Source organism: Ranitomeya imitator, chromosome 8 (genome assembly GCF_032444005.1).
Source record: "Ranitomeya imitator isolate aRanImi1 chromosome 8, aRanImi1.pri, whole genome shotgun sequence".
NCBI classification, from domain to species: domain Eukaryota; kingdom Metazoa; phylum Chordata; class Amphibia; order Anura; family Dendrobatidae; genus Ranitomeya; species Ranitomeya imitator.
In genome coordinates this window covers 64842458-65130815 of record NC_091289.1, presented here as the reverse complement: position 1 = coordinate 65130815, position 288358 = coordinate 64842458, and the positions used below count along the sequence as shown (strand labels likewise).

Here is a 288358-nt window from a genome sequence, read left to right as displayed (position 1 = left end):
TCTGTGAAGCACTTGGGCATTCAAAGTTCTCACCACACATCTAGATAAGTTCCTTGGGGGGTCTAGTTTCCAAAATGGGGTCACTTGTTGGGGGTTACAACTGTTTAGATACATCAGGGGCTCTGAAAATGCAACATAACGCCCACAGACCATTCTATCTAAGTCTGCATTCCAAAACTGCGCTCCTTCCTTTCCGAGCTCTGCCGTGCACCCAAACAGTGGTTTACCCCATTTAAAAAAAAATGGTGTTGTAAAAATGAGAAATTGCTGGTCAACTTTTAACCCTTATAACTCCCTAATAAAAAAAATTTTGATTCCAAAACTGTGCCGATGTAAAGTAGACATGTTGGAAATGTTATTTATTAACTATTTTTCGTGACATATCTCTCTGATTTAAGGACATAAAAATACCAAGTTTGAAAATTGCAAAATTTTAAAAATTTTCGCCATATTTCCATTTTTTTCATAAATAATCGCAAGTAATATCGAAGAATTGTTACCACTAACATGCAGTACAATATGTCACAAAAAAACAATCTCAGAATCAGCGGGATCCGTTAAAGCGTTCCAGAGTTATAACCTCATAAAGTGACAGTGGTCAGAATTGTAAAAATTGGCTCGGTCATTAAGTACCAAATTGGTTCTGTCACTAAGGGGTTAAGGGAGAACCATCTCTTCGCAAAGATTGAGAAATGTGTCTTTGAACAGTCTTCTGTGCCCTTCTTGGGTTATGTCGTCTTGAAGAATGGCCTGAAGATGGATCTTGAGAAGGTGTCTGCCATTGTAAAGTGGCCACGTCCTCTCGGAGTAAAGGCTATTCAGCGATTTCTTGGCTTTGCCCGTTATTATAGGCAATTTGTCCCTCATTTCTCCTCCTTAACTAAACCAATTTCAACTCTTGTTCGCAAGGTAGTCAATCCTAATCTCTGGCCTCCGGAGGCCGAGGTCGCCTTCCAAACCTTGAAACAAGAATTTGCTTCTGCACCAGTGTTACATCGACCCGATACCAATAGACCTTTTATTCTATAAGTGGATGCGTCCTCTATTGGAGCCGGAGCGATACTTTTACAGAGGTCTAACTCAGGTCGTTTAGTCTCTTGTGGGTTTTTCTCCAAAGAATTTTCTTCTTCTGAGCGTAATTATTCCATTGGGGACAAGGAACTATTTGCCATTAAATTGGCTTTGGAGGAGTGGCGGTAGGAGCCGTTCACCCTATCATCATTTTTATGGATCACAAAAGTCTGGCACACATTCAGTCCACCCAAAGGCTGAATCCTCGGCAAGCCAGATGGTCCTTGTTCTTCGGACGTTTTGATTTCGAGTTGCATTTCCGACCTGGTAATAAGAACATCAGGGCTGATGCTCTATCAAGGTCTTTTCAACCACTGGATGAGGAGAGACTTGCGCATATTGTCAATCCAGCTAAGATCGTCTCCATAGCGCAACTGACGTAATCACTCCTCCTCCGGGAAAAACCTTTGTGTCAAATCATGACAAGATGAAAGTCCTGCATTGGGGCCATTCATCCCGGTTTGCCGGACACGTTGGGGGCAAGAAGACTCTCTCCTTAATTTCTCACCACTATTGGTGGCCTTCACTTCGTCAAGATGTCCTGGATTTTGTTGCTTCCTGTTCCTCGTGTGCCAGAAACAAAGTTCCTTGACAGCTACCTTCGGGATCTCTGCATCCACTTCCTGTGCCTTCTGTTCCCTGGAGCCATATTGCGATGGACTTTGTCACCGATTTACCGCAGTCCTCAAATTGCACCGTTATTTTGGTGGTGGTGAATAGGTTTTCCAAAATGGCCCACTTCATCTCTTTGCCTGGTTTACCTTCTGCTCTGACCTAGCGAAGATCTTTTTACATCAAGTCTTTCGACTTCATGGATTCCTTCAGCATATTGTGTCCGACCGAGGAGTTCAGTTTACCTCTCGTTTTTGGAGGGCCCTTTGTGGACTTATGAAAGTATCGCTGGATTTCTCCTCCGCATACCATCCCCAGTCCAACGGTCAAGTAGAGCGTGTAAATCAAATTCTCACATCATATCTTCACCATTTTACCAATGCTCATCATAATGACTGGGTGTCTCTTCTATCCTGGGCAGAATTCGCCTATAATAATCACACTAGTGAATCTTCGTCTAAGTCTCCTTTTTTTATTGTTTTTGGGCAACGTCCTCTCCCTGTTCTCCCCACCTCAGGTGTACCGGCGGCAGATTTCTTGTCCTTGGAATTTTCCAAGATTTGGCAAGAGACTAAAGAGGCACTTGAAAAGGCTAGTAACAGATTGAAAAAATATGCTGATAAAAGGCGATTAGATATTCCTTCCTATCATCCTGGCGACAAATTATTAATGATGTAGCCTACAAGTTAAAGTTGCCTACTTCGTTGCGCATTCCCAATGCTTTCCATGTGTCTCTTCTCAAACCCGCAATTTTTAATCATTTTCATTCTGCTCCATCTCGCTCTCCTCTACCCAGTACTGACGATGATTCTTTTGAAATTAAGGATATTCTCGCCAGGAAAACGGTTAGAGGTAGAACCTTTTATTTGATTGATTGGAAGGGTTTCGGTCCTGAGGAGAGATCTTGGGAAAATCTAGAGAATATCAACGCTCCTCTTATTTTGAGGAGGTTCCTTTCCAGTTATAGAGGGAGGGGGAGTAAGAAAGGGGGTACTGTTACGCCGCCCAATACTTACCCTTCCAGCAGGCGCACTCCTGATGCTCCTCCTCGCTCCTCTCCATCTGGATTCTCTCGTGCTCATCCCTTCGGCGGCCCGGGCATGCACAGACACGCTCCTCTCACCGCTAGGGATTCTGGGAGGTCGTGACCCGGTGGCTCCGCCCCCATTATGGCGGCGCCCATCGGGTATTTCTTCCTTGCATCTTCCCAGGTAAGAAGCCTTAGTGTCTATGGTCATCGCTAGTTTTGGCTGACGCTTCTTTAGGTTCCTTGGCTCCCTGTCTGTTCTCTCCGCTGTGACTCTGCTTTGGTTTCAGGTTGTTCCTGCCGGTTCTGTGTCTCTGCCGTCCCAACCAGTCCTGTATCTCTGCCATCCCTGCCAGTCCTGTGTCTCTGCCATCCCTGCCAGTCCTGTGTCTCTGCCATTCCTGCCAGTCCTGTGTCTCTGCTGTCACTGCCAGTCCTGTGTCTCTGCTGTCCCTGCCAGTCATGTATCTCTGCCATCCCTGCCAATCCTGTGTCTCTGCTGTCCCTGCCAGTCATGTATCTCTGCCGTCCCTGCCAGTCTTGTGTCTCTGCTGTCCCTACCAATCCTGTGTCTCTGCCGCCCCTGCCACTCCAGTGTCTCTGCTGTCCTAGCCACTCCTGTGCCTCTGCTGTTTGTCTCCTCTGAGGTCTTGACTTCATCTCGTCTTCTCCTCTTCCTTAATCCTCCTTGGTCGCCCCTTCGACTCCGGCAGTTGCGGCTTCATCCTCCTTGGGCCTGTTCCAAACAATCCCTGTATATGGGGTGGCTCTATCTGGTCCACTCATCCTCGGAGGCTCTGTAGCCGTGACCCAGAGGGTCCACTTCTTGGGTTTCTCTCACCGAATCCTAATAAAATCCTTTTCCTGTAAACCTGTTGCACAGCCTCTCAGCTGAACTCCTCCCCACAGTTTAACCCTATGTTGCCTTTCTATCCCTAAGCTTGTGCATAACAAACACAGCACATTGCAGTATACACAGTACAAGAACAGGCATAACAAAAACAGCACATTACATTGGTAAAACATTTCATATTCATGCATAACATCACCATATAAAACATTAGGGAACCATTGGGGTACCTCATGGGCATGGTGTGTAGGAAAGAGGAGGCAATTGATGGCTCCCGCCACCTCCTTACACCTTGACACAGTACTCCAGATGAGGCCTGACCAATAAGGAGTAGAGGGGGATATTACTTCATGTGATCTAGACTCTATGTAAGGGCAGCACGGTGGCGCAGTGGTTAGCACAGCAGCCTTGCAGCGCTGGGGTCCTGGGTTCTAATCCCACCCAGGACAACATCTGCAAAGAGTTTGTATGTTCTCTCCGTGTTTGCGTGGGTTTCCTCCGGGCACTCCGGTTTCCTCCCATATTCCAATGACATACTGATAGGGATTCTAGATTGTGAGCCCCATCAGGGACAGTGATGATAATGTGTGCAAAACTGTAAAGCGCTGCGGAATATGTTAGCGCTATATAAAAATAAAGATTATTATTATTATGTTTCTCTAATTACATCCCAGAACTGTGTTTGCCTTTTTGGGTGCTGCATCTCACTGTTACCTCATGTAGAGTCTGTGATCTATTAGTATACACAAGTCATTTCCAAACATGTTGTTGCTTAGTTCTATTCCTCCCATTCTGTAGATGTCATTGTCATTTTTCTTACCCAGATGTAGAATCTTACATTTCTCCCTGTTAAATACCATTCTATTAGTTGCTGCCCATTGTTCAAGCTTATCTAGATCCTTCTGATTCCTTTATCTGTTTTCTCTAGTGTTAGCGATCTCTCCTAGCTGTACATCATCTACAAATTTGATTAGTTTATCTTCAGGTTCCTTATCTAGATCATTTTTAAAAATGTTGAACACCACTGAGGCCAAGACAAAGCCATGTGGTACCATACTTGAAACACTCTTCCAATTGGATGTGATGTGCAACCATTTATTACCTCTCTTTGAGTACGAAAACTGAGCTAATTATGAATCCACCTAACCGTAGCCCTGTCAATTCCATACTCCGTCATTTTTTCAATAAGAATAACATAAGATACTTTATCAAATGTTTAGCTGAAGTCAAGATATACTGTATCTACTGCATTTCTCTGATCCACCCAGTCAGTGATTACATCATAGATGGAAATTAGATTAGTGTGGCATGACTTGTTTGTTACAATCCCATGCTAGCGCTGGTTAATTACTGCATTCTTATGTAAGTACTTACATGCATGCTGTTTAATAATTTGTTCAAAGATCTTTCCTAGTATAAAAGTAAGGATTACTGACCTGTAATTTCCTGGCTCCATGTTCTTTCCTTTTTTTGAAGATAAGGATAACATTTGCCCTTGTCTAATCTTCTGGGACTTCTCCTATCTTCCATGATTTTTCAAAGATGCTACCTTGTGGTTCTGCAATTTCCTCTGCTATCTCTTTCAGTACCCTGGGATGTAACTCATCTGGACCAGGATGTTTACATTCATTTCAATTAGTTCCCTCACCATCTCTCTGTGTATTGACAGTGTGTATTATTTTATTAATTTAAAAGTTCAGCCTCTCAAGAATAACATTTTTGACGACTTCCCCCTTTACATCCTGTAAATATCCAAAAGCATCTTTGACTTTTCTATTGCTTTTGGTCTCCCTCAGTTCATTTCAGTATTTAGCTCTTCTAATGCTTGCCCTACATTCCCTGCAGACGGCATTATATTCTTATATAGAGCCAAGAAAGGACACTAGGAGCAATCTAGAGTATACCTGTAAGATATGGCATAGGACAAAAAAGGGGTGCCATACACAAAATATAAGCATTGTTCATATAGGGAAAAAAATGAAAACACGATATAATATAATATATAAAGTATATAAAACACAAAAGTTTATTAGATAGTGAGTAACAAAATGATGACACATACAAAATAGACCAGCTCAAACCAATGCAGCGGGGCACAACACAGAAATAATGCTTGGGAGACATACAGTAGAAGTAATGGTAATACCTCTATATATAGGTGCAGTACATAGGACAGTAGTATATAAATGATAAACTGGCTTCAGTGTGTTGGTATTGAAATAGTACAATACAAAATGTACTGGTACCAGCAACAAAGCTAAAGAATAAAGTACAGTTACTAGTTCTTGAACGTACAGAGTAAATGGGTATCATAAAGTGCATGTGCAAAATAGAGGTAGAGAAGAATTATCAAACTGTAATTTCCCCATAGAATAGGTGTGCAATGGGGTCCCCTACTCGCGTTTCGGCATTTTCCTTCTTCCGGGGGTGAAGTCATTATTATTAGGGACTTCAGCTATCAATCAATGATGAGGGCAGGGTTATATAGATTAGCGCATATGGCCTGCAGGTGAGACCTAGTCAGGCGGGTAAAATATCTTGCTAATAAAAGGTTGTAATGAAACTACAACACACAGCCTAATAAGTAAAACATCCCTGGAATGAGGCTTTCTTGCTGTATATTATGCTGCTCTCATACTTAAAAACCATCTGACAGACTCCCTTTAATCCAGCATGTAGGACAAAGTTAGTAACATAGTAACATAGTAACATAGTTAGTAAGGCCGAAAAAAGACATTTGTCCATCCAGTTCAGCCTATATTCCATCATAATAAATACCCAGATCTACGTCCTTCTACAGAACCTAATAATTGTATGATACAATATTGTTCTGCTCCAGGAAGACATCCAGGCCTCTCTTGAACCCCTCGACTGAGTTCGCCATCACCACCTCCTCAAGCAAGCAATTCCAGATTCTCACTGCCCTAACAGTAAAGAATCCTCTTCTATGTTGGTGGAAAAACCTTCTCTCCTCCAGACGCAAAGAATGCCCCCTTGTGCCCGTCACCTTCCTTGGTATAAACAGATCCTCAGCGAGATATTTGTATTGTCCCCTTATATACTTATACATGGTTATTAGATCGCCCCTCAGTCGTCTTTTTTCTAGACTAAATAATCCTAATTTCGCTAATCTATCTGGGTATTGTAGTTCTCCCATCCCCTTTATTAATTTTGTTGCCCTCCTTTGTACTCTCTCTAGTTCCATTATATCCTTCCTGAGCACCGGTGCCCAAAACTGGACACAGTACTCCATGTGCGGTCTAACTAGGGATTTGTACAGAGGCAGTATAATGCTCTCATCATGTGTATCCAGACCTCTTTTAATGCACCCCATGATCCTGTTTGCCTTGGCAGCTGCTGCCTGGCACTGGCTGCTCCAGGTAAGTTTATCATTAACTAGGATCCCCAAGTCCTTCTCCCTGTCAGATTTACCCAGTGGTTTCCCGTTCAGTGTGTAATGGTGATATTGATTCCCTCTTCCCATGTGTATAACCTTACATTTATCATTGTTAAACCTCATCTGCCACCTTTCAGCCCAAGTTTCCAACTTATCCAGATCCATCTGTAGCAGAATACTATCTTCTCTTGTATTAACTGCTTTACATAGTTTTGTATCATCTGCAAATATCGATATTTTACTGTGTAAACCTTCTACCAGATCATTAATGAATATGTTGAAGAGAACAGGTCCCAATACTGACCCCTGCGGTACCCCACTGGTCACAGCGACCCAGTTAGAGACTATACCATTTATAACCACCCTCTGCTTTCTATCACTAAGCCAGTTACTAACCCATTTACACACATTTTCCCCCAGACCAAGCATTCTCATTTTGTGTACCAACCTCTTGTGCGGCACGGTATCAAACGCTTTGGAAAAATCGAGATATACCACGTCCAATGACTCACCGTGGTCCTGTCTATAGCTTACCTCTTCATAAAAACTGATTAGATTGGTTTGACAGGAGCGATTTCTCATAAACCCATGCTGATATGGAGTTAAACAGTTATTCTCATTGAGATAATCCAGAATAACATCCCTCAGAAACCCTTCAAATATTTTACCAACAATAGAGGTTAGACTTACTGGCCTATAATTTCCAGGTTCACTTTTAGAGCCCTTTCTGAAGTTGTATCAGAAAAACTAAAGTAGACAACCCACAAGTACTGCAGGAGATAAGATAGACAGATCATTATTTCTAATATTCAAGTATTCCATAATAACAGGGTCTATACCACGGGACTGGTGCATAGCAAATGCAGTGGTAATAATCAAAAAGGGGAAAAAACTGTGCCTTGAAATATAGGTCGGTAAGTTTAACTTCTACCAATTCTAAATATTTTACCATTGATATAATCATTTAGGGTTTCCTAAGAGATGCTATCCTGGAGTGTCTCAATAAGAATAACTTCATGACCCAACATCAGCGAGTGTTTATGATTAATCGGCCCTGTCAAACTAAGCTGATCAGCTTTCTATGAAAAGGTAAGATCCAGATTAGGGTAACACTGTAGATGTTGTCTATCTGAACTTTTCAAAGGCGTTTGATACGGAGTCACATAAAATGAGCAAAATTGGCCTAGGGGAAAATATATGTAACTGGGTTAACAACTGGCTCTGTAATAGGAAAAATATGGTAGCTATTAATGGAACACAATCAGATTGAACTCTAGTTACAGTGGGGATACCACATGGGTCAGTATTGGGCCCTTTTCTTTCTAACATTTATTAACCCCTTCATTACAAGTTCAATTTCTGTTTATAAAAAAACTACAAACAGGAAAAACACCGGCGCCTATAATGTTAATATTAGAATGGGGGAGCAGAGGCACTATAAGCTGCAGACAGATTATGGATTCTACTTACACATGGTTATCTTTTCTGTGCGCATTCCCTTTCTTCTGCCATCATTCAATATGGCGGTTTATGTCTTGCGCGTGCGCCCTGCACCCACTGGAGGAGCCCTGGGTCTCCGGCTTCATTGGTTCAAGTGCACATGTCCTCTGACATCATTAGGGGATTTCCCCTAGATGTGCGTTCTTGATGAATGCCGGCGAGTGGGTATACCACTTCCTGTTGGGGCGGCAGTGCGCACGCGCACAATAGACAGGCTGCATAATGAATGCCACTATAAAGGGGCCAGCATGTTGGGAGCTCAACACATTCTCTTTTTGTGATAAAGCATACGCGAAATACGCGTCGGGGGGGTCAACTCGGTACCTCAGCATCTGATTTTCTTCCATCATGGGTAAGATGTTTCACTACTAGATATGCAGCGCCCCAAAGTCCTGGTCGTTGCAGTAATGTCGCTCTGCCACTAAGGGGAGTGATGTTATGTCTGATTGCACTAAAGGAGTTCACCTGACCAGGTATCACAGTCACACATTACACTCCGGCCACCAGGGGGAGCAAAAGGCTCTATGTATTAGGCCACTCCTCACACTCTGGTAAAACTGAGGGTTGGACAGGAAGTTGGTCAGAAAGCAGCCTGGGAGAGCTCCAGGGAGGACCTGTCAGAAGTGGGTTCCTGGCAGGTACTTAGCAGAAAGAACAGATTGTTACGGAGCCGCGCCTGCACTACCTTGCGGCGGCATCTTAAGAAAGGACACGAAGCGAAGTATATTGTGGAGAAGTGAGAAACAGGATCAGAGTACTAAGGAGACAGAACCAGAAGGAGTCGTGCCCCTAAGACCGCGGCAACATCCTTCTGAGGCGCGTAGCCAGTGGCTGGAGCACCGAGGAAGTAACAGACTCTACGCATTACTTCAAACAGCGGCAGGACAGTTAATTAGAGGTTGGCTGTCTGACCTAAATCACCTGAACGGACATAGGAGGCAATCGTGGGAGAGGGGCGTCTCTAGGGTCCCAGAATAACTCCAGGCCTACCTGTCATACGGGTGCGTCCCAGCCATATTATACTTGGGGGACGGAGAAGAGAAAGTACTGATACGAAAGTTGTGAGGACTATCCCGTGGTGCTCAGCAGGGAAGGACTACAACACACAGGCGTTAGAAGGTAGACACTGATTGCCACCTGCAAAGGGAACTCTGGAGGTGCGTTCGGACCGGCCAGTCTCAGCCAGCCCTGTAAGCAGTGCTCTGGATTGCGGACCTCGAAGCCTTCAGTAAAAAGGTAAAAAGACTGCAACCTGGCGTCCTTGTTATTCCTCACGTTCTGCACCATGCACCTTTCATTGGACGCCCCTTAGCAGCGTCACGGACCGGGTCTAGCCACCGTGACAACCCCAGACCGAGTACCCCGCAGCCCTGCGTCTGGGGGCGCTCCAACTTGGCGTCACGAACAGGATGTACTTAAGCCTGAAGAATCAGGTCATGTGTGCCTTGGAACTGTGATTGAACTGTGACTTATTGCAAAGACTGTGTATCGCTATTTGCCGCCAAAAATCCGCCATTGCAGCGCTGTGTGGAGCGAGAAGGGAGGAGCCATAGCTTCGAGGGTGGAGCCGGCTGGAAAAGAGCGCGGAGCGGGAAGACGCGGTGAGGTGTCGATCCCGGAAGAGGAACCCCGACCCCGGCGCCGATCCCGGAAGAAGAATCTTGACCCCGGCAGGTTAGCAGGACGGAGGAACGGCCATGTCGGATTCCGGGGGAGCGGAGGCGGCGGTCACAGCTGCAGACTCAGGGGCACTTCCAGATTCCGTGGCAGATGCAGCCACAAACCCGGTATCACCGCTAGATGCCACGGGGCTTGCCACTCCCATCAGCCAGCCGGACACTGCCGCAGCTACGACAGCCATAATGCCCTTCTCTATGCCGTACCTACCAGGAGCCACCTGGCTCCCGCGATACTCTGGAGAAGCCCATACATTAACTGAATTTAAAGAGGGGATTTGTAGCCTGCTCGAGTTTTATCCCTTGACAGAGCCTCAGAAAGTTCAGATGATAATCGGCCAACTCTTTGGAGCAGCATTGAGGGAAGTGAAGTCCTGGCCCATTGCGGATAAGAGAACTGCGCAACAGGTATTTGCAAAACTTAAAACCACCTTTGACACTTGCACTGCTACGGAAATTAAACTGATGTTCTATGGGTGCAAGCAGAGGCCGCAGGATAGCTTACGGGACTATGCCCTTAATCTTCAGGAGGCACTGCGGGCCATCAAGCAAAGTGACCCAAACAGTATGCAAGATGAAGATAAACTCCTGAAGGAGCGGTTCATCGAGGGGCTCCTGTGCAGTAACCAAAGGGCCCAGCTACACTTCCTGGCCATGCAGAATCCAGACCTGACTTTTGCGCAATTCAAAGATAAAGCCATCCAGGCACTACCAGAACGACATCCCAGCCATGCCACGCTTCCCAGGCGTCAAGCCCTCACGAGCCACCAGGAGGTGGCGCCAGACGCACCCGTTTCTGCCGAGGCCGATGCCCAGACCCTGGAAGACGACTCCCCTGCAGGACTGCGCCTTCAGATACAGGAGCTGACCAGGAGCGTTGCTGCCCTAGCCTGGACCGTCCAATCCCTACAGGAGGCCCCCAAGGAGAAGCTCCAGTTGGCTTCCAGACCGGAAGATGTCACCTGGCAGTGACCAAGGAGAGTCCCGTCGACCAGAGGCAGAGACGACGATCGCTTTCATCGGGATGGACGACCCATCTGCTGCCGCTGCCACCAGGTGGGCCATCTTGCAAGGTACTGTCATTTAAACGAGCAACCCCTGGGGCAGAGGGCCAACCCCCAGGAGTAGAATGGTAAGGCCCGCAGAATTGGAGAGCCAAATACATCGGAGGGCGACCAGTTCTCCCCATCGAGATCGACGGTATCCCCATGAACGCTTTGCTGGACACCGGTTCCCAGGTGACAACTATGCCCTACATTCTTTATAGACGTTATTGGGAGGACACCGACATTACCTGTGGCCCCGATGATGATTTTACCATAATAGCTAGTAATGGTCAGCCACTGCCGCAAGTGGGGTATAAAGAGGTCACCATTAAGGTGGGGCGGGTAGAATTGAAGGCCCAGGGAATTGTCATTGTTAATATTGACCGACGTGAATGTAACCCCATGATGACCATCGGTACTAATGTCATAAAAAATTGTCTTGCAGAAGTTATTGTCTTGTTGCAGCAGGTAGCAGAGACAGCTGGTTACAGTGAACAACGTTCCCTGCAGAAAGAAATCAGAGCCCTAATGCGGAGACAGCAGGTGGAGCTGACTGGTGGTGAAATTGGCCGGGTCACAGTGAGTGATTCGAACCCCATTGCAATACCCCCCACGAGTAAAATGTTAATATGGTGTCGGGCAGCCATAGGTCTCGGGGGCAAAGACTATCAGACCCTAGTAGAACCTGTATAAAGCAACACACCCTCATATCCAGTAACAAGATCCCTTCATAAGCAAGCACTGCACACCAATAAAGAACTATGAAGACTCTGGATCAAAAAGATAAATGCTAAAAACCACAATTTTATTACAAAAAATCTAAAATACATATAGATAATATAACACACTGGTGAGACGTTACAATAGACGGATACAAGGTCAGAACAGAAGCTACAGACTGATAAGACCCCCTAACACATATCACATATCAGGTAACAAGTAACCATAATCAACTGGTGACTCCCTTATTATGCTGATAATACAGCTATCCCACAGAACGTGTATCACTACTCCTCCACTCTAACATAACGATATCAGTATAGACACAATAGTCTCCAATTATATGATAGTAACTCGCAGCTGGGAGTGATATCTACCTGTGGTCATGCTGGAACCAGGGAGAAAGGGGTCGTACCGACTGAGCGCACCTCGACGCGCGTTTCACTGCAACGACAGCTTCGTCAGGAGGTGAGATCCCATTGTTGCTGAAGCCCTTATATAATGGACTCTGATAAACAGACATCCAACACCTGCTCGGCGGCGCACCGGCGCCATGTTGCGGCGTCACCAAGGGGACCGCGCTCAGCGTGCGTGTCATCCGGTCACGTGTTCCAGTCATGTGACTGGGCACGTAAACAAGATGACGGAGCACATCCAGAGAGCGCTTCCCCACGGCGGCACCACAGCGCATGCGTGCCGTGCGCACACAGGTATCATAGAGAGATAATAATTACATGTAAACAGAAAGTGAAACTAAAGAAACCAGGACACCAACCCTCCCCGCAATAGAGGCTACAACCCCATGGTGAGTCTGCTGCCTACATGCGCCGTATAGGACCAATGACAAAACTAAAAATAGTGGGTATACAGGGAGAATGATATACAGGGAATCATAAGAAAGTAATAAATACCCTACCAAATATAATGTATATGAGTCCCCACATACTCACTAATAGACTACCACAGAGGCATGAATTATATTGCACATAGTACACCAGATACATCGTATGACCGCATCATAAATCATACAGCCCCCATACGGAGGCATAATATGCTGTAACCATAGGTGACTTCTTCATTCTTTCTTGAACATGCCTCTGTCGTCCAACGGTAATGATCGCATTGTCCATACTTGCGAGGTGACCCTTGGTACGGTCAGGCTTCACCAACAACAAAAATATAAAATTCGTGGTAGCCTAGGAAGGATTTGAAGCTAATACACTTGTTTAACCCTTTGGGGACCATAGTCCGTATGAGCCATACTCAGAAAAAATCTGGACGCCGCGATCCCATGGTCATGCCATATAGATGTGTAAAGTGACTCAACGTCACATGTCACTAGGTACATATTGTCTTCAAGTTGTATGCCATTAAGGCGGTTGAGGATATCTGTTGTGTCTCTTATGAAGGATGGCAATGTCTCCACGCACTGCTGGAGATAAAAGTCAATGTATCTACAAATCCTCTCAAATCTTGAAGACAATATGTACCTAGTGACATGTGACGTTGAGTCACTTTACACATCTATATGGCATGACCATGGGATTGCGGCATCCAGATTTTTTCCGAATATGGCTCATACGGATGAGCGACTCTGTTTTATTTTGGACTTGTTACATTTCTCCCTCACGCATAATTTTTTTGTTTTTAAGGACCGTTACTTCCTACAGCTCCAGGGAACGGCGATGGGGGCGACTTGTGCGCCCTCATACGCTAATCTTTTCCTGGGGCTGTGGGAACGTGAGGTTGTCCAGAATATTGAGGGTATTGACGCCGTGGTCTCATGGTCTCGCTATATAGATGATGTACTATTTATTTGGCAAGGTTCTGAGGTTTCTCTTAATTCCTTCCTGAATAGGTTGAATAATAACTAATTGAACATCAACCTGACGTGGAAGTACAGTAGAGATAAAGCGGAATTTCTGGACGTGACTCTTGTGAAGGATGGTGAAGGATTCATCTCCACGAATGTATTCCGTAAGTCTACCGCTACTAATGCCTTGCTACATGCTACATCATCGCACCATCCCCAGACGTTCAGATCAGTGCCTATTAGCCAATTTTTACGCATTAAGCGTATCTGTTCTGATGACCACATTTTTGAACAACAGGCTAAGATCCTCAAGAGTAATCTTCAACAACGAGGATACAATCACAAAGTGATTCGTGCAGGCTATAGAAGGGCTAAGTTTGCATCACGTGATACACTTTTGGCTCAAACTGGACACAAGTCCTTCAAAAAACATCAGGATAACGTACCTATCCGCTTTATAACCTCTTTCAATTCTGAGTGGAGGGAAATATCGGGTGTCTTGAGGAAATACTGGCCTGTGCTATTGGCAGACGAGGATGTGGCTTCACACATCTCAGATTATCCGTCTGTGACATGGCGCAGGTCAAAGAATCTGAAAGACATGTTAACTAACAGTCATTATGTGGCACCCCAAAAAACGTTTTTCTCTGAAAGGACTGGACCAAGATGGGGATCATTCCAATGTGGAGATTGCTCTGCATGTCAATTCATGGAGAGAACCTCCACATTTAGTAACAGTAGTGGCGATAGAGTGTTTTCCGTCACCCACTTTATTAATTGTAGGACAGATAACATGATCTATTATGCCAAGTGTGCATGCAATTTAATTTACATCGGCATGACTACACGCGAATTACGTGTACGCATTTTAGAGCATGTACGGGACATCAAAAATAGGGCTATGGCATTGGATATAGAGGCTTTAAAAACCATACCAAAGCACTTCAGAAAATATCACAACAGTAACCCTAAAACTTTTAAAGTGAGAGGGATTGATCGGGTGCAATTAGGCATTAGGGGTGGGAACTACAAGAAGGAACTATTGAAAAAAGAAACCAGATGGACAGTTGACCTGGACACTATGGCCCCCAAAGGGTTAAACGAGTATATTAGCTTCAAATCCTTCCTAGGCTAGCGCAAATTTTATATTTTTGTTGTTGTCGTTCATATATTTTATTTTTTAGTCCTTATTCTTGTCCCCCACTTTTACCCTCCCCCTTCCTATTTCTATGCCCTGGGCAACTCATGGGTACCACCGTGTGTAGTGGTAGAATATGTACATAAATTGTGAACAATTATGACTCTTCTCCCTACTCCATTCATAGTTTCGCTCAAACACTGTTCGGTGGTTCTGGTGAAGCCTGACCGTACCAAGGGTCACCCCGCAAGTATGGACAATGCGATCATTACCGTTGGACGACAGAGGCATGTTCAAGAAAGAATGAAGAAGTCACCTATGGTTACAGCATATTATGCCTCCGTATGGGGGCTGTATGATTTATGATGCGGTCATACGATGTATCTGGTGTACTATGTGCAATATAATTCATGCCTCTGTGGTAATCTATTAGTGAGTATGTGGGGACTCATATACATTATATTTGGTAGGGTATTTATTAGTTTCTTATGATTCCCTGTATATCATTCTCCCTGTATACCCACTATTTTTAGTTTTGTCATTGGTCCTATACGGCGCATGTAGGCAGCAGACTCACCATGGGGTTGTAGCCTCTATTGCGGGGAGGGTTGGTGTCCTGGTTTCTTTAGTTTCACTTTCTGCTTACATGTAATTATTATCTCTCTATGATACCTGTGTGCGCACGGCGCGCATGCGCTGTGGTGCCGCCGTGGGGAAGCGCTCTCTGGATGTGCTCCGTCATCTTGGTTACGTGCCCGGTCACATGACCGGAACACGGGACCGGATGACGCGCACGCTGAGCGCAGTCCCCTTGGTGATGCCGCAACATGGCGCCGGTGCGCCGCCGAGCAGGTGTTGGACGTCTGTTTATCAGAGTCCATTATATAAGGGCTTCAGCAACAATGGTATCTCACCTCCTGACGAAGCTGCCGTTGCAGTGAAACGCGCGTCGAGGTGCGCTCAGTCGGTACGACCCCTTTCTCCCTGGTTCCAGCATGACCACAGGTAGATATCACTCCCAGCTGCAAGTTACTATCATATAATTGGAGACTATTGTGTCTATACTGATATAGTTATGTTAGAGTGGAGGAGTAGTGATACACGTTCTGTGGGATAGCTGTATTATCAGCATAATAAGGGAGCCACCAGTTGATTATGGTTACTTGTTACCTGATATGTGATATGTGTTAGGGGGTCTTATCAGTCTGTAGCTTCTGTTCTGACCTTGTATCCGTCTATTGTAACGTCTCACCAGTGTGTTATATTATCTATATGTATTTTAGATTTTTCCTAGTAGAACCTGTGTATTCAGATAATAGGCCTACCCTCCTGACAGCCAGAGGGGTGGTTGACGTCTGCAAGGGGAGGGTGCCAGTACGTATCTTAACTGTGGGGAGGAAGAAGTCCACCTAACCAAATATGTCACGCTTGCCAAGCTGTTTACTGTTAATAACAGCGTGATACAGGCACCCGGGCCCTTGGTCCCATCCAATCCGGCGGAGAACAACGGCTCTGCAGGGCAATCGAAAGATTGGTGTCAAGAATTACATGTGGGCACTGATTCTACTCCATCTCACCAGATACAGGGGGCCTACAGGGTGGTTCACGAGTATGAGCAGGTATTCAGCAAGCACCCCCTTGATTTCGGGCAGGTAAAAGGGATTAAACACCGTATTCCCACAGGAGATCACCCACCTATAACAGAGAGATACCATCCTGCACGCCCAGCTCATTATCAGTGCGCCAAGGACATGTTATGAGAAATGAAGGAGGCTGGGGTAGTGAGAGACAGCTGTAGCCCCTGGGCAGCTCTTTTAGTTCTCTTTAGGAAGAAAGATGGCACCATGAGGATGTGTGTGGATTATAGGCAACTAAACCGCATTACACATAAGGATGCATACCCCCTGCCTAGGATAGTGGAGTCCTTGGCTGCTTTAAAGTCTGCTAACTATTTCTCTACCTTGGATCTCACCAGTGGGTACTGGCAGGTTCCCGTGGCAGAGGCGGACAAGGAAAAGACGGCCTTCACGACACCGATGGGTCTCTGCGAGTTCAACTACATGCCCTTCGGATTGTGTAACGCCCCGGCGACGTTCCAGAGGATGATGGAGTGCTGTCTGGGACACAAGAACTTTGAGACCATGCTGCTATATCTGGACGATGTCATTGTCTTCTCCAAGACCTATGAAGACCATTTGAAGCACCTGGCCGAGAGGTTTGAAGCTCTGTCCAACTTTGGCTTAAAGGTGAAACCATCCAAATGCCATCTGCTGAAACCCAAAGTGCAGTACCTGGGCCATGTGGTGAGTGCCGAAGGAGTGGCCCCAGACCCCGACAAGGTCACGGTGATAAAGGACTGGCCGCAGCCCGGTAACCGCCACGAAGTCCGACAGTTCCTCGGGTTGGTGGGCTACTACCGGAGGTTTATCAAAGACTTCACCAAGAAGGCTGCACCGTTGCAAGACCTGTTGGTGGGCCAACCCAAGAAACCCAAGGGTAAGAATACCCCGTTTGATTGGAACAACGGACTGGAAAAATCGTTCACCTGCTTAAAGTCGGTGCTGATGGGAGAAGAGGTACTAGCCTACCCTGAATATGACCAACCGTTTGCATTGTATACGGATGCCAGCAACGTGGGGCTGGGAGCTGTGCTGTCCCAGGTCCAGAAGGGCAAGGAAAGAGTAATCACTTACGCCAGCAGAAAACTTCGCCCCACTGAAAGGAACCCTGACAACTACAGTTCCTTTAAGCTGGAGTTCCTCGCTGTCATTTGGGCCGTGACGGAGAGGTTCAAGCACTACCTGGCCTCAGCGAAATTCACCGTCTTCACGGATAATAATCCGCTAACGCACTTGGACACAGCAAAACTCGGTGCCTTGGAGCAGCGGTGGATGGCCCGGTTGTCCAATTACGACTTCACCATCAAGTACTGAGCGGGGCACAAGAATGCGAATGCTGATGCATTGTCCCGGATGCCTCACCTGCCTGAAATGGGGGAAGATCCAGTAGCATTTGAAGAGGTAGAGCTGCCCGCTTTCCATCGCCCCTAGACAACCCAGTGTTCCCCTCAGGTGGAGAACAGGCACAGGAACCAACAGGGCGCCCCATTTGATCCCCTGCCCCATCACGGGTGGACAGAGAACCAGGATGGCGACCCTGCGGTCCGTCGGGTGAAAGAGCTCCAGACACAGGCAGGTTTGCATCCCGGCCCAGATGACCCACCAGAGGCATTACAGTTGTGGAAGGAGAGGGGCAAACTGTTTATCCACGATGGCAAGCTGTGCCGGAGGAGCATCGACCCACGCACTCATGAATTGGTATAGCAGATCGTGGTCCCATGACAAGATGTGCCAATGGTCCTGGGAGCGTACCACGATGGGGCAGGACACTTCGGATGGAGGAAGCTGGAGAGGCTACTCCGTGGGAGGTTCTACTGGATTGGCATGAAGAAAGCCATCGAGAAGTGGTGTCGAGAGTGTGGCCCCTGTAGCCTACGCCGGAAGGATTGTGACAGCCAAAGGGCTCCCTTGCAGCCCATAATCAACAAACGGCATCTCGAGTTGGTCGCGCTGGATCACGTAAAGCTAACACCTAGCCGGTCAGGTTATATCTACGCTCTCACCATCGTGGACCACTACTCTAGATTCCTGGTAGTCGTGCCGGTCAAAGATCTAACGGCTATGACGGCTGCCAAAACCTTCCAGTAGTACTTCTGTAGACCCCATGGGTACCCGGAGAAGGTGCTGACAGATCAAGGACCAGCATTTGAAGCGGAGGTGTTCCAGGAGTTCTGCAATTTGTACGGGTGTAAGAAGATCAGAACCACGCCGTACCATCCACAAACCAACGGGATGCGTGAGAAGATGAACCAAGTGGTGATCGACTTACTGATGACCTTACCTGTGGAGGAGAGGAACTTGTGGCCCACAAAGTTACCAGACTTGGTAGACATGTACAACCACATCCCGGTGAATTCCACCAACTGCACCCCAGCGTACCTGATGCGAGGAAGGTCTAGCAAGCTACCCGTCGATCTGGACATGGGGGTCCTGACCCCCGAAGATATATCGCCAGATGTGGATTGGGATACCGAGAGGCAGCAAAGGTACCACAAAGTACAGGAATGTGTAGAAAGAAGTCTCGCCCAAGCCCAACAAAAACAAGAAAGGGACTACAACCAGCATGCTCCCGCGACTCCCTTGTCACCCGGTGAGCAGGTACTCAAATGGAAGAGGAGAATACACAAGCTGGATGACCAATGGGAAGCGGAGCCGTATACCATTCTGCCCTCTGATTTCGATAATACAAAGGTCTGTCTCATCAGCAAAGACGGAGGGGAAACCACAACGGCAATTTCCAGAGACCACCTTAAGATGGGGAAACAGACCCCGGGACTACTCCGCCCGTGAAAGAGGAGGAGATGATACACACTCTTCTTGGAGATTTTCCCCAGTCTTGGACTCAAATAAATCAGGCCATTGTGGTACCTGTCTTAACGTTTCATCAACTGAAACTGTCGGAATTAAATGTGGTGCCAGGTCATCCGGTCCCTCAAGCACAGCTGAGCCCACCAGAAGATGCGGTGCCAACAGTCGAGCCAGCAAGCCCTCCCTCTGCTATCGGTGAATCTGCCATGCCCACCATTAGTAGTGGCAGCTCTGAGGACTCCAGCATGCCAGGCTGCCCAGAAGCACTAGAAGTGTAGCCAGAAGACAGTGCACTACACCAGCGATAGCAAGCGTAGCGGGCCCTGTCAGGCCAATAGCAACCCCTGCGCTGCGGAGGTCTACGCGTAGCACTACGAATCAGACTCCACTTCGCTATAAAACTTGGAGATATTAATGATAGTTGGCATATTTGGTTGAAAATGTTTGTGTAAATATCTGTGTTACAGGTTTAAAAATAAAAATGGACAATGGTGTGATGGACAGTGAATCGCTCCAAAACTTTCACAGGGACCCCTTTGTTTACCCGGGGTCCCTGCTGTTTCATGGTTGCACCTACTGAACTGGGAGTCATGAACTGTGCATGACCAACCTTTTGCGACGTTCAAGCGTTCTCACCTTCCATAATGGAAAGCACTGTTATATTTACTTGTTCATAGTATTTAAAAATTTTGTGTGTTTTCTATTAACATGTATAGTTGTTCTTCTTTTCCCAGTCCGGGAGTACTGGATTTAACCGGGGGGAGTGTAGTGCCCCAGAGTCCTGGTCGTTGCAGTAATGTCGCTCTGCCACTAAGGGGAGTGATGTTATGTCTGATTGCACTAAAGGAGTTCACCTGACCAGGTATCACAGTCACACATTACACTTTACACTCCGGCTACCAGGGGGAGCAAAAGGCTCTATGTATTAGGCCACTCCTCACACTCTGGTAAAACTGAGGGCTGGACAGGAAGTTAGTCAGAAAGCAGCCAGGGAGAGCTCCAGGGAGGACCTGTCAGAAGTGGGTTCCTGGCAGGTACCTAGCAGAAAGGACAGATTGTTACGGAGCCGCACCTGCACTACCTTGCGGCGGCATCTTAAGAAAGGACACGAAGCGAAGTATATTGTGGAGAAGTGAGAAACGGGATCAGAGTACTAAGGAGATAGAACCAGAAGGAGTCGTGCCCCTAAGACGGCGGCAACATCCTTCTGAGGCGCGTAGCCGGTGGCCGGAGCACCGAGGAAGTAACAGACTCTACGCGTTACTTCAAACAGCGGCAGGACAGTTAATTAGAGGTTGGCTGTCTGACCTAAATCACCTGAACGGACATAGGAGGCAATCGTGGGAGAGGGGCGTCTCTAGGGTCCCAGAATAACTCCAGGCCTACCTGTCATACGGGTGCGTCCCAGCCATATTATACTTGGGGGACAGAGAAGAGAAAGAACTGATACGAAAGTTGTGAGGACTATCCCGTGGTGCTCAGCAGGGAAGGACTACAACATCTAGTTTTTTGACTTACACTGATGTTACATGAATTGGGTGCCATATAATTGACATGACTTTATAGTGGTGTATACCAGTACCATGATGTGAGTTCATATTTATCCACTGGCAATGCCGAGGACTTACTTGTTTCCAAACTATGGCTTTTGTCTTTTTTCATGATTTTTTGTTATTTAAATGTATTGATAGTATCTTTAATAGAACGTATAACTTTTTAAAATTTTCTCTGTGTATGGAACTCCATTTTCTCTGTGTTAAAATAGATTATGGATTCTGTGTGATAAAATCCAAACTGAAGGAAGATGGTGATTAAATAGTGATTTGTCACGCTATAATAAACTATGAAAAATGGCTTAAAATTGTTTATACCCCCAAAAAAACAATGGTAAAAATGTTAGATGAATAAAGCATATAAAGCCAAAACAACAAGTACCAATTGATATTACTAACAGGATGAGTTTACATACTGTGTTTGCACATAGACCTGCTGACACTAAAACATACAAAGTGGAAAGCCGGCACCTCAAGTCCCTGTTGACAATACTAACAGGATGGGTTTACATACCGTGTTTGCACATAGACCTGCTGACACTGCAGCTTGTTGTGATTCTCCATGCTGCTGGTAGAAAAGAAAGGCTTGCCACTGGGAGTGAATGGATGCAGAGCATGGCAAGTCTTTGTGGGAAAGGAATCTGGTCTGTAGAGCCAGGAGGGCTCCGGCCAGTAGCGTCCCTGGATAACGGGCAAGAAAATGGCTGACAGTGCTTAGAGACAGCGTGTGATGTCTCAAAAAGTTCAGGGGCTGAGAAGGACCAAAAAGCAATCCAATGCATTTCGGGGAGTACACCTCAGGGTGTCTGTACACCTAGGTGCAGAACACTGCACTATAGGTTGTTACTCCACCTTTTCCTCCAAGCACCTGGCAATGTACAGTTGTGCTCAAAATTTTACATATTTTGCATACCTCGGTAGACTTTTTGCTTTCTTGGCCTTTTTTCAGAGAATATGAATGATAACACCAAAACTGTTTTTCCACTCATGGTTAGTGGTTGGGTGAAGCCATTTATTGTCAAACTACTGTGTTTTCTCTTTTTAAATCATAATTACAACCCAAAACATCCACATGACCTTGATCAAAAGTTCACATACCCCATTTCTTAATACCATTTATTGTCCACTCCAGGCGCATAGCTAGAGTTTTGGTTCATGGGGGGCGATGCTTCTGAGTGGGCCCCTAACCAGGTAACCTTGATTACAACTCGGTGATGCGCCCTAATAGTGGCGGAGAACCTCAGCAGATGACCGCGCTGTTACTGAAGATAACCTCTATACAAAGACCAACATGTATATTACCGCCATATGGTCAGTGGTAGATACCAGCCCTACAGAACAGATAACAGATCACTGCAGAGTTACAGATGGTGACTAACCACTGACGTTCTTTATGATGGAATCGTTCATTTTTCCCTTCTTTTCCATCTAGCCCAGACCGACATGACAACTTTTTCCAGCCGCGACTCGGCTGCAGAGAAAACAACAAAGACACATTTCACGTCTCACATTCCAGCCCCATCACCATCTATCCCCAACCTGCACAAACTCTGGCTGATATCCCAATACTGAGCCGCTGCTGTCATATGTGTCCCTATTACTGCACCTGATACCCCAATACTGAGCCGCTGCTGCCATATGTGTCCCTATTACTGCCCCTGATACCCCAATACTGAGCCGCTGCTGCCCTATGTGTCCCTATTACTGCACCTGATACCCCAATACTGAGCCGCTGCTGCCCTATGTGTCCCTATTACTGCACCTGATACCCCAATACTGAGCCGCTGCTGCCATATGTGTCCCTATTACTGCACCTGATACCCCAATACTGAGCCGCTGCTGCCTTATGTGTCCCTATTACTGCCCCTGATACCCCAATACTGAGCTGCTGCTGCCATATGTGTCCCTATTACTGCCCCTGATACCCCAATACTGAGCCGCTGCTGCCCTATGTGTCCCTATTACTGCACCTGATACCCCAATACTGAGCCGCTGCTGCCTTATGTGTCCCTATTACTGCACCTGATACTCTAATACTGAGCTGCTGCTGCCATATGTGTCCCTATTACTGCATCTGATACCCCAATACTGAGCCGCTGCTGCCGTATGTGACCCTATTACTGCCACTGATATCCCAATACTGATCCGCTACTGCCGTATGTGACCATATTGCTGCTACTAATACCCCAATACTGAGCTGCTGCTGCCGTATGTGTCCCTATTACTGCACCTGATACCCCAATACTGAGCCGCTGCTGCCCTATGTGTCCCTATTACTGCACCTGATACCCCAATACTGAGCCGCTGCTGCCCTATGTGTCCCTATTACTGCACCTGATACCCCAATACTGAGCCGCTGCTGCCTTATGTGTCCTTATAACTGCCCCTGATACCCCAATACTGAGCCGCTGCTGCCCTATGTGTCCCTATTACTGCACCTGATACCCCAATACTGAGCCGCTGCTGCCCTATGTGTCCCTATTACTGCACCTGATACCCCAATACTGAGCCGCTGCTGCCTTATGTGTCCCTATTACTGTACCTGATACCCCAATACTGAGCCGCTGCTGCCCTATGTGTCCCTATTACTGCACCTGATACCCCAATACTGAGCCGCTGCTGCCTTATGTGTCCCTATTACTGCCCCTGATACCCCAATACTGAGCTGCGGCTGCCGTATGTGTCCCTATTACTGCACCTGATACTCTAATACTGAGCTGCTGCTGCCATATGTGTCCCTATTACTGCATCTGATACCCCAATACTGAGCCGCTGCTGCCGTATGTGACCCTATTACTGCCCCTGATATCCCAATACTGATCCGCTACTGCCGTATGTGACCATATTGCTGCTACTAATACCCCAATACTGAGCCGCTGCTGCCGTATGTGTCCCTATTACTGCACCTGATACTCTAATACTGAGCCGCTGCTGAGGTATGTGTCCCTATTACTGCACCGTATACCCCAATACTGAGCCGCTTCTGCCATATGTCTCCCTATTACTGCACCTGATACCCCAATACTGAGCCGCTGCTGCCGTATGTGACCATATTGCTGCTACTAATACCCCAATACTGAGCCTCTGCTGCCGTATGTGTCCGTTTTACTGCACCTGATACCCCAATACTGAGCCGCTACTGCCGTATGTGACCCTATTGCTGCTACTGATACCTCAATACTGAGCTGCTGCTGCCGTATGTGTCCGTTTTACTGCACCTTATACCCCAATACTGAGCCGCTGCTGCCCTATGTGACCCTATTACTGCACCTGATACCCCAATACGGAGCTGCTGCTGCTGTATGTGTCCCTATTACTGCACCTGATACCCCAATACTGAGCCGCTGCTGCCATATGTGTCACTATTACTGCCCCTGATACCCCAATACTGAGCTGCAGCTGCCATATGTGTCCCTATTACTGCACCTGATACCCCAATACTGAGCCGCTGCTGAGGTATGTGTCCCTATTTCTACACCGTATACCCCAATAGTGAGCCGCTGCTGCCATATGTCTCCCTATTACTGCACCTGATACCCCAATACTGAGCCGCTGCTGTCATATGTGTCCCTATTACTGCACCTGATACCCCAATACTGAGCCACTGCTGCCATATGTGTCCCTATTACTGCACCTAATACCCCAATACTGATCCGCTACTGCCGTATGTGTCCCTATTACTGCACCTAATACCCCAATACTGAGCCGCTGCTGCCGTATGTGTCCCTATTACTCCACCCAATACCCCAATACTGAGCCACTGCTACCGTGTGTCCCTATTATTGCCCCTGCTGTGTGGTTCACTGTGCCCTCTAAATTCTAAAGCACCCCTCTATAATATAGTAATGCCTTGTGCAAGTGCCCTAGAAAACAGTGCCCATATTTTAAAAGTAATATTGTCCTGTGTGCCCCTTTGATAGCCACAGTAACCTGAGTTCCCCTATAGCAATAAGTGCCCACTTTACATTTAATAATGTCCTGAGTCTCCCCCTGTACAGCTCCCCTATACACAGCATGATGCTCTCTTATACACAGTATAACCCCTATAGTCAGACCCTGTAATAAGGCAGCACCCTATAGTCATTCCCTGTAATAAGGCAGCACCCCTATAGGCAGACCCTGTAATAAGGCAGCCCCCATAGTCAGACCCTGTAATAAGGCAGCACCCCCATAGTCAGACCCTGTAATAAGGCAGCACCCCTATAGGCAGACCCAGTAATAAGGCATCCCCCATAGTCAGACTCTGTAATAAGTCAGTCCCCATAGTCACACCCTGTAATAAGGCAACCCCCATAGTCATTCCCTGTAATAAGGCAGCACCCCTATAGGCAGACCCTGTAATAAGGCAGCCCCCATAGTCAGACCCTGTAATAAGGTGGCAGATCCCCATAGGCAGACCCTGTAATAAGGCGGCAGATCCCCATAGGCAGACCCTGTAATAAGGCTGTAGATCCCCATAGGCAGACCCTGTAATAATGCGGCAGATCCCCATAGGCAGACCCTGTAATAAGGTGGCAGATCCCCATAAGCAGACCCTGTAATAAGGCGGCAGATCCCCAAAGGCAGACCCTGTAATAAGGCAGCAGCCCCCCTAAAAAATAAAAAAATAAATACTCACCTCTCTTCTTCCTGGTTCCTGCGCTGCTCCGGCTGATCTCCTGACAACAGCGGGCGCCGGCAGTGACGTCATTGCACCCTGCTGGCACCGGGCCCCCAACCTGCTCAGGGGCCCCATAGTGGCTGGGCGGCAGAGCAGGGAGATCTATTGTCCCTGCTCTGCCGCAGAATGTAACTGTATCAGTGCGCTGCGTGCGCAATACAGTTACAGTAGCGTAGCTCCGGGTGGGCCCCCTCAGAACACCAGGCCCGGGGCGCCCGCACCCTCTGCCCCCCCTGGTAGCTACGCTACTGGTCCACTCTAAAATCAATGACAGCTTGAAGTCCTTTGTGGTAGCTGTGGATGAGGTTCTTTATTTTCTCAAATGGTAAAGCAGCACACTCTTCTAGGCAAAAGCCTCCAGTTCCTGTAAATTCCTGGGCAGCCTATCATGAACTGCACACTTGAAATCTCCCCAGTGTGGCTCAATGATATTGAGATCAAGAGACTGAGATGGCCACTCCAGAACCTTCACTTTGTTCTGCTGTAGCCAATGACAGGTTGACTTGGCCTCGTGCTTTGAATTGTTTTCATGTTGGAACGTCAAAGTATGTCCTATGCACAGCTTCTGGGCTGATGAGTGCAAATTTGCCACCAGTATTTACTGATAGCATGCTGCATTACATAGTAACATAGTAACATAGTTAGTAAGGCCGAAAAAAGACATTTGTCCATCCAGTTCAGCCTATATTCCATCATAATAAATCCCCAGATCTACGTCCTTCTACAGAACCTAATAATTGTATGATACAATATTGTTCTGCTCCAGGAAGACATCCAGGCCTCTCTTGAACCCCTCGACTGAGTTCGCCATCACCACCTCCTCAGGCAAGCAATTCCAGATTCTCACTGCCCTAACAGTAAAGAATCCTCTTCTATGTTGGTGGAAAAACCTTTTCTCCTCCAGACGCAAAGAATGCCCCCTTGTGCCCGTCACCTTCCTTGGTATAAACAGATCCTCAGCGAGATATTTGTATTGTCCCCTTATATACTTATACATGGTTATTAGATCGCCCCTCAGTCGTCTTTTTTCTAGACTAAATAATCCTAATTTCGCTAATCTATCTGGGTATTGTAGTTCTCCCATCCCCTTTATTAATTTTGTTGCCCTCCTTTGTACTCTCTCTAGTTCCATTATATCCTTCCTGAGCACCGGTGCCCAAAACTGGACACAGTACTCCATGTGCGGTCTAACTAGGGATTTGTACAGAGGCAGTATAATGCTCTCATCATGTGTATCCAGACCTCTTTTAATGCACCCCATGATCCTGTTTGCCTTGGCAGCTGCTGCCTGGCACTGGCTGCTCCAGGTAAGTTTATCATTAACTAGGATCCCCAAGTCCTTCTCCCTGTCAGATTTACCCAGTGGTTTCCCGTTCAGTGTGTAATGGTGATATTGATTCCCTCTTCCCATGTGTATAACCTTACATTTATCATTGTTAAACCTCATCTGCCACCTTTCAGCCCAAGTTTCCAACTTATCCAGATCCATCTGTAGCAGAATACTATCTTCTCTTGTATTAACTGCTTTACATAGTTTTGTATCATCTGCAAATATCGATATTTTACTGTGTAAACCTTCTACCAGATCATTAATGAATATGTTGAAGAGAACAGGTCCCAATACTGACCCCTGCGGTACCCCACTGGTCACAGCGACCCAGTTAGAGACTATACCATTTATAACCACCCTCTGCTTTCTATCACTAAGCCAGTTACTAACCCATTTACACACATTTTCCCCCAGACCAAGCATTCTCATTTTGTGTACCAACCTCATTCATCTTTCCTTCAACTTTGACCAAGTTTCCTGTGCCTTTGTAGTTCACACATCCCCAAAACATCAGCAATCTACCTCCATGCTTTACAGTAGGAATGGTGTTCCTTTCATCATAGGCCTTGTTGACCTCTCTCCAAATGTAACATTTATGGTTGTGGGCAAGACATTCAATTTTGGTCTCGTCACTGCAAATTACCTTGTTCCAGAAGTTTTGAAGCTTGTTTCTGTGCTGTTTTGCATATTGTAGGCAAGATACTTTGCGGCACTTGTGCAGTAATGGTTTTCTTATGGCGACTCGACCATGCAGCCGTTTTTTCTTCAAATGCCTCCTTATTGTGCATCTTGAAACAGCCACACTGCTAGTTTTCAGAGGGGCCTGTATTTGAGCTGATGTTATTGGTGGGTTTTTATTTGCATCCCAAACAACTTTCCTGACAGTTGTGGATGACATTTTTGTTGGTCAACCTGACCATGGTTTTGTTTTTACAGAGCCCCTGATTTTCCATTTGTTAATCACAGTTTGAACGCTGCTGACTGGTGTTATCTATTCCCTGGATATCTTTTTGCAGCCCTTTCCTGTTTTATAAAGTTCAACTACCTTTTCCCGTAGATCCATTGACAATTCTTTTTCTTTCCCCATGACTCACAATCCAGAAATGTCAGTGACAGGATGAAAGATGCAAGAGTCTGTCTAGATCCCAGAAACTCACTCAGCTTTTAAGTGCAAACACTGATTACAAGAAAACAGGTCACAGGTGAGGATGTTTCCTTTAGTAGCCATTCAAACCAATTTGTGTCAACTTCTGTGCATGTCATCAGGCCAAAATCACCGGAGTATGTAAACTTTTGATCAGGGTCATTTGGATGTTTTGAGTTGTCATTATGATTTAAAAAGAGAAACCACAGTACTTTAACAATAAATGGCTTCACCCATCCACTAACCATGAGTGGAGAAAAAGTTTTGGTGTTAACATTCATATTCTCTGAAAAAAGGCCAAGAAAGCAAAAATTCTGCCAGGGTATGTAAACTTTTGAGCACAACTGTAATTTCCTTAATCCACTTAATGTAGGCTCTTTTGCACACCATATGATTCTTTTGGTGGAGTGGGAGTCGGTAATAGGGTCAGTAAATGGGCAATATATGGTCGTCATAGTTTTAATATTTAAGCATGTAATTAGTGAAAGCATTTTCTCAAGCAATGAATATTATCAAAGTGCAAGTACATTTAGGTGCTCATACAGTGTTGGTAACTTCAATAGAATCACTGATGTCATATATAAATATTCATACAATTAACTTCACATAATTATTGTTCCAGCAGAGAAGTATATATTAATGATGATATAGCATAATATAAGGTTTGCCATGCAGGCAGAGTTTGAGTCCTCACATGCCACAAAGTGGGAGAATATCCTAACAATTAAGCGGGACATCCCACACCCTAATGAGGAAGGTGGATAAACATACAGTATATGGACACTATTGATGAAACAATTAAATTTACCCTGGTCCACTCAAACACCAATATACAATTTTTGGATGTGGATGTAAAAATTGTGGGTGATGGATTTGCTACACAGCTACCGTATATACTAAAACAACTGATAAGAATCAATCAACACTGACATACCATAAGAAAGAAGTGGATGGACTTACCAGTTTCAAAACACTTCACGGAGAAATTCCACACTGAGAAGCAGTTGCTTTACCACCACAGTGAATAATATCACATACAAAGAACAAATACCGCAACACCATGTCCAGACCGCATATTACCACCACAGTGATCGAATAATATCACATACAAGGAACAAATACCGCAACACCATATCCAGACCACATATTACCACCACATAGTGACTGAATACTACAATTCTGATCAGTAATTTAAAAAAAAGCACCATACTATCACCATAAGTGCCATTATACACAGGAAATCTGTACTTAGTATGCAGTGTCTGTGTACAGATAATACAGTGATCACTAGTGAAATTATACACAGGAGCTCTGTATACAGTGTATAGTGTCAGTGTATAGGTAACACACTGACTCACCAGTGACGTCTCTAGGTGAAGTCCTTCATCTTTCATCCAGCCCAGACCGCCATCACTTCATCCAGCCAGGACTCGTCTCTGCAGGAAATAACACAGTTATCTCGAGCTTTGCTTGTAGAATACATTACTTAATTTTTCCCAACTTCTACATTACACCAAATGAAGAAAAAGAGGCGACATAGTGTCACTCTACACAGTAACAGGACCACCCCCCCATTTAAAACCGTGTCTTTAAAAAATAAAATAAATACATCACTGCAGTAATAATATCCCTAAATTAGCCCTTATGGTAATAATATTCCCCATCCTGGCCACCGTGTGTCTCATTCTTGGCGTCAGCCATATGTTCTCCCATCCTGCCCTCATGAGTATCCATTCTGTCCCATATGATCTCCTCATCCTGCCCCATATGATCGCCCCATGAGATCTCTCCATCCTGCCCCATCTGTCTCCATCGTATCCATCCTGCCCCATGATCCTGCACGATCTGTCTCCAATTCTGCCCCCAGTGTCTCCAATCATGCCCCATGTCTCCATTCTGCCCCCTATGTCTCCAACCATGCCTCCATGTCTGAAATCCTGCCACTTGTCTCCAATCATGCCCCATGTCTCCATTCTGCCCCCTATGTCTCCAACCATGCCCCCATGTCCAGCATTCTGCCCCCGGGTCTCACAGTCTGCCCCTGTGTCCAGCATTCTGCCCCCACTCTGTCCACTCTGTCCAGCATTCTGCCCCACTGTATCCAGCATTCTGCCCCCACTGTGTCCAGCATTCTGCCCCCACTGCCCCCAGTGTCCAGCATTCTGCCCCCACTGTGTCCAGCATTCTGCCCCCACTGTGTCCAGCATTCTGCCCCCACTGTGTCCAGCATTCTGCCCCCACTGTGTCCAGCATTCTGCCCCCACTGTGTCCAGCATTCTGCCCCCACTGTGTCCAGCTTTCTGCCCTCCCTGTGTCCAGCATTCTGCCCCCAGTGTCCAGCTTTCTGCCCCCACTGTGTCCAGCATTCTGCCCTCCCTGTGTCCAGCATTCTGCCCCCACTGTATCCAGCTTTCTGCCCCCACTGTGTCCAGCATTCTGCCCCCACTGTGTCCAGCGTTCTGCCCCCACTGTGTCCAGCTTTCTGCCCCCACTGTGTCCAGCTTTCTGCCCCCACTGCGTCCAGCATTCTGCCCCCACTGCGTCCAGCATTCTGCCCCCCTGTGTCCAGCTTTCTGCCCCCCTGTGTCCAGCTTTCTGCCCCCCTGTGTCCAGCTTTCTGCCCCCACTGTGTCCAGCTTGCTGCCCCCACTGTGTCTAGCTTTCTGCCACCACTGTGTCCAACAGGACTGGAGTGACAGTTCTCTATGACTAAGAGCACAGAGCTGCACAACTGCCAGACAGGGGGGAGGAGGAGAGACCTGAATTACCGCCAGCAGATGCAGCCACCCGAAGCCTCTTCTCACTGGATGTGCAGTCTCCTCACTCCTCCTGCTCTCTGCCTCAGCCCGCCCGACAACAACACAGCCACACTCCTCCAGAATGAGGAAGTGCTCAGTGTGTAACGTGACGTCGGGACCATGATGCACCAAGGCCCGCAAATTAAAGGTATAGTGCCCATTTCTCTCTGCCGGATACATTAACAACGCTGTAGGTGTAACTTTAAATCACCACAGTGTTGTTATGTATCTGGTCTGTGGCAGCTTTAAACAAAATATCCCAGGAGCCCGATGAGCATTAGCAAAGAGAGGGGGGCCCGCCCAGACCGGGCTGCCAGCGTGTGCGGGCCCCCCTTTTTGCTTCAGCTCATTGGGCCCCATACTGTAGTGATGGCTGTAATGCCCTGATGGCAGCCCTGATTACATTCTATGGGGGCTATGCTGCATTACATTCTATGGGGGGCTGTATTACATTCTATGGGGTGCTGTATTATATTTTATGGAGGGGCTACATTATATTCTATGGGGGGCTGCATTATGTTCTATGAGGGGCTACCATATATTATATATACAGGGGCTGCTTTATACTATATGAGGGGGCTGCATTATATTCTCTGGGGGGTTACATTATACTCAGGGGGCTACAATATATTCTGTGGGGTGGCTGCATTATACTCTGGGGTGGCATCATTATACTATATGTGGGCTGCATTATACTGTATCAAGGACTATGGGGAATACCTTAGACTATATGAAGAACTATGGGGTGCATTATACTATGGGAAATGAATTGTACTACATTGATGACAATGGCGGGGCATTATACTACATGGAGCACTATGAGGAATGTATTATACTATTTGGAGGACTGAGGAGTGTATTATATTATATGGAGGACTGTGGCAGTACATTATACTATATGGAAGACTGAGGAGTGTATTATACTATATAGAGGAATTGCAGTGTATTTTAATATATGGAGAACTATGAGGAGTGTATTATACTACATGGAGGACTGAGAAGTGTATTATACTATATGGAGGACTGAGGAGTGTATTATACTGTATCGAGGACTGAGGAGTGTATTATACTACATGGAGGACTGAGGAGTGTATTATACTATATGGAGGAATTGCAGTGTATTTTAATATATGGAGGACTATGAGGAGTGTATTATACTATATGGAGGACTGAGGAGTGTATTATACTATATGGAGGACTGAGGAGTGTATTATACTATATGAAGGACTGAGGAGTGTGTTATACTATATGGAGGACTGAGGAGTGTATTATACTATATGGAGGACTGAGGAGTGTATTATACTATATCGAGGACTGAGGAGTGTATTATACTATATGGAGGACTGAGGTGCACATTATAATATATGGAGAACTATGGGGTGTATTATACTAAACAAGCAAAATGCTGCCTATTCATTGAGTGATTGGATTGTTTATGTGGGAATAGAAATCACTGTTCTCAGCAGCACATCACCCGGTGTAAACTGTAGACGTGCTGCTGATAACATGATACTGTATGGGGACAGATTGATCTAATTGTGATTGTTCTGTTCCCTTAATTCTTCCTCAGTTGGTGTAAAGAGGCCGGGAAACAAGTGAACGACTTCAGTATTGTCGATCACACTCGTTTATTTACCTGAGATCAGCGCATGTAAACACAACAGAAATGCTTTGCAAGGAGATCAGGCAAGGATGATGACAGTTGTAGTTAGCACCTGACGCCTGGGAATAGCGCTAACTCTACTGCTTTTCCCAGCCGCCAAAGCATTTCATTCTGGTATGTGTAATGATTTTTAGGGTTGATGTCAGCTGCGTAATGTCAGCTGCTATCAATCCCTGGTGTAAGTAATACAGAGGTGTCTATCAGACACCCCCACTACTAGCCCAGACCGGGTGAGATCCAGCGACTCTGCAGAGCGGTGACAGTAGTAACAATACCGCTCTTCACAGTCACCGAGCTCAGCACAAGACCCGGAATATCTGAAGAACGGTGACGTTACTGATGTCACCGCTCTTCAGACTCACCGGTTCTCGTGCTTCACAGTGGAACCAAAAGTGGCTGTAGGCAACATTTATGGAGCATCAGAATGATGTTCCATAGCCTTTGGTCGTCTCATCCCTTCATAATCTACGAGATCCAGTTATGTAGGTAAAGTAGCGGCTTTTCTTGGTACTGCAACTAAAAGCAATAAATAGGACTGAGCTGTATTGTTGGATACAGCTGTAATCATATGTTATATAGTTGTGTTATACTCCCCTCACTTCTTGTAATATACAAGTGTGCAAGATATTATACAGTCACCATGTGACAAGTGGGCCTGTGTAACTTCAAATGCCAGGGCTGAATTTTAGCCCCAGTCTGGCCCTGATGACATCAGTGATTCTACATAGTAACATAGTAACATAGTTTTTAAGGTTGAAGGAAGACTTCAAGTCCATCTAGTTCAACCCATAGCCTAACCTAACATACCCTAACATGTTGATCCAGAGGAAGGCAAAAAAAAACATGAGGCAAAGAGTAAGCTCCGCATTGGGGAAAAAAATTCTTTCCTGACTCCACATAAGGCAATCAGACTAGTTCCCTGGATCAACACCCTAACAAAGAATCTAGTATATATACCCTGTAACATTATACTTTTCAAGAAAGGCATCCAGTCCCCTCTTAAATTTAAGTAATGAATCACTCATTACAACATCATACCGCAGAGAGAAGAAGGCTAATGGATGGTTAGAATACCATTGAAAACCCTTGTGCAAGTATGTTAGCACAGCTGAGCAGTTTGGCTGACTAGAGAACCTATAAACCTCACCTTCCTTTGAGCTAGTTGAGAATATGGAGCATTACATTTATTGGTTCCATTAAACTCTCAAAATGGCCAGAAAAAAAGAACTTTCATGTGAAACTCTACAGTCTATTCTTGTTTTTAGAAATGAAGGCTATTCCATGTGAGAAATTGCCAAGAAACTGAAGGTTTCCTACAATGGTGTGTGCTACTCCCTTCAGAGGAGAGCACAAACAGGCTCTAACCAGAGTAGAAAGAGAAGTTGGAGGCTCTGCTGCACAACTGAGCAACAAGACAAGTACATTAGAGTCTGTACTTTGAGAAATCAACGCCTCACAGGTCCTCAACTGGCAGCTTCATTAAATAGTACACGCAAAACGCCAGTGTCAACGTCTACAGTGTAGAGGCGACTCCAGGATGCTGGCCTTCAGGGCAGAGTGGCAAAGAAAAGGCCATATCTGAGACTGGCTAATAAAAGGAAAAGATTAATATGGGCAAAAGAACACAGACATTGGACAGAGGAAGATTGGAAAAAAGTGTTATGGATAGATGGATCAAAGTTTGAGGTGCTTGGATCTCACAGAAGAACATTTGTGAGACGCCGAACAAATGAAAAGATGCTGGAAGAGTGTCTGACGCCATCTGTCAAGCATGGTGGAGGTAATGTAATGGTCTAGGGTTGCTTTGGTGCTGGTAGAGTGGGAGATTTGTATAAGGTAAAAGTGATTTTGAATAAGGAAGGCTATCACTCCATTTTGCAACGCCATGCCCTACCCTGTGGACAGCAGTTGATTGGAGCCAATTTCATCCTACAACAGGACAATGACCCAAAGCACACCTCCAAATTATGCAAGAACTATTTAGGGAAGAAGCAGGTAGCTGGTATTCTATCTGTAATGCAGTGGCCAGCACAGTCACCAGATCTCAATCCCATTGAGCTGTTGTGGGAGCAGCTTGACTGTATAGTAAGCAAAAATTCCCCTTCAAGCCAAACCAACTTGGGGGAGGGGTTTCTGGAAGCATGGGGTGAAATTTCTCCAGATTACCTCAGCAAATTAACTGCTAGAATGCCAAAGGTCTGCCTTGCTGGAATAGCTGCAAAGGGAGCATTCTTTGACAAAAGCAAAGTTTGAAGAAGAAAATTATTATTACAAATAAAAATCTTTTTTTCGAACCTTGTCAATGTCTGGACTAAATTTTAAATTCATTTGGAAACTCATTTGATTAATATAAGTATGAGTTTTCATTTAAAACATAAAATTGTCTGAGTGACCCTAAACGTTTGAACGGTAGTGTATATAGTGTTTCTTTGCTGAGGTGCAGACTATGCAAAGATGCCTCAGAAACCATCCAACACATAGTGGCAGGTTGCAAAATGCAAGCAGGAACAGCGTATACCGAATGCCACAACCAAGTAGTGGGGATTGTATACAGGAACATCTGCACAGCATATGGGCTAAGTCCCCCTAAGTAAAACTGGGAGACCCCAGAGAAAGTGATGGAGAATGAAAGGGCTAAAATCATGTGGGATTTCAAGATTCAGACGGATAAGCAGGTGTTGGCTAACCAACCAGAGATTGTGATAGTAGACAAGGATCAGAAGACAGCAATGATAATAGATGTGGCAGTGCCAAGTGACAGCAACATCAGAAAGAAAGAATATGAGAAGCTGGAGAAATACCAGGGCATCAAAGGACAACTGGAGGTGTAAAAGGGGAAGGCAACAGTGGTGATAGGAGCACTTGGAGCAGTGACCCCTAAGTTGGAAGAATGGCTACAACAGATCCCAGGAACAAAATCTGAGCTCTCTGACCAGAAAAGCGCAATGCTGAGAACAGCTAAGATCCTGCGCATAACTCTCAAACTCCCAGGCCTCTGGTAGAGGACCAGAGAATGAGAAAGTACAACAAAGATCACTCCCATTGGGGGTGAGAAGAAAGTATATATATATATATATATATATAATATATATACACAGTATATGAGTCGCCCCGCCTGCGCCGTGGGGTACTCAGTACCAGGTCTGATGTTTCACAGGGGGATGTCACGGTGGCGACCCGGTCCGTGGCCCTGGGCGCCCATGTAAAAGGGAAAGGTTTTTAAAGGGAATAAAGTTTATGTTCGTGACGCCACCTGTGGTATTCGGTCAGTAGGACTGATGCTGCTTTAAGGGGTCTTCTGGGGTGATGTTATGGCAGCTAGATGGTATAACTTCCCACAGGTGAAGTATATCCCCAGGGCTCCCAGTGTGTAGATGGAAGATGGTGAATGGTGCAGTAAAGAACGAGGACGCAGGTTTGCAGTCTCTTTACCTTGTTTACTGAAGACTTCAGGCAGCCACAGTCCACGGCACCAGATCACAGGGCAGGCAGGGTCCAGCCGGCTTGGAGGCAAGTTAGGAGTCCCCTTTTCCAGGTGGAAATCAAAGCCTTCCTCTAGTGCCGTGGTGTTGTAGTCCCTTACTGCCTATGGCTTCAGATAAGGTCCTCACAGATGTTCTGTCTCTCTGTTCCCCATATAGGATAGGACATAACCCGTATGACTGGTGATTTGAGTCTGTTTATAGGGACTCTAGAACGCCCCGGGCTCTAAATGTGTCACTGTGTCTCCTATGTCTCCTGGGTATTAAGGCAGACAGGTAACGTGAAGTTCAGCTGTCCTGCCGGTCTCTGATGTTAAGTCGTAGAGGGCCTTACAACCTAGGTGTTCCGGCTACCGATCTCTGCGCCTCAGAAGGAGGCAGCCTGCTCGTGGCTGGTCTCCCAATGGAATCCTCTCCTGTGCTTTGCTCTCCTACATGCTCACTGCAATATATTCGGCTTTTTGTAAGTCTCTTTCCAGGAGCAGCAGCACTGTGGCTACACAGCTCCATAACTCTCTTCTGCCTCAGACTGATCCAGTCTGTCTCCTGGCAAGAACTGTTCTGACCTTTCCCTCCAAAACTACCATATATATATGGGGAGTCACCTAGTAAATAGGATCAAAAGCTCCCCCTGGTGGCCTGGAGTGTGAATGTGTTGCATGCTTGTGTTTACCTGGCGACAGTTATCCCTTCTTGCCTCCAAACGTAAAATCACTCTCCCTGTGACGAAAACAATGCTACTGTGACTACCAGGACCCTGGGGCACCACACTCCCCCCGTTAAATCCAGTACTCCCAGACTGGGAAAAGAAGAACAACAATATTTTAGCAAAAAGACATCCAATTTTTGAAATGCTATAAAACATGTAAAACAAATGTATGAACGTTTGAATGTTACAAGAACTTATTTACATAGTATGCATATTTTTGAGAATAGAAAACAGTATGATAACTAACTATGAAATTCGATAACCCTCACAGGTATACTATCTCTTAAGGCTTCAAGTGCAAAACAAACATTATCTTACTTTCTTTAAAGTGCAGAACTTTCCTAGCAACGAAGACTACCCCTATGGGTATATTACATCAAGTCCATCTGATTCAAAAGTGCCACATTAGACATCTTTAATACTTTCTGCACACAACACTATCTAAGCTCAAGTTTCAATTTTATTCTTATTCAATATATTATTTCACTAATATACTAACTAGCTGGCATATAGTGTACAATTCTAACTAACTTTGGATATTAGTTTAGCAAAGTGCAACAAGTTAACATTCCCTTTAAGGGTGCAAACAATATTCAAGTCTTCTAATATGGAGCTAGTGCAATTTAATACTCAAGTCAATCAATAACTTTATAACAGCAGCGACGCGATGGACCCGACATTAACCCCCAACGTTGGTTTGGGCGGGCTACAAGGCGTGTATCCAGACCCGGAATCCTGCTGCGCCAAACGGGTTTTCTTTTCAAGACTCTATAAAACAAAGCAACTTTCACAGCAAGATTAGAAGTCATTTTTGAAAGCTTCTTTGTAAAACTAGTAGGAAGCACTTTTAAGAAGGTGCAAACTATTCACAAGACAGTTTGTGAATCATTCACACCATCCATGATCCCAATGTTCTTTTAAAGAATGAACTCTGTAAACAGAGGATCCCTTTAAATGAGGGACCCCTTTAAATAGAAACCTGGTCAGGTTTGTCAAAACTTTTTAAATGGCAGCAGTCATTTTTGAAACTTGCAGCAACAATGGGTAAACTTTCAACTATTTACAGTCACATTCAAATTTTTGCTTTACTGTGGCAGCTTCCAGGGTAACAATTGGTATGGAGCACTTCCTGGCTTGTTAAGAATTGTATCCAAGTTTGCACCTGATGCCAGATCACTGTCATGGGCTTGGTTCTCATGTACAGTCAAGTCATGGGCTGCAATCAGAGTTTGTGTGTCCTGAGTATGCATGTTAAAAGGTGTAGCTGCCATGGTTGTTTCAGTGGTGGTGATTATACACACAGTGGTAGTGGTGATGGTCTGAGTGGTTATTGGCTCTTTGATCGGAGGAAGCATGGTGGTAGCAACTTTGACACCAGGAGGCACTGCTGTGGGTGTGCATTTCTTAACGTTCATGGCGTACCAGCCTTCCTCCCCAGTGACGGGTGTAGGTCACATGATCCCCTCGGCACAGGTCTCAGTCAGGATGTCCCTCCCGGACATGAGACTCCACGTCACGACGGGTGACATAGACCTCCGCCAGCAGTCCCAGTTCTTTAATGAAACCCCAACCCCTTTTTTGGGTGGAAGTCCACTACCATACCCCGCTTTGCTGGGCTTTTATTACATCATTTGGTTTTATGGGCCTGCGCTGTAAGTTGGGCCTCACTCCCTCCTTCCTCCTTCCATTTTAGCATCAGGCGCTGGTTATAGTCCTCCCAGGTGAGGGCTTTGATATGGTACCCCTCCGAGGAACCCGGTTGGTTCTGCTCTCAGATTGTCCCATTGGAATACCACCTCCTCGGGGCTCATCTCCAGTGGCGTGCCTATGGGTGTTGTGAATTCTGTTTTCAAACTCCCTCCTGTGGTCATGAATGGTACTTCAGCGAGTTCTGTCCATGGACTCCCTCTGGTGGCTGTGAGTGGAGCTGCTGCTTCTGAGGTTCCTTCCACAGGTGACGTAGTTTATTCTTTGGCTGGCTGTTCTATTTAACTCCACTCAGATCGTTACTCCATGCCAGCTGTCAATGTTCTTGTACTGGTTCAGTTCGCTCTTGGATCTTTCTGGTGACCTGTCTACTCCAGCAGAAGCTAAGTCCCTGCTAGTTAATTATTTGTTCTTTGTTTCCTTGTCCAGTTGGCTATCATGATTTTGCCTTGCTAGCTGGAAGCTCTGGGATGCAGAGTGGCACCTCCACACCGTGAGTTGGTGCGGAGGTCTTTTTGCACACTCTGCGTGGTCTTTTGTAGTTTTTTGTGCTGACCTAAAAGATACCTTTCCTATCCTCAGTCTGTTTAGTAAGTCTGGCCTCCCTTTGCTGAAACCTGTTTCATTTCTGTGTTTGTGACTTTCATCTTTACTCACAGTCAATATATGTGGGAAGCGGAGGTGTACTGTCAGAAGTTTAGAAAGTGGTCTGTGCTTACTCAGTGGAATGAGTGTGCCCTGGTGGCAATTTTCAGAAAGGGTCTTTCTGAAGCCCTTAAGGATGTCATGGTGGGATTTCCCACGCCTGCTGGTCTGAATGAGTCTATGTCCTTGGCCATTCAGATCGATCGGCGCTTGCGTGAGCGCAAAGCTGTGCACCATTTGGCGGTATTCTCTGAGCATAGGCCTGAGCCTATGAAATGTGATAGGACTTTGACCAGAGCTGAACGGCAAGAACACAGACGTCGGAATGGGCTGTGTTTTTACTGTGGTGATTCCACTCATGCTATCTCCGATTGTCCTAAGCGCACTAAGCGGTTCGCTAGGTCTGCCACCATTGGTACGGTACAGTCTAAATTTCTTTTGTCCGTTACTCTGATTTGCTCTCTGTCGTCCTATTCTGTTATGGCATTTGTGGATTCAGGCGCTGCCCTGAATTTGATGGACTTGGAGTTTACCAGGCGCTGTGGTTTTTTCTTGGAGCCCTTGCAGTATCCTATTCCATTGAGAGGAATTGATGCTACGCCTTTGGCCAAGAATAAGCCTCAGTACTGGACTCAATTGACCATGTGCATGGCTCCTGCACATCAGGAGGATATTCGCTTCTTGGTGTTGCATAATCTGAATGATGTGGTCGTTTTGGGGTTGCCATGGCTACAGGTCCATAATTCAGTATTGGATTGGAAATCTATGTCTGTGTCCGGCTGGGGTTGTCAGGGGGTACATGGTGATGTTCCATTGCTGTCAATTTCGCCTTCCACTCCTTCTGAAGTCCCTGAGTTTTTGTCAGATTACCAGGATGTATTTGAAGAGCCCAAGTCCGGTGCCTTACCACCTCATAGGGATTGCGATTGTGCTATTAATTTGATTCCTGGTAGTAAGTTTCCTAATGGCCGACTGTTTAATTTATCTGTGCCAGAGCACGCCGCTATGCGGAGTTATATAAAGGAATCCTTGGAGGAAGGTCATATTCGCCCGTCGTCATCACCGTTGGGAGCAGGGTTCTTTTTTGTGGCCAAGAAGGATGGCTCTTTGAGACCTTGTATTGATTACCGCCTTCTTAATAAGATCACAGTCAAATTTCAGTACCCTTTGCCGCTGCTGTCTGATTTGTTTGCTCGGATTAAGGGGGCTAGTTAGTTCACCAAGATAGATCTTTGAGGGGCGTATAATCTTGTGCGAATTAAACAGGGCGATGAATGGAAAACAGCATTTAATACACCCGAGGGCCATTTTGAGTACCTGGTTATGCCATTCGGGCTTTCTAATACTCCATCTGTGTTTCAGTCCTTTATGCATGACATCTTCCGAGAGTACCTGGATAGATTCATGATTGTATATTTGGATGATATTTTGGTCTTTTCGGATGATTGGGAGTCTCATGTGAGGCAGGTCAGAATGGTGTTCCAGGTCCTTCGTGCGAATTCCTTGTTTGTGAAGGGGTCGAAATGTCTCTTTGGGGTTCAGAAGGTTTCATTTTTGGGTTTCATTTTTTTCCCCTTCTACTATCGAGATGGACCCTGTTAAAGTTCAGACCATTTATGATTGGACTCAGCCGACATCTGTGAAGAGCCTGCAGAAGTTCCTGGGCGTTGCTAATTTTTACCGTCGCTTCATCGCTAATTTTTCTAGTGTTGCTAAACCGTTGACTGATTTGACCAAGAAAGGTGCTGATGTGGTCAATTGGTCCTCGGCGGCTGTAGAGGCTTTTCAGGAGTTGAAGCGTCGTTTTTCTTCTGCCCCTGTGTTGTGCCAGCCAGATGTTTTGCTCCCGTTTCAGGTTGAGGTTGATGCTTCTGAAATTGGAGCAGGGGCTTCTTTGTCGCAAAGAAGTTCTGATGGCTCGGTGATGAAACCATGTGCCTTCTTTTCTAGAAAATTCTCGCCTGCTGAGTGCAATTATGATGTTGGCAATCGAGAGTTGTTGGCCATGGAGTGGGCATTCGAGGAGTGGCAACATTGGCTTGAAGGAGCCAAGCATCGCGTGGTGGTCTTGACGGATCACAAGAATTTGACTTATCTCGAGTCTGCCAAACGGTTGCATCCTAGACAGGCTCGATGGTCGCTGTTTTTCTCCCGTTTTGATTTTGTGGTTTCGTACCTTCCGGGCTCTAAGAATGTGAAGGCTGATGCCCTGTCAAGGAGTTTTGTGCCTGACTCTCCGGGTGTTCCTGAGCCGGCAGGTATTCTCAAAGAGGGGGTAATTTTGTCTGCCATCTCCCCTGATTTGTGGCGCGTGCTGCAGAAGTTTCAAGCTGATAGACCTGACCGTTGTCCAGCGGAGAAACTGTTTGTCCCTGATAGATGGACTAGTAGAGTTATCTCTGAGGTTCATTGTTCGGTGTTGGCGGGTCATCCTGGAATCTTTGGTACCAGAGATTTGGTGGCTAGATCCTTTTGGTGGCCTTCTTTGTCACGAGATGTGCGCTCTTTTGTGCAGTCCTGTGGGACTTGTGCTCGGGCTAAGTCCTGCTGTTCTCGTGCCAGTGGGTTGCTTTTGCCCTTGCCGCTCCCAAAGAGGCCCTGGACGCATATTTCCATGGATTTTATTTCGGATCTCCCTGTCTCTCAAAGGATGTCGGTCATTTGGGTGGTTTGTGATCACTTCTCTAAGATGGTCCATTTGGTACCCTTGTCTAAATTGCCTTCCTCCTCTGATTTGGTGCCATTGTTTTTCCAGCATGTGGTTTGTTTGCATGGCATTCCGGAGAACATCATCTCGGACAGAGGTTCTCAGTTTGTTTCGAGGTTTTGGCGGTCCTTTTGTGCTAAGATGGGCATTGATTTGTCTTTTTCTTTGGCTTTCCATCCTCAGACAAATGGCCAAACCGAACGAACTAATCAGACTTTGGAGACATATCTGAGATGCTTTGTTTCTGCTGATCAGGATGATTGGGTGTCCTTCTTGCCTTTGGCTGAGTTCGCCCTTAATAATCGGGCCAGCTCGGCTACTTTGGTTTCGCCTTTTTTCTGTAATTCTGGTTTCCATCCTCGTTTCTCTTCAGGGCAGGTTGAGTCTTCAGACTGTCCTGGTGTGGATACTGTGGTGGACAGGTTGCAGCAGATTTGGACTCATGTGGTGGACAATTTGACATTGTCCCAGGAGAAGGCTCAACGTTTCGCTAACCGCCGTCGCTGTGTTGGTCCCCGACTTCGTGTTGGGGATTTGGTTTGGTTGTCATCTCGTCATGTTCCTATGAAGGTTTCCTCTCCTAAGTTTAAGCCTCGTTTCATTGGTCCGTATAAGATTTCTGAAGTTCTTAATCCTGTGTCATTTCGTTTGGACCTTCCAGCTTATTTTGCCATCCATAATGTGTTCCATAGGTCATTATTGCGGAGATACGTGGCGCCTATGGTTCCCTCCGTTGATCCTCCTGCCCCGGTGTTGGTCGAGGGGGAGTTGGAGTATGTGGTGGAGAAGATTTTGGATTCTCATATTTCGAGATGGAAACTCCAGTACCTGGTCAAGTGGAAGGGTTATGGTCAGGAAGATAATTCCTGGGTTTTGCCTCTGATGTTCATGCTGCCGATCTAGTTCGTGCCTTTCATTTGGCTCGTCCTGATTGGCCTGGGGGCTCTGGTGAGGGTTCGATGACCCCTCCTCAAGGGGGGGTACTGTTGTGAATTCTGTTTTCGAACTCCCTCCTGTGGTCATGAAAGGTACTTCAGCGAGTTCTGTCCATGGACTCCCTCTGGTGGCTGTGAGTGGAGCTGCTGCTTCTGAGGTTCCTTCCACAGATGACGTAGTTTATTCTTTGGCTGGCTGTTCTATTTAACTCCACTCAGATCGTTACTCCATGCCAGCTGTCAATGTTCTTGTACTGGTTCAGTTCGCTCTTGGATCTTTCTGGTGACCTGCCTACTCCAGCAGAAGCTAAGTCCCTGCTAGTTAATTATTTGTTCTTTGTTTCCTTGTCCAGTTGGCTATCATGATTTTGCCTTGCTAGCTGGAAGCTCTGGAATGCAGAGTGGCACCTCCGCACCGTGAGTCGGTGCGGAGGTCTTTTTGCACACTCTGCATGGTCTTTTGTAGTTTTTTGTGCTGACCGCAAAGATACCTTTCCTATCCTCAGTCTGTTTAGTAAGTCTGGCCTCCCTTTGCTGAAACCTGTTTCATTTCTGTGTTTGTGACTTTCATCTTTACTCACAGTCAATATATGTAGGGGGCTGCCTTTTCCTTTGGGGAATTTCTCTGAGGCAAGGTAGGCTTTATTTTCTATCTTTAGGGCTAGTTAGCTCTCAGGCTGTGAAGAGGCGTCTAGGTCGTGTTAGGTACGCTCCACAGCTATTTCTAGTGTGTGTGATAGGATTAGGGGTTGCGGTCAGCAGAGCTCCCACTTCCCAGAGCTTGTCCTGTGTGAGTTTAACCATCAGGTCGTTCCGGGTGCTCCTAACCACCAGGTCCATAACATATGGGTGTTGAGAGCGGGTTTATCAGCGTCTCGTCGGTCGTGGTAATAGTCGCTGGAGAATTGCCTTCGTCTGGGGCTGGAGCTGTCACTGGAGCAAGGTCAGTGACTGGGGGAAGAGCGGTCACTGGAGCGGGATCGGTCACCGGGGCAGTGTCATTTTCTGTACCTGCATCTGATGTGGTTCCACCGATGTCGGTCTGCTCCACAGATGAGGCTGCTGGTGTCGACTGCTGCATGGACTGCGACTCCTCCAGCGCGATCTTCTTGCACAGGGCTGACTTCCATTTCTTCACCGCGGTCAGCTCTGTGTCCAGGAGCTGGCGGCTCAGCTCCTCCACCTGCATCTTCAGGAAGTCCAGAGCCTCTGGCAGTGGTAAGTCTGGGTCTTCCTCCGTTTGCCTGGGATGGTCCTGGATCGCTTCGCCATCTTTTGGGTACCCGCCGGTCACCATCTTCTCTTCCGGGTCTGTGGCCACACATGCATGCTGCTCCTCTGTCTCCCAGGGGGGGGCTCCTTCTCCTCCTTGTTCCCGTCATAGCATATCAGGAGGCGGACCTCTTTTGCAGACAGGTACATCCTCGTTGTATAGTAACATTCGTAGGGGGCGTTCATTACTGTTCGTGCAGCTCTGGTAGTCTCCTCCCATGGTGGCATGCCCTTCTTCTCTGGCGCTCCTCGTGGCACTGTAATGGTGGCGGTTTTGGCGGCAAATCACAATAAACAGTCTCTCAATAAAGCACAGTTTAGGCACAATCTTTTAGGCGCACATGACCCGATTTGCTGGGTCAGTCCATCCTGTTCGTTACGCCAAGAAATCGGTTGCCCCACCTGGGCCCTGGGGTACTCAGTACCGGGTCTGGCGATTTACAGGGGGATGTCACGGTGGCGACCCGCTCCGTGGCCCTGGGCTCCCATGTAAAATGGAAAGGTCTATAAAAGGGAATAAAGTTTATGTTTGTGACTAGTGTTGAGCGATACCTTCCGATATCCAGAAGTATCGGTATCGGATTAGATGGGCCGATATCCAATAAATATCGGATATCGCCGATACCAATGCAAGTCAATGGGACACAAATATCGGAATATAAATAAGCCCTTTCTGTCCTTCTACATCCTGTTCCGGAGGGGAAAGAGTATGGGCAGTGCGTGGGCGGACACTGTGCGTGTCTGTGTGTACTGGCGAGGTCTGTGCGGGCCTGCCGGGGATCTGCACGGGCCTCTCGTGGCTCTGTGCGGGCTGCCGGGGGTCTGTGTGGGTCTGCCGGGGGTCTGTAAGGGCCTGCCAGGGCTCTGTGCGGGCTGCCGGCGGTTTGTATGGGTCTGCTGGGGCTCTGTGCGGGCTGCCTGGGGTCTGTACGGGCCTGCCGGGGCTCTGTGTGGCCTGCCGGGGCTCTGTGCGGGCTGCCGGGGGTCTGTACGGGCCTGCTGGGGCTCTGTGCGAGCTGCCGGGGCTCTGTGCGGGCTGCCGGGGCTCTGTGCGTGTGTGCAGGCATTGTCCAATGGGACTACAAGTCCCATCAGACGATGCCTGCTACAGTGACAGTGATTGACACATTAGCAAATGATGGGACAGTAGTAGTCCCATCATCATCCGGCTAATGTGTTAAATGAAAGAAAAAAAAACATGCATACTACATACATACTACATACATACTACATGCATACTACATACAGTACATTCATACATTACATACAATACATACATATAGACACACAGTACATTCAACATAGAGTACATACTCAACATTACTTGTCATTTTGATCCCTGAAGCCAGTGTCACCTGTAAAAAATATTAAAATAACAAACAACCAATATACTCCCTATCCGCAGAACTCCATGAGTGTCCCACGACGATCTCCCGTGGAGAACGGCAGCATCAGCTGATGCGACCGCTCTCCAGGGGCTCGAGGAGCACAATGACAGGAGGAAGGTATCCTTCTGCACTGTATTCCTCCGCCGCTGTAAAAAAATAGTCCCTAGTCTCACTTTTGGCATTGCTGTGTGAGAAATTTTCCCATGCAGCAATTGCCATAAAGTGAGACTTTGAACTATAGTAACTTCAGTGATGCACTGCAGGAGCCATTGTCTCCTGTCAGTGTGTCACTGAGGGTCCTATAGAGCAGTGACATCACCCGATGTCACTGATCTATAGGGGAGATCGTCGTGGGACACTCGTTATTAATTGGACTACGGCGGACAGTTAGTATATGGTTTATTATTTTACAATTTTTGCAGGCACTGAAGTATGGTAAGTATGGTTAAATGAAGAATATTAAACTACTTTTCTCCTAATGTCTGCATGTTTTATTAACCCTTTATTACTATTTGTAGGCCCCCCCCCCGGCTACAAATACCAGTCCGCAGCCGCCCCAGAAATGGCGCATCTGTAATTAATCTGATAGTATTAAAGGGTTAATAAAACACGCACACATTAGGAAAAAAGTATTTTAATATTCTTCATTTAAAGGGAACCTGTCACCTGAATTTGGCGGGACCAGTTTTTGGTTATATGGGCGGAGTTTTCGGGTGTGGCCATCATTACTTTAAAAAATGAAGGTCAGTCAGTCATTCTGAAAAATTGGGAAAACTTTGAAAGTGTCCCCAAGTGCAGTGGCAAAAACCAGCAAGCCCTACAAAGAAACTGGCTCACATGAGGACCACCCCAGGACAGGAAGACCAAAAGTCACCTCTGCTTCTGAGAATATGTTTATCCAAGTCACCAGCCTCAGAAATCGCAGGTTAACAGCAGCTCAGATTAGAGACCAGGTCAATGCCACGCAGAGTTCTAGCAGCAAACACATCTCTACAACAACTGTTAAGAGGAGACTTTGTGCAGCAGGGCTTCATGGTAAAATAGCTGCTGGGAAACCACTGCTAAGGACAGGCAACAAGCAGAAGAGACTTGTTTAGGCTAAAGAACACAAGAAATCGACATTAGACCAGTGGAAATCAGTGCTTTGGTATGATGAGTCCAAATTTGAGATCTTTGGTTCCAACCACCGTGTCTTCATACAACGCAGAAAAGGTGAACGGATGGACTCTACATGCCTGGTTCCCACCGTGAAGCATGGAGGAGGAGGTGTGGTGGTGTGGGGGTGCTTTGCTGGTGACATTGTTGGAGATTTATTCAAAATTGAAGGCATACTGAACCAGTATGGCTACCACAGCATCTTGCAGCGGCATGCTATTCCATCCGGTTTGCGTTTAGTTGGACCATCATTTATTTTTCAACAGGACAATGACCCCAAACACACCTCCAGGCTGTGTAAGGGTTATTTGATCAAGAAGGAGAGTGATGGGGTGCTACGCCAGATGACCTGGCCTCCACAGTCACCAGACCTGAACCCAATCGAGATGGTTTGGGGTGAGCTGGACCGCAGAGTGAAGGCAAAAGGGTCAACAAGTGCTAAGCATCTCTGGGAACTGCTTCAAGATTGTTGGCAGACCATTCCCGGTGACTACCTCTTGAAGCTCATCAAGAGAATGCCAAAGGTGTGCAAAGCAGTCATCAAAGCAAAAGGTGGCTACTTTGAAGAACCTAGAATATAAGACATAATTTCAGTTATTTCACACTTTTTGTTAAGTATATAATTCCACATGATAATTCATAATTTTGATGCTTTCAGTGTGAATGTACAATTTTCATAGTCATGAAAATACAGAAAAATCTTTAAATGAGAAGGTGTGTACAAACTTTTGGTCTGTACTGTATATATAGAACAAATAATCTCCAGCTTTATCACCATAAAGTGCCACAAATCATTAAGTGAATTGTGGCAGCTCTGGGTCTGCTGAAATTTATATTTTTTTTCCTTTGGTCCAGCAAGAGTTAATGTCAGTCTCTTGCTGGCAGTTTCTTTTTAGGCTGGTCAGCTGATGTTGGATGGTAACCACTCCCACCTCCTTTTAAATAGTCACATCACCCATCAGCTGATCATCAGTTATAGAGGTCTTCTACTATGCAGACCAGCTAGGGGTGTGGAGCTCGCCTGTGACAGTAGTGTTGCTGCTGTTTGAGTTCTGTTATCCTTGTGCCATGATCTCTGCTGCTGTGTATTATACTTTTTGTCTGTCCCGTTTGTCTCTTCCCCTGTGTGTTATCATCTGCAGTGGTGAGGCTAACGTCCTTGCAGGCCAGTGCACTAGCCAGGGTTAATAGAGGTGACAGTCAGGGACTAAGCACATGATGGCGGTGGGGGGAAGGACACGCATAGGGTGTTAAATAAGCGTAAGGACAAGAACAGGTTGGTGTCAGGAGATGTCCCATCCCGCACTCCCGACCGTTAGAGCCTTCATCTTCCTTTTCCATCCCATTGTATTTATATGCTGTGTCATCTGCCAGACTTACCCTTGTCCGAACATAACATAAAGGGAGAGGGGCCCAGACATACTTCTTTCACAGTGCCACAAAATATCAGTGTCCATACCTGCCGTTTCTGGAAAAACCATATTACGCCGGCTTGGCCTGCACTGGTTCCGCGAAGGTACAGGAAAGAGAGTATGCCATTGTATATTATTTTTAATCAATCCAAGAATAAAAAACTATATTTTACTGTTGGACAACCCCTTCAAATAGAGTATGAGATTCTCTTAAAACAATTTGAGCAAAATCATAAAATACAGAATTAGGATTTTACCTCTGTATGAGCCTTTTGTAAAAAGTATGTATGATTTTATAGAATTTTATAGGAAGAAGAAAAGTAGATATTGATGGATATCTAGATCAAGTGCAAAAAATGTCCCTCAAAAACAATCATTGAAACAAGTATTTTTTAAAATGCATTCTTTTTTCATGTTTGCCTGTGATTGGTGCTATCTCTGCTCGCTCAGTGCCTATCACGTGACCCTTGACTGCAGCTGCCACTGATGTCCGGTGATGTCATGTCAACTTCCAACCCTCTCTTACGCAGACTGTGGCCACTACAGCTGATTGACTGGGATGTGGGCAGTGTTTCACCCCACGTCACAGCCCAGTATCCAGAGTGGGGTTGAAGATTTTCATCTTTCCCTCTCTGCTTTCATCAGGGGGAGTGTCCGCAGTCTGCATGAGACTTGGTCACCCCCTCGGTGATGCAACCTCAAGTTTCAGAGTCCAGAAGTGGACGTGATATCACTGAATATCAACGGCGGCTGCAGCCGAGCGTCACATGATCCACACTGAGCGAGCAGACATAGCACCGCTGACAGGTAAACATGAAGAAAGAATGTATTAGAAAAAATACTTGTTTAAATGGTTTAATTGATGTGCTCAATAAAGATTGTAGTGGACCACCTATTTAACCTGCTAGGAAGCATATTATTTTTATTCAAGAAATACTTCTCATTTAGCAACATTTTTTAAGATACATATTTCTTAAATATCAGGTTCAAGACTTATTTGGTTCATACATATCAACTCATTACCAGCATTAAGATTAAAAAAACAATCATCAATTTTGGTTTAGCATCTTGTTATCTGACTACAGCACAAAGCTTAAAAGGCTGTGGGCAGAGTGTTACGGCCAGTACTGGTGATTCCTGTGGACGAGGCATCTTGTCAGGTATCAGAAATGTGAAAGATTGCAGGAGGGTAGTGAAAAAAAGGAAGAGTTCCATCCTGGACAAATGCTCTCCTGGACAAGCCCGTCGGCCTAAAAAGAAAATATTTGGTTTTTAAAGCCATACAGAGAAAATTAACATAATGTCTCTGGACATCATGAATCAAATGACAGGTTCACTTTTAAATGTGCCATATTTAACATACGAGTTGTTATTAATTGTAGCTGTTATTTTATATTTATAGAAATCTATCTATTCTAAGTTTATATCACCAATTTGTTGTCTTACTTTGTGTCAGAAATGTGCACCCTAATTGTGTTACATGCTAACACATTCCCCTTTCAATACACCATACCCCTTTTCAACTATGCTACACCTCCTTGTCTGATAAGTCATAAAAAGTGTCTTAAACACATTCTAAATATGGTACAATTTGTGGCAGACAGCTTTGTGGTGCAAATTATGCAACAGTTCAAGCACATTTAGAATGTTATACTATATTTTGATATTGAAATATATTTTAGAGAGCCCAATGTAATGATAACATCATCTATGAAGATCAACAATTATTTTGATCACTTTTTATTACACTGTTTGGGAGGTTAAAAAAAAAACAAAACATAAATTCTAAATGTATGATTTTTTAACACTACTCACCAATAGGTATAACTGTCATATTACCTTTATTGTGCAGATTAATACAATCTTGAGTATGAAATTCTTACCAGATGTCAGTAGCAATCTATCCAATACACACAGGCAAAGATGTCCATAAATTAGGTTATGTGTAATAATGAGAAATTACGCAGGTAAAACATATGAAGAAAGAGGGTTGCAAAAAGCCATAGAAAGTCGTGACAAAAGCTGAAATCTATCAGTAATAAGCAATCCTACCACTTAGTGAAAAATAATATCAGCTGGTTCAACTTATGGTCTATTAAAAGGTGTATCATTACCAAGGTGCCAAACAAGAAACATCTCATGATGGGTAAAACAAGTTAGCGGTCTCAAAACCTTTGCAACCTTATTGTTACAAAATACTGATGGCATTGGTTACAGAAGAATTTCTTAACTACTGAAGGTTCCAGTCAGCAATCTTGGTGCCATAATCCAGAAGGGAACATAATTTCAATATAAAGTGACAAAATGGTGCTCCCCTCAAGTTTTCAGACAGAGGAGTGAAAAGAATTATCAGAAGAGGCAAGGACCAACTGTGGAGAGCTACAGAAAAATCTGGGATCAGCAAGTGCAATTGTTTCAAGGAAAACTATAAGTAATGCACTCAACCTCCATGACCTGTATGCAAACTAACTACGCAAGACTCCATTGCTGAACAAAAAGGATGTTCAAGCACGTTTATAGTTTGCTCAAAAACATTTAGACAAAACTGTGAAATACTGGGAGAATAAAATTTGGTTGGATGAGATCAAACTTGAACTCTTTCGATATTATAATACACACCATGTTTAGAAGTCAAAAGGCACTTGCATATCACTGCCAGAAACAGCATACCAGCAGTGAAGTTTGAGGGTGGCAAACTTCATACAATTGAAGGAAGGATGAATGGACAAATGTATGAAAACATTTTTGATAGAAAATCTGATACCATCTACCAGGATGATGAAGATGAAACGAGGGTGGACATTTCAGCAAGACAATAATACCAAACACACCACCAAGGAAACACTTAATTGATGTCAGAGAAAGAAAATAAAGCTGCTAGAATTATGCAGCCAATCAACTGACCTGAATCCAATAGAAAATGTATGGAAGGTCAGAGTTCATAGGAGCCCCGGAACCTTCAGGATTTGAAGAATGTTTTTGGGACGAATGAGCCAAAATCACACCTAGACAATGAATGCCACTGGGTTATCCATACAGGAGGCATCGTCAAGCTGTCATCACCAAAAAAGACTTTTGCACAAAGTATTAAATGCATTTCTGTATGCGTGTTCAATACTTTTTCCCTGTGTCGTTTTTCATTATTACAGGTGACTTAATATATGGACATGCAGTTGTGTGAAAAATTGTTTTCCCCTTCCTATTCCTTTGAATGGTTGTCATACTTAATTTAACCCCTTCCCGACCTTTGACGCAGCGTATGAGTCATGAAAATCTGTGCCAATCCAACCTGTGCCAATCCGATGCAGCATATGCGTGATGGTCGGATCGCACTACTGCAGGTCAGGTGAAAGGGTTAACTGTAATTTCACCTGACCTGCAGGAACAGGGGGAGTGGTATTTGAGCCCAGGGGGGGTGGCTTCGCCCCCCCTTGGCTACATTCGCTCTGATTGTTGAAAGTGACGTTTCACTTTCACTTTCAATCAGGGCAATCGTAATATTTCACCATGAAAATTGGTGAAATATTACAATCCAGCCATGGCCGATGCTGCAATATCATCGGCCATGGCTAGAGACCGCTATCTGCCCCCGCCGCCACCACCGATCCACCGCCCTCGTCCTCTGTCCTGTCCTCTGCTCCCCTCTGTCCTCCTGTCCACTCCCCCTGAGGTCCGATCCCACCCCCGTGCTCCAATCCCACCCCCCATACTTACCGAGCTCTGGTGTCCCTCCTGGTGTCCATCCATCTTCTCCATGGGTGCCGCCATCTTCCAAAATGGTGGGCGCATGCGTAGTGCGCCCGCCGAATCTGCCAGCCGGCAGATTCATTCCAGGTACATTTTGATCGCTGTGATAAGTTCTATCACAGCGATCAAAATAGAAAAAATTATAAATAAACCCCCCCTTTATCACCCCCATAATTAGGGACAATAATAAAATAAAGAAAATATATTTACTTTTATTTTTCCACTAGGGTTAGGGTTAGAACTAGGGTTAGGGTTTGGGCTAGGGTTAGGGTTAGAACTAGGGTTAGGGTTAGAAATAGGGTTAGGGTTAGAACTAGGGTTAGGGTTACAACTAGGTTAGGGTTAGAATTAGGGTTAGAATTAGGGTTAGAATTAGGGTTAGAATTAGGGCTAGAATTAGGGTTAGAACTAGGGTTAGAATTAGGGTGAGGGTTAGAATTAGGGTTAGAACTAGGGTTAGGGTTAGAACTAGGGTTAGAACTAGGGTTAGGGTTGCAATTAGGGTTAGGGTTAGGGTTGCAATTAGGGTTAGGGTTAGAGTTAGAATTAAGCTATGTGCACACGGTGCAGATTTGGCTGCGGATCCGCAATGGATTGGCCACTGCGGATTCGTAGCAGTTTTCCATCACGTTTACAGTACCATGTAAACCTATGGAAAACCAAATCCGCTGTGCCCATGGTGCAGAAAATACCGTGTGGAAATGCTGCATTGTATTCTCCGCAGCATTTAAATTCTTTGTGCGGATTCTGCAGAGTTTTACACCTGTTCCTCAATAGGAATCAGCAGGTGAAATCTGCACAAAAAACACTGGAAATCCACGGTAAATCTGCCGTTAAAACGCAGTGTGTTTTACATGCGGATCGTTCAAAAACTGTGCGAAAAATCCTTCCTTATACAATTCCGCAACGTGGGCACATAGTCTTAGGGTTAGGGTTGGAATTAGAGTTAGGGTTGGAAATAGGGTTAAGATTAGGGTTAGGGGTGTGTTGGGGTTAGGGTTATGGTTGTGGTTAGGATTATGGTTAGGGTTGGGATTAGGGTTAGGGGTGTTAGGGTTAGGGTTGTGGTTAGGGTTATGGCTAGAGTTGGGATTAGGGTAGGGATGTGTTGGAGTTAGAATTGAGGGGTTTCCACTGTTTAGGCACATCACGGGTCTCTAAACGCGACATGGCGCCACCATTGATTCCAGCCAATCTTGCGTTCAAAAAGTCAAATGGTGCTCCCTCCCTTCCGAGCCACGACTTGCGCACAAACAGTTATTTACCCAAACATATGGGGCACAAGCGTACTAATGATTTTTTTATTTTCACGGCTCTGTGATATAAATTTCTGTGAAGCACTTGGGGGTTCAAAGTTCTCACTACACATCTAGATAAGTTCCTTGGGGGTCTAGTTTCCAAAATGGGGCCACTTGTGGGGGAGCTCCAATGTTTAGGCACATCAGAGGCTCTCCAAATGCGACATGGTGTCCGCTAACGATTGGAGCTAATTTTTCATTCAAAAAGTCAAATGGCGCTTCTTTCCTTCCAAGCTCTGCCGTGCGCCCAAACAGTGGTTTCTGACCACATATGAGGTATTGGTGTACTCAGCAGAAATTGCCCAACAAATTTTAGGATCCATTTTATCCTGTTGCCCATGTAAAATTGAAAAAATTGAGGCTAAAAGAAATTTTTTGTGAAAAAAAGTACTTTTTCATTTTTAAGGATAAATTTGTGAAGCACCTGGGGGTTCAAAGTGCTCACTATGCATCGAGATAAGTTCCTTGGGGGACCTAGTTTCCAAAATCGGGTGACTTTGGGGGAGCTCCAATATTTAGGCACACAGGGGATCTCCAAATGCTACATGGTGTCCACATATGGGGTATCGCTGTACTCAGGACAAATTGTACAATTACTTTCGCAGTCCACTTTCTCCTTTTACCCTTGGGAAAATAAAACAATTGTTGCTAAAAGATCATTTTTGTGACTAAAAAGTTAAATGTTCATTTTTTTCTTCCATGTTGCTTCTGCTGCTGTGAAGCACCTGAAGGGTTAATAAACTTTTTGAATGTGGTTTTGAGCACCTTGAGGGGTGCAGTTTTTAGAATGGTGTCACTTTTGGGTATTTTCAGCCATATAGACCCCTCAAACTAACTTCAAATTTGAGGTGGTCCCTGGTTTTGTAAATTTTGTTGTAAAAATGAGAAATCGCTGGTCAAATTTTAACCCTTATAACTTCCTAGCAAAAAAAAATGTTGGTTCCAAAATTGTGCTGATGTAAAGTAGACATGTGGGTAATGTTATTTATTAACTATTTTGTGTCACATAACTCTCTGGTTTAACAGAATAAAAAATTCAAAATTTGAAAATTGCAAGATTTTCAAAATTTTAGCCAAATTTCCATTTTTTTCACAAATAAACGCAATAATTATCTACCTAAATTTACTACTATTAAGAAGCCCAATATGTCTCGAAAAAACATTCTCAGAATCGCTAGGATCCGTTGAAGCATTCCTGAGTTATTACCTCATAAAGGGACACTGGTCAGAATTGCAAAAAATGGCCAGGTCATTAAAGGGACACTGTCACCTGAATTTGGAGGGAACAATCTTCAGCAAGGCAAGATTGCCTTGCGCAGGCATGTACTACGGAGGACAGAAAATGAACTTCAATCCAATATTGCAGCCAGCATGCAGCCAGCGGGTAAGGAAAGGGTGAATCAAAAACCCAAAAACCCCGCCTCCATGGCTGAAGATTGTTCCCTCCAAATTCAGGTGACAGTGTCCCTTTAAGGTCAAAATAGGCAGGGTCATGAAGGGGTTAATGTTTCAGAACACCAAACAAATATAAATATTAGACAAAGATATAACAAATAAACACAAAATGCAGTTTTTAAATGAAGGTCTTTATTATTAAGGAAAAAATGAATCCAAACCTACAGGGCCCTATGTGAAAAAGTGATTGCTCCTGTAATGAACCCATACCTCGCCACCCCGCCTAATGTAACTATTACATCAGATGGATCACATAATGCGGTCTCCCCACTTTCACCAACATAACATTCCGCACCCCCTTGGGACACATAAGGTCAGCTTTGTACAGTTTTACACAGACACCTAATGTCCACACGGGTCCAGGGAGGCACGGGAAGTGAGACGATGTGGCTAACGCAGTCACTGACATGGCACCACACTCGCCCACAACCCTGACAGGTTGAGGGGGGCCCTTCACTAGCACCAGTGAAACAGTGCCTGGCCAGCCCGGTAGGACTGCCAACAGTTCCTTGCTAGATATAATCCCTGTCCATTAACAGGATTATATCGGGCCAGAATCCTGCCCCAGTAGTATGGAAAATTAAACCGAGAAACAGATATGTGGATTTAAGATAAAAAAGAGCAGCCCAAGGTTACAATTTGGTCACTCCCCTACCACCCTCTGGACCATACCTAAATTGTCTCCCCTTGCCTCCAGAAGCTAAAAACTCCAAAACCTAAGATAAGTCATAACTCCTTAGTGGACTGTCCTAGGAGGCGGTTTTGGCGCCATCGGATCCAGCCAAACGCTGCTACACATTGAGATGAAACACGGTTTTGCTAAATGGCTCCTACTAGACATACAGTGGGGCAAAAAAGTATTTAGTCAGTCAGCAATAGTGCAAGTTCCACCACTTAAAAAGATGAGAGGCGTCTGTAATTTACATCATAGGTAGACCTCAACTATGGGAGACAAACTGAGAAAAAAAAATCCAGAAAATCACATTGTCTGTTTTTTTAACATTTTATTTGCATATTATGGTGGAAAATAAGTATTTGGTCAGAAACAAAATTTCATCTCAATACTTTGTAATATATCCTTTGTGGGCAATGACAGAGGTCAAACGTTTTCTGTAAGTCTTCACAAGGTTGCCACACACTGTTGTTGGTATGTTGGCCCATTCCTCCATGCAGATCTCCTCTAGAGCAGTGATGTTTTTGGCTTTTCGCTTGGCAACACGGACTTTTAACTCCCTCCAAAGGTTTTCTATAGGGTTGAGATCTGGAGACTGGCTAGGCCACTCCAGGACCTTGAAATGCTTCTTACGAAGCCACTCCTTCGTTGCCCTGGCGGTGTGCTTTGGATCATTGTCATGTTGAAAGACCCAGCCACGTTTCATCTTCAATGCCCTTGCTGATGGAAGGAGGTTTGCACTCAAAATCTCACGATACATGGCCCCATTCATTCTTTCATATACCCGGATCAGTCGTCCTGGCCCCTTTGCAGAGAAACAGCCCCAAAGCATGATGTTTCCACCACCATGCTTTACAGTAGGTATGGTGTTTGATGGATGCAACTCAGTATTCTTTTTCCTCCAAACACGACAAGTTGTGTTTCTACCAAACAGTTCCAGTTTGGTTTCATCAGACCATAGGACATTCTCCCAAAACTCCTCTGGATCATCCAAATGCTCTCTAGCAAACTTCAGACGGGCCCGGACATGTACTGGCTTAAGCAGTGGGACACGTCTGGCACTGCAGGATCTGAGTCCATGGTGGCGTAGTGTGTTACTTATGGTAGGCCTTGTTACATTGGTCCCAGCTCTCTGCAGTTCATTCACTAGGTCCCACCGCGTGGTTCTGGGATTTTTGCTCACCGTTCTTGTGATCATTCTGACCCCACGGGGTGGGATTTTGCATGGAGCCCCAGATCGAGGGAGATTATCAGTGGTCTTGTATGTCTTCCATTTTCTAATTATTGCTCCCACTGTTGATTTCTTCACTCCAAGCTGGTTGGCTATTGCAAATTCAGTCTTCCCAGCCTGGTGCAGGGCTACAATTTTGTTTCTGGTGTCCTTTGACAGCTCTTTGGTCTTCACCATAGTGGAGTTTGGAGTCAGACTGTTTGAGGGTGTGCACAGGTGTCTTTTTATACTGATAACAAGTTTAAACAGGTGCCATTACTACAGGTAATGAGTGGAGGAAAGAGGAGACTCTTAAAGAAGAAGTTACAGGTCTGTGAGAGCCAGAAATCTTGATTGTTTGTTTCTGACCAAATACTTATTTTCCACCATAATATGCAAATAAAATGTTAAAAAAACAGACAATGTGATTTTCTGGATTTTTCTTTCACAGTTTGTCTCCCATAGTTGAGGTCTACCTATGATGTAAATTACAGACGCCTCTCATCTTTTTAAGTGGTGGAACTTGCACTATTGCTGACTGACTAAATACTTTTTTGCCCCACTGTATGTAACACCCCAGGTACCTGGTTGCTGCAGTGGCATTGCTTTCCTTACGGGGAGAGTGATGTCATGCTTGGAAGCAAGGAAGGATCTCTTTTATCAGGTAATCACAAACATGTAACATGTTCTTATTCCAGGCCAGAAGGGGGAGCTCTGATTCAGCTTGTGGGTGGCTCCCCTATATATATTCTGGCTGGAGAGGAAGTTAGAGAGTAGTCTGTCAGAGGGACAGAGGGGAGAGAAGTCTGTGAGTGTCAGGAAGACTGAAAGGGGCTGTGCAGCCACGTGAGGTGCTGCAGCTCCTGAAAGGAAAAGAAAGCAAAGGGACAAGCTGTAGAGAGCATGAAGGATGAAAGGAGTAAAGGCGAAGTGAAGAGCTGGAGAGGGAGGCTGCGACAGGGCTTCCTCCATGCTGAGTGCTGATACCGGTAGCCAGAAGACCGAGGTTGTGAAGGAGTCATAACAGAAACCAGCGGACAGCTGATTGCAAGTTACCTGTCCACCATTGACACCCGAGAACACACTGGCAAGTAGAGCCTGGGTCGTGATAGAGATCCTGTAAAAAGGCTCAAGTCACCTGTTGTACAGGTAGTGTCCTACCAACAAGGGGGACAGAAGAAATGTGAGGACCTTGTGTGACGCCTAAGGCAGCAAGAGACTACACCACAGCACTAGTAGGAAGGTTTCCAACCCCAACTGGTAAAGGGGATCCCAGAATTCCTTCCGGACTATACCTGAGCCTGTGATCCGGTACCCTTGGCTGTAGCTGCCTGAATCCTTCAGTAAACCAGGTAAAGAGACTGCAACCCTATGTCCTCCATTCATTTCTACACCACCTACCATCTGTCCCTACTACACTGCGAGCCCTGGGAACCCAGCTTCCCAAATGGGAAGCCCCTACCATCCTAGCTGACATAACATCACCCCAGTGGACCTCTTTAAGCAGCGTCGATCACTCCTGACCGAATACCACAGGTGGCATCACGAACAAACTTTATTCAAACCCCTTTAAAGACCATCCCTTTTACTTGGGCACCCAGGTCCATGGAATGGGTTGCCGCCACAGTCACACATCCCCTTTAAGGACCGGACCCGGTACTGAGTATCCCACATACTACGCGTGGTGCTAAAATGGAAGATGTTCGGCCTGTTATAGAGATCTCGAAAAGGTAACTGGTGTGTGGCTATGATGCACAATAAATCCATATTCTACTTTTGAAATCCTAGCTATCTGAACAAAGCAGTTAGATTGCATGATATCGAGCAGGGGGTAGTTTGTAGAAGCGTGGAGACTAGCTGGTTGGTGGGAATGTGAATTTCTTCTCTGAAGTTGAGAAGGCTGGGCCTCCCTGCTAAGCCAGGTGTCCGGTTACAATTACACACCTCTCAGGAGAAATAGTAAGCTGCCATTACAATCCCCCATCCTTCAGTGGTTGAGCCCACTCTCAGCAGCAACAACTGCAATCAAGAGTCTGCAATAACTGGCAATGAGTCTTTTACAATGGTCTGGAGGTCTTTTGGCCCACTCATCTTTGCAGAATGGTTGTAATTCAGCCATGTTGGAAAGTTTCCAAGCATGCCTCTTTAACGTAATGCAACAGCATCTCAACCGGATTAATGTCAGGACTTTGACTAGGTCAATCCAAAGTCTTAATTTTGTTTTTCTTAATCCATTCAGAGGTGGACTTGCTGGTGTTTTTTGGATCACTGGTCTGCTGCATAACCCAAGTGCATTTCAGCTTGAGATCACGAACAGATAGCAAGACATTCTCCTTCAGGATTTTTTAGTAGACAGCAGAATTCATGATGCCATTTAACACAACAAGTCTTCAAGGTCCTTAAGCAGCAAAACAGCCCCAGACCATCACATTACCACCATCGTATTTTTCTTTGGTATGATGTTCCTTTTCTGAAATGCTGTGCTACTTCTACACCAGATGTAATGGGATTTATACCATTCAAAAAGTTCAACTTTTGTCTCATCAGTCCACAGAGTATTCTACCAAAAGACTTGGGGATCATTAAGATGTTTTTTTGGGCAAAACTGAGACAAGCCTTGATGTTCTTTTTACTCAGCAGTGGTTTTTGTCTTGGAACTCTGCCATGCAGACCATTTTTGCCCAGTGTCTTTCTTATGGTGGAGTCATGAACACTGACAATAACTGAGGCAAGTGAGGCCTGCAGTTTTTGGGATGTTGTTATGGGGTCTTTTGTGACCTCTTGAATGAGTTGTCGCTGTGCTCTTGGAGAAATTTTGGTCAGCTGGCCACTCCTGGGAAGGTTCACCACTGTACCATGTTTTTGCCATTTGTGACAGTTCATGGTGGTATATCTATTATATTGTTTTGATTTTTCTTTTCCCGCTTTTGAACTAGAAAATAACTTTAATGGCGGCGCATGAGCATATAAAAAATCGTTTTAGTTTCATCCAGAAAAGGATGATTTTTTTCAAATTTTCATCTGTGTGTCATCCATGTGTCCATTTTTTAATGTACCTGCGATGTCTGAGTGTAAGATCTGTTTCCATACAGCTGAATTTAAAAATGTGCATAAATACCTTTCCTAGGTTTATAAAAGAGATGCAGCTGTAAAAATCAAATGCCACTCAAAATGGTTCATGTAGGCATAGAGGGTCAGCTGTTGTGAATTCTGTGGCTGAATTCACTCCTGTGGTCACAAGTGGTACTGCAGCTTCTGAGCTTCTTCCCTCAGGTGTTCTGGTGAGCTCGTTAACTGCTTCATTACTTAACTCCGCCTGATGCTGCTATCCTTGCTCCTTGTCAATGTTTCAGTGTTGGATCTGAGCTTCTCCTGATTGTTCCTGTGACCTGCTGCTCTGTATAGCTAAGTGCTTTTTGTTTTTTTTGTTGCTTTTTTTCTGTCCAGCTTGTCTTTTGTTTTGCTGGAAGCTCTGAGACGCAAAGGGTGTACCGCCGTGCCGTTAGTTCGGCACGGTGGGTTTTTTTTGCCCCCTTTGCGTGGTTTTGCTTTAGGGTTTTTTGTAGACTGCAAAGTTCGCTTTACTGTCCTCGCTCTGTCCTAGAATATCGGGCCCCACTTTGCTGAATCTATTTCATCCCTACGTTTTGTCTTTTCATCTTACTCACAGTCATTATATGTGGGGGGCTGCCTTTTCCTTTGGGGAATTTCTCTGGGGCAAGTCAGGCCTATTTTTCTATCTTCAGGCTAGCTAGTTTCTTAGGCTGTGCCGAGTTGCCTAGGTAGTTGTTAGGCGCAATCCACAGCCGCTTTTAGTTGTGTTTAGGATAGGATCAGGTGTGCAGTCTACAGAGTTTCCACGTCTCAGAGCTCGTTCTTGTATTTTTGGGTATTTGTCAGATCACTGTGTGCGCTCTGATCGCTAAGCACACTGTGTTTCTGGATTGCCTTCATAACACCTGTCATTAGCAAACATAACAGTACAAGGAGCCAAAACTAATGATTCTCAATAGAGGGAAAGAGAAAGTTCTGACATCATTTTTTTTTTTTCCTCAGCTCTGTGTTCACTTTTTTTTTTCCCCTAGACATTTGGGTGATTCTGGACACAGGTGTGGACATGGATATTCAGGGTCTGTGCTCTTCAATGGATAATCTCGTTATAAATGTACAAAAAATTCAAGATACTATTGATCAGAAATCTATGTTAGAACCAAGAATTCCTATTCCTGATTTGTTTTTTGGAGATAGAACTAAGTTTCTAAGTTTCAAAAATAATTGTAAGCTATTTCTGGCCTTGAAACCTCATTCTTCTGGTAATCCTATTCAACAGGTTTTGATTATTATTTCTTTTTTGCGCGGCGACCCTCAAGACTGGGCATTTTCTCTTGCGCCAGGAGACCCTGCATTGAGTAGTGTCGATGCGTTTTTCCTGGCGCTCGGATTGCTGTACGATGAGCCTAATTCAGTGGATCAGGCTGAGAAAAATTTGCTGGCTTTGTGCCAGGGTCAGGATGATATAGAAGTATATTGTCAGAAATTTAGGAAATGGTCAGTACTCACTCAGTGGAATGAATCTGCGCTGGCAGCTTTGTTCAGAAAGGGTCTCTCTGAGGCTCTTAAGGATGTCATGGTGGGATTTCCTATGCCTGCTGGTTTGAATGAGTCTTTGTCTTTGGCCATTCAGATCGGTCGACGCTTGCGCGAGCGTAAATCTGTGCACCATTTGGCGGTACTGCCTGAGGTTAAACCTGAGCCTATGCAGTGCGATAGGACTATGACTAGAGTTGAACGGCAGGAATACAGATGTCTGAATGGTCTGTGTTTCTACTGTGGTGATTCCACTCATGCTATTTCTGATTGTCCTAAGCGCACTAAGCGGTCCGCTAGGTCTGCCGTCATTGGTACTGTACAGTCCAAATTCCTTCTGTCCATTACCTTGATATGCTCTTTGTCGTCGTTTTCTATCATGGCGTTTGTGGATTCGGGCGCTGCCCTGAATCTGATGGATTTGGATTATGCTAAACGTTGTGGGTTTTTCTTGGAGCCTTTGCGGTGTCCTATTCCATTGAGAGGAATTGATGCTACACCTTTGGCCAAGAATAAACCTCAATACTGGGCCCAGCTGACCATGTGCATGGCTCCTGCACATCAGGAAGTTATTCGCTTTCTGGTGTTGCATAATCTGCATGATGTGGTCGTGTTGGGGTTGCCATGGCTACAAACCCATAATCCAGTATTGGATTGGAATTCCATGTCGGTATCCAGCTGGGGTTGTCAGGGGGTACATGGTGATGTTCCATTTTTGTCGATTTCGTCATCCACCCCTTCTGAGGTCCCAGAGTTCTTGTCTAATTATCAGGATGTATTTGAAGAGCCCAAGTCCGATGCTCTACCTCCGCATAGGGATTGTGATTGTGCTATCAATTTGATTCCTGGTAGTAAATTCCCTAAAGGTCGATTATTTAATTTATCCGTGCCCGAACACGCCGCTATGCGCAGTTATGTGAAGGAATCCCTGGAGAAGGGACATATTCGCCCATCGTCATCACCACTGGGAGCAGGGTTCTTCTTTGTAGCCAAGAAGGATGGTTCGCTGAGACCGTGTATTGATTACCGCCTTCTTAATAAGATCACTGTTAAATTTCAGTATCCCTTGCCATTGTTATCTGACTTGTTTGCTCGGATTAAGGGGGCTAGTTGGTTCACTAAGATAGATCTTCGTGGTGCGTATAATCTGGTGAGAATCAGGCAAGGAGATGAATGGAAAACTGCATTCAATACGCCCGAGGGTCATTTTGAGTATCTAGTGATGCCGTTCGGACTTGCCAATGCTCCATCTGTGTTTCAGTCTTTTATGCATGACATCTTCCGTGAGTATCTGGATAAATTCCTGATTGTTTACTTGGATGACATTTTGATCTTCTCAGATGATTGGGAGTCTCATGTGAAGCAGGTCAGAATGGTTTTTCAGGTCCTGCGTGCTAACTCTTTGTTTGTGAAGGGATCAAAGTGTCTCTTCGGTGTGCAGAAAGTTTCATTTTTGGGGTTCATCTTTACCCCTTCTACTATCGAGATGGATCCAGTTAAGGTCCAAGCCATCCAGGATTGGATTCAGCCGACATCTCTGAAAAGTCTGCAAAAGTTCCTGGGCTTTGCTAATTTTTATCGTCGCTTCATCTGTAATTTTTCTAGCATTGCCAAACCATTGACCGATTTGACCAAGAAGGGTGCTGATTTGGTTAATTGGTCTTCTGCTGCTGTGGAAGCTTTTCAGGAGTTGAAGCATCGTTTTTGTTCTGCCCCTGTGTTGTGTCAGCCAGATGTTTCTCTTCCGTTCCAGGTCGAGGTTGATGCTTCTGAGATTGGAGCAGGGGCGGTTTTGTCACAGAGAGGTTCTGATTGCTCAGTGATGAAACCATGTGCTTTCTTTTCCAGGAAGTTTTCGCCCGCTGAGCGTAATTATGATGTGGGCAATCGAGAGTTGCTGGCCATGAAGTGGGCATTCGAGGAGTGGCGTCATTGGCTTGAAGGAGCTAAGCATCGCGTGGTGGTATTGACTGATCATAAGAACTTGACTTATCTCGAGTCTGCCAAGCGCTTGAATCCTAGACAGGCCCGTTGGTCGTTATTTTTTGCCCGCTTCGACTTTGTGATTTCGTACCTTCCGGGCTCTAAAAATGTGAAGGCGGATGCTCTGTCTAGGAGTTTTGTGGCCGACTCTCCGGGTTTATCTGAGCCAGCGGGTATCCTCAAGGAAGGAGTCATTGTGTCTGCCATCTCCCCTGATTTGCGGCGGGTGCTGCAAAAATTTCAGGCGAATAAACCTGATCGTTGTCCAGCAGAGAAACTGTTCGTCCCTGATAGGTGGACTAATAAACTTATCTCTGAACTTCATTGTTCGGTGTTGGCTGGTCATCCTGGAATCTTTGGTACCAGAGAGTTAGTGGCTAGATCCTTCTGGTGGCCATCTCTGTCACGGGATGTACGTACTTTTGTGCAGTCCTGTGGGATTTGTGCTAGGGCTAAGCCCTGCTGTTCTCGTGCCTGTGGGTTGCTTTTGCCCTTGCCGGTCCCAAAGAGGCCTTGGACACATATTTCGATGGATTTCATTTCTGACCTTCCCGTTTCTCAAAAGATGTCAGTCATTTGGGTGGTCTGTGATCGCTTTTCTAAAATGGTCCATCTGGTGCCCTTGGCTAAATTGCCTTCCTCCTCTGATTTGGTACCTTTGTTCTTTTAGCATGTGGTTCGGTTGCATGGCATTCCTGAGAATATTGTTTCTGACAGAGGTTCCCAGTTTGTTTCAAGGTTTTGGTGAGCCTTTTGTGGTAGGATGGGCATTGACCTATCCTTTTCCTCGGCTTTCCATCCTCAGACTAATGGCCAGACCGAACGAACCAATCAGACCTTGGAAACATATCTGAGATGTTTTGTTTCTGCAGACCAGGATGATTGGGTGTCCTTTTTGCCGTTGGCTGAGTTCGCCCTTAATAATCGGGCCAGCTCGGCTACCTTGGTTTCTCCTTTTTTTTGCAATTCTGGGTTCCATCCTCGTTTCTCTTCAGGACAGGTTGAGTCTTCGGACTGTCCTGGTGTGGATTCTGTGGTGGATAGGTTGCAGCAGATCTGGACTCAGGTAGTGGACAATTTGATCTTGTCCCAGGAGAAAGCTCAACTTTTCGCTAATCGCAGACGCCGTGTGGGTCCCCGACTTCGTGTTGGGGATCTGGTTTGGTTATCTTCTCGTCATATTCCTATGAAGGTTTCCTCTCCTAAATTTAAACCTCGTTTTATTGGTCCGTATAGGATTTCTGAGGTTCTCAATCCTGTGTCTTTTCGTTTGACCCTCCCAGACTCCTTTTCCATACATAATGTATTCCATAGGTCGTTGTTGCGGAGATACGTGGCACCTATGGTTCCATCTGTTGAGCCTCCTGCCCCGGTTTTGGTGGAGGGGGAATTGGAGTATATTGTGGAGAAGATTTTGGATTCTCGTGTTTCTAGACGGAAACTCCAGTATCTGGTTAAATGGAAGGGTTATGCTCAGGAAGATAATTCCTGGGTTTTTGCCTCTGATGTTCATGCTTCCGATCTTGTTCATGCCTTTCATGCGGCTCATCCTGGTCGGCCTGGGGGCTCTGGTGAGGGTTCGGTGACCCCTCCTCAAGGGGGGGGTACTGTTGTGAATTCTGTGGCTGAATTCACTCCTGTGGTCACAAGTGGTACTGCAGCTTCTGAGCTTCTTCCCTCAGGTGTTCTGGTGAGCTCGTTAACTGCTTCATTACTTAACTCCGCCTGATGCTGCTATCCTTGCTCCTTGTCAATGTTTCAGTGTTGGATCTGAGCTTCTCCTGATTGTTCTTGTGACCTGCTGCTCTGTATAGCTAAGTGCTTTTTGGTTTTTTTGTTGCTTTTTTTCTGTCCAGCTTGTCTTTTGTTTTGCTGGAAGCTCTGAGACGCAAAGGGTGTACCGCCGTGCCGTTAGTTCGGCACGGTGGGTTTTTTTTGCCCCCTTTGCGTGGTTTTGCTTTAGGGTTTTTTGTAGACTGCAAAGTTCGCTTTACTGTCCTCGCTCTGTCCTAGAATATCGGGCCCCACTTTGCTGAATCTATTTCATCCCTACGTTTTGTCTTTTCATCTTACTCACAGTCATTATATGTGGGGGGCTGCCTTTTCCTTTGGGGAATTTCTCTGGGGCAAGTCAGGCCTATTTTTCTATCTTCAGGCTAGCTAGTTTCTTAGGCTGTGCCGAGTTGCCTAGGTAGTTGTTAGGCGCAATCCACAGCCGCTTTTAGTTGTGTTTAGGATAGGATCAGGTGTGCAGTCTACAGAGTTTCCACGTCTCAGAGCTCGTTCTTGTATTTTTGGGTATTTGTCAGATCACTGTGTGCGCTCTGATCGCTAAGCACACTGTGTTTCTGGATTGCCTTCATAACACCTGTCATTAGCAAACATAACAGTCAGCCCTTGCTAGGCACTGAATTGCACTATGACTTTAAGAGACCATGCTCCCCTCTGATTTGTGTTCACTTGGACTACTCCTTTCTCTTGCAGATTTGTTGTGTTGGTTTTGGATGAGAAGCAGGAAGTGAGAGAAGTCTCGTGTCAGGGAAACAGGCAGGACTATTTTCTGTGTCCTTAAAATGAGAAACTGATAAATAAACTAACGGTTTCAAGAGGAAATAGTGCCCGGTTAATGCAGGATCGATCACAAAGACCATGTCAGAAAGAAAGAGTTGCATCACGCAGCCAGGAGAGTTCTCCTGGCGCACCTGTAACCTGAGAAAGAAACCAAGCAGTGGTACCAATAATCTCCCAACATTGAATGTGGGAATGAGACTTGCCCAGATTCGGAAGAAGATGGATCAGTTAACCTGAAGGACAACACAACAAACTCAGCTCAGCTACATTAGGGCCAAGCAGCAGCTACCAGACTTTCTTCTAATCTGCAGAACTTTGAGTGTACACTGGTGTTCAACTGTGTTAAGGTGTAGAGCAGGCTTCTTTAGCTAGGATGCTGTAGCAGCGTGGCCCAATTATCGGAAGCCAGCTAGTAAATTAGAAGAGTGTAGTTTGTGAGACTTGTTTATAATTTCTGTATTGAACTTTGCATTGCCATAGCTGGAGCACAGCTTAAGTGACACGCTCCAGCTATCTCTCTGTATCTATTACTGTTTTCATTACAATAACTATTAGTCTTATATCAAAGCATATAATCCTCTGTTTTCAATAAAGCCGGTATTTTGTTTCTTCTTCATCACAGTATTTGAGTCCTGTTCGGGTGTGTTACTCAAGCACTGCAACATGGGGTCCAACTTTTTTCTCACTCCCATAGACTTGAATGTGTGAGTCTCTTCTCAGACTGGGATGAAAGTAGTGCATTTAGCAAGTATTTTCTCACGGACAGTTGGTTCAAAGAAAAATTGTTCATTTGAACAGCCTTATTGACTATCATGGGTTATTCTGTGTACTGATGTTATTTAAAAGATTTATAAGCTCGTCTACATGAGCCCTTTATAAGCTCGTCTACATGAGCCCTTTAAAAAACATTTTTTTTGTTGTAATATTTTGAGATCCATACATTTTTTATTTTTCTGAGTACAGATCTGCATGAAGGCTAGGCAGTGACCGTCCACTGAGGTACAAGGCCAGTTGACCCGAGGGTCACAACCTGGCTTCTCCAAACATCTCAATGGAGCCAGGTGACTAGTGGGTCCAAATTCTGGCTTTCTTCAAACATATCCATGGTTCAGCAAGAGTCAATGGAGCAAATCTGTATTCTTCCATTGAGGCCGAAAAACCCTAGGTTGTTTCCTGTAGAATGATAGATCCGTGTCCCTCATGAGGGAGCCATGATGAATTGGCAGCAGTCTTGTAGGATCCCTTGGATGCTTGGCTGTCTTGGTAGAATCTCTGGCTGTCTCTCTGTCTCTGTCTGTCTCTCTGAGGCATATCGCCTCTTTATGTTTAACCAGTGTCCTTCAGTCCAGTATCATAGATAAGGGGAAGAATAGAGATGACCAAGTCGCCTTTGTTTTAAAAATCAATAAACTATTTGGGCTACCCAATGCATAGTTATCATATCACTAGTCATCAAGGATAAGAGCAAACTTTGTTATATCACATATCAGCTTTCAAGTCAATATTACAGGCTTACACAAACAAAAGTCTGTTTTCTTGACCGGCTAGAAAGAATTGCTTAAATTCAAAAGAAAAATATTTAGAACTAGCGTTGCCTGGGCATAGTAAATATCTGTGGTTAGTTATAGCACCTCACGTATCTTATTTTCCCATCATGCCTCTCATTTTCTCCCTTACACCTCTCATTTTCTCCGTTACACCTCTCATTTTCCCCCTCACTCCTCTTATTTTCCCCCTCACTCCTCTCATTCCCCCCTAACACTTGTCATTTCGACCTCACATCTGTCATTTTCCGATCACTCCACTATTTTCCCTCACTCCTCTCATTTTTCACTCACACCTTTTCATTTTCACCTCAGACCCCTCATTTTCACCTCAGTATATACATGTTTGTCATCTCGCTTATATATAGTATACACCTGTATGTCTTCTCTTGTATATAGTATATATCTGTATGTCATCTCCCCTGTAAATAGTATATACCTGTTGTATGTCATCTCCTCCTGTATATTGTATATACCAATGCGTCATCTCCTCCTGTATATATTATATACCTGTATGTCATCTCTTCTGTATATACTATATACCTAACACACAGAATGAGCAATGGACGGCACTAGAGAAGCACAAATCAATATGGACATACACTCCTTAAAGAACATCCAAAAAATACGCAGGTGGCACGAATGTTCTGGGTATATGGTGCTCAGCACTGATAGGCAATCCAGAGTAAATACGATGAAACAAGAAAAGAAAACAGTGCGGCACTCACCCTTATTATTTGAAGCTGTGAAATCGTGCTCTTTATTGGAGAAAAATGTATAAAACATCCATTAGGACATCATGTCAGCGAGAGGGTGAGGAGGTGGAGTGTGGACACACTCCACCTCCGCACCCTCTCGCTGTATATATACCTGTATGTCATCTCCTCCTATATATAGTATATACCTGTATGTCATCTCCTGTATATAGTATATACATGTATGTCATCTCCCCTGTATATAGTATATACCTGCTGTATGTCATCTCCTCCTCTATATACCTATGTGTCATCTCCTCTTTTATATACAGTAGTATATACCTGTATGTCATCTCCTCCTGTATATAGTATATACGTGTGTCATCTCCTCCTGTATATAGTATGTACCTGTAAGTCATCTCCTCCTGTATATAGTATATACCTGTGTATCATCTGTTCCTGTATATAGTATATACCTGTGTGTCATCTCCTCCAGTATATAGTATATACCTGTATGTCATCTCCTCCTGTATATAGTATATACCTGTGTGTCATCTCCACTGTATATAGTATATACCTGTGTGTCATCGCCCCTGTATATAGTATATACCTGTGTGTCATCTCCTCCTGTATATAGTATATACCCGTATGTCATCTCCTCCTGTATATAGCATATACGTGTGTCATCTCCTCCTGTATATAGTATATACCTGTAAATCATCTCCTCCTGTATATAGTATATACCTGTGTGTCATCTGCTCCTGTATATAGTATATACCTGTGTGTCATCTGCTCCTGTACATAGTATATACCTGTGTGTCATCTCCTCCTGTATATAGTATATACCTGTGTGTCATCTCCTCCTGTATATAGTATATACCTGTATGTCATCTCTCCTGTATATAGTATATACCTGTGTGTCAGCTCCTCCTGTATATAGTATATATCTGTGTGTCATCTCCTCCTGTATTAGGCTGCGTTCACACGATATTTGGTCAGTATTTTTACCTCAGTATTTGTAAGCTAAATTGGCAGCCTGATAAATCCCCCGCCAACAGGAAGCCCTCCCCCCTGGCAGTATATATTAGCTCACGCATACACATAATAGACAGGTCATGTGACTGACAGCTGCCATATTTCCTATATGGTACATTTGTTGCTCTTGTAGTTTGTCTGCTTATTAATCAGATTTTTATTTTTGAAGGATAATACCAGACTTGTGTGTGTTTTAGGGCGAGTTTCATGTGTCAAGTTGAGTGTGTTGAGTTGCATGTGGCAACATGCATGTAGCGACTTTTGTGAGATGAGTTTTGTGTGGCGACATGCGTGTAGCAACTTTTTATGTGTCGAGTTGCATGTGACAGGTTAGTGTAGCAAGTTGTGTGCAGCAAGTTTTGCGCATGGCGAGTTTTGCGCGTGGTGAGTTTTATGTGTGGTGCGTTTTGAGTATGTGCAAGTTTTGTGTGAGGCAACTTTTGCATGTGGCAATTTTTCCGCGTGTGCAAGTTTTGCATGTGGCGAGATTTCTATGAGGTGAGTTTTGCACGTGTGGCGAGTTTTGCGTGAGCCTAGTTTTGCATGTGGCGAGTTTTGCGCGTGGCAAGTTTTGAGCGTCGACTTTTGTGTTTCGACTTTTATGTGGCGAGGTTGGTGTATGTGTGGTGAAATGTGTGCTGAGGGTGGTATATGTGTTCAAGCACGTGGTAGTGTGTGGCGCCTTTTGTGTGTGTGTTCATATCCCCGTGTGTGGTGAGTATCCCATGTCGGGGCCCCACCTTAGCAACTGTATGGTATATACTCTTTGGCGCCATCGCTCTCACTCTTTAAGTCCCCCTTGTTCACATCTGGCAGCTGTCAATTTGCCTCGAACACTTTTCCTTTCACTTTTTCCCTATTATGTAGATAGGGGCAAAATTGTTTGGTGAATTGGAAAGCGCGGGGTTCAAATTTCACCTCACAACATAGCCTATGACGCTCTCAGGGTCCAGACGTGTGACTGTGCAAAATTTTGTGGCTGTAGCTGCGACGCCTCCAACACTTTTCCTTTCACTTTTTCCCCATTATGTAGATAGGGGCAAAATTGTTTGGTGAATTGGAACGCGCGGGGTTAAAATTTCACCTCACAACATAGCCTATGATGCTCTCGGGGTCCAGACGCGTGACTGTGCAAAATTTTGTGGCTGTAGCTGCAACGGTGCAGATGCCAATCCCGGACATACACACATACATACATACATACACACATACACACATTCAGCTTTATATATTAGATTGAGAGTCCTCAGTGGTTGATACCTTTTAATGGCATCTTTTTGTAGTAAAGGTTGTAATTTTCATGCAGCTCCCCTTAGCACCTCCAGATTTGGATTGTAGGTGACTACTAGAGGCACCCTATTATTTTATTCTTTAGCTTTGTAATGTAGCAGGTGATTCCTTGATATTCTAGTTGCTCTTGTAATTTGGTTTTGAATTATTCTTGGATGGCAGCTCCGATTCAGAAAGGTCTTTCTGAGGTTAAAAAGATGGCCGCTTACAATCCATTTTTCCAGACCCCCACTACTGTGTTTTAGGCAGCCCCCAAATCTAAGAAGCTCCCTGTCATCTCCAACAGCTGCAGGAACCTTTCCTTGCAGCCAGAAAAAATGCAAAACCAGTCCATTTATAATGACCACAATGTGGTGTACTTAAACATTTGTACTAAATGTCCAACTGGGGGTCTGTATGTGGGGGAGACAGGGCAAAAGCTTAGAACAAGAATGAATTCACATCGCCACACAATAAGAGAAAAAAGAATGGATCTATTGTGGCAATACATTTTTGGCTCCCCGATCATAGCATTATGGACATGAAATTACTTGTATTAAAAGGTAACTTCAAATCTCAAAGAGACAGAAGAGTTTGGGAGTATAAGCTGATGATGAAATTTGACACTCTCAGGGCAGGAATGAATGTGTCGCATGGATTTATGTCTTTTTACATCAACTAAGGAATTTGTCCCTCAGACCATGTAGGGTCATCATAACAGAACCAGACCCCAATCAGAGCACAATAAAACATTCACACTCCTTATCTATGAACTTTTCAATATTTATGGACACAACTGTTTATCACTCACTTAATGGTGGTTCTGCTACACGTCACCTGTCTTATCTATGGCATTTTCTGTTCTGTATTGTGCATAAATATGTGATTCTTCAGAATTTGTTTTCGTCTATGCCTGATGAAGATACCTGAGTAGTCTTGAAAGCTTGCAATTTGTTACCATCTTTTCAGTTAGCCATTAAAAGGTATCAATAACTGAGTGAGGACTCTCAGTTCTAAATATTTTTCTATCCACTGGCTAACACGGTACCAAGATATATATCTTTCCTGTATCTAAATTCAAAAGCTAACATACAGATAACAGTCTATTTTTCTTGGATTGCTAAAAATAAACGTCTGTTAATTAAGATACAATTCTGTGTCTCCACAATCATGTTCTAGACCCACAAGGGAACATGTGATCTTTTGATTGCATTGATAATACACTGTCATACTGTGTAGTACACTGCACTACCTAGCCTGTCAGGGTTTGACAGGTAACCTGTTAGATCTATTGCTTCTGGCAGAATAATAATAATAATAATAATCTTTATTTATATAGCGCCAACATATTCCGCAGTGCTTTACAGTTTAACAGTTTCAAACACAAAAGTCATAAGTAACAACGTTAACAATACAATAATTAAAGCAAAATAAGACGACCCTGCTCGTGAGAGCTTACAATCTACAATGAGGTGGGGGAGATGCAAAGTACAGGTGTGTATTTACAATGATGTATTTACAATCATGGTCCAGCCATCTTCAGGGGTTGGGGAATAGATGGGGATAGTGAATGGGCTACACACACACAAACATAAGATTAATTAGTGAACGTGATAGGCCGCTCTGAACAAATGTGTTTTGAGCGAGCGCCTAAAACTATGCAAATTATGGATGGTCCTAATATCTTGGGGTAGAGCATTCCAGAGGATTGGCGCAGCACGGGAGAAGTCTTGGAGTCGGGAGTGGGAGGTACGGATAAGTGCAGAGGTTAATCGAAAGTCATTTGCAGAGCGCAGTGGTCTGTTAGGCTGATAGACAGAAATGAGGGAGGAGATGTAAGGGGGTGCCGCACTGTGGAGAGCTTTGTGGGTGAGAACAAGTACTTTGAATTGTATCCTGTAATGAATGGGTAGCCAGTGTAACAACTGGCGAAGAGCGGACACGTCCGAGTAACGATTAGCCAGATGGACGACCCTGGCTGCTGCATTAAGGATGGACTGGAGAGGGGAAAGTCGAGTGAGGGGGAGGCCAATTAATAGAACGTTACAGTAATCCAGGCGGGAGTGGATCAGGGCGACAGTGAGGGTTTTAGCTGTCTCCATGGTGAGAAAAGGGCGGATTCTAGAGATGTTCTTTAGGTGTAAGCGGCACGAGCGGGCAAGAGATTGTATATGGGAGGTGAAGGAGAGATCGGAGTCAAACATAACACCCAGACAGCGCGCCTGCTGCCGGGGTGTTATTATGGTGCCACCCACGGAGAGGGAAATGTCAGATTTAGGGAGGTTAGTAGATGGTGGGAGCAGAAGAAGTTCAGTTTTGGAGAGGTTGAGTTTCAGATAGAGAGCGGACATGATGTTGGAGACTGCGGACATTCACTGGTGTTCTGTAGTACAGCGTGGGTAAGGTCAGGGGATGACGTATATAGTTGTGTGTCGTCGGCATAAAGATGGTACTGAAAGCCAAATCTGCTGATGGTCTGTCCAATTGGGGCAGAATCTATTAGGCTGAAGTTTATAGTAGACCCACAGGTATTTGGTAGGTAACCATCGTCACCCTACGATCGCACTGATGGGCTGAGAAAGGAGGGATCTTTTTAAATGCCTCACAGTGTTATGTGAGGGGATAAGGTGCTGGGATCGGAGCAAGGTCGACATGCAGCAGGAGCTTAGCTGTGAATAACAGCTGGCCTCCGCTGTGGATGGCATAACTCCTGTGTCCTTTCCATCCTTATGACATAACTGTCATAAAACAGATTGCAGAAAAACACTTGCAATCAGGAAAGAAAAGTTACGTCATTTTGAAAGAAGGGGTAATACTGTAAATGACATTCGATCATTGCAAAAAATGAAATAAAAATACCTCAAGAAAGAAGCTTTACCTAAATTTCAAGAGTTATTGGCTCCAGAGCTAAGAAAACTCGATCCTGGCCCCTTCCCTCTTGAGCGCCAGGAGGGTTTGTCTTGAAAGATGTAGATAGTGGTACAGATTGGAGATAGGTAGGAAATTGGTTTAGGGATCTGATTAATTGATACATTTAAATCTTATTTTCCATTACGTGCGTGTTGATTTATGACAAGAATAATGAACGGTTCAGTGACAGTACGTATTGATTATATGTCATATATGTCTGTGTATTCTTTCTGAAAGCAAGTAAGGAGTGGAGGTGGCTGCAACCTTACAATGTCGTTCTGTATTGGAGGGGAGGGATGAGTTGTTTGTTTGGGTGGAGGGTATTCCTTTACTTTATTTTGTACAGATTGAACACTTGGAAATATTAATAAAAAATGATTTGATTTCATTTTCACGATGTATTATTGCTATTGTAAATAATGTCCTTTTTTTGCTGAAATTTGTAGTTTGCCTATCTGTTGTGAAGCTCTGGCCAATAATAAATTTTTGCCTGCACTGATTGTTATGCATATTGCAGTGTGATACGGTATCTATTTGACTTTTATTTTCTTACCTGCAGAAAATGGAAGAAATGCTGCTTGTTTTACAAATTTTCCTTCTTCATCTAGAAAATGCTCAGGATAAAACTGTAAGGGTTTCTTCCACACTCGGTCATCTTTCAGTACAGAGGACAGGTTTGTGACAACAATGGTACCCTAATAATACAATACAAAAAAAACTGCATAAGATGATATTATCTTCTATTCCTCAGCAAAAAAATAGGTGTATAGGTGTCTCTGGCCGCATGAAAATGTATGTTTTTACTTCATATAATCTAGCATTTATTTTTTTTCAAATCTCTTTTGGAGAATGACGATGGAACATCACACTTTGCACCAATTACGGTACTAAAAATATGTAAAAAAAAAAAAAACACCATATACCAGACATGAAACAATAAGCTCCATGTGTATGTAGGCCACAGGAACATAAGTGAATTCATACCTATTTTAACCTAAGACATTGTTCTTTTGCAGAGACTTCATAAGTGAATGAAGATGGAACTGCCCCGGGCGCTTCTACTTTCCCAACTTCCAGTAGACGTCTTCATCAGGGCAGCATTTACTTTAATAATAGGTATGGATTTACTTGTGTTCTTGTAACTCATAACTTACACACATAGTCAGTTTCAGGATGAGGAGGGGGTAGAGTAAGCTGACAGATTCCTTAATGACCCCCTTTTTTGGTTTATTTTATCGTCACATTCCAGGAGCCAAAATATTTAAATGTTTTCATTCATGTAGCTGCACCCAAAGTATTAATTATCCTCCATACAGTATTATGGCACCACGTAGTCCTCCATATAGTATTATGAGCACCACATAGTCCTCCATACATTATTATGGGCACCATGTAATCCTCCATACAGTATTATGGGCACCACATAGTCGTCCATATAGTATAATGAACCCACATAATGATCCATACAGTCTAATTGGCCCATATTTTATTCCAGACAGTATGAGCCCCATATATAACTTTAAACAGTATAATGAGCCCCATATTCATACAGTATAATGGGCCCTATATAATGCTCCATACATTAAAAAATAAATAATCAATTACTCACCTCTCCCCATTCCCTGCTGCTCTGGTATCTTCATTGATCAGCACAGAGGATGCGCTGTAGTGTTGTCATCATGCCCTCTGCACTGAGACATCACCGAGCTTAGATGTAACAGGGGAATGATGGAAGAGGGAGCATCAGCGGAGAGCTTCCTCACCCATCTTTGTTTTTAACTGCATTGGTGCTGGCACCGGGTCTCCATGAATCATGATCCCCATAGCGTACTTTGTCGCCTATGGCTAATGGACTCCTCATTTGTCCAGGGCCCCAGCATTTGCCAGGGTGTGCTGTGTGGTGACGTAGGCCCTGATATATGTGTCATAACTGAGCATCATAAAATATTAAGCAGTGGGTGAAATGCTTTTCGGACATGTACCCTTAAATCACAGGCATTTATAAAATGAAAATAAGCAGCACACCAATTAAATAAGAGAAAGGTGGAGGACTCTTTATTAACCCCTGTGGTAACATTTCAATTCCATAGCAGTGAAATGTTCTGTTATGGATCCGAAATGTTGGCACGTGGGCTAATAGAGTCCTCCACTTTTTTCCACAACTAATCAGAGTGCTGCTTATTTTCATATACTCGCACACATACAGTATATTACATATATACAGTCATGGCCAAAAGTATTGATACCTGTTATGATACGGTGGTCTAGGAGCAACATGGAACGAGCTCTGAAGGAAGTGGTAACTGTACTGACCGCAGTCCCTAAGCTCAACACAACACTAGAAGTAGCCGTGGAATGCTCCTAACTCTCCCTAGGCATCTCGTCACAGCCTAAGAGCTAACTACCCCTAAAGATAGAAGCAGGAAAGCTATCTTGCCTCAGAGAAAATCCCCAAAGGATAGATTAGCCCCCCACAAATAATGACTGTGAGTGGAGAGGGAAAAGACATACACAGAATTAAACCAGGATGAGCACAGGAGGCCAGTCTAACTAAATAGATAGGACAGGATGGAATACTGTGCGGTCAGTATAAAACACTACAAAAATCCACGCAGAGTTTCCAAAAAAACTCCACACCTGACTAAAGGTGTGGAGGGCAAATCTGCCTCCCAGAGCTTCCAGCAAGACAGAATTAATTCACACTGATAAGCTGGACAAACATAGAAAGCACAGAATGGATAAGTCCACAATCTATGGACAGAAAAGGGCAAGCAAAAACTTAGCTTAGCTGAACTGGTCAGGATAACAGGGAACTCCAAAGAGATGTGAATCCAACCAGGAACTATTTACAAGTGGCACTGGCTGAAGATAGAGCTAGACTTAAATAGCCGAGCAGAAGAGACGATAAGTGGAGGCAGCTGATGACAGCTAACTCCAAGGAGCAGCCATACCACTAGAAACCACAAGAGGGAGCCCAAGAGCAGAACTCACAAAAGTGCCACTTACAACCACCGGAGGGAGCCCAAGAGCGGAATTCACAACAGATACCCCTGCAATTCTGTCAGATAATACTCAGTTTCTTCCTGAAAATTATTGCAATCACAAATTCTTTGGTATTATTATCTTCATTTAATTTGTCTTAAATGAAAAAAACACAAAAAGAATTGTCTTAAAGCCAAATTGGGTATAATTCCACACCAAACATAAAAAAGGGGTGGACAAAAGTATTGGCACCGATCGAAAAATCATGTGTTGCTTCCCTAATTTGTGTAATTAACAGCACCTGTAACTTACATGTGGCACCTAACAGTTGTTGGCAATAACTAAATCACACTTGCAGCCAGTTGACATGGATTAAAGTTGACTCAACCTCTGTCCTGTGTCCTTGTTTGTACCACATTGAGCATGAAGAAAAGAAAGAAGACCAAAGAACTGTCTGAGGACTTGAGAAACCAAATTGTGAGGAAGCATGAGCAATCTCAAGGCTACAAGTCCATCTCCAAAGACCTGAATGTTCCTGTGTCTACCATGCGCAGTGTCATCAAGAAGTTTAAAGCCCATGGCACTGTGGTTAACCTCCCTAGATGTGGATGGAAAAGAAAAATTGACAAGAGATTTCAACGCAAGATTGTGCGGATGTTGGATAAAGAACCTAGACAAACATCCAAACAAGTTCAAGCTGCCCTGCAGTCCGAGGGTACAACAGTGTCAACCTGTACTATCCGTCGGCATCTGAATGAAAAGGGACTGTATGGTAGGAGACCCAGGAAGACCCCACTTCTTACCCCGAGACATAAAAAAGCCAGGCTGGAGTTTGCCAAAACTTACCTGAAAAAGCCTAAAACGTTTTGGAAGAATGTTCTCTGGTCAGATGAGACAAAAGTAGAGCTTTTTGGGCAAAGGCATCAACATAGAGTTTACAGGAGAAAAAAGAGGCATTCAAAGAAAAGAACACGGTCCCTACAGTCAAATATGGCGGAGGTTCCCTGATGTTTTGGGGTTGCTTTGCTGCCTCTGGCACTGGACTGCTTGACTGTGTGCATGGCTCTATGAAGTCTGAAGACTACCAACAAATTTTGCAGCATAATGTAGGGCCCAGTGTGAGAAAGCTGGGTCTCCCTCAGAGGTCATGGGTCTTCCAGCAGGACAATGACCCAAAACACACTTCAAAAAGCACTAGAAAATGGTTTGAGAGAAAGCACTGGAGACTTCTAAGGTGGCCAGCAATGAGTCCAGACCTGAATCCCATAGAACACCTGTGGAGAGATCTAAAAATGGCAGTTTGGAGAAGGCACCCTTCAAATATCAGGGACCTGGAGCAGTTTGCCAAAGAAGAATGGTCTAAAATTCCAGCAGAACATTGTAAGAAACTCATTGATGGTTACCGGAAGCGGTTGGTCGCAGTTATTTTGGCTAAAGGTTGTGCAACCAAGTATTAGGCTGAGGGTGCCAATACTTTTGTCTGGCCCATTTTTGGAGTTTTGTGTGAAATGATCAATGTTTTGCTTCATTCTCTTTTGTGTTTTTTCATTTAAGACAAATGAAATGAAGATAATAATACCAAAGAATTTGTGTTTGCAATCATTTTCAGGAAGAAACTGAGTATTATCTGACAGAATTGCAGGGGTGTTAATACTTTTGGCCATGACTGTATATTACAGCAATTGCTGTGCATAATTTAATCAAAGTAAAAGTATTCAGCAACAGATCCATTGGTGAATAATTATTTAAAAACACAAATCTTTAATGGATAACATGGTTAAAATTATGGTATAAATCCATTAGTTTAGAAAAAAGGCGAGTAACCCAGGAAGTCATGGCTGTACGTGCTTCAAACCGACTGGTTCTTAATCATAGTTCTGAGTGTTATTTTGTGTATAATTGCAGTATCACCTATAGAATGTATACAGCCTGCTGTACATATAATATATAGATGATACTGTTACTGCTGTGCATAATCACAGTCTCACCTACATAACATATATTCAGCAGTAGCAGTATCACCTACATATTACATATACATTATACAGGTAAATGCTGCATATACATAAATGTTTCTATCTTGGGACTCACCCTGAACCGTGCGATGGGGGGCAGGAATGGATGAGGAGCTACAGCACGTGTAGTATCGGACATGCAGAGAAGCAGATCACGATTCCCTGGTACCGGTAAGCACAAGACAAACTTTTGAATCACATCCTATGTTTGCTAGCTGTTTCATTTGCCTGCGCTGACAAGTACGCCGTGACAGCCATAGTGCACCTTCTGACAAGGGCCGCTGCAGGTGCCAAGAAAGTGAGCGCACACAGGGGAATTATTCAAAAGTTTTAAAGTGATGGCATCCCACTTTGCAGTTCGGAACCGCCAGCCCACTGGGCATATGCCCGCCTCAGTAGATTGCCAGCCCGGGCCTGCCATGCCATCTCGATGGCGTAACTGTATGTCAAATTGCAGTAAATCGCATGCAGCCTTGACGTACAATTATGTAATTTGTGGGAAGGTGTTAAAGGGAACTGGTCATCAGATTCATTCTGCCTAACCTACGGGCAGCAGCATGAAACACACACACGTGTGATTGTAGCTAGATTTGTTTAAAGCCCCATTCAGATGTCTGTGATTTTTCACATATTCAGAAAACAGTGATTTTATCACAACTGTATAAAGTAGCCAAGGAAGTGATATATCACTGGAATCAGGGTCTCTGCCACTGAATTATGCTGCCGTGTGATGGAGTAGCAAAAACCCAGTGACAGATTCCCTGGGAGAACGTCTCGGATTGACTACTCTGAGGCAGGTTCCCAGCGGCTTCTCCCTACACAATCCCTTTAACTGACATGTCTTTACCTATGCATAAACAAAGAGAAAGACCTGTCAGTCAACTAGAGCAGAACTTCAAGAATACATTTTGTAAACATGGCCTACATGGTTAAAAATTGTAACTATTGTAGATCACTTTGTAAAGACTTTTTCTCTTTTTTTTATTCAAGCAATATTTTTCCATTGTATGTGTGGGGAAAAAGAAGTAATTTGATTGTGATCATGATTTTGATGAATATATTTCAGTAAGAAAGAATATCAGGTCATTTATAATATCCAATATATATAAATGTAAAGTGTACCTTTGGGATGAAATATCCACCTATTTCTGTGTTCCTATATGACATATGATGAGCAGCGACGGGAAAAATATCCCCGCAGCGTTGAACTTCATGGATGACTGCGTTGGTGTAAGGCATGCTCAGGACATCTGCCATTGTCGGTTTTCTATTTCTACCAATCACTTCATCAATTTCTTTGTGAATTTTTTCTAAATATGAATATATTACAGCGTTAGTATTAATTACCATGCCAAGAAAAAAAAATTAAACATGGGTTGATAGAACGTTTCTGGGTCGTTATTTAAAGGAAGTCTGTCAGCAAGTTTTTGCTATATAATCTGAGGACAGCATGAAGTAGGTGCTGAGACACATATTTCAGGGATGTGTCACTTATTAGGCTGTATGCTGTTGTTTCCATACAAAGAATGTTTATCACCAGGAGATTATCACAGCACAGACTGGCTCCCCGTGCCAAGTGGTCAGACCACACCCCCTCCTCTGATTAGCAGCTTACTGTGAATATACAATATACACAGAGCCTGGTGTGGGCGGAGTCAGCTTTCTGAGCTCTGCTACAAGCTACATCTAAGAACCAAGATTGCTTCACAACTGCTGCACCCAGTAAAGTAAGTGATACATCGTTGGAATCAGGGTCTCTTTTCCAACATTATGTTGCTCTCAGATGAGGTAGCAAAAACCTTGTGACAGATGCCCTTTAAGGCTACGTTCACATTTGCAAATGGATATTCTATTTGTCATTTCTGGTTTTAGGAGCTGACAAATGGAATTATTGTCAAAAAGGGATTGGTTGCACAACTGATGCAAACAGAAGCAGAGGGACCCCACTGATTATTACGGGGGTTAATCTGCATTACTTCATGTGTCCATGTTTAGAACAGAATAGAAAGCACATCATGCAGAACCTTTTCTTCAGTTCTAAAAATTAACATATAACCGTGCTTTGTGTTCCCAAACAGACAAAATCGAATGTAAAAAGGCCTTTAAAAAATGTGAATTTCACAACATTATTTTTTTTATAGTTTTCAAAAGCATTAGAACTTGTAAAGAAAGTGAGAGAGCTTTGTTTGCATGAATTTATTTAGAATCAAACAAAACTTACTCATTTGAGTAAAGACAAAATGGTGAAAGTAGGAAATGAAACCTTCTTGGTGCTTATTTTACAGTTTCTGCCAATGTTTAGCAATTCCTTTTTGCTTGTCAGGTTCCCGGACAACTTACCGATTACCCAATGTCTTGTGACGCCACCATAGAGAAAATGGAGTATGACACATCTAGGTGTGGACCAATTGGAGCCATCTACTTGCTACGCACAACGCCTTCAATTCTGTCCTGTACCCCGACTGCACAATGTTCACTTCCTCCAGTCGTTAATATCTTGGATGCATATCTGGAGCTACTTACGCTGGACCTCTGGGTAGAGGATGATGAACAGGAGAGCCCATCTCAATGTGGTAGTTGTAGTTTCTATGCCAGCTGTAAACAAATCAATTGTGGTGACCACAAGGCTTTTTTCATTAAAACTGCTGTCTTTATCGCCCTTTGCCTATGAAAATGCAGACAATAAATAAATACATTAATGCTTGTTTACTAGCTAAAATTTTAATAAATGTTTGACAAATGTTTTCTTACACGTTTTGTTGCATCTAAGGCTAGCTTCAGACATATGTGGGCAGCACGTTGACTCAGCAGTTAGCCTTGTAGGGTTGCGGTCCAGAATTTAAAATCCACTAGGGACAACATCTGCAAGGAGTTTGTATGTTCTCCCCATGTTTGTGAGGGTTTTCTCCTGGTTCCCCAGTTTCCTCCCACATTCCAAAGGCATAGTGATAGGGAATCTAGACTGTGAGCCCCAATGGGGACAGTGCCGATAATGTCAGTAAATATAGTCATCTGGGTAATTTCGCAATGCATCCTGGGAACAAAAGATGGCGGCAGCCGCGCGTGCATCGCCAGAGTTTCGCTGGATCCCAGGGGGTGAGTATATAACTATTTTTTATTTTAAAAATATATATATTATGGTTGGCGCAAAATGAATTAGAGATGCTTGTTGCCGCTGCAAAAAACAGGACAATAACCACCAGCGTTGTCCAAAATAAATACTATATATAAAAAAGAAACTATAAGTTCGTTTTGCGCTGAACAAAAACAATCTCTACTGGCATTACAACACACTCTGTCCCATATGCCCTATGGCATGTCTAGAGTACCAAATATAAAAGCACTTCAGAGGTACCTGTAAGAATGGTGAAATAAATCTTCACGGTGGCGGAATTGTTGCACCCGTTGTCCGGGAGAAGCGTGTAGTACCGAAGAAAGAAATATCTTCAGGAATGTAGTCCCGGCCGGTGACTCACATCCCCCTTTTGTTTGTGTCCCCTCTGATGGTGCACAGATAGAGCCGGTGTACGCTCGGAACCTGTGGCGCTGCAGACGCCGAAGCAGGACCTGGCGTGACGTTGGAGATCACGTGCCCGTCTGAGGTAAGGAACGCTGTGTGGACCAATTCCTACGCGTTTCGAAGATCACGGTCTTCTTCGTCAGGGATGGTCCACCAGCATTATGAGCGTCCTTATATAGAATTTCTACATGAATTTAAAACAGAGCAATTTTTATTATGTAAACGCAAAAAGTTCAACCTCACAATTAAGACCAGTTGGTCTCAATGTGTCTAAATTTAAAATCCATCTGCTTTCAGCCCTGGACATTTTCTTAATATAGTCACCTCTGCGCCAGTCTGGAGGAATAATTTCTAAGCCAGTAACTACAATATCTTTCACCCGTCCATCGTGGTAATCGGCAAAGTGCTTAGAAAGTGGATGTCCACCGAATTTCTTTTTAATATTTCTAAGGTGTTCATTCACTCTAACATTAAGGGGGCGTTTAGTCCGTCCCACATACAATTTCACACAGGGACATTTTAACGAGTAAATCACCCCTGTGCTAGTACAGGTGATAGAATCACGGATCTTAAATTCTATTTTTCCATTCGAGATGGTACTGTGTTTTGTCATTTTTAGTGATTTACACACTTTGCAATTTAAACATGGGGTGAAACCAGGTTTCTTGTTTCCAGATGCAGAGCCTTTTTTCTGACTGTATATGGGTATTGAAGGGGCAATAGCATTACCCAGATTTTGGCTCTTGGTAAAGATGAACCTGGGATTTCGTGGTATTTGGTCTCCAATTATTTTGTCCCCTTTAAGCAGGTCCCAGTGTTTACCCACAATTTTTTTTTAAAATGTAGGCATTTGTATTGTACTGGGTGATGATGGGGATATCGGTGAAAACGCTAGTATTATCTCTTTTGCTCTTCACATTACTTTGAATGAGCTCTTCTCGTGATTTGCGTTTCACCACATCTCTTGTATTGGAGAGATGGAATTCATCATATCCCTTTTTTAGGAATTTATTTGTCAGAGTATCTGCTTCTGATTCAAAATCCTGTGGACGTGAACAATTTCTATGTAGGCGGGTAAATTGGCTTTTTGGTATATTTAAAAGCCAACTGGGTAGGTGACAACTTTCTCTAGATATATAGTTTTTTGAATCCGTTGGCTTAAAATAAGTACGAGTATGGATAGTGCCTTCTTCGATAAAAATATTAAAATCTAAAAAGTTGATGGATTGCTGGCTGGTGGATGCGGTAAATTTTAAAAAATATAAATTTTTATTAATTTCTGTTAAAAAATCGTTTAAAGAATCAGGGCCACCAGACCAAATAAACACAATATCGTCAATAAAACGATGCCAGAGGACCAGGTTCTCTCGCAGCCCGCCGCCCCCATAAATGGCAGAGTCCTCCCACTCTCCAACGTAGAGATTGGCATAGGCCGGAGCGAACCTGGTCCCCATAGCCGTACCCCACTGCTGGGAGTAGTAGTTCGCCTCAAAATAAAAATAATTGTGAGTTAGGATAAAATGAATACAATCTATAATAAATGAAATTTGTTCCTGAGAAAATATAGTAATTCGACCGGCCGACAAAGGTGGGGGAATAGTCATTTTGGATACACTTGACTATCAGGAGGAAGCCATGAGACTCCTTTCAGATGGACAGACGTATAAAAAATTAAAAGGGGACCCAACAGCACCATACATAAAAGAAATGCAAACTTTGATTAAAAATGGACTAGACAGCGGAATATTGAATAAAAATGAATATGATTATATTCATACTCCGCACCCTAGGATTGCTATTTTTTACTATCTACCTAAGGTGCATAAGAATCTAACAAATCCCCCCGGTCGGCCTATAATTTCAGGCATTCAAAGCCTAACAGCAAATCTCTCTAAATACGTCGATATCCATCTACAAGGTATTGTACCCTCACTACCTTCCTATCTTAAGGACAGTGCCCATGTTTTGAGAATTTTAAAAGGGGTCCAATGGCAAGAGCATTTTATTTTAGGCACCTTGGATATAACCTCGTTGTATACGGTAATTCAACACACAAAAGGTTGTGAGGCAGTAAAGTATTTTTTAAATAAGACTGGTCTTCTTCCTCAGGAACAAATTTCATTTATTATAGATTGTATTCATTTTATCCTAACTCACAATTATTTTTATTTTGAGGCGAACTACTACTCCCAGCAGTGGGGTACGGCTATGGGGACCAGGTTCGCTCCGGCCTATGCCAATCTCTACGTTGGAGAGTGGGAGGACTCTGCCATCTATGGGGGCGGCGGGCTGCGAGAGAACCTGGTCCTCTGGCATCGTTTTATTGACGATATTGTGTTTATTTGGTCTGGTGGCCCTGATTCTTTAAACGATTTTTTAACAGAAATTAATAAAAATTTATATTTTTTAAAATTTACCGCATCCACCAGCCAGCAATCCATCAACTTTTTAGATTTAAATATTTTTATCGAAGAAGGCACTATCCATACTCGTACTTATTTTAAGCCAACGGATTCAAAAAACTATATATCTAGAGAAAGTTGTCACCTACCCAGTTGGCTTTTAAATATACCAAAAAGCCAATTTACCCGCCTACATAGAAATTGTTCACGTCCACAGGATTTTGAATCAGAAGCAGATACTCTGACAAATAAATTCCTAAAAAAGGGATATGATGAATTCCATCTCTCCAATACAAGAGATGTGGTGAAACGCAAATCACGAGAAGAGCTCATTCAAAGTAATATGAAGAGCAAAAGAGATAATACTAGCGTTTTCACCGATATCCCCATCATCACCCAGTACAATACAAATGCCTACATTTTTAAAAAAATTGTGGGTAAACACTGGGACCTGCTTAAAGGGGACAAAATAATTGGAGACCAAATACCACGAAATCCCAGGTTCATCTTTACCAAGAGCCAAAATATGGGTAATGCTATTGCCCCTTCAATACCCATATACAGTCAGAAAAAAGGCTCTGCATCTGGAAACAAGAAACCTGGTTTCACCCCATGTTTAAATTGCAAAGTGTGTAAATCACTAAAAATGACAAAACACAGTACCATCTCGAATGGAAAAATAGAATTTAAGATCCGTGATTCTATCACCTGTACTAGCACAGGGGTGATTTACTCGTTAAAATGTCCCTGTGGGAAATTGTATGTGGGACGGACTAAACGCCCCCTTAATGTTAGAGTGAATGAACACCTTAGAAATATTAAAAAGAAATTCGGTGGACATCCACTTTCTAAGCACTTTGCCGATTACCACGATGGACGGGTGAAAGATATTGTAGTTACTGGCTTAGAAATTATTCCTCCAGACTGGCGCAGAGGTGACTATATTAAGAAAATGTCCAGGGCTGAAAGCAGATGGATTTTTAATTTAGACACATTGAGACCAACTGGTCTTAATTGTGAGGTTGAACTTTTTGCGTTTACATAATAAAAATTGCTCTGTTTTAAATTCATGTAGAAATTCTATGTAAGGACGCTCATAACGCTGGTGGACCATCCCTGACGAAGAAGACCGTGATCTTCGAAACGCGTAGGAATTGGTCCACACAGCGTTCCTTACCTCAGACGGGCACGTGATCTCCAACGTCACGCCAGGTCCTGCTTCGGCGTCTGCAGCGCCACAGGTTCCGAGCGTACACCGGCTCTATCTGTGCACCATCAGAGGGGACACAAACAAAAGGGGGATGTGAGTCACCGGCCGGGACTACATTCCTGAAGATATTTCTTTCTTCGGTACTACACGCTTCTCCCGGACAACGGGTGCAACAATTCCGCCACCGTGAAGATTTATTTCACCATTCTTACAGGTACCTCTGAAGTGCTTTTATATTTGGTACTCTAGACATGCCCTAGGGCATATGGGACAGAGTGTGTTGTAATACCAGTAGAGATTGTTTTTGTTCAGCGCAAAACGAACTTATAGTTTCTTTTTTATATATAGTATTTATTTTGGACAACGCTGGTGGTTATTGTCCTGTTTTTTGCAGCGGCAACAAGCATCTCTAATTCATTTTGCGCCAACCATAATATACATATTTTTACTGTTAAATAGGGCCTGAGCTGTGCTTTACAATAGTGTATTTTGTGTACCCTGATTCCCCACCTATGCTGCCGAAATACCTTACCAAAGTCACCGTTTTCGCCTGTCAATCAGGCTGGTCAGGTCATATGGGCGTGGCGACATCGCTGTTTCTTCCCCCAGATCTTGCATATATTTCCGTTGGTGGCCTAGTGGTTTGCGCATGCCCATCTTCTGAATCCACTGGGCAGGAGAATAAAAAACGCGCGATCGGCGCTATTTCCCTGGTGATCTGTGGGGGCGGCCATCTTCCTGAGGCCGCGCGTGCGCATATGGAGTCCTCTGCTGCCCGGGGCTTCAGGAAAATGGCCGCGGGATGCCGCGCGTGCGCAGATGGAGATCGCGGCTGCCATTTTCCTGAAGCCCCGGGCAGCAGAGGACTCCATATGCACACGCGCGGCCTCAGGAAGATGGCCGCCCCCACAGATCACCAGGGAAATAGCGCCGATCGCGCGTTTTTTCTTCTCCTGCCCAGTGGATTCAGAAGATGGGCATGCGCAAACCACTACGCCACCAACGGAAATATATGCAAGATCTGGGGGAAGAAACAGCGATGTCGCCACGCCCAAATGACCTGATCAGCCTGATTGACAGGCGAAAACGGCGACTTTGGTAAGTTATTTCGGCAGCATAGGTGGGGAATCAGGGTACACAAAATACACTATAGTAACGCACAGCTCAGGCCCTATTTAACAGTATTTTTATCTCGTACTGAAAAAACGGGGTGACAGGTTCCCTTTAATTTTAACATTGAGAGAATGAAAATAAAATATAAAATCCAGAAAATCCCATTGTATAAATTATATAAATTTATTTGCATTTTGCAGTGGTATTTGATTCCCTACCAACCTTTATGATTTCTGGCTCCTACAGAAATCTTGGAGGAATAGAAATGCTGCCTTTGACCCAAAGAACACCGTGCCCACTGTCAAGCATGGAGGTGGAAACAGTATGTTTTGGGGTGTTTCTCTGCTAAGGGCACAGGACTACTTCCCTGCATCAATGTGAGAATGGATGGAACCATGTACTATAAAATCCTGAGTGACAACCTCATTCTCTCTGCCAGGACATTAAAAATGGGTTGTGGCTGGGTCTTCTAGCAAGACAATGACCCAAAAGATACAGCCAAGGCAACAAAGGAGTAGCTCAAAAAGAAGCACATTAAGGTCATGGAGTGGCCTAGCCAGTCTCCAGACCTTAATCCCATAGAAAAGTTATGGAAGTAGTTGAATCTCCGAGTTGCCAAGCCACAGGCTCAAAATCTTAATGATTTAGAGATGATCTGTAAAGAGGAGATTCCTCCTGACATGTGCGCAAACCTCATCATCAACTACAAAAAACATCTGACTGCTGTGCTTGCCAATAAGGCTTTTACCACCAAGTATTAAGTCTTGTTTGCCAGAGGGATCAAATACTCATTTCTCATTGCAAAATGCAGATAAATGTATATAATTTATACAATGTGATTTTCTGGATTTTATTTTTGATATTCTATCTCTCAATGTTAAAAATTAACTTACCCTTAAAATTATAGACTGTTCATGTCTTTGTCAGTGGGCAAACTTACAAAATCAGCAAGGGATCACATATTTATTTCCCCCACTGCAGCTCTACAATTACAAGCTATCGAAATATGAAAAATTGCATAACCATTGTGGTAAAATCCACAAAGAAAATAACAAATTGAAATACCAGAAGTGCAATTTTTCAGTAGCTGTGCCCCATAATAGTATGAATAAAATATATATAAAAATATACATAATGTATATATAGAGAGAAAATAGAGAAAAAAATATATGTATATCTATATATATAATTGTCTAAGGGTTTTCCGTCTGTCTGTCCTGGAAATCCCGCGTCTCTGATTGGTCGAGGCCGCCAGGCCTCGACCAATCAGCAACAGGCACAGCGACGATGATGTCATAATGGTTGCCATGGCGACGATGATGTCATAAAGGTTGCCTCGACCAATCAGCGACGGGCACAGTCTGCCGCGAATTCTGGAATCATCATTGTCCATATACTACGGGGACATGCATATTCTAGAATACCCGATGCGTTAGAATCAGGCCACAATCTAGTATATATATACTGTATATATACACACACATATGGTCAAAAATTTTGATACCCCTAGTTTAATGACAGAAAAACCCACAATGGTCACGGAAATAACTTGAATCTGACAAAAGTAAGAATAAATAAAAAAAATCTATGAAAATGAACAAATGAAAGTCAGACATTGCTTTTCAACCATGATTCCACAGAGTTTAAAAAAAAATAAAACTCATTAACCCCTTAATCCCATATGACGTACTATCCCGTCCAGGTGACCTGGAACTTAATTCCCAGTGACGGGATAGTACGTCATATGCGATCGGCCGCGTTCACGGGTGGAGCGCGGCCGATCGCGGCCGGGTGTCAGCTGCCTATCGCAGCTGACATCCGGCACTATGTGCCAGGAGCGGTCACGGACCGCTCCCGGCACATTAACCACCGGCACACCGCGATCAAAGATGATCGCGGTGTACCGGCGGTGCAGGGAAGCATCGCGCAGGGAGGGGGCTCCCTGCGGGCTTCCCTGAGACGATCGGTACACGGTGATGTACTCACCGTGTACCGAGCGTCTTCTCCCTGCAGTCCCCGGATCCAAAATGGCCGCCGGGCTGCATCCGGGTCCTGCAGGGAGCACTTCCGGGTCAGGATCAGGCTGCAGCTGCAGCTCTAATCCTGCCCGGCTGTATGTCAGATCACCGATCTGATAGAGTGCTGTGCACACTGTCAGATCGGTGATCTGTGATGTCCCCCCCGGGACAAAGTGAAAAAGTAAAAAAAAAAATTTCCACACGTGTAAAAAAAAATAAAAAAAAAATTCCTAAATAAAGAAGAAAAAAAAAAATATTATTCCCATAAATACATTTCTTTATCTAAAAAAAAACAAAAAAACAATAAAAGTACACATATTTAGTATCACCGCGTCCGTAACGACCCGACCTATAAAACTGGCTCACTAGTTAACCCCTTCAGTGAACACCGTAAGAAAAAAAAAAAAAAAAACGAGCCAAAAAACAACGCTTTATTATCAGAACGCTGAACAAAAAGTGGAATAACACGCGATCAAAAAGACGGATATAAATAACCATGGTACCTCTGAAAACGTCATCTTGTCCCGCAAAAAACGAGCTGCCATACAGCATCATCAGCAAAAAAATAAAAAAGTTATAGTCCTCAGAATAAAGCGATGCCAAAATAATTATTTTTTTCTATAAAATAGCTTTTATCGTATAAAAGCACCAAAACATAAAAAAATGATATAAATGAGGTATCGCTGTAATCGTACTGACCCGAAGAATAAAACTGCTTCATCAATTTTACCAAACACGGAACGGTATAAACGCCTCCCCCAAAAGAAATTCATGAATAGCTGGTTTTTGGTCATTCTGCCTCACAAAAAAATCGGAATAAAAAGCGATCAAAAACTGTCACGTGTCCGAAAATGAAACCGATAAAAACGTCAACTCGTCCCGCAAAAAACAAGACCCCACATGACTCTGTGGACCAAAATATGGAAAAATTATAGGTCTCAAAATGTGGAGACGCAAAAACTTTTTTGCTATAAAAAGCGTCTTTTAGTGTGTGACGGCTGCCAATCATAAAAATCCGATATAAAAAACGCTATAAAAGTAAATCAAACCCCCCTTCATCACCCCCTTAGTTAGGCTAGGTTCACATTGCGTTAATGGGTTAACGCTAACGGACAGCGTTGCACGGCGAAAATGTCACACTTAACGCCGTGCAACGGGTCCGTTAGCACACCCATTGACAGCAATGTGATTTTTGGGTGTAGCGCATCGCTAGAGCGTGCCATTTTCGGCTCGCGCTAGCAAGGTGCCGTTCTTTTGTGGCGCGCCTTGGACGCTGCTTGCAGCGTCCGCGGCGCGCCCGAGGTCCGATCCCCGATCTTCCAGAGCGGGGACGTTAACGCGACCACTAAACACGACACCTAAAAAGACATTGCGTTAGGGAAATCCGTTTAGCGCTAGCGGATTGCGCTAACGCAATGTGAACCTAGCCTTAGGGAAAAATAATAAAATTAAAAAAAATGTATTTATTTCCATTTTCCCATTAGGGTTACGGCTAGGGTTAGGGCTAGGGTTAGGGTTTGGATTACATTTACGGTTGGGATTAGGGTTGGGATTAGAATTAGGGGTGTGTCAGGGTTAGGTGTGTGGTTAGGGTTACAGTTGGGATTAGGGTTAGGGGTGCGTTTGGATTAGGGTTTCATTTATAATTGGGGGGTTTCCACTGTTTAGGCACATCAGGGGCTCTCCAAACGCGACATGGCGTCCGATCTCAATTCCAGCCAATTCTGCATTGAAAAAGTAAAACAGTGCTCCTTCACTTCCGAGCTCTCCCGTGCGCCCAAACAGGGGTTTACCCCAACATATGGGGTATCAACGTACTCGAGACAAATTGGACAACAACTTTTTGGGTCCAAGTTCTCTTGTTATCCTTGGGAAAATAAAAATTTGGGGGGCTAAAAATCATTTTTGTGGGAAAAAAAAAGGATTTTTTATTTTCACGGCTCTGCGTTGTAAACTGTAGTGAAACACTTGGGGGTTCAAAGTTTTCACAACACATCTAGATAAGTTCCGTGGGAGGTCTAGTTTCCAATATGAGGTCACTTGTGGGGGGTTTGTACTGTTTGGGTACATCAGGGGCTCTGCAAATGCAACGTGACGCCTGCAGACCAATCCATCTAAGTCTGCATTCCAAATGGCGCTCTTTCCCTTCCGAGCTCTGCCATGCGCCCAAACAGTGGTTCCCCCCCACATATTGGGTATCAGCGTACTCAGGACAAATTGGACAACAACTTTTGGGGTCCAATTTATTCTGTTACCCTTGTGAAAATACAAAACTGGGGGCTAAAAATAATTTTTGCGAAAAAAAAAAAATTATTTTAACGGCTCTGCGTTATAAACTGTAGTGAAGCACTTGGAGGCTCAAAGCTCTCAAAACACATCTAGATAAGTTCCTTAGGGGATCTAGTTTCCAAAATGGTGTCACTTGTGGGGGGTTTTAATGTTTAGGCACATCAGGGGCTCTCCGAACCAACATGGCGTCCCATCTTAATTCCAGTCAATTTTGCATTGAAAAGTCAAATGGCGCTCCTTCCCTTCCGAGCTCTGCTATGCGCCCAAAAAGTGCTTTACCCCCACATATGGGGTATCGTCGCACTCAGGACAAATTGCACAACAACTTTTGTGGTCTAATTTCTTCTCTTACTCTTGGGAAAATAAAAAATTGGGGGCGAAAAGATCATTTTTGTGAAAAAATAAGATTTTTTATTTTTACGGCTCTGCATTATAAACTTCTGTGAAGCACTTGTTGGGTCAAAGTGCTCACCACACCTCTAGATAAGTTCCTTAAGGGGTCTACTTTCCAAAATGGTGTCACTTGTGGGGATTTCAATGTTTAGGCACATCAGGGGCTCTCCAAACGCAACATGGCATCCCATCTCAATTCCAGTCAATTTTGCATTGAAAAGTAAAATGGCGCTCCTTCCCTTCCGAGCTCTGCCATACGCCCAAACAATGGTTTACACCCATATATGGGGTATCAGCGTACTCAGGACAAATTGGACAACAATTTTTGAGGTCCAATTTCTTCTCTTACTCTTGGGAAAATAAAAAATTGGGGGCGAAAAGATCATTTTTGTGAAAAAATATGATTTTTTATTTTTACGGCTCTGCATTATAAACTTCTGTGAAGCAATTGGTGGGTCAAAGTGGTCACCACACATCTAGATAAGTTCCTTAGGGTGTCTACTTTCCAAAATGGTGTCATTTGTGGGGGGGTTTCAATGTTTAGGCACATGAGGGGCTCTCCAAACGCAACATGGCGTCCCATCTCAATTCCTGCCAATTTTGCCTTGAAAAGTCAAATGGCGCTCCTTTCATTCCGAGCTCTGCCATGCGCCCAAACAGTGGTTTACCCCCACATATGGGGTATCAGCGTAATCAGTACAGATTGTACAACGTTTGGCATCCATTTTATCCTGTTACCCTTGGTAAAATAAAACAAATTGGAGCTGAAATAAATTTTGTGTGAAAAAAAGTTAAATATTCATTTTTATTTAAACATTCCAAAAATTCCTGTGAAACCCCTGAAGGGTTAATAAACTTCTTGAATGTGGTTTTGAGCACCTTGAGGGGTGCACTTTTTAGAATGGTGTCACACTTGGGTATTTTCTATCATATAAACCCCTCAAAATGACTTCAAATGAGATGTGGTCCCTAAAAAAAAAATGGTGTTGTAAAAATGAGAAATTGCTGGTCAACTTTTAACCCTTATAACTCCCTAACAAAAAAAAATTTTGGTTCCAAAATTGTGCTGATGTAAAGTAGACATGTGGGAAATGTTACTTATTAAGTATTTTGCGTGACATATCTCTGTGATTTAAGGGCATAAAAATTTAAAGTTGGAAAATTGCGAAATTTTCTAAATTTTCGCCAAATTTCCGTTTTTTTCACAAATAAACACAAGTTATATCGAATAAATGTTACCACTGAAATGAAGTACAATATGTCACGAGAAAACAATGTCAGAATCGCCAAGATCCGTTGAAGCGTTCCAGAGTTATAACCTCATAAAGGGACAGTGGTCAGAATTGTAAAAATTGGCCCGGTCATTAACGTGCAAACCACCCTTGGGGCTTAAGGGGTTAAATAGGCCTGGACAGAAGTGATGGTACCCTTTACTTAATATTTTGTTGCACAACCTTTTGAGGCAATCAAACGATTCCTGTAACTCTCAATGAGACTTCTGCACCTCTTGACGGGTATTTTGGTTGAAGGTTGCCTTTTCCAGACCTCTTTTTTCAGCTCTTTCCAATGATGCTCAATAGTATTTAGTAAAAACCACCAGGAACACAGATGCATATATTATGGTCCAAGAAGTGCCACAAAAATATTCATAAAATGAACATATTTTATTACATATAAATTAAAATACACTACATACATACAAAAACATGACAGACAAGGTGCCTCTATACAACCAGAAAAAACGGTCAGCACGAGTGAAGTACTTATTAAATACGCAAATCAGATCCATCTAGGAGTGTGACTATACCAAGTCCATTTAGTTACAGCGCGGCATATATCTAATTCATATAATAAATGGTCACTTCAGAATAGTCTAATGTTTTCCTCAGCCATTCTTGGGTGTTTTAGCAGTGTGTTTTGGGTCATTATTCTGTTGCAAGACCCATGACCTGAGACTGAGACCAAGCTTTCTGACACTGGGCAGCACATTTCTCTCTAGAATCCCTTGATAGTCTTGATATTTCATTGCACTCTGTACAGATTCTAGACACCCTGTGCCAGATGCAGCAAAGCAGCCCCAGAACATAATAGAGCCTCCTTCATGTTTCACAGTAGGGACAGTGTTATTTTCTTGATATGCTTAATTTTTCCATCTGGGAACATAGAGCTGATGTGCCTTTCCAAATGTTCAATTTTTGTCTCATCTGTCCATAGGACATTCTCTCAGAAACTTTGTGGCTTGTCAACATGAAGTTTGGCAAATTCCAGTCTGGCTTTTTCATGATTTTTTTCAACAATGGTGTCCTCCTTGGTCGTCTCCCATGAAGTCCACTTTGGCTCAGACAACGACGGATGGTGCGATCTGACACTGATGTTCCTTGAGCTTTAAGATCACCTTTAATTTGTTTAGAAGTTTTTCTGGGTTCTTTTGTTACCATTCGTATTATCCGTCTCTTTGATTTGTCATCAATTTTGCTCCTGCGGCCACGTCCAGGAAGGTTGGCCACAGTCCCATGGATCTTAAATTTCTGAATAATATGTGTAACTGTCAGCAATCTGCACAGTGAGTATATGTAGCCCTATATATAGGTCCACTCACTGATTCCAAGATTGTAGAAACCTATGATGCTAATTAGTGGACACACGTGATTTAACATGCCCCTTTTGTCACATTATTTTCAGGGGTACCATCATTTCTATCGAGGCCTATTTCATGTGTTTTATTTATTTTTTTAAATTCTGTGGAAGCATGGTTGAAAAGCAATGTCTGACTTTAATTTGTTCATTTTCATAGATTTTTAATTTATTATTACTTTTGTCAGATTCAAGTTATTTCTGTGACCATTGTGGGTCTTTTTCTGTTATTAAAGGAAACCTGTCACTTGAATTTGGTGGGACCGGTTTTCGGTCATATGGGCGGAGTTTTCAGGTGTTTGATTCACCCTTTCGTTACCCACTGGCTGCATGCTGGCCGCAATATTGGATTGAAGTTCATGAAGATTGCCTTGCGCAGGCGTGTACTACGGATGATAGAGAATGAATTTCAATCCAATATTGCGGCCAGCATGCAGCCAGCGGGTAAGGAAAGGGTGAATCAAACACCTGAAAACTCCGCGCATATGACCGGCTCCCTTTAAACGAGGGGTACCAACAATTTTGACCATGTGTATATACTAAATATATATATTTTTTTTTTTTTTTTTTTTTTTTGCTTTTTACACATTTGGTATCACTGTAATTCTGTTGATCTGAAGAATCAGATTTCCAGGTCACAGTAAAATGAAGGCTGTGTAAAAAAAAACAAAAAAAACAAACAAGATCTAATACAGCTACGTTGACAGAAAGATGAAAAAAATAAAACGTCTTTCTCTTAGAAGGAGAGGAAAAAACAAGTGTATAAAAACTGTAAGATATATATATATATATATATATATATATATATATATATATATATATATATATATATATATCTTACAGTATATATATACAGACCAAAAGTTTGGACACACCATCTCATTTAAAGATTTTTCTGTATTTTCATGACTATGAAAATTGTATATTCACACTGAAGGCATCAAAACTATAAATTAACACATGTGGAAATATATACTTAACAGAATACTCCTCCTCACATGTAAAGCGCCATGGAATAAATGGAGCTATAACAATAAATAATAATAATATATATATCCTCCATTGCCTTTTGTTAATTCTATAGATTTCCTCCTTCTAGACTTCTCATTTATTGGAGAACAGGTCAGTCAGACTACACACAACCCAGAGTAACGTCCAGCAAGTACAGAACACTTACCTTCTCCATTTCCAGCAGAAAAGCATCAATGAAGTGTCTTGTGTATCCAGGGTCCCAAGTGTTTCTTTGCTCTGAAATCATGCCTGAAACATATGCTGTCATGTAGACTTGAGGCTGAAAAACCTTCTGGACCAGCCCAGGTATGTGCCGCAGGCAAGGAATAGCAGAGACCACCTATGAAAAAAAAAAAATATTATATATATGGATCTAGATGTTGAGGGTTAAATGGAACCTGTAAGCAGGATTTAGCACTATAAAGGGAAAGTATGGCCATAATAGCATTATTACATTGATTGAATTGATACCTTTGTTGAAGGAATCTGATCAGTGGTTCATTTTTAATCATGGTTTTAAGTTTTCTTCTGATGACAACTACGATGAATTGTGGTGGACCAGGAAGGTTAGGGTCTTCTTCTGCTCTGGCCCCTCCATCTGTCTCTTGTGTTTTTATGGGTCACTGATAGTGTTGAGCATTCCGATACCGCAAGTATCGGGTATCGGCCGATATTTGCGGTATCGGAATTCCGATACCGAGATACGATTAGAAGTGTGGGCACATCCTGTTCAGCATGGTGGGCATGTAACTACTGGCAAGGCTGTGATTGGCTGCTGAAATGATGTCATGATGCACTATAAAAAACGCTGCCGCCATTTTGCGCTCACTCTGCTGTGAATTCAGTTAGGCATAGGACGCTGTGTTGTGACTGAGGGCCAGTTGAGATAGCGATTTGCTTCATTGTGCTTTTCCCAGAATAATTTAGCAACCGCTGTGTGTTCACCTTGCTTTTGCTTTGCAGCGCTGTTTTCACAGCGATCTGCAAGGTCTCTGTGTGTGTGTGTGTGTGTGTGTGTGTGTGTGTGTGGGTGTGTGTGAGTGCAGCCCACTCTGTAGTCTGTGTGAAGCCATAGCCGGTTGTATTCAGCTCAGGGTGGTTCACTGCCTCATACTGTTCTATCCATTGTCCTTTTTTGCAAATAGTGCAGCCTGCTGCACATTTTTTCAAATAATTCCTATTAGTGGCATTCCACCCGTATCCAGCCAAATAGTGGAAAAACACTACATAGGATAACGTAGAGGAGGTTTTATTGGGCCTTGCAGTGCCGTTTACGGCTGTCTGCACGGTCTCCGTGTGAGTGCAGCTTGCCCTGTAGTCAGTTCTGCCAAAAAAAATAAATAATAAAGTTCACCAAACACACCACTTTACAGTTGTGTAGGCCACATTAGCTCATATTAAAGTCTAGTCCACACTTTAGAAAATTAGTGTTTCTTATACCTGTTAGGACTCGGAGCTCTTCAGGAATAAGCACACTAAGCCCTTGGTACTTTTCTGCTTATCTTTATCAGTCAACCAAGATGAAGAGGTTTTTTGGGCCTTGCAGCGCCATTTACGGCTGTCTGCACGGTCTCCGTGTGAGTGCAGCTCGCCCTGTAGTCTGTGTGCAGCCACAGCCGGTTGTATCCAGCTCGGGGTGCGTCACTGCCTCATACCGTAAAATACATTGTCCTTTTTTGCAAATAGTGCAGCCTGCTGCACATCCTTTCAAATAATTCCTATTAGTGTCTTTCCACCCGTATCCAGCCAAATTGTGGAAAAATACTACATAGGATAACGTAGAGGAGGTTTTTTGGGCCTTGCAGCGTCGTTTACGGCTGTCTGCAAAGTCTCCGTGTGAGTGCAGCTCGCCCTGTAGTCTGTGTGCAGCCACAGCCGGTTGTATCCAGCTCGGGGTGTGTCACTGCCTCATACCGTAAAATACATTGTCCTTTCTTGCAAATAGTGCAGCCTGCTGCACATTTTTTCAAATAATTCCTATTAGTGGCTTTCCACCCGTATCCAGCCAAATTGTGGAAAAACACTACATAGGATAACGTAGAGGAGGTTTTTTAGGCCTTGCAGCGCCGTTTACGGCTGTCTGCATGGTCTCTGTTTGAGTGCAGCTCGCCCTGTAGTCTGTGTGCAGACACAGCCGGTTGTATCCAGCTCGGGGTGCGTCACTGCCTCATACCATAAAATACATTGTCCTTTTTTGCAAATAGTGCAGCCTGCTGCACATTTTTTCAAATAATTCCTATTAGTGGCTTTCCACCCGTAGCCAGCCAAATTGTGGAAAAACACTACATAGGATAACGTAGAGGAGGTTTTATTGGGCCTTGCAGTGCCGTTTACGGCTGTCTGTACGGTCTCCGTGTGAGTGCAGCTTGCCCTGTAGTCAGTTCTGCCAAAAAAAAATAAATAAATAATAAAGTTCACCAAACACACCACTTTACAGTTGTGTAGGCCACATTAGCTCATATTAAAGTCTAGTCCACACTTTAGAAAATTAGTGTTTCTTATACCTGTTAGGACTCGGAGCTCTTCAGGAATAAGCACACTAAGCCCTTGGTACTTTTCTGCTTATCTTTATCAGTCAACCAAGATGAAGAAGGCAGGGAGTAAGGCACGTGGGCGTGGGCGCGGAGCAGGGAGAGGACGTGGGGATTCTGTGCCTGCTGCGGGCACCGGTGACTCATCATCACCCAGTTTCAGCAGAGAACAGTCCTTCATGCGCAGCTTTGTAGGAGAGCGCCGTACACCGCTGCTGCGTGAAGATCAAATTGAAGCCGTTGTCGGATGGATGGTAGCTAACGCATCGACTTCAATTAGCGCCACATCCTCTCAGGCACAGAGCACTGGAGAGCACCCATCTGTCTCTTCACCACCTGCCAAATTGCCCAGGCAGTCAGAGAGCCCAGGACAGGAGCCGTCTCTACTTCTGTTCTCTGAATCTCTTGGCTTGGAAACAGGGGGCCAGCCAAGCAGCATTGGAGAAATGGAAGAAGAGGCAGTGTGCAGTGATGCCCAACAGCTTTGTCTCTCTGACTCTGAAGAGGTGGGTGGGCCAGTGCCTCCGATCACCACACCGCAGTACGCATAAGATGATGAGACTCAGGTGCCGCTTTCTGGTGCGTACTGTGCTGCCGAGACTACCCAGGAGGAGCAGTTGGTGGCAGAGGGTAGTGCAGATGATGAGGTACTTGACCCAACGTGGCGTGAGGAACAGGAAGGTGGTGGGAGCAGCTCTGAGGAAGAGATTCCCCGAACGGGCCAAAGAGGGAGAGGGAGGGGGAAGACTGCGGACCCTGTAGCCTCCACTTCGGCACCCGTTAGGAGCATGTCTCTTCCAAAAGCCAAAAAGGGCGCTCCCAAGACTTGCAGTGCCTGGCCTTTTTTTACACAGTTGCAGATGACATTTGCTTTGTCAAATGCAAGGTATGTCATCAGAAAATCAAAAGAGGGAGAAATGTCAGCAGCCTCAATGCCTCAAATATATGGAAACATCTGCGGACCAGGCACGCGGTGGAGTTACAAAAACACACTGAAGACCTAGGCCAACCAACAGCGGCAGCTACCACCTCTTCAGCTCGTGTTGCCTCTTCCTCCAGCTCACACACAGCTGGTTCGGCTTCCTCCCAGGATCGCCATGGAAGAACCTCTGGCACTGTTGTCCAGAGACCCACTGTAATTCCACCCACAGCACCACGTTCCCAGTCATCCTCACACTCCCAGCCCAGTCTACAGCCATCGGTAGTAGAGGCATGGGAGAAAATGCGGCCATTCTCGGCAAACCACCCACGAGCACAGGCTCTGAATGCAGGCATTGCCAAACTTCTGTCACTGGAAATGCTGTCATTCAGGCTGGTGGAGACTGACAGCTTCCGTGACTTGATGGCATTGGCAGTCCCACAGTACAATGTGCCCAGCCGCTTTTATTTCAGCAGGCAAGCTGTCCCTGCCCTGCACAAGCATGTGGAGGGACACATAAAACACGCGCTACTGAACGCCGTCAGTAGCAACGTCCACCTCACCACCGATGCGTGGACCAGTCACCATGGACAGGGGCGATACCTTTCCCTCATTGCTCATTGGGTTAATGTTGTTGAGCCGGGTACAGATCGTGCGAGTGGCACAGAATGTGTCCTGCCCACTCCAAGGATTGCAGGAATCCAGTCTGTACGCATTGACTCCTCCTCATACACAAGTTCTTCAGAATCATCGCTTCAGGAGCCGTCACAGTCCACCTCCACATGGACCCGTAAACGTTTACCTGTTACGACCGACATGAGCACAGCCGTGGCCAAACGTCAACAGGCCATCTTGAAATTAATTTCTTTGGGGAATCGAAGCCACACAGTGCAGGAGCTCTGGAATGCCATCAAGCAGGAGAGCGATGTGTGGTTTGTGCCAGCGAATCTCCAGCCAGGCATGGTAGTGTGTGACAATGGCGGAAATCTGGTGGCAGCTCTGGGCCTTGGCAACCTCACTCACATCCCATGTCTGGCACATGTGCTCAACTTGGTCGTGCAGAGTTTTTTGAGGGACTATCCGGATCTTGATGCACTGCTGCACAAGGTCCACCTAGAGTGTGCTCACTTGCGGTGTTCCAGCATGGCAAGATCGCGCATTGCAGCTCTGCAGCGCCGATTCCGCCTTCCGGAACATCGCATCATATGTGACCTACCCACCAGGTGGAATTCCACGTTACATATGTTGGAGCGGTTGTGTGAGCAGCAGCAAGCAGTAATGGAGTACCAGCTGCATCAGGCGCAAAGAAGTCGCACTCCGCGCCGTTCAGACTTCACAATCACAGAGTGGGCCACTATGAAGGACGTCTGCCAGGTTTTGCGTCCCTTCGATTATTCCACGTGGATGGCGAGTGCAGATGATGCACTAGTCAGCTTGACTGTCCCCCTTATCTGCCTGCTTCAACAAACACTGCAAGCGCTAAGGGATGATGTTGTGGAAGAGGTGGAGGATGAGGAGTCACCATTTCCATCAGCTTCTGTACAGTCAGCGCCACGTGGTTCCTCACAAACGCGTAGGCAGGGGACACTTTGTGAGGAGGATGAGGAGGAGTCAATGGAGAAGGAAGACATCCGTCCAGAGGAGGGAGTTTATTGTGAATTCTGTTGTCGGGCTCCCTCCTGTGGTCATGAATGGTACTTCGGCTGGTTCTGTCCATAGACTTCCTCTGGTGGGTGTTTCTGAGTTTCCTTCCACAGGTGACGAGGTTAATTCGTTAGCTGCTGCTCTATTTAACTCCACTTAGATCTTTGCTCCAGGCCACCTGTCAATGTTCCAGTATTGGTTTAATTCACTCCTGGATCGTTCTTGTGACCTGTCTTCCCAACAGAAGCTAAGTTCCAGCTTGAATTTCTTTTGTTTGCTATTTTTCTGTCCAGCTTGCAATTTTTATTGTTGTCTTGCTTGCTGGAAGCTCTGGGATGCAGAGGGAGCGCCTCCGCACCGTGAGTCGGTGCGGAGGGTATTTTTCCGCCCTCTGCGTGGTCTTTTTGTAGGTTTTTGTGCTGATCACAAAGTAACCTTTCCTATCCTCGGTCTGTTCAGTAAGTTGGGCCTCACTTTGCTTAATCTATTTCATCTCTGTGTTTGTATTTTCATATTACTCACAGTCATTATATGTGGGGGGCTGCCTTTTCCTTTGGGGAATTTCTCTGAGGCAAGGTAGGCTTTATTTTTCTATCTTCAGGGCTAGCTAGTTTCTTAGGCTGTGCCGAGTTGCATAGGGAGCGTTAGGCGCAATCCACGACTATTTCTAGTGTGTTTGATAGGATTAGGGATTGCGGTCAGCAGAGTTCCCACGTCCCAGAGCTCGTCCTTTATTATCAGTAACTATCAGGTCATTCCGTGTGCTCTTAACCACCAGGTCCATTATTGTCCTGACCACCAGGTCATAACAGTACAGGTGGCCCAAAGTATTAATGCATCTCAATAGAGGGATAAGAGAAGTTCTGAGACCATTTTTTTTTCTTTGCAGTGTGTTTTGTCTCTTTTTTCCCCTTTACCTCTGGGTGGTTCAGGACACTGGTGTAAACATGGACATTCAAGGTCTGTCCTCTTGGATGGATAATCTCCCTACAAGGGTACAAAACATTCAAGATTTTGTGGTTCAGAATCCGATGTCTGAGCCTAGGATTCCAATTCCTGATTTGTTTTTTGGTGATAGATCTAAGTTCTTGAATTTCAAAAATAATTGTAAATTATTTCTTGCCTTGAAACCTCGCTCCTCAGGTGACCCTGTTCAACAAGTAAAGATCATTATTTCTTTGTTACGTGGTGACCCTCAAGACTGGGCATTTTCCCTTGCGCCAGGAGATCCGGCATTGCGTGATGTTGATGCGTTTTTCCTGGCGCTTGGATTGCTTTATGACGAACCTAATTCAGTGGATCAGGCAGAGAAAATCTTGCTGGCTCCGTGTCAGGGTCAGGATGAAGCGGAGATATATTGTCAGAAGTTTAGAAAGTGGTCTGTGCTCACTCAGTGGAATGAATGTGTCCTGGCAGCAATCTTCAGAAAGGGTCTCTCTGAAGCCCTTAAGGATGTCATGGTGGGGTTTCCCATGCCTGCTGGTCTGAATGAGTCTATGTCCTTGGCCATTCAGATCGATCGACGCTTGCGTGAGCGTAAAGCTGTGCACCATTTGGCGGTACTATCTGAGCATGGGCCTGAGCCTATGCAATGTGATTGGACTTTGACCAGAGCTGAACGGCAAGAACACAGACGTCGGAATGGGCTATGTTTTTACTGTGGTGATTCCACTCATGCTATCTCCGTTTGTCCTAAGCGCACTAAGCGGTTCGCTAGGTCTGTCACCATTGGTACGGTACAGTCTAAATTTCTATTGTCTGTTACTCTGATTTGCTCTTTGTCATCCTATTCTGTTATGGCATTTGTGGATTCAGGCGCTGCCCTGAATTTGATGGACTTGGAGTTTGCTAGGCGCTGTGGTTTTTTCTTGGAGCCCTTGCAGTATCCTTTTCCATTGAGAGGAATTGATGCTACACCTTTGGCCAAGAATAAGCCTCAGTACTGGACCCAATTGACCATGTGCATGGCTCCTGCACATCAGGAGGATATCCGCTTTCTGGTGTTGCATAATCTGCATGATGTGGTCGTTTTGGGGTTGCCATGGCTACAGGTTCATAATCCAGTATTGGACTGGAAATCTATGTCTGTGTCCAGCTGGGGTTGCCAGGGGGTACATGGTGATGTTCCATTTTTGTCTATTTCGTCATCCACCCCTTCTGAAGTTCCAGAGTTTTTGTCGGATTATCGGGATGTATTTGATGATCCCAAAGCCAGTGCCCTACCTCCTCATAGGGATTGCGATTGTGCAATTAATTTGATTCCTGGTAGTAAGTTTCCTAAGGGCCGATTGTTCAATTTATCTGTGCCAGAACACGCCGCTATGCGGAGTTATATAAAGGAATCCTTGGAGAAAGGCCATATTCGCCCGTCGTCATCACCGTTAGGAGCAGGGTTCTTTTTTGTGGCCAAGAAGGATGGTTCTTTGAGACCTTGTATTGATTACCGTCTTCTTAATAAAATTACAGTCAAATTTCAGTATCCTTTGCCGTTGCTATCTGATTTGTTTGCTCGTATTAAAGGGGCTAGTTGGTTCACCAAGATAGATCTTCGAGGGGCGTATAATCTTGTGCGTATTAAACAAGGCGATGAATGGAAAACAGCATTTAATACGCCCGAGGGCCATTTTGAGTACCTGGTTATGCCATTCGGGCTTTCCAATGCTCTATCAGTATTTCAGTCCTTTATGCATGACATCTTCCGAGAGTACCTGTATAAATTCCTGATTGTGTATTTGGATGATATTTTGGTCTTTTCGGATGATTGGGAGTCTCATGTGAAGCAGGTCAGAATTGTGTTCCAGGTCCTTCGTGCGAATTCCTTGTTTGTTAAGGGGTCAAAGTGTCTCTTTGGAGTTCAGAAGGTTTCATTTTTGGGGTTCATTTTTTCCCCTTCTACTATCGAGATGGACCCTGTTAAAGTCCAGGCCATTTACGATTGGACTCAGCCGACATCTGTGAAGAGCCTGCAGAAGTTCCTGGGCTTTGCTAATTTTTATCGGCGCTTCATCGCTAATTTTTCTACTGTTGCTAAACCATTGACTGATTTGACCAAGAAGGGTGCTGATGTGGTCAATTGGTCCTCTGCAGCTGTAGAGGCTTTTCAGGAATTGAAGCGTTGTTTTTCTTCTGCCCCTGTGTTGTGCCAGCCAGATGTTTCGCTCCCATTTCAGGTTGAGGTTGATGCTTCTGAGATTGGAGCAGGGGCTGTTTTGTCGGAAAGAAGTTCTGATGGCTTGGTGATGAAGCCATGTGCTTTCTTTTCTAGAAAGTTTTCGCCTGCTGAGCATAACTATGATGTTGGTAATCGTGAGTTGTTGGCCATGAAGTGGGCATTCGAGGAGTGGCGTCATTGGCTGGAAGGAGCCAAGCATCGCGTGGTGGTCTTGACAGATCACAAGAATTTGACTTATCTTGAGTCTGCCAAACGGTTGAATCCGAGACAGGCTCGATGGTCGTTATTTTTCTCCCGTTTTGATTTTGTGGTTTCGTACCTTCCGGGCTCTAAGAATGTGAAGGCTGATACCCTGTCAAGGAGTTTTGTGCCTGACTCTCCGGGTGTTCCTGAGCCGGCGGGTATTCTCAAAGAGGGGGTAATTTTGTCTGCCATCTCCCCTGATTTGCGGCAGGTGCTGCAAAAATTTCAGGCTGATAGACCTGACCGTTGCCCAGTGGAGAAACTGTTTGTCCCTGATAGATGGACTAGTAGAGTTATCTCTGAGATTCATTGTTCAGTGTTGGCTGGGCATCCTGGAATCTTTGGTACCAGAGATTTGGTGGATAGATCCTTCTGGTGGCCGTCTTTGTCACGGGATGTGCGTTCTTTTGTGCAGTCCTGTGGGACTTGTGCTCGGGCTAAGCCCTGCTGTTCTCGTGCCAGTGGGTTGCTTTTGCCCTTGCCGATCCCGAAGAGGCCCTGGACGCATATTTCTATGGATTTTATTTCGGATCTCCCCGTCTCTCAAAAGATGTCGGTCATTTGGGTGGTTTGTGATCGCTTTTCTAAAATGGTCCATTTGGTACCTTTGTCTAAATTGCCTTCCTCCTCTGATTTGGTGCCATTATTTTTCCAGCATGTGGTTCGTTTACATGGTATCCCGGAGAACATCGTTTCTGACAGAGGTTCCCAGTTTGTTTCGAGGTTTTGGCGATCCTTTTGTGCTAGGATGGGCATTGATTTGTCTTTTTCCTCGGCTTTCCATCCTCAGACAAATGGCCAAACCGAACGAACTAATCAAACTTTGGAAACATATCTGAGATGCTTTGTTTCTGCTGATCAGGATGATTGGGTATCCTTTTTGCCGTTGGCTGAGTTCGCCCTTAATAATCGGGCCAGCTCGGCTACTTTGGTTTCGCCATTTTTCTGCAATTCTGGTTTCCATCCTCGTTTCTCTTCAGGGCAGGTTGAGTCTTCGGACTGTCCTGGTGTAGATACTGTGGTGGATAGGTTGCAGCAGATTTGGACTCATGTGGTGGACAATTTGACATTGTCCCAGGAGAAGGCTCAACGTTTCGCTAACCGCCGGCGCTGTGTGGGTCCCCGACTTCGTGTTGGGGATTTGGTTTGGTTGTCATCTCGTTATGTTCCTATGAAGGTTTCCTCTCCTAAGTTTAAGCCTCGTTTCATTGGTCCGTATAAGATTTCTGAGGTTATCAATCCTGTGTCATTTCGTTTGGCCCTTCCTGCTTCTTTTGCCATCCATAATGTGTTCCATAGGTCGTTATTATGGAGATACGTGGCGCCTGTGGTTCCATCCGTTGATCCTCCTGCCCCGGTGTTGGTTGAGGGGGAGTTGGAGTATGTGGTGGAGAAGATTTTGGATTCTCGTGTTTCGAGACAGAAACTCCAGTACCTGGTCAAGTGGAAGGGTTATGGTCAGGAAGATAATTCCTGGGTTTTTGCCTCTGATGTTCATGCTGCCGATCTGGTTCGTGCCTTTCATTTGGCTCATCCTGGTCGGCCTGGGGGCTCTGGTGAGGGTTCGGTGACCCCTCCTCAAGGGGGGTACTGTTGTGAATTCTGTTGTCGGGCTCCCTCCTGTGGTCATGAATGGTACTTCGGCTGGTTCTGTCCATGGACTTCTTCTGGTGGGTGTTTCTGAGTTTCCTTCCACAGGTGACGAGGTTAATTCGTTAGCTGCTGCTCTATTTAACTCCACTTAGATCTTTGCTCCAGGCCACCTGTCAATGTTCCAGTATTGGTTTAGTTCACTCCTGGATCGTTCTTGTGACCTGTCTTCCCAACAGAAGCTAAGTTCCAGCTTGTATTTCTTTTGTTTGCTATTTTTCCGTCCAGCTTGCAATTTTTATTTTTGTCTTGCTTGCTGGAAGCTCTGGGACGCAGAGGAAGCGCTTCCGCACCGTGAGTCGGTGCGGAGGGTCTTTTTGCGCCCCCTGCGTGGTCTTTTTGTAGGTTTTTGTGCTGATCGCAAAGTAACCTTTCCTATCCTCGGTCTGTTCAGTAAGTCGGGCCTCACTTTGCTTAATCTATTTCATCTCTGTGTTTGTATTTTCATCTTACTCACAGTCATTATATGTGGGGGGCTGCCTTTTCCTTTGGGGAATTTCTCTGAGGCAAGGTAGGCTTTATTTTTCTATCTTCAGGGCTAGCTAGTTTCTTAGGCTGTGCCGAGTTGCATAGGGAGCGTTAGGCACAATCCACGGCTATTTCTAGCGTGTTTGATAGGATTAGGGATTGCGGTCAGCAGAGTTCCCACGTCCCAGAGCTCGTCCTTTATTATCAGTAACTATCAGGTCATTCCGTGTGCTCTTAACCACCAGGTCCATTATTGTCCTGACCACCAGGTCATAACAGGAGTTACACAATTGTCCAGTAGTCAGTGTATACAGCGAGGGTGGGGTGATGAAGAGCGGGCAGAGATCACGCCTCTTGCAGGGGACAGTGTTTCTTGGCCAGTTGGCAGTCTGCAGCACATGGTTGATTACATGCTGCAGTGCCTGAGAAACGACCGCTGCATCACCCACATTCTCAACATGGCTGATTATTGGGTGTACACCCTCCTCGATCCTTGCTACCGGGACAACGTACAAAACCTCATCACACCGTTGACCCGGGATCGTAAAATGCGGGAGTACCAAGACACACTGGTGAATTCCATCATCTTCTCCAGTCCAACTGAGAGCAGTGCTGCTAGTGCTTTACAAAGCAGCTCAGTGCGTCGAGGCAGTGGAGGAGGCTCTGCACAAAGAGGGAGCAGAAGCAGTGCCTCTGCCCAAGGCAAGACCAGTATGGCCCAACTGTGGCACAGTTTTGTGTGCCCGTCCCAAATGTCTACACCATCACCGGCGGCTCCAGTCAGCAGGAGGCAACGGTTCCATCAGATGGTGACAGACTAAATGTCTTGCCCTCTTACTGTACTCCCAGACAGCTCTTCCCATTTCAAGTTTTGGGTCTCTAAGCTGGATACATGGCCAGAGCTAAGCCAGTATGCATTGGAGGTGCTGGCTTGCCCTGCGGCTAGTGTATTATCGGAAAGCGTCTTTAGTGCTGCAGGTGGTGTACTAACAGACCGTCGCATGCGACTATCCTCCGATAACATTGACCGGCTTACTTTTCTGAAAATGAACCAGGCCTGGATCTCGCAGGAATTTGCCACTCCTCTTTCTGATTAAATAATTGGGTGTCATCCAGGTCTTCTGATGTGTTCATCTTTCTACCACCTGAACTGTAATTCCTGGGCTCCAACACCGCCACTTGAGGCTCAGAAGTGCAGGCTGCACAGTCAAAACATACGACCCAGTGTTATTGGGTTTCAGTAACGTCAGCTGATCCCCAGCTGTGTAGCCGGCAATGTGTCCTGCGACCGCCATGCTGACACAACTGAAATTTAAGGGACCCTGCCCCCCCCCAGGCGTTTGTTACTGAAAGAGCCACCTTGTGCAGCAGTAATGCTGCACAAGGAAAAGGTAGCTCTTTTAGTTTAGCTCCTTGCACGCGCAGAACTTAACACTTATAAAATGTGTCCACTGATATCGTAAAACCATCCCGGAGGTGGGACTTTCCTTCATAATGTGACGCATCACAGCCGTCATTCCAATCCCCTTGGTGCCGTGCGCCGCCTCCTCAGCATTGTTTGAAGCTGTTCCGGAGTCTGTGCTGTTCTGTTATCCCTTGGCCATGCACACTTAGCGCTGCCCGTCTTCTGACATAATTTGGTGTCAGGCTGGCTGCGCCTGTGCGGCCGCGCTGCCCGAGATCCCGCCTCGCAGTGTCTTCTGATTTAATCACACTGCGGGCCTGGGATCCATGGGCATGCGCAGTGCATATCTTCACCTCAGGCTCTCACTCATCTCCCTCCGCCTTCTTGAGACAGTCAGCTGATCCCTAATAGCATGCCACGGCCGTGACGCCGCACAGTCTGAAGAAGCCGGAAGGAGGGGAGTGAGAGGCGAGGATATGCACTGCGCATGCCCATGGATCCCAGGCCCGCAGTGGGATTACATTAGACGACACTGCGAAGTGGGATATCGGGCAACGTGGCCACACAGGCGCTGCCAGCCTGAAACCTAAATGATGTCAGAAGACAGGCAGCTGTTATGATCAGGTGGCCTTGGAGCAGCATGAAAAGACCTTCGCTGGAGCAGTGGTAACTTTACTGACTGCAAACCCTGAGCCTATCACCGCAACTAGAAGTAGCCGTGGGGTGTGCCTAACCAGACATAGACACCTCGACACAGCCTAAGGACTAAATATCCCTAAAGATGGAAATAGGAAAACTCTCTTGCCTCAGAGTAGATCCCCAAAGGATAGGTAGCCCCCCACAAATAATGACTGTGAGTAGGAGAGGAAAAGACACACGCAGACAAAAAAAAAACATAAGCAAAGGAGGCCACTTCTACCTAGATAGGAAAGGATAGTACAGGATACTATGCGGTCAGCATAAAACACTACAAAATATCCACAGCAACAAAATACAAAAACTCCACCACCTAACTAAAGATGTGGAGAGTATATCTGCGACTCCAGCGAGTCCAACTAGACTGAGAAAAACATCAGGCACAGTCTAGCAGGAACAAAATAGAAACAAGATAAGCACAGAAAATAAACACACAGCAGTGTGTCTAAAAAAAATGAAGCAAACACTTATCTTAGCTGAATTGGCAGCCAGCAGGAGAGGCCAGGCAGAGGACCAACACTTCCAAAGGAACATTGACTACTGGCAAGGACTAATGAGTCCTGCACAGCTAAAAACCCCAGTCAGAATTGCAATTAGCAGAAACACCTGTCCAAGACTGCTGCTCAGGAATAACTGCATTACCATCAACAACCACCGGAGGGAGCCCAAGAGGAGAATTCACAACAGTACCCCCCCCCTTGAGGAGGGGTCACCGAACCCTCACCGGAGCCCCCAGGCCAGTCAGGACGAGCAAGATGAAAGGCACGAACCAAATCAGCGGCATGGACATCAGAGGCCGAAACCCAAGAATTATCCTCCTGGCCATAACCCTTCCATTTGACAAGGTACTGAAACTTCCGCCTCGAAAAACGAGAATCCAAAATCTTCTGAACCACATATTCCAACTCCCCATCGACCAACACAGGGGCCGGAGGATCGACAGAGGGAACAACGGGCTCCACATATTTCCGCAACAAAGATCTATGGAAGACATTATGTATAGCAAAAGAGGCCGGAAGCGCCAGATGAAAAGACACCGGATTAATAATCTCAGAAATCCTATAAGGACCAATAAACCGAGGCTTAAACTTAGGAGAAGAAACTTTCATAGGAACATGACGGGAAGATAACCAAACCAGATCCCCAACCCGAAGCCGGGAACCAACACAGCGATGTCGGTTAGCAAAACGTTGAGCCTCCTCCTGAGACAACACCAAATTGTCCACCACTTGAGCCCAAATCTGCTGCAACCTGTCAACCACAGAATCCACACCAGGAAAGTCAGAAAACTCAAACTGCCCAGAAGAAAAACGAGGATGAAAACCAAAATTACAAAAAAAAGGCGATACCAAAGTAGTCGAACTAGCCCGATTATTAAGGGCAAACTCGGCCAATGGCAAAAAAGCCACCCAATCATCCTGATCAGCAGACACAAAGCATCTCAAATAAGTCTCCAAAGTCTGATTAGTACGCTCGGTCTGGCCATTTGTCTGAGGATGAAATGCAGAAGAAAAAGACAAATCAATGCCCAGCCTAGCACAAAAGGCCCGCCAAAACCTAGAAACAAACTGGGAACCTCTGTCGGACACAATATTCTCCGGAATACCATGCAAATGGACCACATGCTGAAAAAACAACGGAACCAAATCAGAAGAAGAAGGCAATTTAGGCAAAGGCACCAAATGAACCATCTTAGAGAATCGGTCACAAACAACCCAGATAACAGACATCCTCTGGGAAACAGGAAGATCGGAAATAAAATCTATAGAAATATGCGTCCAGTGCCTCTCAGGGACTGGCAATGGCAAAAGCAACCCACTAGCATGGGAGCAACAAGGCTTGGCCCGCGCACAAGTCCCACAGGACTGCACAAAAGACCGCACATCACGCGATAAAGAAGGCCACCAAAATAACCTACCAACCAAATCTCTGGTACCAAAAATGCCAGGATGACCGGCCAACACAGAACAGTGAACCTCAGAAATCACTCTACTAGTCCATCTGTCAGGAACAAACAGCTTCCCCACAGGACAACGATCAGGTTTGTCAGCCTGAAATTTCTGAAGAACCCGTCGTAAATCAGGAGATACGCCAGAAAGGACCACCCCTTCCTTCAAAATACCGACTGGTTCCAAGACCTCAGGAGAATCAGGCAGAAAACTCCTAGAGAGGGCATCAGCCTTAATATTCTTAGAACCCAGAAGGTACGAGACCACGAAATCAAAACGAGAAAAAAACAAGGACCATCGAGCCTGTCTAGGATTCAACCATTTGGCAGACTCAAGGTAAATCAGATTCTTATGATCGGTCAAGACCACAATACGGTGCTTAGCTCCCTCAAGCCAATGTCGCCACTCCTCAAACGCCCACTTCATAGCCAACAACTCCCGATTGCCGACATCATAATTGCGTTCAGCAGGTGAAAACTTACAGGAAAAGAAGGCACACGGTTTCATTAAGGAACCAACAGGATCCCTCTGAGACAAAACAGCCCCTGCCCCAACCTCAGAAGCGTCAACCTCAACCTGAAACGGAAGAGAAACATCCGGTTGATGCAACACAGGAGCAGAAGTAAAACGATGCTTAAGTTCCTGAAAGGCAGAGACAGCCGCAGGGGACCAATTCGCCACATCAGCGCCCTTCTTCGTCAAATCAGTCAAGGGTTTAACCACGCTGGAAAAATTAGCAATGAAACGGCGATAAAAATTAGCAAAACCCAAAAATTTCTGAAGGCTCTTCACGGATGTGGGCTGAATCCAATCATGAATGGTCTGAACCTTAACCGGATCCATCTCTATAGACGAGGGAGAAAAAATAAAGCCCAAAAAGGAGACCTTCTGCACCCCAAAAAGACACTTAGACTCTTTCACAAACAAGGCATTGTCACGAAGGATCTGAAATACCATCCTGACCTGCTACATGAGACTCCCAATCATCGGAAAAAATCAAAATATCGTCCAAATATACAATCAGGAATTTATCAAGATAATCCCGGAAGATATCATGCATGAAGGACTGAAAAACAGATGGAGCATTAGAGAGTCCGAATGGCATCACAAGGCATTCAAAATGGCCTTCGGGCATGTTAAACGCAGTTTTCCATTCATCACCCTGCTTAATACGAAAAAGATTATAAGCCCCCCGAAGGTCAATCTTAGTAAACCAACTAGCTCCCTTAATCCTAGCAAACAAATCGGAAAGCAAAGGTAAAGGATATTGAAACTTGATCGTGATCTTATTCAAGAGGCGATAATCAATACAGGGTCTTAAGGAACCATCTTGTTTAGCAACAAAAAAGAACCCCGCTCCCAACGGTGAAGAAGATGGCCGAATATGCCCTTTCTCCAAAGACTCCTTAATATAGCTCCGCATGGCGGTATGTTCAGGTACAGACAGGTTGAAAAGTTGGCCCTTAGGAAACTTACAGCCTGGAATCAAGTCAATAGCACAATCGCAGTCCCTGTGTGGTGGAAGGAAACTGGACTTGGGCTCATCGAATACATCCTGAAAATCAGACAAAAACTCCGGAATTTCAGAGGAGGGAGATGGGGCGATAGACATCAGAGGAACATCATTATGAACCCCCTGACAACCCCAACTAGTCACAGACATGGACTTCCAATCCAAAACAGGATTATGTACTTGCAACCATGGAAAACCCTGCACGATAGCATCATGCAAATTATGCAACACCAGAAATCGACAATCTTCCTGATGGGCTGGCGCCATGCGCATGGTCACCTGTGTCCAAAACTGGGGCTTATTTTTAGCCAAGGGTGTAGCATCAATGCCCCTTAAAGGAATAGGGTTCTGCAAAGGCTGCAAGGGAAAACCACAACGCCTGGCAAACTCAAAGTCCATTAAGTTCAAAGCGGTGCCTGAATCCACAAACGCCATGACAGAAAATGATGACAATGAACAGATCAAGGACACAGATAACAGAAATTTAGGTTGTACAGTACTGATGGTAAATGAACTGGCGATCCTCTTGGTCCGCTTAGGGCAGACAGAAATGACATGGGAAGCGTCGCCACAATAATAACACAACCTATTCTGACGTCTAAAACCTTGTCGTTCCGTTCTAGACAGAATCCTATCACATTGCATTGGCTCAGGAATTTGCTCTGAGGATAACGCCATAGTGCGCACAGTTCTGCGCTCCCGCAAACGCCGATCAATCTGAATGGCCAGAGACATAGAATCACTCAGATTGGAGGGTGTGGGAAACCCCACCATAACATCTTTAACGGATTCAGAAAGACCCTTTCTGAAAATTGCCGCCAAAGCATCATTATTCCATTTAGTCAATACAGACCATTTTCTGAATATCTGACAATACAATTCTGCCGCCTCTTGACCCTGAGACAGGGCCAGCAAGGTCTTCTCAGCTTGATCCACCGAATTAGGTTCATCATACAGTAATCTTAATGCCTGAAAGAAGGAGTCTACATTAAGCAAAGCAGGATCCCCAGATTCCAGGGAAAATGCCCAATCCTGTGGATCACCACGCAGCAGGGAAATAATGATTTTAACTTGTTGAATGGAATCACCGGAGGATCGAGGTTTCAATGCAAAAAACAGTTTACAGTTGTTTTTAAAACTCAAAAATTTGGACCTGTCACCAAAAAACAAATCAGGAGTAGGTATCTTTGGTTCTAAAGCAGGAGTCTGAACAATGTAATCAGAAATACCCTGTACTCTAGCAGCAAGCTGGTCTATACAAGAAACTAATTCCTGAACATTCATGCTAGCACAAGGCTCTTCAGCCACCCAGAGATAAAGAGGGAGGAGAAGACAAAACATACTGGAGAAAAAAAAATGGCTCAAGATCTTTCCTCCCTTCTTCTGAGATGCAATTAACTCATTGTTGGCCAGTAGTACTGTTATGATCAGGTGGCCTTGGAGCAGCATGAAAAGACCTTCGCTGGAGCAGTGGTAACTTTACTGACCGCAAACCCTGAGCCTATCACCGCAACTAGAAGTAGCCGTGGGGTGTGCCTAACAAGACCTAGACACCTCGACACAGCCTAAGGACTAAATATCCCTAAAGATGGAAATAGGAAAACTCTCTTGCCTCAGAGTAGATCCCCAAAGGATAGGTAACCCCCCACAAATAATGACTGTGAGTAGGAGAGGAAAAGACACACGCAGACAGAAAACACGGATAAGCAAAGGAGGCCACTTCTACCTAGATAGGAAAGGATAGTACAGGATACTATGCGGTCAGCATAAAACACAACAAAATATCCACAGCAAAAAAACACAAAAACTCCACCACCTAACTAAAGATGTGGAGAGTATATCTGCGACTCCAGCGAGTCCAACTAGACTGAGAAAAACATCAGTCACAGTCTAGCAGGAACAAAATAGAAACAAGATAAGCACAGAAAATAAACACACAGCAGTGTGTCTAAAAAAATGAAGCAAACACTTATCTTAGCTGAATTGGCAGCAAGCAGGAGAGGCCAGGCAGAGGACCAACACTTCCAAAGGAACATTGACTACTGGCAAGGACTAATGAGTCCTGCACAGCTAAAAACCCCAGTCAGAATTGCAATTAGCAGAAACACCTGTCCAAGACTGCTGCTCAGGAATAACTGCATTACCATCAACAACCACCGGAGGGAGCCCAAGAGCAGAATTTACAACAGGCAGCGCTAAGTGTGCATGGCCAAGGGATAACATAACAGCGCAGGCTTCAGGACAGCTTCAAACAACGCTGAGGAGGCAGCGCACGGCACCAAGGGGGTAGGAACGACGGCTGTGCTGCGTCCCATTATGAAGGAAATTCCCACCTCCGGGATGGTTTCACGGTATCAGGGCACACATTTTATAAGTGTTTAGTTCTGTGTTTGCAAGGAGCATAATTAAAAGAGCCACCTTTTCCTTTTGCATCCTTATTGCTGTACAAGATGGTTCTTTCAGCATCAAACGCCTGGGGGGGTTAAAGGTTCCCTTTCATCTTGCTCCAGTGCAGGCTTCGGCCTACACTCAGCTCCTCCTGCTATCGCTGGGCTCTAACACCGCCAGTTGGTGCCCAGAAGTGCTGGATGCACAGAGCAAAACACCCGCCAATGTGTCAGTGGGGTTCAGCAATGCCAGCTGTTCCCCTGCTGTGCAGCCGGCAACATGTCCTGCAAACGCCACGCAGACACAACAGACCTAAAACTGCCTCCAGTGCAGGCTTCAGCCTACACTCTGCTCCTCTCCTCCTCCTGCTGACCCTGGGCTCTAACACCGCCAGTTGGTGCCCGGAAGTGCTGGCTGCACAGAGCAAAACACCCGCCAATGTGACAGTGGGGTTCAGCAACGCTAGCTGTTCCCCTGCTGTGTAGCCGGCAACGTGTCCTGCAAACGCCACGCAGACATAACAGACCTAAAACTGCCTCCAGTGCGGGCTTCGGCCTACACTCTGCTCCTCTCCTCCTCCTGCTGACCCTGGGCTCTAACACCCCCAGTTGGTGCCCGGAAGTGCTGACTGCACAGAGCAAAACACACGCCAATGTGTCAGTGGGGTTCAGCAACGCCAGCTGTTCCCCTGCTGTGTAGCCAGCAACGTGTCCTGCAAATGCCACGCAGACACAACAACTGAAAATAAAGGGAACCTGTCCCCCCCCAGGCATTTTTATGTATAACAGCCACGTTGTACAGCAGTAATGCTGCATTTGTACAAGGTGGCTCATTAAGTTATTCTCCTTGCACACATCGAACTCAACACGTATAAAATGTGTCCCCTGAAACCATTAAACCGTCCCTGAGGTGTGACTTTCCTTTGTAATGACACGCAGCAACCCCCTTGGTAGCGCTGCCCGTCTTCTGACATCATTGGTTGGCTGGCTGCGCCTCTGCGTCTGCCCTGCCCGACACAATGCCCCTCGGTGTCTTATTTATTTTGACTGCGAGGGTGTGATTGATGGGCATGAGCAGTGCATATCTTCGCCTGGCTGTCACTCATCTCCTTCCGCCTTCTTCAGACTGTGCGGCTTCATGGCCGTGGCATGCGATAAGGGATCAGCTGACGCCGCCCAGTTTGAAACAGGTGTAAGGACATGAGTGAGAGGTGAACATATTTACTGCGCAAGGCCATGAATCCCAGCCCTGCAGTGTGAATTAATGAAAAGACACTGCGGGGCTGGGATTCATGGGCATCGCTAACCACAGCGGCCGACATGAAATGAGGTCAGAAAACGGGCAGCGCTAAGAGCGCATGGCCAAGGGATAACACAACAGCGCAGACTCCTGTACAGCAAATAACGACGCTCAGGAGGCTGCGCCCAGCACCAAGGTGGTATTTTTGACAGCTGTGCTGCGTCTCATTAAGGATGAAAGTCACGCCTCCAAGACAGTTTGACTGTATAAGGGGCTAGATTTTAGACGTGTTTCATTCAGCGTGTGCAAGGAGCAAAATTTAAAGAGCAACCTTTTACTTGTGCAGCATTACTGCTGCACAAGGTGTGGCTCTTCTAGTTTGTAACACCTGAGGGGGGGTTAAAGGTTACCTTTGAAATTGGTTCAATTAGGCTTCGGCCTACACTCTGCTCCTCCTGCAGACCCTGGGCTCTAACACCGCCAGTTGGTGCCCAGAAGTGCTGGCTGCACAGAGAAAAACACCCTCCAATGTGTCAGTGGGGTTCAGCAACGCCAGCTGTTCCCCTCCTGTGAAGCCGGCAACGTGTCCTGCAATGCCACGCAGACACAACAGACCTAAACCTGCCTCCAGTGCGGGCTTCGGCCTACACTCTGCTCCCTCTGCTCCTCCTGCTGACCCTGGGCTCTAACACCGCCAGTTGGTGCCCGGAAGTGCTGGCTGCACAGAGAAAAACACCCGCCAATGTGTCAGTGGGGTTCAGCAATGCCAGCTGTTCCCCTGCTGTGTAGCCGGCATCGTGTCCTGCAAACGCCACGCAGACACAACAGACCTAAAACTGCCTCCAGTGCAGGCTTCGGCCTACACTCTGCTCCTCTCCTCCTCCTGCTGACCCTGGGCTCTAACACCGCCAGTTGGTGCCCGGAAGTGCTGGCTGCACAGAGTAAAACACCCGCCAATGTGACAGTGGGGTTCAGCAACGCCAGCTGTTCCCCTGCTGTGTAGCCGGCAACGTGTCCTGCAAACACCACGCAGACATAACAGACCTAAAACTGCCTCCAGTGCAGGCTTCGGCCTACACTCTGCTCCTCTCCTCCTCCTGCTGACCCTGGGCTCTAACACCCCCAGTTGGTGCACGGAATTGCTGCCTGCACAGAGCAAAACACACGCCAATGTGTCAGTGGGGATCAGCAACGCCAGCTGTTCCCCTGCTGTTTAGCCAGCAACGTGTCCTGCAAATGCCACGCAGACACAACAACTGAAAATAAAGGGAACCTGTCCCCCCCAGGCATTTTTATGTATAACAGCCACGTTGTACAGCAGTAATGCTGCATTTGTACAAGGTGGCTCATTAAGTTATTCTCCTTGCACACGTCGAACTCAACACGTATAAAATGTGTCCCCTGAAACCATTAAACCGTCCCTGAGGTGTGACTTTCCTTTGTAATGACACGCAGCAACCCCCTTGGTAGCGCTGCCCGTCTTCTGACATCATTGGTTGGCTGGGTGCGCCTCTGCGTCCGCCCTGCCCGACACAATGTCCCTCGGTGTCTTATTTATTTTGACTGCGAGGGTGTGATTGATGGGCATGAGCAGTGCATATCTTCGCCTGGCTGTCACTCATCTCCTTCCGCCTTCTTCAGACTGTGTGGCTTCATGGCTGTGGCATGCGATAAGGGATCAGCTGACGCCGCCCAGTTTGAAGCAGGTGTAAGGACATGAGTGAGAGGTGAACATATTTACTGCGCAAGGCCATGAATCCCAGCCCTGCAGTGTGAATTAATGAAAAGACACTGCGGGGCTGGGATTCATGGGCATCGCTAACCACAGCGGCCGACATGAAATGAGGTCAGAAAACGGGCAGCGCTAAGAGCGCATGGCCAAGGGATAACACAACAGCGCAGACTCCTGTACAGCAAATAACGACGCTCAGGAGGCTGCGCTCAGCACCAAGGTGGTATTTTTGACAGCTGTGCTGCGTCTCATTAAGAAGGAAAGTCACGCCTCCAAGACAGTTTGACTTTATAAGGGGCTACATTTTAGACGTGTTTGATTCAGCATGTGCAAGGAGCAAAATTTAAAGGGCAACCTTTTACTTGTGCAGCATTACTGCTGCACAAGGTGTGGCTCTTCTAGTTTGTAACACCTGAGGGGGGGTTAAAAGTTACCTTTGAAATTGGTTCAATTAGGCTTCGGCCTACACTCTGCTCCCCCTGCTGTCCCTGGGCTCTAACACCCAATGTGTCAGTGGGGTTCAGCAACGCCAGCTGTTCCCCTGCTGTGTAGCCAGCAACGTGTCCTGCAAACGCCACGCAGACACAACAGACCTAAAACTGCCTCCAGTGCAGGCTTCGGCCTACACTCTGCTCCCTCTGCTCCTCCTGCTGACCCTGGGCTCTAACACCGCCAGTTGGTGCCCGGAAGTGCTAGCTGCAAAGAGAAAAACACCAGCCAATGTGTCAGTGGGGTTCAGCAACGCCAGCTGGTCCCCTGCTGTGTAGCCAGCATCGTGTCCTGCAAACGCCATGCAGACACAACAACTGAAATTAAAGGGAACCTGTCCCCCCCCCCCAGGCGTTTGTATGTATAACAGCCACCTTGTACAGCAGTAATGCTGCATTTGTACAAAGTGGCTCATTAAGTTATTCTCCTTGCACACGTCGAACTCAACACGTAAAAAATGTGTCCCCTGAAACCATTAAACCGTCCCTGAGGTGTGACTTTCCTTTTTAATGACACGCAGCAACCCCCTTGGTAGCGCTGCCCGTCTTCTGACATTATTGGTTGGCTGGCTGCGCCTCTGCGTCCGCCCTGCCCGACACAACGCCCCTCGGTGTCTTATTTATTTTGACTGCGAGGGTGTAATTGATGGGCATGAGCAGTGCATATCTTCGCCTGGCTGTCACTCATCTCCTTCCGCCTTCTTCAGACTGTGCGGCTTCATGGCCGTGGCATGCGATAAGGGATCAGCTGACGCCGCCCATTCTGAAGCAGGTGTAAGGACATGAGTGAGAGGAGAACATATTTACTGCGCAAGGCCATGAATCCCAGCCCTGCAGTGTGAATTAATGAAAAGACTCTGCGGGGCTGGGATTCATGGGCATCGCTAACCACACCGGCTGACATGAAATGAGGTCAGAATACGGGCAGCGCTAAGAGCGCATGGCCAAGGGATAACACAACAGCGCAGACTCCTGTACAGCAAATAACGACGCTGAGGAGGCTGCATCCAGCACCAAGGTGGTATTTTTGACAGCTGTGCTGCGTCTCATTAAGGCAAGTCATGCCTCCAAGACAGTTTGACTGTAAAAGGGGCTAAATTTTAGACGTGTTTCATTCAGCATGTGCAAGGAGCAAAATTTAAAGAGCAACCTTTTACTTGTGCAACATTACTGCTGCACAAGGTGTGGCTCTTCTAGTTTGTAACACCTGAGGGGGGGTTAAAGGTTACCTTTGAAATTGGTTCAATTAGGCTTCGGCCTACACTCTGCTCCTCCTGCAGACCCTGGGCTCTAACACCGCCAGTTGGTGCCCGGAAGTGCTGATTGCACAGAGAAAAACACCCGCCAATGTGTCAGTGGGGTTCAGCAACGCCAGCTGTTCCCCTGCTGTGTAGCCGGCATCGTGTCTTGCAAACGCCACGCAGACAAAACAGACCTAAAACTGCCTCCAGTGCAGGCTTCGGCCTACACTCTGCTCCCCCTGCTGACCCTTTGCTCCAACACCGCTAGTTGGGGCTCTAGAAAGACAAGCTTAAATAGGTCCCCATCCTTGTTCCTGTACCGTCAGCTGGTTCCGGGTGGAGCCTTTGGCTTAGGTGCCTCCTTCTGGGTCTCCGAGTTCCACCAACATCAGGTGGTCCTTGGTAGTGCTTTCAGGCACCGGGAACCTCCTGCTTAGTAACCGGGTTCCAGTAACGTCAGCTGGTCCTCGGTAGTTCCATTGGCTCTTGGACCTTCGGGTAGCCATCCGAGTTCCAGTTCCATCAGCTGGTTCTCGGCATTTTCTCAGCCTTCTTGTACCTTCTGCTACATTTCCAAGCTGAAGACCCTAAAGACGACGACCCGGAAGACCACCCCTAAGATGACGACGACACCAGAGACGACAACCATTGAGATGACGACGACCCTGGAGACGATGATCCTGAAGACCACCCCGATGACGACGACAACGACGACCCCGGAGACGACGACCCTGGAGACGACGACATGGAAGATCGAGAAGCAGAAGAACAAGAGGCTGCAGAACAAAGAGCAGAAGGACATTAAGCATAACACTAAACATCAGAGCAAAAGATATTATCTAAATTATAAGCAAAAGAAGACTAAGCAGTGTATGGGGGTGAGTCCGTTCTTCCTCGTGGTGCCCCTGGATAAAGCCTGCTGCTGCAGGCCAAACTGAACGCGGACAAATGTAACTGTTTTGTGACAGACAGAACGGAAGGTGTAATCTTCAAACTTTTATAGATAACAACTACAGGAATGCCTGTCACAAATAAGAATATGATGAAGAAGTAGAATATGAAGAAGAATAATAGTTGAATAAAAAGAATATGAAGAATGTAACAAAAAAATAATAGGTAGATGAAGAAGAAGATGAATAAGGTGAAGAAGAAGTTGATGTCAAAGATGCTGCTGCTGGGGATGATGAAGAGGAAAGTGTGGGAGAAGTAAAAAAGAAGGTGAAGGGCGTGGAAGTAAGTGAAACATCAATATCTGACAAAATAAAAAAAATCTTAACATAGTCAATATCTTTCTAACTCCAAACGTCTTAAAAAAAAAAAATTAAATTCATGCTATTCTATTTGATTGGGCTAAACCTCTATACCTTTAATGTCTCCGCCACCTCCCCCAATACATCCTACATTATTCTTAGTTGTTTTCCTTCATGTACAATGAACCTACAAGGAAAGAAAGGGTTTATTTTAATTCCGATATTTTCGTCCCATTGACTTGCATTGGTATCGGGTATCGGTATCGGCGAGATCCGATATTTTGCCGGTATCGGCCGATCAAATCCGATACCGATACTTTCCGATATCGGAAGGTATCGCTCAACACTAGTCACTGATTTTTCAGTGACTTGCCTCAGTTTTGAAATTTCATCATCTTAGGGTGGGTGGTGGGCGCAGTGTGAGATTCCATGTCTTGTCTTTGGATCTTCAGTACCACACCTGGTCTTCAATAAAATGGGGCCGGAATCGGCACATGAGCAGATCTCAAATTTATTACTAAGTTAAGGGAGTTCTCCAGCCACACTCATAGCCGATCGTACACATGTCCTGACTGGTATTCGTAAATGTGACTTCCTTCTGCATCAGGGGGTTGAGCAGTGCCAGATTAACCCTTACAAAGGGTTTATCCAGGACTATTCTTTTCCTATGAGCCTAAAAACAGCCACGACGTTGCTACCTAACTGCCTGTTGTGCCTGGCACCAATCTCTGCCAGCACAGAGCAGTGACAGATCACCCCAACTGGTGATACAGCGATTTCTACTGACATCATTACAACAGTGCAGTGGCTACTCTTCCACTCTGCTCTCACTGGGCTGAATCGCCTGCAGGAGCAGTCAGTAACCACTCTTTGCCAGTACCTGGTAGAGCAGACATGTAGTTAGCAACTACCTGCCTGTTAGTTTGTAGGCCCATAACAATAATAAAAATAGTCCTGGATAAACCTTTTAATTTACAGATTCTCATCTTTTCCTATTTGGATCTCATTAGACAATCCAATGTAATGCCCAGGCCTCATAAAATAGATCAAATTGATGCTTGTGCCTCTCCATATGTTGTTTAATCCCTTTACCCCAAGGGTGGTTTGCAGGTTATTGACCGTGCCAAGTTTTACAATTCTGACCACTGTCACTTTATGAGGCAAGAACTCTGGAATTTTTCAATGGATCCAGGTGATTCTAAGAATGTTTTTTTCGTGACATATTGTAGTTCATGATAGTGGTAAAATTTATTCGGTATGACTTGCGTTTTTGAAAAACAAAACGGAAATTCGGTGAAAATTTGGAATATTTTGCAATTTTTCAACTTTGAATTTTCATGCACTTGAATCACAGAGATACTGTATGTCACACAAAATAGTTAATAACTAACATGTCTACTTTAAATTAGCACAATTTTAGAGCTAAAATTGTTTTTTGTTAGGAAGTTATAAGGGTTAAAATTGACCAGTGATTTCTCCTTTTAACAACAAAATTTGCAAAATCATTTTCTTAGGGACCACATCACATTTGAAGTCACTTGGAGGGGTCTATATGTTAGAAGATACCCAAAAGTGACACCATTCTAAAAACTGCACCCCTCAAGGTGCCTACATTTTATTCAAGAAGTTTATTAACCCTTCAGGTGCTTCACAGGAATTTTTTGAAAAGAAAATTAATTAACATTTAACTTTTTTTCCCAAAAAAATTGACTTCAGATCCAACTTTGTTTTAATTTTCACAAGGGTAACAGGAATAAATGAAACCAAAGATTTGTTGTGTAATTTCTCCTGAGCATGCTGATACCCAATATGAAAACCACTGTTTGGGTGCACGGCAGAGCTCAGAAGGGAAGGAGCGCCATGACTTTTTGAATGGAAAATTTGCTGAAACAATTTGGAGAGCCCCTGATGTGCCTAAACAGTGAAAAACCCCACAAGTGACACCACTTTGGAAATTAGACCCCTAAGAGAGCTGATCTAGATGTGTGGTGAGCACATTGAACCCTCAGGTGCTTCACAGAAGTTTTTAACTTTGAGTCATAAAAAAAAAAAATCTAATTTTCCCCACAAATATTCATTAAGCACAAAATATTGCATTTTCATAAGGGTAACAGGAGAAATTGCAGCATACAATTTGTTGTGCAATTTCTCCTGAGTCCGTCGATACCCAATGTGAGAGAGAAAACTATTTTTTGGGTACACGGCAGGGCTCGGAAGGAGCGTCATTTGACTTTTTGAATTTAAAATTTCCTGGAATCATTAGCGAATGTCATATCCAATTTGGAGTGCCCCTGATGTGCCTAAACAGTGGAAACCCCCATAAGGGATCCCATTTTGTTAACTAGGCCTCTCAAGGAATTAACTTAGATGTGTAGTGAGCACCTTGAACCCCTTCACAGCAGTTTATAACAATCAGTTGTGAAAATAAATAAAAACAATCACATTTTCCCCACAAAAATGTTATTTTGGCCCCAAATTTTGCATTTTCATAAGGGTATGAGAATAATTGCACCATACAGTTTGCTGTGCAGTTCCTCCTGAGTACTCTGATACTCCATATATGAGGAAATACTACTTTTGAGGCACAGTGCAAAGCTTAGAAGGGTAGAGGCACCATATTGGAGTTCAGATTTTGCTGGAATGGTTTTAGGGTGCCATGCTGGGCTGGACTGGTCATCTGGCAATTCTGGCAAATGCCAGAAGGGCCTATCTGGTCATGGGCTGCCTTGTCTGCAGCATTGTTAACAGAATCTGGGTTCTCAAGACATCCATACTGTTAAGACTTGTGATAGAGCACAAAGTCGCTGACTCCGGCACTTACCCCAGCAGGTCACAGGTATCATTAGAAATGTTGGTCTTGTAGTAAATCTTGCTTTCCTCTATCCAGGGTAATATTAGTAATACATCCCATCTTGTGCTTGGGGACAGGGACAGCATGGGCCTGTGTGATTTTAATGCCAGGGCTGAATATCAGCCCCAGTCTGTACCACAGCAGATTGAAAAATATTTTTTGTGGAAATTTGCACTATTGTTTTAGCCACATTTGTGGCTGTTTGTTGGACTATGGATAATAACTAATTTGAGCCCGGCGTTTTTGCATTTACTAATGAAGATAAGGAGAGAATACTTGGAAGTGTGAAGGTAGATGCCACATTTTTAAGCACTCCATCATTGTTTGATCTGAAAACTAAATATGAAAACAATTTAAAGAAATCATTGACATTGCATTTGCGTCTGTCAACTTTAAGCGAGTATTACAGAGCAAAGAAGATTCCTAGAGGACTACGCTCTAATATTCGTCCTATCCTCATGACTGGCGACTCATCTTTTTGTTTGAACTTTTGCATGATTTCTAACAAATATAGTTTGAATTTAATATTCTTGAATATTGAGTACTTACAATAAGAGTTGAAGAAATATCAATTAGAATTGCTTCCGGTGGAATCTGAAATTAAACGGCTTTTGAAAGAAGATAAATGGAATCATTTTAAAATGGTGGTGGATAATAAGATTGATAAATTATGGCTGGAGTTGGAGGATGTGAAACGGAAGAAATTGAACCATGACATGGATGATTATAAATCCGGCAATATATATAACTGGCAAAGGGAAGGTCCAGGAACATGGGAGAAAGGAAGGTCTATGCCCTAAAAAGAGAGTTTTTTCTAATCATAATACTATGTTGTGACTAATTTTGATTTCTCTGGATATGGGTCCTCAAAAAGACAAACAGAAACCATCAGGAAAAGGGGAGGAAAGAAACACAGAAGACAACAAAAAAGAGAGAAAAGGGAGAAACAAATCAGCAGTGGAAAAACAAGTGGTGATGAGGAGCAAGGACCAGGTTTAATTGTCAATATTTCTAAAAAAGTGCTAGCTGTTGATGAGAAATCTGTGTTGAACAAACGATTATCCTTTGGGATAAGTACTCATGCTCAATGGTTTCAATTGACTGTTGACCTAAAAAATATTTCAGATCCCTTAAACTTAAAGAATGGTTTAGTAATAGATTGATTACAGAAGCAGCTTCGGCTGGTGAACTTAAATTGAAGTAAGTATGATTGAAAAATAAGAGTAATTTTGTGCCACCGAATAGTCCACCTGTGATAGAAGCATTTATAATTGCTGTCACTAAGGACATTGAAACTTTGAAAAATAATTGTGAAAAAAGTTTAAAAACCCAAATATGACAAGAGGGGAAATTCAGGCTTTACATGATTTATCACATAATGAGGAAATTATTATAAAAATGCCAATAAAGGCAGCGTGGTAGTAATCATGGATCGCCAGAATTATTTTAAAGAAATTGAGAGACAATTGGGGGACCTGGGGGTATACGAGAGACTTACACATGACTCTAAATTTGAAATTGCAAGAGAGATTAAAGGTATTTTTAATGAGGCTTTAAATGAACCGATAATAGATAAAAATTTGTTTGATTTTTTGAAAATTGAACATCTAATTACACGGGTTATATATACCATCGCAAAAATTAATAAGTCTCTCGTAGATCCTTCAGGAAGACCCATTGTCTCAGGATGTGACTCTATTCTATGTTAGATTGGGGTTTGTTTGGATAAAGTGCTTAATTCGATTGCAAGTTGTGCTGACTCTTTTGTCAAAAGACTATTGACTTTTTGCAGAAAGTTAATCAAGTGAGGATATCGGGTGAGACAATTGTGGCCTCTTTGACGTCACGTCATTATATACTTCTAAAGACCATCCTCGGGGGATAAGTGCAATAAATAGAAAGTTGGAGGATACTGAATTTTCTGTACAGGAAAGGAGGTTCATTCTACAACTTTTGGAATTGGTTTTGACTAAAAAATTATTTTTTGTTTAGGGATGATTATTATCTTCAGCTGCGCGGAATTGCCATGGGTGCAAACATGGCGCCCAGGTACGCTAATGTAGTCATGAGTGTCCTTGAAGAGGATTTCATCCATGTGTCCCACCACTTCAGCTACGTTGCTGAATGATGGGGATATATAGACGGCATCTTCCTCATTTGGACTGGAACAGAAACAATGCTCTTGGAGTTTCATGAATATATGAACACTATAGATGAAACGATTAAATTTACCTTGGTTCATTCAAACACCCAAATACAATTTTTGGATGTGGATGTAAAAATTGTGGGTGATGGTTTCGCTACACAGCTATAGACTAAAACAACTGATAAGAATAATTTGTTATTATTTAAGAGTCAGCATCCTAAAAAGATGATAAAGGCAATTGCTCTTAATCAACTGATGAGAGTAAAACACATTGAGAGTAATCAGAAATCACATGAGAGATCAATGACAACCAGTATTGGGAAATTCTCTTTGAGAGGCTACCTTAAAAATTTATTAAAACGACCAAAACAAAAGGAGGATGAAATAATCAGGGATGATTTATTTCAAAATAAAAATATTACTAAAAAACTTGATCGTATTCCCTTTGTCACAACACATTGCAAAGACAGCCAAATGTTTGCAAGGGTAGTCCATAATCATTGCGACATGTTAGATAGATGTTTGCCACATAATGAAGAATTTAAGAAACCTATTTCTTCTTATAAAAGGAACCATACTGTTGGTTCCAATTTGATGAAATATGATATTGGATCATTTAGAAAGTCTTGTCAAACTACATTGACTGGCAGTGACAGAAGGGGATGCTTCCCCTGTTTGTCAGGTGACAACTGTTGCCTTATGATAAAGGGTTCCAAATTTTTACATCCTATAACTAATGAAGAATTTAATATTCGACATTTTTGACATGTGATTCCGATTATGTTGTGTATTTGCTACAGTGCCCTTGTTCCTTGTGGTATGTCAGTGAAACTACATGTGATTTGAAAACTAGAATTAAATCAACAGCAACATACCATAAGGAAGAAGAGGATGGATTTACCAATTTCGAAACATTTTACAGAAAAATTCCACACAGAGAAGCAATTGCGATTTCGCATTATTGATGTGGTACCAGTTATGAGGAGGGGAGGTGAGGTGATCGCATTCAGAAATTAAAAGAAAAGAACTTGAATAGATAATGAGATTGAACACTGTGTAACCACATGGTCTCAATGTGGATTTTAACCCCTTTCTGCCATCTGGCGTTATATCCCATCGAGGTGACCTGGGACTTAATTCCCAGGGATGGGATAGTACGTCATATGGGATCACAGGGGAAGCACAGCTGATCGTGGCTGGGTGTCAGCTGATTATTACAGCTGACATCCGGCACTATGTGCCAGGAGCGGTCACAGACCGCTCCCAGCACATTAACTGCCAGAACACTGTGATCAAACATGATCGCAGCATTCCGGCGGAATATGGAAGCATCGCGCAGGGAGGGGGCTCCCTGCGTGCTTCCCTGAGACCCTCGGAACAACGTGATATAATCACGTTGTTCCGAGCATCTCCTCCATCCTCCTCCCTGCAGGCCCTGGATCCAAGATGGCCACAGGGGTGCTTCCGAGTCCTGCAGGGAGGTGGCATGCAAGCACCTGTTGAGAGCAGGCACCGGCAAGCCTCCTGCACCGCCTGTCAGATTGCTGATCTGACACAGTGCTTTGCAAAGTGTCAGATGAGTGATCTGACCCTATACAATAATGTCCCACCCTGGGACAAAGTAAAAAAGTAAAAAAAAGAATATTAACATGTGTAAAAAAACAAATTCCTAAATAAAGAAAAAATACCGTATTTTCCGGCGTATAAGACGACTGGACGTATAAGACGACCCCCAACTTTTCCAGTTAAAATATAAAATCTTCTCAAAAGTCGGGGGTTGTCTTATATGCCGGGTGTCGTCTTATAGGGTGGGTGCGGAGCAATTTGCGGTCGACGTATATAGTGGGGGGGAATGGTCCTGATGGCGAGGTGAGGGAGCTCCTCACCAGGAAGGTGTAAGTGAAGCAAACTGTCAGCGTCTGGGATGCCAGGGTTATTCAAAAAAAAGAGAGAGCGATGCTGTGCCTAGAAAAACACTCCTCTTTCACTCATCTGGCTCGCCCTTGTATCCTATTGTCTCCTTCTCTGCCTCTGCTTCACTTACACCTTCCCGGTGAGGTGCCCCCTCACCTCGTCATTGGGGTCGCTCCCCCCACAATATGCGGCGACCGCAGATTACTCCGCACCTGCCCTATAAGACAACACCTGGCGTTAAGACGATACCCGACTTTTGAGAAGATTTTCAGGGGTTAAAAAGTAGTCTTATACGCCAGAAAATACAGTATATACATTGTTCCAAAAAAAAAATCTCTATGTAAATAAGAAAAAACAATAAAAGTACACATATTTAGCATCGCCACTTCCGTAATGACCTGTCCTATAAAATTCTCCCACTAGTTAACCCCTTCAGTGAACACCGTAAAAAAAAAAGAGGCAAAAAACAATGCTTTATCATCATACCGCCGAACAAAAAGTGGAATAACACGCGATCAAAAAGACAGATATAAATAAACATGGTACTGAAAACGTCATCTTGTCCCGCAAAAAATGAGCCGCCATACAGCATCATAACTGAAAAAATAAAAAAGTTATAGCCCTCATAATAAAGCAACAATAATTTTTTCTATAAAATAGTTTTTATTGTATAAAAGCGCCAAAACATAAAAAATATATAAATGAGGTATCGTTGGTTGTAATCGTACTGACACGAAGAATAAAACTGCTTTATCAATGTTACCAACTGCAGAACTCCCTCCAAAAGAAATTCATGAATTGCTGGTTTTTGTTCATTCTGCCTTACAAAAATCGGAATAAAAAGTGATCAAAAAAATGCCATGTGCCAAAAATGGTACCAAAAAAAACGTCAACTCATCCCACAAAAAACAAGACCTGATATGGCTCTGTGGACCAAAATATGGAAAAATTATAGCTCTCAAAATGTGGTAACGCAAAAACTATTTTTTGCAATAAAAAGCGTCTCAGTGTGTGACAGCTACCAAACCTAAAAACCCGTTATAAATCAAACCTCCCTAAATCACCACCTTAGTTAGGGTAAAATAATGAAATAAATTTTTTTATTTATTTCTATTTTCCCATTAGGGTTAGGGTTAGAGCTAAAGTTAGGGTTAGGGCTACAGTTAGGGTTAGGGCTAAAGTTAGGGTTAGGCTTTGGGCTAAAGTTAGGGATAGGGTTAGGGCTAAAGTTAGGGTTGGGGCTAAAGTTAGGGTTAGGGTTTGTATTACATTTATGGTTGGGATTAGGGTTGGGATTAGGGTTAGAGGTGTGTCAGGGTTAGGGGTGTGGTTAGGGTTATGGTTGGGATTAGGGTTAGGGGTGTGTTGGGGTTAGGGGTGTATTGGGGTTAGGTGTGTGGTTAGGGTTGGGATTAGGTTTAGGGTTGTGTGTTGGGGTTAGGGTTGGAGTTAGAATTGGGGGGTTTCCACTGTTTAGAAAAAAAATTAGACAGAGATGTAGTTGGACAGTAATTCATAAGCTAGCATAAACCTAATACCTAAAATCAAATTTTATTTCATCCATTAAAATCTTTTTGATTGTCCCTGCCTTGCTGCGGAGGGTGGCACCCTAGATATGAACGCAAGTGGCGCCCCCGCACTCGTCGGCTCACCCTCAGTTACCCTTCACACATTCCCTCCTTGACTCACAAAAAAGATTTAAAAAAGTAGCCAAGAGAGAATAGGAAAAAAATGGTGTGCAAGAGATGTCTGAAACAGGGGTGTTAGGGTCAAACAAACAGCCCAGATCCCACAGTTAGAAATTGGTGCGCTCAGGGGTACTAGTGGGAAATCCAACCAGGAGCAATAATAATGATTGTAGCACACAGAGATTATTTAGAGCAAACAAATGTGCCAGTCCACTGTTTAGGCACATCAGGGACTCTCCAAATGCGACATGGCATCCGATCTCAATTCCAGCCAATTCTGCGTTGAAAAAGTAAAACAGTGCTCCTTCCCTTCCGAGCTCTCCCGTGGTTTACCCCAACATATGTGGTATCAGCGTACTCAGGAGAAAATGGACAATAATTTTGGAGTCCAATTTCTCCTGTTACCCTTGGGAAAAATACAAAACTGGGGGCTAAAAAATAATTTTTGTGGAAAAAAAAAGGATTTTTTATTTTCACGGCTCTGCGTTATAAACTGTAGTGAAACACTTGGGGGTTCAAAATTCTCACAACACATCTATATATGTTCCTTGGGGGGTCTAGTTTTCCAATATGGGGTCACTTGTGAGGGAACTCTACTGTTTAGGTACATTGGGGCTCTGCAAACGCAATGTGATACCCGCAGACCATTCCATCTAAGTCTGCATTCCAAACAGAGTTCCTTCCCTTCCGAGCTCTGCCATGCTCCCAAATGGTGGTTACCCCCAGATATGGGGTATCAGCATACTGAGGACAAATTGGACAACAACTTTTGCGGTCCAATTTCTCCTGTTACCCTTGGGAAAATACAAAACTAGGGGCTAAAAAAATCATTTTTGAGGAATTTTTTTTTTTTTTTCACGGCTCTATGTTATAAACTGTCGTGAACCCTTGGGGGTTCAAAGTTCTCACAACACACCTAGATAAGTTCCTTAGGGGGTCTACTTTCCAAAATGGTGTCATTTGTGGGGAGTTTCCAATGTTTAGGCACATCAGGGGCTCTCCAAACGCGACATGGAGTCCTATCTCAATTCCAGTCAATTTTGTATTGAAGTGAAATGGCGCTCAGCTCCTTCCAAGCTCTGTCATGCGCCCAAACAGTGGTTTACCCCCACATATGGGGTATCAGCATACTCAGGACAAATTGCAAAACAACTTTTGGGGTCCAATTTCTCCTGTTACCCTTGGAAAAATAATAAATGGGGCAAAAAGATAATTTTTGTGAAAAAATATGATTTTTTATTTTTACAGCTCTATATTATAAACTTCTGTGGAGCACTTGGGGATTGAAAGTGCTCACCACACATCTAGATACGTTCCTTAGGGAGTCTACATTCCAAAATGGTGTCACTTGTGGGAGGTTTCACTGTTTAGGCACATTAGGGGCTCTCCAAACGCGACATGGCATCCTATCTCAATTCCAGCCAATTTTCCATAGAAAAGTCAAACGGCGCTCCTTCCCTTCCAAGCTCTGCCATGAGCCCAAACAGTGGTTTACCCCCACATATGGGGTATCAGCGTACTCAGGACAAATTGCACAACAACTATTGGGGTCCAATTTCTTCTGTTACCTTTGGGAAAATAAAAAATTGGTGGTGAAAATATCATTTTTGTGAAAAAATATGATTTTTTATTTTTACGTCTCTACATTATAAACTTCTGTGAAGTACTTGGTGGGTAAAAGTGCTCACCACACATCTAGATAAGTTCCTTAGGGGGGTCTACTTTCCAAAATGGTGTCACTTGTGGGGGGTTTCAATGTTTAGGCACATCAGGGGCTCTCCGAACGCTACATAGCGTCCTATCTCAATTCCAGCCAATTTTGCATTTGCTCCTTCCCTTCCGAGGTCTGCCATGCGCCCAAACAGTGGTTTCCTTCCACATATGGGGTATCTGCGTACTCAGGACAAATTGTACAACAACTTTGCCTGTTACCCTTGGTAAAATAAAACAAATTGGATCTGAAGTAAATTTTGTTGTGAAAAAAGTTAAATGCTCATTTTTTAAAACATTCCAAAAATTTCTGTGAAACACCTGAAGGGTTAATAAATTTCCTGAATGTGGTTTTGAGCACCTTGAGGGGTGCAGTTATTAGAATGATGTCACACTTGGGTATTTTTTATCATATAGACCCCTCAAAGTGTCTTCAAATATGATGTGGTTCCTAAAAAAAATGGTGTTGTAAAAATGAGAAATTGCTGGTCAACTTTTAACCCTTAAAACTCCCTAACAAAAAAAAATTTTTGGTTCCAAAATTGTGCTGATGTAAAATAGACATGTGGGAAATGTTACTTATTAAATATTTTGTGTGACAGATCTCTGTGATTTAAGGGCATGAAAATTCAAAGTTGGAAAATTGCGAAATTTTCAAAATTTTTGCCAAATTTCCATTTTATTACAAATAAACGCAAGTAATGTCAAGGAAATTTTAACATTAACATCAAGTACAATAGGTCATGAGAAAAGTATCAGAATCATCAGGATCCGTTGAAGCGTTCCAAAGTTATAACCTAAAAAATGGACAGTGGTCAGAATTGTAAAAATTGGCCCGGTCATTAACATGCAAACCACCATTTGGTGTTAAGAGGTTAAGTTGGGTCGGATTACTTAATGTTGTATGTTAAGTTACAGCCTTATCTTGATTGTTAATATTTAATATGTTATTAATATATTGTTTTGTTTTATCTTTTGGTGAAGGTTCCTCATCCTTGGGACTATTGCATTCGTGTGTTTTCTTAATGTTTATTTTTTAAAAAAAATATTTTTTCTTTTTTTACTGCTCTCATTGAGCTTGTCTGTGATCGGAGATATAAATAATTTCCCTAAATTATATAAAGGAGGAGAAATCCATAAATAATTTGAAAAAGTGGAGTATTTCTTCGGGTAGGGGATTCTCCATGTATAAAATGCAATCTGTTTAAAAATTGGGATTAGATTCTGTTGCCAATGTGATGGGTGGATGGTGGGGATTGATGCTCCCTTCTATTCCACATTATTCATATATGGTGAGAAGATATCCCTTTTACAGATGATGGTTGTAAATGTTCTCTATGTCACAATCTTTTGAAGTGATGAAGTTTTATTTATGGGGCTGTTTGGTTCTTATTTTGTTGCGATTGTGGGAGATGGATGGTGGTAATTCACACTCCCCTCTTTTCCACCTTCCTCATAAAGGGGTGGGACGTCCCACTTAATTGTTGGGATGTTCCCCCACCTAGCGACATTTGGGGACGCATGCCCTGCCTACTATGGCATAGTTTATATTATGGTATATCACCTTTATTATATACTTCTCTGCATGAATACTAATGATATTAAGCTTATTTATATGGTTATGTATATGTGACATTGGTGACCCCATTGGAGTAATGAACGCTGTATATATATTTTGGATTTACAAACCCTGTTTTTGAATCTGCCATCTTTGAAGATATGGGAGTATATAGTAAATTTGACCTTTTCCAAGATGGCGATATGAGTCTCATGGTTGTCCGCGCGCATGCGGGGGCTTATGGAACTATGAGAAAACTTTTGTGACATCACAGACATGCGCAATAGATATGTATGGACACAGAGGACATGGCGTGCAGCGTTATTTGGAGCATGTGAGTGCGGTTTCTATTAGGATGCGACACCTGGAACCATTTAACTATTTATGATATTTCACTTGTACTCTGCACAATATCTCAGATATATTATTGTAATAATGACATTGTATGAATGGTCACTTATATATGCAGTGAGCACCTTATATATTTTTTGTATACATTGTATACTTTTTAATATTCTGTAATTAATTGATGTATTGAATTGATGAATTAAGCACCTATATATGCCTGCACTTTGATTATATTCATTGCCTGAGAAAGGATTGTATCCGGAACATCGCCACCAGGGGCTGACTGGCAAATTTTGGCCTGGGGGGCAAGCACACAGCAGTGGCCCATGAGTAGCGGCTCATCCTTAAAGGGGTGGTCGGATCTTATGCTACATGTCTACAGTCACTATGTGTGAATCCTCATATCGTGCGCACTGTGCGCTGTGAAGATTCTCTGGTGCCAGCAACAGGTGGTCTTCTGACCACAAGCATGCAATACATATATATTCCCAGCCACATTTCGACTAGACTGTTTTGGGCCTTGTTCAATACAGTTGCATTCGCCATGCAAGTCTAGTCGGCATGTGACCGCATGTATGCAAATCACAAACTTGCAGCCAGACACCCGACAAATAACCACAGCTCTGCGAGCAATGTGAGATGCACAAGTCTGCAGTCCAAAGAATGACACAGAGTGAATGCACCAATGACACACACACACACGCAGCCCCACTGTATAATGACAGACACACGCACAGCCCCACTGTAGAATGACAGACACACACACAGCCCCACTGTATAATGATAGGCACACACGCACAGCCCCAATGTATAATGACAGGCACACACGCACAGCCCCACTGTATAATACACACACAGCCACACTGTATAATGACAGGCACACGCACAGCCCCACTGTATAATGACAGGCACACACACAGCCCCACTGTAGAATGACAGACACACACACAGCCCCACTGTATAATGATAGGCACACACGCACAGCCCCACTGTATAATACACACACAGCCACACTGTATAATGACAGGCACACACGCACAGCCCCACTGTATAATACACACACAGCCACACTGTATAATGACAGGCACACGCACAGCCCCACTGTAGAATGACAGACACACACACAGCCCCACTGTATAATGATAGGCACACACGCACAGCCCCACTGTATAATGACAGGCACACACGCACAGCCCCACTGTATAATACACACACAGCCACACTGTATAATGACAGGCACACGCACAGCCCCACTGTAGAATGACAGACACACACACAGCCCCACTGTATAATGATAGGCACACACGCACAGCCCCACTGTATAATACACACACAGCCACACTGTATAATGACAGACACACGCACAGTCCCACTGTATAATGACAGACACACACACAGCCCCACTGTATAATGACACACACACGCACAGCCCCACTGTATAATGACAGGCACACACACACAGCCCCACTGTATAATGATAGGCACACACGCACAGCCCCACTGTATAATGACAGGCACACACGCACAGCCCCACTGTATAATACACACACAGCCACACTGTATAATGACAGGCACACGCACAGCCCCACTGTATAATGACAGGCACACACACACAGCCCCACTGTATAATGATAGGCACACACGCACAGCCACACTGTATAATACACACACAGCCACACTGTATAATGACAGGCACACGCACAGCCCCACTGTATAATACACACACAGCCACACTGTATAATGACAGGCACACGCACAGCCCCACTGTATAATGACAAGCACACACACACAGCCCCACTGTATAATGATAGGCACACACGCACAGCCCCACTGTATAATACACACACAGCCACACTGTATAATGACAGGCACACGCACAGCCCCACTGTATAATGACAGGCACACGCACAGCCCCACTGTATAATGACAGGCACACACACACAGCCCCACTGTATAATGATAGGCACACACGCACAGCCCCACTGTATAATACACACACAGCCACACTGTATAATGACAGGCACACGCACAGCCCCACTATAGAATTACACACACGCACAGCCCCACTGTATAATGACAGGCACACACACACAGCCCCACTGTATAATGATAGGCACACACGCACAGCCCCACTGTATAATGACAGGCACACACGCACAGCCCCACTGTATAATACACACACAGCCACACTGTATAATGACAGGCACACGCACAGCCCCACTGTATAATACACGCACAGCCCCACTGTATAATGACAGGCACACACGCACAGCCCCACTGTATAATGACACACACGCACAGCCCCGCTTTATAATGACACATACGCACAGCCCCACTGTATAATGACATTCACACACGCACAGCCCCACTGTATAATACACGCACAGCCCCACTGTATAATACACACACAGCCACACTGTATAATGACAGGCACATGCACAGCCCCACTGTATAATACACACACAGCCACACTGTATAATGACAGGCACATGCACAGCCCCACTCTATAATGACACAAACGCACAGCCCCACTGTATAATGACAGTTACACGCTCAGCCCCACTGTATAATGACACATACGCACAGCCCTACTGTATGACACACACACACGCACAGCCCCACTGTATAATACACACACAGCCACACTGTATAATGACAGGCACACGCACAGCCCCACTGTATAATGACAGGCACACGCACAGCCCCACTGTATAATGACAGGCACACACACACAGCCCCACTGTATAATGATAGGCACACACGCACAGCCCCACTGTATAATACACACACAGCCACACTGTATAATGACAGGCACACGCACAGCCCCACTATAGAATTACACACACGCACAGCCCCACTGTATAATGACAGGCACACACACACAGCCCCACTGTATAATGATAGGCACACACGCACAGCCCCACTGTATAATGACAGGCACACACGCACAGCCCCACTGTATAATACACACACAGCCACACTGTATAATGACAGGCACACGCACAGCCCCACTGTATAATACACGCACAGCCCCACTGTATAATGACAGGCACACACGCACAGCCCCACTGTATAATGACACACACGCACAGCCCCGCTTTATAATGACACATACGCACAGCCCCACTGTATAATGACATTCACACACGCACAGCCCCACTGTATAATACACGCACAGCCCCACTGTATAATACACACACAGCCACACTGTATAATGACAGGCACATGCACAGCCCCACTGTATAATACACACACAGCCACACTGTATAATGACAGGCACATGCACAGCCCCACTCTATAATGACACAAACGCACAGCCCCACTGTATAATGACAGTTACACGCTCAGCCCCACTGTATAATGACACATACGCACAGCCCTACTGTATGACACACACACACGCACAGCGCCACTGTAAAATGACACACACGTACAGCCCCACTGTATAATGACACACACACATGCACAACCCCACTGTATAATGACATACACGCACGCAGCTCGCACACAAGCACGCAGCTCACACACACGCACGCATCTCACACACATGCAGCTCACACACATGCAGCTCACACACACACGCAACATCACACAAAGCATCACACACACACGCAGCATCACACATACACACGCAGCATCAGCTTACAAACACATGCAGCTCTAACACAAATGCATCACACACATGCAGCCATCACACACACAGCATCACACATACACAGCATCACACACACGCAGCTCACACACACACACGCAGCTCTGACACAAATGCATCACACACGCAGCCATCACACACACGCAGCCATCACACACGCAGCCATCACACACACAGCCATCACACACACAGCCATCACACACACACACAGCCATCACACACGCAGCCATCACATACACAGCGCACACACACACACACAGCTCTGACACAAATGCGTCACACAGACAGCCATCACACACACGCAGCCATCACACACTCACAGCCATCACACACACATGCAGCCATCACACACACAGAATCACACGCAGCTCTGACACAAATGCATCACACATGCAGCCATCACACACACACGCAGCCATCACACACACGCAGCCATCACACACACGCAGCCATCACACACACACGCAGCCATCACACACACGCCACCATCACACACACACGCAGCCATCACACACACACGTACCATCACACACGCAGACATCACACGCAGACATCACACACACAAGCAGCCATCACACACACACGCAGCCATCACACACAAGCAGCCATCACACACATGCAGCCATCACACACATGCAGCCATCACACACACGCAGACATCACACACACGAGACATCACACACATGCACGCAGCCATCACACATACGCAGCCATCAGACACACGCAGCCATCACATACACACCAGATACCTCATACACACATGACACACATGCAGCATCACACAAACACACACACACATCACACAATCTCCTCTGTGGTGCAGGGGCAGCTGATGTCCATGTGCAGGTCTTCAGTTTCTCCTGCTCACAGCTCTGCACTGTCCCGGCACCTCCCCCGTCTCTCCTTCTCTGCCGGGATCCCAGATAAGAGCAGGAGAAGCCGGAGCTCCATGCACACACAGGAGGTATGCTGAGTCGCTGACCTTTCATCTTGATTACTGCTGGCTCTCTCCCTCAGAGTGGCAGCGCCGCACAGGAGCCTGCTCATCACATACGCCTGCATCGTACATGTCGAGGCTGCTGGCGGGATGACGCCACCGCACACTACAGGTGGCGCTATGTATTACAATCACTGCTAGTCCTCCAGCGGCCCTGTGCAGCTGCTTAGGCACCGACTCGGGGGGCATATGCATTCCTGCCACCTGGCCCAGTCCGCCCCTGGTCGCCACGCCGTTTCGGCATTAAATTTCTTTTTTTTTTTTTTTTAAGTCTGCTGTGGTGTTTCTCCTTTTTCTTTCATTATACATATATATATATATATGTATATAGATATAAAGAAACACAGCAGCACATGTATATGAATCTAGGCCATGTGAAAACACAGACAAATATTCGATATGAATCATACTACTCAAAAATATTTTTTCATAAAAAAAATTTCAAAATTTTTTTTTTTTCAGAAAACTTACAGTTATAGATAAAATGAAGATTCTTAGCGCATAAATTGGCCAATTCATGTGTGCCCATCAACCACGGCAAGGTGATCTCCCTCTGATGGGTCCTACTCTACTGTACATGCCACTCTTGGGCCACCAGCCTACAACTTAGGACAAACATGTCACTCTGGGCTAAACCTACAATTTATGGGCAAGTAGAGATGATTACCGCCACCTGCAAGGTCAATGGGAGGAGTGCAAGATCAGTCTGGATGCAGCCACATCCATACACTAAACAAAGAAAAAAAAAACCAACCAGCACTCCCAATGTGAACACATGCAAGCTGCAAGCTGTATCATATAGATATAAAGAAACACAGCAGCACATGTATATGAATCTAGGCCATGTGAAAACACAGACAAATATTCGATATGAATCATACTACTCAAAAATATTTTTTCATAAAAAATTTTGTCAAAAATTTTTTTTTTTCCATAAAACTTACAGTTATAGATAAAATGAAGATTCTTAGCGCATAAATTGGCCAATTCATGTGTGCCCATCAACCACGGCAAGGTGATCTCCCTCTGATGGGTCCTACTCTACTGTACATGCCACTCTTGGGCCACCAGCCTACAACTTAGGACAAACATGTCCAATTTATGCGCCAAGAATCTTCATTTTATCTATAACTGTAAGTTTTATGAAAAAAAAAAATGTTTTGAAAAAATTTTTTATGAAAAAATATTTTTGAGTAGTATGATTCATATCGAATATTTGTCTGTGTTTTCACATGGCCTAGATTCATATACATGTGCTGCTGTGTTTCTTTATATCTATATGATACAGCTTGCAGCTTGCATGTGTTCACATTGGGAGTGCTGGTTGTTTTTTTTTTTTCTTTGTTTAGTGTATGGATGTGGCTGCATCCAGACTGATCTTGCACTCCTCCCATTGACCTTGCAGGTGGCGGTAATCATCTCTACTTGCCCATAAATTGTAGGTTTAGCCCAGAGTGACATGTTTGTCCTAAGTTGTAGGCTGGTGGCCCAAGAGTGGCATGTACAGTAGAGTAGGACCCATCAGAGGGAGATCACCTTGCCGTGGTTGATGGGCACACATGAATTGGCCAATTTATGCGCTAAGAATCTTCATTTTATCTATAACTGTAAGTTTTCTGAAAAAAAAAAAATTTTGAAATTTTTTTTTATGAAAAAATATTTTTGAGTAGTATGATTCATATCGAATATTTGTCTGTGTTTTCACATGGCCTAGATTCATATACATGTGCTGCTGTGTTTCTTTATATCTATATGATACAGCTTGCAGCTTGCATGTGTTCACATTGGGAGTGCTGGTTGGTTTTTTTTTTTTTTTTCTTTCTTTTTTTCTTTATATATGTATATATATATACCGTATTTTCTGGTGTATAAAATGACTGGGCGTATAAGACGACCCCCAACTTTTCCATGTAAAATATGGAGTTTGGGATATACTCGCCGTATAAGACGGGAGTCATCTTATACGCCCAGTCATCTTATACGGCATGTGCGGACTCTCCTTCAGGCCCTGTCTAGTTATACTTACCTGCTCCGGCGCGGTCCCTCCAGTCCCTGCTTCTTCCAGCGCTGCATCTTCTTCCTGTATTGAGCAGTCACATGGTACCGCTCATTACAGTCATGCATATGCGACTCCACCTCCCATAGAGGTGGAGCTGCATATTCATGACTGAAAATGAGCGGTAACTGTGACCGCTCAATACAGGAAGAAGATGCAGCGCCGGGAGAAGCCGGGACTGCAGGGACCGCGCCAGGAGCAGGTAAGTATACGGGGAGGGGAGCGCTGCGCGATATTTACCTGCTCCTCGTTCTGATGCGGCTCCATCTCCAACGTCCTCTGGCAGTGACGCTCAGGTCAGAGGGCGCGGTGACGTAGTCAGTGCGTGCCCTCTGCTGAGCGTCAGTGCTGGAGACGGAGCCGCACGAGGAGCAGGTAAATATTGAAAGCGCCGGCGTCCTGAGCAAGAGAGGTGAGTATGTGATTTTTTTTATTGCAGCAGCAGCATTATATATAACACAGCTTTATATGGAGCATCTATGGGGCCATAATGAACGGTGCAGAGCATTATATATGGGGCACAGCTTTATGTGGAGCATCTATGGGGCCATAATGAACGGTGCAGAGCATTCCATATGGCACAGCTTTATGTGGAGCATCTATGGGGCCATAATGAACGGTGCAGAGCATTCCATATGGCACAGCTTTATGTGGAGCATCTATGGGGCCATAATGAACGGTGCAGAGCATTATATATGGGGCACAGCTTTATGTGGAGCATCTATGGGGCCATAATGAACGGTGCAGAGCATTCTATATGGCACAGTTTTATATGGAGCATCTAAGGGGCAATAATGAACGGTGCAGAGCATTCTATATGGCACAGCTTTCTATGGAGCATCTATGAGGCCATAATGAACGGTGCAGAGCATTATATGTGGCACAGCTTTATGTGGAGCATCTATGGGGCCATAATGAACGGTGCAGAGCATTATATATGGCACAGCTTTATATGGGGCCATAATGAACGGTGCAGAGCATTATATGTGGCACAGCTTTCTATGGAACATCTATGGGGCCATAATGAACGGTGCAGAGCATTATATGGGGCACAGCTTTATATGGAGCATCTATGGGGCCATAATGAACGGTGCAGAGCATTATATATGGCACAGCTTTCTATGGAACATCTATGGGGCCATAATGAACGGTATGGAGAATCTATTTTTATTTTTGAAATTCACCGGTAGCTGCTGCATTTTCCACCCTAGGCTTATACTCGAGTCAATAAGTTTTCCCAGTTTTTTTGTGGCAAAATTAGGGGGGTCGGCTTATACTCGGGTCGGCTTATACTCGAGTATATACGGTACTTAACAAAAAAGTGTGAAACAACTGAAAATATGTCTTATATTCTAGGTTCTTCAAAGTAGCCACCTTTTGCTTTGATGACTGCTTTGCACACTCTTGGCATTCTCTTGATGAGCTTCACGAGGTAGTCACCGTTTTCAATTCATAGGTTTGCCCTGTCAGGTTTAATAAGTGGGATTTCTTGCCTTATAAATGGGGTTGGGACCATCAGTTTTGTGCAGAAGTCTGGTGGATACACAGCTGATAGTCCTACTGAATAGACTGTTAGAATTTGTATTATGGCAAGAAAAAAGCAGCTAAGTAAACAAAAACAAGTGGTCATTATTGATTTAAGAAATGAAGGTCAGTCAGTCCGAAAAATTTGGAAAACTAAAAACCTTCAAGCGCTACAAAGAAACTGGCCCACATGAGGACCGCCCCAGGAAAGGAAGACCAAGAGTCACCTCTGTTTCTGAGGATAAGTTTATCTGAGTCACCAACCTCAGAAATCGCAGGTTAACAGCAGCTCAGATTAGAGACCAGGTCAATGCCACACAGAGTTCTAGCAGCAGACACATCTCTACAACAACTGTTAAGAGGAGACTTTGTGCAGCAGGCCTTCATGGTAAAACAGCTGCTAGGAAACCACTGCTAAGGACAGACAACAAGCAGAAGAGACTTGTTTGGGCTAAAGAACACAAGGAATGGACATTAGACCAGTGGAAATCTGTGCTTTGGTCTGATGAGTCCAAATTTGAGATCTTTGATTACAACCACCGTATCTTTGTGCGAAGCAGAAAAGGTGAACGGATGGACTCTACATGCCTGGTTCCCACCGTGAAGCATGGAGGAGGAGGTGTGATGGTGTGGGGGTGCTTTGCTGGTGACACTGTTGGGGATTTATTCAAAATTGAAGGCATACTGAACCAGCATGGCTACCACAGCATCTTGCAGCGGCATGCTATTCCATCCGGTTTGCGTTTAGTTGGACCATCATTTATTTTTCAACAGGACAATGACCCCATACACACCTCCAGGCTGTGTAATGGCTATTTGACAAAGAAGGAGAGTCACCAGTCACCAGACCTGAACCCAATTGAGATGGTTTGAGGTGAGCTGGACCGTAGAGTGAAGGCAAAAGGGCCAACAAGTGCTAAGCATCTCTGGGAACTCCTTCAAGATTGTTGTAAGACCATTCCCGGTGACTACCTCTTGAAGGTCATCTTAGAATGCAGAGAGTGTGCAAAGCAGCCATCAAAGCAAAAGGTGGCTACTTTGAAGAACCCAGAATATAAGACATATTTTCAGTTGTTTCACACATTTTTTTTGTTAAGTATATAATTCCACATGTGTTAATTGTTAGTTTTGATGCCTTCAGTGTGAATTTACAATTTTCATAGTGATGAAAATACAGAAAAATCTTTAAATGAGGTGTGTCCAAACTTTAGGTCTGTACTGTGTATATATATATATATAAACACACACAGTATATATATCTCCATCCCTGTGAAACTATGTAAATATATATTTTACAGGTGTGGGGTGCCCAAATAGGACTTTTGCTATTGGGCCCTGTGATTGCTATGCAGGGCGGTAATAAGGAGGACAATTTTGTATGTTGCTCGGAGTCCAAGGCTCCAGAGGTCCCAATGGCAGATTGCAATCATCATAAGCAGTGTACCGGGCAAGGAGGGGGGCCCAGACACATTTCTTGCGCAGGGGCCCCAAGCTATCAGTGTCCGCCACTGATGGGATCACAATTGATTCTTTTTGTGCTGCCTAAAAGATCATTTTACCCAGTGAACAAGCTTTTGCTCATTTATGGGTTGATCGCAGCCTATTTACATGGCAAGATAATAGTGAAATGATCATTTTTAACAACTTTACTTCACAATTATCTTTTCAGTGTAAATGCCCCTTTACTCCAGATAAATTAGATGAGCCACTAGTGCTTACTAAGCAAATTAGTGATTCAGAAAATAACACACCTACCAGTGTACTTTGTGTTACATTTTCAATATGTGAAACAATGAAAAATCTCTTTTTTTCTGTGTAACCGGCCACTCCGTGGTTGTAGAGGAGGTCGGTAACCTAAGCCATGAGCAAATACAAATAAAAAATACACAAACATGAATAAATATTTAGCTTTCTTACCTGTGCAAAAAAACCACTTTCTGCTTTTAAGGCATCTTCAAAGACACGCAGAAGTTTATTGAACTTTTCATCATCATACTCAAATCTGTCCCCAAACACTATGGAACTGATAATATTGCTAACTGCAGTATTCAGCAAAAAATGTGGGTCAAAGGGCTGGCCTGTAAATATGAGCAAAAAATACAAAACAATGCTTCAAACTATAACAGAATCCACAAAACTCTGCTTCTACAGTGGGGGAAATAAGTATTTGATCCCTTGCTGATTTGGTAATTTTGCCCACTGACAAAGACATGAACAGTCTATAATTTTAAGAATATGTTAATTTTAACATTGAGAAATGTCAGGAGGAATTTTGGTCCACTCCTCTTTGCAGATCATCTCTAAATCATTAAGATTTTGAGGCTGTCGCTTGGCAACTCGGAGCTTTAACTCCCTCCATAAGTTTTCTATGGGATTAAGGTTTGGAGACTGGCTAGGCCACTCCATGACCTTAATGTGCTTCTTTTTGAGCCTCTCCTTTGTTGCCTTGGCTGTATGTTTTGGGTCATTGTCTTGCTGGAAGACCCATTTAAATGTCCTGGCGGAGGGAATGAGGTTGTCACTCAGGATTTTATGGTACATGGCGACATACATTCTCCCATTGATGCGGTGAAGTAGTCCTGTGCCCTTAGCAGAGAAATTCCCCAAAACATAGTGTTTCAACCTCCATGCTTGACAGTGGGGACGGTGTTCTTTGGATCATAGGCAGCATTTCTCTTCCTCCAAACACAGCAAGTTGAGTTAATGCCAAAGACCTCAATTTTTGTCTCATCTGACCACAGCAACGTTTCCCAATCACTCACAGAATCATCGAAGTGTTCATTGGCAAACTTCAGACGGGCCTGCACATGTGCCTTCTTGAGCAGGGGGACCTTGCGGGCACTGCAGGACTTTAAACCTTTACAGCGTAATGTGTTACCAATGGTTTTCTTGGTGACTATGGTCCCAGCTGCCTTGAGATCATAAGTTACACCCCTGTGTAGTTTTATACTGATCTCTCACCTTCTTCATGATCAAGGATACCCCAGGAGGTGAGATTTTGCATGGTGCTCCAGATCGATGTCGATTGACAGTCATTTTGGATTTCTTCCATTTTCATACTATTGCACAAACAGTTGTGTCCTTCTCACCCACCATCTTACTTATGGTTTTGTAGCCCATTCCAGCTTTGTGCAGGTCTATGATCTTGTCCATGACAGCCTTATAAAGCTCTTTGGTCTTGCCCATGCTGTAGAGGTTAGAGTCTGACTGATTAATTGAGTCTGCGGATAGGAGTCTTTTATAAAAGGTGACTATGTAAGACAGCTGTCTTTAATGCAGGTAAAGAGTTGATTAGGAGCGCCTAACTGGTATGTAGGAGCCAGAACTCTTAATGGTTGGTAGGGGATCAAATACTTATTTCTCACTGCAAAATGCTAATAAATTTATATCATTTATACAATAAGATTTTCTGGATTTTATTTTTGATATTCCATCTCTCAATGTTCAAATGTTAAAAATGTTACCTACCCTTAAAATTATAGACTGTGTTCACGTCTTTGTCAGTGGGCAAACTTACAAAATCAGCAAGGAATCAAATACTTATTTCCCCCTCTGTATCTTTTGCTAAGGCTCTGTCCACATCGCATGCCACAACTATGGAGATGAAACCACTGTTCCGTGTCTGTGTTTCTACACAGTATATTGCACAGGTCGGGTAATTTAACCACATTGTGTCAGCCTACATTAAGGTTTTAGTACCTTGTAGGCCATATTCCTGGTGTTTCCTACTAGAATGACTGGTGGGACAGGAAGCCAATAGCTACTTTTTCTTCTATAGTATTTATCTTTATTAACGCTCTAAGGAGCTAGAAGGATAACAGTCGTAAGACAAAATGACCTTTTTCACTGGATGCTGCCAGCCAAATTAATGGGCCAGGGCCTTACCTGGTACACTTTAGGATCAATACAATGAACAATCTTCCCTTCTATGCTATGGTGTAGTAAGAGCAGAAAGAGCCTACACAGCCATAAACTGTTGGATCTACATCAGAAGCAAAAGAACAACCAGCTAGGTGGAGGACCACACAACAGCAAATTTGTAGGACATTTTAACCTCCTTGCGACCATATAACATAAATATACATCATACGATCGCAAGAAAAGTATGGTGCAGGCTCAGGAACTGGCAGATATGATACACAGCTGGCATGTGCCTGTAAAACCAGCTGCTGGAGCTAGCATCTATTTCTGAGGTTTACCATTTAAATGCCTTTGCCAATCACCGATAGTGGCATTTAAATGGTAAACCTGCTGGTGAGCACATGCAAAAAAAGCAAAATAAAGTAAAAATAGCTTTAAAAAGCTATCATAAAAAAATTAAAAGGGCTCATTATGCTATATGAAGGACTATGGAGGGTGCATTATATTATATGGAGGACTATGGAGGTGCATTGTACAGCACTATATTAACCCCTTAATCCCATATGACGTACTATCCCGTCTGTTAGGACTGGTGGAACGCACCAAGTAAATAGAGAGATGTTATTAGGTGCGTTCGCAGTCTGGGGTCCACCGTGCAGGAGAGAACCTGCTGCTAGCAAATGGCAGCGCTATATGGCGGTGGAAGCGAACTCTGTTAAGTCACAGGGCCGCGATACCGCACAAAGAGTGCAAGCAAGGAGTCACTGAACTCAGTCCCAAGACTCAGGATTTGAGTCCATCTAGACTACTTGTGCTCGACACCGCTACTGGGTGTAAGAGATAAACTGAAATAATAGTTTTGAGCACAAGAGTGCGAGCTGTGCTGTACTGGCAAACGCCACTAACCACCCAGACTTTGGCTAAGGAAGCGCTCTAATGGCGCGTGGTGCTGCGCTGGCGGTCACGGTAGTAGACGCTGTTTTGTGTGTTATAATGCTGACAGTTCAGCCGGGCGCTAGATAGCAGCCATACACCATATGCGAACAGTCATACAATAGGGAGGGGATGTTTAAAGAACGACTTGCACTCATCAACACACACACGTATACAAATGTACACTAGCGCATGGCCGTGCGGTCATGCGAACCTTTTATAGCTGCAGCATGTATAGGACCTTCCCAGAAGGACCAATGGGAGGCTGCCACAGAAGTTGAGCACCTTTAGGACCTTCCTGAAGGACCAATTGAAATTGCTGCAGTATCTGAGCATGTGACCCTCGATCTCCAATGAGAGATCTTGCCCTGGGCATGCTCAGAAGGGGAAAAGCAGGACTTAGTCCCAAAAGCATCTGCTCGCCACTGCCCAGCACTGACTTCAATGGCAGAAGCTGGAAAAGCAGCAGTAACCCTTTGCACAGAGTGAGACTGAGCAAGATGCTGGGACCGACGTCTAAGCTGAGCAGGCTCCACTGTGGCAGAAGAAGAATGGGAGACCGCAGCAGAGATGGCCCGAGATACCCCCTGTGCAGAGGCGGGAACTTAACCCCTAACATTACCCCCCCAGAGCCCCCCTCCCTGGACCTGCCTACTAGAGTTGAGCGACCTTGACCTTTTTAGAGTCGAGCCGGGTTTCGCGAAACCCGACTATCTCAAAAGTCGGGTCGAGTGAAATCGGCCGATTATGGCGAAAAGTCGGGATCGACCGAAACACGAAACCCAATGCAAAGTCAATGGGGCAGCATAGTCGGCAGTGAGTGGGGGCCAGGAAAACACCTAGAGTGCCCATTTTAATGTCAAAACCATCCATTCTTCTTAATGAAGCTTGTCAAGCGTAATTTACCTTATAATAATTGGAAGGCATTTGAAATTGGGGGTCATTTGGCTAAAGTTGTGTGGCGTAGGGCTGGTTCAAGTAATTAGTGGGCCCAGGAAATCTGGACCACGTCACGGCAGTGGAGCAGGGAGAGGTAAGTATTTCAACTTTGCAAGTGCTGTGATCCTGAGCAAGCAGGGGGGGCCCACTTGTTGGCATTGGCACTGGCACAGGGCCCCTCAAAGTACAGCGGTGTGTTTGCACGGCGGGGGCGCCTCCCACCGGCAGCAACACTTTTGCGTACTATGAGAGGCCCTGTGCCAGTGACATCGCCAACTAGTATTCCTCCCCCTACCTGATGAAGGAACCTGCACTTTCATCTGCACCTTCCTCTTTGTCCCTGTGTAAGGTGGTATGGTATGCGGGAAGAGCAACCTGACTTTCAGCAGGGTCACAATGTTGTTGTGTAGCATGCATGGGGAATGTTGCGTTATGGGTCAATGTACCAGCAGACTCATCTATCACTGGCTGGGCAATGGGCACGATGAAGTGGAAACACAGATATAGGCCCAAAGAATAAAGTGGGCTAAATGCAGTTCAAAATTGGTAACACAGGAATAACCAGGGGGCATTGCAGTGGAGGACAACTGGAATGAGAGGCTGACACAGAGAGTAGGGCCAAATCAGTAAGTAGTCGAAATGCAGTTCAAAATTGGCAACCGTAGTAAACAGGCGGCACAGCTTTGTTCAGTGGAGGAGAACAGCAAGGAGTGGCAGACACCGATAGTAGGCCCCAACCCAACTAGTAGGCCAAATGCAGTCTAACATTAACAACTACTTAACGAGAGCCTGAAAATGGAATTTCAGGACAAGAAACCAGGAGAACAGCAAGGAGTGGCAGACACCGATAGTAGGCCCCAAACCAACTAGTACGCCAAATGCAGTTGTTCCATTTAACCACAATTTAATGAGAGCCTGAAGATAGAAGCTCAGGAAAGGCAACCTGGGGAACACCTTGGAGTGTAACACACCATCTCTCTCCACCCCATACCCATTTTGTAGGCCTAATGCAGTGTACTTTTCTACAACTACTAAACGAGAGTCGGAAGACCGAAGCAATGGCAAGGAAACCTGGGGAACACCTTGGAGTGTAACACACCATCTCTCTCCACCCCATACCCAATTTGTAGGCCTAATGCAGTGTAGTTTCCAAGAACTACTAAACGAGAGCCGGAAGATCGAAGCTCAGGAAAGGCAACCTGGGGAACACCTTGGAGTGTAACACACCCTCTCTCTACACCCCATACCCAATTTGAAGGCCTAATGCAGTGTAGTTTCCAAGAACTACTAAACGAGAGCCGGAAGATCGAAGCTCAGGAAAGGCAACCTGGGGAACACCTTGGAGTGTAACACACCCTCTCTCTACACCCCATACCCAATTTGAAGGCCTAATGCAGCGTAGTTTCCAACAACTACTAAACGAGAGCCGGAAGATCGAAGCTCAGGAAAGGCAACCTGGGGAACACCTTGGAGTGTAACAAACCCTCTCTCTACACCCCATACCCAATTTGTAGGCCTAATGCAGCGTAGTTTCCGACAACTACTAAACGAGAGCAAGAAGATCGAAGCTCAGGAAAGGCAACCTGGGGAACACCTTGGAGTGTAACACACCCTCTCTCTACACCCCATACCCAATTTGAAGGCCTAATGCAGTGTAGTTTCCAAGAACTACTAAACGAGAGCCGGAAGATCGAAGCTCAGGAAAGACAACCTGGGGAACACCTTGAAGTGTAACACAACGTCTCTCTACACCACGGAAGGGCTGATTCTTAGGAAGGAAGGCTGTTGGAAATAAGCATTGCGCGTCCGAGGGTGATTATATTCTTATTAGGTATATACTCACCCTCGGACGCGCCCTGCTTCTTTATTTGGAATGAATGTTTATTTGCAATGTGGTGTTGACTTTCTCTATTATTTTGGTAATTAATGATTTTATTATTTTCATTGTTTTGCATCTTCTCGGCAATAATATAAAGAAGACGCGACAGGACAACACTCGGTGGATGCCATATCTGTGTTTTCAATTTAAAAAACCTTTCAGTTAAATACTTGCAGGATAAAGTAATTGTAGCTGGTGGCCATTTTTAGTACTGTACCAGATTTTAGTTGTGTGTTTGCTTTTAATGTTAAAATGTCTGCATTTGATATCTCACCAGTATTTTCTTTTTTATAAGCAAAATACTTTTTTTTTTATTTTATGATGTTGGTTCAAGGGGTACACGGGCAGCAGTAGACAGGTCAGTGGAGGCCTAGTGGAAGGAGGGACCGCAGACAGGCTTCGAAGCCCTAACATAATAAATTGGGCTGCCTGTAGGCAGTTTAAAATTGGTTCCAGGGGAACACGGGCAGCAGTAGACAGGTCAGTGGAGGCCTAGTGGAAGGAGGGACCGCAGACAGGCTTCGAAGCCCTAACATAATAAATTGGGCTGCCTGTAGGCAATTTAAAATTGGTTCCAGGGGAACACGGGCAGCAGTAGACAGGTAAGTGGAGGCCTAGTGGAAGGAGGGACCGCAGACAGGCTTCGAAGGCCTAACATAATAAAATGGGCTGGCTGTAGGCAATTTAAAATTGGTTCCAGGGGAACACGGGCAGCAGTAGACAGGTCAGTGGAGGCCTAGTGGAAGGAGGGACCGCAGACAGGCTTCGAAGGCCTAACATAATAAAATGGGCTGGCTGTAGGCAATTTAAAATTGGTTCCAGGGGAACACGGGCAGCAGTAGACAGGTCAGTGGAGGCCTAGTGGAAGGAGGGACCGCAGACAGGCTTCGAAGGCCTAACATAATAAATTGGGCTGCCTGTAGGCAATTTAAAATTGGTTCCAGGGGAACACGGGCAGCAGTAGACAGGTAAGTGGAGGTCTAGTGGAAGGAGGGACCGCAGACAGGCTTCGAAGGCCTAACGTAATAAAATGGGCTGGCTGTAGGCAATTTACAATTGGTTCCATGGGAACACGGGCAGCAGTAGACAGGTCAGTGGAGGCCTAGTGGAAGGAGTGACGGCAGACAGGCATCAAAGGCCTAACATCATAACATTGGGCTGTTGGCAATTTAAAATTGGTTCCAGGGGTACACGGGCAACAGTGGTCTGGTCATTGGAAGTCTAGTGGAAGGAGTGACGGCAGACAGGCATCAAAGGCCTAACATAATAACATTTGGCTGTTGGCAATTTAAAATTGGTTCCAGGGGTACACGGGCAACAGTGGTCTGGTCAGTGGAAGTCTAGTGGAAGGAGTGACGGCAGACAGGCTAAGAAGGCCTAACATAACAAAATTGGGCTGGCTGTAGGCAAGTTTAAATTGGTTCCAGGGGAACACGGCCAGCAGTGGCCTGGTCACTGTAGTAGTTGTAGAAAGAACGGACCGCAGACAGGCTTCGAAGGCCTAACATAACAAAAATGTCAAAACAATGGTATTGTCAGTGCCAGGCATTGAAGGATGTCAGCGCATAGACTAAACATTGGTGAAGCTGTGAGAGATAATTTTGCTAGTGGTAGAGCACTGTTTGAGCTGGGGGGGGGAACTGTCTTGTGGCCGGCGGTACAGGCCCAGGGCCCCTCATATTACAATGGTGTGTCTGACGTTGGGTGCGCACCACCACCGCCAGAGACACTTTATTGTACTATGAGGGACCCAGTGGCAGTGCCGTCGACCAAAAGCGGGCACACCCACCTCTTCAGACAAACAGCACTATCACGGGTGCTGGCGCAAAGTGGCGATACCACGGCCCCGTGTGGGGAGTTTGGCCATTTTGTTAGGAGTAAACATGTCGTATGCTGGACAATCAGGTGCAGAAAATTACGAGATTGGAAAAGTCATTCAGAAGAGTCCACAGGCAAGACCTTTTCATAGGAAAGTTAGGTGTCAGCCGGGCAAGGTGGGGCAAAAGATTTCGAAATCCAGTTGTGGTTCATTTTAATGAAGGTTAGATCATCTACATTTTGGGTAGCCAGACTAGTTCTTTTTTCAGTTAGTATTGAACCTGCAGCACTGAATACTCTTTCTGATAGGACACTAGCTGCCGGGCAAGCAAGCTCCTGCAATGCATATTCTGCCAATTCTGGCCAGGTGTCTAATTTGGATGCCCAGTAATCAAATGGGAATGACGGTTGAGGGAGAACGTCGATAAGGGATGAAAAATAGTTTGTAACCATACTGGACAAATGTTGTCTCCTGTCACTTTGAATTGATGCTGCAGTACCTGTCCTGTCTGCGGTCATAGCAAAATCACTCCACAACCTGGTCAGAAAACCCCTCTGGCCAACGCCACTTCTGATTTCTGCCCCTCTAACACCTCTGGTCTGCTGGTCCCTGGAGCTCGTGTGAGAACGATCACGGGCGCTGTATGCAGGGAATGCCAGAAGCAAACGGTCAACAAGAGTTGATTGTTTTGTTGCTAATATTAGTTCCAAGTTCTCATGTGGCATAATATTTTGCAATTTGCCTTTATAGCGAGGATCAAGGAGGCAGGCCAACCAGTAATCGTCATCGTTCATCATTTTTGTAATGCGTGTGTCCCTTTTGAGGATACGCAAGGCATAATCCGCCATGTGGGCCAAAGTTCCAGTTGTCAAATCTGCGGTTGTGCTTGGTTGAGGGGCAGTTGCAGGCAAATCTACGTCACTTGTGTCCCTCAAAAAACCAGAACCCGCCCTTGCCACGCCACCAATTTCCAATGACCCCGGGAAAGCTTCCTCATTAAAAATATACTCATCCCCATCATCCTCCTCATCCTCCACCTCCTCTTCGCCCGCTACCTCGTCCTGTACACTGCCCTGACCAGACAATGGCTGACTGTCATCAAGGCTTTCCTCTTCCTCTGGTGCAGACGCCTGATCCTTTATGTGCGTCAAACTTTGCATCAGCAGACACATTAGGGGGATGCTCATGCTTATTATGGCGTTGTCTGCACTAACCAGCCGTGTGCATTCCTCAAAACACTGAAGGACTTGACACATGTCTTGAATCTTCGACCACTGCACACCTGACAACTCCATGTCTGCCATCCTACTGCCTGCCCGTGTATGTGTATCCTCCCACAAAAACATAACAGCCCGCCTCTGTTCGCACAGTCTCTGAAGCATGTGCAGTGTTGAGTTCCACCTTGTAACAACGTCTATGATTAGGCGATGCTGGGGAAGGTTCAAAGAACGCTGATAGGTCTGCATACGGCTGGAGTGTACAGGCGAACGGCGGATATGTGCGCAAAGTCCACGCACTTTGAGGAGCAGGTCGGATAACCCCGGATAACTTTTCAGGAAGCACTGCACCACCAGGTTTAAGGTGTGAGCCAGGCAAGGAATGTGTTTCAGTTGGGAAAGGGAGATGGCAGCCATGAAATTCCTTCCGTTATCACTCACTACCTTGCCTGCCTCAAGATCTACAGTGCCCAGCCACGACTGCGTTTCTTGCTGCAAGAACTCGGACAGAACTTCCGCGGTGTGTCTGTTGTCGCCCAAACACTTCATAGCCAATACAGCCTGCTGACGTTTGCCAGTAGCTGCCCCATAATGGGAGACCTGGTGTGCAACAGTGGCAGCTGCGGATGGAGTGGTTGTGCGACTGCGGTCTGTGGACGAGCTCTCGCTTCTGCAGGAGGACGAGGAGGAGGAGGAGGGGGTGCGAACGGCTACAGCCAACTGTTTCCTAGACCGTGGGCTAGGCAGAACTGTCCCAAACTTGCTGTCCCCTGTGGACCCTGAATCCACCACATTTACCCAGTGTGCCGTGATGGACACGTAACGTCCCTGGCCATGCCTACTGGTCCATGCATCTGTTGTCAGGTGCACCTTTGTGCTCACAGATTGCCTGAGTGCATGGACGATGCGCTCTTTAACATGCTGGTGGAGGGCTGGGATGGCTTTTCTGGAAAAAAAGTGTCGACTGGGTAGCTCGTAGCGTGGTACAGCGTAGTCCATCAGGTCTTTGAAAGCTTCGCTTTCAACTAACCGGTAGGGCATCATCTCTAACGAGATTAGTCTAGCTATGTGGGCGTTCAAACCCTGTGTACGCGGATGCGAGGCTAAGTACTTCCTTTTTCTAACCATAGTCTCATGTAGGGTGAGCTGGACTGGAGAGCTGGAGATCGTGGAACTAGCGGGGGTGCCGGTGGACATGGCAGACTGAGAGACGGTGGGAGATGGTATTGTTGCCGCCGGTGCCCTAGATGCAGTGTTTCCTACTACGAAACTGGAGATTCCCTGACCCTGACTGCTTTGGCCTGGCAAAGAAACCTGCACAGATACTGCAGGTGGTGCAGAAAATGGTGGCCCTACACTGCCGGAAGGGATGTTGCGTTGATGAGTAGCTTCATTGGCCGAGGGTGCTACAACCTTAAGGGACGTTTGGTAGTTAGTCCAAGCTTGCAAATGCATGGTGGTTAAATGTCTATGCATGCAACTTGTATTGAGACTTTTCAGATTCTGCCCTCTGCTTAAGGTAGTTGAACATTTTTGACAGATTACTTTGTGCTGATCAATTGGATGTTGTTTAAAAAAATGCCAGACTGCACTCTTTCTAGCATCGGATACCTTTTCAGGCACTGCAGACTGAGCTTTAACCGGATGGCCACGCTGTCCTCCAACAGGTTTTGACTTTGCCACGCGTTTTGGCCAAGATACGGGCCCGGCAGATGGAACCTGTTGCGATGTTGATGCCTGCTGCGGCCCCTCCTCCTCCGCTTCAGAACTGCTGCCGCCTGCACCCTGTTCCCCCAATGGCTGCCAATCGGGGTCAAGAACTGGGTCATCTATTACCTCTTCTTGTAGCTCGTGTGCAACTTCGTCTGTGTCACCGTGTCGGTCGGTGGTATAGCGTTCGTGATGGGGCAACATAGTCTCATCAGGGTCTGATTCTTGATCAGCACCCTGCGAGGGCAATGTTGTGGTCTGAGTCAAAGGACCAGCATAGTAGTCTGGCTGTGGCTGTGCATCAGTGCACTTTATGTCAGATACAACTTGTAATGGGCATGGACTGTTAACTGCTTCACTTTCTAAGCCAGGGACGGTATGTGTAAAGAGCTCCATGGAGTAACCCGTTGTGTCGCCTGCTGCATTCTTCTCTGTTGTTGTTTTTGCTGAAGAGGACAAGGAAGCGACTTGTCCCTGACCGTGAACATCCACTAACGACGCGCTGCTTTTACTTTTACCAGTTTCACGAGAGGAGGCAAAAGAGCTAGAGGCTGAGTCAGCAAGATAAGCCAAAACTTGCTCTTGATGCTCCGGCTTTAAAAGCGGTTTTCCTACTCCCAGAAAAGGGAGGGTTCGAGGCCTTGTGTAGCCAGACGACGAACCTGGCTCCACAGCTCCAGACTTAGGTGCAATATTTTTTTTCCCAAGACCACCTGATGCTCCACCACTACCACTACCCTCATTACCAGCTGACAATGAACGCCCCCGGCCACGACCTCTTCCACCAGACTTCCTCATTGTTTTAAAAACGTTACCAAACGAACGGTATTTGTTGCTGTCACAACTTACACGGTGAGCTATAACTTCAGTATGATTTAGCTACCCCTTTACAGGTGGGTGAGACCACAACGAAAATCAGCCACAATGTTACACACTCTGTTGTTGTTGGCAACAAATGAGATGGCACACACGCAGGACTGTCACTGAAGCGCAAATGTAAATATTTATCTCCCACTGATTTGTGTTTGTTTTTTTTAAAAGGGAGACTTCAGAAAAAAAAAAATTAAAAAAAAATTATTTTTTACAGAAGAATTTATAAAACAAATAAAATGAAATGATTGTTTCAGGGAGAATTTAGGAAAAAAAAAAAAAAAAAAAAGGCTTTGTAGGGCCCACTGAGTGAGAGAGGACGCACACAGGAGTCAGGAGTGGCACACAAGCCCAGAGGCCAATATTAATCTCCCACCGATTGATTTAGTTATTTTTTTTGGTAGATTTTGGAACCCAAATCAAGCAAAAAAATTAATAGGCTTTCTATGGCCCACAATTGGGGAGAGAGAGAGAGAGATGGCACACCCAGGAGTCAAGACTGGCACACAAGCAGAAGGGGCAATATGAATCTCCCACAGATTTTTTTTTTTTTTTTTTTTTTTTCAGGGAGACTTTAGAGAAAAAAAAAATACAAAAAAAATGATTTTTTTCAGGAATAATTTAGAAACCAAAGAAAATAAAATGATTTTTTCAGGGAGAATTTAGAAAACAAATAAAACAAAAAATAGGCTTTCTAGGGCCCACTGAGTGACAGATGACGCACACAGGAGTCAGGAGTGGCAGACAAGCCCAGAGGCCAATATTAATCTCCCACTGATTGATTTAGTGATTATTTTTGGTAGATTTTGGAACCCAAATCAAGCAAAAAAATTAATAGGCTTTCTATAGCCCACAATTGGGGAGAGAGAGAGAGATGGCACACCCAGGAGTCAAGACTGGCACACAAGCAGAAGGGGCAATATGAATCTCCCACAGATTTTTTTTTTTTTTTTTCAGGGAGACTTTAGAGAAAAAAAAATACAAAAAAATGATTTTTTTCAGGAATAATTTAGAAACCAAAGAAAATAAAATGATTTTTTCAGGGAGAATTTAGAAAACAAATAAAACAAAAAATAGGCTTTCTAGGGCCCACTGAGTGACAGATGACGCTCACAGGAGTCAGGAGTGGCACACAAGCCCAGAGGCCAATATTAATCTCCCACTGATTGATTTAGTGATTTTTTTTGGTAGATTTTGGAACCCAAATCAAGCAAAAAAATTAATAGGCTTTCTATGGCCCACTATTTGTGAGAGAGATGGCACGCTCAAGACTGGCACACAAGCCCAGAGGCCAATATTAATCTCCCATTTTTTTTTTTTCCAGGGAAAATTTATAAACCCAATAAAATAATAAAAAAATAGGCTTTCTATGGCCCACTATCTGAGAGAGAGAGAGATGGCACGCTTAGGACTGGCACACAAGCCCAAAGGCCAATATTAATCTCCCACTGATTGATTTAATGATTTTTTCAGGTAGAATTTAGAACCCAAATCAAGCAAAAAAATTAATAGGCTTTCTATGGCCCACTGAGTGAGAGATGGCACACACAGGAGTAAGGAGTGGCACACAAGCCCTGAGGCCAATATTTTTCTCCCACTGATTGATTGATTGATTTTTTCAGGTAGAATTATGAACCCAAATCAACCAAAAAAATAAATAGGCTTTCTATGGCCCACTATTTGTGAGAGAGATGGCACGCTCAGGACTGGCACACAAGCCCAGAGGCCAATATTAATCTCCCATTATTTTTTTTTCCAGGGAAAATTTATAAACCCAATAAAAAAAATAATAATAAATAGGCTTTCTATGGCCCACTATCTGAGAGAGAGAGATGGCACGCTTAGGACTGGCACACAAGCCCAAAGGCCAATATTAATCTCCCACTGATTGATTGATTGATTTTTTCAGGTAGAATTTAGAACCCAAATCAAGCAAAAAAATTAATAGGCTTTCTATGGCCCACTGAGTGAGAGATGGCACACACAGGAGTAAGGAGTGGCACACAAGCCCTGAGGCCAATATTTTTCTCCCACTGATTGATGTTGTGATTTTTTCTGGTAGATTTTGGAACCCAAATCAAGCAAAAAAATAAATAGGCTTTCTATGGCCCACTGAGTGAGAGATGACACAGACAGAGATGGCACTCTAGCAGAAATGTCAATCTTAATCTCCCACAAAAAAAAAAAAAAAAAAAAAAAAAAGGAACTGTCCTTCAATTACTATCTCCCTGCAGTAATCTCAGCCAGGTATGGCAGGCAGCAATAAGGAGTGGACTGATGCACAAATTAAATAAAAAGTGTGGACAAACAAACAAGATAGCTGTGCAGAAAGGAAGGAACAAGAGGATTTGTGCTTTGAAAAAAGCAGTTGGTTTGCACAGCGGCGTACACACAGCAATGCAGCTATCAGGGAGCCTTCTAGGGCAGCCCAATGAGCTACAGCGCTGAGGAAAAAAAAAAAAAAGGAGCTTCCACTGTCCCTGCACACCGAAGGTGGTGTTGGGCAGTGGAAATCGCTACAGCACAAGCGGTTTTGTGGTTAATGGACCCTGCCTAACGCTATCCCTGCTTCTGACGAAGCGGCAGCAACCTCTCCCTAAGCTCAGATCAGCAGCAGTAACATGGCGGTCGGCGGGAACTCCCCTTTATAGCCCCTGTGACGCCGCAGACAGCAAGCCAATCACTGCAATGCCCTTCTCTAAGATGGTGGGGACCAGGACCTATGTCATCACGCTGCCCACACTCTGCGTTTACCTTCATTGGCTGAGAAATGGCGCTTTTCGCGTAATTGAAACGCGATTTTGGCGCGAAAGTCGCGTACCGCATGGCCGACCACGCACAGGGGTCGGATCGGGTTTCATGAAACTCGACTTCGCCAAAAGTCGGCGACTTTTGAAAATGTTCGACCCGTTTCGCTCAACCCTACTCCCTACGCTCGAAGGCAGCAATGAGCTGTGGAGCCTGGATGTGCTCAGCAGGCTCCCAAGACCTGTCCTCAGGACTACAACCCTTCCATTCCACCTAATAAAATTTTTTGCCACGTACCACCTTGCACCCCAAAATAGCATTCACCTCGTAATTGTCTGTAGACTAACCCGTTGTCCCGGCAGATGACTCGGAAAACCGGGACATGTATACAGGCTTCAAGAAGGACACATGAAAGGTGTCGGTGATACCCAGGCGTGGCGGAAGGGTTAAACGATAGACCACAGGGTTAACCTGTTCGAGGACCTTGAAAGGACCCAAGTAGCGAGGTGCAAACTTAGTGGACTCAACTCGCAGCCTGATGCTACGGGCGGAGAGCCACATTAATCGCCAGAAGCAAAGGTCGGAGCGGGGCACCGATGGGCATTGGCGGAGGACCTCATTCTCTTCTGAGTGCAGTCCCAAATGTCCCGTGCCTCCACAGCCCAGTCTGCCACCCTGGAGTCAGCGGAAGACACGGGCATGGGCACAGGTACCCGCGGATGCTGACCATAGTTAAGGAGGAATGGAGTCTGTCCAGTGGAGTCGGCTACAGCATTGTTCAGTGCAAACTCCGCCCACGATAGCAAAGATGCCCAGGCATCCTGCCTGGCTGAGACAAAATGTCGCAGATATGTGACCAAGGTCTGGTTGGCCCTCTCTACCAACCCATTCGTCTTGGGATGATATGCAGAAGAGAGATTTAACTCAATGAGAAGATGACAAAGCTCTCTCCAGAACCGAGACGCAAACTGGGGACCTTGGTCACTTACAGTTTTGTCCGGCATACTGTGTAGGCGGAAGATGTGTTTTATAAACAACGCTGCCAAGGCCCATGCAGAAGGTAGCCGTGGAAGCGACTCATTTTAGAAAAATGATTGGTGATAACCCAAATGATGGTACAGCCACGAGACTTGGGCAAACCCACCACAAAGTCCATCCCGACCATCTCCCAGGGCCTGTCTGCCACCGGCAACTGATAGAGTAACCCAGCTGGCCGTTGTCGTGGAGACTTATTTTTGGCGCAGGAGACACACGCCCGAATATAATCTCCGACGTCACGGACCATATGTGGCCACCAGTACATTCTCACCAGCAGCTCAGATGTCCTCTTTGTCCCAAAGTGTCCATCCACTCTGGACGAATGAGCCCAAGAGAAAACCTCCGGTCGGAAAATAATGGGTACAAAAGTCTTGCCCGGAGGCACAGACTCTAGCGAAACAGGAGCTACTGTTCTCAGGATCTCAGAAGAGACAATAAGCTGAGGCTCCCCTTCCTCCTCCTCAGATGACACAACGGAGCGAGAGAGGGCGTCAGCACGAATGTTCTTCTCCCCAGCGAGATAATGGAGAGTGAAGTGGAACCGGGAGAAGAACAAGGACCATCTGGCCTGACGAGAATTCAGCCGCTGGGCTGTTCGTAAATAAACCAAATTTTTGTGGTTCGTGAAGACTTGGAAGGGAAAGCGAGCTCCCTCCAAAAGATGTCTCCACTCCGAGAAGGCCAACTTCATTGCTAGCAACTCCCTGTCCCCAATGGAATAATTCCTCTCCGCTGGTGTGAAGGTCTTGGAGAAGAAGAAGCAAGGATGCTTCCGACCTTGAGCATCCTTTTGGAAGAGGACTGCTCCAGCACCAATGAATGAGGCATCCACCTCCATTATGAATGGCTTATCAACATCGGGACGATGTAGGATGGGAGCGCTAGCAACATGAGACTTAATAGAAGTGAAAGCTTGGAGACCTCTTCAGACCACAATTTGGGATTTGCTCCCTTCTTGGTGAGGGCTACCAAGGGAGCTACCAAAGTTGAGAAGTGGGGAATGAACTGGCGATAGTAATTAATGAACCCCATAAAGCGCTGCACCGCGTTAAGAGAATGGGGTTCTTGCAAGTCCATCACAGCCTGTAGTTTGGCAGGATCCATAGCCAATCCCTGGGCGGAGATGATATAGCCCAGGAAAAGTAATGACTTCTGCTAAAACACACACTTCTCCAACTTTGCATAGAGGGAATTTGCCCGTAAGAGGTCGATGACTCTGCCAACATCTCTCCGGTGGGAGTCAATATCTGGAGAGAAGATGAGAATATCATCCAGATAGACTACGACCAAGGTGGAGAGCATATCCCGGAAGATATCGTTAACAAAGTCTTGGAAAACGGCTGGGGCATTACAGAGCTCAAAGGGCATCAACAGATACTCATAGTGCCCATCCCTAGTATTAAAAGCCGTCTTCCATTCGTTCCCATCATGGATGCGAATCAGGTTATAAGCACCCTGCAGATCTAATTTGGTGAATACCCTTGCTCCTCTTAGCATGTCAAAGAGCTCAGAAATCAGGGGCAACGGGTACTTATTCTTAACGGTGATGGCGTTAAGACCCCTGTAATCTATGCATGGACGTAATTCTCCATTCTTTTTCTGCACAAAGAAGAACCCCGCCCCTGCAGGTGACACTGACTTCCTAATGAACCCTCTTGTCAAATTCTCCTGGATGTATTGAGACATAGCCTCCGTCTCAGGGAGAGAGAGGGGATAGACATGTCCCCGAGGAGATTCAGCTCCAGGCATGAGATCAATAGGACAGTCATAGGGGCGATAGGGCGGAAGGGTCTCTGCAGCCTTTTTGGAGAAGACGTCTGCATAGCACCAATAGCACTTGGGAAGGGAAGAAAGATCTGCGGGTATTTCGGTAGTGGAAACCTGTATGCACTCTCTCACACATCTGCCCTTACAAGACTCACTCCAACCCAATATCATCCCAGAGGTCCACTCAATATGTGGGAGTGGAAACGGAGCAAGGGTATTCCCAGCAGAATTTCATCCATTCCCTCGGGAAGGACAAGAAGGGAAATAATCTCCTGGTGGGAAGGGGACATGGATAACGTGAAAGGGACAGTTTGGTGTGCGATTTGTAAAGGAAGTGTCGACCCATTCACTACTCTAACATTTACCGATTTGGCAAGCATCACCAGAGGTATTGCGTGGCGCAGAGCAAAAGCAGAGGACATGAAATTTCCCTCTTCTCCAGAATCCACACAAAGCTCGACTGTTAGAGAGGATGAGCCTAACATGATTGTCCCTTTAAAGGACAGCTTGGAGGAAAATGCCGCTGTGACTAGTGAACCTCCTCCAATGGTTACTAGATGCGATCGTTTCCCGACCGCCGTGGACATTTATTAGCGTAATGTCCTAGTTGTTGGCAATTTTTACAAACCACTGGTACTCGAGCGGTCTGAGACTTTGGTCCCGCTCGAGAAACCTCCATGGCCTCATGGGAGTCGGACGCCAGAACAGGATATTCTAGATGTCTGGCGAAGGTGGGAGCCAGCCGAAACCTCTGCCTACACTGGGTCCGCTCTAACCTCCGCTCGATAAAACGGAGGTCGATGTGGGTAGATATTGAAATAAGCTCCTCCAGTGTGGTGGGAATCTCCCTAGTGGCCAAGGCGTCCTTCACATGGTCTGCCAGTCCTTTCCAGAACACCGGAATAAGGACTTTATCTGGCCACTCTAGCTCAGAGGCTTAAGTCCGGAATTGGACGGCAAACTGGCTGACCATGGACAACCTTGAGTTATTGCCAACAATTGGAGCGCAGTATTGTGGGTGACACGGGGTCCCAAAAAGACCTGCCTCAGAGCATCCAGGAAGAGAGGAGCACTCTGCACCACACGATCATCACGCTCCCAAAGCGGCATTGCCCACTCCAACGCTCTGCCTGACAAAAGAGATAAAATAAATCCCACTTTCGCCTGTTCCGTAGGAAAACATGCAGCCAGGAGCTCGAGATGTATGGAGCACTGGCTCACAAATCCCTGACATAGCTTACTGTCACCAGCAAACTTGTCTGGAAGCGGGAGACGGGATATAGTCGGAGCAGGGGTGGCAGCGGACAAACTGGCTGCAGCTACACTTGCAGCCTAAGCAGCGACAGCAGTAACATCCACAGCTGAGGTTGTACGCTCTAGAGCTGCCAACCTACCCTCCAGCTGCTGGATGTACCGCTGTAGACACTGATCGTCTGCCATTTACTAGCCAGACCCTGGCGCTAGTGTTCTGTTAGGACTGGCGGAATGCACCGAGTAAATAGAGAGATGTTATTAGGTGCGTTCGCAGTCTGGGGTCCACCGTGCAGGAGAGAACCTGCTGCTAGCAAATGGCAGCGCTATATGGCAGTGGAAGCAAACTCTGTTAAGTCACAGGGCCGCGATACAGCACAAAGAGCGCAAGTAAGGAGTCACAAAACTCAGTCCCAAGACTCGGGATTTGACTCCGTCTAGACTACTTGCGCTCGACACCGCTACTGGGTGTAAGAGATAAACTGAAATAATAGTTTTGAGCACAAGAGTGCGAGCTGTGCCGTACTGGCGAACGCCACTAACCACCCAGACTTGGGCTAAGGAAACGCTCTAATGGCGCGTGGCGCCCCACTGGCGGTCACAGCAGTAGACGCTGTTTCGTGTTTTATAATGCTGACAGTTCAGCCGGGTGCTAGATAGCAGCCATACACCATATGCAAACAGTCATACAATAGGGAGTGGATATTTAAAGAACGACTTGCACTCATCAACACACACACACATATACAAATGTACACTAGCGCATGGCCGTGGGGTCATGCAAACATTTTATAGCTGCAGCATGTACAGCAGGGGTGTCAAACTGCATTCCTTGAGGGCTGCAAACAGGTCATGTTTTCAGGATTTCCTTGTACTGTACAGGTGATAATTTAATCACCAACTCATTATTTGTGTAGGAGATTAAATTATCACCTGTGCAGTAAAAGGAAATCCTGAAAACATGAGCTGTTTGCATCCCTCGAGGAATGCAGTTTGACACCCCTGATGTACAGGACCTTCCCAGAAGGACCAATGGGAGGCTGCCACAGAAGTTGAGCACCTTCAGGACCTTCCTGGAGGACCAATGGAAATTGCTGCAGTATCTGAGCATGTGACCCATGATCTCCAATGAGAGATCTTGCCCTGGGCATGCTCAGAAGGGGAAAAGCAGAACTTAGTCCCAAAAGCATCTGCTCGCCACTGTCCAGCACTGGCTTCAATGGCAGAAGCTGGAAAAGCAGCAGTAACCCTTTGCATAGAGTGAGACTGAGCAAGATGCTGGGACCGACGTCTCCACTGAGCAGGCTCCACTGCAGCAGAAGAATGGGAGACAGCAGCAGAGATGGCCCGAGATTCCCCCTGTGCAGAGGCGGGAACTCAACCCCTAACACCATCGAGGTGACCTGGGACTTAATACCCAGTAACGGGATAGTACGTCATATGCAATCGGCCACTCTCACAGAGGGAGAGCAGCTGATCGCGGCCGGGTGACAGCTGACTATCGCAGCTGACATCCAGCACTATGTGCAAGTAGCGGTCACGGACCGCTCCTGGCACATTAACCCCCGGAACACTGCGATCAAACATGATCGCAGCATTCCGGGGGCATAGGGAAGCATCGCGCAGGGAGTGAGCTCCCTGCGGGCTTCCCTGAGACCCTCGGTACAAGTCGATGTGCTCACCCTGTACCGAGCGTCTCCTCCCTGCAGGCCCCGAATCCAAAATGGCCACGGAGCTACTTCCAGGTCCTGCAGGGAGGTGCTTACAAGCGCCTACTCAGAGCAGGCGCCTGTAAGCCTGGAGCAGTGCACGTCAGATCGCCGATCTGACACAGTGCTCTGCAAAGTGTCAGATCAGCGATCTGTCACTACATAGTGATGTCCCCCCCTGGGACAATGTGATAATGTAAAAAAAATATATATTCAGATGTGTAAAAAAAAATTATAATAATAATTCCTAAATAAAGAAATAAAAATATTTTTCCCATAAATACATTTCTTTATCTAAATAAAAAAACAATAAAAGTACACATATTTAGTATCGCCACATCCGTACCTATAAAACTGTCCCACTAGTTAACCCCTTCAGTGAACACCGTAAAAAAAACGCTTTATTATCATACCGCCGAACAAAAAGTGAAATAACACACGATCAAAAAGATGGATATAGATAAACATGGTACCGCTGAAAACGTCATCTTGTCCCACAAAAAAACGAGCCGCATACAGCATCATCAGCGAAAAATAAAAAAGTTATAGTCCTCAGAATAAATCGATGCAAAAATAATTATTAATTCTATAAAATAGTTTTTATCGTATAAAAGCACCAAAACATAAAAATATGATTTAAATGATGTATCGCTGTAATCATACTGACCCGCAGAATAAAACTGCTTTATAAATTTAACCAAACATGGAACGGTATAAACGCCCCCCACAAAAGAAATTCATGAATAGCTGTTTTTTTGTCATTCTGCCTCACAAAAATTGGAATAAAAAGCGATCTAAAAATGTCACGTGCGCGAAAATGTCACCAATATAAATGACAACTCGTCCCGCAAAAAGTAAGACCTCACATGACTCTGTGGACCAAAATATGGAAAAATTATAGCTCTCAAAATGTGGAGACGCAAAAACTAATTTTTTGCAATAAAAAGCGTCTTTTAGTGTGTGAAAGCTGCCAATCATAAAAATCCGCTAAAAAACCTGCTATAAAAGTAAATCAAACCCCCCTTCATGACCCCCTTAGTTAGTGAAAAATAAATTAAAAAAATGTATTTATTTCCATTTTCCCATTAGGGTTAGGGCTAGGGTTAGGGTTGGGGTTAGGTTTAGGGTTGGGGCTAGGTTTGGGGCTAGGGTTAGGGCTACAGTTAGGGTTGGGGCTAAGGTCAGGGTTAGGGCTGGGGCTAAAGTTAGGGTTAGGGTTGGGGCTAAAGTTAGAGCTAGGGTTGGGGCTAAATTTAGGGTTAGGGTTGGGGCTAAAGTTAGGGTTGGGGCTAAAGTTAGGGTTAGGGCTACAGTAAGGGTTGGGGCTAAAATTAAGGTTAGGGTTTGGATTACATTTACAGTTGGGATTAGGGTTAGGGGTGTGTCAGGGTTAAGGGTGTGGTTAGGGTTAGGGTTGTGTTGGGGTTAGGGGTGTGTTGGGGTTAGGGGTGTGGTTGGGGTTAGGGGTGTGGTTGAAATTAGGGTTAGGGGTGTGTTTGGGTTAGGATTTCAGTTACAATTGGGGGTTTCCACTGTTTAGGCACATCAGGGCTCTCCAAACACGACATGGCATCCGATCTCAATTACAGCCAATTCTGCGTTGAAAAAGAAAAAACAGTGCTCCTTCCCTGCTGAGCTCTCCCATGCGCCCAAACAGGGGTTTACCCCAAAATATGGGGTATCAGCATACTCAGAACAAATTGGACAACAACTTTGGAGGTCCAATTTCTCTTGTTACTCTTGGGAAAATAAAAATTTGGGGGGCTAAAAAAACATTTTTGTGGGAAAAAATTTTTTTATTTTCACGGCTCTGCATTATAAACTGTAGTGAAACACTTGGGAGTTCGAAGCTCTCACAAAATATCTAGATAAGTTCCTTAGACGGTTTACTTTCCAAAATGGTGTCACTTGTGGGGGGTTTCAATGTTTAGGCACATCAGTGGCTCTCCAAACGCAATATGGCATCCCATCTCAATTCCAGTGAATTTTGCATTGAAAAGTCAAATGGCGCTCCTTCCCTTCTGAGCTCTGCCATGCGCCCAAAGAGCGGTTTACCCCCACATATGGGGTACCATCGTACTCAGGATAAAGTGCACAACAACCTTTGGGATACAATTTCTTCTGGTACCCTTGGGAAAACAAAGAATTAGGGGTGAAAAGAATATTTTTGAGAAAAAATATGATTTTTTATTTTTATGGCTTTGCATTATAAACTTCTGTGAAGCACTTGGTGGTCAAAGTGCTCACCACACATCTAGATAGGTTCCTTAGGGGGTCTACTTTCCAAAATGGTGTCACTTGTGGGGGGTTTCAATGTTTAGGCACATCAGGGGCTCTCCAAACGCAACATGGCGTCCCGTCTCAATTCTAGTCAATTTGGCATTGAAAAGTCAAATGGCGCTCCTTCGCTTCCGAGCTCTGCCATGCGCCAAAACAGTGGTTTACCCCTACATATGGGGTATCGGCGTACTCAGGACAAATTGTACAACAAATTTTGTGGTCCATTTTCTCCTGTTACCCTTGGTAAAATAAAACAAATTGGAGCTGAAATAATTTTTTGTGAAAAAAAGTTAAATGTTCATTTTTTTTAAACATTCCAAAAATTCCTTGAGGGGTGCAGTTTTTAGAATGGTGTCAACTAGGTTATTTTCTATCATATAGACCCCTCAAAATGACTTCAAATGTGATGTGGTCCCTAAAAAAAAATGGTGTTGTAAATATGAGAAATTACTGGTCAACTTTTAACCCTTATAACTCCCTAACAAAAAAAATTTTGGTTCCAAAATTGGGCTGATGTATAGTAGACATGTGGAAAATGTTACTTATGAAGTATTTGTGTGACAAATCTCTGTGATTTAAGGGCATAAAAATTAAAAGTTGGAAAATTGCAAAATGTTCAACATTTTCACCAAATTTCCGTTTTTTTCACAAATAAACTTAGGTAATATCAAAGAAATGTTACCAATATCCTGAAGCCAAATATGTCACAAGAAAACACTGTCAGACAGCTTCATGTCAGTATTCTCATACCAGGACATGGAAGTGAGGTACTAATAGATAAATAGAGCTGGAGCAGCAGAGAAAGAGAGAAATAAGCTAGAGGGGCAGAGGACGTCAGAAATCAGGTGCAGAGGGCAATGGACAGTGCAAAGCAACTAAATGGGAGAGGGGTGGATGAAACAGAAAGCAGCTGGGGGAACGGGGCACTAGACATGACATTGGTATTGTCGACAACCGTGAATAAGTGCCTCCCCATGGGGTCTCCGACCCCCCTTTCTTCCCAACCCCGAATATCGACATGAGTCTCAAATTGGATATAATTGGCCACAGCGGCCTTTATTATAAACAAACAAAACATATACTCGTAACATGAGCTGGGAAGGGGTCCTTGAAGCTAAAATTCTGGTGTTAACCATAGTATAAACAAGTCGACAAGAAACCAACCGTAGATTACTCTCAGCCGTTACCCCACAGGCTCGAGAGCACCAAAATACCCCGAAGGGTTACCATTGTCCACTTACAACTTAGGAATCTGGACCACTGTTACCAAGATTCCCCCAAATCACCAGACCCACAACCAAAACTTATACCAACTGGAGAATCCGTATCCCGATGGATCCCCCAGGCCAATTTAGCACCAACTCCAAGGACCCCTCCCCCGCCACAACGAGGATACTTGACCCCCTCAAGTACCCGAGACCCCAACAACCTTAAGCGCTATGGCTCTTTCAATTCCAGACTGCAGCCCCAGGGACCACAAATCAATGCCCACTGCGTTCAGATGAACGCCATCACCCAAAAGAAATTGGTCACCCCCACGTTCCAACTCAAAATGACACACGGCCAAGCCCCCATTCCGCACAACAAAACCAGACACGGCCCGATTCACCTTGATGCAGGCTTTATTAATCTTGTCCACCGACCTAGCGTGCCTCCAGGATTTCCGAGGAACAATCTCCGACCACACAATAGACATTTCCCGAAAGGAAACCCATAAACTTAGTAAGTCATGTTTAATGTCCCGGATCAACTCACATCAAGGGCGAACTCCCAAGTCGTTTCCTCCAACGTGCAAAACCAAAATATCGGGGGGCCTGTCCAAGCGAACGCCATTGTGTACTTCCTGCAGGACTCTGTTCCAACCTAAGCCCTGAAACCCCAACCACCTGATGACGGCCACGTCCCTGGAAAAGCGGAGCTGTCTTCCATCCTGTCGGACGTCTGCCCGCTTTGCGCCCCAGTACACGTAGGAGTGGCGAACAATTCACACCAACAGCGAGGATGAACCTGAAAAATATAAACAACTTAGACAAGCGCCAACGAGTAAAATAACCGAACAGTCCCAGCCTCTAAAGGCCTCACATAACTCCGATAACGGCCAGACTCCCACCGACCTATCCTCTGTACCACCGCAGAAGCCAAGCCATTCCGCGCTGCCTCCGTAGTGGCCCTGATCCAAAAAGAATGCAAGGCAAACCTGGAAGAATTCACACAGACGGCCTCCAAAGACTGCCGAAAAACCGCTACAAGCTGATATTTAGACAGAAAAGACCCGTCCTCGTGACGCAACAAAGGCCCATCACCACACAGTTGAAGCCTATCAAAATCCTGCCAACAAAGGACCGGACACATGACGGAACCTGGAACGGCGCCCAAAACCACCTTTTTACCCCGTCCCGCCTGATCTGTCTTAGACATCCGAATCCAAAATTGCAGCGACCCCTCGGAAACAAAAACGTCCCCAGCCCAAAGGCCCCCTTGACGAACAGTAGTAGGAGACACCAGCTCCCCAACCCTTAAAGCTCCATAAAAGGCCAACGAAAAAGCTAGGCGAAATAGCGCAGCCTCGAAGCTGGAAAAACATATATCACCCAGTCGTACCCCCAACTGCTCCAACATCTCAAACGACACCGGGTGCCTGCGATCGCCTCGGCTACCTGTTCTTCTCAACCACTTTGCAGCTTGCTTTACCAAAAAAGACTTTGTCAAATCTTGTAGGCCCCGGAGCCTGAAACCAAAAGCTAAAGCCGCTATAATCCTATCAACCTTCCCTGCCGACCATCCCTGATCCGCCCCATGTCTCATCCATAACAACAACGCCCCCACTTGGTCCCAACCAGTATCCGCAACTCCACAAGACGCCAAACAGCTCTCCCAAGTGCTCCATACCAACCGATAAACCGACCACGTACTCGGCACCAAGGACGCTTGAATTAAAGGTTCTGCAGCCCGGACACCACGCTCCAAAGCTCCGCCGGGCATTCCAGCCCCGTCTCCTCAACCTACGGAGCCAGCGACCGAAAACGCTCCCACTGGAAACGAGACAGAGAATCGGCAATGCAATTATTAACACCGGGCACATGTGGTGCCATAACATAAGCATTCAAGGATAAGCAAGACAAAACCAACTGCCGAAGAACTCTGATCACAGGGGGCGAAGCTGTCATCAAACTGTTAATGGCACACATGACCGCCATATTATCACAATTAAAACGAACCCTTTCATTTTGAAAATCGTCACCCCAAAGCTGCACTGCCACCAAAATCGGAAAAATCTCCAACAAAGTAATGTTCCGTACAAATCCTGTTTCAAACCAGGCTTCCGGCCATCTAGCAGCACACCAACGGCCCCGGAAAAAGGCCCCAAATCCAATACCGCTTGACGCGTCGGTAAATAAATCTAAGTCAGCGTTACCCACTGCTTCCTCCATCAACAATGAACGCCCGTTGTAACAAGACAAAAAATGGTCCCAAACCTCCAAGTCGGCCTTGTGTTCGGGCGACAAACGAACAAAATGATGTGGGGCGGTAATCCCGGCCGTAGCGCTAGCCAATCTACGTGAAAAATCCTCCCCATTGGGATAATTCTGCATGCAAAATTCAATTTCCCCATGAGCGACTGCACTTCGCGCAGCGGCAATTTCTTCAAACGTCTAGCACGGGCCATCTCGTTTCTCAAGCCCAACACCTTGTCCACCGGCAACGGAAACTCCCACTTCACTGAATCGATGACAATACCCAAGAAAGACAGACTCGTGCACGGACCCTTAGTCTTACCCGGTGCCAGCGGGACCCCAAAATGCTCAGCAACCCAAACAACCGTCCTCAACAGGACCTCACAACATTGAGACTGATCGGGGCCTATGCACAAGAAGTCGTCCAGATAATGAATCACCGAATCCAAACCGGACACATCCCATACCGCCCACTCCAAAAAGGAACTAAAGACCTCAAAATAAGCGCACGACAGCGAAGAATCCATCGGCAAACATCGGTCAACATAAAACCCGCCGTCCCAATAACAGCCTAACAACCTCACGCTATCGGGATGAACCGCCAATAAATGAAAGGCCGACTCAATATCGGTCTTAGCCAACAATGCCCCCTTACCACAACTGCGCACCCACCTGGCTGCCTCATCAAACAACGTATAAACCACCAAACAAAGCTCTGGATCAATCCCATCATTCACGGACCTCCCTTTCGGGTATGACAGATGCTGAATGAGCCTAAACTTATTAGGCTCCTTCTTGGAGACCACACCCAAAGGCGACACCACCAATTTGTCCAAAGGAGGAATGGGAAACGGTCCAGACATCCTACCTAAAGCCACCTCTTTGCTTAACTTTTCTGACACGACCGATGCATGCAACTCGGCCGATCTAAGGTTCCTCAAACTCGGTGGTACCACAAAAGCCGGGGCAGGTATGCAAAAACCAGCACTAAACCCGGCCTGGAGCAACTCTGCCCTCTCCCTATCGTGGAACCTATTTAGATAGGGGGCCATCGCGTCCAGCCTCACCGGCGTCACCCCCTTTGGAATTACTGTTATGGACCTGGTGGTTAGGAGCACCCGGCACGACCTGATAGTTAAACTCACACAGGACAAGCTCTGGGATGTGGGAGCTCTGCTGACCGCGACCCCTAATCCTATCACAACAACTAGATATAGCCGTGGAGCGTTCCTGACTCTCCCTAGACGCCTCTTCACAGCCTAAGAGCTAGCTAGCCCTAGAGATAATAAAGCCTACCTTGCCTCAGAGAAATTCCCCAAAGGAAAAGGCAGCCCCCCACATATATTGACTGTGAGTAAAGATGAAAGTCACAAACGCAGAAATGAAACAGGTTTCAGCAAAGGGAGGCCAGACTTACTAAACAGACAGAGGATAGGAAAGGTATCTTTGCGGTCAGCACAAAAAACTACAAAAGACCACGCAGAGTGTGCAAAAAGACCTCCGCACCGACCAACGGTGCGGAGATGCCACTCTGCATCCCAGAGCTTCCAGCTAGTAAGGCAAAATCATGATATCCAGCTGGACAAGGCAACAATGAACAAATAATAACTGGCAGGAACTTAGCTTCTGCTGGAGTAGACAGGTCACCAGAAAGATCCAAGAGCGAACTGAACAAATGCAGGAACATTGACAGCTGGCATGGAGTAACGATCTGAGTGGAGTTAAATAGAGCAGCCAACCAAAGGATAAATCACATCACCTGTGGAAGGAACCTCAGAAGCAGCAGCTCCACTCACAGCCACCAGAGGGAGTCCATGGACAGAACTCGCCGAAGTGCCATTCACGACCACAGGAGGGAGCTCGACAACAGAATTCACAACAAATTACCCTCTGGCTTCCCTTTCTCCTTAAAACATTTGGAAGCTCCGTGGGAAGCGCCATTGCAGTGCGAGCACAAATGCTTGAACTTACAAGTCGCTCCGAACTTACACTGGCCCTCGTTGAACTGCCAACACACACCGTGCTTCTGACCGCCGGATTGTCCCGATTGACCCCCGGTTCCTGAAGAGGAACCTTGCGAAGTGCCTTGGCTGGAAGTTCCGGCCCCGCTTTGAAAGGAGTGACCAAACTTCGTTGGCGCCTTCACGTGCAACCACAAGCCAATGTCCTTCTGGTCCCACCGGATCGCAGGACGAACCGCCTTCCGCTGCCGAAACTGCTCATCATACCGTAACCATGCTTGACCTCCATAGGCCCTATGCACTTCACCTATGGAATCCATATAACAAAACAAAGCGGAGCAATTCTTGGGAGCCTTCTCGCCAATAACACTTGCCAAAATCGAGAATGCCTGAAGCCAATTCACAAAAGTCTGAGGAATAAGGCGCCATCGCCGCTTTTCCTCATCCTTCTTCTTACTATGCTCCTTCTTACTCTTATCAAGGTTAAATTTTTCCAACGGCAAAAGCGAAAATATCTCCACGTACTCGTCTTTCCAAATCTTTTTACGCACCTTCTTCTTCAAGTGCGTAAACGGTCCCTCAAAGCAAACATATACCTCACCACGCGCCTTATCATCCAGCCGAATGCCCCCCTCTTTCTCTTTTTCAGTCTGTATGGATACCGAAACCAGCTCAGCCGACCTGTCCTGCTCCACAAAACCGCTGCCGGACAATGCCAACCCCACATCGGACGATCCGACCCAAGCCGACAAAGGGGACGGCCCTGGCCTACCACTGTCCAACCGTGACAACATCTCTCGTACGCTCGACAACAACTTCCCCACCCTGTCACCACTCCCAACTGCCCGCGTACCAACTCGATCACCCCGCTCAACATACCCCCCAACCTGATCTACAGAAATCAAAGTAGGCGTCGAAAATGCCGGGGACAAACGAAACATAGATGGGCTCTCACCAGGCTGCAGGGGAGCTGTGATCCCCCCCAGCTGCAGACGCCATCGCTGTTCAGCCGTCTCTCGATCCCGAAGCCGTCCTTGGGCCCTCCCGGACTTCGCTCCGCAATGCAGCTCCAGCCGATCCGACTCCTGCGGAGGGGACCATGCTGACCCCGTCAGCCGAGGGGGCCGCCTGGTGTCCTGTAGGCCAAGACCCGGACCCGCCATCCGAACCACTGCCGTCTGTCGCCACCACCCGAAAGGATGCAGGCCCAGTCGCCGGTGAATAGGGGGAATGGTGCTCCCTGGCCATGTCCAGCAGCCCCGCTGGATCTGGGGCGCTGCCCGCTGCTGCCACTAGTTTATACAGTGCCAGTCACTGCCACAATGCACCAACCTTCTCATTTGCCGTCTCTGTGCATGCAAACAAGGCCAAAGAGCTGCTATTTCTACAACCGTATGGGTCGCCATACTTCTTGGTGCCAGGTGGAACCCCTTAATACCACAATCGTTACCCCCCTGCATCATCTATATACTGTAGGTAGATAACTGGCCCGTTTTTAGTTCATCTATTGGCACTTTACCCACTGACATGTGATTTCACACCGCAAGCGCACTACCAGAGAGTTTTTAGGCTCACTGACCTTTTAGTGATTGGAACTCCGCACACAAAAATTCTGCTTCTTCTGAAACTCTTGCTTCAAGAGATTTTTTTCCCATGCCAAAATCTCTCAGTGTAGTTAAGGTAAATCTTCTTTGCTCCTGCCAAGCTCGACCATAATGTGCCAGACTTACCCCTATTAATAGATGATGCAAATATCACACAGATTGAAATCTGTTGCTATTTTACAGAAAAAAAATATTCTCAAGTGTCGTCTCATACCGTAGCTGCTGGACTGACCACAAACTCCGCACAGCTGGAGATATTACATGATGGAGTAACAGAATTGAACTGTGCTGTACTTGGCTGTCTCCAGAAGTTCTATCGGCATTCATAATCCTCCTCATCACAGAGCAGGCACAGGAGACCGCTAATTTGCACACAGGTGATTGCTCCACATTTTGGGGCTTGCAGTAGAAAACCATTGAAATTCATAGTAGTGGATACAAAAAGTCTTGATTTGCATATGTCTTACAGGTGAATTAATTGTCATGTATGCAAAATAAGACTTATTAGTATCAATTGTTAAATATTTTAATGGTATTCTACTGAGAATTTTACATATGATAAGTTTAAGGCTAGGGTCTCACGAGCATACATTCCCCCGAGAAAATCCTGATATGCGTTTCACTAAAAATGCTTTGTCTGGGGGCCAACTAACATTTATAAAGCATACAACACATACAGTGTTTTTGCTCACATATTGGAATGGAAAATGTGCTTTTTTATGATAATATCTGTGATCAAGAACTGTGTTAACATACCCTGGCTGGCTCAAAATCTTTATTAAAAGTGTAAGTGTAAGGCGTCTTTCACGTCAGTGTTTCCAATACATGTGGTATCTGTTTTTTTCATGGATACCATGCATACCCAATATAGCCTATGGTGCTATGCACATGTCCGTGTTTCTACATGAACCGTGTGGCCATGCAAAACATGGAGACATGTCTGGTTTTTTTCCAGCAACACAGGGAGAATAGCAAATACAAGTATACGGGTCCGTGAAACACAAGTACAGCACACGGATGGCATCTCTAATCTGTGTGCTGTCCATGTATTTGCTGGGGTAAGGTGAGTATATGATGATTATTCTTTTCTTTTAAAATTGCATTATGGTCATAATGTGTGGAGGCTCCACAAAAATAGTGAGGGCTAATAAGGAAGCCCCCATATAGAGTGGCGACTACTGAGGGGAGGCCATCATAAATAGTAAGGGGCTATCAGAGTGTAGGGGCTACTAAGGTGGGCAATGACTGTGTTGGGGTACTAAGGGGACCTTGACACATTGTGTACAAGTGAATTATGAAGATTCTTCATTTCTGAAAACCTTTAAAATGTTTAAATAATTTTTTCTGCCCAGAAAACCCCTTTAATCTATTTCCATAATATATTTCATGGTTACCTTTTGAATTTCCAGTTATCCCAAGAGATTCAAACAAAGGAAATCGAGGCCTATCAGCTATATCTTCAGACTTTTGCATCAAAGCTTCTTTCATGACTTCAAATCCATTGAGCACAACCATATTTTGCCAAAAGTATTGCAGGCTGAATACATCTCCATACTGCTTGGTAAGCTAGGGAGTAAAGAATAAGATGCATGGATAAAGAGTCACTAATATCTTTTAATTTAATATAATTTCAATAGTAGAAGAAAATAAAAGAGAGTTTTTAATATTTTTTGTTAGCTAACAAATGCCTCTTTCTATCTTTCAGACTTTTCTTTTCCTCTCTGACCATCTATGCATATGACTCTCTGAACTGCAACATAAAACCTAATTACAGAAGTTTCTACATGGAGAGCACAGACAGTGGCGCCAGAAAAGTGCCTCTCCCACACTCCCAAATTTTTCCACTGCGATATTTGTTAGATGTTATAGTCGACCAGTAAATGCTGGGTGGACTTGTTTCTTTTTAAAGGTCATATAAATTAATTGATTATTTATTGATGAATTTCTAATTTTTAATTATCTATTGTTAAATTAAAGAAGCACTCCTCCTATCAAAATTTTTATCCCCTTAATATACTGCAATCATCATATTATATATCATTGTGTACTTACAATTGCTCATTTTGCCTTTTTACCCACTTATTTCTTCTGATTTCCATTTGTTCAATGACATCACGTGGTTAAAAATAGACTAGCTGAATCCTTCTAAGCTCTATGTAGAAAAAGGAGATCAATTTTTCCTGTATGAGTCATCACTCACTGCAAAAGTCTCTGGCAGGTGGAGGAGCAGAGCAGTTAGGTCAGAAGTTGAAGAGGGGAATGATAAATGAGGGAAAATAGACTTCCTGTTTCTACATAGAGCAAAGGGAAAAATTATCTTGGTAGAAAGCCAAAATGAGCAATTGTAAGTACACAGCGCTATATACTATGATGATTGTAATATATTAAGAGGAAAAAACGTTGATGGGAGGAGTGCTTCTTTAATTTCAATATGGTAACCTTTAATAGATATTGCAGCCTATTTTATCCAATGAATGTGTTGGTGTCTTTATTTTGTTTAGCACTTTATTTATGTATATTGAATTGGGCCTAGTGCCATCATGATCTGATGCCAACTCTCTTACTTCAATCGCCGTCCTCCTTTCCTGCTTCGGGTGGATTAGGTGTCCTATGTTATCCACACAGGATAACAGCACCTCAGCACCTTATCCACACAGCAGCACCTCAGCCCTTGCACACTCTGACTGTGGAGTATGTGAATCCGTGCGTCCTCTAACTCCTGTGACTGAAAGTCTGTCCTACATCATTCCACTGACTGCCGCGAGTGCGTGGCCCAATCCTTACCAGGCGAGTCACCCAGAGTCAGGTGGCCTTATCCCCTTCGCCGCCACTGAACTTATTCGATTTCCGGCAGTGTCAGAGACTGCTTCACTCCACGTACATCAGCCCGGTAATCGATAACCTCACCTCGGGGAGCCAGGATACATCACTTCCGTCAAAAGCCAGTGCATAAACTTCCTCCAGGAACAGGCCAGAGACTTCACGCGTCACCTATGGCGCCATCGTGGGATTCCAAGTTTCCACTGCCCGGAAACCATCAGACTGATAAGTTTACCAGTTTTATAACCATTTGTTGTCACCCTGACACTATACCCAGTTTTACTCCCCTCTTAAACCTTGCTCGCCCTGCGAGGAGTATCCGTTGTAATTAACTCTTGCTCTGCCTCCTGCTCCTGCTCCTCACTGCATCCCGCGTTCCTGCTATTCTTACACTCCTGCGCAAGTGCACCTGTCTCTGCTCTGCTGAAGGCAGAGCACATTACTAAAATGCACATGCGCCAAGAAAGGCCAAAGAGCGCCAATGACCCAGAAGTAAAGCTGGCGCATGTGCAATACAATATGTAACAACTCTGCCGGCATCACTGCATGACCTCCCATCCCTCACACATCAACTTACTGCTCCAGGTCATGTTGTGATTACTGTCTGCTGCCGGCTCCATGTTCTGTGCCTCTTGCTTTCTGCCTGCTCTATGCATGCTTCCTGACTGTGTGCATAGGGCGGCGGCACCAGAACTCTCTGGTTTTTATGGAATCAGGGTGCACCTGTCTAATGTGTTCCTGACCAACTACCAAGAGGCCTCTAGCATTAATGGAAGCTCCAGCCTGTGGAACTCTGCCTGTGCAATGTGTTAACTCAGTTAGTGTCTTGCTACTGAACTGCCAGGTCTTGCTCTGTGTTCCTCCTTCTCTACTCCTAGCTTGGCTTGGTTTTTCTCTGTCTGCCCTCCAGGAGGCTGTATATCCTGGTATCAGTGTCTTTGTTCTAGCCTTGCTTTGTACTTGTCTGTCTCCCTCCAGGAGGCAGAATATCCTGGTCCCTGTTGTGAATTCTGTGGCCAAGCTCCCTCCTGTGGTCAAGAGTGGTACTTCGGCTGGTTCTGTCTATAAGCTTCCTTTGGTGGATGAGAGTGGTACTGCGGCTTCTGAGTTTCCTTCCTCAGGTGATGAGGTTAAGTCTGTCATGATCCCAATGGCAGGGGATCACAAAAAGGACAAGCACAGATACAAACAAGCTCTAGGGCGATGGAACCTGAGCTGACCGCGACCCTGAACCTAACACACAAATAAAAGTAGCCGGGGAACGTGCCTACGATGATCCTAGACGTCTCGCTCCAGCCGAAGATCTAACTTCCCCTATCAGAAGAAACACAGACCTCTCTTGCCTCCAGAGAAATACCCCACAGCAAATAGCAGCCCCCCACATATAATGACGGTGAAATGAGAGGAAAGCACATACGTAGTATGAAAACAGTTTCAGCAAAATGAGGCCCGCTAAAGCTAGATAGCAGAGGATACAAAAGTGAACTGCGCGGTCAGCGAAAAACCCTTCAAAAAACCATCCTGAAATTACTTGAACTCATGTGCCAACTCATGGTACATGAAAAGCAATTTCAGCCCACTAGAGCAACCAGCAGCAGAGAATCACATATCTGCAGGCTGGACTAAAAACCAAATTAAGCAAAACACAGAACAGGAAAATCCAAACTTAGCTTGTCCAGAAGGTTCTAGGAGCAGGGAGCAGAGGTAACAAGACACACTGGATACATTGATAACCGGCGAGGAAATGCCAGCAAAGCCAGGTTAAATAGGAAACTCCCATATGCTGATGGAACAGGTGGAACCCAGAAACCCAGGAAAGACAAGTCACCCAGTACCATCAGTAACCACCAGAGGGAGCCCAAAAACAGAACTCACAACAGTACCCCCCCCTTGAGGAGGGGTCACCGAACCCTCACGAGAACCACCAGGGCGACCAGGATGAGCCCTATGAAAAGCGCGAACCAAATCATCAGCATGAACATCCGAGGCAACCACCCAAGAATTATCCTCCTGACCATAACCCTTCCACTTGACCAAATACTGGAGTTTCCGTCTGGAAACACGAGAATCCAAGATCTTCTCCACAACATACTCCAATTCTCCCTCCACCAGCACTGGAGCAGGAGGCTCAAGAGAAGGAACAACAGGTACCTCATACTTCCGCAACAACGACCGATGAAACACATTATGAATAGCAAACGATGCCGGGAGATCCAAACGAAACGACACAGGGTTAAGAATTTCCAAGATCCTATAGGGACCGATGAACCGAGGCTTGAACTTAGGAGAAGAGACCTTCATAGGAACAAAACGAGAAGACAACCACACCAAGTCACCAACAAGAAGTCGAGGACCCACGCGGCGACGGCGATTAGCAAACTGCTGAGCCTTCTCCTGGGACAACTTCAAATTGTCCACCACATGACTCCAAATCCGATGCAACCTATCCACCACCATGTCCACTCCAGGACAATCAGAAGGTTCCACCTGACCAGAGGAAAAACGAGGATGAAACCCCGAATTACAAAAGAAAGGAGAAACCAAGGTAGCAGAACTAGCCCGATTATTAAGCGCAAACTCGGCCAGCGGCAAAAAGGTAACCCAGTCATCCTGATCAGCAGAAACAAAACACCTTAAATAAGTTTCCAAGGTCTGATTAGTTCGTTCAGTCTGGCCATTCGTCTGAGGATGGAATGCAGACGAAAAGGACAAATCAATGCCCATCTTAGCACAGAAAGTCCGCCAAAATCTAGACACAAACTGGGATCCCCTGTCAGAAACGATGTTCTCAGGAATCCCATGCAAACGAACCACATTCTGAAAAAACAGAGGGACCAACTCAGAGGAGGAAGGCAACTTAGGCAAGGGTACCAGATGAACCATTTTAGAAAAGCGATCACACACAACCCAGATGACGGACATTTTTTGAGAGACAGGGAGATCCGAAATAAAGTCCATGGAAATGTGCGTCCAAGGCCTCTTCGGGATAGGCAAAGGTGACAACAATCCACTGGCCCGAGAACAGCAAGGCTTAGCCCGAGCACAAACCTCACAAGACTGCACAAAAGAACGCACATCCCTCGACAAGGAAGGCCACCAAAAAGACCTGGCCACCAAGTCTCTAGTACCAAATATTCCAGGATGACCTGCCAACGCAGAAGAATGGACCTCGGAGATGACTCTACTGGTCCAATTATCCGGAACAAACAGTCTCTCAGGCGGACAACGATCAGGTTTAGCCACCTGAAACTCCTGCAAAGCACGTCGCAAGTCTGGGGAGACAGCAGACAAAATCACCCCATCCCTAAGGATACCAGAGGGCTCAGAATTTCCAAGGGAGTCAGGCACAAAACTCCTAGAAAGAGCATCCGCCTTCACATTCTTTGAACCTGGCAGGTATGAAACCACAAAATTGAAACGAGAGAAAAACAGTGACCAACGAGCCTGTCTAGGATTCAGACGCCTGGCAGACTCAAGGTAAATCAAATTTTTGTGATCAGTCAAGACCACCACACGATGTCTAGCACCCTCTAGCCAATGACGCCACTCCTCAAATGCCCACTTCATGGCCAAAAGTTCCCGATTACCAACATCATAATTCCGCTCAGCCGGCGAAAACTTTCTAGAAAAAAACGCGCATGGCTTCATCACTGAGCCATCGGAGCTTCTCTGTGACAAAACCGCCCCCGCTCCAATCTCGGAAGCATCAACCTCAACCTGAAAAGGGAGCGAAACATCTGGCTGACGCAACACAGGAGCAGAAGAAAACCGGCGCTTAAGTTCCTGAAAGGCCTCCACAGCCGCAGGAGACCAATTAGCAACATCAGCACCCTTCTTAGTCAAATCCGTCAAAGGCTTAACAACACTAGAAAAATTAGTTATAAAACGACGATAGAAATTAGCAAAGCCCAAGAACTTCTGTAGACTCTTAAGAGATGTAGGCTGCGTCCAGTCACAAATAGCCTGAACCTTGACGGGATCCATCTCAATAGTAGAAGGGGAAAAAATATACCCCAAGAAAGAAATCTTCTGGACTCCAAAGAGACACTTTGAGCCTTTTACAAACAAGGAATTGGCCCGCAGGACCTGAAACACCTTCCTGACCTGCTGAACATGAGACTCCCAGTCATCAGAAAAAACCAAAATATCATCCAAATACACAATCATAAATTTATCCAGATATTCACGGAAAATATCGTGCATAAAGGACTGGAAGACTGAAGGAGCGTTAGAAAGTCCAAAAGGCATTACCAAATACTCAAAATGGCCCTCAGGCGTATTAAATGCGGTTTTCCACTCATCACCTTGCTTTATTCGTATAAGATTATACGCACCCCGAAGATCAATCTTAGTGAACCATTTAGCCCCCTTAATGCGAGCAAACAAATCAGTCAACAATGGCAAAGGATACTGATATTTTACGGTAATCTTATTCAAAAGACGATAATCTATACAAGGCCTCAAGGAACCATCTTTCTTGGCCACGAAAAAAAAACCTGCTCCCAAAGGGGACAAAGATGGACGGATATGTCCCTTTTCCAAGGACTCCTTAACATAATCCCGCATAGCAGTATGCTCTGGCACTGACAGATTGAACAAACGACCTTTAGGAAATTTACTGCCCGGAATTAAATTTATAGCACAATCGCAATCCCTGTGAGGAGGAAGCGAACTGAGCTTAGGCTCCTCAAAAACATCCCGATAGTCAGACAAAAACACAGGAATCTCAGAAGGAGTAGATGAAGCGATAGAAATCGGAGGTGCATCATCATGAACCCCCTGACAACCCCAGCTTAACACAGACACTGATTTCCAGTCAAGGACTGGATTATGAGTTTGTAACCATGGCAGACCAAGTACTAGAACATCATGCAAATTATACAGTACCAGGAAGCGAATCACCTCCTGATGAACGGGAGTGATACGCATGGTCACTTGTGTCCAGTACTGAGGTTTATTCATAGCCAAAGGTGTAGAGTCAATTCCCTTCAAAGGAATAGGAACTTCCAGAGGCTCCAGACTAAACCCACAGCGATTGGCAAATGACCAATCCATAAGATTCAGGGCAGCGCCTGAATCCACATAGGCATCGACGGAAATGGATGATAATGAACAAATCAGAGTCACAGACAGAATGAACTTAGACTGTAAAGTACTAATGGCAACAGACTTATCAACCTTTTTTGTGCGTTTAGAGCATGCTGATATAACATGAGCTGAATCACCACAATAAAAGCACAACCCTTTTTTCCGCCTATACTTTTGCCGTTCACTTCTGGACTGAATTCTATCACATTGCATTATCTCAGGTGACGGTTCAGACGACACCGCCAAATGATGCACAGGTTTGCGCTCCCGTAAACGCCGATCAATCTGAACAGCCATAGTCATAGACTCATTCAGACCAGCAGGCGCAGGGAACCCCACCATAACATCTTTAATGGCCTCAGAAAGGCCATCTCTAAACTTTGCAGCCAGAGCGCACTCATTCCACTGAGTAAGTACCGACCACTTCCGAAATTTTTGACAATAAATTTCTGCTTCATCTTGCCCCTGAGAGAGGGCCAACAAAGCTTTTTCAGCCTGAATCTCTTGGTTAGGTTCCTCATAGAGCAAACCCAATGCCAGAAAAAACGCATCTGCATTAAGCAACGCAGGGTCCCCTGGTGCCAATGCAAATGCCCAATCCTGAGGGTCACCCCGCAGGAAAGATATAATTATCTTGACTTGCTGAGCAGGGTCTCCAGAGGAGCGAGATTTCAAAGAAAGAAACAACTTGCAATTGTTCCTAAAATTCAGAAAACGAGATCTATCTCCAGAAAAAAACTCTGGGACAGGAATTCTAGGTTCAGACATAGGAGCATGTACAACAAAATCCTGTATATTTTGAACCTTAGTGGCAAGATTATTCAGGCTGGAAGCCAAACTCTGGACGTCCATGATAAACAGCTGAGATCAGAGCCATTCAAAGATTAAGAGGAGGAGGAAGTAGCCAGGCTGCAATAAGGCTAGGCAGCAAACTCTGAGGGGGAAAAAAAAAAAACTTCCTCAGACTACTTATCCTCCTACTTCAGCCAATACAATTAACACTTTGTGGGCCGGTTATACTGTCATGATCCCAATGGCAGGGGATCACAAAAAGGACAAGCACAGATACAAACAAGCTCTAGGGCGATGGAACCTGAGCTGACCGCGACCCTGAACCTAACACACAAATAAAAGTAGCCGGGGAACGTGCCTACGATGATCCTAGACGTCTCGCTCCAGCCGAAGATCTAACTTCCCCTATCAGAAGAAACACAGACCTCTCTTGCCTCCAGAGAAATACCCCACAGCAAATAGCAGCCCCCCACATATAATGACGGTGAAATGAGAGGAAAGCACATACGTAGTATGAAAACAGTTTCAGCAAAATGAGGCCCGCTAAAGCTAAATAGCAGAGGATACAAAAGTGAACTGCGCGGTCAGCGAAAAACCCTTCAAAAAACCATCCTGAAATTACTTGAACTCATGTGCCAACTCATGGTACATGAAAAGCAATTTCAGCCCACTAGAGCAACCAGCAGCAGAGAATCACATATCTGCAGGCTGGACTAAAAACCAAATTAAGCAAAACACAAAACAGGAAAATCCAAACTTAGCTTGTCCAGAAGGTTCTAGGAGCAGGGAGCAGAGGTAACAAGACACACTGGATACATTGATAACCGGCGAGGAAATGCCAGCAAAGCCAGGTTAAATAGGAAACTCCCATATGCTGATGGAACAGGTGGAACCCAGAAACCCAGGAAAGACAAGTCACCCAGTACCATCAGTAACCACCAGAGGGAACCCAAAAACAGAACTCACAACATAAGTCGTTAGGTGCTGCTCTATTTAACTCCACCTGGTGCTTTGATCCTGGCCTCCAGTCAATGTTCTAGTATTGGTCTTGCTTCCTCTTGGATCGTTCCTGTGGCCTGTCTATCCTGCATAAGCTAAGTTTTGCTTGTGTTATTTTTGCTTGCTATTTTTTCTGTCCAGCTTGCTTTATTGGTTTTTCTTGCTTGCTGGAAGCTCTGAGACGCAGAGGGAGCACCTCCGTACCGTTAGTCGGTGCGGAGGGTCTTTTTGCCCCTCTGCGTGGTTGTTTGTAGGTTTTTGTGTTGACCGCAAAGCTATCTTTCCTATCCTCGGTCTATTCAGTAAGTCGGGCCTCACTTTGCTAAATCTATTTCATCTCTGTGTTTGTATTTTCATCTTACTCACAGTCATTATATGTGGGGGGCTGCCTTTTCCTTTGGGGAATTTTTCTGAGGCAAGGTAGGCTTATTTTTCTATCTTCAGGGCTAGTTAGTTTCTCAGGCTGTGCCGAGTTGCATAGGGAGCGTTAGGCGCAATCCACGGCTACCTCTAGTGTGGTGTGTTAGGATTAGGGATTGCGGTCAGCAGAGTTCCCACGTCTCAGAGCTCGTCCTTTGTTTTTGGTAATTGTCAGGTCACTTTGTGTGCTCTGAACTTCAATGTCCATTGTGGTTCTGAATTACCTGTTCATAACAGGTCCCTGTGTCTTTGTTCTTGTACCTTGTCTCGTTAGATTACCTTGTCTAAACTCTGTCCTACCTCTGTCTCCTTGTCTGTGGCTTCTTTCCCTGCTGCGTCTTTCCTTGTGTCCTCTCTGTTTGCCTGTGCTCCGTACTCTTGCAGCTCTGCTTATGCTCCGCACTCTTCCTGCTCTGCCTGCTCAGTACTCTTGTGACTTTGCCTGTGCTCTGCTCTCTTGCAGCTTTGCTTAGGCTCTGCACTATTGCAGTTCAGCTTGCTCTGGACCCTTGTCTCTCTGCCAGCTCTGTGCTCTTGCGGCTCTGCCTGTGCTCCGTACTCCTGCGGCTCTGCTTCACTCTGGTTCTGCTACTGCAGAATCTCGTTCTGCTCTACAGCTCTTATCCACAGCCTTGCAGTTCTCCTCCTATGTGAACAGGTCTCAACCTATTCCTTCATACTTCATTCCGTATATGCACCTCTTGTGTGAACAGGTCCCAACCTGTTCCTTCATACTTCATTCCTTCCTGCTTGTATTTGTACCTGCCCCTCCTGTGTGAACAGGTCCCAACCTGTTCCTTCATACTTCATTCCTTCTTGCTTGTATCTGAACCTGCACCTCCTGTGTGAACAGGTGCCAACCTGTTCCTTCATACTTCATTCCATCCTGCTTGTATCCGTACCTGTTATGACCTGGTGGTCAGGACAATAATGGACCTGGTGGTTAAGAGCACACGGAATGACCTGATAGTTACTGATAATAAAGGACGAGCTCTGGGACGTGGGAACTCTGCTGACCGCAATCCCTAATCCTATCAAACACACTCGAAATAGCCGTGGATTGCGCCTAACGCTCCCTATGCAACTCAGCACAGCCTAAGAAACTAGCTAGCCCTGAAGATAGAAAAATAAAGCCTACCTTGCCTCAGAGAAATTCCCCAAAGGAAAAGGCAGCCCCCCACATATAATGACTGTGAGTAAAGATGAAAATACAAACACAGAGATGAAATAGATTTAGCAAAGTGAGGCCCGACTTACTGAACAGACCGAGGATAGGAAAGTTTACTTTGCGGTCAGCACAAAAACCTACAAAAAGACCACGCAGAGGGCGCAAAAAGACCCTCCGCACCGACTCACGGTGCGGAGGCACTCCCTCTGCGTCCCAGAGCTTCCAGCAAGCAAGACAACAATAAAAATAGCAAGCTGGACAGAAAAATAGCAAACCAAAGAAATACAAGCTGGAACTTAGCTTCTGCTGGGAAGACAGGTCACAAGAACGATCCAGGAGTGAACTAGACCAATACTGGAACATTGACAGGTGGCATGGAGCAAAGATCTAAGTGGAGTTAAATAGAGCAGCAGCTAACGAATTAACCTCGTCACCTGTGGAAGGAAACTCAGAAACACCCACCAGAGGAAGTCCATGGACAGAACCAGCCGAAGTACCATTCATGACCACAGGAGGGAGCCCGACAACAGAATTCACAACAGTACCCCCCCTTGAGGAGGGGTCACCGAACCCTCACCAGAGCCCCCAGGCCGACCAGGATGAGCCAAATGAAAGGCACGAACCAGATCGGCAGCATGAACATCAGAGGCAAAAACCCAGGAATTATCTTCCTGACCATAACCCTTCCACTTGACCAGGTACTGGAGTTTCCGTCTCGAAACACGAGAATCCAAAATCTTCTCCACCACATACTCCAACTCCCCCTCAACCAACACCGGGGCAGGAGGATCAACGGATGGAACCACAGGCGCCACGTATCTCCGCAATAACGACCTATGGAACACATTATGGATGGCAAAAGAAGCAGGAAGGGCCAAACGAAATGACACAGGATTGATAGCCTCAGAAATCTTATACGGACCAATGAAACGAGGCTTAAACTTAGGAGAGGAAACCTTCATAGGAACATAACGAGATGACAACCAAACCAAATCCCCAACACGAAGTCGGGGACCCACACAGCGCCGGCGGTTAGCGAAACGTTGAGCCTTCTCCTGGGACAATGTCAAATTGTCCACCACATGAGTCCAAATCTGCTGCAACCTATCCACCACAGTATCTACACCAGGACAGTCCGAAGACTCAACCTGCCCTGAAGAGAAACGAGGATGGAAACCAGAATTGCAGAAAAACGGCGAAACCAAAGTAGCCGAGCTGGCCCGATTATTAAGGGCGAACTCAGCCAACGGCAAAAAGGACACCCAATCATCCTGATCAGCAGAAACAAAGCATCTCCGATATGTTTCCAAAGTTTGATTAGTTCGTTCGGTTTGGCCATTTGTCTGAGGATGGAAAGCCGAGGAAAAAGACAAATCAATGCCCATCCTTGCACAAAAGGAACGCCAAAACCTCGAAACAAACTGGGAACCTCTGTCAGAAACGATGTTCTCCGGGATACCATGTAAACGAACCACATGCTGGAAAAATAATGGCACCAAATCAGAGGAGGAAGGCAATTTAGACAAAGGTACCAAATGGACCATTTTAGAAAAGCGATCACAAACGACCCAAATGACCGACATCTTTTGAGAGACGGGGAGATCCGAAATAAAATCCATAGAAATATGCGTCCAGGGCCTCTTCGGGACCGGCAAGGGCAAAAGCAACCCACTGGCACGAGAACAGCAGGGCTTAGCCCGAGCACAAGTCCCACAGGACTGCACAAAAGAACGCACATCCCGTGACAAAGACAGCCACCAAAAGGATCTAGCCACCAAATCTCTGGTACCAAAGATTCCAGGATGCCCAGCCAACACTGAACAATGAATCTCAGAGATAACTCTACTAGTCCATCTATCAGGGACAAACAGTTTCTCCGCTGGGCAACGGTCAGGTCTATCAGCCTGAAATTTTTGCAGCACCCGCCGCAAATCAGGGGAGATGGCAGACAAAATTACCCCCTCTTTGAGAATACCCACCGGCTCAGGAGCACCCGGAGAGTCAGGTACAAAACTCCTTGACAGGGCATCAGCCTTCACAATCTTAGAGCCCGGAAGGTACGAAACCACAAAATCAAAACGGGAGAAAAATAACGACCATCGAGCCTGTCTCGGATTCAACCGTTTGGCAGACTCAAGATAAGTCAAATTCTTGTGATCTGTCAAGACCACCACGCGATGCTTGGCTCCTTCCAGCCAATGACGTCACTCCTCGAATGCCCACTTCATGGCCAACAACTCACGATTACCAACATCATAGTTACGCTCAGCAGGCGAAAACTTTCTAGAAAAGAAAGCACATGGCTTCATCACCGAGCCATCAGAACTTCTTTGTGACAAAACAGCCCCTGCTCCAATCTCAGAAGCATCAACCTCAACCTGAAACGGGAGCGAAACATCTGGCTGGCACAACACAGGGGCAGAAGAAAAACGACGCTTCAACTCCTGAAAAGCCTCTACAGCTGCAGAAGACCAATTGACCACATCACCCTTTTTGGTCAAATCAGTCAACGGTTTAGCAACAGTAGAAAAATTAGCGATGAAGCGCCGATAAAAATTAGCAAAGCCCAGGAACTTTTGCAGGCTCTTCACGGATGTCGGCTGAGTCCAATCATAAATGGCCTGGACTTTAACAGGGTCCATCTCGATAGTAGAAGGGGAAAAAATGAACCCCACAAATGAAACCTTCTGAACTCCAAAGAGACACTTTGACCCCTTCACAAACAAGGAATTCGCACGAAGGACCTGGAACACCATTCTGACCTGCTTCACATGAGACTCCCAATCATCCGAAAAGACCAAAATATCATCCAAATACACAATCAGGAATTTATCCAGGTACTCTCGGAAGATGTCATGCATAAAGGACTGAAATACTGATGGAGCATTGGAAAGTCCGAATGGCATAACCAGGTACTCAAAATGGCCCTCGGGCGTATTAAATGCTGTTTTCCATTCATCGCCTTGTTTAATACGCACAAGATTATACGCCCCTCGAAGATCTATCTTGGTGAACCAACTAGCCCCTTTAATACGAGCAAACAAATCAGACGGCAACGGCAAAGGATACTGAAATTTGACTGTAATTTTATTAAGAAGGCGGTAATCAATACAAGGTCTCAAAGAACCATCCTTCTTGGCCACAAAAAAGAACCCTGCTCCTAACGGTGATGACGACGGGCGAATATGGCCTTTCTCCAAGGACTCCTTTATATAACTCCGCATAGCGGCGTGCTCTGGCACAGATAAATTGAACAATCGGCCCTTAGGAAACTTACTACCAGGAATCAAATTAATTGCACAATCGCAATCCCTATGAGGAGGTAGGGCACTGGCTTTGGGCTCATCAAATACATCCCGATAATCCGACAAAAACTCTGGAACTTCAGAAGGAGTGGAAGACGAAATAGACAAAAATGGAACATCACCATGTACCCCCTGGCAACCCCAGCTGGACACAGACATAGATTTCCAGTCCAATACTGGATTATGAACCTGTAGCCATGGCAACCCCAAAACAACCACATCATGCAGATTATGCAACACCAGAAAGCGGATATCCTCCTGATGTGCAGGAGCCATGCACATGGTCAATTGGGTCCAGTACTGAGGCTTATTCTTGGCCAAAGGCGTAGCATCAATCCTCTCAATGGAATAGGATACTGCAAGGGCTCCAAGAAAAAACCACAGCGCCTAGCATACTCCAAGTCCATCAAATTCACGGCAGCGCCTGAATCCACAAATGCCATAACAGAATAGGATGACAAAGAGCAAATCAGAGTAACAGACAATAGAAATTTAGACTGTACCGTACCAATGGTGGCAGACCTAGCGAAACGCTTAGTACGCTTAGGACAATCGGAGATAGCATGAGTGGAATCACCACAGTAAAAACATAGCCCATTCCGACGTCTGTGTTCTTGCCGTTCAGCTCTGGTCAAAGTCCTATCACATTGCATAGGCTCAGGCCCATGCTCAGATAGTACTGCCAAATGGTGCACAGCTTTACGCTCACGCAAGCGTCGATCGATCTGAATGGCCAAGGACATAGACTCATTCAGACCAGCAGGCATGGGAAACCCCACCATGACATCCTTAAGGGCTTCAGAGAGACCCTTTCTGAAGATTGCTGCCAGGGCACATTCATTCCACTGAGTGAGCACAGACCACTTTCTAAACTTCTGACAATACATCTCCGCTTCATCCTGACCCTGACACAGAGCCAGCAAGATTTTCTCTGCCTGATCCACTGAATTAGGTTCGTCATAAAGCAATCCAAGCGCCAGAAAAACGCATCAACATCACACAATGCTGGATCTCCTGGCGCAAGGGAAAATGCCCAGTCTTGAGGGTCACCACGTAACAAAGAAATAATGATCTTTACTTGTTGAACAGGGTCACCTGAGGAGCGAGGTTTCAAGGCAAGAAACAATTTACAATTATTTTTGAAATTCAAGAACTTAGATCTATCACCAAAAAACAAATCAGGAATTGGAATCCTAGGCTCTGACATCGGATTCTGAACCACAAAATTTTGAATGTTTTGTACCCTTGTAGTGAGATTATCCATCCAAGAGGACAGACCTTGAATGTCCATGTTTACACCAGTGTCCTGAACCACCCAGTGGTAAAGGGGAAAAGAGAGACAAAACACATTGCAAAGAAAAAAAAAATGGTCTCAGAACTTCTCTTATCCCTCTATTGAGATGCATTAGTACTTTGGGCCACCTGTACTGTTATGACCTGGTGGTCAGGACAATAATGGACCTGGTGGTTAAGAGCACACGGAATGACCTGATAGTTACTGATAATAAAGGACGAGCTCTGGGACGTGGGAACTCTGCTGACCGCAATCCCTAATCCTATCAAACACACTAGAAATAGCCGTGGATTGCGCCTAACGCTCCCTATGCAACTCGGCACAGCCTAAGAAACTAGCTAGCCCTGAAGATAGAAAAATAAAGCCTACCTTGCCTCAGAGAAATTCCCCAAAGGAAAAGGCAGCCCCCCACATATAATGACTGTGAGTAAAGATGAAAATACAAACACAGAGATGAAATAGATTTAGCAAAGTGAGGCCCGACTTACTGAACAGACCGAGGATAGGAAAGGTTACTTTGCGGTCAGCACAAAAACCTACAAAAAGACCACGCAGAGGGCGCAAAAAGACCCTCCGCACCGACTCACGGTGCGGAGGCGCTCCCTCTGCGTCCCAGAGCTTCCAGCAAGCAAGACAACAATAAAAATAGAAATCTGGACAGAAAAATAGCAAACCACAGAAATACAAGCTGGAACTTTGCTTCTGCTGGGAAGACAGGTCACAAGAACGATCCAAGAGTGAACTAGACCAATACTGGAACATTGACAGGTGGCATGGAGCAAAGATCTAAGTGGAGTTAAATAGAGCAGCAGCTAACGAATTAACCTTGTCACCTGTGGAAGGAAACTCAGAAACACCCACCAGAGGAAGTCCATGGACAGAACCAGCCGAAGTACCATTAATGACCACAGGAGGGAGCCCAACAACAGAATTCACAACACGTACCTGCACCTCCTGTGTGAACAGGTTCCAACCTGTTCCTTCATACTTCATTCCTTCCTGCTTGTGTCAGTACCTGCACCTCCTGTGTGAACAGGTCCCAACCTGTCTCTTCATACACCACTCGCTCCTGTCTGTTCCAGTACTAGCATCCTCTGTGTGAACAGGTCTCTACCTGTTCCTTTATACACCACACCTGCCTGCCCTGTGTCTCAGCTGTGCCTGCCTGTCCTGTGTCTCAGCCGTGCCTGCCTACCCTGTGTCTCAGGGGTCCCTGCCTGCCCTGTATCTCAGCCATGCCAGCTTGCCTACTCGTCCAAGTTTCTGCTGTGCTCATCCGCCAGTCGTGCCTGTTGCCCACACCTGTCTTAGTGTTTTTGTTTCCCAAGTGAGATCAGCAGCCACAGCCAGACACCGCCCTGGAGTGGTAGCTGCCTGCCGCAAAAGCCTGATCTCACCATCAGAGGCTCCAGCGAACACCAAGGCAGCTGTCCTAGTCACGCCCCTTCCAGGGGAGTCTGGTTTGTGACACAGTGGGTCCACAAACCCTCTGGCTCATGCCTACCTGTCAGGGCGTGAGCATGACACAATACTTTGCTCTGTCCTCGACGCGGCAGAGAAATGCACTTCCACAGGAGCGCGATTGGGGGACATTGTGTGGATAACATAGGAACCATCAACCACATGAAGGGGAAGGCGGATAAAGATTAGAAACACCAATCGGACCGGACTGTGCCTTCTGTGAGTATAAGGCTAGGGTCACATTGCGTTAGTGCAATCCGTTTAGCGCTAGCGCTAGCGGATTGCGCTAACGCAATGTTTTTTATGGGGCCGCGTTCGGGGTCGCGGTAACGTCCCCGCTCTCGCAGATCCCCGATCTGCGAGAGCGGGGAACGGACCGCGGACGCGCCTCGGACGCTGCAAGCAGCGTCCGCGGCGCGCCAGGAATCTCCGGCGCGTCGCTAGCGCGTGCCGAACATGACATGCGCTAGTGTAGCGCGTTCCCATTAGCGTGAATGGGCGCGTTAACGGCCGCGTTGCACGGCGTTAATTTCGCCGTGCAACGCTGTCCGTTTAACGCGGTCCCATAACGCAATGGGAACCCAGCCTAAGAAAAGGTATTTTTTGGGGATTGTGGACTTTTTTACAAAATTCTAATATGCAGCATAAGAGGTGCTAATGGTGGTGGCGGTACTTTATATGGGAAAAACTTGGTGACAGGTTCCATTGAAGACTTTCAGCCCCCATACACCTTAGATCAGGGGTTGGCAATTAATTTTCCCAAGGGGTCACATGAGAGGCAGTGAAGGGCCAAACCAAAAGACTGAAATTCGTTATGCTCAATATTAATATTAGCATATTAATTGTAATTTTATATTAATATTAATTGCATTACTTAATATTGAGCAGAATTAAATATGCTGACATGCCCCTATATACCGCATGAGCCCGCACACAGCTCCCTATATGCCGTATAATCCCGATCACAGCCCGCCTGCCAGCAGCTCCGTCCTCCACCAATGTATTCACCGCTGTCTGCATCTGGAGGATGCAGATAGCGGTGACAGCGAGCAGTGGTGGCAGCCAGGGGGCGAGAGCATGGTGCTGCCTCTGGCTAGTGATGAGCGAGCAGTGAACTGCTTCTTGAGTGCTCGTTACTCAAATCAAGCATATCAAACTGCTCAGATGCTCAACTTTAGTAAAGAGAATAATGGAAGTCAATAGGAAAATCTAGCATTTTTCCGGCAGACCCTCCCAGGAGGTCTAGAGGGCAGTGAAATCGCTGAAGTGTATGAAAAAAGTGCTCAAATTGAATGGGAACTGCATGGGGAAGATGCCTGGGCGCACTTCTGACTCACAGGTCCCTGCTGGGAACATTGTTGTCAAAGTATTACGACACTTCTAAGGACTGACAATAAAATATACCAAACTGAAGATAAAACGGATTTTACAGGAAAAAAGGTTAGTAGACATTCTTTCCAGTATAATGACTTGTATATAAGGTAAATTAAAAAAAAAAGGAAAAAATTGCCTTCTCTACCCCTTAAGTTATGCTTACACATAGCGTTTTTGCACTTTCTTATTGCTGAAAAATGCTGCCAAAACGCTGAAAGAATTGACATGCTACTACTTTCAAAAAATGCATAAGTTTTCCATTTCAGTAAGTAAAAAAATGGAATCATGTGCATGAGATTTCAGAATTTTTCATCAAAATTGAAAGGTGGGATTGTAATACACCCTGGAATGCAAATAGAGGATTGCCTCAAAAATTTGTTTTCCACATTTGGAAGGAGTGTAACTCCTAGACTGATAAAGCATACGTATTATGTGCAAGGACTTCCAAAAATTAGATGGATGTCCACACATCTAGATAAGTTCCTTTGGAGGTCTAGGTTCCAAATGGGGTCACTTGTGGTGGAGCTCCAATGTTTAGACACACAGGGGCTCTCCAAACGCGACATGGTGTATGCAATCTATTGGAGCTAATTTTTCATTAAAAAAGTCAAATGCTCTCTTTCCTTTCCGAGCTCTGTTGTGCGTCCAAACAGTGGTCTACCCCACATATAAGATATCGGTGTACTCAGGAGAAATTGCCTAACAAATTTTAAGATCCATTTTATCCTGTTGCCGATTTGAAAATAAAAAAAAATTGAGGCTTAATGAAAAAAAAGTACTTTTTCATTTTTACGGATCAATTTGTGAAGTACCTGAGGGTTCAAAGTGCTCACTATGCATCTAGATAATTTCCTTGGGGAGTCTATTTTTCAAAATGGGGTCACTTGTGGGGGAGCTCCAATGTTTAGGCATACAGGGGCTCCCCAAATGCGACATGGTGTCTGCTAATTATTGGAGCTAATTTTTCATTTAAAAAGTCAAATGGTGCTCCTTCCCTTCCGAGCCTTGACGTGTGCCCAAACAGTGGTTTACCTCCACATATGGGGTATCGGCATACTCAGTCAGGACAAATTCAACAACAACCTTTGGGGTCCACTTTCTCTTTTTACCCTTGGGAAAATAAAAAAATTGTTGCTAAACAATTAGTTTTGTGACTAAAAAGTTAAATGTTCATTTTTTCCTTCCATGTTGCTTCTGCTGCTGTGAAACACCTAAAGGGTTAATAAACTTCTTGAATGTGGTTTTGAGCAGCTTGAGGGGTAAAGTTTTTAGAATGTTGTCACTTTTGGGTATTTTCAGCCATATAGACCCCTCAAACTCACTTCAAATGTGAGGTGGTCCCTAAAAAATGGTTTTGTAAATGTTGTTGTAAAAATGAGAAATCGCTGGTCAAATTTTAACTCTTATAACTTCCTAACAAAAAAAAATCTTTCCAAAATTGTGCTGATGTAAAGTAGACATGTGTGAAATGTTATTTATTAACTATTTTGTGTCACATAACTCTCTTGTTTAACAGAATAAAAATTAAAAATTTGATAATTGTTCCATTTTCTACATTTTCGCCAAATTTCCAATTTTTTCACAAATAAGCGCAAAAACTATCTACCTAAGTTTACCACTAAGGCCAGTCTCATACGTCCAGATAGTTCCGGTACCGGAGAAAACTGTACCGGAGTTATCCATCTCCGCGTGTACGTGTGCTCGCGTAGGCCATCCGTGTGGGATCCGTGTGATGTCCGTGAGTACGTTTTTAGGGTCCGTGTGCTGTACGTGTGTCCGTGTCCGTGTATTGCAACAATTTTTACAATTTTTACCCTATGACAGGAAAAACGCACACAGACAGCACACGGACAGCATTCGTGTGCGGTACGTGTTTACACGGACCCATTGACTTTAATGGGTCTGTGTGATCTGTGCGCTCCCACGAACACTGACATGTCTCCGTGTTTTGCAAACGGACACACGGTCCGTGAAAACATGCTGACATCTGCAGAGACACATTTATTTTACTGTGTCTACGTGAGTCAGTGTCTCTGGTACATGAGAAAACTGTCACCACACGTACCGGAGCCACTGACGTGTGAAACCGGTCTAATATGAAGTCCAATACGTCACGAATAAACAATCTCAGAATCACTGGGATCCGTTGAAGCATTTCTGAGTTATCACCTCATAAATGGACACTGGTCAGAATTGCAAAAAATGGCCAGGTCATTAAGGTCAAAATTAGGCTGGTCATGAAGAGGTTAATGGAATTTACCAGGAGCCATGCACTATCCTGCCATCAAAATATGTTGCACACGTCTCTCAAATCCCTCTGAAGAAAAGTAAAGTAATCTACAAGCTCAGAGCAGCGAGAATTGTATGGCGTGCTGGAACGTACATAAGCTATAGATAGCCACATTTATGCCATACTGCTGACGGACAATGTCTGGGTAGCAAAATTCATATATTGCTAAGGCTATGTTTACACCTGGGTTATTGATTTCTGCATAATACGGATGCATTACGTTACTCATTGATAATAACCAGATTTCCGGTGTGTCGATCTTTTTAACAGAAAAAGGTTATCATGCTGTTACAACTGCAGTATATCTTTTTAGCATTTAGCGGCAAAAACTGGGCCTCCACTGTGTGCCAAAGACAGGATACACAGCATAACGAATACTTACCGTATTTATATCTTTTTGGAGGTGAAAAATTCAGAATGAAAATCTAAGGGTATGTGTCCACGTTCAGGATTGCATCAGGATTTGGTCAGGATTTTACGCAGGTAAAATCTGCACCAAATCTGCACCTGAGGTCACTGGCAGGTCACCTGCGTTTTTCATGCGTTGTTTGAGCATTGTAAGGACATGCTGCGTTCTGTAAAGACGCTACGCGTGTCCGTTTACGCGGGTCTGCCGCATGCGTTTTTTAATGTATAGTGGAGACGGGATTTCATGAAATCCCCCCCACTATGCTGTAACATCTGGACGTTGCGTGTTTGAAGCCGCGGCTCTACGCAGCGTCAAACACACAGCGTTTCCTGAACGTGGAAACATACCCTTAAACAGTATTGTTTTTCTGCAAAGTAGACAACCTTTTTTTCCTATTCAGTGGGATACCTAAAAAACAATGGCTATCTATGGAGGGTAGATGCCTTCAACCTTGCAGTCTCAGGCCACTGTCGGGTACATAAGAAAGTGGTCATGAGCACAGTACGCACCTAGCCTAAGCATGACTGAAAGCAAAATAAATTCAGAAGTAAACTTTGCATAGAAAAAATATAAGTGAAGCATGGCCATTTACCTCTCTAAAGTTGTTATGAATGTTGGAAAAGTCAACGTGTAATATGTTCCCCACAAAAGGTAGAGAAGGTGGGCCTGGAGGGTAGTGATCCCACCTCTTCCGGCGCTTCATGAAGTCCAGAAAGAGAAGAGAGATGGCCAGGATTACACCCAAGGAGAAAACATTAGAAAAGAACCCAAGGATATACGAGAAGAACTTGAGCAGCTGCATTACTGCGAGTCGGAGGCGGCCACCAGCAGAGGAGTCACTTCCAAGCTTTTGCTATATACAGTCACAGCCCTCGCCCTAGTGCGTTCCCCCAGCCTACGGTGTTCATTCACAGGCCAACAAGAAGCAGCTCTCATTTGCTGCACAGAAAGTAGGGCTGGTTGCCAGCTAAGCTTCACTTCCGTCCTAATCTTTAAAGTGGCAAAATCCTTTTTAGTAACAAGAATGAGGAACATTATATAAAGCAGCTTTAAGAGCTTCGATGCCAAGTGAAGAGGCTGCCAGAAGGTGCAGCTGCTCGTCAGAGGGAGGAGATCTCAAAAAGTCCATAATCCACTACTGAAAGACTTCCGGCATAGAATATTTCTCTGTCCTATTAAGTAGCAGTTATAAAACACTAAGGGCTAATTCAGACGGCAATTTTTTTGAAAAATAGATCGAGATTCATCACGTTTTCATCGGAGTTTGATCAGATTTTTATAAATTTTTTCACTGATGAAGAACAAAGTTTCTCCACCTTCTCCTATCTATGAGGCTGCCGTCCACTAGCAGTATTTGGTCAGTATTTTACATCAGTATTTGTAAGCCAAAACCAGGAGTGGGTGATAAATGCAGAAGTGGTGCATATGTTTCTGTTATACTTCTCCTCTAATTGTTCCACTCCTGGTTTTGGCTTACACATACTGATGGAAAATACTGACCAAATACTGCTAGTGTGACGGCAGCCTGAGTCAGGGGAAACCGGACAGCACACAGATGGCATATGACTGCTGTCAGACTTTTTTGCTGACCATAGACTTGCGTTGCCAATTTTGATCCGACACTAGGATCAATATTGGACAGCCCTCCATCTTTTTGCACGGACCACTCGGTCAGAGAAAAAAATCTGAATTGTGAGCAGTCCACTAGACTGTCATAGCTATAAATGGTATCTGTGAAAAATCCTGCTGGCACTTGTTTGTGAAAAACTGACATTCAGACGTTTGTTTTTCTTTGGTACGAGATAAAAGGATCAATTATTTTGATCAGACTTTGATCAGAGTGTCATCAGTATTTCTCATACATGGAGAAAAAAAAAAGTTTCTCCACCCTCTCCATTCTGACAGCCCGTGAATATTGGACCACGTTTGGATGTTATATGAGTGCAGTCTGATTTTTTTCACGGACCCATAGATTGATTTGACCCTTGGATGAAATTTGGACACGTCTCTGCGATTTTCCACAGACTGCTCGATCCATGAAAAATCACAGACATGTGAATGGCTCCATAGAATATCACAGGTGCGAGTGCTGTCCATGAAAACACAGGTAGCATTTGAGTCGCCTGCCTGGGCAGTGGGGCACTTGGTACCGGGTCTGGTCACACTTAAAGGGGATGTCACCGTGGCTGCGACCTGGTCCGTGGCCCTGGGTGCCAAACGAAAAGGGGAAAGGTCTTTAAAGGGTATTTTGGAATAAAGCCTATTCGTGACGCCATCTGTGGTTCTCGGTCAGAGGGACCGACGCTGCTTAAAGGGGTCCTCTGGGGTGATCTTGTTGCAGCAAGATGGTGATGCTTCCCACAGGTGAAGCGGGGTCCCCAGGGCTCCCAAGGTCTATGGCAAGGATGGTGGGTTGCCGGTAAATAATAGAGGACACAAAGTTGTAAAGTCTTTACCTAGTTTACTGTCAGTAGCAGTCCACAGTATAGGGTACCAGGAACAGGTGATGGTATGGCCTGGCCGGCCTGGAGTCAATAGTGAATCCCTCTCCCAGGTGAGGTTCGTAAACCTTCCTACTATAACTAGTGTGCGAGGTCCCTGCTGCCAAAGTCCTCTGTCTCCAGTCCTGGGTCAGTTACCTGTATGGTGGGCAACTTTATTGGGTCTTTATCATGACCCAGTGCTGCTTCACTTTCAGGTGTAGTGTAGGCAAATCACATACAGTTCTATGCCCTCCGTTTCTGCCGTGTATCCTGGAGTACACCACAGCCTCGGGCTCCCGATGCCCGGTTCCTGCGCTTCGGCTCTGAGGGTGACCAGTCACAGTTCCCCTCTGAGCCCCTTTCCATCTCCACTGTGCTCCTTTCCTCAGTAGCTCCACCACTTTCAATGCCTCAGGTTCACTTCCTTCCCTGGAGCTGCAGCTCAGTCCTGGCTGCATGCCTCCGCTGTCTGCTCTCAGATCCAGACTTCCTTCTCTCTCTTCTCCCACCAATAGACTGCTCTCTTTGGTCTCCCTGGACCAACTCCTAATTCCTCCTCCAGACCAGGATATACAGTCATGGCCAAAAGTATTGACACCCCTGCAATTCTGTCAGATAATACTCATTTTCTTCCTGAAAATGATTGCAAACACAAATTCTTTGGTATTATTATCTTCATTTACTTTGTCTTAAATGAAAAAACACAAAAGAGAATGAAGCAAAAAGCAAAATATTGATCATTTCACACAAAACTCCAAAAATGGGCCAGACAAAAGTATTGGCACCCTCAGCCTAATACTTGGTTGCACAACCTTTAGCCAAAATAACTGCAACCAACCGCTTCCGATAACCATCAATGAGTTTCTTACAATGGTCTGCTGGAATTTTAGACCATTCTTCTTTGGCAAACTGCTCCAGGTCCCTGATATTTGAAGGGTGCCTTCTCCAAACTGCCATTTTTAGATCTCTCCACAGGTGTTCTATGGGATTCAGGTCTGGACTCATTGCTGGCCACCTTAGAAGTCTCCAGTGCTTTCTCTCAAACCATTTTCTAGTGATTTTTGAAGTGTGTTTTGGGTCATTGTCCTGCTGGAAGACCCATGACCTCTGAGGGAGACCCAGCTTTCTCACACTGGGCCCTACATTATGCTGCAAAATTTGTTGGTAGTCTTCAGACTTCATAATGCCATGCACACGGTCAAGCAGTCCAGTGCCAGAGGCAACAAAGCAACCCCAGACATCAGGGAACCTCCGCCATGTTTGACTGTAGGGACCGTGTTCTTTTCTTTGAATGCCTCTTTTTTTCTCCTGTAAACTCTATGTTGATGCCTTTGCCCAAAAAGCTCTACTTTTGTCTTATCTGACCAGAGAACATTCTTCCAAAATGTTTTAGGCTTTTTCAGGTAAGTTTTGGCAAACTCCAGCCTGGCTTTTTTATGTCTCGAGGTATGAAGTGGGGTCTTCCTGGGTCTCCTACCATACAGTCCCTTTTCATTCAGACACCGACGGATAGTACGGGTTGACACTTTGTACCCTCGGACTGCAGGGCAGCTTGAACTTGTTTGGATGTTAGTCGAGGTTCTTTATCCAACATCCGCACAATCTTGCGTTGAAATCCCTTGTCAATTTTTCTTTTCCGTCCACATGTAGGGAGGTTAGCCACAGTGCCATGGGCGTTAAACTTCTTGATGGCACTGCACACGGTAGACACGGGAACATTCAGGTCTTTGGAGATGGACTTGTAGCCTTGAGATTGCTCATGCTTCCTCACAATTTGGTTTCTCCAGTCCTCAGACAGTTCTTTGGTCTTTTTTCTTTTCTCCATGCTCAATGTGGTACACACAAGGACACAGGACAGAGGTTGAGTCAACTTTAATCCATGTCAACTGGCTGCAAGTGTGATTTAGTTATTGCCAACACCTGTTAGGTGCCACAGGTAAGTTACAGGTGCTGTTAATTACACAAATTAGAGAAGCATCACATGATTTTTCGAACAGTGCCAATACTTTTGTCCACCCCCTTTTTTATGTTTGGTGTGGAATTATATCCAATTTGGCTTTAGGACAATTTTTTTTGTGTTTTTTCATTTAAGATAAATTAAATGAAGATAATAATACCTAATAATTTGTGGTTGCAATCATTTTCAGGAAGAAAATGAAAACTCTGCAAAGAGTTTGTATGTTCTCTCCGTGTTTGCGTGGGTTTCTTCCGGGCACTCCGGTTTCCTCCCACATTCCAAAGACATACCGATAGGGATTCTAGATTGTGAGCCCCATAGGGGACAGTGATGATAATGTGTGCAAAACTGTAAAGCGCTGCGGAATATGTTAGTGCTATATAAAAATAAAGATTATTATTATTATCTGACAGAATTGCAGGGGTGTCAATACTTTTGGCCATGACTGTAACTATCTGAGGGAAGCTCCCCTGAATCCGGGTTCAGAGCTTCCCCTTCTGGCCTGGATTCGGAATGTGCTGAATGTGGGTGCGTTACCTGGTAAAGAGAATCCTTCTTGCCTCCAAGCGTGATATTGCCCTCCCCGAAAGGAAGGCAACATCACTGTAACAACCGGTGGTGTTACACATTCGTACGGGAAAAATAGACGTCTAAAAAGTCCTCAATGAGACCTTAAATACTGATGATACTCACAACATTTTTTGACATTCTTGAAAACTTATGCATGTCTAAATGAGGTCTGAGGATAAAAAAAATTACACTTTAGCTGTTTAGCTTTAGCTGTAATGACAACTCATCACCACCACACGATCACATCAGAGGCGAGCCAATAGGAGTGTGGAACGACGGGCGCCTCTGTCAGAACTGATTAACGTTTGCTGTTAGAGATTGACTGCAGGACTTAACAGGTTAACAGCTGTGGACGAAGCTCCACTATACCTGGGGCTATTAGAGGCATCTGATGGTGTATGTGTAAGGAAAGATGCAGTCTCAGTGTGCGAGCTTGCATCAAAGTCAGGGAGTCGGCATATGACGTGAAGGGGTTAATATCCACAACATGTCAAGATCACTTGCAGTAAATGTGCACATTATCTACAGGTTTTGTCCATAGATTGGAATGTAATGAGTAAAATATGCAGGTGACAAATGTATATATGTTCTTAGTACATTACTGCACTGAAAATAAATGTAAACTGCACATCACTGTAACAATAAAGTTTTATCAAAGCCAAATATCAGTCAGTATCCAAAACAAAGCAGTTTTATTTAAAACATGAAAGACTAAAAATAGGTAAAAACAACAGCAGAAATAAAAACAATAAGGCCGGCTTCACACTTGCGAGTTTTACGGACGTAAGAGCGCAGAAACTACGTCCGTAAAACTCGCAAAACATACGGTACAATTATTCTCTATGCCCCTGCTCCTATCTGCCGTATTAAACTGATCAGTATTATACGGCTTTCTACGGCCGTAGAAAATCGCAGCATGCTGCGTTTGTCACCGTATTGCGCAAATAAAACGTCAATGAAAGTCTATGGAAGCCCCAAAAATACGGATTACACACGGACCAGCAGTGTGACTTGCGAGAAATACGCAGCGCTGTTAGAGAGAAAAGCCGGTAATTCAGTGCAGTGTACAGTAAAATCACACTGACAGCTTCCAGTAGAATAGGTAGAATAAATGTGTAATGATAGAATAGGTATATATATATATATATGTATATATATATATATTTCTTCCAGCGCTAGACAGCTTTAAAGCCGGTAATTCAATTACCGGCTTTTGCTTTCTCCTTCCTAAACCCGACATGATATGAGACCTGGTTTACATACAGTAAACCATCTCATATCACCTTTTTTTCGCATATTCCACACTACTAATGTCAGTAGTGTGTATGTGCAAAATGTGGCCGTTCTAGCTATTAAAATAAAGGGTTAAATGGTGGAAAAAATGGCGTGGGCTCCCGCACAATTTTCTCCGCCAGAGTAGTAAAGCCAGTGACTGAGGGCAGATATTAATAGCCTGGAGAGGGTCCATGGTTATTGGCCCCCCTGGCTAAAAACACCTGCCCCCAGCCACCCCAGAAAAAGCACATCTGGAAGATGCGCCTATTCTGGCACTTGGCCACTCTCTTCACATTCCCATGCTATTGTAAGGTGACATTAAGCCAGATTAATAATGGAGAGGCGTCAATTATGACACCTATCCATTATTAATCCAATACTAGTAAAGGGTTAAATAAATACACAAACACAATATTAAACATTATTTTAATGAAATAAAAACAAAGGTTGTTTTAATATTTTATTGAACGCCCAATCCAATCACTGAAGACCCTCGTTCTGTAACAAAAAAAACATAATAAACCAACAATATCCTTACCTTCCGCAGATCTGTAAAGTCCAACGATGTAAATCCATCTGAAGGGGTTAAAATATTTTGCAGCCACGAGCTTTGCTAATGCAACATTGCTCATGTCTGCAAAACCCCGGAGAATGTAGGTAAAGTAGGTCATATTTTGCATATACACACTACTGACATTAGTAGTGTGGAAAATGCAAAAAAAATGGAGAGAAGACATGGTTTACTGTATGTAAACCAGGTCTCATATCATGTCGGGTTTAGGAAGGAGAAAGCAAAAGCCGGTAATTGAATTACCGGCTTTCTGCTATATCGCGCTGGATGAAATATTAATATATATACATATATGTGTCTACTGACTATATATATATATATATATATATATATATATATATATATACATACAGTATATATATATATATTTTTTTTAACATATATATTTTTTTTAACACATGGATCCCCTGTATATCCGTATGTCGGTTTTGCAAGCCTGCGATAAAAACACGCAGTACGGATGACATACGGATTACATACGGAGGATGCCATGCGCAAAAAACGCTGATACACCCTGCCTACGGAGGAGCTACGGACCACTATTTTCGGGACTTTTCAGCGTATTACGGCCGTAATATACGGACCGTATTTTCATACGCTGAGTGTGAAGCCGGCCTAAGGCTGCCATCACACTATCAGTATTTGGTCAGTATTTTACATCAGTATTTGTAAACCAAAACCAGGAGTGGGTGATAAATGCAGAAGTGGTGCATATGTTTCTATTATACTTTTCCTCTAACTGTTCCACTCCTGGTTTTGTCTTACAAATACTGATGTAAAATACTGACCAAATACTGCTAGTGTGACGGCAGCCTAAGGCTATGTGCACACGATGTGGAATGTGGTGCAGAATTTTCTGCACAAAATCCGCATCTGGCAGAAACCGCAGATGCAGATTTGCCACGGTTTTTATGCATGATTGATGCGGATTTTGTGCGGATTTTCTGCGTTTTTTACCACTGCGGATTTCTATAACGGAAGGGTGCAGAAACGCTGCAGACCCACACAAAAGAATTGACATGCACTTCTTTTAAATCCGCAGCGTTTCCGCAGATTTATCCGCACCAACTGCACAGCTTTTTTGTCACATTGATTTACATTGTACTGTAAATCACAGTGCGGATCTGCAGCGTTTCTGCGCGGAAAAATCCGCTGAGGATCCCCACTAAATCCGCATCATGTGCATATAGCCTAAAAAAGCATAAAAAAACCCACATTAAATAATGCAATTAAAAAATTGCAGGAACCTCATTTAGCTAATAGGTGTAAATCTGGTGAAAATCAGCATCATTAAAAATGCACTAAATACTCATTATGAGGCCGGCCTCACACTAGCGTGTTTTACGGACGTAAGAGAGGTGCTGAAAATACGGATTGCATACGGTACAATGCTTCTCTATGCCCCTGCTCCTATCAGCCGTATTTTACTGATCCGTATTATACGGTGTTCTACGGCCGTAGAAAAACACAGCATGCTGCGTTTGTCACCGTATTGCGCAAAATATACGCCAATGAAAGTCTATGGGGGCCAGAAAAATACGGATCACACACGGACCATCAGTGTGACTTGCGAGAAATACGCAGCGGTGTTCTAGCGAAAAGTGTACAGTAAAATCACACTGACAGGTTAGAATAGAATAGTTAAGATAAATGTCTACACATAGTATAGGGATATATATATATGTCAGTGAGACACATATATGTATATATATTATTATTTCATCCAGCGTGAGATAGCTTAAAAGCCGGTAATTCAATTGCCGGCTTTTGCTATCTCCTTTCCAAACCCGACATGATATGAGACATACAGTAAACCATCTCATATTCCTTTTTTTTGCATATTCCACACTACTATAGTGTGTATGTGCAAAATTTGGGCGCTCTAGCTATTAAATTAAAGGGTTAAATTGCGGAAAAAATTGGTGTGGGCTCCCGCGCAATTTTCCCCGCCAGAATGGTAAAGCCAGTGACTGAGGGCAGATATTATTAGCCTGGAGGGGGTCCATGGTTATTGCCTCCCCTCCCCCCTGGCTAAAAACACCAATTTTATGAAATATGTTCTGCTATTTTTTTACTACAAAAAATGTCTCAGACGCTGACACAACACACATTTGGCTTTTGGTGAATGTTCGTGTGGTACCCCTGAGGGTCCAGTCGCCACAGAGCTAATGCACCTCAGCCAGAGTTGTGGTGCCCCAACTCTCTGGTAAGGAGGGGACACTGCACAGAACCCTAAGGGTATGTTCACACGTTCAGGAATTTTCTGTTTTTTTTCGCGATTAAAAACGTGATAAAAATGCATACATATGCATCCTATCATTTAGAATGCATTCCGCAATTTTTGTGCACATGATGCGTTTTTTTTCCACGAAAAAACGCATCGCGGTAAAAAAAAGCAGCATGTTCATTAATTTTGCGGATTTTTTGCGTTTTTCCTGCTATTTAATGCTTTGAGGAAAAAAGCGAAAAAAGGCGCAAAAAACGTGCAAAAAACACGTAAAACCGCGCAAAAATCCTGAACGTGTGCACATACCCTAACACTTGCACCCATCATTAGACCTCTCCAGGCCAGGGAGGGATTAGGTAGAAGGTGTTGGTGGAGAAAGTGAACAAAGAGAGGAGAGAGTGAGAAAGATAGTGAGTCTGTGGGGAGGAAGAGAGAAGAGCAGATGTAAAAGAGAGTTGGAGCCAGGGACTGGAGCTTGTCCCAGCACTAGAGAGAGAGAGAGAGAGAAAGGAGGGAAGCTCCCAGAAGGAACGAAGGGGTCCTAGGGGCACGGGAAGTGTGGAAACCACCCATGGGGCCCAGATCCAAGTTGACCACCACCAGGTGGAGGGACCAGGTCGCCGTAAGGGAACCGGCCCCTGATCTAGTGGAGGAACTACAAGTCCCAGCTAGGAACCCGGAGGCTGTTGTGTCTGCAAAGGCAACGGCCACATGCACATCTATTTCACTGAAAAGGTAGACACAGAGGGTCAAGGGGACAGTGAAGATGTCGCCCGACAGGATCCGTGACTACCGGCTTGGGACACTGGGTGTGAAGCTCAGGGCAGGAGATGCAAGAGCCAGCGCAGCGAGTCGGCCAGGAAAGGCACATACTAATGGGGCTCTGGACAAGTGCCCCAAATTACTGTAGAGTTGGCTGGACCACTAACCCAGAGGACACAGTACTCGGCTGGATACCATATTCGAACTGTGAGTAAAACGTGAAGACTGCACCTTGCTGTGTCCTCTCTCTTTATTGCGCCAATTACCCTGCACTACATCCCCCATCACCATCTTTAACATCATAGGTGCCCTGGGACTTAGCTCTACCTATGGAGAGCTGTGCCAACTATGCTGCATCACCATCAGCCCCAGCAGTCTCCTTAAGCAGCGTCAACTATCCCTAGCCAAGTACCACAGGTGGCATCATGTACAATTCCCCTATCACCTACAAACATTCCATAATCTTCCTTTTATTGCGCACCCAGGGCCACAGACCAGGTTCCTATTACCCCACAGCCCTAGCGGGTGTCGCAGTCGCCCATAGCGGTGTTACAATATATGTTGAGAAGAGCTCCTGACAAACTGTAGGGAAAGTGCACAGATGCCTTGTGCCCTCAGCCTTACTCTGGATGAAACTTTATGATTAATCCCGTGCATTCCAATAAGTGTCTAAGTTTATACTGTCTAAAGGTCAATTTACAATGCGATCTGCAATGATAAAAACAAAATGTTTGCCAGTTGGCGCTCATTTAATTGCCAGTTTACAAGGCCAGTCTTGCTTCTGATGTGCACCAAATGATCAGTAATAGATTGTTCAGTATGTATGTGCAAGGGGGTGACAGAGAGCGTCGTGTTCCTGCCACTGAAGACAATAAGGCGTCATGTGAATATTGTTGTGTGTTTTTATACATGTAATGTGAAGTGGTAACTATGTTATGCGTTTTTTTGTAATGTAACTTAACTAATGCATAATGTTATAGGTACTGATGCTGCTTTGGGGGTACTGCAAAGGTAATGCCTAAGGTAACTCAGCTACGCTCAGCTCAGGTATAGGGAACGTATAGGATATAGGTTAGTACTTAGGTTAGAGATAGATAGTAGCAGTAGGAACATTATGGCAGGATACAGTTAAATGTTTGGGACTAGCCCATATTGGGAAGTCGCTAGGGTAAGTAAAAAGGGAACCATTTCCTGGTTTAGTTAGTGAGAGTTAGTTAAAGTGTTCTTTGAAGGCAAAGCCAAGTTCAACTGGCAGTGGGCTGACAGCATGGGGGGATGAAATGTTCTGGCGGTGTGAGGTTGTGCAAAACTTCCAGTGGACATTCCTGCAATGTAAAGAGCACAAGTCGGGGGCTATGTACAGCACCAATAATCTTTCCATAGAGAGTAAGATAGACATGGAACCCTGTGAGGGAAACGTAGCAGATTTCAGGAATAGTGCAGTGCCAGACGGGAAATCCTTTGGCTAACAGGATCTGGTAAAGTAGGGATAGTCCGAGCTGAATGTAAGAAAAAAAAATCCTGCAATTTTATGCGGGATTATCAGACTAGTTAGTGCATGTTAATAGTAGAAGGTTCCTTGACTCTGGAAAGGTCGACTTCCGGCGACTTTCAACCCCGACACCTACCCTTCTTCCCGATGTTCCCCCTGTATCAGAATAAAGGACAAGCCACAACCATTAGTCTTTGGATAAGAATGGCCAAAGCAGCCAATTTTTATTAATAATTATATCTTTGGCAGTGCCCCTTCCCTCCCAGCCTTTCTTCCAGCCACGTTTTGTCCAGGCTCGGAAGCACCATGAATCGAGGGAAGAGGTTGTCTCCACACCGTTAATCTGTACCTGACTTCCGTCGTCGGGTACCCAAACATCGTTACCGTGCACCCGACTTCCAACATCGGTTGCCCCCCGAATCTCATAATAAAGTGACCCCGACTTGCCTCACCGGGTATCACCCAAGTCTCACCAGACCACCACCAACACATAACCATCCAATGAAGGGGATCCCCGCAATGCAAGAATCCCCCATCAGTCCCTATCCAGAGCTAGATCCCAAATCATTACCCCCCACATGTAAGACTACTATATCTGGGACTCCATAGAGGTATATCGCCCGATGAAACTCGTAAAGCACTCGCCCCATGTTAAACCCCTATACCCCAGCCACCTAATTACCGGCCTTTCCCTTGTGTAACCTAACTGTCTATCGTCTGTCCGTCTGTTAGCCTGCCGTGTTCCACAGAAAACAAAAGAATGTCCTAGAATCCATATTACGATTGGAACTGGACCTGCAACAAACCAAAGAAAAATTAGTGAGATATCCTATATCCTGGACGGACTGTCTCCCTCATATCCATGAGGTCGTACATAGAACCTGTATCGATGCCCCCAGCTTTAGCTCTGCCTGATGCTACCAATTCCCTTATCCTCATTGCCCCGAAAAATGCTAATGAGAATGCCAGCCTAAACAGGCCTATCTCAAAACATGACCTGCAAACCGCCTCTAAATGTAATCCTAGGTTCTCCAATAGACCAAATGAAACAGGCCAGCTGTTCTCCCTCCGACCTTTTCCTATCTGAAAACCCTTAACGGCCTGTCTTACTAAAAAATTGTTTGTCAAGTCTGTTCTGTTCCTCAGGCTAACCCTGAAATTAATTGATTTATCTTCGCTGTAGACCACTTACCATCCGCAACTTGCCTAATTCCCATCAATAAAACCCCTATCTGTTCTTCCTCTGTCAAGTGCTCCCTCCCTTATCCTAACCATAGTTCCCACAGCTCCCATGTCCGAGATAAGCTGACCACGTGCTACTTGCTAAGGATGACTTGATCAGTGGCTTGGCAGCCCTGATGTCACACTCCAGAATCCAGGAGGGCAGAGTAGGCCCTCTTCTGCCTCCGGAGCCAATGCCCGAAACCGCTCCCACTGGAAATGAGAAAGTGCGTCAGCTACAGAGTTATATTCACCAGGAACATGTGATGCGGTAAAATGAGCATTAATGGACAAGCTTTCTAACACCAGCTGGCGCAACACTCTAATTACTTGCAGCCAGGACACGGTGATATTATTTATGGCCATTACCACGCCCATGTTATCACATTTAAACTGTACCTTTTTCTTTTTTAGCCGTCCCCTGCATAGTGTTACTGCAACCAGGACAGGAAAAATCTCCAGTAATGCAATGTTCCTGACCAGCCCCGAGCGCTCCCATTCCTCTGGCCATTTGGCTGCACACTATTGCCCCTGGAAGTATGCACCGAAACCATAACTGCCCGCTGCATCCGTGTATAGGTCAATATCAGAATTACAACATACTCCTTCTATCATCAAGGATCGCCCATTATACTTCTCCAAGAATGTGTCCCACACTGCCAGGTCTGCTTTATTAACTGCCGACAACCGCACATAATGATGAGGTGACTTCACACCCTCCGTTGTACTCGCTAATCTTCTGGAGAAGACTTTGCCCATAGGCATGACCCGGCATGCAAAGTTTAAACTCCCTAGCAAAGACTGAACCTCTCGCAGCCTCAGTTTTTTAACCCTCAATGCCCTGCTTATTTCTGCTTATAGGGCCGCCAACTTTTCTTCCGGAAGACGACATTCTCATCGAATTGTAGCTTTCACAATCCCCAGAAAGGAAATACACAACATTGGCCTGACCGTTTTTTCGAGAGCTGACGGGACCCCAAACTCTTTTGCGACCCACTCTGGGCTCTTTAGGATAGTATCGCACACATCAGATTGTGGGGGCTTACACACCAAAAATCATCTAAGTAATGGATCAACGAGCCCAGCCCCGTGATGTCTTTTACTACCCACTCCAGGTATGTGCTAAAGGCCTCAAACAATGAGCATGACAAAGAGCATCCCATAGGTAGGCACCTGTCCAAAAGGTACTCTCCCTCCCAATAGCAACTGATCAAGTGCTGAATATCCAGATGTAGTGGCAATAACCGAAAAGCTGACTCAACGTTGGTTTTTGCCATCAGTGCCCCTCTCCCGCATTTTCTCACACATTTCACTGCCTCATCGAACGATGCATATAGGACCGAACATACCTCAGGATCAATGCCGTCATTGACGGACTTACCACGTGAGTAGGACAGGTGATGGATCATTCGGTGCTAGTTCGGTTCCTTCTTCGGGAACAATGCCCAAAGGAAAAACCACCAAGCCCGGGACAGGTGAGAACTCAAAAGGACCCACCATTCGACCCATCAGCACCTCTTTTCTTAGTTTTTCTTTTACCACTCCGTGGTGCTGATAGGCAGAACTCAGATTCTTTCATTTCAGTGGCGTTTGGAACGCCGGGGATGGGATAATAAAACCGTCTCTGAAGCCCCTGGATAATAAGTCTGCTTTTTGTCTATCCGGGTGCTTATTTAGGTAGGGGAGCATCGGGTGTAGCTTGACTGGTGTTTGACCCCTGACCATAGCCAGCTCCTCCCGCCCTACCACAGTACTTTCTGGGACACCTATTGGTCCCATGTGACGCTCCACTACAGGTGGAACACAGGTGTCTGAATTTACAACCTGTGCCAAATTTACATTGTCCCTCGTTAAATTGCCAACATAGGCATTGTTTCTGTGTCCCGCCACGGCACTGAAAACTTCCTGATGCCTGACCTCCTGCACTGTACCCTGCTTGGCTGGCATTACCGGCCCACCCTTGAAAGGAATTCCCATATCTGTTGTTTGGGGACATAATCTTAAGCCAGAGGCCAATATCTTTTTGGTCCCATCTAACGGATGGGCAAACGGCCTTCCATTGATGAAATTGTTCATCATAACATAACCACGCTTGCCCCCATAAGCCCTGTAAGCCTCCCCAATGGAGTTCATGTAGCAAAACAATTGTGAGCAGTTTTCTGGTGCTTTCTACCCTATGACACTAGCTAGGATCGCAAAGGCTTGGAACCAATTTGAAAACATTTGCGGTATCACTTGACTTTGTCGCTCTTCCTCCTTTTTCCCCACTTCCTTTCCTGACTTCCCAGAACTCAACCTATCCAGTGGCAGCAGCGCAAAAATATCCACATACTCGTCTTTCCAGATTTTTTCCCTAACCTCTTTTTTAATGTGGGCACCTAAGGAACCCAAGAAAAAAATATACACCTCAACCCGCGCCCTGTCATCTAACTGACCATTATCTCCTTCCCCAGTTATTGTTTCAGAACCGCTTATAATACCTTCCCTACCACCCATGGCACTTGGAAGAGCATAGGGACTCGTCCAAGCTGATAAGTGTGCTGGCCCGTGCCCCTCTAAACAGTCCATTTTGCTTTTTAAACTTGTTAACAATGCCTTTATTTCGCTGGTGGTGGACTCTGAGGACCTTGTGTTAGGAACTAAGCTATCCCCCGGTGATCCCTGACTCCCCTTCCCCCTTGTAATGGGCCTGCATAAGTGAATGAACAAAACATGGAATCATAATTACCAGGATGCCTGGGAGTCATCCCCCTCCCCGGCCGCTATGGTCCTGGAATCCTCCACGTCGTCGTCGTCATCCTCGTCCAGGGTTAGGGGCCTTGCTGGTTCTTGTAATAGGAGCACGTCCTCTGCGCCCCCATCGTTTGTTGGTCCGTGATTCCTATGGCAGCACCCTCTGCTACCTCGCTGCCCACGGTTGTTCTTGGTGGCACGACCGCCGCTCCGCCTCCCTGGTGCCTTATCACCCAATAGAGAAAATGGAGTTCAAGTCCATGAATTTAAAAAGGTATAAATTTATTACAACAATTAAGATTTTGTACACACAAAGTCCATGATAATATAATTACAATTACTGATAGTCATACAGGTTTCAGTGGATAAAACAGGTGGAAAAAAAACGGTGGGTATGCCAGAGATTTACCACATATCTTATAAAATAAAGTGCAAAGTGCTGTATTGTAAAGAGGGAAAAGATGAACAAGAGGAGGGGTGATGGATGTAACACCTCATGGCATAAGGGTCATTGCCCTGTCAGTATCATGACCCCCCATACCCTGGACATCTTACCCACAATGTTGTATCGTTTGGCTCCCCACCGGGCAGCCCCAACGCGCGTTTCGTGTTGGCTTCGTCAGGGGGGCTATGCTCTCCAGCCATCCTGGTGGGTGAGCGCTGGCAGCTGCCTGAAGTCTGGCGATAACATCCATGCCAGAAAGGAGAGGGGGCCTGTGTGGTGGGGAGCATGAGGGGTTACTTGCTGTCCGGACGTCCTTGGTCAAAGAGGGCTATGGCCCCTCGCCGTATCCTTTTTGTTGTGTTGCCCTGACCCCACCTCTGCTTATGTCACTTCCTTTCCCCTCCCTCACTTCTCATCCCCCACCCCCTGCTTTTCTCCAATTTCCCCCATTTCGTCACTTCCTCTCTACCAGTGTCATGCCCGCAATAGTCCAACCCTCCGGGGTCTCGTCCAGCGGCTGCTATATTCATCCACTATGTGGACAAGCATATAGAGCTGCACATTTTCCTCTTTAAGGAGAATCTGACATTAGAATCACCTCTCCTAATCTATCTACAGGTGCATCTCATAAAATTAAAATATCATCAAAAAGTTTATTTATTTCAGTTCTTCAATGCAAAAAGTGAAACTTCTATATTATATAGAGTCAGTACAAACAGAGTGATGTATTTAAAGTATTTATTTCTGTTAATGTTAATGATTATGGCTTATAGCCATTGAAAATTCAAAAGTCATTATCTCTGTAAATTAGAATACCACCAGCTTGAAAAATGATTTTAAAATCTGAAATGTTGGCCTACTGAAATGTATGTTCAGTAAATGCACTCAATACTTGATCAGGGCTTTTTTGGCATCAATGCAGTGTGGCATGGAGGTGGCACTGCTGAGGTTTTATGGAAGCCCAGGTTGCTTTGATAGCAGTCTTCAGCTTGTCTGCATTTTTGTGTCTGGTGTCTCTCATCTTCCTCTTGACAATACCCCATAGATTCTCTATGGGCTTAAGGTCAGGCGAGTTTGCTGGCCAATCAAGCACAGTGATACTGTTGTTTTTAAACCAGGTATTAGAACTTTTGGCAGTGTGGACAGGTGCCAAGTTCTGCTGGAGAATGAAATTTCCATATCCAAAAAGATGGTCGGCAGAGGGAAGCATGAAGTGCTCTAAAATTTCCTGGTAGACGGCTGTGCTGACTTTGGTCTTGATAAAACACAGTGGACCTACACCAGCAGATGACATGGCTCCATAAACCATCACTGATTGTGGAAACTTCACATTAGACCTCAAGCAGCTTGAATTGCCTGTTTCTCCACTCTTCCTTCAGACTCTTGGACCTTGATTTCCAAGGTCTAGTGTGAAATTTCCACAATCAGTGATAGTTTGGGGAGCAATGTCATCTGCTGGTGCAGGTTCACTGTGTTTAAATAGATCACTCTGTTTGTAATGACTCTATATAATATACAGTACAGACCAAAAGGTTGGACACACCTTATTTCAAGATTTTTCTGTATTTTCATGACTATGAAAATTGTAAATTTACACTGAAGGCATCAAAACTATGAATTAACACATGTGGAATTATATACTTACAAAAAAGTGTGAAACAACTGAAATTATGTCTTATATTCTAGGTTCTTCAAAGTAGCCACCTTTTGCTTTGATGACTGCTTTGCAGCGTGGACATAATCCACAAATCTTCCTTTATAACATTACTTTTCAGTTTTTAAAATTCCACAAAACTTTGCAATTGTGTTCCACTTGTTGCTGATTCTTCACCAAAAAGCCATTTCTCAAAGATATCCATTAAAAGTATCAATAAAAGTTTGCAACAAGCCACCTGGGAGACACACCAAACATGTGGATGAAGGTGCTCTGGTCAGATGAAACCAAAATCAATTTTTTTTGGCAACTGCCAACGATATGTTTGGCGTAAAGGTAACACAGCTCATTACCCTGAACACACCATCCCCACTGTCAAACATGGTGGCAGCATCATGGTTTGGGCCTGCTTTTCTTCAGGACAGGAAAGCTAGTTAAAATTGATGGGCAGATGGATGGAGCCAAATACAGGACCATTCTTGAAGAAAACCTGTTGGAGTCTGCAAAAGACCTGAGACTGGGATGGAGATTTGCCTTCCAACAAGACAATGATCCCAAACAAAGCAAAATCTACAATGGAATGGTTCACAAATAAACCGATAGAGACATACCCCAAGCAACTTGCAGCTGTAATCATAGCAAAAGGTGGCGCAACAAAGTATTAAGTTAAAGGGGCCGAATAATATTGCACGCCCCACTTTTCAGTTTTTGGATTTCCACAAAAATTTAAAATAACTAATAAATTTAGTTCAACTTCACAATTGTGGTCCACTTGTTGTTGATTCTTCACCAAAAATTTACATTTGGTATCTTTATGTTTGAAGCATGATATGTGGGAAAAGGTTCAAAAGTTCCAGGGGGCCGAATACTTTCGCAAGGCACTGTATAGGTTAATTATGGAAGAGCCAAATGGATTCATGTCTGAAAATGCACGGTCCTCTGGCCTCGGCATTATATGTGCTTTTTTTTTCTACAAGCAATCCCTTGATTACACTGCCGTTTGACCCTCAAAATAGATGTCTTCCAAAGGTAAGCGATTGCTTTACATGGAGTTGAAAGGCCACAATGGCCAACTGCTGCTGAGGTTTTCGGCAGTGTCGTAGCCTCACCACAGCTGTGATCCGACATGAAGAATGTGAATCTACAATGGTGCCAACACAGTACCTTTCAACAAATTTGTTGCGAACTCACATGTATGTTACCCAGTTTACTGAGGCTTTACAATGTGATCAATCATTCAAGAATTAAAAAGCAAAGCCACAGAAAGAGGAATTAAAATTGTTCTTGTGTATTTTGGGCAAAATATCGACCAATAACTCATAAAAGATATTTTTTGCAAATTATATTTTTATTCAGGGTGCAACTGAGCACATCAATGTTGGCCATATAAACAGGGGTGTCTGTCCTCATGGGGTGCACTTATATAGTGCCGTGCATCCCAACCTTAATAGTATTGGCGTCAATAATAGGCTGTAAGCCAAATACCGTGCACTACATGTGTGAACAGCAACCTATGAAAGCCTTGTGTGTGTGTAATTCTAATACTAAGCAATCACCCCCTCCATGAATTGGTAGGTATGCTAGTGGTGGTTTCAGCAGTATTTTGCACGTGTTGCCTCCAACTTTATAAAGGGGGTCTGGAGCCTGACAGTGCGTTCGTCCTTGTGACCTGTGCTGGTAAATATGGCTGCCTTTTCTGTTATATTCAGGCTCCTGGGAGCAGCCTGAGGCCTAAACGTGGTACCATGGTCTGCAGCATCTCCAGACTTGTCTCCCATCCAGAACATCCGAGACATCATTGGTCAGCAATCGAACAGGAAGCTGACAGCAGTGGATCTTGATGATTTCTGTGCCCAGCTACAAGCAGTGTAGTGTGGCAGAAAATTTCTCAGCCAATTATGAGTAACATCGTGAAGGCAGCGAAGGCATGAATTTTTACACATGCCTCTCATATTCAATGCTGAAAATAATTAAGATGTTTTAAAAAGGTTTCCATTTTTCCACATTTGCATATCATTACCATGTCTTTATTTTTCCACCCTTTCTAGTTGCAAATTCAATGCTATGGACTGCATATTTCTTAATACATGTTCTGCTTGCAGACTACCTGCATCCATCAGTGTTACTACTAGCCTCAGATAGCGTTGGCCAGGACATTAACCCCTCCCCAACATGCACTGTTCACATACTGCTTTGCGGGAGCTGCGTTCAAGCAAACAGCAGTATATGTGTGGCGCTGCAATCGCGCGGCCTCAAGCTGAGCGCCGCGGTGATCAGGTGAAAGTGTCGGCGCTATGTGAGAGCTGACACCCTGCTAGCACAGATCACGGGAATTTAACCCATCTGATGATGCTGTCAGTAGTGACAGCGACATAGAGGAGCATCGCTCAGGGAATGGATTCCCTGTGCGCTTCCATCAGAACATCGTGATGCAATCGTCTCCATGGAGACCCCAGGCCGCAAGATGACTGCAAGGTCATTGGGGGAAGGTCGCTTCGCAGTGCCTGCAGACACAGGACCTGAGATGCCTCCTTCCCTACCTGTCAGACGCTGCTCCAATGCTCTGCAGTTCAGAAGCATTGCAGAGCATCAGATTAGCAATCTGATGTTACACCGTAATGTCCCATACTGGGACAATGTAAAAAAAGGGAAAAAATATATATTACAAGTGCAAAAAAGGTTTGTAAATCCCAAAGAAAAATATTAAAATATTTTTCCAATAAATACATTTATGTAAATAAATAAAATAAAAAAGTACACATTTGGTATCACCGCATCCGTAACGACCCGTTCTCTAAAACTGTCCCACTAGTTAACCCCTTCAGTGAACACCGTAAAAAAAAAAAAAGAATTCACTAGACAAAAAACAATGCTTTATCATCATACTGCTGAACAAAAAGTGCAATAAAGCGTGATCAAAAAGATGAATGTAAATAATCATGGTAGCGCTGAATACGTCATCTTGTCCCACAAAAAACAAGTTGTCATACAGCTCCATCAACAGAAAAATAAAAAGTTATATTTCTCAGAATAAAGCGAAGCAAAAATAATTTTTTTCTATAAACTACCGTAGTTTTTATTGTGTAAAAGCACCATAACAAAAAAACTATATTGGGTATCGCTGTAATTGTACTGACCCAAAGAATAAGCTGCCTTATCAATTTTACCACACGCGGAACGGTATATAAAAAAAAAAGATTTACTTTTTTTGTTCATTCTGCCTCACAAAAATCGGAATAGAAAGCGATCAAATAATGTCATGTGCCTGAAAATGGTACCAATAGGAACGTCCGCTAGTCCTGCAAAAACCAAAGCCCTAGCATGGCTCTGTCGGATGAAATATGGAAAAATTATAACTGTCCAAAATATTGTTATGCAAAAACTAGATTCCGCAATAAAAAGAATCTTTTAGGGTATGTGCACACGTCAGGATTTTTAGCGTTTTTTTTTTTTTGCGGAATTTCGCTATAAAAACGCTATAAATCCGGTCAAAAAACGCTAACATTATGCATCCTATGTTTTAGAATGCATTCTGCATTTTTTGTGCAGATGTTAGCGTTTTTTTCCGCAAAAAAAACGCATGCCGCAAAAAATCCGGACATGCTCTATCTTTTTCCGGATTTCCTATCAAAAAGGTCATTCCGGAAAAAAAAAAAAAAAAAAGGCTAAAAATCCGCAAAAAATCTGCGCAAAAAACGCGCAAATTCCGCGCGAAAAACATGCGGATTTCTGGCAGAATTCTCAGGAAAAAATCCTGACGTGTGCACATACCCTCAGTGTGTGACAAAAGACAAACATAAAAATCCAATATAAAGCTGGTATCGCTGTAATCAAACCGACCCAAAGAAAAAAGCCGCCTAATCATTTATACTACACGAGGAACGGTGTAAAAAATAAAACCAATTCTTCACCTGCTGTTTATTATTCATTCTGCCTCCCATAGATCGCAGTAAGGCGATTTATCCTGTGTACTGCGTCCTGCGTTTACACCAGGGTGTCAGTGTAAATCTCTGAAATACGTAATTCAGATTCCCTATAATGAGGCAGATTGAAGCATTGTGGATGCCGTCTGACCTGTGATCTGGTGGTGTCTGTCTTTTTAGGATCACATTAAAGTGCCGTCGGCCACAGTTTTGTGCACTTCTGAAAAGGACACCGCTGAACAGAGGCCAGACGGAGTCCAGAGTTACTCTGCTGCCGCATTATAGTGAATGGATCCATCGGGACTTTCATCTGTCACGTCACTCGGAGATTTAGATGGAAACCCCGATGTAAGTGGTCAGCGTAGGGCGCCAGATAAATGTGATCCCAAACGTTATGTAAAATGTTCCCAATAAAAGCTTTAACTCAATCCACAAAAATACAAGCCCTCACTCGGGTCCATCATCTGTTAACGGAAATATAGGGGGCTTCCAAGTTACTGCTAGCACAAAGGCTCTGGAAAAGCGAAATGGCTCCTCACCCCCAAAAGAGAAATTCAGCAAATTCTGCGCTCCCAAATGCAAATACCCCCTCCCTTCTGAGCCCCGTGTGTATAAACCACATTTAGCACCCACGTTTGGCATTTCTGTATTGATGAGAGCCTGCCTAATTTACAGGTGCAAGTCTCCAGAAGCATGAACTGGGTATAATGTACTGGTGACTGCAACGTACAGGTCACTACAACGTACTGGTCACAACAGCGTACTGGTCACAACAGCGTACTGGTCACTACAGCGGCAGTTTGCAATTTTCACTCAGCAACATCCACTGCTTCTTGTTTCTGGAAAACACCCATGGAGTCAAAATCGTCACTGCATCTGTAGATAAATTCCCAAAGGATTGTAATTTCCAAAATGGGGTCACTTGAGGAGGGATTCTGCTTTTCTAGCACTTAGGGGCTCTTTATATAGAATCTGCAAACTATTCTAGAAAAACCTGCATTTCAGGAGGCAAATAGCGTCCCATCCCTTCAGAGTCTCTTCGTATGGCTAAGTAGTACTGCACAGCCACATATGGGGTATTTCTACATTCAGCAGAAATTGTGGGACACATTCAGGTGCCATTTTTACCCATTTCCCAGTATGAAAATGTAAAACTTGGGACTAACACAGTCTTTGTGGTAAAAATGTAAATTATTTTCTCTTCACCTTCCAATGGTATAAGTGTGTGTGACTCGCTGCACCCCTAGATGAATTCATTGAGGTTTAGTTTGTAAAATGTGGTCACTTATGGGGGGGTTCTGTTCTGCCAATATGACATGGCACCCTCAAACCAATGCAGCACAATCTGCACTGTAATATGGCGCTTCATCCCTTCTGAGCTTTGCACTGCGCCTCAAAAGTAGTTTTCGACCACATAAGGGGAATCTGTGAACTTAGGAGAAATTGCGCAACAAATTTTGGGGTCCATTTTCACATTTTACCCTTGTGAAAATACAAAACTTGGAGCAAAAAAAAAAAAAGAAAAGATTTTTGCAGGAAAAATGCTATTTTTTATTTTCACAGCTTAACGTTATAAACTTCCGTGAAGCACCTGTGGGTTCAAGGTGATCAGAACACATCTAGATAAGTTCCCTAAGGGGTCTAGTTTACAAAATAGGGTCATTTATGGGGGGGGGGGGGTCCACTATTTAGGAACATCAGGAGCTCTCCAAACATGACATGGCGTCCCCTAATTATGCCACCAAGTTTTACATTCAAAAAGTGAAACGGCGCTCCTTCTCTTCCAAGCTCTGCCGTGCGCCCAAACAGTGGTTTTCCCCTACATATGGGGTATCGACATACTCAGGACAAATTTCACAACAAACTGTATAGTCCATTTTCTCCTATTACCTTACGAAAGTATCAAAAATTTTCCTTTAGAGCTATTTTTTTTTTCCTTCCACATTCCATTAATTCCTGTGAAGCACCTGAAGGGTTAATAAACTTCTTGAATGTGGTTTTGAGCACCTTGAGGGGTGCAGTTTTTAGAACGGTGTCACTTGTGTATTTTCTGTCATATAGGCCCTCAAAAAAAATGGTTTTGCAAATTTTGTTGTAAAAATGAGAAATCGCTGGTCAACTTTTAACCCTTAACTTCCTAACAAAACAAAAATAATGTTTGAAAAATTGTGCTGATGTAAAGTAGACATGTGGGAAATGTTATTTATTAACTATATTGTGTGATATGACTGATTTAAGGGCATAAAATTTAAACGTTTGAAAATTGCAAAATGTTTAAAATTTTTGCGAAATTTGTTTTTTTTTCACAAATAAATGTAAGTAATATCTGAGAAATGTTACCACTAACATGAAGTACAATATGTCACGAGAAAACAATCTCAATCACCCAGATTCATTGAAGCTTTCCAGAGTTACATCAAAGTGACAGTGGCACGAATTGTAAAAATTGGCATAGTCAGGAAGGTGAAAACAGGCTGTGTGTGGGAAGGGGTTAAAGAGTATCTAAACTTTGACTTAGATTTTTCATATGTGGAGTCCCTTTAATTGCCTGGAGGTTGGTGCGGAGGGAGGAATCAAGCCTCTTAGACCCTTACTGATCGCTCAATAGACCCCAGAACAGTGCGCGGCCCAGCAAACAGGAGTGCACAAAAAAAATAAAGCAATAGAAAAAAAAACAATAGATTTCTTGGCAAAATGTGTATTTTATTCTACTTAAAATAGAAACAAGTTTTATATGTTTTCCACACATTGCAAATAACCTGTAGGTTAATGAATATATTTACCATAACACAGTATTGCTGTTTTTATTATACAATTCATAGATATGTACAAGCTTAAAAAAGAACAAGAAATGTTCATAATGTTAAATTATAGGTTAAAGGCAAAATGAACAATGTCATATAAACAAGTGAGACCAATGCTTTTCAGCATATATTAGAGAACCGTATATCTAGCCGATATCCAACATGCTGCCATAATAAGGTGGTCTGGGGCCGATTCGGTCAGTGGGATATATAACAGGATGAGGTCAGACCTATATCATATTGCCGGATCCATAGGTTAGCTCTGTTATGTCTGAAACACTAACATTTGGAGGAAATGTACAGTACTAATACCAAAAGAGTAGATACAAAGGAGCTACACAGATGCATGGCTTTCAAGTCAAACTCGCCTTCTGTGAAAAATACAACCTAATAGAAAAGGAAAGTTTACAAAGTCGCAACAATATTTGGAAAAATTTGTATCAAATTACTTTGCAACTATATATATTTATTTAGTATTTTTCTGTCTTTTGAACAAAGTACAGGACAAAAAAAACCTAACCATGGTGAAAGACAGAAGAGAATGGCTGCCGGGGCCCTAGAAATGAGGCCAGTTAAAGGGCTCAAGCACACGGCTGTATTACAGCTCTGTACGACCAGTAACAAATGGCACCTATGGAATTCTGCGGACTGTGCCTCCATATGCTTGAAGGTTCCATAGGAAGGCATTTTTTTTATTCACATCGAATCAAACAGAAAAACAGTGGTTGACACAATAAAGAGGGTTTTTTTTGCCATACTGCGAACAAGAGGTACCAAAGAGACTATACATAGCGTGGCCAAAAGCTTTGAGACTGACAACTTTTTGTTTTTCACAATGTTTGCTGCTTCAATTCTTATAGTGGTAGCAAGAGCACAAAAAGAGGATTCAGAGATCCTCCAAAAAATTAGTAAGAACAGCAAAATAAGGCAGAGATGCTTACCTGCCTAGGCCTCAAACAAATGCACTATCAGGATGCAGTGGACCCATGTGGTTAAGATAGAAAAACCACAGGTGCAGCATAACCGATGAGGCAGCCACTCTCGACCTGCCAAACTAATGGAGGGGGTGGTTGCTTGGCACATTGCCTTGTCGCGGGTCATGAGCTTCCGTATTTTGGCCAAAATATCAACTAATACCTCACATATATTTTTTATGTGCTTTTTGCACTTTTTTCCGGGGTGCAGTTGAGCCCATTTTTGTCTTGTAAACTGTGGTGTCTTTTCACATGGGGTACATTTGTTTAGCGCTGGGCAGGCCCGCCTGATCTAATAGAAGGGTGTCACTGCTAGGCTTGCCTGGATGCTGTGCATCTCCATTGTGTGAACAGCGCCACATACAAGTCTTTTATGTGCAGCAATGTGCCAAGCAGTTACCCCCTCCATTAGTTTGGCAGGTCGAGAGTGGCTGCCTCATCGGTTATGCTGCACCTGTGTTTTTTCTATCTTAACCACATGGGTCCACTGCATCCTGATAGTGCATTTGTTTGAGGCCTAGGCAGGTAATTCTTATAGTGGCAATTTTCACTAAATCTAGATTATGTTGAGTGATCAGATGAATTGCAAAGTCATTCCTTACCATGAAAATCAACTTTAATCACAAAAAACAGAATTCCACCGAATGACTTGTGATCATCTCGACAGCTCAAGAGAAAATGTTAACATGGGCAAGGAATCAAAAGGGCTTTACGGGCAAGGACATTGCTTCTCGTAAGATTGCCCTTAATTGAACAATTTATAGGATCATCAAAAACTTCAAGGAGAGAAGTTCATTTTCTGTAAAAGTGGCTTTATAGCGAACAATAAGGTCCAGCAAATGGCAGAACCATTTCCTAAAGGTATGGCAGAGGGAAGGTGTCAATGTATCTGATATCACTGAGTTTTTGGGAGACTGGAGTGATGTCAAGAAGGGAAGCAAAGAAACCACTTCTCTCTAAGAAAAACCATCAAGGATGGAATGACATAATGAAGCAAAGAGCAAGGTGAGTGGACAAGAGTAAAGTTATTTGTTCAGATAAAGACTAGTGATGAGCGAATATACTCATTACTCGAGATTTCTCGAGTACGCTCGGGTGTCCTCAGAGTATTTTTTTAGTGCTCGGAGATTTAGTTTTTCTTGCCGCAGCTGAATGATTTACATCTGTTAGCCAGCATAAGTACATGTGGGGGTTGCCTGGTTGCTAGGGAATCCCCACATGTATTTATGCTGGCTAACAGATGTAAATCATTCAGCTGCGGCAAGAAAAACGAAAACTCCGAGCACTAAAAAATACTCGGAGGACCCCCGAGCATGCTCGAGAAATCTCGAGTAATGAGTCTATTCTCTCATCAATAATAAAGACCCTTTAACTCATTCATGAACAGAGCTTTTCTTGGTTTTGAGCTTTCGTTTTTCGTTCTGCTTCTTCCCAGAGCCATAAAGTTTTTATTTTCTGTCAATTTGGCCATGTGAGGGCTTATCTTTTGCGGGACGAGTTGTACTTTTGAACGACATTATTGGTTTTAGCATGTTGTGTACTCGAAAACGGGAAAAAATTCTTTTGGTAGGTTCACTAAATGCTAAAACTGACCTGCCATTATGATTCTCCAGGTGATTACGAGTTCATAGACACCAAACATGTCTCGGTTTAAGTTGTAAAAAAAATTCCAATTTTCAAATCTTGAAAAATAAGGGTCAGCATTGTAAATAGAAACTTGATGTATTTGTTAATAAAAGTGTAAAACCTTATGAAATTCTTAAAATTGGACTTTAGTACCTAAAAACCTGAGATCAAATGATGTAAAAAACATTGAAGCAGCAAACTTTGTGAAAACTAAAATGCGAGTCAAATCCTTTGGCCACGACTGTCTACTTCCATAGAGACTTCAGCTGTGTCTCCCAACCACACATGGACACTCAGCTTGGCCCGCTGTTCAGGCTCTCTCTTTGGGGAGGGTGTAGTACACTTTTGAGTCTAAAGTACAGGAGGATCGGGAGTTTGAATTCAACCTGCGAGATGTTCATCTCCCGACATCATATTAGATGGGCAAAATTGATGGGTTCTAATCAATGGCCAGTTTTAGACTAACAAACATTTTTTTTAGCTTGATGGACTACAACTATCAGCAGGTATTGTGAAAGTTGTCTATATAACAGATCTACAGGCTGCACGACTTAAAGCACAAATACACACGGTCGTTACAAGGACCAAGTCTATAACATCAGCCAACATACATATTGCTCCCACTGACATAACATGGCAATATAGGCTTTGGATTGGTAAGAACTGTGGTTTCATTTCTACCATGACCAGATCGCAATTAGATACATACCAACAACAGCAGTCTATGTTCTTTCCAAAGCTGAAGAACAAGAAGTCCCGACATGTCATGTCAAAGTATGGGGAATGTGTCACTGAAGATGTAAATTGCTGGATATGTCCGGGGAAGCCACAGTCAGACATTTTCCCTGCAGCGTCCTCTACAGAGGAAATGTAGTAGTACATGGTTGTCCATCAGATGAATCCCATGGCTTTGGTTCTCCAAAAGGAGAGCGGCTTCTTATAGGTCTCTCTCTAAGGTCTAGGTCGAAAAATCTTGACCAGTCTGCAGCTTAGTCACCATTATGATGCGGTCTTTGGGTTGAGTCATTAAACCCAGGTCAGGGCAGCTGCAGTCAGTCGTAATACAGGTGCAAAAATAAGGCCGGGATCACACATGCGAGAAACACGTCCGTGTCTCGCATGTGAAATCCAAGCTCTGGCGCCGGCACTTGGGAGTGGAGCGTGCGGCTCCATGTGTTGCTATGTGGCCGCACGCTCCGCTCTGGAGTGTCGGCGCCAGAGCTTGGATTTCACGTGCGAGACACGGACGTGTTTCTCGCATGTGTGATCCCGGCCTAAACAGATAATACATCTATGAGAAACTTAGAAGAGCGAGTATAATAAAGCCTGGGCAGACTCTAAACTCTTGATTCATGTCAGATATGATGAGAGCTTTGTCCATGATATAAGTGAGTTTTGTAAAATGCACTTTTTAGAAAACAATAGTTTTAATACCAAATAAACCAAGTAATTGCTTACAAGTGGCACACATAAGGAAGGCCTAAAACGTCTGCTCCTGAACATACAAGAAATAAATATGCAAAATATACACATGCTTTGCCAGATGCCTACACATTCATGTAGAAATTACAAAAAAAATATACTTATATACAGGTATCAGCCTACAGGTTTCGATTTGTACAAATAAGCAACTTTCTGGTTTATTTTACAGAGTTTTACTTCTTCTGAATATTAAACAATGCAAAGGATCCTAAAATGCAACAAGCCTATAAAAAAAACAGAGCGGAACACGCACACGTGTATTACCGTATATACCTATACATGTTGGTCCTGTAGCATCTGGAGCTGCAAAATGAGTTCTTGCCGACGAGCAGAACTAACCAATGTGGCATAATGTGACCGGAGGAGAGAGAAGCAGGAAACCAGTAATTTATAGTAACACTTCCAGAATAGACTTATTGCAGTGCATGATTGCTATGCAGAAAATGGAAATAACAGCGGTGGCAATTTCCTCTTCTAGTGCATTAAACCCTATAATGACGGCCAATACATCTTTTTACTGACCTGAGATATAAGAGACTAGCCTCCCCATACAGGTAGCTGGACACTACAGCTGACAATTTGCTGCATCAGCTACGATCAGTGTTGTCACCGTCCATATCTGTGTAACCCCTTAGATGCTGCGGTCAATAGTGACTACATCATATAAATGGTTATCAGAGTGTGGGGGCTTCCAATTTATCCCCATCGTCACACCCGGAGATCAAGATGTTTGCCATGGCAATTCATGACCAAATAGTAACCTTAGAGTCTGACGGCTATAGCGACTTGTTCAAAAGTCAGCGACATTTACGTGGTAAAAATACACTTTTTCATTCCTTTCGTGTCACTTTGTATTAATTCCTGAAAAGCACCTGAAGGGTTAATAAACTACCTTGACAGCAGTTTCCAATATGTCAGGGGCGGCGTTTTTAAAATGGTATCACTTTTGGGGGGTTTCCAATATATAGGACCTCTCAAAGTCACTTCAAACCTGGATAGGGCACTAAAAAAAATAACTTTGTAAATTTCCTTGAAAAAAAAAAATAAAAAATGAAAAATTGTTGCTATATTTTCAAACCTCCTAAAATGCTAACAAAATAAAATAACATTTTACAAATGGTGCTGATGTAAAGCGGGCATGTGGAAAATATTATTTATTAATGATTTTGTGTGGTATGACTATCTGGATTAAAGGGATAATTATTTAATTATTATTATTTTTTTTTTAAATATTTGTCAAATTTCTGATATTTTTTATAAATAAATACAAAACATATCGATCTAAATTTACCATTATCATAAAGTATAATGTGTCACGAAAAAACATTCTCAGAATCACTGGGATTTGTTGAAGCGCTCCATCACTAAGGGGTTAAGCGGACAGTGTGAGCCCCTCCGGCAGAACATGTGAGCGACAGTCAGGGCGGCTGGATTGTTTAGCGTCCTGTGTAGAACAGAAGTTGCTTTTTCTATTCGATCCTATAGTTTGTGTCTCATAGGAATGAATATAGACAATGGCTTCCAGTCCAAAGATTCTTCAGAGCATAGAAAGTGTCCACCGGCAACTGCTGTCTGCAGCTGCTCCACCGCCTCGCTATAGGTATTTGGCTATAGGGCTACGTCGCATTTTTGCTTTAATGTTTTGGCAGATGGCACCCAAAAACTTTGACGCCAACTAATTTCTTGTCCCTCCCTGCCCCTTGTACGTGAAAAGGTAAGAAGGGGCAGGGAGAGAAAGCTGTCCTCTTCTCATTAGTTTGAGAAAAAGATGGATGAAATGGTACATTCTGTCGAACTTTAATTTATGTCCCACTGGTCCTGGCTACGGCCTTTATCCATGTACTAGCCACACAGTTCGATTTGTCATGGTTCTCAGAAGCACATACTAAAAGCAGCCCCGGCTCGGCCATCTACGGTCAGTACCATGGGGATAACTAGAAGGCTCCCAAACAAGCGCAGAAAAGCAAGCAAATCTGGTGCTTTCACAGCGCTGCTCCACCACCGCATACATTGTTTCCGGGAACATGCGGGTAGGGTCTAGGAGAAGGCGGCCATGCTGGAAGTGCCCATCTATTGTGTAGGCAGCGTTATGGTAAGTGCCAACCTTCTCCTAACCCTGGCTGTACACTCCAGCACAGGTAGAATGTCATAGGCTCTGATAGTCTATTGATGAAACATTTAGAATGAGAGGACCAGTAGATGGTCTTCTTGAAGACACTGATTTCTAAAATAAGGATGAAAAAGGAAATTCCCAGGAGGATCTACAAATTGGACCTTAAATGGGGAAAGCTGCAGCAAAACGCACGCTGCGCCAACACTGTTCTCTGCTAACCCTTTAAGTCTGATGGAATTCTATTAGATATTGCAACCTTAAAGGGGGCGTCTCAAGTTCTTCAATTGTTAAGAGTGCGTGTAAAATCTAGGAACTACGCATTTTCTCTCTCATTAAGGGTATGTGCACACGTCAGGATTGCATCAGGATTTTGTCAGGATTTTTCATCAGTATTTGTAGCCAAAACCAGGAGTGGGTGATAAATGCAGAAGTGGTGCATATGTTTCTATTATACTTTTCCTCTAATTGTTCCACTCCTGGTTTTGGCTACAAATACTGATGAAAAATCCTGACAAAATCCTGACGTGTGCACATACCCTAAAAATCCTCAGCTCTCGGGAAAAGAAGGATTTCTAATTCTATAGTGTCCGGCTCATTGCCTAGGTTACCGACCACCCTGCAGTCTCAGTGTGACAGCTACCTAGGTAAGGAGTGCACTCTGCTAGAGGAAAGACAGTGGATAAAACAACCTAAGACTCCTCGGATGGATTACAGGTGGACCTATGGCTAATGTAAAGACGACCTGCTGTGCAGATGTTCTGGCTTCTCATCGTCTTAGCTGCTTTATGTTTCCTTTTCTTCAGATTAATGGTAATGGTTAAAAGAGTGACCTAACAATTATACGGGTGGAAGCCACTAACTAGTTTATACATACTCGACAAAAAAATAATGCTGGGGGCAACGTAGCAAAAAAGTAATAATTTACAGATACCAAAAAAAGATGCTTAAGGCAAAAAAAAACCAAAACACGCCACCAGTGTTTTCCTGAAGCATCTTCTGCTTGAAAATGTTGTGTTCCCCTGGGTTTTGAAGACATTGTGTGAACGTACCCCAATGGTCCAGATATATAACTGGCTTGCATTGAAAAGTGCAATGGGGGCTAATCAGAGATCTGAGCTGAATATTCTATCATGGTGGGCCGCCATAACACAAAGCTCATGGGAATGCGACTGGTAAAGAAGGGATCTGATGATGCAGCTGCTCGTTTCGTCCTGATGATCGTCCCTTCCTGAAGAATATTTTTAACACACAGTTTCTCTATCGGGTATTGAAAATGCTGAAAGAATGGTATTTACTCATGGATGATGTTCAGTAGTTGATGCCAGACCTAAAGAAAGCAGCGGGTCTCAAGAAGCCGCCATGGCCGTGCCCCCGCTGAGCTTAACCATCATCTGCTGGCAATCGTGGTATGAGCGTCTATCGCCCACCTTCTCCAAAGTCCGCGCAGCCTCCGCTAACATTACTGCCCTCTGGCCGGGAGAAGACAAAAACGACAGGGGAAGGTGGCGGCACGCCAGGAGGATGGCGGTAGCTCGCTCTCTCTGTCCTGGTAATGATTCTAGGTCACCTGGAAGAGGAGAGAAAGCAAAATCAAAGCATGTATATTGTAAATTCACTAAAATGCCAACAAATTAAACAGGAGACTTAGAGGCAAAGTGTCCACAGAAAATTACCTATTATTTAAGGAAGCTGTCCACTACTTTGGCAACTTCTTGTACCCCCCTCAACCAGCCAAGACTAAATAAAAAATCCTCAGGGCTTCCGTACTGTCGAACATGAAGAGGAGGTGATAGAGCAGCTGTAGCCTTCCTCTTCATGTTAGATTTGTCCAATGGCGGAGATAGTGATGACAGCTCTGACTGGACGCCGGGGTCACATGCCACATCAACAGCACTATAGCCCCAGGACCGCGAGGACCGACACCGCTAGAATGGTGCCAGTACAGGAGGAGAGTAAACGTTTTTTTATTTTATTGGGGCCAAACATTTATATCAAGAAATGGTTGTAAAAGTAGTGGACAACCACTTTAAATAAGGTTTTTGCACTGCAAGCTTTATAAAAAAAGAAAAAAATTGTATTTTTTCATATTAGAGCTATACTAAAATATTAAATGAGCACTCTTTCTATAGTCCCACTGGGGTTATTATAGACTCTTAAAGGGACACTGTCACCTGAATTTGGAGGGAACAATCTTCAGCCATGGAGGCGGGGTTTTGGGGTGTTTGATTCACCCTTTCCTTACCCGCTGGCTGCATGCTGGCTGCAATATTGGATTGAAGTTCATTCTCTGTCCTCCGTAATACACGCCTGCGCAAGGCAAGATTGCCTTCTGCAGGCATGTACTATGGAGGACAGAGAATGAACTCCAATCCAATATTGCAGCCAGCATGCAGCCAGCGGGTAAGGAAAGGGTGAATCAAACACCCAAAAACCCCGCCCCTATGGCTGAAGATTGTTCCCTCCAAATTCAGATGACAGTGTCCCTTTAACTCCTGTCCTTCCAGAAAGAGTTTTCCGTCATTTTTACTTTAAAACATAATGTGATAGGAAAAAAATAAGCTGCCAAAAAAAAAAAAAATATGTATGTACATGTAAAACACAAAAAACAGATTTAAACAATAAGTTATTTTCTGATGAAATTTCGTTATATCAAATCTGTCACCATATTTCTTAATCCAAATCCGCCCTAATCCATGCATTCTTCAGCTGGTAGACTGGATGAGAATCCTTGTTACAATGGCCGTATAATCCTTTTTGAAAGACAATTTTACAAATTGGTATGAAAATGGGAATCAGGAACCCAAGGTCACCACGATCAAAATCATGGCCGTGACCTCGTCACCCCAAATCGCACTTTGTCATCAGTATGAAAAAGGACTTCCAGAGTATTAACCATCACGGCCCTTCTGCTCTGGTGACTTTGCAGCATTTTTGCAGCGCTTTTTCCTACGGCAATAAAGCTGCTTTTTACAGCACAGGAAGTGAATGTGTTTTCAGAAAGCTTATGCACAAGTTTTTTTTCCTTTTTCCTTCCATTTTTTGAGCTGTTTGACATTTTTTTTGATCCCGCAGCATGTCAATTATTACAGTAATTTTCAGCTATTCTAATGAATGGGCAAAAATGCAAGTAAAAACAAAAAATAAAATGTGGGAAAAAAAATGCACGTTTTTCCTGCAGAACAAGACAAGCTGCAAAAATGACATGTGTGAACATTCTCCTACACTGATCTGCATACCTGACCATGTACTGCCCCCCTACACTGATCTGCATACCTGACCATGTACTGCCCCCCTACACTGATCTGCATACCTGTCCATGTACTGCCCCCCTACACTGATCTGCATACCTGACCATGTACTGCCTCCCTACACTGATCTGCATACCTGACCATGTACTGCCCCCCTACACTGATCTGCATACCTGTCCATGTACTGCCCCCCTACACTGATCTGCATACCTGACCATGTACTGCCTCCCTACACTGATCTGCATACCTGTCCATGTACTGCCCCCCTACACTGATCTGCATACCTGACCATGTACTGCCTCCCTACACTGATCTGCATACCTGACCATGTACTGCCTCCCTACACTGATCTGCATACCTGACCACGTACTGCCCCCCTACACTGATCTGCATACCTGACCATGTACTGCCTCCCTACACTGATCTGCATACCTGACCATGTACTGCCTCCCTACACTGATCTACACACCTGACCACGTACTGCCCCCCTACACTGATCTGCATACCTGACCATGTACTGCCCCCCTACACTGATCTGCATACCTGTCCATGTACTGCCCCCCTACACTGATCTGCATACCTGACCATGTACTGCCTCCCTACACTGATCTGCATACCTGACCATGTACTGCCTCCCTACACTGATCTGCATACCTGTCCATGTACTGCCACCCTACACTGATCTGCATACCTGTCCATGTACTGCCTCCCTACACTGATCTGCATACCTGACCATGTACTGCCCCCCTACACTGATCTGCATACCTGACCATGTACTGCCCCCCTACACTGATCTGCATACCTGACCATGTACTGCCCCCCTACACTGATCTGCATACCTGACCATGTACTGCCCCCCTACACTGATCTGCATACCTGACCATGTACTGCCTCCCTACACTGATCAGCATACCTGTCCATGTACTGCCTCCCTACACTGATCTGCATACCTGACCATGTACTGCCCCCCTACACTGATCTGCATACCTGACCATGTACTGCCCCCCTACACTGATCAGCATACCTGTCCATGTACTGCCTCCCTACACTGATCTGCATACCTGACCATGTACTGCCTCCCTACACTGATCAGCATACCTGTCCATGTACTGCCCCCCTACACTGATCTGCATACCTGTCCATGTACTGCCTCCCTACACTGATCTGCATACCTGACCATGTACTGCCTCCCTACACTGATCAGCATACCTGTCCATGTACTGCCCCCCTACACTGATCTGCATACCTGACCATGTACTGCCCCTCCTACACTGATCTGCATACCTGTCCATGTACTGCCCCCCTACACTGATCTGCATACCTGACCATGTACTGCCTCCCTACACTGATCTGCATACCTGACCATGTACTGCCCCCCTACACTGATCTGCATACCTGACCATGTACTGCCCCCCTACACTGATCTACACACCTGACCATGTACTGCCCCCCTACACTGATCTACACACATGACCATGTACTGCCTCCCTACACTGATCTGCATACCTGTCCATGTACTGCCCCCCTACACTGATCTGCATACCTGACCATGTACTGCCCCCCTACACTGATCTGCATACCTGACCATGTACTGCCCCCCTACACTGATCTACACACCTGACCACGTACTGCCCCCCTACACTGATCTGCATACCTCACCATGTACTGCCCCCCTACACTGATCTACACACCTGACCACGTACTGCCCCCCTACACTGATCTGCATACCTCACCATGTACTGCCCCCCTACACTGATCTGCATACCTGTCCATGTACTGCCCCCCTACACTGATCTGCATACCTGACCATGTACTGCCCCCCCTACACTGATCTACACACCTCACCATGTACTGCCCCCCTACACTGATCTGCATACCTGACCATGTACTGCCTCCCTACACTGATCAGCATACCTGTCCATGTACTGCCTCCCTACACTGATCTGCATACCTGACCATGTACTGCCCCCCTACACTGATCTGCATACCTGACCATGTACTGCCCCCCTACACTGATCAGCATACCTGTCCATGTACTGCCTCCCTACACTGATCTGCATACCTGACCATGTACTGCCTCCCTACACTGATCAGCATACCTGTCCATGTACTGCCCCCCTACACTGATCTGCATACCTGTCCATGTACTGCCTCCCTACACTGATCTGCATACCTGACCATGTACTGCCTCCCTACACTGATCAGCATACCTGTCCATGTACTGCCCCCCTACACTGATCTGCATACCTGACCATGTACTGCCCCTCCTACACTGATCTGCATACCTGTCCATGTACTGCCCCCCTACACTGATCTGCATACCTGACCATGTACTGCCTCCCTACACTGATCTGCATACCTGACCATGTACTGCCCCCCTACACTGATCTGCATACCTGACCATGTACTGCCCCCCTACACTGATCTACACACCTGACCATGTACTGCCCCCCTACACTGATCTACACACATGACCATGTACTGCCTCCCTACACTGATCTGCATACCTGTCCATGTACTGCCCCCCTACACTGATCTGCATACCTGACCATGTACTGCCCCCCTACACTGATCTGCATACCTGACCATGTACTGCCCCCCTACACTGATCTACACACCTGACCACGTACTGCCCCCCTACACTGATCTGCATACCTCACCATGTACTGCCCCCCTACACTGATCTACACACCTGACCACGTACTGCCCCCCTACACTGATCTGCATACCTCACCATGTACTGCCCCCCTACACTGATCTGCATACCTGTCCATGTACTGCCCCCCTACACTGATCTGCATACCTGACCATGTACTGCCCCCCCTACACTGATCTACACACCTCACCATGTACTGCCCCCCTACACTGATCTGCATACCTGACCATGTACTGCCTCCCTACACTGATCTACACACCTGACCACGTACTGCCCCCCTACACTGATCTGCATACCTCACCATGTACTGCCCCCCTACACTGATCTGCATACCTGACCATGTACTGCCCCCCTACACTGATCTGCATACCTGTCCATGTACTGCCCCCCTACACTGATCTGCATACCTGTCCATGTACTGCCTCCCTACACTGATCAGCATACCTGTCCATGTACTGCCTCCCTACACTGATCAGCATACCTGTCCATGTACTGCCACCCTACACTGATCTACACACCTGACCACGTACTGCCCCCCTACACTGATCTACACACCTCACCATGTACTGCCCCCCTACACTGATCAGCATACCTGACCATGTACTGCCCCCCTACACTGATCTACACACCTGACCACGTACTGCCCCCCTACACTGATCTACACACCTCACCATGTACTGCCCCCCTACACTGATCTGCATACCTGACCATGTACTGCCCCCCTACACTGATCTACACACCTGACCACGTACTGCCCCCCTACACTGATCTACACACCTCACCATGTACTGCCCCCCTACACTGATCTGCATACCTGACCATGTACTGCCTCCCTACACTGATCTGCATACCTGACCATGTACTGCCCCCCTACACTGATCTACACACCTGACCACGTACTGCCCCCCTACACTGATCTACACACCTCACCATGTACTGCCCCCCTACACTGATCAGCATACCTGACCATGTACTGCCTCCCTACACTGATCTGCATACCTCACCATGTACTGCCCCCCTACACTGATCTGCATACCTCACCATGTACTGCCCCCCTACACTGATCTGCATACCTCACCATGTACTGCCCCCCTACACTGATCTACACACCTCACCATGTACTGCCCCCCTACACTGATCTACACACCTCACCATGTACTGCCCCCCTACACTGATCAGCATACCTGACCATGTACTGCCTCCCTACACTGATCTGCATACCTCACCATGTACTGCCCCCCTACACTGATCTGCATACCTCACCATGTACTGCATACCTGACCATGTACTGCCCTTTCATTCATTTGCAAGATTGAGATTTATGGGCGTGTGCTATAGGGATGTGCACACACCCAATTCTCATAAGGGGGCGCTGTTGTTTCGGCTATCTAGCTACACAATTATGGAAGGGTGTAGTGAGATGAGGAAATACCTGGCTTGCTGGTGTTTGGGGGGCGTTTCTGAAGGCTGTGCTGCAGTAACTGGTGTGTACGGGTGGGACTCGCTCCAGCCATAAGGCGGACTGTGGCTTCATGCAGGAACAACTAAAATAGAACACATTTCAGTTAGAGACTTCAAAATGTGAAATCATTCCTGTCATTGTGATACAACCCCACTAATCAGGCGTACCTTGCACTGTGCAGGCTTAAAGGTGAGGGCCAATCTGCGGAGACTGCTGAGGTCCCTCTGGAATCCGGTCAGCACAGACGTGGAAGCGTGAGCCGCATCTCCTGGCGCTGGGGTGGCACAGGCCTGCTTCTGCCATAAGGAGGTCCTCATGGAGAGCAGAAGGTCACACAGCAGGAGCTGCAGGACCTGGAAAAATCACCATTGCATCAGAACCAAAGTGTATTCCCTGCCACACCTAGGGGAACTCAAGGTAAGAGCACACCGATCTCTATGCCCCATCACCGCATCTGGGGGTCATGGGAAGGACCCCACTTCACGATCAGGTGATTTTACATTTGTTTGTGCTCTACAATTTCCCTCCTGTTTCCAAGAGCCGGTACGATGACATTTCTCTAGTGACATCTCAGGGCTTGCTTTCTGCGGGAAGATTTGTGGATCTGAATGGCAACATTTATATTACAACTCAATGTACTGGAAACCACATTTAAAGTGCACAAAAAACAAACAAAAAATCCCCCCACAATTCCACAACTGTTTGGGGGGTTTTGTTTCTACAGTGTCCATTGATGGGTAACATTTTATTTTTTCTTTTAAACTGGCGAAAAACAAATACATTTTGATGGCGGTCGCTATTTTCCCAAGATCTGTAACGTTTTTATTTTTGGTCGAAAGAATTGTGTGAGGGCTGTTTTTTATGGGCGAGCTAACTTCTTACCGACTGCATTTTTGGGGAAGATGCAACATTTTGGTATTTTCTTCTGGCATATTTTCACAGAGTTGCAGAGTTCAAAAAACTCAATTCGGGCATTTTCACCTTTTTTTTTCATTACGACATATACCAATCAGGTTGTTAAATTTTACATTCTTCTAGATCGTAATTTTAAGAACATGTGTATTTGTTATGGGGGAACAAGGGTGATTCAGTAGTTTATATTTTTAAAAACTTTTTTAAAACATTAACATTATTTTTTACTTTGTCCCATTAAGGGGCTTGAACCTGTGATCGTCCGATCACTTATATAAAATACTGCATTATTACAGTATATAGTAAAAATCAAGGTCTCCTATCGACACCACTGACAGGTTGGTTTTCGTAAGAGCACCATCGGGGGGACTATCACAGGGGTCTACAACAGAACCCATCAACACGTCGCAGAGTTTGTGGGAAGGGGGAACTGGGGACACAGGCATTTAAGTGGTTAACAGTGGAGCTTGGCGATTCCTAAATCATTCTAATTATGTAGAGGATTTAATCCAAATATATTAAAATATTTAATTTATTTAAAAAGGGTTGTAGATGGCGATCGGTAAGTATTTTACGCTCATGCTCCATGACGGTATACGGTATGGAGTGTGTTCGGGACTTTGGAGCGGGCTCAGAAGCAGAGCCTGATCCAGACAGGGCAGATGTCACTACATTATGTAGCCGGCATCTGACTAACAGCAGTGATCAGAGCGCCTGCTGATTGCTGCTGATAACTTCTTTAATGCCCCTGTCAATCACTGACAACAGCATTTAAGCATCGTAAGTCGGCCTGGATGTTAGACCAGACTTCCATTGACCCCCTGCAACGCAATCGAAGGGAGCAAATGGGGTGCTATGAAAGCCAAGGTCTGGCTCATATGATCTCTTGTATGATATCCAGCTTCTGTAGTGTATGTACTACATACAGCAATAGTATGGTGCCGGTCCAAGTCCCCTAATGGGACTAGCAAATAAAAACAAGCCAACATATGAACATTTTAACCCCTTAACCCCCTGAGCTTTTTTCAGTTTTGCATTTTCATTTTTCGCTCTCCTCCTTCCCAGAGCCATAACTTTTTTAATTTTCCGTCAATATGTCCATGTGAGGGCTTATTTTTTTGCGGGACGAGTTGTACTTTTGAACGACATCATTGGTTTTACCGTGCCCAGTACTAGAAAACGGGGAAAAAAACGGAACTGCGGTGAAATTGCTAAAAAAAAGTGCAATCCCACACTTGCTTTTTGTTTGTTTTTTTTGCTAAGTTCACTAAATGCTAAAAAACGGACCTGCCATTATGATTCTCCAGGTCATTATGAGGTCATAGACACCAAATATGTCTAGGTTATTTTTTTATCTAAGTAGTGAAATAAAAATCCAAACTTTACTTAAAAAAAAAAAAAAGCGCAATTTTCCGATACCTGTAGAGTCTCGATTTTTTGTGATCTTTGGTTGGGTGAAGGCGCTTATTTTTTGCGTGCCGAGCTGACGTTTTTAATGATACCGTTTTGGTGCAGATACGTTCTTTTGATCGCCCGTTACTGCGGCGATCAAAAAACGTAATTATGGCGTTTAGATTTTTTTTTCTCGCTACGCCGTTTAGCGATCAGGTTAATTCTTTGTTTTGATAGATCGGGCGATTCTGAACGTGGCAATACCAAATATGTGTAGGTTTGATTTTTTTTCTATTGCTTTATTTTTAATGGGGGGAAAGGGGGGTGATTTGGACTTTTACATTTTTTTCATATTTTACATTTTTTTTTTTTTTTTTTACTTTTGCCATGCTTCAATAGTCTCTATAGGAGGCTAGAAGCTGGCATATCCTGATCGGCTCTGCTACATAGAGGCTATGCTCAGATCGCCCCTATGTAGCTGAATTACAGCCTTGCTATGAGCGCCGACCACAGGGCAGCGCTCACAGCAAGCTGGCATTAAACAACCATAGAGGTCTGTGACGGGGGTCAGCGGTGCGCGCATTTCCAGATGGCTGGAAGCGCTTGTTAAATGCCGCTGTCAGAGTTTAACTAGTTAATAGGCACGGGTGGTGATGCACAAGAGGATCAGATACTGCATAAAGTCGACCATAGGTCATAATATTCAGTAAATATTTTTAGAGAGGATGCGAGCTCATCTGCTGCTCCCGGGCAATATGAATGGAGCTGAACAGCACAGTTTCCAAAGGCCTCCACCTATCAGAAGACTGTGGCCACTTATCTTTAGGACAGGTCACTAGTATCAAGAACCAGAAAACCCATTTAATCGTCTAAAATTAACATATATGCAATAATGGACAAAAATATGGATGTGATCTTTGGGCATCCTCGCGGATTCAGCCATCTGGTTCTGTAGCTAACCTCATAATTAACATTTAAGAACCTTTAATATTTCCTATAAATAAAGCTTAAAGAGAAAAAAGTAAAATCAAAAGATTGCAATAGAATTGTTGATCTATCCTAACTTCACGAGGATGATCTGAAGCCTCCATACTGCACTGAAGGAACATTGCACAGACGCTAACCACATGCAATGCAACAACAATGCACCAGGGGGACGCCAAGAGGATCTGAAAAAGAAGAAAAGACAAGAAGAAAAGTGGCGCCACAATGTATCCAGCCATCACCTTGTTCAGATCGTTATTGCTGGAGCTGTTCATGTTCAGGCTATTCCACAAAAAGGCGCTGGCTTTCTCGCACTGACTGAAGGAATTTTGGGCGCTGTCCGTCTTCCCAGACAATGACATATGCAAGGCTCTGCACAGGTGAGCAACGGCTTTCACTAAGGGGTTCCTGAATAAGAAATAAGATCAGTCCTATAAGGCACCAGATGACTCAAGTGCACTCACCATAGCACATCAGACAGGTACAAGCTGCATACTACACAAGAGAACAAAGGCAATCTGTCCGGAGATCATAACGTAGGGGCAGAGATCAGGATTCCAGGGATGTGTCACTTATTAGGCTGTGTGCTCTAGGTTCAATACAATCAGTGTTTTATCAGCTGGAGATTATGACTGCAGGCCTAGGTCTCAGGTGAAGATCAGTAAGGCTAATCTGTATAACTCCACCCCCTCCACTGATTTGCAGCTTTCTGAAAATGCAGAGGGAGCTACCAATCAGTGGTGTGGGTGGGGTTATACAGAGCTCAGCATTCAGAGAACTGCTAGGTCTACAGCATAGAAAACAGGGATTTTACCAAAACTGCACCAAGCGGTCCAGTAAGTGACACATCGCTGGAATCAGGTTGTGTGTCCCAAAATTAGACTGTTCTCCGATTACATCACATTTGCATAGTTGAGACCAGATTTTGCTGCATTGGTATCTTGAATATGGACACTTAGGCCAGTGAGAGGAGAAGGGTGCCATTTGCTTAAATAATAGGCCAAGCTTTACTGTTAGGTAGTGCAAAGTCATTAGGGTTAAATACTAGTAACTGTCTTGTGCTTATATTGTCAAAAACACATTATGTTGATCGTTTTTTGTTTTTTTTCATCTTTTTACATATATGTTGTATATAAATGGTTTTGTGATTTTAAAAACAATAAAATGTCATTTGGAGAGGATTTTTCTGTTAGCTGCGTACTTTAAGTTATGAAAGCCTTGTATATGGGAGCCCCCTCCCTATGTTAACTGCATAGATGTTGTAGTCCCTATTGACCATGGCATCTAGAGTGTTAAACAGCCAGTCAGGATGAAAGCAGGCGCAGACCCGGACCACTGCAGGCGCAGACCCGGACCACTGCAGGCGCAGACCATCAGCTGAATATTATGGCCGACACCTATTGAGGAAGGCGAGGGCTCCACTCCTAACAATGTATTTGGGGCAACCACCCATGACGTAATACCACAGCATGGAGTGGGAAGAGGTTCATGAAATTAATTGATTTTTCTTTTGATTTGGGTTTAATAAATTATTTTTAGATGTTACTGAAGGGGCTTACTCAGGATCCAGCAGCTTCGGTATCCTCTCCACATCCAAATAATGAGATTTCACTACGGTATCATCCCCCTGCATCCAGCCAACAGCCATGGAGGTCACCGAGTACCACCAGCGGCAGACAGGATCTGTGCCTACAATCACAAATCACACTGCTACAAAAGGCATACTCTTTATTTCTCTTACGCAGTTACATTTTTTATTTTGTTAAAAACAAGTAGTGATCTAAAAAGTAAAAATAAAATATTAAAAGAAGTTGAGACTGTACAAATTTGACAAGTTATTTCCTGTGACTTTTACTTACTAGTAGATGTCAGCATGCAGGATGAACCTCCGATAGGGAGAAAGCTGACGCCGCTTACAGAGTCCGCAAACACACTTAAAAGTTTCAAATACTCTTGAGCTTTGGAAAACTCACTGCAGAACAACAAAAAACAAACATCTTAACAGAAAAACAATGGAAGAAGACTGGAAACGATGTGCTGAAGTTGGCGGGTCTTGGACAGCAAGTAACTAAAGTGATGGCCCATGTATCTTCATACTAAAGATGACATCTCTTCACTTTTTTCATCAAATCCTAGAATTCATACTAATTATGTAATTGTGTGAAGTGTATGAAAATCCATTGTGATCGCAGTCTTCTCTGGTTTCCAGTGCCATTCCGGACCTGTGTGACAGCACTACCAGTTCGCACAGCATCTACTATGTGGAGCGGGAGCGGCTTTCCCAGTGGAAGTCTATGAGCGGCTCATGCTGGGAAACCACGTTCAGCCCCACAAAGACCCGTGGGGGAGCCGGCTAGTCTGATTTCAGGTCACAAGGGTCAGAAGACGACCAGAGCGGCTCTGGAATCCAGCAAGTGTTTAATACACTTTCACAGCATTACATACATACGGTAATTAGGATGAATTTCAGAATACAAAGTTAACAATTTAACCTGTGTGTTATGGCACGTACTTTAATAAGTGTTAGAGGTTCTTCCCCTGAACTTGTTAGTGCCACCATCCTCACAGATTGCACTGATATATTATCATAGAAATCTGCTTCTTTCTCCTAGAGGGATCATTCACTCAACAGTCTCAGTCCAGGAGTAAATCTGCAGTGCCTTCAGTGAATACAGACTATCCTATTACTGAGATAGATGACAGTTGGTGCTCATAACGCTCTATGGAGAACTGTTACTGCCTGTGCCGGCCTCTGGCTCCTCCCTCCATAGCTCTATGGAGAACTGTTACTGCCTGTGTCGGCCTCTGGCTCCTCCCTCCATAGCTCTATGGAGAACTGTTACTGCCTGTGTCGGCCTCTGGCTCCTCCCTTCAAAGCTCTATGGAGAACTGTTACTGCCTGTGTCGGCCTCTGGCTCCTCCCTCCATAGCTCTATGGAGAACTGTTACTGCCTGTGTCGGCCTCTGGCTCCTCCCTCCATAGCTCTATGGAGAACTGTTACTGCCTGTGTCGGCCTCTGGCTCCTCCCTCCATAGCTCTATGGAGAACTGTTACTGCCTGTGTCGGCCTCTGGCTCCTCCCTCCATAGCTCTATGCAGAACTGTTACTGCCTGTGTCGGCCTCTGGCTCCTCCCTCCATAGCTCTATGGAGAACTGTTACTGCCTGTGTCTGCCTCTGGCTCCTCCCTCCATAGCTCTATGGAGAACTGTTACTGCCTGTGTCGGCCTCTGGCTCCTCCCTCCATAGCTCTATGGAGAACTGTTACTGCCTGTGTCGGCCTCTGGCTCCTCCCTCCATAGCTCTATGGAGAACTGTTACTGCCTGTGTCTGCCTCTGGATCCTCCCTCCATAGCTCTATGCAGAACTGTTACTGCCTGTGTCGGCCTCTGGCTCCTCCCTCCATAGCTCTATGGAGAACTGTTATTTCCTGTGTCGGCCTCTGGCTCCTCCCTCCATAGCTCTATGGAGAACTGTTACTGCCTGTGCCGGCCTCTGGCTCCTCCCTCCATAGCTCTATGCAGAACTGTTACTGCCTGTGTCTGCCTCTGGATCCTCCCTCCATAGCTCTATGGAGAACTGTTACTGCCTGTGTCTGCCTCTGGATCCTCCCTCCATAGCTCTATGCAGAACTGTTACTGCCTGTGTTGGCCTCTGGCTCCTCCCTCCATAGCTCTATGGAGAACTGTTATTTCCTGTGTCGGCCTCTGGCTCCTCCCTCCATAGCTCTATGGAGAACTGTTACTGCCTGTGTCGGCCTCTGGCTCCTCCCTCCATAGCTCTATGCAGAACTGTTACTGCCTGTGTCGGCCTCTGGCTCCTCCCTCCATAGCTCTATGGAGAACTGTTATTTCCTGTGTCGGCCTCTGGCTCCTCCCTCCATAGCTCTATGGAGAACTGTTACTGCCTGTGTCGGCCTCTGGCTCCTCCCTCCATAGCTCTATGGAGAACTGTTACTGCCTGTGTCGGCCTCTGGCTCCTCCCTCCATAGCTCTATGGAGAACTGTTACTGCCTGTGTCGGCCTCTGGCTCCTCCCTCCATAGCTCTATGGAGAACTGTTACTGCCTGTGTCGGCCTCTGGCTCCTCCTTCCATAGCTCTATGGAGAACTGTTATTTCCTGTGTCGGCCTCTGGCTCCTCCCTCCATAGCTCTATGCAGAACTGTTACTGCCTGTGCCGGCCTCTGGATCCTCCCTCCATAGCTCTATGGAGAACTGTTACTGCCTGTGTCGGCCTCTAGCTCCTCCATAGCTCTATGGAGAACTGTTACTGCCTGTGTCGGCCTCTGGCTCCTCCCTCCATAGCTCTATGCAGAACTGTTACTGCCTGTGCCGGCCTCTGGCTCCTCCCTCCATAGCTCTATGCAGAACTGTTACTGCCTGTGTTGGCCTCTGGCTCCTCCCTCCATAGAATTTTATAAGCACTAACTGACAGTTCACTGAACACCGATTTCAACCATGAACCCATAAATGATCAGAGAAAATAGCAGATTTATCTGATAAAAATAAGCATCTTTGTAATATTTCTTATGTGTACTATTGATTTATGAAATAATTAAGACGATGGTTACGCTTTAAATTAAGGTGGGTGACCCTTTAATCCAATGTGACAAGCAGAGTCCTAGTGATCCATGCCGGCAGGATCAGGCTACAGATGAGGGGTGTAGGTGGAAACCACAAACACCAATAATCCATGGGAATAGAACACAGGAATACGGTCAGATATTCATCCTAAAGTTTAGGGACAGTAAATCACACACAAGCATTGTCCGTACCAGCTTTCTTCCTCCAGTGAGAGTTTGCTAGCCTCCGGCTTAGCGAGAGCATACAACGCTTTCTCCAGCAAAGACTCACAAAACGCCCGATTGATTTGAGCAATGGGATCAGCTGCAAGAGAAAATGAGAAGTGTTCGGTTTGGCGACTGATCACTAATAACAGCAATCTGTGAAAGTCATCGAATCTGAGAATAAATCAACTGCTGCCAATATGGCGACCTGGTTACGGCTCTCCACTGCGACAGTAAGTACAAGCCCCCATACCTGGGTTCCTTGAGGAGCTGTACATGGACTCCTTTGCTGCAGCCTTCACAGTCCAGTTAGAGCTGATGAAGAAGTTCTTCCCCAGAGGATGTGTCAGCCATCGTAGGGTCTCCGGCAGAGCCTCGGTGTCAGAGCTCTGGGCACACCCCAGGAAGTACGCCTGAAACGGGGGAGTCACAAGGTCTATACATTTACCAGTGCGCACGTCCATCCCTCACACCCCATAATGGAGATAGGAACACTTACAGCAGATGCATGCTTGGAAAGACTTGAGCCCATGTTCATTAAAGGGGTTGTCCGGTCTAAAATGAGAAGTCTGCAGACACTGTGTCACTCTGTGTGACTGCAGACTTATGAATCCCCCCAGTGCACACACTGCAAGGATTCGCCTGCGCTGATAACGGCGGTGATGTATGCGTTATGCATACTCCCGGCCAGAGGCCGTCTAGTGGGAGACTTCTCCACCCATACACTTGTATTGAGGTTGCAGCCACTAGATGGCCATATCACTAGATGGGCAAGGCCTCACCCCATGCAGGTGTATGGAGCGAGGTCGCACCCACTAGACAGGTTCTGCCCAGGAGCATGCATAATGCTTACATCACCACCATTCCCGGCAACACACACTGCATGTGCTGGGGGGATTCAGAAGTCTGCCGTCACACAGAGTGACTGCAGTCTTAGCATTTAGACTGGACAACACATTTAAAGACTGACATTTTGTATGCCAGTTATAAAGGATCTGTCACAAGGCGTTTGCCATGTAATCTGAGAGCAGCATGACGTAAAGAGCCAGACCCCGATTCTAGCAATGTGTCACTTACCAGGCCGTATTTTGCAATTTCAATACAATCGGTGTTTTATCATGATGAGATTATCACTGCATTGGAGGACAAGCTGCACGGTGCCTCCTAGTCCAACTCTGCCGCAGCACTGATTTGCAGCTTACATATACAATGTACATAGAAAGCTGCCAATCAGTGGTGTAGTCGGGGTTATACACAGCTGAGCATTCAGAGCTCTGCTAGATCTGCAGCAGAGAAAACGGATTCTATTACAACTGCTGCACTCTGTAAACTAAGCGACTCATCAATGGAATCAGGACCTCTGTTCCTGCAACATGCTGCTGTCAGATTCCCTTTAACGTGGCAGTGCCACGCTCATCTTACAACGGCCGTGTGCCTCTGTCTGCAATGTTACTACAGTCATAGGCTGCCGTACAGTCCTGGTGTAACGGACACTACTATCGCAAATTACACTTTACTAAGCCAATCAGGCTGCAGCTATTTGGGGTCTTGTTTTATTACTTAGAGACATACAGTTACATATTTCATGTAGGACAAGATGTATTATTTAAATGGCACCATTATGGGGTACAAATAATGTTTTGGGGAGAAGAATGGAAAAAAAAAACAAAAACAAAAGAAAACAATTCTTTAAGTTTTGCGCTTACTGTGTAGTTAAGGTGACGCGTGAACATTATTTTGCAGGACAGTACCATTATGACAATGCCTAAGGCCCAATTTAGCAAGACGGGCAATTTGCATTCACCAGTTAATGAATTTGGCTTGGCTTTCAGCTGTCGTGCGCCATTGTAGAAACTGTACTCCGGTCACCGACCGGCATACATCTCTATGGTATGTAATTCAATAATTTGTAAGTGACACTCGGCCGCGACCACTTCCCATCAAACTCCACCCTAAGCTCAGAAAAAATGCCAAGTCTCACTAAAATGTGGCGACATTTCCAACAGTATTACCAGATTTTTGGCGCAAACTGAAGAAACGGGGCCATTTCTTATATTTTGTAACTTTTGCATAATAAAATCCCTTCTTTTCCTCGCTCAATATTATCTGAAGCCATTACTTTGTCTGTTGAAGGGTTTATTTGACTCATCCATCGACATTTCAGGTACATGATTTTTTTCTTACCACAATTGTCCCGGTGATTGGGGGGCAGATGAAGAGAATGAGAAAGCAGTTCTGTCTTTTTTTTGGTGCGTTCGTTTGCTGTTCAGATTAGTTATTTTATAGGTCGGGTCATTACGGACATGGCATTAGCAGTTAAGTAGGTTTATTGTTTTATTGGTTTTTTTATCAGTGTTCATGGTTATTGTTTTCTGGGTCTGGTGGCAGAACATGCAAGGTCGTGTATAGATATATCCATCCATCCATCATAGAACAGGAATTAACCCTTACTTGTGACAGATATATGCGTTATGAAATGCAAAGGGGCTACAATAAAAAGTATGCAGACCACTACTGGAATATTTGTGCCGTTTATCATGGGAATTTTAGGACAATGCTCATGTGCATTGCTCAGGATATAAAAATGATGGCTTACTACTTCTACAAAATAATATAAGCAGAGTCTTTGTAAGTGGAGGCAGAGGCAGCTCATTTCATCAGATACAGAATTTGCATCAATCAATCATAAGATAGGATGTAAGGACATTGTGCCTCCTCAGCCTAGAGGAAATCTATCAGTAGGATGAACCCCTCTATGTCATCAATATGGGCATGTAGGTCATAGGAAGCTGAATAACGGGAGACCCCGATACCTGTGGTGTGATGGTGTGCCGTGTCCTGCTCTTCTATGGACACTGCCTGAGGAGATGGTTGGTGCCGGTGTCCACAGAAGAGCAGATCACTGCGCAGAACGTAGGACAGTGACGATCTGCACAAAGCCTGACATCACACACTCAGAGACAGGATCAATATGCCCACCGAGGAAATGCCAAGCATTAATATAGGTGCTGGGGGCAGAACCTTGATAACGTCTCTGGGCTAGAAGAGACGTGAACAGCTAGTTTACATATTCAGAAAAATGTGTATTTCTCAGGACTAAAACATCAGACCGCAGATATCAAGGGGACATGTTATTCAGCTTCTTGTATTGTAGCTTTTACTGCTCACGTTATCCAGAAAAGAAAAAAATATGTAATTAAGGACTCCTCTGTGCATCTTTGGCATGGTGCAATGCAATGCAGACAGAAGGCGCTGCCCGATAGCCTGAGTGATGATGGTGCTTGTGCGGCCAATGAAAACCCAAAAGTCATTATCTCAGTAAATTAGAATACTTTATAACACCAGCTTGAAAAATGGTTTTAAAATCCGAAATGTTGGCCTACTGAAATGTACCGTATGTTCAGTAAATGCACTCAGTACTTGGTCGGGGCTCCTTTTGCATCAATTACTGCATCAATGCCTCGTGGCATGGAGGCGAGCAGCCTGTGGCACTGCTGAGGTGTTATGGAAGCCCAGGTTGCTTTGCCTTCAGCTTGTCTGCACTGTTGGGTCTGGCGTCTCTCATCTTCCTCTAAGACTTGAAAAAACAGCTGCACTCAAGATATGGATTTTTGAATGCATAACAAAGGTGAAATTTATTGAAAGCACCACAGTGAATATAACGCGTTGAGGTCTCATCTTCCTCTTGACAATACTCCATTGATTCTCTATGGGGATAAGGTCAGGTGAGTTTGCTGGCCAATCAAGCACAGTGATACTGTTGTTTGTAAACCAGGTATTGGTACTTTTGGCAGTGTGGACAGGTGCCAAGTCCTGCTGGAGAATGAAATTTCCATCTCCAATAAGCTTGTCAGCAGAGGGAAACATGAAGTGCTCTAAAATTTCCTGGTAGACGGCTGCACTGACTTTGGTCTTGATAAAACACAGTGGAGCTACACCAGCAGATGACATGGCTCCCAAACCATCACTGATTGCGGAAACCTCACACTAGACTTCAAGCAGCTTGGACTGTGGCCTCTTCACTCTTCCTCCAGACTCTGGGACCTTGGTTTCCAAATGAAAGGCAAAATTTACTTTCATCTGAAAACACCTTGGACGACTGAGCAGCAGTCCAGTTCTTTTTCTCCTTGGCCCAGGTAAGACGCTTCTTGTAGCCCATGTCCTGGATACGTCTGTGTGTGGTGGCTGTTGAAGCAATGACTCCAGCATCAGCCCACTCCTTGTGAATCTCCCCAGAATTTTTGAATGGCCTTTTCTTAACAATCCTTTCAAGGCTGCGGTTATCCCGGTTGCTTGTACTACACTTTTTCCTTCCACATAACTTTCCATTAATATGCTTGGATACAGCACTCTGAACAACCAGCTTCTTTAGCAATGACCTTGTGTGACTTACCCTCCTTGTGGAGTGTCAGTGACTGCCTTATGCACATCTGTTAACTCAGCAGTCTTCCCCATGATTGTGGAGCCTACTGAAACAGACTAAGGGACCTTTGTAAATGCTTAGGAAGCCTTTGCAAGTGTTTTTTGTTAATTATTCTAATTTACTGAGATAATGACTTTTGGGTTTTCATTTGCTGTAAGCCATAATCATCAACATTAACAGAAAAACAATTGAAATAGATCACTCTGTCTGTAATGACTCAATATACGAGTTTCACTTTTTTGTAAGGAAGAACTGAAAGAAATTAACTTTTTGCTGATATTCTAATTTAGTGAGAAGCACCTGTACATGTAGTGAGAAGCTGCTACAGTCAGGGGCGAAGTAGGAAAGGAGCACGCACTAACACTATCTGCGGCTACTGGGCTCCAGGAGTGCGCATGTCAATGATGGCAGTGCACGCTGTGGACAAGCCATGGCTGATAATTCAGCTAAGGGGTAAACTGCCTCATGTTACTTTAGGGGACTGAATGGTGCATGGGGCCCTTGACCATTCCAAGGGGGCATTGAGAAGGAGCCCTGGTTCACATTTTAAATAAAGGTTTTTTTCTACACAAGAAAAGCAGTAAAATCTATAGTACAGGTATGATTTTATAGGGGTCAAGCCCCCTTGTTCGTGTACTGGCAGTTTAATTACAGGTTTGGCCATAGCAGACTCCATTTAAACAGGAAATATTCAAGTACAATTTGATTATAAGGTTGAAAAATTTCTGTAATGATAAAGCGTGACAGTAAAACTGAGGTTTAGTGAGACGTACAGTGAGGAAAGAGAATCTCCCGGAGAAGGTGATCTTCATCTGCACAGCGGTGGTCAGGTGGACTTCTGCCAGTAAGGTAGGGGAGATCTTGTCACCAGCGCACTCCGCTAGGTTTACTGCACAGAGCGACAGATTCAATCCTGAGCAACGCCAGCTTGATGGCAACTTCCCTGAAGTGAACAAATGAAAAAGTGTCAATATGGAGGCAGGAGACCTGCAGTCAGAATTGTTGTTCTTGTATGTGAGCAATCTGTCTAGGACAGTACCTGTCAAATGTAGCTGGTGCAACTTATGGTACACAAGGGCGGCATCCCGAGCGCTGGTTGTGGCTTCATCCTGGAATTCGGCCTTCTTACAGTGGCCTGGGGTTCGTTTGAGCAGCCAACGCACCAGACTGATCTTCTGGAGACTGCAACGGATAACGTTCCAAGACAGGCTGCACGCAAGGTCGAAGCGGGAAGTAGGGAGAGAGCGCCCCAATACACACAGGCAAGTCTGTAAATTCACTGCTGCCGCTCCAAAATCTCCCTGTGCGTGAAAGAAAGAAGTACATTGTGTATATGCACCAACTAGCATTGTCGTCATCCACAAGAACAGACGATCAACAGGTGGGGCTTCTAAGCAGCGAGACTATGAAACAAATAATATATTACTGAAGGTCATCAACATAAGATCAGAGGGGGTCCGACCCGACACTCTGCACCCCCACAGATCAACTGAAAACTGGACTGACTCAAACTAAGCGATGTGGAAGAGGTCAAAGACAGAACAAGGCCCCTTGTAATCCAATAGCTCATAATAATGGACAATGTCAGCTGCTGTGGAGGTGGTAGTGGCCCCCTTAAGCTTGTGCGGCTGCACAGGTTGCACCAATGGTATTGTCCACCCGTATGGTGGAATATAATAGTCTACAGATTGCTTAGCGGCCTCTGCCAAGTATTTTCCATTCCCCTCTCTGTACCATGTATTAGTGGCTGCTGCCAAGTATTGTACTTAATCTCCCATTCAATTGAATAGTAAATATTTGCAATATTCGGCAGCGGCCACTGCTGTGTTCCACAATTACATTGCTTATTTCCAACCCATGAATCCAGCCTATGGACGGGTCATCAGTACTTTAGTCCTACACAAGGCTTTAACCCCTTCAATCCTCCCCTGTTTTCACCTTCCTGACCAGGCCAATTTTTTACAATTCTGACCAGTGCCTTTATGTAATAACAACTCTGGAACATTTCAAAGAATCCCAATGATTCCGAGATTGTTTTCTCGACACCTACTGTACCTCATGTGTTAGTGATAAATTTAGATCGATATTTTTTTGCGTTTGTAAAAATATCAGAATTTTGGCAAAAATTTTGAAAATGTAGCATTTTTGAAACGTTCAAAATTTTTTGTGCCCTTAATCCAGAGAGTTAAGTCACGCAAATTAGTTAATAATCAACATTTCCTACATGTCTACTTTATATCAGCACAATTTTTGAAACATTTTGTTTTTGCTAGGAGAAGGGTTAACATTTAATCAGCAATTTCTCATTTTAACAACAACATTTACAAAATATTTTTTTTCTAGGGACCACATAACATTTGAAGTAATTTTGGAGGTCTATGTGACACAAAATAGCCAAAAGTGACACCATTCTAAAAACTGCACCCCTCAAGGTGCTGAAAACCACATTCAAGAAGTTTATTAACCCTTCAGGTGCTTCACAGGAAATAATGGAATGTGGAGGGAAAACAAAATGAGTATTTTACTTTTTCCCATAAAAATTTTAATCTAGCCACAAAGTTAGCATTATCACAAGGGTAACAGGAGAAATTAGACTGTACGATTTGTTGTACAATTTTTCATGAGTGGGCAGATTCCCAATATGTGGAGGAAAACTACTGTTTGGGCGCACGGCAGGGCTACCCAAGGGCTAGAAGGGAAGGAGCAATGTTTGAATTTTGGAACTCAAAACTGGCTGGAATCAAGATGTCGTGTTTGGAGAGCTCCTGATGTGCCTAACAGTGGAAAACAAGGGACACCGTTTTGGAAACTATATCTTTTGAGGAATTCATCTAGGTAAGTAGTGAGTAATAGTAACGAATGAGTACACTCGTTACCCGAGATTTCTCGAGCACGCTCGGGTGACCGAGTATTTTTTAGTGCTCGGAGATTTAGTTTTCCTCACCTCAGCTGAATGATTTACATCTGTTAGCCAGCTTGATTACATGTGGGGATTCCCTAGCAACCAGGCAACCTCCACATGTACTTATGCTGGCTAGAAGATGTAAATCATTCAGCTGCGGCGATGAAAACTAAATCTCCGAGCACTAAAAAATACTCGGAGGTCACCGGAGCGTGCTCGAGAAATCTCAAGTAACGAGTATATTCGCTCATCACTAGTGAGTAACCCTCAGACGATTCACAAAATTGTATTGTATTAAGCTGAGTAAATGAAATATTACAATTGTTTCCTTTACAAAAGTTGCTTTGGCGCCAAGTTTGAAATTTTCAGAAGGGGTAATAGGAGAAATTGCCCTACAAATTTTACAGTTCATTTTCTCCTTGGTACGTTAATACCACATAAGTGGTGAAAAACTACTTCTGCAGCACAGTACAAAGCTCAGGAGGGAAGGAGAGCCATATTATAGTGCACATTTTGCTGTTATGGTTTGTGGGTGCCATGTCACATAGGCAGAGCCCCAGAGGTGCAGAACCCTCCATAAGTGACCCCATTTTACAAACTACAACTGAATTGATTTAGGGGTGCAGTGATCATATTGACACCACGGGTGTGTCACAGAATTTTATACCATTGAGTAAAGAAAAAAATAACTACATTTTTACCACACAAAATTTAGTTTTAGCCCCAGATTTTACATTTTCACATGGGGAAACGGGTAAAAATTGCACCAAAATTTGTCACAATCTCAGCTCAACATGACAATACCCCATATGTGGCTGTGCTTAGCCACCTGGCGAGACTCAGGAGGGAAGGAGTGCTACTTGACTCATGGAAAATCATTTTTCGTAGAATAGTTTGCGGACTCCATATACAGCGCCCCCAAGTGCTAGAAAAGCAGAATCCCTGCTCATGTGACCGAATTATGGAAATTGCACCTGTGATGGTGGGATATGTTATGTGGGTATCACTTTGTGTATATTTATATTTTACTGATTATCATGGTGTTCTCTTGTAGGATGAGTTATTTGCCATCTGATATCAGCGCCCACAGTCCTGTACTGTTATCTCTCCACAGGGTCAGTGAGTAATGTTGTTTGCTAATATGCTAATGACATATTGAACTAGCTTGATGAAACAATGAGCCCCTGCGACCCACCCCCCTAACCTGTGAATGAGGAGAGGGACTTGTAAATATCAGGGAGGTGACACAGATCAGATCCTGTGTGGAACCATGATGTGAAGACAGCACGTCAGAGAGAAGGAAGAGTATATGGACTACGTTATCCTCTGTCTGCTGGATTGTTGGACTTTTACCCTGTTACTGAACTGCATTCGTGTTCTGGACTATTTTATCCTTTGTGTGGTGGATCGTATATGGACCTTTCGTATTTTTGCATACATAAAGGTCTTGGGATTGTTCACACTTCTCTGGCTCTGTTGATTGTGTGATACCGGAGTAGGACCCCATGACAGCTCCACTTTGGGAATATCTACAGGTGTAGTGATGATTTTGACTCCATGGGTGTTTTCCAGAAACAAGCAGCAGTGGATGTTGCCTAGTGTTGAAATTGCAAATCTGCCACTGTAGTGCACAGAAAATTGTAAGCGGTATGCTGTAGTGCCCATTACATTGTAGTACTAAGCTCCTGCTTCTAGAGACACACACCATAAATTAAGGGGGTCCTCATCACTACAGAAATGCCAAAACATGTGGACGCTAAATATAGTTTAGGCAAACTTGGGCTGGGGCCCTGAAGGGAGCGGGGTATTTGGGAGGGCAGAATTTGCTGAATTTTTTGGGTGGGGGGGGGGTGGAAGGAAGGCTGGGGATGACAATGCTTTTCCAGAGCCTTTGTGCCTCCGGTAATGTGGAAATCCCCTATATTTTAATTGACAGATTATGAATCTCAGTGGGGAATTGTTTTTCTGTGGATTGAGTTGAAGTTTTTATTGAGAATATTTTACATAACATTTGGGATCACATTTATCCTGCACTCTATGCTGAGCACTTACATTGGGGTTTCCATCTACATCTCCAAGCGACGTGATTCATTCACTATAATGAGGCAGCAGTTACTCTGGACTCTGGCTGCCCTCTGCTCAGTGTTGTCCTTTTCAGAAGTGCACAAAACTAAAAAGTTGGTCACTGGTGGATCACAGGTCCTATGGTGTCCACAGTGTGTCCATCCGCTTCGTTATAGGTAATCTTCTGTTGGCGACTGCATATTTTGAGAGCTATAATTTTTCCACATTTTGGCTGACAGAGTCAAGGGAGGGCTTGTTTTTTTGCTGGACAAGTCAACGTTTTTATTGGTAGAATTTTCAGGCACAAAACATTTTTTGATCGATTTTTATTCAGATTTTTGGGAGGCACAATGAACAAAATCCAGCAATTCAGGGAGTTTTTTGAGGGGTTTTTCTATAACAGCAGCTTTATTCTTTGGTCAATGCGATTATAGCGATACCATTTCTAATCTTTTTTATGTTTTGCGGCTTTTACACAAAAATTATTTTATAGAAAAAAAAAAAAATACATATTTTTGTACTGCTATATTCTGACTAACTTATTTTTTAGCTGATAGAGCTGTATGGCGACTTGTTATTTTGCGGGACAAGATGACGCTTTCAGCTATAGCTTTCAGCTATACCATTTTTATTTACATTTGTATTTTTCATCATGTTTTATTCCACTTTTTGTTCAGAGCATAGGTTTTTGCAGTGCTCACGGAAGAAGGTTAAATAGTGTGACAATTTTAAAGGTCGAGTCGTTCCTGAGAAACCTTATGTGTGTAATTTTGTGTTTATTTTTGTTTTTACATAAATAGACATTTATTGGGTTGTCTTCTATGATTTTTTTTTTTTTTTTTTTAAACAGCTTTAAAAAAACTAAATCTTTCTTTTACTAATTTACTTAAGGTACCTTCACACAACGATTTTGTTAACGATATCGTTGCAACGTCACGCTTTTTGTGACGTAGCAACGATCCCGCTAACGATCTCGTTATGCGTGACAACGACCAACGATCAGGCCCCTGCTGGGAGATCGTTGGTCGCTGGGAATGATCAGGACCTTTTTTTTGTCGCTGATCACCCACTGTCATCGCTGGATCGGCGTGTGTGACGCCGATCCAGCGATGTGCTCACTTGTAACCAGGGTAAATATAGGGTTACTAAGCGCAGGGCCACGCTTAGTAACCCGATATTTACCCTGGTTACCATTGTAAAAGTTAAAAAAAAAAAACAGTACATACATTCCGATGTCTGTCACGTCCCCCGCCGTCAGCTTCCCTGCACTGACTGTCAGCGGCACCGGCCGTAAAGCAGAGCACAGCAGCCCTTCACTTAGTAACCCGATGTTTACCCTGGTTATCCGGGGACCTCGGCATCGTTGAAGACAGTTTCAACGATGCCGAAGTCGTTCCCCTGATCGTTGGTCGCTGGAGAGAGGTGTCTGTGTGACAGCTCCCCAGCGACCACACAACGACTTACCAACGATCACAGCCAGGTCGTATATCTGGTCGTGATCGTTGGTAAGTCGTTTAGTGTAACGGTACCTTTAGTCCCTTGTATGGGACTTTAACTTTTAATTTCTCTGATCTCAGACATTGCAATAATGCCTGTTAGACCCTGCTACTGGCTGGGTCTAACAGGCCACTGTAGTTGATCTCTGGTTGCCATAACAACCCTTGGTTCCACATTATCACGTTGTGGGGATGTCAGAGGGGTGAGCGAACAAGTTCTCTCCCTCTCACAAACTTTAAATGTTGTGATTGCAGCATCGAGAAGATAACTCCGTGTTAACATCATTGGCACCTGAGCCAATCGGGTCCCAATAATGTCGCCAGTCAGGACTCTGGGGGTCCCAAGCCCTGGAAGAATGACGACCGTAAAGAAACATTGGTGCTGATGTTTATTTACAGTCGGTGGTCATGAAGGGGTTTAACTATATATAACTAAATGTTACAGATGGATGGGTCGTGGATTTGGTTTTCAGATTTTGGCGTTCGGAAGGAATTTCTCCCACCTAAGAGGTGATCTCTTAGCCGTCTCATAGGTTTCCTCGGCTTTCTTGTGGCTTGGCACTGTAGGATTATAGTGACTGAACGGAAACCCATTTCTGCTCCTATCAGCCGCAGATGACGACTTCTCCCCTCATTGGCTGTAAATATAATTTGTGTAGGTAGCTATCATTTATTTCATAAAATAAATAACAAATATTGTGGCCTATAAAAAAAACCCCAAAAAACAATAAACGAAGAAGTGATAAAATTACCCGAGCAAGATCCAGGTCAGCCTGTTTGCGGTGCCTCCAAAACTTTACAGAAGAACGTGAGTGCAACCTTGTCACCGGCTCTCCGTGGATCAGTAGCTTCATGAAGACGCTGAGAACAATCACGCCATTTACCAGCCAAAGAATTAATGTAGGGATGAGCCAGTCAAGCCAGCTCCCAGACAGACCTGCAGTATAACGAGAGACGTGAGCGGTAACACTCGGCATTCACAGTATGTGAGCAGTACTCGGATTATTCGCTATGTATATTTACCATTTATGATGTAGGACATTACATGAACGGCTACCACAGCCTTATATTGCATCGCAGTACACGGATATTCTATCATCTCTCTAACATACTATATTTAATGGTCACCGCAGCTTCACCAATCTGCACAAATAATGACCATAGAGAATAATGGAGGTCGGCAGTGCTCCTCTGGGTGATCGGATCAGACCGCTGGTGCCGTCACCCTGCACCTCCCTCACCCCGTTTTAACCCTTTATGGTTAAACTGAAACCAAATTGATTGAATCATCTTACAGTCTCTAAAAGGAAGAAGAGTCATCTGTCAGCAGTATCGCCCCTAAGCTGTCCATATTGACATGTAGGTCATAGGAAGCCGCATAACATGATACCTTGATACCTGGGATCTGATGTCTTAGTCCAGAGAAATCTACGTTTTTCTTACTATGTAAAGGAGCTTTTAAGATATATGGGCCGGACATAGATCTGCATGAAAATCTGCCTCCAGAGCGGATATTAAATAAAAAGGGACATTACCAGTGTGAGACATGTAATGACTGACAGTCTGCTCTCCTGATCTCACTGCAGAGCTATGCCCAATTACAACTTACATAGTACAGTAGTGCTGAATAGATCTCATTACACGACACACATGCCTCTCCCTCTCAGAGTGCTGTCAGCTCTGCTGCACTGCCTCTCCCCCCACAGTGACTGCCTGTGAGATGGCAGCTGAAGTGCTCATTGTAGTCAGGGACAGATCTGCAGCAGAGCCAAGTAATATAGTGAAAAAAACTTGAGCTCTGCTGCACTTAGTTACAATCACACACAGCTCTGCAGTGAAATCAGTCCGTCAGTCATTACTTGTCTCACACTGGTAACTCTCCATTTAATTTCATATAATCTCTGAAGGCAGATTCTGAGGGAGATCAGTGCCCGGCCCGCAGATCTTAACAGCTTATTTACATATAAGAAAAACATTGATATCTTTAAGAATACACTGGATTGCAGATATCAAGGTAACATTTTACTCAAATTTCTTTGACCTACATGCCCATATAGACGGCTTATGGTTTATCCCATTGACAAATTTCCTTTAATGCACACCTTTTGTATGCAACACTTAGTTATTATTAAGGTTGAAGGAAGACTTTAAGTCCATCAAGTTCAACCCATAGCCTAACCTAACATGCCCTAACACGTTGATCCAGAGGAAGGCAAAAAAAAAAAACCATGTGAAAGAGTAAGATCCACATTGGGGAAAAAAATTCCTTCCCGACTCCACATACGGCAATCAGACTAGTTCCCTGGATCAACGCCCTATCAAGGAATCTAATATATATATAACCTGTAACATTATACTTTTCAAGAAGGGTGTCTGAGTGTGTATGTATGTATGCTGTCTGTGTACAGTGGGATGTGCATGTTCTGTGTGTGACTATTAAAGGGAACCTGTCACCCCCCAGGCATTTTTGACTAAAAGAGCCATCTTGTGCAGCACTAATGCTGCATTCTGTCAAGGTGGCTTTTAGTTGGGGTCCCTTTCAATGCTGCAATATCCGTTTTATAATTTGTCCTCCATACATATACATAGTTACATAGTTATTAAGGTTGAAGGAAGACTATATGTCCATCCAGTTCAACCCATAGCCTAACCTAACATGCCCTAACATGTTGATCCAGAGGAAGGCAAAAAAAACCCCATGTGCAAAGAGTAAGCTCCACATTGGGGAAAAAAATTCCTTCCCCACTCCACATACGGCAATCAGACTAGTTCCCTGGATCAACGCCCTATCAAGGAATCTAGTGTATATACCCTGTAACATTATACTTTTCCAGAAAGGTATCCAGTCCCCTCTTAAATTTAAGTAATGAATCACTCATTACAACATCATACGGCAGAGAGTTCCATAGTCTCACTGCTCTTACAGTAAAGAATCCGCGTCTGTTATTATGCTTAAACCTTTTTTCCTCCAACCGCAGAGGATGCCCCCTTGTCCCTGTTTCAGGTCTATGATTAAAAAGATCATCAGAAAGGTCTTTGTACTGTCCCCTCATATATTTATACATTAAAATAAGATCACCCCTTAGTCTTCGTTTTTCCAAACTAAATAGCCCCAAGTGTAATAACCTATCTTGGTATTGCAGACCCCCCAGTCCTCTAATAACCTTGGTCGCTCTTCTCTGCACCCGCTCTAGTTCAGCTATGTCTTTCTTAAACACCGGAGACCAGAACTGTGCACAGTATTCTAAGTGTGGTCGAACAAGTGACTTGTATAGAGGTAAAATTATATTCTCCTCATGAGCATCTATGCCTCTTTTAATGCATCCCATTATTTTATTTGCCTTTGTAGCAGCTGCCTGACACTGGCCACTGAATTTAAGTTTGTCATCCACCCATACACCCAGGTCTTTTTCATTGACGGTTTTGCCCAGAGTTTTAGAATTAAGCACATAATTATACATCTTATTACTTCTACCCAAGTGCATGACCTTACATTTATCCCCATTAAAGCTCATTTGCCATTTATCAGCCCAAGCTTCTAGTTTACATAAATCATCCTGTAATATAAAATTGTCCTCCTCTGTATTGATTACCCTGCAGAGTTTAGTGTCATCTGCAAATATTGAAATTCTACTCTGAATGCCCCCTACAAGGTCATTAATAAATATGTTAAAAAGAAGAGGGCCCAATACTGACCCCTGTGGTACCCCACTGCTAACCGCTACCCAGTCCGAGTGTGCTCCATTAATAACCACCCTTTGTTTCCTATCCCTGAGCCAGCTCTCAACCCACTTGCACATATTTTCCCCTATCCCCATTATTCTCATTTTATGTATCAACCTTTTGTGTGGCACCGTATCAAAAGCTTTTGAAAAGTCCATATACACTACATCCACTGGGTTCCCTTGGTCCAATCCGGAACTTGCCTCTTCATAGAAACTGATCAAATTAGTCTGACAGGAACGGTCCCTAGTAAACCCGTGCTGATACTGGGTCATGAGGTTATTCCTCTTCAGGTACTCCAGTATAGCATCCCTTAGAATGCCCTCCAGGATTTTACCCACAGTAGATGTTAAGCTTACTGGCCTATAATTTCCGAGTTCAGTTTTTGTCCCCTTTTTGAATATTGGCACCACATTTGCTATCAGCCAGTCCTGTGGCACAGACCCTGTTATTATGGAGTCTTTAAAGATTAAAAATAATGGTCTATCAATGACTGTACTTAATTCCTGCAGTACTCGAGGGTGTATCCCATCCGGGCCCGGAGATTTGTCAATTTTAGTGATTTTTAGACGCCGCCGCACTTCCTGCTGGATTAAGCAGGTGACATTTAATTGGGAATTTTTATCACTAGACATTTTGTCTGCCATGGGATTTTCTTGTGTAAATACTGATGAAAAAAAGTAATTTAGCATATTGGCTTTTTCCTCATCCACCATCTCACCCAGACTATTTTTAAGGGGGCCAACACTATCATTTTTTAGTTTCTTACTATTTATGTAGTTAAAGAATATTTTAGGATTATTTTTACTCTCTCTGGCAATGAGTCTCTCTGTCTCAATCTTTGCTGCCTTGATTTGCTTTTTACAGAATTTATTTAATTTTCTGTATTTATTTAATGCCTCCTCACTACCTACTTCCTTTAATTCTCTAAATGCTTTCTTTTTGTCACTTATTGCGCCCCTTACAGCTCTATTTAGCCATATTGGTTTCCTCCTATTTCTAGTATGTTTATTCCCATATGGTATATACTGTGCACAGGTCCTATCCAGGATGCTAATAAACGCCTCCTCCTGCTTCTCAAACTCTTCATTCAATCTGAACAAAACTTGCTCTGACACTACAGGCTGCAGGATTGTTGAGGGATCAGATTACAGCTGCCTATTGTAGTCTATGGGGAGGAGGAGGTCAGAATAGATTTAAGATGTTACTGCTTATAGTGTTTTTAGTTTGTGAATTCAGTCCTATGGAAGCTACAACAATTGTTATATTAAATAGTAAAGTAGTCTCAGTGAAATTAGCAGGTCCAGCGTCTAATGAACATAAGGTTTTTCATAGTGTGTTGTGTCAGACTGAACCTATGTAGTTACTCAAAATAAAGGATTGAAATACCACCACATCAGTACAAGTCATGGAAAGGAGACGCACCTGAAACCTCAATACCCAGCATAGTCCTACTCGTCCCATGCTGCACTGTCCTGTCTGAATATTGGCCATTATCCGTATTAAGCAATGATGTCAATGGGTTAAATGTCAAACAAAGAAACGTCATTGTGCAGAGGAGCATCCGGGAGCGATCCATCATGCCAAGTCCTGTTGGAGAATCAGGCTCATCCTTCACCTATAAAGCAGATACAAGTTGTGTAAGGGGCACCGGTCGTAACTCTGTAGGACACATAACTGCACAAAGTCAACACGGAAAAGGTCTCAGCATGTCAAATTGTATAGACTAAAACTGAAGGCCAAACGGAGACCCATATAACCGCTCATCTATATCCACTGCAATATTCACCTTGTACTGAACCCCGATTACAGCCTGCAGCAGCACCGACAGCTGGAGATGCTGGGTTTTCTGCTGGTTACATGGTGATTAGTTTAGTGTGGCTGCTCCATTTCAATGCATTATGATGAAAGTGTTGCAATTGTGCTTCTAAGGCCGGGTTCACATTAGTGTTTCGTGCGCATTGTATGAAACGCATGCGTACATATCTTTAACATGGTGTACGCAGGGACATGTGTTTGCGGATGCTTTCGCATGCGTCGTTTCACGGTGTCCGGCGAACGCAACAAGTTGCATTTTTTGAGGCATCAAATATTGCGCAATCATGCGCATGCAGATGATTGCATTAAAAAAAAAACCTGCACTACTGTCTATGGGAACGCATTGGTACGCAAGGACATGCGCACGCATGCTTCCGATATGCATGCGTTTAGACAAAATGATGTAATCGCCTCCATCATGCGCCTAAAACGCAAACGCAAGCCAAAACGCAATTAAAAGCATGTACATGCTGTTTTGTTTTTTTTTTGCATCATGCACAAGATGATGCGGAGGCGTAAGCATGCATGCGGTTCTGACATCTAACATACCAGACAATTCTGAGAATGAAGAAGCCATAGTGTTATGATAGCACTGTGGGCCCATCCCATAACAGTTTCCTTTTCAGTGGTGGTCCCCGACACCCATCATGCAAGTAACTGCAGCACAGACCTATTCACATGGGCAGGATGGGGCTCCCCTGCACAGGAAGGGAAGGCAGCACTAAAACTAGTCCTAGGAATTAGTGGGTGTCTCAGAAGGACCCCAACAGATCATCAAGGTATGGCACCATTTAATAACTTTATATAAATTGGATTATCCCTACAGAAGGAAGATTTCATTCAAAGGACTCCGCTCTATCGGCCAGGTCAGTAATCTGCGACTGTTAGACGGGAGCCCTGCGATTCTCCTTACCTCCCGGTGGCATACCCAGCTCTTCTGATGGCTGACACACCACAGTATTTGCGTTATGCCACAATGATGATGTAGCACTAGAAAGAAGAGACCAGAATGCCAGGAGGTAAGGAGAATTGCAGATTAATGACCAGGCCGATGGAGTGGAGTCCTATGAATGAAATCTTCCATCTGTAGGGGTAATCCAATTTATATAAAGTTATTGAGTTATGCCATAACTTGGAGACTGACCTGGCTGCTGGACCAGAGTCCTGAAAATCGATTCCCCCATCTATAATTACACCATAAACATGTGATGAAGCTACAACTATTCAGGTAGGTGGGACTCCTCCTCACGAGCAGAGAGCGCAACTTATTTCTACTTTCAATTTTGACTCGTTGAAAAAAAAAAAATCCCAAAATATTCACGTAAAGCGAAAAGTCCAGATATGACATACTGCACGGCTTTCACCTTTTCATCATCTAACAGAGGACTGCCCGGCTCTGAATCCACAGAGTAAGGAGAGAAGACGGCAGGAGAGCCAGAGTCCGATGCTGGCGGAGACATCATTAGAAGGTTTTGGTTGAACTCGTCCATCTTCATTTCCATGCTGGTGTCCACCAAGCTGCTTAGATCAATGCCCTTGAGATATTCTATAAAATAACAATGGCATATTACAGACAGCAATAACAACGTGGGAATGTGGAAATAAGCAGAAAAGCGACAGGCTGAGAAATAAGCAGAAGAGGACGAGAAATGGTGAAGACTCGGCTCTGGGCCCAATGTCTTGTATCACTGGAGACTCCATCATGACTCTGCACTTCAGTGTATCAACCGTATACCGGGCGGTAAATGTCCCGCACAATAAAATAACTCACTCAGCAGAATTGTTGAGCGGTTAGGTCATGGCCACTGGGTGCAATATTAGCTGCCAGTACAATTACTTATCAGGACTGGATGACACTTTGATCATCCAAAGATACAGTCTACAACCGATTCCCGAGGCCTGGAGAACACACTAAAGCCGCGGCTGAGCGCAGCTTGCTAAAATACAGCAAGTGCAGAATCACGTGACCCTTCGCTCAGGCCCGGGTGCCTTTCTAGAAAGACTTTTACGTTGCAGGATATGGTTAGAGATTCTGTGAAGATACGCTGATCCAGGGAACTAGTCCGGTTGTCGCATGTGGAGTCGGGCAGGAATTTTTCCCTAATATGAAGCCATTAGCATCTGCTTCATGGGGTGTTTGCCTTCCTCTGGATTAATACATTGAAATTGATGGACTTGTGTCTCTCAACCTTAAAAGAAATCTATCACCAGGTTTATGCAACCACATCTGACAGCAGCATGATGTAGGGGTAGAGACCCGGATTCCAGCAATGTATCACTTACTGGGCTGCAGCTGTTGATTAAATCCCTATTTTATCTGCTACCGATTTCCCAGTTCTCAGAATGCAGAGCTCTGTATAATCCCGCCCACACCACTGATTGGCAGCTTTCTCTGTACACTGTGCATAGGCAGGAAGTTTCCAATCGCAGGTAGGGGCGGGGCTACGCACGGCTCATGAATATGAAGGACTATAAACAGCAGGTTTACTTGTTCTCTAGTGATAAAAATCACAGTTTTATCAGCAGAAGATTATCAAAACTAAAGTTAGCAGCCCAGTAAGCCCCTACATTATGCGGCTAACAGGTTAGGTGTCAAAATCCTGGTGACAAAGCACACCGTCTCTCTATGTTTAGGGCGATAGTATATAGTAGCAGCACAACTTACTATTTTTTTGATTTGCCAGTTTGAGAGCCATATTTTCTTGACGAAGTTTCTGGTTGGATTGTTGTAAATATTTTATGTAGTCTATGGCTTTCTTCAGGACCCCCGACTTGTGCATCTGAAACACGGTAACAATTTTTCATATAAATCAAAGTATCTTGGCCAAAGAAATCAACTCACCACCGTCAGCCACTGAATGCTGCATGAAACACCATGATGCAAACTGCCCTACGTGCAAGGAAGTTACATATTATTCAGAAAATTGCTCAAGCAAGTCATTTTTAAAAAATTGGTTTTTGTCGCCATTATCTGAGATTTCCCCACTTAAGGGTTGTAGTAAAAAACAAACAAAAAAAAACGACTGACACTTCAGGGGTTAACAGCCATGAGCGGAGTTTAGTTCTGGTCGCTGCGGATGTTGGATCCATAACACAGCCAGCACCTATCAGGATTCCGTGGGGACAGACATTGGACGCACATATTTATTAATAAAAAAAACAGGATTTTTGGTTGCTTACCGTAAAATCTGTTTCTTGAAGCCTCCATTGGGGGACACAGGAACCATGGGTGTATGCTGCTGCCACTAGGAGGCTGACACTATGCAAATAAAAAAGTCAGCTCCTCCTCTGCAGTGTACACCCCACCGACTGGCATTAAACTCTTCAGTTAGTGAGAAAGCAGTAGGAGAAAGAACAAGGTTGAAAAACCATAACCACAAACTTGAGAACTGTAAACGTGAGAACAGTCATAGAACATATAACAAAAACATTGGGAGGGAGCTGTGTCCCCCAATGGAGGCTTCAAGAAACAGATTTTACGGTAAGCAACCAAAAATCCTGTTTTCTTTATCGCCTCTCATTGGGGGACACAGGAACCATGGGACGTCCCAAACCAGTCCCACGGGTGGGAAAAACAGACTTCCATCAGGTCAGAGGACTCACCACTGCCGCCTGCAAGATCCTTCTGCCTAGGCTGGCGTCCGCCGAAGCATAGGTATGGACCTTGTAGAATTTGGCGAACGTGTGGATGGAAGACCAAGTTGCCGCTTTGCAAAGCTGTAGGGCGGAAGCCCTGTGGTGCACCGCCCAGGAGGCGCCGACTGCCCGGGTAGAGTGAGCCTTAATCCCAGGAGGGGGCACTCTGTTCTTGACCCGGTAAGCCTCCAAAATTGCCATTCTGATCCAGCGAGCAATAGTCGCTTTAGAAGCCGGTTGGCCTCTGCGCGTGCCATCAGGAATGACGAAAAAGGAATCCGTCTTCCGGAAAGTGGACGTTCTGTCCAGATAGATCCTCACTGCCCTGACAAGGTCCAGCTTGTTCAACGATCGCTCCAGAGGATGAGTCGGAGCTGGACAAAAGGAAGGTAGAACGATGTCCTCGTTGAGGTGGAAGGTGGAAACCACCTTAGGAAGAAAAGAAGGTGGGGGCCGGAAGACCACCTTGTCCTGGTGAATGACCAAAAACGGAGGACGGCATGACAGGGCCGCCAGCTCGGAAACACGGAGAATGGACGTGATGGCCACAAGAAAGGCCACCTTCCACGATAAAACGGATAGCGGAATCTCCCTAAGAGGTTCAAAGGGAGAAACCTTCAGAACGTCCAGTACCAGGTTTAAGTCCCATGCCTCCACAGGGGCCCTGTACGGCGGGACGGCGTGGGCTACCCCCTGAAAGAAGGTCTTAACCTGTGGCCGAGAGGCCAAGGTCTTCTGAAAGAGGATGGAAAGCGCAGAGACCTGACCCTTCAGGGAACTAAGAGCCAGGCCCGAATCCAGTCCTGCCTGAAGGAAGGCAAAAAGAGAAGGCAGGGAAAAAACCATAGGCGGAACGCGGTTGGACTCGCACCAACGGAAGTAGGCCTTCCAGGTGCGGTAGTAGATCCTGGAAGACGAAGGCTTCCGAGCATAAATCATGGTGTGAATCACCCGGTCCGAAAGGCCGGATGCTCTTAGAACCGCGGTCTCAACAGCCATGCCGTTAAACTGAGCGACCGAGAATTCGGGTGGCAGATCGGACCCTGGGACAGCAGATCGGGCCTGTCTGGAAGGCGCCAGGGAGCGTCCACGAGAAGGTTGACGAGCTCCGCGAACCAAGCTCTCCTGGGCCAATCCGGGGCGATCAGGATGACCGGCACCCCTTCCGTTTTGATCTTCAATAGTTTGGGAAGTAATGGAAGGGGTGGGAACAGGTAGGGCAGCTCAAACTGTGACCAAGGAATGGCCAGAGCATCGACGCCCACTGCGAGAGGATCGCGGGACCTGGAGACGAACTGCGGAACCTTCCTGTTGATTCGAGACGCCGTGAGATCCACATCCGGAGTTCCCCATCGAAGACAAATCTGATGGAAGACCTCCGGATGCAAGGACCATTCCCCTGCCGCGAGGCCCTCGCGGCTGAGGAAGTCGGCGGCCCAGTTTTCCACGCCGGGGATATGCACCGCGGATATCACCGGAACCGTTGCCTCTGCCCAAAGGAGGATCTTGGATACCTCGGCAAGGGCCAAGGAGCTCCGAGTCCCCCCCCGATGGTTGACATATGCCACAGCCGTGGCGTTGTCCGTCTGGATCCGGACTGGAAGGCCCCTGAGGATCCTTTCCCAGTGGCGGAGGGACAGAAAGATGGCCCGAATTTCGAGGACGTTGATTGGCAGAGATGACTCCTGCGGCGACCAACGGCCCTGAACCGTCAGGTGGCGAAAAACCGCACCCCAGCCGATCAGGCTGGCGTCCGTTCTCACCACCTGCCAGTGAACCGGAAGGAAGGACCTGCCCTGGGAGATGAGAGGTGACGTCAGCCACCAGTTGAGAGACCGCTTGACCCGAAAGGAGAGAGTCTGATCGGCCGATCCAGGGAGAAGACCGACCTGTCCCACTGAGACAGAATGGCTTGCTGAAGGGGTCGCGAATGGAATTGGGCGAAGGGAATCGCTTCCAATGTAGCTACCATCCTCCCCAGAACCTTCATGGCCGAACGGAGGGAGGGAGGCCGAGGACCCTGGAGCAAGCGTATGTCCCGACAAAGAGTGAATCTCTTGTCTTTGGGAAGGAAGACTCTGCTCTGACGAGTGTCGAAAAGCATGCCCAGAAAGATGATGCGCTGAGAAGGAATAAGGCAGGACTTCTTCCGGTTGACCAGCCACCCGAAACGGGCTAAGGTGTCGAGAACAATGGACAGGCTTTCGTGGGCCTGAGCAAAGGACGGAGCCTTGATGAGGATGTCATCGAGATATGGAAATAGGACCAAGCCTCTGACTCTCAAGATGGCCATCAGCGCCGCCATGATCTTCGTGAACACCCTTGGCGCGATTGCGAGACCGAACGGCAGGGCGACGAACTGAAAATTATCTCGTTGCACTGCGAAGCGCAGGAAACGGTGATGTCCGGGAAATATCGGGACATGGAGGTAGGCGTCCTGGATATCTATTGAGCATAGAAACTCCTGAGCCTCCATGGAAGCAATTACTGAACGAAGGGATTCCATTCTGAAGTGTCTCAGGCGAACTCTCCTGTTCAGCAATTTGAGGTCCAGAATGGGGCGAACCTTGCCGTCTTTTTTCGGTACCACAAAAAGATTTGAGTAGAAACCCGTGAAGCGTTCTTTTTCTGGGACGGGAACGATTACCCCGGATATGAGCAGAGAAGCGATGGCTGAGAAGAAGCCCGGAACTAGAGCGGGATCTCTTGGAGGACGGGATTGGAAGAAACGATCCCAAGGTCGGGAAGCGAACTCTATTTTGTATCCCGAGGATACAACTTCCCTGACCCATGCATCCTCTACTGCGGAAATCCAGACGTCCCTGAAAAGGAGAAGACGGCCGCCCAATCTGGGAGTTGGGCTGGAGTCTTGCCGAGAGTCATGCCGAGGTGCATCTTCCAGTCCTGGGCCTGGAGGATCTACCCTGGGAGAAGCGAGGACGCCAGGACGGAGTGGGCCTAAAGGACACCGCCTTCTTCTCTTGACGTGCCTGTGGCCTCTGTTGCTGCTGGGAAAAGGAGTTTGATGCAGCAAAGCGACGAAAAGGCCGAAAAGAACGAAACTGTCGTCTAGGGGGAGGGCGACGAGGCTTAGCCTGGGGGAGAAGAGAACTTGTACCCCCGGTGGCGTCCTTAATTATTTTGTCCAGCTGGGAACCAAAGAGACGAGAGCCCTGAAAGGGCAGACTAGTGAGGGACTTTTTGGAGGACAAGTCCGCCTGCCAGGCCTTGAGCCAAACGGTCCGGCGGATGGCAACGGCATTGCTGGAAGCTTGAGCAGCACAAGACGCGACATCCAGGGAGGCGGAAACCAGGTATTCACCAGCGTGGGAAATCTGGTTGGCAAGTTCCGCTAATTGCGCGGGAGGCGCTCCGTCCAGGATACCTCGCCGAAGATCCTTGGCCCATTTTGAGATGGATTTTGAAGCCCAAGTGGACGCAAAAGCTGGACATAGAGCCGCTCAAGCTGCTTCAAAAGCAGATTTCGCGAAGGATTCTATAACTCTATCGTTAAAATCCTTCAGAGATGCTCCGCCGGACAGAGGAAGCACCGTGTTGGTGGACAGCCTGGACACAGGTGGATCCACCGAGGGAGAGACCGTCCAATTGGCAGTAAGTTCTGGAGAAAAAGGATATAGCACACCCAGGCGTTTTCCCCTCTGAAAACGCCTAGTGGGGTTCTCTCTCTCTCTCTGGACAAGATTTCCTCGAATTCAGGATGAGGAGCGAAAAATTTAGAAGGTAATTTGGCCCGTCTAAACGAAACCGCCTGATCTGCGGGTTCCGTAGAGGGATCCTTGATGCCACAGGTTTGGTTTATTGCCCCAATGAGGTTCTGGACTGTCTCACTCATGGTGGCGATTTGGTTAGGATCCAGCTCCGAAATATCCTCCGAGGGCGCATCAGATAATGCCTCGCCTGACTCAGGGGAGGAGGATCGGTTGGACACCAACCGCGGGGGAGGGCCGAGCGGCGAGATGGAGCGCGAAGAGGACTCAGACCGACGTTCCTGTCTGGACCTTTTGTGGCTTATCAAGGAGGGCTCGGGCGGCGGTTCCTGCGACCCGCTGGCCACTGCAGGGGTCACCGATCCAGCGCGGACACTAGGGTTTGAGATACCCGTGTTAAATCGGCCACCGATTGTGACAGAGAGGCGGCCCAGCCTGGGATGGGGGGATCACTCTCGGGCGGAACAGCTGGGGGATCCTGGGCGGTGGGAACAATCGGGTTGCTGAAGGACTGACACAGCGGGGAGAACTGACCTGAGGGAAGTTTGCTGTTACAGGACGAACAGGCAAAGTACGTGACTAAGGCAGAAGATGAAGAGGTAGGGGGACGAGAGCGGCCCCCTTTAGAGGTAGACATTTTGAGGGACCCTGAAGATGCCAGTGGGTTAGGGGACAGTGGGCAGAGGGGGGTGTCAGTCTGCAGTGCAGCTACTCACGGACCCGGTCCTGGAAGATGTCCCACTTGTCGATGGAGTGCCCTGAGGAGCTGTATTCAGCGCAGATAGAGCTGTGCCCACAGAAGATGCGTGCGAAGTGCAGGTGCGCTTGCGAGAGCTGGTGCTGCTGCCGGTACAAAGCGGTGCTCACACCAGACGAGTGTCCCAGGAGAAAGGGGGCGGAGCCAGACGCAGGGGCGCCGGTAGGCAGGGCACAGTAAGTCGGGCGGGAAAAAGCCCGCCCGCAGAACCGGAAGTGAGGAGCCGAGAAACCGGAAGTAGGCCCCGACAGAAGCCGGGGCCTAAATTAGGGGCCGGTGGCCGAGGAAAAGGAGCCGCAGCGCCGGAATAGAGCGCCCTAAGAGACAGCAAGCGGCGCGGTCGCCCACCAGGCTGCGCCGCTGAGGGGCGCCCAGAGAAAGACCTCCTGCGGCGCCGGAGCAGAGCGCCGCAGGGAGAAGCGGCGCGACAGCCTGCAGGGCTGCCGCGCTGTGGATGGTGCCACATGAAGAGCCGCAGCACCAAGTGGTGCGCCGCAGGAGGGGAACGTATGGCAGCCCAACGTGCAGGCATCGGTCGCCCACCAGAAGAACGGCGCAGCAGCCTGTAAGGGCCCCACGCCGGAAAGAAGGCAGAGGGCCCCCGTATCTGAATTGGGGGAAGAGGTGCTGTGGGGGGGAAGAAAGCGCACCTACGGATATCGCAGCGTGACACAATCTCGGCCGCATCTACTGTATGGACGCAGGTGATGACAGGTATGAAAGGAGGCTGGGAGCCCCTTACAAGACCTCCCCCCCCTATAAAAGATGTGGGATGGGAATGGGGGAAATACTCACCTAAAACATCCCACGCCGATACTAACCTAACAGGAAGGGTATGAGACGTCCAGGGAGCTAATGGACGTCCTCGTCTCCTCCAAACCGACAGGCTCTGGTGGGCGAGTGGGTGGGGGACGGAGCCAGGACCGGACTTCTCAGCACGCTTGTGTGCTAGGATCTTGGTCCTGGAGAGGGATCTATGAGGATACGGGGTGGCAGTACACGCCGTACTCATAGTCCGCTTGTGGGAATACAGGTGTGACTGCTCACCCTGTATCCCTCCAGAAAAAACCTGAAAAGAAACGACGCACATTGAGGTAGATAAGGGTCTAATGAAAGACCCGTGTCCACCTCCTACTGACACTAAGCTAAACTGAAGAGTTTAATGCCAGTCGGTGGGGTGTACACTGCAGAGGAGGAGCTAACTTTTTTATTTGCAGTGTCAGCAGCATACACCCATGGTTCCTGTGTCCCCCAATGAGAGGCGATAAAGAAAAGCTATGTGACACTCACCTTGGCATCAGTTCCCATAACCAAGTCTTTCAGCTCGAGGATTTTATCGTTGATTGAGGAGCGATACCGTTTCTCAATAATGTTGTGCGTTGTTCTCCTCTCACCCTCCTTGGGAATCTCTTGCTGTTTGAAGACGCCAGGCACCTGCTTTATGGGCATCTTCTCTTGACCCATCATGACTGGCATAGTTGTCAAAATCGTTCCACTGCCACCAACCAAAGTCTACAAGTAGTAAAAGGAAAGAAGACAACATGTTACACGATTGTCGCTGCAAGTCCACGAGAGCGGAGACAACAAGCCTTCAGTCCGGACAAGACAGGCCCTTTAAGATCTTTTGCCAGTAACACTGTCATGTGTGACAGATGAGCTGCAGACAATCAAGAAACAGTAGGGGAAATGATTATTGGGTGCACACAGTCCTGGCTCCTTGTAATGACTGGCATTCACTCCGGGCTGACAAGCTTCCCATGTAAAGGAAGCCTTCATGAGGTCAGATGTTTGCTGCATTTCTGCTAGAGATGGCTTTCAACAACACTAAATTATGACTTTTTTTCCTTTATAAACGTGATCTTAAACGCTCATCTTTATAGTTAACTAATGTGTAAAAAGAGAACCTACTCTTTAAAGGGATCCTCCCACCTCGAATCACAATTTACCTGCAGATACAGGGTTAATCTGCAGGTAAATAGTGATTAACCGCATTATCGAAAGAGCTCCCTGCAGTGCCCAGTGGTGCATTTCTTTAAGTGACAGGTTCCTTTAACATTTCCTCAGTGACAATGGTCTGGCTGACAGTTCTCCATTACAAACTGCGGACCAGAAGCCTTACAGTAGGTTCACGAGCAACGTTATTTTCATGCACCAAAAACTAGAGTGTTGGCAGAAAAATGCTATGTGCAATGCCAACGTTAACAGATTTTTTTTCCATTCATTTCAATGGGTGAAAAAAGCTGCAAATATGCTGAAAGAATTGACATGCTGCGTCATTCAAAAACACCCCATTGCTCCAAATACATGGGGAAAAAAAGAAGCAGCATGTGTGTATAAGATTTCAGGAATCGCATTGATTTTGCTGGTATTGTGAAATGATGCGCATTTTACGCACCGAAAACATTGTCAGGTGTGAACATATCCTTAGCGTCTCCAAAATGGCACCAATGAAAGCTACAGCACAAGTTAGGAAGAACAAGCCTATAATAATTGAAAAGAATGAAATATATATATATATATATATATATATATATATATATATATATATATATATATATATATATATATATATATATATATATATATATATATATATATACATATATACATATATACATAATCTATCTCTATTGTTCAGCAGATTAACTAGTGAAGAGTGTTGCATTAATGATGAAATGTCTCGATCCCGATGCATGTTATTGCAGGGAAATGCTCATCTACTGTGGTGAGCGACAATTTGTGCGGCGCCTTGACCTATAACATTGCGATAAGCCTTAAGACATTTCCATCAATCATTAATCCCTTTCTATACAGTCCCTGGGAGATGATAACAGGGGCCTTTCCCCTAAAAGTGGACATGACGTCAAGCTGATGTGATAGGAGATACCTCATTGTACTAATTCCTTAGAAATGAATAGTGTGATCATGTGATAGCAGCTTATTTTATTTCTATAGTTCTAGAAATCCATTATTAGTATTATCTTATCAGGAATCCCGGACTTCACAAGTGTGAGCCCAAAAGCCGCCATACACATTAGACGGCCGTCAGCCAGATTTTCGGCCAGCCCTCCCATACAGAAGACTCGCTCCGCCGAGCGCCCCTGTGTTCTCTGTGACATAGTTGTGGCCAGACATGTCTGATGGCGGCTCATCTCCGGAAAAGCAAAGAACAGGCGGCAGTCCAAAACTCAGACGTGCCCAAGTGATATCCCACAAGTATCAGTCCGGGCCTCCATGCAGATTACATTTTCAGCCAAACAAGTCAACAACCAAGATTTGGCAACATGAGTCTAATGTGTATGGGGGGCTTCACAGCCTCATTGGTTGATACTACCTCTGACAGCAGCTCGGACCCACTGATGGGTGCAGGAATAGGGATCAGGCACAGACCCCATTATCCAGTGCTTGATAAACTACAAAGGGCGTGCATGGACCCTATATACAGCTGATCGACAGAGGGGCTTAGCATGTGATCACTACAAATGTGCATAAATAAACTATAAAAGGAGATTAATATTGATGCTATTCTTTAGTATGTGATGATCCAAAGCATTGAGCATAAAGAGGCGTACAGGTACTTGCAGAGCGGTGGTCTGGAGAGGGGTCGCGAGGGTGGTGATGGCAGGGTTCTGCACGGCAGTCATGACGGGGCTGCCATCAGCCTTCAGAGCTGTCAGGACCAGAGACTCCGTCTTAATGATCTGAGGTTGTACCAGGACCTAGAAGAGGAATCCGAGCTAAGTCAGATAGTTGCCTGCTACAGTAAGTCATATTAGGAGCATTGTGTGTCTCCACTCACAACAAACAGTGACAAATATACAGATAAACGGCCAAATAATGCAATGAAAAACGTGAGAAGCAGCCCAGGAATCACCACATGTACCTATGGCCAAGGACGCAAATGGCTTCTCAGCAAATGGACAGCTTTGGTATAGTTATGACCTGAACCAGGCCTGAACCCATGACCCCATGGACCGTGAAGGAGTTACCAGCTGCCCCCTACAACTGACGGACAGTATCTGGAGGACTAATTGGAGAAACCTTCCGTTTCTTACTCCTGGTCCATACTGTACTTCGAGAGGATTTGTTTGTTTTTATGAACCCCTTCACAACTGGGCCATTTCCCGTTTTTTCGTTTTCTGTTCTCCTTCCCAGAGCCATAATTTTTTTTCCCATGAATATGGCCATGTGAGGGCTTCTTTTCTGCGGGAAGACTTGTACTTTTCAATGACACCATTGATTTTACCATAAAATGTAAGGGAAAAAAATCCAACTGCGGTGAAATTGCAGAACAAAGTGCAATTCCACAATGATTTTTTTCTACCATACTCACTAAATGCCAAGACAGACCTGCCATTGTGATTCTCCAGGTCATTAAGGCTGTGTGCACACGATGCAGATTTAATGCGGATCCGCAGCAGATTTTTCCACGCAGAAACGCTGCACTTCCACACAGTGATTTACAGTACAATGAAAAACAATTGGGAAAAAAACAGGCCGTGCTAATGGTGCGGAAAACTTCGCATGAAATCCACTTGCGGATCAAAAGAAGTAGCATGCTGCTACTTTTGTGCGGAACTGCAGCGTTTGACCCCTTCCATAATAGAAATCCACAGGGGGAAAGACTGCAGATAATCCGCGCAAAATCCACATCAAAAACACACAAAATCCGCATAAAATCAGTGGCAAATCCGCGCCTGCGTTATCTGCCAGGAGATGCGGATTTTGTGCAGAAAATCCTGCACCTTAATCCGCAACGTGTGCACATAGCCTAAGAGTTTGCAGATACCAAACATACGGTATATGGATTTTTATTTAAGTGGAAAAAAAATCCAAAGTTTTTAAACAAAAAGGCCCCATTTTCCAAGACCCACAGCGCCTCCATTTTTGAGATCTGGGCTGGATGAGGGCTTATTAATTGCGTGGAGAGTTGATGTTTTTATTGATACTATTCTGAGGTAGATACAATGTGTTGATCGCCTGCTATTGCAAACTTTGTTCTGGCGTTTTAATTATTTTTTCTTATTACGCTGTTTAGGGATCGGATTAATTCTTATTTATATTTTGATAGATCGGACATTTCTGAACTTGGTAATAAGTATGTGGAAAAAGGATTTCAGGACTATAAATTTCTCACCACCGTAAAAGAAATGTACTTGTGTTCGGCCAACACTTTAAAAAAGGTAATAGAATAGGAGATCCCCTGAAGACGCACTTGCGAAACGTGCATCGGGGCAGTTGGGTTACAATCGGGGACATGGGCAAGATACCATTTATTTCATTACATGTTTGGTTGGTCAGCCTTGGTCATGCCTGCAGTTGCAATTTGTTGGTCTTATTTGACTATATAAGAATGTGTGTGATACAAGTAATAGGCCTAGCACATTTGTAGCTTTCTGCCTTTCATAAATCACTATTTTTTGTTTGTGCCTGAGTGACAGCGATACTTAGATTACTATAGTACCTATTCTGTTACCTTTACAGGCTATGTGCACACGTTGCGGATTTTGCTGCGAATCCGCAGCAGTTTCCCATGCGTTTACAGTATAATGTAAACCTATGGAAAACGCAATCCGCAGTGCCCGTGCTGCAGAAAAAAAAAACGCACGGAAACGGTGCAGGTTACATTCCGCAGCATGTCAATTCTTTGTGCGGATTCCGCAGCAGTTTACACCTGCTCCACAATAGGAATCCGCAGGTGTAAAACCGCAGGGGAATCCGCACAAAATCCGCAGGTAAAACACAGTGCCTTTTACCTGCGGATTTCTAAAATCCACTGTGGAAAAATCCGCAGAGGTCCATTCTACGTGTGCACATCCCCTTAAAGTGCTGGCTGGACACAGGTACATTTCCTTTATGGTGGCGATATGTATTCTATTTTTAGGCTGCATGACCATGTGACTTTATTACTATTTTGATTACCCTATGTACCTTTAGGAAATTATCTGCTAACATCAATTAATATATATGGAAATCCGTTTCCTTACATGGCACGGCTAAATAGCACGGTCTGTTTTTACTATTGTTCATAATTGTTGATTAATAAAACTTGATAAGTTATTTTCTTGAACGTTTTGGAGATGCATTGACTCACTTGTTCTTTGGTAGGGTACCGAATGTGTATTTTTGATATTTTTATCGTTTTATTTTGAATGGGGCAATTTGAACTTTTATATATTTTTTTTTTTCACTTTTTTTTGTACACTTTTTTTTACTTATGAGACTTAAAGCTGCAATCTTCTGATCGCTTGTGCTACACATAACAGGGCAGAAATGCTCATCTGCAATAAGCACCTGTCATGGCGCAGCACTCATGGTGGATCAGCAATGACAATCACGGGGGTCTCCTGCAGACCACCAGTTGTCATGCCAACCCATCGGTGCGCCGCGATGATGTGACAGGGGCGCTGATGGGTTGATTAGTGACACACTTCTGGCACTAGCATGATTACGGTGACAGTGACACCATCGCTGATTGGGCGCTGGCCACCATGTGTCCTTCCACCAGTAACAGCCTCGGGAACGCGAATGCAGACACTGCTGGAACGGAGCCGGCTCGGGAGGATAGTACAGGCTTGATTATTTTAATGGAGGCCAAACATTTGTCCCAGTAGTGGACAACCCCTTTAAGAACCCAGTTAATGACACATTACTGGAATCAGGGTCTCTGTCTCTACATCTTAGGTTATATGGTAAATAACCTGGTGACAGATTGCCTTTAATTTTACATCCCGTTTTCCCACTATGACTTGCTAGTTTTTGGTATTTGATTCCCCCTTCTTTGTAGTCTTTACATTTTACAGATGCCGGCTGTAATACAATAACAATGTCCTATTACCAACAACTATTCTTAAAGCAGAGAGGCTTACTGGAACTTGTTGCACTTGCGGTGTAACAGCTTGAGTCAGCGTCTGGATGGTGCCCGGTGTGGCAGGACTCAGGGTCTGGATGGTCCCATTGGCGGTCTGCGTGAGGACCCTCTGGGCCTGGACAGTCTGCAACTGTTGCTGGATGGTCACCGGTTGCATTTGTTGAGTTGTCATCAAATTTGACATTTGGGGCTGTAGCACTGAGAACATGAACAAACCCACCAGGGTGGAGGTGAAGGTTACCAACATTTACCGTGTCTGCATACATCACAGCTAGAAAAGAGCAGATCTGATGAGATTCAAATTCAGAGAATTGCCTCCATTTTACAAGGAATGTCTTTTTACGTTGACATTACTCCATATAAATGGATCAATCCGGATTGTTCTGAGAAGGCTCCAGACCGCAGCCAACACACTGTAAAGAAAAAAAACTCACCTCTTGCCACGTCGCCCTCTTCCGACTCCACTCAGCACGCATCATCAATTATTTATTTCGTTTTAATGCAATAATATCCTGCAGTGCTTGATAATGTCTATAATCTCTGTCCCCATTGGGGCTCTCAATCTAGATTCATTCATATCAGAATGTCTTTGAGGGTGTGGGAGGAACCCGGAGGAAACCCACGCAAACACGGGGAGAAAATACAATCTCCTTGCAGGTGATAAAAAAAAAAACCTAAAGAAATTAACTAGAATATAAGTTGGTGAACATGCAGCGGGTAGGTGCATGTTCACACTGGTCACTGACAGATAAAACCCAAGATAAAAACAAAATAAGCAAATACCCTGCAGTAGTAAATAAATAACAATAGTGCATGAAAACAATATAGGGTACTTAGTTAACTTTTAATTTTTTTTTTATTTTTTAAATAAAGTCATCCCACCACGTCATGGTGACTATTCGGGAAGGTCCTAAAGTACAGTATTAAAACATTACCATATGTCAAGTGACGTAATGTGAATAAAGGCAGAGAAGGACTGAGCTCCGCTAATGGACACCCAGCCATGGGAAACTACATGAATGTAATGTCAGCACAAGGAAAAGGGAGTGCAAAAAACCTGAAACAAAAACCTAACGAGATGACCTGGAATATAGATTGGTGTACAAGCAGCGTGTAGGCACATGTTCACACTGGCCACTAAACAGATAACGTCGAAGGTAAAAATACAATAAGCAAATACCCTGCAGTAGTTGTCCTGGGCAAATAAAGGTGTGGCCTCCCTTTCACATTACGTCACTTTTGACACATGGGAAGGTTTTAACCCCTTACCGGCATCGGACGTACTATACTGTCCGATGCTGGCTCCCCTGCTTTGATGCAGGGCTCCACGGTGAGCCCGCATCAAAGCCGGGACATGTCAGCTGTTTTGAACAGCTGACATGTGCCCGTAATAGGCGCGGGCAGAATCGCGATCTGCCCGCACCTATTAACTAGTTAAATGCCGCTGTCAAACGCAGACAGCGGCATTTAACTACCGCTTCCGGCCGGGCGGCCGGAAATGACGTCATCGCCGCCCCCCGTCACATGATCGGGGGTCGGCGATGCGTCAGGATGGTAACCATAGAGGTCCTAGAGACCTCTATGGTTACTGATCACCGGTGGCTGTGAGCACCACCCTGTAGTCGGCGCTCATAGCACACCTCCATTTCTGCTACATAGCAGCGATCAGCAGATCGCTGCTATGTAGCAGAGGCGATCGTGCTGTGCCTGCTTCTAGCCTCCCACGGAGGCTATTGAAGCATGGCAAAAGTAAAAAAAAAAAAGTTTAAAAAAATGTGAAAAAAATAAAAAAAACATAAAAGTTTAAATCACCCCCCTTTCGCCCCAATCAAAATAAATCAATAAAAAAAATATCAAATCTACGCATATTTGGTATCGCCGCGCTCCGAATCGCCCGATCTATCAATTAAAAAAAAGTATTAACCTGATCGCTAAACAGCGTAGCGGGAAAAAAATTCGAAACGCCAGAATTACGTTTTTTTGGTCGCCGCGACATTGCATTAAAATGCAATAACGGGCGATCAAAAGAACGTATCTGCACCGAAATGCTATCATTAAAAACGTCATCTCGGCACGCAAAAAATAAGCCCTCAACCGACCCCAGATCATGAAAAATGGAGATGCTACGAGTATCGGAAAATGGCGCACTTTTTTTTTTTAGCAAAGTTTGGAATTTTTTTTCACCACTTAGATAAAAAATAACCTAGTCATGTTAGGTGTCTATGAACTCGTAATGACCTGGAGAATCATAATGGCAGGTCAGTTTTAGCATTTAGTGAACCTAGCAAAAAAGCCAAAGAAAAAACAAGTGTGGGATTGCACTTTTTTGCAATTTCACCGCACTTGGAATTTTTTTCCCCGTTTTCTAGTACACGACATGCTAAAACCAATGATGTCGTTCAAAAGTACAACTTGTCCCGCAAAAAATAAGCCCTCACATGGCCAAATTGACGGAAAAATAAAAAAGTTATGGCTCTGGGAAGGAGGGGAGCGAAAAACGAACACGGAAAAACGATAAAATCCCCCGGTCATGAAGGGGTTAATACTACAGGTTAGCACCGTGCCAAATAAGGTCACCTTGACGTGGTGGGATGGCTTTTATGTTTATTTTTTCGTTAATCAAAATGATGTCAACTAAGTACCCTATGTTGTTTTCACGCACTATTGCTATTTATTTATTGCTGCAGGGTATTATTTTGCTTTTATTTTAGGTTTTCCTTGCAGATGATGTATTTGGTGGGATTTGCACCCAGGAACCCAACACTGTAAAGCAACAGTGCTGCCCACTGAGCCACCATGTGGCATCTGTGGAGGAGATGAGCGCTGGGAGATGCTGGGAGGAAAAAAAAAGGCCAAACTGTGCAGACTGGAAGGTGGTGAAACCGGTGAGCAGTGAAGGGATTACTACATTTTTGTTTAAACTTTTTCCCTGTTTACAAAAATTTATCAAACCGGTGGCAACGTGGCTCCTATTTTGCTCACACAAAGAGAACTGCAAATATTTGGGATCCAGGAGAATCCAAAGGATTAGTGAAATCGGAGGAGCATTCAATCCTCATGGAATAAACTTGCTCATCTCCAATCACAACATCTGACATATTAATGCAGCTCAACAATTAGGGAAACGGATTATTTACCACGGTAATAGCCCCCGGTTTGTGCCCATTAAATACAGTTTATACATCAGATACACGTGACTTACCTTGAAAACTTGTAGCGCCGGCATTTTGGTAGATGAGGGGCTGCTGTATAATTCGAGTCTGGGGGGCAGTACTAAATGTTGGGGTCAGCATGACCGTCTGCTGCTGCAGTTGATGCTGTGGAGGGGACTGTATCACAGGGCGAGGCTGAAGGACAGGCGCGGTCCTCTGAGGGGGGCTTGGGACTGAGCTTTTAACAGGCCCAACTGCCTGCGGCGTCTGAGGCTGTGGTGCCGGCGTCTGGTAATTCTGGGCCTGGTTATACAGCTTGGCTAAACCAGTGTCCATCCCAGTGACTCCGTGGTAGCTGGAACATAACTGATCTTCAAAAAGGTCAGGAAAATCGCCCACTTGATTACTAACAAACTGGAGCATTTCTACAAGGAAAGAGAAGATCTTATTCTTAGCACTCGGCAAGAGAAAATGAAAAACAACAAAACAGAAAATGTAGACCTGCTGTAGTTCATAGACAACTCACACCTGCTTGTACATGACTTGTCCATGGTGGCACAGAACAGGCCAGGAGGACACACGTCATCCCGATAATATACAGACTGCATCCATACGGCCATTATCAGAGCACAGACCCGGCCAGGAGGACACACATCATCCCGATAATATACAGACTGCATCCATACGGCCATTATCAGCACACAGACCCGGCCAGGAGGACACACATCATCCCAATAATATACAGACTACATCCATACGGCCATTATCAGAGCACGGACCCGGCCAGGAGGACACACGTCATCCCGATAATATACAGACTGCATCCATACGGCCATTATCAGAGCACAGACCCGGCCAGGAGGACACACGTCATCCCGATAATATACAGACTACATCCATACGGCCATTATCAGAGCACAGACCCGGCCAGGAGGACACACGTCATCCCGATAATATACAGACTACATCCATACGGCCATTATCAGAGCACAGACCCGGCCAGGAGGACACACATCATCCAGATAATATACAGACTACATCCATACGGCCATTATCAGCACACAGACCCGGCCAGGAGGACACACATCATCCCGATAATATACAGACTACATCCATACGGCCATTATCAGAGCACAGACCCGGCCAGGAGGACACACGTCATCCCGATAATATACAGACTGCATCCATACGGCCATTATCAGAGCACAGACCCGGCCAGGAGGACACACGTCATCCCGATAATATACAGACTACATCCATACGGCCATTATCAGAGCACAGACCCGGCCAGGAGGACACACGTCATCCCGATAATATACAGACTACATCCATACGGCCATTATCAGAGCACAGACCCGGCCAGGAGGACACACGTCATCCAGATAATATACAGACTGCATCCATACGGCCATTATCAGCGCACAGACCCGGCCAGGAGGACACACGTCATCCCGATAATATACAGACTACATCCATACGGCCATTATCAGAGCACAGACCCGGCCAGGAGGACACACGTCATCCCGATAATATACAGACTGCATCCATACGGCCATTATCAGAGCACAGACCCGGCCAGGAGGACACACATCATCCAGATAATATACAGACTACATCCATACGGCCATTATCAGCACACAGACCCGGCCAGGAGGACACACATCATCCAGATAATATACAGACTACATCCATACGGCCATTATCAGAGCACAGACCCGGCCAGGAGGACACACATCATCCCGATAATATACAGACTGCATCCATACGGCCATTATCAGAGCACAGACCCGGCCAGGAGGACACACGTCATCCCGATAATATACAGACTACATCCATACGGCCATTATCAGAGCACAGACCCGGCCAGGAGGACACACGTCATCCCGATAATATACAGACTGCATCCATACGGCCATTATCAGAGCACAGACCCGGCCAGGAGGACACACATCATCCAGATAATATACAGACTACATCCATACGGCCATTATCAGCACACAGACCCGGCCAGGAGGACACACATCATCCAGATAATATACAGACTACATCCATACGGCCATTATCAGAGCACAGACCCGGCCAGGAGGACACACATCATCCCGATAATATACAGACTACATCCATACGGCCATTATCAGAGCACAGACCCGGCCAGGAGGACTCACATCATCCAGATAATATACAGACTACATCCATACGGCCATTATCAGCACACAGACCCGGCCAGGAGGACACACATCATCCCGATAATATACAGACTGCATCCATACGGCCATTATCAGAGCACAGACCCGGCCAGGAGGACACACGTCATCCCGATAATATACAGACTGCATCCATACGGCCATTATCAGAGCACAGACCCAGCCAGGAGGACACACGTCATCCCGATAATATACAGACTACATCCATACGGCCATTATCAGAGCACAGACCCGGCCAGGAGGACACACATCATCCCGATAATATACAGACTACATCCATACGGCCATTATCAGCGCACAGACCCGGCCAGGAGGACACACGTCATCCCGATAATATACAGACTGCAGCCATACGGCCATTATCAGCGCACAGACCCGGCCAGGAGGGCACACATCATCCCGATAATATACAGACTGCATCCATACGGCCATTATCAGCGCACAGACCGGGCCAGGAGGACACACGTCATCCCGATAATATACAGACTGCATCCATACGGCCATTATCAGAGCACAGACCGGGCCAGGAGGACACACATCATCCCGATAATATACAGACTGCATCCATACGGCCATTATCAGAGCACAGACCGGGCCAGGAGGACACACATCATCCCGATAATATACAGACTGCATCCATACGGCCATTATCAGAACACAGACCCGGCCAGGAGGACACACATCATCCCGATAATATACAGACTGCAGCCATACGGCCATTATCAGCGCACAGACCCGGCCAGGAGGACACACATCATCCCGATAATATACAGACTGCATCCATACGGCCATTATCAGCACACAGACCCGGCCAGGAGGACACACATCATCCAGATAATATACAGACTACATCCATACGACCATTATCAGCACACAGACCCGGCCAGGAGGACACACATCATCCCGATAATATACAGACTGCAGCCATACGGCCATTATCAGCGCACAGACCCGGCCAGGAGGACTCACATCATCCAGATAATATACAGACTACATCCATACGGCCATTATCAGCGCACAGACCCGGCCAGGAGGACACACATCATCCCGATAATATACAGACTGCAGCCATACGGCCATTATCAGCGCACAGACCCGGCCAGGAGGACACACATCATCCCGATAATATACAGACTGCATCCATACGGCCATTATCAGCACACAGACCCGGCCAGGAGGACACACATCATCCAGATAATATACAGACTACATCCATACGACCATTATCAGCACACAGACCCGGCCAGGAGGACACACATCATCCCGATAATATACAGACTGCATCCATACGGCCATTATCAGAGCACAGACCCGGCCAGGAGGACACGTCATCCCGATAATATACAGACTGCAGCCATACGGCCATTATTAGCCCATAATCCACATACTGCTGCCTCAGAGATCAGACATTTCCATCTCAAACATTTATTGCATATTCCTCAGAAGTGCACCCCCAGCTATTCACCTCCGCTCCTGACCACGGATATTTTAGGGGGGGTTTTGTATATGTGGATTAAGAGCAGTAAAATTCTTACTTGTTCAGATATTTAAGTAATTTTCGCATCTTTCATTCCCTGATATATTGTGCTTCATTTTTAAGTCATATTCTTTTTTGTTAGTTTGTTGATTTTGGGCGATATTGGTGGAAAAATATGGGAAATAAGTGATTGTTTTTCGCATTTTTTTATGACTGCGAAGATTTCCTACAATACATTTATAATCAATTTGTTTCCCATTCTGTAATAAATACTTTTATACATTGGATGTTTTTTTTTTGCAGGGTGGGGCTAGTAACAATTTGGAATGACAGTGCCTTTATTTATTTTGTACCTCTTTATTTTACTAATTGTGCCAGCTTTTAAATATTTCAATATTATTTTCATTTCCCTTGTAACCGAGGCTGGCATGTCGGCCCCAGTTGCACAGTGGCCGTATCGGTCTCCTATAATATGGCAGATCTTGCTCCCTCCATATACATTGCAGTCACAGCTTCCTATTATGTACACAGTGCTTATACAGAGACAAAAGGCAGAGACAGTAATAAACCATCTCTGCCCCCGCTATGTGGACTACAGCTGGTTACAACCATGTAGATACAGGGAGATGTTAGACTATTACTCCAAGGTAGGAGTTAAAGGAGTTGACCAGTTCTCAACAGTTATCACAAATTGTCCAGATCATGCCAATAGCAAGAATTTAGCAACTAGGTTACACCTTTTTCTTACATGTGATTTTGTCTCTTTTTGGCATGTCCTATGTAGCAGTTACAGGGGAACACAGCCGAGGAGAGCAGACACCTTGTATATTTAGTTTTGCGTTGGATACTTTCTCATCTGAGATCACCATATGGCTTGTTGCTGGGGAGTTTTACCAGAGGGGTTTCCATTACCTGCTGGTAACTGCTCGGAGAACATTTAGGGCTTAGGCAGTCACTTCACACCAAGTGTTTATAGTACTGAGTGCACCTCTCCTAGAGGGGAACGTTTTAGTAAGGTCTTTCCTTGTTCCCGATTCTGAGCTGGGCTTTATGCAAACAGCGGTCATTTTGGATCCGTGACATATACACAAGATATCTGTATACAGTATGTGTGTGTCACAAAAAGCTGTTATTTTTTTGCAGAATATACGAGACGCAATAAAAAAGCATTCCATGATGTTTTATAGATATATGATAAAAACAAATATTGTGGTGGGGAAGGTTCCTGATGGAAGTAGCATGTGGTGGGCATGGATTGCTCAATGTTCGGTAATGTGGACATGTAGGCACCCTGTACTGCAGTACCGTGCTAATCTGGCTCCATATACTGTTTATAGCTGATAAGTCGGGGTGTTTGGTGTAGCGGTATCCCACAAACCTGACACTGATTGCTTATCCTAGCGGTAACGGACAACCCCTTTAGCACATTACCAATTGTGCGCCACGGCCCGATTGTAGTGTTTTTCTGCTGTAACCACAGGTTGTGTGATCACTTATCTAATAAAGCTGGCCATACACATCAGATCGTTCGTGCCGACAGTCATCCATCATGGCGACAGTCATCCATCATGGCGACAGTCATCCATCATGGCGACAGTCATCCATCATGGCGACAGTCATCCATCATGGCGACAGTCATCCATCATGGCGACAGTCATCCATCATGGCGACAGTCATCCATCATGGCGACAGTCATCCATCATGGCGACAGTCATCCATCATGGCGACAGTCATCCATCATGGCGACAGTCATCCATCATGGCGACAGTCATCCATCATGGCGACAGTCATCCATCATGGCGACAGTCATCCATCATGGCGACAGTCATCCATCATGGCGACAGTCATCCATCATGGCGACAGTCATCCATCATGGCGACAGTCATCCATCATGGCGACAGTCATCCATCATGGCGACAGTCATCCATCATGGCGACAGTCATCCATCATGGCGACAGTCATCCATCATGGCGACAGTCATCCATCATGGCGACAGTCATCCATCATGGCGACAGTCATCCATCATGGCGACAGTCATCTATCATGGCGACTCAGCTCAGGGAAGAGATTCTGTGTTCTCTATGACAGAATCATCTATCAGCGGCTTATCTCCCCTCTGAGCAAAAGGATATACCGGTAATCTGAGCAGAGGTGGTCGGGGGTACCGAATGAAATAGCCGGCTGATCATGCAGAACTATGCGGATTTGGCAGACTTATCTAATGTGTATGGGGCCGTAAGTGGCAGATTGTTACAGGCAGCTCCATTCATCTGAATGGACTTGGTTTAGCACAAAGGACAAGGTCTTATGCACATTCCCGTCATGTGAATGGGAAAGTCACAGACTTTCTGCAACAAAATATGCAAAGTCTGAATCAATTATACAGATACTAAAGAATATGGAGCTGATGGCTCAAACAGTATAGTCCTAAAATAACAATTATATAAGAATAAGTTAAAATACACCTTGTAAAAATACAGAGGCTGCTAGGCAGGATACAGGGAAATGCACACAATGTGCATAGTGCAAAGCCACAACCCACTTGTCTACTATGCTAAACAAGTCTATGTAATACACGGATAGACCAAAATCATAAGCTAAAACAGGTCAATCAGATGCCGACAACATATAGATTATTATACGACATGTTTTCTGGCTAAATAGTAAAAGCCTAACTTGATAGAAGCTGCAGAGTGGTAAATGAAGGAAAGTCCATCAGGGAATTGGAACTAAAGTGCAAAGCTAGTGTACAAAAAAAAAGCCTAAAAAGGCTCTAAGGCAGTGGTCAGTCTGGATACACCCTGCCACCCAACCCACGTTTCATCAATACGTCTTCAGGAGGTGCCTTATTTGCAACAATAAGGGTGCGAAGGTCTTGGGACAGCTCACTGGTTTTACCCATCATGAGGGTATGTGCACACGTTGCAGATTTGCCTGTGGATTTTTCCACACTGAATCCACAGCTCTTGGCAGAAAATGCAGGTGTGTTTTTGGTATGCGTTTTTGAAAGCTAAATAAAGATCTATTATTGAGCAAAAAAAAAAAAAAAAGATTTGCGATGTCACTTCTTGTCCAACCCACACTCCATTACAGGGGGACAGACAGATATCTATCTATCTATCTATAGATACATCTATGGATAGATGTAGATAGATATATGGATAGATATAACTATAGATCTATCTATCCATACATTTATCTAACTATCCATATATCTATTTACATCTATCAATAGATATAAAATATCAAGGCCGATGTTTATTAATGAACAATATGTTTAATTTAAAAAAAAAAAAAAAAAAAAACTGCGAAAAAAAATGGTGTGGGCTCCCGAGCAATTTTCTGCATCAGAGGGGGGAAAGCCGACGGCCTTACATTTGTAGCCTGGGAATGGGGTAATACCCATGGCCCCTTCCCAGGCTATGAATATCAGCCTGCAGCTGTATATTTAGCCTTTACTGGCTATTAAAATCAGAAGACCCCCTCAAAAAATGAAGTGGGGGTCTTCCTATATTTTATAGCTAGAAAGGCTATGCAGACAGCTGCGGGCTGATATTCATAGCCTAGAGAGGGGCCATGGATATCACCCCCCTCCCCGGCTACAACTACCAGCACCCAGCTGCCCCAGAAAAGGCGCATCTTACAGATTCTGGCACTTAGCCTCGCTCTTCCCACTCCTGTGTAGTGGTGGAATATGGAGTAATAAGGGGTTAATGCCACCTTTGTATTGTAAGGTGACATTAAGCCCGGTTAATAATGGAGAGGCGTCAATAAGACACCTATCCATTACTAATCCTATAATAGTGAAAGAGAAAGAGAAAAAAAAAAAAAAAAACACACACAAGAATAAAGTTTTCTAATATTCTTAATTTCACCATACTTACAACCATGCCTAATTCCTGCGATGCCCTCGATCTTCTGCAAAAGATAAAAAATAATAAATCAACCGTATACTCATTTTCCGCCGTAGTCCAATTAATGATGAGTGTCCCACGACGATCTCCCCTATAGAACAGTGACATCAGGTGATGTCACTACTCTATAGGACCTCCAGTGACACACTGACAGGAGACAATGGCTCCTGCAATGCATCACTGAAGAGGTTACCTTAATTCATTGCTCTCGCTTTATGACAAAGCTATGTGGGAATTTTTCCACGCGGGAGTGCCCCAAGTGAGAGTATGAACTATACTCACAGCGGCAGAGGAATACAGTGCGGAAGGATACCTTCCGTCATTGTATCCCAGAGCCACTGGAAAGCGGTCGCATCAGCTGATGTGGCAGCTCTCCACGGGAGATCGTTGTGGGACACTTGTATTAATTGGATTACTGCAGATCAGGGAGTATACTGTTGGTTTATTATTCTAATTGTTTTTTTTGTTTTTTTTCACAGGTGATCGATGGCTTCCGGATCAAGTTGATTGGTGAGTATGTACTGTATGTGTTTTTTTTGTTTTGTTACATTCAACACATTAGCCGGATGATGGGACTACTACTGTCCCATCATTGGATAATGTGTCAATCGCTGTCACTGTAGCAGACATAGCCGGATGGGACTTGTAGTCCCATCGGACGATGCCTGCACACACACAGCACCGCAGACCCCTGGACAGCCCCAGCAGACCCCTGCACAGCTCGCAGACCCCTGCACAGCCCCAGGAGGAACCTGCACACCCCCGGACAGCCACGGCAGACCACCGGACAGCCACGGCAGACCACTGGACCCCACACACAGACATGCACTAGCTCCGCCCACACACTTCACTCCTCCCGATCTGCAGCGTTTCATCCGCAGCTAAACCGCAGATCTTTTTTACATCTGCGGTTTTGCTGTGGATGTGCCTGACTCGATGCAAGTCAATGGGTGCAGAAACGTTGCAGATCCGCACAAAGAATTGACATGTTGGGAAAAAAAATACTGCTGCGTTTCTGCACTTTTTTTTCCGCAGCATGTGCACAGCGGATTTGGTTTTCCATAGGTTAACATGCTACTGTAAAACCCATGGAAAACTGCTGCAGATCCGCAGCGTCAAAAACAATGCGGATCCGCGGGAAAATCTGCAACGTGTGAACATAGCCTGAGATGTTTCTTGTGTGGCACATTTTTATAGGCCATCATTGAACCAGCTGATATATTTATTTCAGTTCTTCAATACAAAAAGTGACACTCATATTATATAGATACTAGCTATTGAACCCGTTCTACGCCCGGGTGGCTAGCATCTATATTGGTATATGGTCTCCATCCTGGTATATGCTGCTCCATCCTGCGTCCCCATCCTGTCATGAGCTGCTCCATCCTGCGTCCCCATCCTGTCATGAGCTGCTCCATCCTGCGTCCCCATCCTGTCATGAGCTGCTCCATCCTGCGTCCCCATCCTGACATGTGCTGCTCCCATCCTGCACCCCCATTCTGACATGTGCTGCTCCATCCTGCATCCCCATCCTGTCATGTGCTGCACCCATCCTGCGCCCCTATCCTGCCATGTGCTGCACCCATGTTGCGCCTCCATTCTGTCATGTGTTGCACCCATCCTGCGCCCCCATCCTGCGCCCCCATTCTGACATGTTCTGCACCCATCCTGTGCCTCCATTGTGACATGTTCTGCACCCATCTTGCGCCCCCATTCTGTCATGTGCTGCTCTCATCCTGCGCCCCCATTGTGACATGTGCTGCACCCATCCTGCGCCTCCATTCTGACATGTTCTCCACCCATCTTGCGCCCCCGTCCTGTCATGTGCTGCTCCCATCCTGCGCCCCCGTCCTGTCATGTGCTGTTCCCATCCTGCGCCCCCGTCCTGTCATGTGCTGCTCCCATCCTGCGCCCGTTCTGTCATGTGCTGCTGCCATCGTGCGCCCGTTCTGTCATGTGCTGTTCCCATCCTGCGCCCCCGTTCTGTCATGTGCTGCTCCCATCCTGCGCCACCATTGTATTATATGCCCCATTATATATGCCTCGGAGGGAGAGAGGGAGAGAGGGAGAGAGGGAGAGAGGGAGAGAGGGAGAGAGGGAGAGAGGGAGAGAGGGAGAGAGGGAGAGAGGGAGAGAGGGAGAGAGGGAGAGAGGGAGAGAGGGAGAGTTACTCCACGGACATAGATAGATTGTGATAACTCTAGTCAAATTTTTTTTTCTGTTGGCAATCCTTCCAGGTTTTGGCCAGAGCCAGACAATGGGGCAGGGGTGCGGCTGGCTACAGACATCCAAAACTCCAACTATCACTATGACAAATTGCCCCGGGATTATGTTTCCCAACTGTACTGCTGCATCATATGGCCGTACCCTATAAATGTGCTATTTTAGGTAACCAAAGAATGTGCCACACACAAATGTCATCTCAGCGATCCATCATCAGATTTTTATTAAGAATTAGCTATTTATTAGTTCTGACTACCACATAAAAAAATATTGCAGTTTTCCCTGCACAAGCCTCTCTAGCCACAGATCTGTGGTTAGCTCTCCAAGATGTTGGGAACAACCAACTTGCCGAGTTCCTTCAAAAACTGTGAGCAAGTACCTAGAATTGATGCCGTTGAGAAAAAAAAGGGTGGTAACACCAAACACTGATGACATTTACATTTCTCTTTAGCTAATTCACTTTGCTAATAAATAAAAATAAATGATTAAAAGATCATTCATTCGCCTGTTGGTCTTGGTCTGATCTCGGGCAGGCCCGAGTCTCCTGGCCCATGCGTGACGGCTTCATATATTTCTTAGGGGAGGTCATGCTCAAGTTGGGAGAGCCGTGGGCTAATGGCTGCATTAGCCTATTCTTCCTTTGGTGCACGAGGCTAACCATAAGCCAGACCTTGAATCCCAAAAATGTAAGGAAATTTGCACAGCTCCTGTCCAAAGCAGGACATTGACATGGACAAAGGTTGTGTGAAGCAATCCACTGATCTTTAGTGGCTATGCCTACAGCTCACGTCAGCTTTGCTGTGTAGACTGTGACAGAGTAAACTATTGCTGTACTCATCGATAACCCAGCAGGCAAACCCAATATGCACAGGTCATAACTGGTTGTGACTTTCTCCCGCCATTCCCTTGTCTCTGGGGAAGGGGTAGCACTCCATTACTTCCTGAGGATAGTGATAACCTATGACATTTTCCTTCCTGCCACACGTAATATCACTTATATGCCACCATCTCCGGAGAACCTCCTCACCAAAAGCAACCAAAACAAAGAACTTTGGGGAAAATTTATAAAGACTGGGGTTCTTTAATGACAGTTACTATATGCCAATTTTCTTAAGAAGCCTCTGAGGTCGGCGCACCTTTCAAGTACATTTCTTTCTGCCAAAAATCATAATGACTTTGTGGGTCTGTGTCCCGTCTCTTCAGTGAGTCACACACTTTCCAAAAAGCTAGCAGAAAATGCCTAAAGTTGATAAACTTTTGCGCAGTGGTATAAGGAGCAAACGGTTTGATGAATCGAGTCCTTTATAAAGAGTAAGAAGAAAGGGTTCACGGGATTTACTGGCCATTACCCCCCTAAGCTTCACTGCGGACACTTCTATGGTTCTCCCAGATATTAGACTGAAGAGGAAGCAGCGGGGGAACCGGAGACCTATTGTGACTTGGCTTCAGTTCACAAAGACCTTTCGACCACGTGCTTCTAATGTAAAAAGCATGGGGATCTCCAGGAGCAGCCATAAACCACTGCACCAACGCACACTCCTAGAATCACTCCTTTATCGCAGATCCATCACTGTTCAGAACACAAGGGTGGATCTGTCCCCCGGACATGGCTCATCAGTTACATCACACGCAGGCTGGAAGTGATTCTTAGGGTGTGTGCAGAACTGGCGTTCATTCATCAATTCCAAATGTTGGAGAAAGAAAAGCTCTGCCTTCTCCTGCCCAAAAGTGCAAGTTTTATTTTACTAAAAATGCACCAGAAATGTGAACTAATCAGGGGACCAATATAAGAGTTTAGTTGTATGGAGCGTTTACCGCATCTAGCGAAGGTTGAGGAAACATCATATATGCAGAAAGGGCTCAGGAATGGAGCGGGGAGACAAAGAAATGGAAAGGACTGTATGAGATCTATGTGCCCAGAAAAGATTGGGGGATATGAAGCCGGCAGCAAATAAACTTGATAGAATTCGGTGTAATCAGGTAACTGCAATAGGAAAGGTTACACATCGGAATCATGTAACCAAGGGAGCACAACACGGCCGCTGTAAGTCGGGGGCGACATGAAAGCTGAAAATAGCAACAAACCTCCATTATTCCCAGTGACGAAGGAAGGCGTAGGGGGCGCGGTGGTCTCAGAATGTGCTAGAGTTCACCCAATGTCCTATGTGCCTTTCTCCAGACACACAAGTGTCCACAGCTCTGCTCACACCATAGTCTCCCCCATTCCACTACTACATTGCCAGAAATCAGTAGGATTCTTTCAGATCCATATCAAATACGTCGGGTAAAGTGTAACGGAGGTTTTATTTCATGAATCAATAGTGCACATGAAAGTAAGAAACTCTGTAATATCCATCATCAGAGAAAATCGGCGGTTTACGCCAGCACCGATCTGTCACTCAATTCCCAGGTAAAATCTGCATTTAGTGAAGACAGACGTTCCCATTACTGAGTTCTATGGAGAAGCTAGAGGCCGACAGACACCTGCGGAAAGATCTCCATAGAACTTCATGGGCACCAACTGTCATCTCAATAATGGGAAAGGTTGGATTCAGGAAATTCAGCGTTTACCAGCAAATTGAGAATGAATGATCAGACCTTGAGGACAAATAGGCAGATTTCTATAATAAGATCTATCACAGAGATTCTTATATTCGCCTGTATTATTGATTTATGGGGGGAAAAAAAGAAAAGGACGATTACACCTAGAGAGCAGATGTGCACAGCCACATCTACTACAGGACTAACACAAAAGCCTGGAGATGACAAAGAAGCTCAGCAGAACAGGACCGTCTATGCCACAAGCACAGTAACGGGTCCGGACGGCTCTGGGGACCGGCCCAGATAACAAGCATGTGTATAAGGGGCCGGGACACAGCAGGGGGAGACTACTGGCCATACACTGGTCCTGCCACACAAGGGGATTAGAGACTTGAATAGTGACTGGCACAGAAGTATCTTTATAACCCATCTGCCCACGATATATCAGCACCTGCTGCAGAAAATAACACAATCAGCACAGAACCCCACCAGTGACAAGTCACAATATTACACAGGCAGCAAATAACATCAGGTGTCTAAGAGTACGTTCACATTTGTGTTGTGCGGTGCAGCGTCGGCGACACAATGCAAATGTAAACGCATGCGTCCACTTTTGCATGGTTTTTGGCGCAGAAAAAAACGCATCATGCAGCGTCCTCTGCGCCCTGACGCATGCGCCACAGTGACGCATGCGTCACAAAACGCAATTGCAACGCATGTCCATGCGCCCCCCATGTTAAATATAGGGGCACATGACGCATGCGTCGCCGCGGCTGCGCCTAACGCAACGCTAATGTGAACGTAGCCTAAGTCAGGACTGATCCAGTCCAGCAGCAGCTAAGAACCAAAATAAAAGTGTGATGTAACTCAGACCGTCCATACCCGTGACACACTGTGCCATCCGAGGCCGGCCGGACCCGTGATGCCGCCCAGGAGCCCGCAGGACCCGTGATGCCGCCCAGGAGCACGCCGGACCCGTGATGCCGCCCAGGAGCCCGCAGGACCCGTGATGACGCCCAGGAGCACGCCGGACCCGTGATGACGCCCAGGAGCACGCCGGACCCGTGATGACGCCCAGGAGCCCGCAGGACCCGTGATGACGCCCAGGAGCCCGCAGGACCCGTGATGCCGCCCAGGAGCCCGCAGGACCCGTGATGCCGCCCAGGAGCCCGCAGGACCCGTGATGCCGCCCAGGAGCCCGCAGGACCCGTGATGCCGCCCAGGAGCCCGCAGGACCCGTGATGCCGCCCAGGAGCACGCCGGACCCGTGATGCCGCCCAGGAGCCCCGCGGACCCGTGATGCCGCCCAGGAGCCCCCCGGACCCGTGATGCCGCCCAGGAGCACGCCGGACCCGTGATGACGCCCAGGAGCCCCCCGGACCCGTGATGCCGCCCAGGAGCCCGCCGGACCCGTGATGACGCCCAGGAGCCCGCAGGACCCGTGATGACGCCCAGGAGCACGCCGGACCCGTGATGACGCCCAGGAGCACGCCGGACCCGTGATGACGCCCAGGAGCACGCCGGACCCGTGATGACGCCCAGGAGCACGCCGGACCCGTGATGACGCCCAGGAGCACGCCGGACCCGTGATGACGCCCAGGAGCCCCCAGGACCCGTGATGACGCCCAGGAGCACGCCGGACCCGTGATGACGCCCAGGAGCACGCCGGACCCGTGATGACGCCCAGGAGCACGCCGGACCCGTGATGACGCCCAGGAGCCCCCAGGACCCGTGATGACGCCCAGGAGCCCCCCGGACCCGTGATGCCGCCCAGGAGCACGCCGGACCCGTGATGCCGCCCAGGAGCACGCCGGACCCGTGATGACGCCCAGGAGCACGCCGGACCCGTGATGACGCCCAGGAGCACGCCGGACCCGTGATGACGCCCAGGAGCACGCCGGACCCGTGATGACGCCCAGGAGCACGCCGGACCCGTGATGACGCCCAGGAGCACGCCGGACCCGTGATGACGCCCAGGAGCACGCCGGACCCGTGATGACGCCCAGGAGCACGCCGGACCCGTGATGACGCCCAGGAGCACGCCGGACCCGTGATGACGCCCAGGAGCACGCCGGACCCGTGATGACGCCCAGGAGCACGCCGGACCCGTGATGACGCCCAGGAGCACGCCGGACCCGTGATGACGCCCAGGAGCACGCCGGACCCGTGATGACGCCCAGGAGCACGCCGGACCCGTGATGACGCCCAGGAGCACGCCGGACCCGTGATGACGCCCAGGAGCACGCCGGACCCGTGATGACGCCCAGGAGCTCCCCGGACCCGTGATGACGCCCAGGAGCACGCCGGACCCGTGATGCCGCCCAGGAGCACGCCGGACCCGTGATGCCGCCCAGGAGCACGCCGGACCCGTGATGCCGCCCAGGAGCACGCCGGACCCGTGATGCCGCCCAGGAGCACGCCGGACCCGTGATGACGCCCAGGAGCTCCCAGGACCCGTGATGACGCCCAGGAGCCCCCAGGACCCGTGATGACGCCCAGGAGCCCGCCGGACCCGTGATGACGCCCAGGAGCCCGCCGGACCCGTGATGACCCCCAGGAGCACGCCGGACCCGTGATGCCGCCCAGGAGCACGCCGGACCCGTGATGACGCCCAGGAGCTCCCAGGACCCGTGATGACGCCCAGGAGCCCCCAGGACCCGTGATGACGCCCAGGAGCCCGCCGGACCCGTGATGACGCCCAGGAGCCCGCCGGACCCGTGATGACGCCCAGGAGCACGCCGGACCCGTGATGACGCCCAGGAGCCCGCCGGACCTGTGATGACGCCCAGGAGCCCGCCGGACCCGTGATGACGCCCAGGAGCCCGCCGGACCCGTGATGACACCCAGGAGCCCCCCGGACCCGTGATGCCGCCCAGGAGCACGCCGGACCCGTGATGCCCCACAGGAGCCCCCCGGACCCGTGATGACGCCCAGGAGCCCGCCAGACCAGCGATGCCGCCCAGGAGCCCCCCGGACCCGTGATGACGCCCAGGAGCCCCCCGGACCCGTGATGACGCCCAGGAGCCCCCCGGACCCGTGATGCCCCCCAGGAGCCCCCCGGACCCGTGATGCCCCCCAGGACTGGTCGGAGCAGACCTTGCCCCCTTACTGGCCGATGACTACCCGGAGGCTCATCCTCCCGCAGTAGTGGCGCCTCTGTGACATCCATACAGTGGAGTTTCCCACAGCGGTCGCAGTGCGGGCAGCAGCACTCCGGAGGAGCCGGCTCCAGGGCCACACATGTCCGCGGGGTCTCTCACCATCTATGTCCCCCAGGGTGAGCTCATCCCCGAGCTCCGTCAACGTCTCCATGTTCTCAATGCTCATGTCGGCAGCTCCCGTGCAGCAGGTAACAGGCCGCCTGTCCGCGCTCCCTGCCGCGGAGCTGGTGTCTTCTCGGAGCTCCTGTCACTTTCTTCCCAACTCAACAACCTGTCACAGACGAAACCGACGCCATGTTCTTCCAGCCCCTCCCTCCGCTCCCGATGACGTCAGCCTCTTGCGTACCAAACCTCCTTTAGAGCGGACCCAGAGCAAGGCGATCTATGGTGACCAGAACGAGGCTTGGCTCCCTTCTCCTCCCCCTCTATTCTGAGAAAGCCCCCTGTGGAAGGCAGCGCGTGGGGAGGCCCCGCCCACTCCTCTTCTAATAACGCGTGCTGGTTGTTTTGTTGTCAATGAGACCAGGGGCGGGTAGCCAATCACAGCGCTTGGCGTGCTGTGGGGTGATGTGACGTCACCGATCAGGGGATCTGTATTTGCATATGAGGCGGCTCCTGCATACAGAGTGAGTGCCGGCTGGGAGAGGATGGTTAACCCGTCATGTGCGGGGGGCCCGGAGAC

At 45.3% G+C, this 288358-nt stretch overlaps 2 protein-coding genes across 2 annotated transcripts; both read right to left on the bottom strand.

Moving 5' to 3' along the window:
• Nucleotides 1-47960: 47960 nt before the first annotated feature.
• Nucleotides 47961-192821, bottom strand: LOC138647784 (cytochrome P450 2D15-like). The gene is made up of 9 exons (XM_069737041.1): nt 192427-192821; nt 171809-171980; nt 170390-170542; nt 141291-141451; nt 94568-94741; nt 80335-80476; nt 78934-79121; nt 73368-73509; nt 47961-49087 (listed from the first exon to the last, which is right to left on the bottom strand). The coding sequence occupies exons 1-9, from the start codon at nt 192634-192636 to the stop codon at nt 48909-48911; spliced, it is 1521 nt and encodes a 506-aa protein (XP_069593142.1). The 5' UTR covers nt 192637-192821; the 3' UTR covers nt 47961-48908.
• A 28447-nt stretch (nt 192822-221268) lies between these two features.
• Nucleotides 221269-287999, bottom strand: SREBF2 (sterol regulatory element binding transcription factor 2). Its single transcript, XM_069737040.1, has 19 exons — nt 287776-287999; nt 272207-272581; nt 269003-269202; nt 265706-265852; nt 263424-263645; nt 256678-256792; nt 255377-255558; nt 253620-253812; nt 249224-249408; nt 243049-243310; nt 242783-242952; nt 237840-237999; nt 237575-237686; nt 234660-234772; nt 234360-234489; nt 233043-233208; nt 229680-229865; nt 229483-229594; nt 221269-223713 (listed from the first exon to the last, which is right to left on the bottom strand). Exons 1-19 carry the CDS (start codon nt 287840-287842, stop codon nt 223493-223495), a joined length of 3318 nt encoding a protein of 1105 aa, XP_069593141.1. The 5' UTR covers nt 287843-287999; the 3' UTR covers nt 221269-223492.
• Between the last annotated feature and the right edge of the window lie 359 nt (nt 288000-288358).

Bases quoted from the DNA above. Each gene is read 5' to 3' on its own strand.
- LOC138647784 (XM_069737041.1), bottom strand. From the start codon at position 192,636: ATGCAGCTGCTCAAGTTCTTCTCGTATATCCTTGGGTTCTTTTCTAAT. The intron at 171,981-192,426 runs GTAAATGGCCAT...TTTACTCCCTAG, and splicing joins TTCATAACAACTTTAGAGAG to CTTACCAAGCAGTATGGAGA. The intron at 80,477-94,567 runs GTAAGTGTTCTG...GCATTTTCATAG, and splicing joins TTCTGCTGGAAATGGAGAAG to GCAAAGGGCGATAAAGACAG.
- SREBF2 (XM_069737040.1), bottom strand. From the start codon at position 287,842: ATGAGCATTGAGAACATGGAGACGTTGACGGAGCTCGGGGATGAGCTC. The intron at 255,559-256,677 runs GTAAGTTGTGCT...GTTATTTTATAG, and splicing joins ACTGGCAAATCAAAAAAATA to AATATCTCAAGGGCATTGAT. The intron at 242,953-243,048 runs GTACTGTCCTAG...TGTTCACTTCAG, and splicing joins GCACCAGCTACATTTGACAG to GGAAGTTGCCATCAAGCTGG.